General features: G+C 34.2%; 10 protein-coding genes, 1 long non-coding RNA gene and 1 pseudogene across 17 annotated transcripts in view; 6 read left to right on the forward strand and 6 right to left on the reverse strand.

Moving 5' to 3' along the window:
- Nucleotides 1-10,098, forward strand: part of LOC143201700 (anoctamin-3-like) — a 12,442-nt gene extending 2,344 nt beyond the window's left edge. Inside the window, exons 3-15 of the mRNA XM_076412925.1 lie at nucleotides 768-942; nucleotides 1,009-1,214; nucleotides 1,600-1,763; nucleotides 2,865-3,082; nucleotides 4,399-4,563; nucleotides 4,618-4,761; nucleotides 4,817-4,965; nucleotides 5,848-5,981; nucleotides 6,033-6,238; nucleotides 8,179-8,281; nucleotides 8,339-8,505; nucleotides 9,683-9,853; nucleotides 9,913-10,098. Coding sequence (XP_076269040.1) covers nucleotides 768-942; nucleotides 1,009-1,214; nucleotides 1,600-1,763; nucleotides 2,865-3,082; nucleotides 4,399-4,563; nucleotides 4,618-4,761; nucleotides 4,817-4,965; nucleotides 5,848-5,981; nucleotides 6,033-6,238; nucleotides 8,179-8,281; nucleotides 8,339-8,505; nucleotides 9,683-9,853; nucleotides 9,913-9,936 — 2,026 coding nt within the window. The 3' untranslated portion in view covers nucleotides 9,937-10,098. The remainder of the gene's footprint in view (nucleotides 1-767; nucleotides 943-1,008; nucleotides 1,215-1,599; nucleotides 1,764-2,864; nucleotides 3,083-4,398; nucleotides 4,564-4,617; nucleotides 4,762-4,816; nucleotides 4,966-5,847; nucleotides 5,982-6,032; nucleotides 6,239-8,178; nucleotides 8,282-8,338; nucleotides 8,506-9,682; nucleotides 9,854-9,912) is intronic.
- A 20,157-nt stretch (nucleotides 10,099-30,255) lies between these two features.
- On the forward strand, nucleotides 30,256-32,319 carry LOC143201600 (uncharacterized). Its single transcript, XM_076412766.1, has 3 exons — nucleotides 30,256-30,604; nucleotides 30,665-31,221; nucleotides 31,880-32,319. The coding sequence occupies exons 1-3, from the start codon at nucleotides 30,289-30,291 to the stop codon at nucleotides 32,174-32,176; spliced, it is 1,170 nt and encodes a 389-aa protein (XP_076268881.1). The 5' UTR covers nucleotides 30,256-30,288; the 3' UTR covers nucleotides 32,177-32,319.
- Nucleotides 32,320-35,605: 3,286 nt separating this feature from the next.
- LOC143201606 (epoxide hydrolase 4) lies at nucleotides 35,606-41,075 on the forward strand. The gene is made up of 2 exons (XM_076412779.1): nucleotides 35,606-35,974; nucleotides 39,876-41,075. The coding sequence occupies exons 1-2, from the start codon at nucleotides 35,621-35,623 to the stop codon at nucleotides 40,833-40,835; spliced, it is 1,314 nt and encodes a 437-aa protein (XP_076268894.1). The 5' UTR covers nucleotides 35,606-35,620; the 3' UTR covers nucleotides 40,836-41,075.
- Nucleotides 41,076-43,048: 1,973 nt separating this feature from the next.
- Nucleotides 43,049-68,150, reverse strand: Uba4 (Ubiquitin-like activating enzyme 4). 3 transcript variants are annotated; one of them, XM_076399407.1, is made up of 7 exons: nucleotides 68,029-68,150; nucleotides 44,626-44,763; nucleotides 44,252-44,553; nucleotides 43,879-44,186; nucleotides 43,598-43,824; nucleotides 43,306-43,537; nucleotides 43,049-43,250 (listed from the first exon to the last, which is right to left on the reverse strand). In XM_076399407.1, exons 2-7 carry the CDS (start codon nucleotides 44,734-44,736, stop codon nucleotides 43,099-43,101), a joined length of 1,332 nt encoding a protein of 443 aa, XP_076255522.1. In that variant the 5' UTR covers nucleotides 44,737-44,763; nucleotides 68,029-68,150; the 3' UTR covers nucleotides 43,049-43,098. The 3 variants fall into 3 exon arrangements, with proteins under 3 accessions (XP_076255522.1, XP_076255512.1, XP_076255502.1); XM_076399397.1 differs by lacking the exon at nucleotides 68,029-68,150 and adding an exon at nucleotides 44,846-44,942; XM_076399387.1 differs by lacking the exon at nucleotides 68,029-68,150 and having other exon boundaries at nucleotides 44,626-44,856.
- Nucleotides 63,857-77,047, forward strand: LOC143193289 (carbonic anhydrase 1). Its single transcript, XM_076399421.1, has 6 exons — nucleotides 63,857-64,014; nucleotides 68,797-68,832; nucleotides 71,055-71,219; nucleotides 74,066-74,310; nucleotides 74,373-74,600; nucleotides 76,790-77,047. The coding sequence occupies exons 1-6, from the start codon at nucleotides 63,930-63,932 to the stop codon at nucleotides 76,976-76,978; spliced, it is 948 nt and encodes a 315-aa protein (XP_076255536.1). The 5' UTR covers nucleotides 63,857-63,929; the 3' UTR covers nucleotides 76,979-77,047.
- Nucleotides 74,791-75,198, reverse strand: LOC143193297 (uncharacterized). Its single transcript, XR_013004980.1, has 2 exons — nucleotides 75,059-75,198; nucleotides 74,791-74,999 (listed from the first exon to the last, which is right to left on the reverse strand). It is a non-coding gene; the product is annotated as an uncharacterized LOC143193297 (long non-coding RNA).
- Nucleotides 77,048-77,487: 440 nt separating the features above from the next.
- On the reverse strand, nucleotides 77,488-79,818 carry LOC143193278 (uncharacterized). The gene is made up of 5 exons (XM_076399372.1): nucleotides 79,503-79,818; nucleotides 78,392-79,440; nucleotides 78,085-78,335; nucleotides 77,849-78,032; nucleotides 77,488-77,791 (listed from the first exon to the last, which is right to left on the reverse strand). The coding sequence occupies exons 1-5, from the start codon at nucleotides 79,569-79,571 to the stop codon at nucleotides 77,623-77,625; spliced, it is 1,722 nt and encodes a 573-aa protein (XP_076255487.1). The 5' UTR covers nucleotides 79,572-79,818; the 3' UTR covers nucleotides 77,488-77,622.
- A 785-nt stretch (nucleotides 79,819-80,603) lies between these two features.
- Cyt-b5 (Cytochrome b5) lies at nucleotides 80,604-82,313 on the forward strand. 2 transcript variants are annotated; one of them, XM_076399534.1, is made up of 4 exons: nucleotides 80,604-80,839; nucleotides 81,636-81,835; nucleotides 81,895-81,974; nucleotides 82,042-82,256. In XM_076399534.1, exons 1-3 carry the CDS (start codon nucleotides 80,732-80,734, stop codon nucleotides 81,971-81,973), a joined length of 387 nt encoding a protein of 128 aa, XP_076255649.1. In that variant the 5' UTR covers nucleotides 80,604-80,731; the 3' UTR covers nucleotide 81,974; nucleotides 82,042-82,256. The 2 variants fall into 2 exon arrangements, with proteins under 2 accessions (XP_076255649.1, XP_076255640.1); XM_076399525.1 differs by lacking the exon at nucleotides 80,604-80,839 and adding an exon at nucleotides 81,170-81,407 and having other exon boundaries at nucleotides 81,895-82,313.
- Nucleotides 82,314-83,853: 1,540 nt separating this feature from the next.
- On the reverse strand, nucleotides 83,854-165,942 carry uif (sushi, von Willebrand factor type A, EGF and pentraxin domain-containing protein uif). 2 transcript variants are annotated; one of them, XM_076399442.1, is made up of 42 exons: nucleotides 165,733-165,942; nucleotides 136,108-136,211; nucleotides 126,620-126,701; nucleotides 118,812-118,999; nucleotides 118,558-118,758; nucleotides 118,099-118,497; nucleotides 117,725-118,043; nucleotides 116,947-117,159; nucleotides 116,751-116,887; nucleotides 116,331-116,693; nucleotides 114,079-114,641; nucleotides 112,490-112,801; nucleotides 111,992-112,427; nucleotides 111,630-111,812; nucleotides 111,385-111,574; nucleotides 110,872-111,328; nucleotides 108,613-108,850; nucleotides 107,844-108,551; nucleotides 107,568-107,785; nucleotides 105,203-105,455; nucleotides 104,948-105,147; nucleotides 104,731-104,896; nucleotides 104,546-104,676; nucleotides 104,298-104,476; nucleotides 102,699-102,864; nucleotides 102,195-102,636; nucleotides 101,845-102,135; nucleotides 101,597-101,758; nucleotides 101,410-101,532; nucleotides 101,105-101,350; nucleotides 100,882-101,047; nucleotides 100,568-100,819; nucleotides 99,210-99,421; nucleotides 98,611-99,153; nucleotides 96,687-96,975; nucleotides 96,460-96,528; nucleotides 93,454-93,644; nucleotides 93,219-93,392; nucleotides 88,527-88,990; nucleotides 88,251-88,471; nucleotides 86,777-87,231; nucleotides 83,854-84,030 (listed from the first exon to the last, which is right to left on the reverse strand). In XM_076399442.1, the coding sequence occupies exons 2-42, from the start codon at nucleotides 136,205-136,207 to the stop codon at nucleotides 83,996-83,998; spliced, it is 10,737 nt and encodes a 3,578-aa protein (XP_076255557.1). In that variant the 5' UTR covers nucleotides 136,208-136,211; nucleotides 165,733-165,942; the 3' UTR covers nucleotides 83,854-83,995. The 2 variants fall into 2 exon arrangements, with proteins under 2 accessions (XP_076255557.1, XP_076255566.1); XM_076399451.1 differs by lacking the exon at nucleotides 96,460-96,528.
- A 9,069-nt stretch (nucleotides 165,943-175,011) lies between these two features.
- On the reverse strand, nucleotides 175,012-194,713 carry LOC143201626 (serine protease ndl). 3 transcript variants are annotated; one of them, XM_076412818.1, is made up of 23 exons: nucleotides 194,472-194,713; nucleotides 194,288-194,416; nucleotides 192,262-192,910; nucleotides 191,872-192,183; nucleotides 191,590-191,810; nucleotides 189,924-190,212; nucleotides 189,302-189,874; nucleotides 186,698-186,834; nucleotides 186,474-186,635; nucleotides 183,475-183,558; nucleotides 183,118-183,309; nucleotides 182,891-183,065; nucleotides 182,174-182,694; nucleotides 181,806-182,121; nucleotides 181,355-181,534; nucleotides 180,901-181,086; nucleotides 180,695-180,836; nucleotides 179,538-179,694; nucleotides 179,293-179,481; nucleotides 176,913-177,153; nucleotides 176,742-176,849; nucleotides 175,284-175,399; nucleotides 175,012-175,228 (listed from the first exon to the last, which is right to left on the reverse strand). In XM_076412818.1, exons 1-23 carry the CDS (start codon nucleotides 194,620-194,622, stop codon nucleotides 175,026-175,028), a joined length of 5,433 nt encoding a protein of 1,810 aa, XP_076268933.1. In that variant the 5' UTR covers nucleotides 194,623-194,713; the 3' UTR covers nucleotides 175,012-175,025. The 3 variants fall into 3 exon arrangements, with proteins under 3 accessions (XP_076268933.1, XP_076268925.1, XP_076268915.1); XM_076412810.1 differs by having other exon boundaries at nucleotides 191,872-191,938; nucleotides 191,999-192,910; XM_076412800.1 differs by having other exon boundaries at nucleotides 191,872-192,910.
- On the forward strand, nucleotides 183,613-186,467 carry LOC143201707 (uncharacterized). The gene is made up of 4 exons (XM_076412938.1): nucleotides 183,613-183,767; nucleotides 183,827-184,032; nucleotides 185,371-185,562; nucleotides 185,623-186,467. Exons 1-4 carry the CDS (start codon nucleotides 183,613-183,615, stop codon nucleotides 186,453-186,455), a joined length of 1,386 nt encoding a protein of 461 aa, XP_076269053.1. The 3' UTR covers nucleotides 186,456-186,467.
- Nucleotides 194,714-260,802: 66,089 nt separating the features above from the next.
- LOC143189416 (uncharacterized) lies at nucleotides 260,803-260,899 on the reverse strand (annotated as a pseudogene).
- Nucleotides 260,900-288,358: the final 27,459 nt, after the last annotated feature.

The raw sequence follows: 288,358 nt of genomic DNA on the forward strand, positions 1-288,358 counted from the left end.
ACTTAATTTATAAGGTAATCTAAAATAATATAAATATAAAAATCAGGAACTAATTTCTAACAGAAATTCATTATCAAAATATCTAAAAGTAGAAGCTTATGGTTGTAATAGGTTATGATACAATGAAATAAGTTCGTAGACCACGATTTACAAGTGCATTGACCATAACCAGCGGGTCGTCATTACGAAATGGTGGTAGTTAGATGAAGCTAGGTGTGGAGAGTAGAGCGGGTGCGACAAATCTTACCCTACAGCTGTATAATACGGCGCGTTATCATGCTGCAAAATTAGATCTTTCCATATATTGAAGACGTTTTTCAATCAATAGATATTTCAAATTAATTTGCCATAATATACGACACCAGTCTGATCCTGATAACATGATTGTAATTACCTGTCATTCAATGCATATAGCACCTTCCTATCTTTTGGATATTCTCCATCACTTATATAATAGCTCACTAATTACGACACGACACATTCATCTTCCTACTCTATCCAATCCTCTAACATTGTAGTATCTAATTTGCCAATATTCTTGCTGAAATTATATTCATCTTTTGGCATATGACCAGTATAAATTGTTGATTAAATTATTGACAACATCAATAAGTTGTTGGAAAGTTGGAATCCTAGAAAACCATGGAAAATATGAGCAATAGTCCTCAACAATTGTCAACAAATTCAATTAAAACGATTATAGCAATGACGTCTGAGACCTATAATAGAGTAATATAGTTCTGTAATCAAAATTGTGCATATTTTAGGGAAATTACCGACGCTGAAAGAATAGTCATCGTGAATATGGTGTTGGAATCCACTAAATACGGCGCTAAAGATCAAGAATATGGCTTAACTAAACTGATCAACAGACATATTGTAGATTGCGCATATCCTCTACACGATGGACCGGCTAGCTATAACATGGTCAACACCAGATCGGTATATCATCATCAATAATTAATTCTATATCATCACTCATGTCTACTGATTATGAAATTATTGCAGTTATTGTTACGGTTCTGGGCTAACTTCGGGTACATACACAAGGAACAGCCCCTGGACACGATCTATCGGTACTTCGGTCACGAAATCGCCTTTTACTTCGCATGGCTGGAGTATTTCAATCTCATGCTGATCCCCCCGTCCATTCTTGGAGTGCTCTGTTTCTTTGTGTCGATTTTTTACGCGTTTTTTGTCGAAAACTTCGAGATGTAAGTATAGTCTATCCAAAGTAGCAGTGAACTAACGTCATCATTCTAATATAAATAAAATAATGAAAGAAAAATGTTATTAAATATTATTTATTTTAACATTATAGTACATATAAAGCTTATATTATCGAAGTACTTAAACTACAGTTAATTAAACAGCCACAATAGTTTGTAGGTTAGAGTTATTTTATTATATTTACTTTATACTATATTCTATACCACCTATGCTATCCCTTGGAGGCTTGGAAGTTAAGGAAAAATACAGTGATGTCCCCTTGATATCACTGAGTTTCTCCTTAACGTGAATACACTGCTTCTTTAGATAGACTATAACAACGCGTTGATTGATTAGCCGACCTTAATCTTACCTGTGTATTGCCGACAGACAAGAAATGTGTAACAGCCATCATGTCATTTTGTGTCCCACCTGTGAAGAGCAAGCTCAGTGCAAGTACAAGAAATTATCGAGTTATTGCAGTTTGAGTACGTGGACCGTTATCTTTGATAACTACTTCACTCTGGCCTTCGCGGTGTTCATGTCCTTTTGGGGTTTGTTGTTATTATAAGGACTGTGACTTAATTTTGAAAGGATATTGTTTGTAAACTCAATTAATGATGGAAAACTCTGCCATGTATTGAACTATTGAGGCTATCGACTTATGATTTAAAGGGTTCTTATCTGTTCCGTAATGAGAACACTGTAGCAATTTTATAACATAATCCAAAAACCAATCTAGTTTTTAAGTTCTACATAAGTTTGAAGAAGCTAGTTAAAATTCAAATTGGTAATGATTTGACCTTATTTAGTATTTGGTTATAGAATAACGTAAAATAATCTTTGAATAATAATTGTAGCTAGTTATCTTCGAATGTTTATAATAATTCTTGAAATATTGAAAAATATCCTTTAAATATTAAAAATAACAAACTCTGATTACAGAATATGATTTTACGGAAAAAAATTAAAATTACTGTATATCAAAACTTAAGTTTACAAGATTACAAAAATAATTGTCATATGTACATCAACAAAACCTATTAGTCTTCTTAAGAGTCATAAAAAATAAATATTAAATTAGCAATTCAAATGAACCATCATCAAATATTCGTACTCATATTGGTCAATATTCACAAATTATATGAAAGTATTTTAATACCAAGTTTTAAGGTAAATTTTATACATTATAAGCTTTATTCTGTAATAACAAACATTCAAAGTTAAAGTAAAAAAGTTCAATTTGAAAACTCATTTAAAAATCAGGTATCATAAAAACACCATAATACTTTACTGTTTATTGCTTCAATATAAAAAGCACCATCCATCAATGGGGTTAATTATATATAATTCCATTACTTAATATTTAAAGCTCTTTTTTTTAAACAATAACGGAAATCCTTTAAATTTTTTTATAAATAGACGACGCGAACACCGAAATTTTTATCGTAATCTTCTATAAAATTCTGCTTTTTTGGTAGTATTAGCTCATATTTTGAGTCATAATATAAGTTACAGTATAAAGTAAAAAAAAACGAATATCATTACATAATCATAAAATACAACATATTTCAATTTTTTATTGTATATCCCTCAAAATTAATTCACTGTCCTATTATTCCCAATACCAAAAACTGTAACAGTTCATTTTTTAGCAATATTATTTCGCACCTTATGGAAGAGGAAGGAGAACAAGCTGAAGTTGCGTTGGACCACCAACATCGAGGATTTAGACACCGAGATCAGACCTGTTTTTGAGGATCGTGCCGTCCATACCAAACGGAACAAAATAACTGGAGAAATCGAACCGTACACCCCAAGATTGGTCCGTATTTGTCGATACTCCATCACCATCATAGCTTGTGCCTTCATGGTAAGTTATTGGATTAGAAGTTTGTTAGTTATTCTTCAGCATATTGCATCGGTGTTATTAATTGATTGATAACGTATTACCATTATTTAAAGAGTAAAGTAAATATAAAGGAATGCCATATTCCTCTAACAGCTTGGTCAAAAAGCACTCGATGTGCAGACAGGTGTTAGTGACCAGGGAATAATCTGACCATGAGTCTTATATTTATTTTCATTATCGGTTGCATCATTCGCAGTCTAAGTGGTTTTACCAAAATAAGACAACAAGAGCCATTCTTAGATCGATATTCTGGACTTCAAAATAGGAGGTGGTTCTTTGTTCGGCTGCATATATACTTTTTTAATGTATGTTCGCCGATTTCTCCGTCAATTATGGACCGTTTTTCAAAATTCTTTTTTTATTCGAAAGAGTGCACTTCCGAGGTAGTGTCATTGGAACCAAACCATGATCTGATGGGGGGAAGGGGGGAAATCGGGGTAAAACCTCAAATTTCAATGAGACGTCGTAGAAACGTTGTAGGCAACTCTTTCTATGGTGTAATGGTTAGAACGTTGAGCTCACACGCGTCCATGATTCTATTCCTAACAGGGCAGCAGCTTTTTTTGTTTTAGTTTAATTGGAAAAAGGAATTTCATATCTGATCATCTGATATTAACTTTCGCCTAATAGTCATTCTACTTCATTTAATTCTGACTTTCCTATCGTCACTAAACTTGTGTATCAACTCTGAATACACTCAACTATACATTTTGATCAAATATGGATAAGTTCAGTTCATCAAGTGGAGTCTGAAGACATGGTGAAGTATCATCAATGAACTTACAATAGATAGTTCTTTGTTTGAAGCGTTAGTTGAATGTTTTATGATTGAGAAATTAAATATGGAAATTATTGATAATTGACTGATATCAATCGGTAGCCAGGAAATTCAGGGCGTGTGAGTTTTAGTTAAATATTTCGTAACCATAAAAAAATTGTACCATTGTTTTTAATATTTCCTTTTTTAGCTCTCTAAATATTTCATATTTGTATTTGAACATAATATTTTGAAATTGTGTACTTCAACAATTAATAAACATTTGTTTAATAGACAAATTATTTTTTTTTATAAATTAATCCACTAAATATAAACTTTCATTTGAGCATTTGAGGCACCTTGTATATTGCCCATTATTGATACGTCATCACTTATATCGTCGTTACTATGATCGTTAGATATTATGCTATTAAAATTGCGGCCAACAGATGGCACTATTATTAATTAATATTGTGAAATTTATCGTGGCATGAGTTTTAAATAAAAAATAATTTTGCAGCTGTTCATCATTTGTTTGGCCATGTTGACGATCGTCATCCTCCAAATTATGTTCGCAAGATATTGTGACTCCTCCAATAACTATTATCTCCTGGTGAATTCCAAATGGATGACAATGGTTATGGGGTCCACGCTTCAAGTCATTTTCATTAAGCTATTTTCAAAAGTAAGTCTTCAAAACATATACACGTCAACCGACTGAGAACTAAACATGTTTCAGATCTCCGCCCCTTTATCTATAAAGCTGACAAACATGGAGAATCCAAGAACCCAACAAGATTTCGACAAATCAGTGTTGTATAAGCGCTATCTGTTCAGTTTCTGCAACAACTACATACCACTTTTTTATCTGGCTTTCGTTAAAGTTTGTTGTTGAAACCGTACTATTTGTTTCTCAATTTTGATTACGGCTATTTTAGGGGAAAATGTACTCCGTTCCTCATGCTTCGAATTTTTTGAATAGGGATGTCTGCACACCAGCTAACTGTGTCGTACCTCTGTGCATACAGCTCTCTTTTCTATTAACCCTGAAAGCATTGGTAGGGAATATTTGCAGCTTAATATACCCGTAGGTACATTTTAATTTATTTGCTATGGGAAAAATAATCTATACTTTTTTAGTTTTTAAAAGTGGCACCAAATGCCAAATTCTGCTGAATAACATAACAGAATTATAAAAAATTTAAATTATTTTTTCATTCCATTCGAAATATTCTCAACAAAAGGAAAAATCTGAGGGTCATGGAGACTGAAAAGTGCCATTTGTCAACTTCATGAAATGGTTATCTCCTAAAGGTCTCATGGTTGGTTATGTTGTTTTCGTAGGCTAAAATCAAGAAGTTTTGATTCATTCTTCAGTAATCTTTTAGTCTGGAATAAATTCATATTGACGCTTAACTCAGTCAGTGTAGCTTGCAATGTATTGCCTTAAAACTAACCAACCTGTAATATTTGCTTTGTTCTTCTGCTGTACAATTCCTGAAATATATTCCTGAACGGAACAACTAGTATTTAACAGATTTTCTTTTATTCATTTCATGTTTTATACTTTGAAGGTTTCCACCAAATGATACTTATAAGTATCACAAGTCTTATAACATGGTTATAACATAAATTGAGCAAACCAAGACCTATACTGGTTCTTTATTTTTATAACAAAATAATACTGGTTAATAAATATTTTCAATAGTCGTAAAAAGCACCGGAAATGTTATTTGATCACAATTTATGAAGTGGATGACGTACTTTGATTTAACCGTTTTTTCTTACCTCAACGCTTAATTCAAAAATTATATAATATCTTCTAAGAAATTATTCAAAATTCTTCCTCTACTTTCTTCATTGAATAAAGGTTCCTTTGAAGAAATGTTATATTCAAACAATGAAAATATGGATTACTTTGTTATTTACGTAGTACGATATTATATTTAATATTTCTTTTAATTTCCAGGTATATTTTGAAGTTTTTAAAACGCTTGTTTAGAGTCAAGGAGAAGGTGGCCAAAGTTATACCTCAGTGGGAAGAAGAATATGGTCTTTTCGAGAGCAGTAGATATCTATTAACTACCGAATTTACCGAGATGAGTAAATGATGGAAATAAATAGATAACATTGTGGTTAAATCGTCAATTACAGTCATCAAGTATGGTCTGGTGACGTTCTTCGTGTCCGCTTTTCCGCTGACTCCGTTGTGCGCCTTGGCCAATAACGTTTTGGAAGCCCGTTCGGATGCCTATAAGCTGGTGGCGCTTTATCGACGACCATTGCCGTTGAGACAAGCGGGCATAGGAGCCTGGAATGGTGTTATTCTCAGCGTTACGTATTTAAGTACTGCCACCAACGTAAGTGTTGATTTTTTTTTTGATAATAATACTAATAGTGGATCTGTAAATATTTTAAATCATTATGACTTTATTTAAATGGTTTTACATTATGAACAATATGTGTCAATCATTTTGTATTTGATGATCATGATTAGTGACCAAATTATGAACATTTCGTAATATGTTCTTCACGAACCAATGCTCAGTTCCTCTCAACAAAGGTTGACATGCCAGAATATCTATAAAACATGCAAAAATAAACCAATAATTAGACCGCCCTAAATATTTTTAACTAATTATTATTCTATTGCCCGATTCCTCAAGCAGAATCAGCCAAATACCTCGGAATATATCTCGACGGTAGGTTAAATTGGAAATATTATATTAGACAAAAAGCGGAGTTTAGAATCAAAGTTAAGAAACTGTACTGGTTAGTCCGAAGATACTCTTAACTTGACCTAAAATTAAAGAAGTTGATCTATCAGTCAGTCATCAAGCCAATTTGGACCAATGGGTTGCAAATATGGGGTTGTCCAAAACATCAAACCAACTGGTAATCCAACGCATCCAATACAAAGCTCTTCGTTAATTACCAATTCTTATCGCTTCATAACCACTGTACGATGACCTCGAAGTAGATTTGATATACGAAATGATCCAAGATTTCGGCTTAAAGAATGATATAAGGCTACTAAATAACAGCAACGTGGAATAAATACAGCAATTGGACTACACACAGGAAATCAGAAGATTGAATCTACATATTCAGAACCTTTTGTCGCACGGCCGCTATTTGTTTATTTTTTATTTAGTTAAAAGTTTCGTCTCGGCAAGAAATGGAACTGAATCGTGAACATTTTCGTAGGATGATTTTTTACGATTTTTGACGTGGAGTATCACAACAAGAGTGCATCAATCAACTTAATTTGACTTTTGGCGATGAAGCTCCATCAAAAACCACCGTGTATCACTGGTTTAGTGAATTCAATCGTAGTCGTAGTTCGCTGTCCGAGGAGTTTTGTGAAGGTTGTCCAAAATCGGCTGTTGTGCCAGAAAAATCGATGCTGTGGGCGAAATGATTAAGCAAGATCGTCATGTCACGTATTGTGAGATTGAGGCATCCCTAAGCATTAGTCTCACCAGCATATATGCTATTTTACATGAACACTTAGCTGTGCGAATGTTGTTCGCGTTGGATCCCACACAATTTTACAATTCCTTAAAAAAAGGCTTGTGTCGACTGGTGCAAAGAAATGCTTAAGAAATTCAATAAGCAGCAGTAGACTGTATGGGTGTTCAAGGATGAACCAAATCCAACAAAAGTAGTTCGCGCACGAAGCACTTTAAAGAAAATAGTGGCCTGTTTCTTCGGAAAAACTGCAAATCATATTGCAACAGTGCCTCTAGAGGATCATAGGACAGTAAATTCTGATTGGTATACAATGATTTGTTTGCCAGAAGTCTTCGGTGAAATAAGGAAAACAAACAAGAGACGCCGGATTATTCTTCATCATGACAATGCGAGCTCTCACACATCGGCTCAAACAAGAGTACAACTATTTGAGCACTCAAACCATCGAATTGATGGGTCATCCACCGTACAGCCCTGATTTGACACCCAATGACTTCTTTTTGTTCTCATCCGTGAAGAATAAACTGCGTGGTCAACGATTTTCATCGCCCGAAGAAGCTGTTGAAGCGTTCAAAAATCATGTTTTGAAGATACCTTATTAGAAATGGAATAAATGCTCTGAAAATTGGTTTAAGCGTATGCAAAAGTGTATCGATCATCGTGGCGAGTATTTTGAAAAACAATAAAAATATATTCGCAGCTTAACTATTTGTTTTTTTCCCTATTCCCAAAATATAAATAGTGACACTCGTATAAGATTAATTAATTAATAATTAATTAAGTAATTAATTTTTAAAGAAGTATTATTTTACTAAATCAATTTTAGGCGTTTGTCATTGCCTTTACCAGCGACATAGTGCCCAGAGAAGTCTATAAAGCTAATACTCACGGAAACAGCTTAAACGGCTTTGTTCGAAGTACATTAACGAGTCAGTGTGATGTCGCATGTTTTTGAAGTAATTAAAAATTAACCGGTGATATTTTAGGATACGGAACAAAGGATTATTCCAAATATGCTAATTTGCATGAGCGTCGTGATCATTGCTACTTCCGAGGACATTACAATCCAACCGGACATCCGCAGCAGTATGACTTAAACAGGACGTATTGGACAGAGCTGACTTTCCGTTTCATTGCTGTGATGATATTCGAGGTACTCCATTATACCAGGTGTATCATTCAACATTCAACTCTATCATTCAAAAAACACCAAAAGTTTGTTGTTTCAAATTTATTTGAACTGATACATAACTATAATAGAATAGTATATTACACCACAAAAGCCGAAAGTCGAATAATTTGTTGTAGCAACAGAATAAATAGTCCCTAGTTACGAGTATAAACACGCATAAGAAATTCTTTCTTCCCGCCGTTCGGGGCAGAGGGCGCCGGTGTACTTCTCACAGGGAGTAAATGTTTAAGTTTCTTCCCTGTTATTAGAGACGAAAGTGTGGCGTATTGTAATTAGAGATGAAAAGTGAAACTACTAATGCATAAAGTCATGAGATAATCCAGAAGAACCATCCATATCGGTCCGGAAGCGGAATATTCATGGCCATAACGTCTTGATGTGCATATGATACGATCGGCAAGATGTAGTTCGTAATGAGCTGCTAAAACCGAATGAAACTGTTATAGCATATGTCTACCAATGCCAATGAGCAGCAAATTGAGAAGTGTATTATTGCAAATTAAGATCAGCAAAGAGTAGTCATCCTCTTGCATGATGCCTAATTTGTGAAAGATAAAATGTTTCCTCTCGTATACTTACCAGATATAGAACCTTCGTATTTCTACAGCATTGCCATATAGATTCAAGATGTTGAAGAAGGATTGCTGACAAACCAACACTATTCTTTCGACGCGTCATATTCCTGTTACCAGAAAGTTAAATAGAATACACTTTTTTTATCAAACAAAACAACCACTATCTAACATATACGTATTTCTACAGAATATGCAAGGATTTTTTTATGGAAAAAAATTAATCTTCCGTATGTTTACATCCGGAAATCTCGAACTACTTATTTTAACACATGAATGTCTAATACATATTTTTTGTTCCAAACTTTAACAAAAACAGGCAATTTTAATCGTTTTAGTTTGACTAGAAATTCTTCATAGTCACATTGCCATGGTAACAGTTTTTATGTTAACCGTCCTTATGGCAAAAATTATAACAATTCCGGTATAATTAATTAATTCTTAAAATTAATTTTAAGATCATAATTAATTATGATCTCTAAAATATTTCTAACCGTAAAACACCATAGGTAGTAGACAAATTTTTGAAAATTTGAACATTCTAATGATTGAATTTGAACTTTTAGCACTTTATTTTGGTGTGCAATGCCATTTTATCTTACTCCATATCCAAATACTCGACATCAGTCAAGGAGCACCTGAACGTTACCAGACAGGAGCTGAGGAAAGCTCGATTGACCGCTTTCCAGACAGGTATAGACCAATACGACGACAAGAAAAAGGAAGAAATCAAAACCGTCAGTGAACAATAAACCCGGTTCAGTACATTCAATTTATACATAATTTTATTTTTTAGTCCATCAAGCTACACGTAGAGTAGAAGTATTAACGCATGGCACAGAATTGACAGAAAATGTTTACAAATTTGTCAAGTCCGATTTATTACCATTTATATTCTGGGAACAAAATAGCTGTAATCCTACAATGCAAGATAGAACCCTTCTGATATTTTTTAATGAAAAATAGAAATAAATTTAAGAATGCTAAGGGATATTCTATAAAAATGTATTTATAATACTATGAAATAAAAATAATGACTGTTATTACTACTTTACTAACTGATTATTAATATCAACATGGTTTAAACTTACCAAAACAAAGCACCTCACGTTGTTGGGGCCCCTTAGTATGTTAGAAATGAGGACAGACTATCTACAAGACAGTTCCAAGGCAAGAACAATTGAGATTTAAAGGTACCAATGCGCAGTGGAGAAATTAAAAGGTTTGAGAAAAAACACCAAGAGAGATTGCGTAAGAGAGACGAAACAGAAAACGACAGAAAAACAGAGAAAATACGAAAATATAGTTAAATTATGTGTGAAAACTGTGCCCTGTAGTAAACTTTTATGGAGTATATCAGTGGGAATACATTTAGCAAATGCTAATTAATTTTAGGCGTGAAATCTTAGATCTAGACTTTAAAGATATCCTGAAGAAAACAGTTACTCGATAATTAATAACTAGTTGTGTAATAACTAGTTAACTAATAACACGTTGTATAATATGTGTGCTATGTGCTTTTTAAATATCAAAGTATTTTGGGCTTTGAAGTTTAATTGAGTACTATTTTTGATTTACTGTAGTAAGCGCGTAAAAAATTGCTGTTTCCATTATCTGCATATGTATCGAAAAACTTTCTCATCAATAAAAACCAAGCCATAATATTTTAAGACTTGTGCATCACTACTCACTTTACTCAGACTAAACGAAATTATACTTAGTTTTTTCCAATATTGGGCTATTTGCAAACTTTAAATAAAGCTTTTAGAAATAAATTTAAGAATGCTAAGGGATATTCTATACAAATGTATTTATAATACCATGAAATAAAAATAATCACTGTTATTACTACTTTACTAACTGATTATTAATATCAACATGGTTTAAACTTACCAAAACAAAGTACCTCACGTTGTTGGGGCCCCTTAGTATGTTAAGAATGAGGACAGACTATCTACAAGACAGTTCCAAGGCAAGAACAATTGAGATTTAAAGGTACCAATGCGCAGTAGAGAAATTAAACGGTCTGAGAAAAAACACCAAGAGAGATTGCGTAAGAGAGACGAAACAGAAAACGACAGAAAAACAGAGAAAATACGAAAATATAGTTAAATTATGTGTGAATACTGTACCCTGTAGTAAACTTTTATGGAATATATCAGTGAGAATACATTTAGCAAATGCTAGTTAACTTTAGGCGTGAAATCTTAGATCTAGACTTATAAAGATATCCTGAAGAAAACAGTTACTCGATAATTAATAACTAGTTGTATAATAACTAGTTAACTAATAACACGTTGTATAATATGTGTGCTATGTGCTTTTTAAATATCAAAGTATCTTGGGCTTTGAAGTTTATTTGATTACTATTTTTGATTTACTGTAGTAAGCGCGTAAAAAATTGCTGTTTCCAATATCTGTATATGTCTCGATGAACTTTCTCATCAGTAGAAACCAAGCCATAATATTTTAAGACTTGTGCATCACTACTCTTTACTCAGACTAAACGAAATTATACTTAGTTTTTACCAATAATTGGCTATTTGCAAACTTTAAATAAAGCGTTTAGAAATAAATTTAAGAATGCTAAGGGATATTCTATACAAATGTATTTATAATACCATGAAATAAAAATAATCACTGTTATTACTACTTTACTAACTGATTATTAATATCAACATGGTTTAAACTTACCAAAACAAAGCACCTCACGTTGTTGGGGCCCCTTAGTATGTTAGAAATGATGACAGACTATCTACAAGACAGTTCCAAGGCAAGAACAATTGAGATTTAAAGATACCAATGCGCAGTAGAGAAATTAAACGGTTTGAGAAAAAACACCAAGAGAGATTGCGTAAGAGAGACGAAACAGAAAACGACAGAAAAACAGAGAAAATACGAAAATATAGTTAAATTATGTGTGAAAACTGTGCCCTGTAGTAAACTTTTATGGAGTATATCAGTGAGAATACATTTAGCAAATGCTAGTTAATTTTAGGCGTGAAATCTTAGATCTAGACTTATAAAGATATCCTGAAGAAAACAGTTACTCGATAATTAATAACTAGTTGTGTAATAACTAGTTAACTAATAACACGTTGTATAATATGTGTGCTATGTGCTTTTTAAATATCAAAGTATCTTGGGCTTGGAAGTTTATTTGAGTACTATTTTTGATTTACTGTAGTAAGGGCGTAAAAAATTGCTGTTTCCAAAATCTGTATATGTCTCGATAAACTTTCTCATCTGTAAAAACCAAGCCATAATAGTTTTAAGACTTGTGCATCACTACTCACTTTACTCAGACTAAACGAAATTATTCTTAATTTTCTCCAATTATTGGCTATTTGCAAACTTTAAATAAAGCTTTTGTTGTAAAATAAATCCGAAAAAAGTTACATAGTGCATAATTCAACAATTCTGACTACAGACGGTACACAGAATTGATTATGGTGAGAAATAAACAATCTCTGTCCCAAATTTGTTATGCTTTCTGTAAGATTTATTTCTTTTGATACTACTCACCTTTGGCCATTTTCCTTGCAGTCCGGTATCCTATAAAATATAAATCAGTAATCATCATATATATATATATAAATCAATGAAACAAAAATAACGTTATCAAATATAATTTATTTTAACATTGTAGTACATCTAATGCATATATTACGGAAGGACTTAAACTACAGTTAATTAAACAGACACAGCAGTTCGTAGGTTAAAGTTATTTAATTATATTTACATTGAAATCTTCTTCCTTACCTGATAACAATGAAATGATGATTGATGACAATTGTATATCGAAATAATATATTTTACTTTCATTAGAGACGTATTTCCCTTTTTACCTTTAGTTCTTGTTTCCTTCATTCGTATGCTTCCTTGTTAAAAGTCATTTTAATATCTCGAAATTTCTTTTGTTACTGCCTTTGTACATTTCACTTTATAATATTAGCGTTTTAAGAGTGACCTAGTCTTGAGTGGCCTAAATAAATAAATTAAAATAATAAATCTTCCTTAATTTTATTATATATTTTTAAAAATAACATCCTTCTGAAAACAATATTAAAATTCCGTTAGACCTTTTTCTGGCTTATATTTACACCGCTTAAATACTATTGAACGAAGTCACTCTTTTATACATTTCATAATTAACCTTAAATAAAGCTAAAACATTAAGGTGATCTTAATTCGTCGCCTGCTTCATTTCGTGCGGCTCTATATTTACCCGCTCTCAATGTTTATGTTACTAGTAAATGCACCTGTAACAAGCTAAAAACTATTTCCAATAAAACTACATCAACTCAATATTTAATAGTATAAATTCCGGTCTTCTAACGCATAACAACAGTTTAAGATAAAATTACCAAAACAAGCACCAAAAGAACGTTTGCCGGTTTATAGCCTCTGATTATCATCATGTTTCGAATAATTTTGCATACGACATATGATAATGGTGTCGACGAGATTCGGTTACATATTCGGCATTGATAACGTATGTTGACTGTTTTGTTGAAGGAGCTATAGATAGCTATAGTAACTAGATGTGTGCTTTTTCAATTAAAAAAAATAGACCAGTCCAGCATATTTAACCAGAAAGACAAAAAAACTAATTATAATAACAAATAAAAGCTATTGTTTAAATCAAACGAATCGGTGAATTTCAACCAGAACAAAACAAACGTATCACAACCCGGGATCGTTCCGACGAACCCCCGTATCGTAATTTATTCCACGGCTCTCGTTATTCCCCTCGAAATGTTAACAATATTATTCAGGCTCTCGGCCGACAATGGCGTCGAGCAAATCGTGAAAACGCACCATGTGTACTTAACGAGAGACACCCCTTACCCCCGGCCAATCGCGCCCGAGCCCCGCGGCTGGGGGCGCATTGTCAACGCCGGCGGGGGGTTTCGACTTACCCGTAACGGTTAATTTGCCCATTTTTCGACTCGATTATGTAATGATGATGACGATGGTGGCGATGGAGATGACGTGATGGCTTTCGATAATTTGTTTTCCTGGCGGGTCGGGTGTCGGGTACGGGGAGGGGTTCTGAAATACGCCCCGGACGACAGAAGGGATGCAGGAGGAACGCGTACAATATTTCAAAAAAAAATTAACTGACCGAAAATTGCTCTATCAAAAAATTGATTTAGAAAAATTATTTTAAATTTTTCAAAATACTAGTTTCATTAAAAAAACCGTTTTAATTGTTTAAATAATAATATTGGTAACAAGCCCTAATAATACCAGGTAGACGACCGACCACACTTAAATTAATCTTGTTTCTCCCATAATAGACTAAAACGTTAAAAAGTTACTAAAACTTGTTTTCACAGTGTTTTCAGAGCATCAAGTATAAGTCTACATGATCTTTCTTTACATTTATGCTATAAACATTATGTGAAGTAATACATGTTTGTATATCAAAAAAGAGAATATTACAGGCCAGTTGAAAAGTTCCCGGCCTGACTGTTTTTTAGTTAGCCCTAAGCGTCCAAAGATGCCTGTATAAATTTGACAGCTGTCGGATCATTAGTTTGTAAATGATTGCACTGCCCTAGGAAAATCAACCATCAAGGATTGGTATGCCAAGTTTAGAAGTGGTGAATTGACCACCGAAGACGGTGAACACAGTAGACGCCCTAAAAGAGGTTGTTATCGACGAAAACATTTTAAAAATCCACAAAATGATTTTGAACGACTGTAAATTGAAACCGAATGAAATAGCAGACCCTCTAAAGATGTCAACTGAACGTGTACATCATATCATTCACGAATATTTAGGTATGAGAAAACAAATTCGGAGCAGTGCTTGAAGATGATCAAGCGTAATAAATCCGAATTTTTGCACCGATATGTGACAATGGACGAAACATGGCTCTACCATTTCACTCCGAAGTCACAGTCATCCGAGTGGACTGCACATGATGAACCCGCTCCAAAGCCTGAGCAAACGCAACAGTCAGCTGGCAAGGTTATGGCGTCTGTATTTTGGAATGCGCATGGAATAATTTTCATTGACTACCTTGAAAAAGCAAAGACCATCAACAGCGACTATCACATAGCGTTATTGGACCATTTGAAGGACGAAGTTGCCGAAAAAACGGGCACATTTGAAGAAAAATGAAGTGCTGCTTCACCAAGACAATGTACCGTGTCACAAGTCAGTGAAAACGATGGCAAAAATCTATGAACTGGGCTTCGAATTGCTTCCTCATCCACCGGCTTCTCCAGATCTGGCCCCCAGTAACTATTTCCTGTTCTCAGATCTCAAAAGAATGCTCGCTGAGAAGAAATTTTCGTCGAATGAAGAGTTAATCGACGAAACTGAGGCCTATTTTGTAGCAAATGACAAATCGTAATACAAAAATGGTATCGGAAAGTTGAAGGGTCGCTATAATCAGTGTATCACCCTTGAAGGGAATTATGTTGATTAAAAAAACTAATTTTGCCAAAAAAATGTATTTTACTATGGTAGGCTGGGAATTTTTGATTGAACTGTTACGAATAAAACAATTTTGTAACAAATATTTGGCTTTAGCATGTATATTAAAACAATAACGAACACAATTAGGTAAATTATTTTATTGCAATTATTAAATTAACTATTAATTTTCAAAAATTTGGGTCTATAAAGTAAATAACTAAAATAATTGATACAAGGTTCAAATAATAAACTGTCACATATCTTATTATATTAATCATAAATATATTGATATTTATCAATGCTTTAACATTTTTCTAACGTTTTCATTTATCTATTACTTTCGACTTCAGAATATAAACCATTTGTTCGGAATAATGTTTCAAAGTTACAAAACCTCAAAACTTCTTTGCACACTCTATATCAGGGAACAAATATTTAAAAATCTATCCTGTAGCTTTAAACAAAATGTATTACTTTAACAGTGAATTATTTCTTGATGCAAAGCGTAAATACAGGAGTTTCAGTGCCCATGAAGCTTTTATGGCATTTGGTTAAGGTTGCAATACTAGACTACACGGATCTGGGAAACATTGTTAGAAAAAATCAATTATTATATTTTAACTTCCTACAGAACCCAAATATATCTTTTTCGCCCTGAATTATACTAATCTTACACTAAATATAATAAAAACATCTAAAGGCCAGAGGATATCGCTTCGATTGATGCAGTTGAGCAAAAACAAACAGAAAAATTTGCTTCATATGTGGTACCCCAACTCAGTAGTCTACGAGCAATAAATTTATATAACTTCTTAGAGATAAAAAAGCCTCTTAATTTTTTTTGTACATCTTACATTCGATATTCTTAATACATCTATTTTGGTCATCATTTCTAGATATCTGTAGATATACCCCACTATATAAACACTTACATACTAGACAAAATTCATGCAGACTAGTTCGTTTCAGTCTTCTGATTTCCTTCGCGTTGCCCAATAGTTATATTCCTTTCATGTTGAAGTCCAAGTTGATTTCGTGATAATTATGCTATGATTAATTATATAATATTCGTTTATTCGTTAGTAATTAATCGATGAACTTTGTTTTGATAGCATTGGTTTACCAGTGCTTGCCTTGCTAAAACGGATGTACATTTCTAGGTCCTGTTTTAAAGAACAAACAATTAAATGTAACTTGTACAACATAAAAAATATATTTTCAAAAAGTTAGAGATTTTAATAGAGTCAATTTAAATAATTTACAGAAGAAAAAAACATCCTCAACAAATCCACCGAGTCTGCTTTCTCCCCTCATCAGAAACAGAAGCCGTGTAGTCCCTCCGCCTGCGTCCCGGTCCCCCCTTCGCGCTGTCAGGAGGCAGTTTGGGCACGTTTCGAGGGCCCTCCATTGCAGTCAAGTATTTTCGAGAGTCGCAAATTTGACAGCGGAGGGATCGAGTGACGTTCGGCGATAATCAGTTTGCGTTTGCGAGATTGCAATCCTCCGGCCAGACGTCAAGAGATATGCGGGCCTTAAAAAGGGCGATTCTAATTTATTTGCGATTGCCGTTCGGGTATTGTTGATGTAGGCACCAGCAAATAATAGATAGGTCGGAATGGATGTTAGATGATTCCATTTAAATAAGGTGCCACCAATTAAGTAACTTGTAAAATTGTCTGGTTTTAAATCAAATATCGTCATTCGTCATCATCATTCAACAACATAACCTTTAATTATTAGCACTTTTGTAACAGAATCACTTATTTCTTTCGTTATGTTAAAATTTCGAGCCAAACAAATGCTTCTTGAGTGTTAATATTAGTGATGGGAACTATCGACTGAAATTGACTATCGACTGTTTAGTAATAAATTATTTTTTACTATCGACTGTTCCAGTCACTATTTTTAGCTCGATTGATTTTACTACTTTCTGCCAGTGAGTGTTTCAGTCGCTATTTTCGGTCCGACTGACTTTGTTACTATTTATTATCGACTGTTTCAGTCATAATTTTAATTACTATTTTTGGTTAAACTAATTTCATTCAACTGATTTTTAACGTTCTGACTTGACAAAAATGTACCCAATTTATGCTTACATAGATCTATTTGTAATATATGTAGTTTTATGATTTGTTTGGTAATTTGCTTGTAAATAATAATATATTGTTCATTAATATTATAGCATTTTGGTACGATATTTTTCAAGATTATTAGGGTAAAAAGAAAGTAATAGGGTAATAAAAGCTATAGGGTAAAAAGATTAAAATTGGGAATTATAAATAGTAAAATATTTTGACTGTTTTTATGGCAATAATAGGTCATATTTCCATTACTTTCTCGATTTTTGTTAAAAAATATTTCCGTTCAATAATAAATAAAGTATTTATATCATTTTATTCAGATCATGTTTAATTATGTCATGGATTATGTTTTTTTTCTATGATTAGGTATATTTTTAATTTTTATATAGTATTATTGGTTATTGAACATCTTTAGTTTTTAGGTTTTGTTTAAGTTCTATTGTATTGTCTATGTTTATTATAGTATATTATTTCAAAATAGCAATTAACATATTGAAATACAATAAAACATTTGTAGGGTGTCTGCTTTTTCATTTCATTCAATTTCAATTTACGGTCATGGTTGATTTTCTGGGGGCAGTGTCCGGAAACTCGGCATCAAACCAAGTTTTTGCTTCAACTGTATTTTTTCCCTTCAAAAAGCAATATTGTATCAACACGCGAAATTCCTTCTTATCCAGTTTTTTCACAATAACAAAAGTTGCTTCACACAAAATGCTATAATTCACAAACTAATGATCTGACAGCTGTCAAATTTATACACGCATCTTCTGAGGGTTAAGGCTAACCAAAAAATTTATCGATTTAATTCTAGTGGCGCCATCTATGTGTCAGGCCGGGAACTTTTAAAACCTGTTACGTCTAATTGGTGACATTTCGAAGAACGAAATTCAAATAAAACATTGGCTACTTTAGTGTTTCTGCATAACCATATATGCCACGTTTTAGTGTATCAAAACAAGCAAAACCAAACGTTTATCAAAAACTGATTCAGCTGTTAAATGACATTTTTCAAACTGTTAAGCCGCAAAATTAAAATAGTCGATACATACAATAGTTTCCGTGCAATAGTCACGAAAACGTGACTTTTGTTTTGCTTTTTATTCATTGTTATTCCGTATTCTCTCTGTACATGATTCTCTGGCTCATCATATCAGCTCTTGCAAAAGCATATTTTTATACCCTGTATGTATTCCGGTTTTAGCTATTTAGCATTTAATTTTTATCTCATCCATTAATGTTATAAACAGGGTTGGTCTTAAACTTCCGCCTTGTCTTAGTCCTGCTTGGGCTTTGAAGGTTTTTAAAGATTCTTGCCATTTTATTACTTATACCTCTTGGTTGTAATATAACCCCTTATTCTTACTATTATTATTTATTAAGAAGTAACGGAATATGCTATGCGATCACAAATAGATCGCCGTTACCCGGAAGCCGGGAAACACAGAGCCGGGGCAGCGGCGGCAAAAATCCAAATTGAATTCGACTCGTCGGACAAAGGCCCATTGTCGGCGGGCCTCCCCCCTTTTTACCCGAAACTATTTATCCAGTTATTTAATTTAAGGTATCCAGCTGGCCGACGGTGGCACAAAAGCGACCAGTAACTTGATTCCGCTCGTTCCGGGATAACGTCGCCGTCGTCGTCCTCGTAATTGTGTCGCAAAAGGACGAGGGGAGAGGGACGGGGGAGACCCCTCTTCTCTTCCTCCTCCTCCCATCTCTATTGAATCCGAGCGCCGCGCCGCGTTAGCACACCTCGGGCGTCCTCCCCTGTAGCCCGTGTCACAATGGCGTCCTTCCGGTTCTGGGCGCCAAGGGCGACAGTCGCCCGCTCTACGGGGCGGGCAACGCCACGAAACGTGACTCAACTGTTGGAACGCGACACGAAACGAAAATTGTTTTACATCGGACCGATTTGCATTCGCTGCTGCCGGAACGGAATATTTTCCGAACCCCACAACTCCCCCCGTTTTTTCTTGGGGTTTTCTTGGCGAGAAAATAAAGGAAATTTATCGCTGAAACGGAGGAATTCGATTATGTTGCCGCGTCTGCTTTTTCCGAGGGGCTACGTACACCCTTGTCTTGAATATTATCTGTCTGCTCAGATAAACTCAATGCCTTAAAAGATACAGCTGTAGTTTATTTTATTTTGTCAATTTTCATTCTAGTGTAAAGTAATCCATGTAAAGGATTAATACATCTCAATATGATTAGGAATTTGCCCAGTAATGAAGCATATTCAAAAGCTTATTTTATTATCCATCGATCTGAGTATTTATATTGCCTTTTTATTGCCTTTTGATAGGATAAGAACCCCAGGGGAGAAATAAAGAAATAACATTATCAACTACTTATTAATGATCGCACAATAAATTTTATATTATCAGTTTTTATTACATCTTATATTAAATATCCCTAGTATAATCTTAATTCTTATTGTTCTGTTGTACTTGCAATAATACACGGGACTACGTACACCCTTGTCTTGGATATTATCTGTCTGCTCAGATAAACTCAATGCCTTAAAAGATACAGCTGTAGTTTATTTTATTTTGTCAATTTTCATTCTAGTGTAAAGTAATCCATGTAAAGGATTAATACATCTCAATATGATTAGGAATTTGCCCAGTAATGAAGCATATTCAAAAGCTTATTTTATTATCCATCGATCTGTGTATTTATATTGCCTTTTTATTGCCTTTTGATAGGATAAGAACCCCAGGGGAGAAATAAAGAAATAACATTATCAACTACTTATTAATGATCGCACAATAAATTTTATATTATCAGTTTTTATTACATCTTATATTAAATATCCCTAGTATAATCTTAATTCTTATTGTTCTGTTGTACTTGCAATAATACACGGGACTACGTACAACCTTGTCTTGGATATTATCTGTCTGCTCAGATAAATTCAATGTCTTAAAAGATACAGTCCTATTTTATTTAATTTTATCGATCCTCATTCTAATATAAAAAATTAAAAAATCCCAAAAAATGTTTGGAAACTTGTCAACAAAACTAACTATCCAAAAGCTTATTTAGTTTTTCATCTGATTATATATTTAATTTGCTTTAAAAATAGTATTTCCTTTTGCTTTTGTTATTGTTTCCTGATAGGAAAATACACAATTCACAAGGCTTGGATAGATAAGTATTATGATAATTCTGAACCTAGAACAAAGAAACAATATAATCAATAACTTATTAATCTCTCGAAAATACTTAAGCTAGTATAAGAATGTTTACATTACCATATTTTTTGTTAGGTATTACATTAAATACACTTAGTATAATACTGCAAGTTGTCCTTGCATCAATGTACAAGCAATCAGTATATATTTCCTATATCAGCTTGTTTTTCCTAAATTAAAATTTAGTTAAACTATTTAAACTAAAATTAAATATAACATTTATACACTATGGTATACTGGTACGTTTTGATTAACTCCAAATTTTAAGGCTTTGATTTGATAACTTCGTAAATCCATTTAGGTCATCGGACAATTCTTCATTGGTTAGATTTTTAGAGGAGTTTATGTTAAGATCAACAAGAAACGAACTGGATTTTTCATGTTTTCTTTTTGTTAAAATTATGTTGTACATTATACAAGTGATCTTAATTGATTTCAATAAATTTCAATCAAAAATCACAAAGATATATATAATATTATACAATGTAATTTATGCAATAATATCCTGTCACAGTTAGTAGTAACTTCAGCAAAAACCTAACTACAAATAAATAGTCAACAAACTCAACGCATTGTATGTTATACATGAAGAGCTAAATGGTATTGAGAAGCATACACAGTCATTTCCTATTCACGTACTTTAAATTGCAGTCGTTGTAGTAAATGTTTCTCCTATGCAACATTCTAGAACTGATACGACTGAGTGTTGATGATATGGAACCTACTCGTGCATTTACACGGAACAAAATGGCCGATACTAATTTAAAAAGACGAAGGGAGACAGGGGACCACTGTTCTCCCCCGTTTTGGTTGTGCAATCTCCCCATGTATTTAAAAGATGTTTTATTGATCGCTTGTACAGATATCGGGCCGTTAGGGGAAAGGAACTTTATACACCCTCGTTTGATATTCATTTGATTAGAACGTTAACAAGTTAGAGATAGTTACTAGTCGTGCGACCTGTAATAGTCCGGCTGTCGTTCGTTAAGGTAGTAATATTGTCAGATTTAATAAATAATAATACTCTTGAAGCCTTGTTTGTATTTGATCATTAATTTCAGTTAAAATCGTAATAACAGATCAATTAAAAACTCAACAATATTTTTTAGTTAGCCCTAACCCTCAAAAGATGCGTGTATAATATATATAATATATATAATTTGACAGCTATCGGATTATTAGTTTGTGAATTATAACATTTTGACTGAAGCAACTTTTGTTATTGTGAAAAAAATGGATAAAAAGGAATTTCGCGTGTTGATAAAATATTGTTTTTTGAAGGAAAAAAATATAAATGAAGCAAAAACTTCGCTTGATGCCGAGTTTCCGGAAACTGCTGGAAGAAAATCAACCAGTTTAGACGTGGTGAAATGAGCACCGAATACGGGGAACGCAGCGGACTCCCAAAAGAGGTTGTTACTGACGAAAACACTTAAAAAATCCACAAAATGATTTTGAATGATCGTAAATTGAAACTTAATGAAATAGCAGATACTCTAAAGATATCAACTGAACGTTTACATCATATCATTCACGAATATATGTATATGAGAAAGCTCTGTGCAAAGTAGGTGCCGCGCGAGCTCACTTTTGACCAAAAACAACGACGAGTTAATGATTCGGAGCAGTATTTGAAGATGATCAAAGGACAAATCGTACTACAATAATACTATCGAAAAGTTGGAGGGTCGTTATAATCAGTGTATCACCCTTGAAGGGAATTATGTTGAATAAAATAAACTAATTTTGCCAAAAAAAATGTGTTTTACTGTGGTAGGTCGGGGATATTTCAATTGACCTGTTATTCTATTTAGAATAGAATTTTTTTGTATGTTAAAGCCAGTCAAACTGAACTAAAACTCAGAATTGATGCGGCAACATTGCGACCTTTTGACGTCATAAATTTAGATGACGTATCTACAAAATAACTTTGAATAGACTATACGTAGATGTTCTTCTGTTTAATTCCAAATCAAAAAACAACAAAAGCATGACAGAATAATTAAAGTTTAAATACAATGTTGAATACAAAAAAAACACTCTTAGAACATTGGTTTGCAACTGACGATAGATTAAAATTATTATTTACAAACAAATAATAAACTTCGGCAATATAATTACGTGTAATCGTAAAATATTCATTATTTTCACTACAGTCCTTAAAATTATTATACCGGACTGTCCCGTTGTGGGCAGATAAATCCTCTCAAAACACAAAGGAGCCATACTTAAACCTATTTCGCACCATATAGACCACAAGACCACAATGACAATATCGAAAAGGCCACTCCGAATACCTTTCCTCATTTAAAAGCGCCTGTCTATTATGTCTTGACACTTTTCTGCAATTCTTATCGCAATTGGATCGTCGGTAATTCGATACGGCCACGTCAAAAATATGAATTTAGACACGTTAGTGTTAGAAAATAGGTTACTCATGTTTCCAGGTTTACTACAATAGAAATCGTCACAAACTTACAAACCCAATATTAACTGATACGGACTATAGATAACCAACATACAATATTTATTATAGAAATGAATACACACGATACATTTTATATCAGTAACAGGAATTCGATTAAATAAACGTTTATTGAGAAAAAATTAATAGCATAACTGATACGTTTTGAACCAATCAAACTACAGGACGAGAGATAATTATTTAGAGGGTTTTATGAGGTATTCTGGTTTAGAAATCTTTTTTGGAAATGGATGAGATACCTCAAGTTTTTCTGAACCAATTTACTTTAAATTTGGTGTAAATCGTCTCTATACATTCTTCACTACATAAATTTGTATTTTTGCTATTAAAAAAAAATCGGAAATGTTAAAAAAATATGCGGTTTTTTAGAAGAGAAAAATTTGGTAAAAAAATGTTTTTTTTTCATCTTTTCCTTTTTTTACTCTTATACGATTGAAAAATATATATAAAAAGCTCACGCCAAATTTCAAGTAAATTTCAGTGGAACTTAAAACTTCAGTGGACTCTTAAAATTTCGTTTTTAGATGCCAAGTAACTATAACATCTTCGAAAATAATTTAAATTTTGAAATATTTTAAGGATAGGTCCTTGAAGGGTCTTCGAAAATATACAAATAGTAAATGTTTTTTTAAGTTCTAGATTAGATCTCCCTCAAAATTTAATTTTCAGTCATCATTAAACACTTCTAGAAACTTCAACGATTTAAAATTGGCTATTTTGATATCAACGACCAATAAAGGCCTGAAGAACCAAGAAAGCTCGCAGAATGAACTGTAAAAGTGTATGAACTATTTGTTCCTCATTAAAATTGTAAATATTTTCCTTCTTGTTTTTACTTTATTTGACTGTCTGATATTAAATCACCAATATTAGGAATTCTTAATGATTAAGGTGATTAAAAAAGTATCCTAGCAACCTAGAAATTCAATAAAACTAGTTATTTTATACATACGTCATCAAGATGTTCAATGTATTGTCTGTCGCAATTTGCAACTTTGTTTTAGAATCTGACACTATTTTCATTTTCATTTTATTCTAGTTAAAAAGAGACACAATGATGTGTGATTAGTTCGAACGCGTAAACGAATGAGCTTGTCAAAGTCGTTCGGTTGACAGACGTATACAAAATTCTTCAAAGTTATATTAATAAGAGGTTATAAACAGGAAAACGTTATTTTAAGGCTTTGCTTGTTTTAATAAATTTCAAATCAGTGCTTATCATTACTCTGATTAAAAATGTCAATGCTAGACAGAATAGATTGCCTCTCTAATCAATTACTTTAAACAGGAACGAGATAATGGAGACCATCTCTTGCTAGTAAAATTCGTTAGAGAGGTAAGTTGTTAAGTGTTAATTTGCTGCGATTTTTATTGAAAATATTTTAGCGGGTTGCATTTGCACTGAATATTAGTATGAACACGGTCACTGAAATATCTAAAAAATGAGAAATATAATCGAGATCAGCTTGATGATAGCTCTATCACAAATTAAATTTATGAAAAGTATAAAAACAGTGTGTAATTTTTTAATACAAACATAATTTAATACAATCATTTCAAAGGAAACCGTTAACCTGAAAAGTATCGAAGAGGTTTAATGGAACTTCTGGATATTGCTTTTAAAAGAATACCACAAGAATTACTATTTCAATTTATGTATTTAGATGAGACATGGTTATTTAAAGGCTTCTGAATATGATATGAATCGATGCTGACAATTTCTAAAAATAGGGTGATGAAAGTGGAAACAAGTAAAGGTGAATATATTACTAATGTATGATAATTGTAGGAAATGTTATTGTAAAGTGCAAAAGATTTATGTGCACAGATATATGTGTAATTATTCAGAATATACATGGGAATTTGGTTAAAATGTGTCAAGAAAGATAGAATAGTAACTCTCTTGCAAATATGGCAAATGCATTAACAGCAGTGATTACATCTAATTTTGTCAAGAAACATGTATACAGGTATTGAAGAACAAACGAAGGAGATTTACAATGAATTAAAATGTATTTACAAGGAAACACATGTACCTGATATAATTACAAACGCGCTTAGAACCCTAACTCATAGTTGGTATCGAAAAGAGTACAATGTAAATATAATCAACCCCACCCCTAACCTACAAACTATTATACCTGTCTACTTAATTACAATTTTAAGTTCTTTGATAATATGCATTAGATATACTATACTGTAAAAATAAATTATATTTCATAACAGTATTTTTTTTTAATTATTTTATTTAAATTAGAATGTTGTTGTATGTCAAAGCCAAACCGAACCAAATACGGCAACATTGCAACGTTTTGAAGTCAAAAATTTAGATGACGTATATACATAATAACTTTGGCTGTAGAAACACTACTGCATAGAACTTGCGACCATAAACATACACAAACATACTGACACATACTGGCTTTTTATGTTTAAAGATGATGCTAAAAGAATTGGGTCTGGTTAAGATTCTCCAAATCTCCTTTCAGCGGATAACTAAATCGAGAAAGACGTAAAACTATATTTGAGTCAATCTTGGAGACTTCGTGATTATCAGTGATGCACTAGAACTTTGAAAATAATTTCAATATTAATGAAAGTATCACCCCAAAGAACATTTATCCAGTTTTTGTTTATTTATTAGTTTTAGTAACAATTTTTTTTATTTCGATTTTTAACATTTTTAATTAACACCGGCCAATGTTTGCATTTCGAATTCGCATGTACAGCTTGGCGCAATATAGATTTTAAATAATAAAAAGGCATCCCTTGAATTCGTGCGCCTCGGTCGCCATCCCTCCAAGTGTCAGTAATTTCCCTCCGGGGTTGTTTTGTCTCATTGTTCGGGGGTGCAAGCCAATGAGGATGGATGAAGGGAAATAAAATACGTCCCCGGGCCTTTGTACGGTCGCCATTAGGTCCGATTGGCGTTTCGATACCAGGGCAAGTCGCTTCTTAACCAAACGTAAATACAACATCGATTTTATTAAGTAAATATTAGCACCCGAAATAATAATATTTTTTTATTGAGTAATACTTCAAAACCATCTTTATTATCTTGACAAATTATCATAGAAATACTGATGCCACGACAACGTCTACGAATTAATGAAACTTCATTAAATTAATTCTATTAAATGTAAATCTGTGCATGTGCAGTTCACGTACAATCAGACGGCTCAGCGATCAATACCAATAAATAATAATATCAAATCTAAGGACTTCGGAATGAACCTTGATGCAAAACTTCGCTGGAAGGAACATGTAAATAAGAAAAGGAAAGAACTGGAATTAAAATATAAGAAAATGCATTGGTTAATTGGAAGAGAATCACAATTTTCAGTATAAAATAAATTGTTATTATATAAGCCAGTATTGGAACCTATATGGAGATACGGAATACAATTATGGGGAGGTTCCGCAAAAACGAATACAATACGAGGGTCACTATTTATATTTCGGGTATTGGCAACACTGTTGTCATGTCAGTCCACCTGACGGTTCCATCGTAAAGTTCGACATTTTTGACGGTATAAGTACTGAGAACATTTTGTCGCACGAACGCTAGTTGTTTATTTTATATTTAGTTGAAAGATTCGTCTCGGCAAAAAAGGGAACTGAATCGTAAACATTTTCGTGCGATGATTTTTTACGATTTTCGACGTGGATTATCACAACAAGAGTGCATCAATCAACTTAATTTGACTTTTGGCGATGAAGCTCCATCAAAAACCACCGTGTATCGCTGGTTTAGTGAATTCAATCGTGGTCGTCGTTCGCTGTCCGACGAGTTCCGTGAAGGTCGTCGAAAATCGACTGTTGTGCCAAAAAACATCGATGCTGTGTCCGACATGATTAAGTAAGATGGTCATGTCACTTATTGGGAGATTGAACCATCCCTAAGCATTAATTCCACCAGCATATATGCGATTTTACATGAACACTTAGCTGTGCGAAAGGTATGTTCGCGTTGGATCCCACACAATTTGACAATCGCCCAAAAAAAGGCTCGTGTCGATTGGTGTAAAGAAATGCTTAATAAAATCAATCGCGGTGGTTCGAAAGACGTTTGTAAAATCATGACAGGTGACGAATCATGGATATATTCGTATGAGCCCCAAAGTAAGCAGCAGTCGACTGTATGGGTTTTCCAAGATGAACCAAATGCAACAAAAGTCGTTCGCGCACGAAGCACGAAAGAAAATGGTGGCCTGTTTCTTCGGGAAAATATTATATTATTCATATTGCAACAGTGCCTCTAGAGTATCGCAGAACAGTAAATTCTAATTGGTACACAACCATTTGTTTGTCAGAAGTCTTCGGTGAAATAAGGAAAACAAAGAAACGCTGGATTGCTCTTCATCACGACACTGCGAACTCTCACACATCGGCACAAATTGATGGGTCATCCGCCGTACAGCCCTGATTTGGCACCCAATAACTTCTTTTTGGTCCCATCCGTGAAGAATAGACGACAGTCAACGATTTTCATCGCCCGAAAACGCTTTTGAAACGTTCAAAAATCATGTTTTGAAGATACCTCATTCTGAATGGAATAAATGCTTTGAAAATTGGTTTAAGCGTATGCAATTTGCATGCAAATTTAAACAATAAAAATATATTCGCAGCTTCACTATTTGTTTTTTTTCCTTTTCCCGAAATAGTGACCCTCGTAGAACTAATAGAACAAAGTCCTGAGAAGTCTTGTAAGTACACCGGGATACTACAGGACTGATTTCTTACATCGAGACCTTCAGATACCTCCTGTCGCCTAGGAAATCAAAAGAAATGCAAGGAGACATGAAGACAGACTCCATTCTCATGTCAACATTGAAATAATACAACTCTTAGATAACACCAGAACAGGACACTGACTCAAAAGAATCAAACCATTTGATCTTGTGTAGTGTGGTTTAGTAAGGTGCATTTAATAGAAAACAGAAGTGTTAATACAATAATACACCAGAGACTAAGATAGGGCCGATGGGTAATTTAATATAAAGACAAATTGTAGGATAGTCGACAACGACTAACAACAATGTAATACATAAATTAAAAAAAAACATTTAATTTTTAGTAATTTAAATAACTATTGATGAAAATGCAAACATAGAAAGTATCAACATGAAAAACTGATGAAACAACCCGAACTAAAGTATTCTTCAGTTATTCCATGGACACGCATGCTCAGAATTGCATTCCATATTCATTACTTTTGTTGTTTCATCTGAAGAAATCTGGTGCCAAAGCCCATCAAGCATTTTTAAAAACTTATGATAATGCTGTTCCGTCAAATTCCAATTATCGATTTTTGTTTTCAACGATTTAAATGTGGTGATTTTGATATCAGTATGAAAGAATAAACTGGAGGACCATAAAAGACAATTAATTGCAAAACTTATTGGACCAAAAACCCAAACCAAACTATCTTTCAAAGACCTTTCAGACAGCTTAGCAGTTGTTAAAGTTCATTTGTCAAGTCAACTGTTTTCATACGTTTAAATGAGATGAGAGGGGTGCATAAGAAAATGGCTATCACATGAAATAAATGGCACAACTATTTAGTGATTAGGGCGTCTAAGAATAACTTAACAGTAAGAATATATGTATATATATATACATATATATATATATATATATATATATATATATAAAAGTAAAAAGAGAAAGAAATACATAGTTATTTAAGATTCATTAACCTTTTGATATTATTTTTTTAGCACATTCACCCATATATACATGTGCATGCCTGTAAGTTTCAAAATACTGTAGTTAGAGGATATGGATCTGTAGTTGATTCTATATACACATACTCGAACTACAGCTAGATATACTCAGTAGATTGACAAATTATAATAAAAGAGGATAATATATATAAAATAACTAAGGTTGGGAACTATCGACTAAAATTGACAATCGACTGTAATAATTGACTACTTTTTACTATCGACTGTTTCAGTCCTTATTTTTGGTTCTGCCTGTTTCATTCCACTGATTTTTAATGTTCTGGCTCTGTCGTCCTAGCCGCGACCTTGACAAAAATGTACCCAATTTATGCTTACATAGATTTACATAGAATATATATAGTTTCATAATTTTTTGGTAATTTGCTTGTAAATAATAATATATTGTACATTAATATTATCGCATTTTGGTACCATATTTTTCAAGATTGTTAATGTAATAGGGTAAAAAGTTTAAAATTGGGAACGATAAATTGACTGTTTTTATGGCAATAATAGGTAATATTTTGATTACTCTCTCGATTTTTGTTAAAAAATATTTCCGCTCAATAATAAATAATGCATTTATATCATTTCATTCAGATAATTTTTAATTATATAACGGATTAGTTTTTTCTATGATTAGGTATAGTTTAATTTTTATTTAGTATTTATGGTTATTCAACACCTTTAGTTTTTAGGTTTTGTTTAAGTTCTATTGTATTGTCTAAATTTGTTATAGTATATTATTTAAAAATAATAATTAACACATTAAAATACAATAAAACATTTGTGGGGTATTTTAAATTCCATAGAAAAATTCCATTCCTTTTTACAGATCCACAGAACATTCAAATAAAAACCATCATGTTCTATGTATCAAGAACTTGACTAAAAAAGAGTGAGTACGAAAGACAAAACTAAAATGTGAAACTTGAAATCAATGGATTTAACACTTTCTTACATAAATTCATGTTTGCCTACACAATATAACTGCTTATAGAATATTGCAAAAAGAAAATAATCAATGCTGAAAACCTAGTAAAAAAAAACAACTAATGACACTATATATGGACACTAAAAACGTTGATTGCTTGTTCACGGATCTAATTTATACTAGATGCCTTAAAAACATAAATAAGTCAATAATTCCCTTCTTATCTTTACCGATAACGAAGCACCGGTTGATTTAATAGCAATATAACCGCTAGTTTCGCGTTTGATGTTATACACAACAAGGTACCCCAGTAAATATGAGTGTAGGTCACTTTTTTAGTAAATCCTTCGATGCCCTCAACCCATTGATGGTGTTATGTACGCTGTTCTGCGTATGTCCGTCGGTTTACCCAAAGAACGGTCCAAGTACTATCATAGTCAGATTGTATAAGATATATGGTTTCTTTTATTGCGTTATTTCGGTTGTACTCGCGATCGTACTGTTGTTTCTCAAAGATAAACTGAACCAGAGCATCCCATACTCCGTGCATGTGTCCGATTATTTCGTCCACTGTGCTTTGGTGGCGACCTGTGTGACTATGATTACCAGTTTGGTTCTCGGACGAACGAAAGGTAAATAAAACAAATTTTTAGATGTTAATGACGAAATGGTGAATGCGCGTGATATTTCAGGTTTAAAATTGAAAAAAATATTTCGATTGATGCAAAACATCGACGACAAACTGGGATTTGACATTTCCGTGTACAAAGCGAAGTTCTACCTGGGGATGCTGTTCTATATTGCGCTGATGGTGGTTTATGTCGTATATGATGCGTTTACATGGATTACTTTTGTGGGGTGGGACTGGTACCTGCTGTATCTACCGAAGAGCATCTATATTTGCCAGTTGTGCTTGGCCCTGCTACTTCCCATGATAGTTCTGAAGTTCACCTATTTAAGAGTAAAGAAATTCAATAGGACTTTGAGATGCCTTGCGGATGTCGATCTCAAAACTCTTCATTTACAAGCCAAAGACATGTCGCACATGCATACCACCATCTACGACATCATTATTCAGTTCAATAAAGTATTTGGAGCGGTGTGTTTCGTGGGAACCCTGATGGTGGTGGGACTGATAGTGCACTACGTCCTGATGCTGTTGGTGTTTTTCGAATTTCAGAGTGAACTCGAGGGACTGAAAAAGAAGTACGTCCTGGCACAGTGCATCACCGGCATCATATTGCCCTTTGTAAGTATAGTGTGGTGGTACGTTTGCAAAAGGTAATCCACTTTTCGTTTGTAATTTTGCTCTGTGGAGAAAAATTTCTCATCATCAGACTAATTTCTTTGGAAATAATTTATGTATCATTCATCGATTCTGTCAAAAAATTTCCATAAATGTTTTTTTGTATTAAAACGTGACAAATAGACAGATATGTTTCACATTATTAATCTAAAAACACTGTTTTAACAATAACGCAATTATAAATTGTGTGTTAGAATTCAGATTTTGAAGTTAATATAAAAAAAATAGTTCTGTCATAGATCGCTTTTGGTTTTAAGACTCCTCAGCGACTGAAATACAACACAAATACGTTGGACAGAGACTGCGAGAATGTCTTTTATTACATAAGAATATATTATCCGCTAACAACTTATTGCATAATCTTCTAACATGCTCCAAACTCAACTAAATCATGCTGTTCAATCATTTTACACTCAGTGATAAAAATAATATATGTATATTATTTCCCATGCTGACATACCATCAATTTACAAATATATTCTTGATCCTTCTTTGATCGTAATTTTTACCACTACTTTTCGAACCTGTGAAAACGTGGATTACTTTACATTATTACAGTTATTTAAGTATCATTTCACTAAACTATTGTACGTAATTTCAGACGTTAATTATAGCCATAGCTAACACAGGCGATAAAGTAAGCTACGAAGCACACAAAACCACTCATATTTGTCTGAAGCTGCTGAACAACCTGCCCTGTCGATCCAATCAAGATTCCGTCGAAGCTGTGCGAGAAGAACTCAAGAACTTGGCATTGCAATCGTCATTCAGGCAACCTACGATCTCGGCGAAACGATTTTTTCCTATAAATCACACTATGCTAGGCAGTGTTATTTCATCTATAGTGTCTTATCTGATTGTCACGATTCAGTTTCTATCTAGAAATGAGAATAAGTAATATTCATAAAAGGATGTTCTTATTTTAGACCGATAGAACGTATTACAATATTTAGTTGTTTAGATCTACAATAATCTGGATTCAATTAACCTCATTTTAAAGAAATAAGGCTATTTATCCAACAAGTTAATCACATCACACAATACACATTACAAAAATTAGATGATTTTTCACCACCAGAAATATTTTCACTCCAAATTCGACAAACCTGCTGTATATAACCAGTTAACTAAAAATAAAAAAAACAATAATGATTATTTAAATAAATTAATTTCATTGAAATGATTCTGAAAATTCCGAATAAAAATGTGAAAATCATGGCTTTAACAAGTGGCATGTTAAATCTCTAGTAAAAGTTTTATCATTCTAGAAAATCACGAGGTATATTATATATTTATTATTAGGGTTATGTTATTTTTTATATATGTTTTAAAGTCTCCTTTTAACAACTGTGGGTTTATCTGGACTGGACCTAAAGTTTAACGTGGGCTCCGAACCAGGGGCCTCAGCATTAAGTCTACCGACTGGGCATCCGAGAAGACATCCGCTCTTACCCAGCCTGGTTGCGGGCGTGACTAGAATAATTTTCCTTGCCGGATTTTACACTATTGCTTAGAACAATCACAAATTTTAAACAATCACAAACATAAATTTACGAATTTTGCGGCTATCGCAATAGTAGGAGGACCGTCCTATCGCCTTTACAACTGCGCCACCAAGGCGGCTGGTTATGTTATTTATAACAAAAATTGTTAAAAAGTTTTTTGTTTTACTTAATACAATATTATATTTTAACATTTAATCATTATTTTAACCCTATAAGATGGGGGCCTAAATGTATCCCAATAAAATATAATATATGAAACATTATTGTCATAATAGAAAAGATTTTTTTTTGTATAAAAATGCAGACATATAAAATAAGTTACTAGAAAATAATAAAAAATAGAAAATACTACATAAAATTTATTATTTTTCCTGATTATAACTTGACCGAAAATACATTTGGTATCACGGTGATGTCTAGATGTATTAATTAATTAACAGACGAGAATCTCTCTCTCTCTCTCTTTTTCTCTCTCTCTCTTTCTCTCTCTCTCTCTTATCAGATATACCTATACAACGTAACATACAAACTCTGTATTTTAAGTTACATTTTAACGTTACATTTTTAAAAAATGATATGGAAAGTTTGTATATGCATTTTTTGTTCAGCTATATTTAAAATAAATAAAATAAGATTTAAATACCTCAATAATTTAATAATTTATTATATGTAAATTTGAAAGGTAGTAATAAATACAATAATAAAAATTAATATATATATATATATATATATATATATATATATATATATATATATACATATAATATCACCAAAAACTAGTTTTAGGTCATTCAGGTCATTTAAATTAGCATTTGGCTTAGAAGAAAGTGCGAAAAGTAATTTATAAGAACTTGAAAACGTTTTTGCTCAAATTTGAAGTTATTTTATATTTATAGATTCTATCATCAAAACAAGATTCCGGATAACTGATATTTAGTTTTCAGCGTATTTACGCTTTCGAGTCAGGATCCAGAAATCATCAGGAGCATATATACCGAAATTGACAGAAGAAAAACTGTGGCAACTTTGGGAACGTTTTTGTAAAACCATAACTAATTGGCCCAGTTGCTCAACACCGTTTCCAATAGATTGCAAAACGACAACTACGTTATTATCATAATACCAGAAAGAGTACGATATATGACAGAATGAACATAACATATGAGCTGAAAGGTCCCGGGCCTAACACATAGATGGCGCTAGTTTTAATGAATTCACCGTTTTTTTTTTCAGTTAGTACTAAACTTCGAACGAAAGCTGTTAAAATATTATGATATATTACTCATAAGTTGTTAGTTGGTTGGTAAAGAACGTTTTATATTGCTGAGCTTACTAACCTACAATTTGTCTTTACAATAAATCTAGTTACATATATCTAACATCTGATAACATTACATCTGTTATTCTAGACACCTGGTCAATTGTCGAATGTTTGTTAACAAAACTAAACTGATATGTAGGTGTTAGGCCTTTTCTCTTTATAATTAGTTTTATTTTATTAATTAATATATTTTATTAATCTCCTATAACGTCAACAATCTGCCCATGGGCAATAAGTATTATTATATGATTCCTGTTATATCACATAGTTATCCTGACATGTAGAAGATTACTTCAGTGTTCAGTAAGTGATCTACTGTACAACTTATAATTTAAATCTTATTCTAGATATTATTCTAACTTATGTTAAAGTCTATCCTAACTTATTCTAAAAAGTATTCTAGCTTATTCTAGAGATTATTAAATCTCACTCTATGTATTAATCAGTTCGTATGGTAGTTTGCGTTTGAGCCTACGCACTTCACTGTCATCGCGCACATTTAACTGTTTAGCGAGTGCATTGGGATGCACTAATAGTCTTTCAGGAGCATCGACATTTTATTAGGCAACACTTTATTATGGAACCTCTGGAGGATATCCGTGTTAGATTTGCTAGTAGTATCCCACAGTTCAATACCATAGGTCCAAATGGACCCAAGTATTCACTTATAGAGTAAAACCTTGTTATCTAATGATAATTTAGATTCAGTCAGTACATTTGGTTTAGTTTAACCCCAATCTGTTTGCATTTTGTCACTATATGTTTTTTTCCATGTCAAACGTCGATCGAAATGCATTCCCAGATATTTAACGTTGTCTGCTTGCAGAAGTTCATGATTATTCAATTTTACTGAGGAACATGTTCTTCTACAAAGGGTGAATGTCATATGGGTAGCTTTTGTCTCATTTGCTTTGATACGCCACGTTTTCAACCACAATTCAACTTTGTTAAGATGAAGTTGGAGGTTTCTTGTGGCTGATATTGGATTTTCATGTGATGATAAAAAAGCTGTATCGTCAGCATATGTTGCAACAGTAGTGTTTCTTTAGGTCGGTAGGTCAGCTGTATACAATACCCGAATATATTGTGTGAAGGTATTCGTCACCCTGTTTGACAATAAAATGTCTGTCTGTGAGGTACGATTTCAGCAGTTGAAAGTACATCTGGGGCAAAAGCTGTTTCAATTTAACATGCAGTCCATTGTACCACCTTGTCGAAGGCCTGGCTAGTATATATAGAAAACAATGTTGTAACTATTTGATATGTAGAGAGTATATGAGAGTTTCGTAAAATGAAGGAGATTTGTTAAGTATCATGTTACCTTAAAATTTTAAGAACCCCTTGACCTAACACACTCATATTAACAACTAACAAGATAAAAATAGCAGGCACAAACAATCTGACGATGTTTTATTGATATTTTTATTGGGCCCGCGAGAACGATAGCAGAGAGGACGTTTACCGGACAAAGACGAAGGTATGGGTCCGGCTTCTAACAAGAACGAGATAAAACCTCATGTCACCGAGACGTGCGATATCGTTCGATACGTTATCAGTGCCGTCTTCGAAGCGTTCACAGTCGATACACGATGTTGCCAGCGCGCGGCGACCTTTACGTACCGATAAGCGAAATCGTCAAAGTCAGTCCGGCACCGCTATGGCGAAGTCCGCGTGCATCCAGTCCATCTCCGTTTGGGGTCAGATCCGCATCCATGTCCTGTCGTTCCTGTTCGGCCTCTGGGTCCTGTCCAAGCGTCTGGCGAGGTGGCTGTGGCGGCCCAACGGTTTCTCCTCGTTGACGCCCCGCGACACGCCACCCCCCTGCCTGGTGGATTCGAATTTGGGCCAACACAAATACGTCAAACTCAAGGTAGTACTATAATTGATTATATTTCGTCAAATAACGAAATCGCGTTGATTCAAAAACAGTAATTGAGTGCCTGACAAAGTAATCCAAGTTATTTTCATATTGTTATAAATCTCGTATGAGTTATACACATTCAAGAACGTATCTATTGATCTTTAACACCACATAACACCATATTAACGGTTATTATTCACTCGCCATCGACAGTTTATCTAAAATATTTTATCATAGATTCAATTTTTTTAGAAACGGCATATATATCATTCAATAGCTTATATTGTTTCCTTTTAATTATACACCTGTTTTGTTTATAGAATAATATTTTTTATAAATTTCGCGCCAAACTGTGACAGATATATCAACATAACCCCATATTAATATTAGCTGTGTTAGTAAAGTGATTTACCATTTAAATTGTTACTTTTCCGATTATTTTTTTAAAGTATTCTATAACGTGACGAAATCAGCTTAGAATCATCGAATGCAGATGGTGAAGCTGGTAAAGAATAGTGATTTTTATGTAAAAGATAAAGAAAACAACTGAACACTGAATGTAACAATCCTATATAACAGTTGAGAGTGCTTTAGTAATTGTACCACTCAATTCATAATACTCTCCAGATGTTGTTCCGTTCCCTCTTTGGATAAATAACACGCGACTTAGATAACCGGAACTTTAAACCTTATAAATTAACAGAAGTTTTTTAAATGATGGATCATCATATTTTTTATAAATATTTTATTTAGTGAACTGACATTAAATTGATTCATTTGTTTGAATTGATAAAACACATTGCACACGTAGAATCATAGTCTTCTTTCAGTTATCTTTATTGAAAAATATGAATAAAGGGTTTAATAACAAATAATGTTCAGAGGCCTTACCCGTTTCATGTGAATTATACATAGTGCAGTACGTGCGTTATGTTGTAGTGACCATTTCCTTTTGCTTCATGATTACACTCCTTCCAACAACGCTGACTTCAGAAATATCCAGCAAAGAAGAAGAGAATATTCAAAGTGGGAATGGTTACTAATTGCTACTGGTAGGGAATTGGAAAGAACTTTAGCAAACGGTTGTTAGACATTGACGGGTGTTTCATCCATCATAAAATAGGAAGAAACAGATGATATAACTTGGGCTGAAAAGTCCCGGGCCTAACACATTTCAGCTAATATTAACCTTCAAAAGAAAGCTGTTATAATTAGATGATATTCTACTCATACGTTTTTGAGTTATTGTGCTAAGAGTGACAATACTTTTGTTATTTTCAAAACAATGGATCAAAAACAATTTCGTGTTTTAATTATACACTGCTTCTTGATGGGAAACAATACCATTCAATGGCTTAAAAAATGTTATAAGGACTCCTAGTGTTACCAACTACACCAGAAAACATAAAAAAAACAACAAAATCGTTTTGAATGATCGAAAAGTAAAGTTGGGTGAGTTAGCTAATATAGCAAAGATATCAAACGAACGTGTTGGTTTTATATGCATGAGCAGTGTTTGGCCATGTTTAAACGTAAAAAACCCGAATTTTGCATCGATATGTGACAATCGATGAAACATGGATCCATCATTTCACTTCGAAATCAATACGATCGTCATATAAGTGGACAGCAATTGATGACAGACCTATTTTGAGTCAAAAAATAAATCGTTCTACAAAAGTGGTATTGAAATATAGAGCGGCGGTGGAACAATTGTGTGGCCTTTGATGGGAGATTGCGTTGATGAATAAAGCCAATCTTGAACAAAAAAACGCATTTTTTGTTACGCCCTGGACTTTTCAGCACATGTATTAAATATGAAAATATTTTCTCAAACACACTTTTTGTGCATTGTCTATTCTCTGTTGCTCCACGTGTAAATTCCTTCTGGTTTTTCTATCTCTGCTTAGTCTTCTCGATTCAGTCGGTATTTCCTTCGTCCTTTCTTCCGAAGCATTTCTCTGATATATTCATAGTAAATTAACTTCGGTTCAGATCGTTCTCTGATATTCTCTTCACCTGTGTTGCCTCCTCCATGTGTTATAAATATCCCCACCAACTGAGTTGTCTCCTTTCTATGCACTCTTTTACTGATTCAATGTTGAGGTATCTTTGGTGATCCCACTGACTGAGGTATTTTTCTTCAGTTGCTTATATCCCACTTCTATCTTTCTTTAACAATATCCACGTCTCCCAACCGAATATACACTTTCATTTTATTTTTGCTTGATATTTTCCTTTTACTAATGAATTTTCTCTTTACATCTGGCTATCATTTCCATCTCTTGGGTTCCCTTACATTCTATTTTTATACGCCGATACAATAAATTTACCTGTTTTAATTTTATATCCTCAATTTAAACATTTATTGCTTCTGACTCTCCCATCAATATGACTTTCATTTTAATTTTATTATTATTCATTATCATTCCATATTCTCTTAATATCACATTCGACCTGTTAAAGATTTTTTGTAGGTGTTTTGATATATCAGTTGTTATTACATTATCTGCAAAAGCTCCTACCAATATTTCTGCTTTACTATATTTTTATACCTTATATATATATATAGACTTGTCTTGTATATTTGACATCTCTTTATTAGTTCATCTATTAATATTAGAGGGCTATACCAATTAATTATAAAAACAATTCTTTATAAATAATTATATTTTTATTTCATTATTCGGTTTATTATATGTGTAACACGTTCTCCCTCTATACATTCAAATAAAAATTCAGTATTCTACAAATAATACTTTAATTTAAAAAAATTTTTTAATTTCTTTTGTTTAATTAACTTCAACACACCCCAAAACCTGGGAAGTCAGCAAACAAAATAAAAGCCTATAGACCTATATCACTGCTGCCAGTAATATCTAAGATTTTTGAAAAACTCCTGTTGAAAAGAATAAAACCGATCATAGAGAAAAAGCCTAATACCAACACATCAGTTTGGGTTTATTAACAAGCACTCAACAATTAACCAGGTTCACAGAATAACTATGTTATTGAAAAAGCCTACGAAAGTAAAAAAGTATGCTCAGCTATATTTTTAGATGTAGCACAAGCTTTCGATAAGGTTTGACATGAAGGCCTTATTCATATACTACAGAAAATGCAACAAAAACAACACACCGAACTATTAAAATCATACATTACAACCAGAATGTTTAGAGTCAAACAAGAAGAAGCGTACTCTACAATAAAAGAAGCTAAAGCAGGTATACCACAAGGAAGTGTACTGGGACCAATACTTTATCTACTCTACACTTGTGATATACCACAAACGGAAAATATTACGATGGCTATATCTGCTGATGATATTGCGATTATAGCTGTCGGAGACAATAGTGAAGAAGCCTCACAAAAATTACAACAGGCAAGTGACAATATAAATAATTGGACACAAGCTTGGGAAATAAGAATTAATGAAAGTAAATCTGTACATGTGCAGATCACCTATAAACAGACCGTACAAGCACCCATAACATTAAATAACACTATCATTCCATATAGCAACAACGCAAAATATCTCGGAATGAATCTCGATGCAGAACTTCGCTGGAAGGAACATATAAAGAAGAAAAGAAAAGAACTGGAATTGAAATATAGAAAAATGTACTGGCTAATTGGAAGAAAATCACAGAAAATTGCTATTACATAAGCAAATACTTAAACCTATATGGACATACGGAGTTCAATTAATGAGATGTTCTGCAAAGAGTAATAAAATACATCCAACCGGATGTTCTTCGCGAGCTCTTTGAACTTTTTTCCTTCGTCTAGGCTTTTATATTAATAATTAATTAATAATTGGATATAAGTTTTATTTCTTTCCTTACATTGATAAATTTTATTGAAACGTGGATTATTTCTTCACTGGGCTAATATTTGCATTCTGTTTCAGGGAGTCAAACTCCATTACATCGAAGCTGGAATAAAAACAAACCCCGTGATTTTGCTCCTTCATGGATTTCCCGATTTTTGGCTCAGCTGGAGATACCAAATTCCGACGCTGGCCCACCACTTTCGCGTCATCGCCCTGGACCTCAAGGGTTTCGGCGATTCCGACAAACCGGCCTGGAGGAGCAGCTACAAAATCGATACCATCCTGAAGGAACTAACCCAGTTCATCCACTCCCTGGGCGTCTCCAGTTGCACGGTGATCGGCCACGATCTCGGCGCACTGCTCGGCTGGTACTTGGTGCATCAGACCCCCGCTGTGGTGAAGAAGTTCGTGACCGTGTCCTGTCCGCATCCCAACATTTACTGGGGAAGTCCGAAAAGCCAGTGGTTGAACTACGTCCAGTTACCGTACCTACCCGAAATCGACGCTTTGAAGGAGGACGTCAAGATCATCGACCAGTACTTCAAGCATCTGGACGCCAAGGACGTGGACGCGTACAAATACACGTTCTCTCGCCAGGACGACTGGACGGGTCCGTTGAATTATTACCGTAACCTGCCCCTGTCGAAAATCGGGGAACCCCTGTCCCGAATCCAGGTACCCGTGCTGTTTATTCTCGGTGGGAAGGATCCCTTCGTGCGTCTGGAAAATATCGTGAAGTCGACGGTATTTTGCGAATCGTTCCGATTGGAGATAGTGGACGATTGCGGTCATTTTCCACATCAAGAGAACCCGACCAATTTCAACGCAATCCTAATCAAGCATCTCGTCGACAAGGTACCCGATTCTCGCCCCGACTCTTCCCCCTCGAAAAGGCTTATCAACGGACTGTTCGGGGCCATGTCCACCACCGTCAAGTACGGGAACACGATGATCGGAAGCGTGCAGAAGAAAACCAACAACGTAGTCAGCAGCATCCCATCTTTCAACCTCAATTACAACAGTGCATCTCAAAGCTGATCAGTGTTAGGTCTCGTTATTTATTTATATATATTTTGTTTGTTTTTTTTTGTTTTATAAATATATATATTTACTATTTTAGTCGTATTAGCGTTAGTGAACAAATCATCAAAGACGATTTGTTAACTACAGTGTAATATCCTGGTGATTTTACATTACCAACTATAAACTATAATTGATATCGGAATGATTATCATAAAAATGTACTATATATTTCCGAATAAACAAAAGACTCACCAATGATGTATTTTCTACGACTTTTCCATATCTTTCAGATAACAAACGAATTCTGTGTTGAAAAAATATCACTCAAGACTCTTAAACAATTATTAGAAAATTTACTTATAAATAACAAACCATTTGAGGATGCACTAACATTATTTTCAGTAAATGTCAAGCTAAAGTTTCCTGTAATTCCTCAATAGACACGTTAAGACGTTTTAAATCTTCTATATATGTATTAGCATTTAAATCCAATATCCAATCCCTGTGCAACAATCAGATACTAAGTCAGCATAAATGAGCGATGTCAACACCACGGAATGCTTTCAGAACAGTCTCCCTTGGATATAGATTGACATTGACACATTGTCTGGTCTTGTCTGTCGGTCGAATAAACCAGTATTTTTGTCGAATAAAGGCTTTTATTTAAACAAACATATATATACAAAAATTATTTGCCGTTCATTAATAATTGCGGGAAAATACTTAAAACAACAATTTTGTTTTTCCATCCAATGTGTCTCTGTCATCAATACATTCACTCTCACAATGGATCGACATTCTTTCGATCGACACTTGGTCTATTGACTAAAAATCACGATGAGTTAAATGATCGAAGAACATAGACATTTATGAACTCTTAACACTGTTTGGATACAGCGTATGAGACATTCTTACATACCCATCTAAATATTTGAATTCATTTGATCTACCAGTGATGTCGTTGAAATGCATGTCTGCATACTAATTGTATTGCTAAGGAATATAAGCTGAAAAAAACCCTGCAACTATACACTGAGCTTGCTGTAAAGAAGAAGAATGAGCAGCGTTGTAGAATTAATAATCTTAACGCGGCCCTTCAATGTTGAAAACGTCCACATTTCAATTTCAAATATTGCAATTCCCTTAGCTTAGTTTACATAGTATTTTAATCACCTTCAACACCGATTAAGCTCAATATTCAAAATAGCCAAATCAGACAATCATTATATTCACCCAGGCAATAAAATATACCTACAAATATCATGAAATAAATGCCTTTTAAAACGTATACTTTCTCTTTTCTTTCTTTTCCATTTACCACCCTCACAGCCACAACAATCCATGACCTAGCACAATTAGTCTCTAGTATATTAAAAAAACAATATCCCAGCCTACTAGATCGTTGTTACATGTATGTAAATTTCCGAATAAACAAGAGACGCGACAGATCGCATGATTTATTCACGTATAAACATTTTTTCGTCTTGTAGCTAATTTCATCTAAAACGATAACAACAAAATCGAACTTTGTACCTCGTATAATAGCCAGTATTTTGATGAATCAATATGTAAAGAGAAACAATATTCATTAGTGGAATCATGATGAACAGATTCAAATCATCCAAAGTTCATTTTCATGATAAAATAACTTCCAATGTGAATCATCAAACGTAGGTAACTTGATTTTTATGTTTCCTATTCGCTAAAAATAAAGGACATCACATTACTTTTTTCCCAACCTTATATTTTAAAATAATTAATGCAAAAAACGATGGGGATTCTATTGTATTACTGCTCAAAATATTGAAAAATAATTACCAAAAAATTGGATTCAATGAAATTAAAATAAAATCTAGGAATGGATGATTTATAATTCCAGAGAATGAAGACAAACAAATTTTGAAATACCGTCATTTAGTTTCTCTAATACATCGTAGAAATCTACACAAAAATGGAAAATATATGATATTTAATTGTTTGAATAAAACCTAATTTCGCCCCGAAGAATACGTTAATTTGCACGTCATCCCACGTCACATGAATCAGGATAGATCGTAAACAAACCTCAAAATTAATCTTTAAAATGACGCGGATCAAGTCTGAACGCGGATTACTTGATTTGACCGACAAACTATGTAAGTCTATATATGAACAAATAATTTAACTATAAAAATATAACCATAAGCCTAGTTAAATTTGACAAGGAAATTAAAAATGACTAAAAAACGTTTATTTGAAGTGTATGTACTCAACATTTATTATACAAGTATTTAAGTATTTAAAAAACTGGAAAGCTTTTATCAATTTCCATCGCGTATCCATGCAACCCGTCCTTCACATTCAGAAATTTAACTGTCACGTCCGGCATATTTTTTTTAATTTCCGTCACAGCCCTCTGAGAATCGTTTCCCCTCCTACATAAAAGATACACTAAAAATCAATCAATATTTAAAATTTGTTAAGAAACATAAAAAACAATTATCACCTTCACCATTCTCACCAAGGTTGTGTTCGTTTATTAGATTACGAATTTTGTCGAGGGATTCTGGTTTTTTGAGGTCCGTAAGAGGAATATTATGGGTGTTTGGTAATCGACACATTTGAAACTGTAAACTCGGCCGCACATCTATCACTAAACAATTATTTTTACCAATTTTTGTGGATAATTCCTTTACATTAATGTGATCAGTGCTGTCTAATATGTCAATATTGATTACCTGAAGAAAAAACAACTCATATCAATCATATCAAACATCAAAAAACAAAAGAAAAATTACTTTATCATGTGCAGCTGCTCCACAAAACTGCTCATAATCTATAAGATCTGTAATTGTGGGTTCTTCTCCGCATACAGCACACTTTGAATTACGCGTTCTCAATTTAACATCCCTAAATTTGGTGATGGACCCGTCAAATAACAATAAACGCCCTGACAATACTCCTGGTGATTTAATTATGATTTTTATAGCTTCCAGAGCTTCCAAAACTCCAATAACACCAGGAACTATATATTTATTATTTTAAACAATTTTTTACACTATATCCTAATGTTACTTACCTGGACCCACTACACCTCCATCACCACAACTTGTCACAGTCTCTGGTGGAGGGGGAACTGGAAAAAGACATCTATAACAAGGCCCACCTTGATAATTATAAACAGTAAGTTGGCCTTCCAGTTGTAATGCACTTCCCGATACTAAGGGTACTTTATTAATCACACAGACATCATTTAGCAGATATCTCGTAGCTACATTGTCACTTCCATCTATAACTACATCATATGTATTATTTTTAAACAATTCTTTTATGGTAGTACTGTCAGCATGGAGTTTTAATGGTACTATTTTGATTCTGCGATTTATGCTAAACAAAATGTATGATTACTAGAATGGTATGCTGTAATACTGTAATATTGTAACATGACATACCTTTGCAACTTTTCAAATGCAGAATCAACTTTTGCTTTGTTCACATCATTTTCATTATGAAGTATTTGCCTATGTAAATTTGACAGCTCCACTTCATCATAATCAATTATAGCTAGTTCCCCTATTCCTGCACTAGCCAAGTACATACTTGCTGGGCATCCAAGGCCACCTGCTCCCACAACTAAGACTTTAGCGTTGTTAATGGCCTCTTGTCCATCAATACCTACTTCAGGAACTAACATCTGACGACTGTAACGGGTTATGTCTTCTGGATTTAAATTTGCACAGTATTTATTGCTGCCCTAAGTTAACAAATTATTTAATTATTATTTAATTAATTGCGTCCTATCAAATATATAACATATAGTACATACATTTTCACATCCATTTGACATTAATTTAACCAAATTATTCTCTTTTTCTTTCAATTGTTCTCTAAGATTGGAAATATCAGTCAAAAGTTTATTGATATCACTTTCAGACATGTTTCACTTGTTTTGTTTGTCTCTAACCTATTTCCAAAATATGCCAATCAAATATTTTACTACCAATAACTTGATTATAAATTTGTTATTTCTTTATTAAAGTGTATACCTCAAGAAATATCGCTATTAAACATACTGTAAATATGTAATAAAAAAATTCTGTAACAAATTATACAACTGTTTATTCACTTTTTTTAAACAGAAACGAAATGCCACATTTTTGTAAAAGGATGGACCCGCCATCTCTCAATGCAGAGAAGAACTATTTTGGCAGAGCCATCTATGTACATGTGAGTAATTTAGGATAGATTCTGTTTGTAATGAAATCAGTAAACATCTTGATGCTGTCATCTCATGACAATATCAATTTTGTAGTTCTCTATATAATTTAAATATTATAGCTCTTAATTATTTTGGAACTAAAAGTGCAGAAACTAAAATTTACTCGTTATTACTATATTTTTTAATTCGATTTTATCTAGAGAAAATCAGTTTATTTATTGTTACCATATATTACAAAAAATACTTGCAAATCATTTTTAGTTATTTGTTTATCACAATTAAACGGTTAGATGCTTATATTACCTTTCATTATCAATTACAAATTTTCGGTATTAATATGTTATAAATTAAACTATATTAGCACAAAAGGATATTCGTGGAATTTTTATCATTTTGGTCCCCTAGTAACAAATTGATACAATAAAAATTCCTTCTCTACATTTCGAAATTACATATCACAAAGAACAATTTATGTAATTTGTGTTTACAACCTTGCTTTATATTTATGTTCTTATATGTATAAAAAACCATTTCTGTCAAAGTCATTCTTTAATATTTTAGGTTACGTCAAACAAATGTCATATTATTTATTGTCATTAACTGTCATTATTAAATATCAAAATCTGAATAAATATCATGACTTGAAATCCCAAATTTGCAACAGCATCTATCGAGGCATAAATTATCTGGTTAATCCATCGCGCTCAACTTATGATATTGTGGTTGTTTAGAGAGATTCTATCGTCTGTTGTTATATACATCGAATATATGAATCACCAAAAAAATGAATTAAGAACGTCTGCTTAGAGAGGATGTATTATAATTTATACCTTTTAGGTTACCCGATTATTTTTTTACTAAGCCGATATAAAGTCAAGGTGAGAAGCATGTTTTATTCACGACTGTTTCAGATAAAGCTGATATTCACGTGAGCACACAGTGTATCGTCAAAATCGTTAATTACCGACCAGACTTGTTGGAAATTTCGTACCAAAGTGTCGAAAGTTTTTTTAGATTATTGATATATTGTTACTAATCATTGACGACTAATATATAATTTGTATTTACAGTGACTTAAACTAGGATGTTCGATTACTCATTACATGATTCTAAAAAAAATATTAATTTAAGTGTTCAAGTATAAACTATCACCTTTCTCTGTTTTTTCGACGGCTATATTTTACTACCAGGATTGCTCAAAATGTCCCTTGAAAGAGATATAAAAACAATTAAAAAATATTCGAAGAAAAATTATTTAGATGAACGATTTAATTATTACCTTTCCAACCCACCAATTTCTGATCCACAATTATTGCTCAGTTTTGTTGTCTTTATTCTCTTTGGTATTGTTGTTGATAGCCATTTTCTTATCTTTCTTGTGTCTTTATCTAGATATTCTTTAATTTTTATTTGAATTTTTTATTTTTTCCTCTTATTTGTATTTACTGATTCTTTTATAGCTATTGATATAAGGCCTGTGTTGTTAATATTTTCCCCTCTCCCTTAAAATGTTATTTCTGTTTTCCCTACCTCAAATATTCCAGTGTTTGTTAGTTTGTCTCTCTAGTTCTTGTATTATATCTTCTAGTCTCTAAATCAACTGTTTCATTTCTTATATTTTATTGCCCTATTTTATCTGCTGAGAGTTCAGTTATATTTTATCTGTTCCTATTTGTATTAAGTGTTATTGTCTCTTTTTTTTTTCTTATTTTCTTTTTTTAATTATGTTATTTTTTTGTAAACTCTTCTTCTCCCTTCGCTTTTAATTTTTATTTTTATACGGCTTGCTAACTTTACTGTTGTATATTATGATTTTAAGTTATTACCTACTCTTTTTCCTGTTATATAATTACCTCGTTTCCATTTTTAATAGTTTTCCTTTGTTCCACTTGCTTCTATTATTCAATAGTTATATTAGACAGATATTTAGGAAAGCTCGCGGTAGTCTTTCAGTTAATGTACTTTTCAAAAAGTTTTTCCGAATATTTTAAATAATCACTCAGCATTGTCCACTAATTCCGTTTAGATACAGAAAGGTCACTAGGAACAAAGTCTGATGAACATAATTTTAATTCCATGATTTTAACTTCTGAATCTTTAGAAATATACACTCGTACATTTTTTCAAAAGTTCAGCAAACTTCCAGCCATGATGGTTATTAAAGGCAAGCCATTCTGCTATGAGAGGGTTGTTTGTTGGATTTCCTAAGATCTACCCTCGTACACAAGCTTGAATGGTTTTGTTCTCTTGAGTATATGTCCTACTTCAGTGTTATCCCAGAGTTGTACTGTATTAGCATTGGTTTCCAATTCTAATATAGTTTATTCCGATAATGTTGCTGCAATTAACTAATATTTTTAAAAATTCTTAGTTCAAGTTCTCTTTTTTAATGTCAGTGATCCCTTCATTCAAAAATGCGTTATTACAATATGAGCTGATAGTATTTTTCATAGTTATTAGTATACTTAATGCATGTTGTCCAGTAGTTGTATTGCTTCCACGTTGCTGAGATTTAGCAACTTTATTTCATGTTTTAAGGCGAAATCCATTTGATCATTTCCTAAATCCGTTTGATTTCGAGATCTTCGTGCAGCTCTTCATTGGTTAGGTGGAGTTAACATTGGTAATTCATCGTAGAACTTTGTTTTATATATTTTGCCATGATAACTGTGGTTTCAGCAAATGTTCCAAGTAGTGTTTCTTTTGTTGTTGGGATATCAGCAGTAAAGAACAGACACAGGATTAAGCCCAAGACACTGCCCTGGGTATATAAAATATATGATTCCAGCAGTTGACAGTAATTCTACGGTAAATGTTTGCTCAGTTTGTAAATGAATGTAAATTTTGTGAGACATCTAGGAATATTGCAGGGCAGTATATCGTTCCTTCGAATGCATTTCAATAACTACTGTTGCTATGTGCACGTCGCTTGTTGCTTTTGAAATCCAAACTGGAGATCTAGTATTTTTATAAACGATTTAATGCGTTTTAACAGCAGTTTTTCATATAAGTCTTTTGTCCCTAGGATATTCCGAAACATACTTCAGCCTTAAACAGGTACTGAAAATGTTTGTCAAAAATTCCAGTAGCCTTTTCTTTGAGGTTATTATCGATTTCAGTGGCAACTTCCATTGGAGAAATCAGACTTTCGATACCATCTTTGTAGTACGATTTCTACTTTGCTTCAAAATAGGCCTCAGTTTCGGCGATCACCTCTTCATTCGACGAAAATTTCTTCTCAGCGAGCATTCTTTTGAGATCTGAGAACAGGAAATAGTCTCTGGGGTGGCAGATCTAGAGAATACGGTGGATGGAGAAGCAATTTGAAGACAATTCATGGATTTTTGCCATCGTTCTCACGACTTGTGACACGGTGCAATGTCTTGGTGCAGCAGCATTTTCTTTTATAATGCTATGACGTTTATAACGCTATGACGCTTATAACACTATTTCATCTAATAACGCTATGTAATAGTCGCTATTGATGGTCTTTCTTTTTTCGAGGTAGTCAATGAAAATTATTCCATGCGCATCCCAAAATACAGACGCCATAACCTTGCCAGCCGACTGTTGCGATTTCCCACGCTTTGGAGCGGGTTCATTGTGTGCAGTCCTCTCGGATGACTGTCGATTGGACTTCGGAGTGAAATTATGGAGCCATGTTTCATCAACTCGGGTTTATTACATTTGATCATCTTCCAACTCTGCTCCGAATCATCAACCCATCGTTGTTTTTGGTCAAAAGTGAGCTCGCGTGGCCCCCACTTTGCACAGAACTTTCTCATACCCAAATATTCTTGAATGATATGATGTGCACGTTCAGTTGATATCTCTAGAGTGTCTGCTATTTCATTCAATTTCATTTACATTGGTCATTCAAAATCATTTTTTTGATTTTTTAATGTTTTCCCCAATAACAACTTTTTTTGGACGTCCGCTGTGCTAACCGTCTTCAGTGCTCATTTCACCACGTCTAAACTTAGTATACCAATCCTTGATGGTTGATTTTCTTGGGGGCAGTGTCCAGAAACTCGGCATCAAGCCAAGTTATTTGTTCCCTTCAAAAATCAATATTTTATTAACACGCGAAATTTCTTTTTATCCATTTTTTCACATTAACAAAAGTTGCTTCACTCAAAATGCTATAATTCACAAACTAATGATCCGGCAGCTGTCAACTTTATACACGCATCTATTGAGGATTAGGGCTAACAAACATGTGGATTAAATTTTAGCGCCATCTATGTATCAGGCCGGGGACTTTTCAATCGACTTGTTACTGTCACGTTTATAGATACGTTCCTCATGCCAACCCTTGAAAATTATGGATAGCAGACTTTCTTCTCGTATTTTCTTTTATTGATGTCTGAGACTATGTTTAAATATTGTTCATGACCACAAACCGTGCGGGTATTATATTTTTTCGCGTCATATTTGGTTTTAGCGAACTCAACAGGATTTTTTGAATACTGACAACAATACAATACTTGGGATGGGGAATATCTCTTGATGTAACCGATGATTATTCGGCGTGCTTTGAAGATTTACAAAGCACACGTCTATATTTGACAGTTAAATTATTCTAACGTGGGAAACCACCAAACTATTAAAAGAATCAACAAATTTACCGAACTAGTTTTATCGTTCTTTCGCTAGATTAGCACAATTAGTGCTAACCGGCTTCTCGAGTCCTCGCGTTAATTGCGGATACAAATAAGAGAAAACAAAAATTGGCCGGAACCAAATTAGAAATTATTTATGAAAATTCGCGTCGGTTCGCGGACGAAACAAAAATAGCTTGTGTTAATTATGACGTGTTTCGAAAATTAAAACGGCATATTTGGCATTTACGGTGTGTTAAATGTCGCTGGGGCGTTTACGTTTGGCGATTTAAGTATTTTCAGATGCCATCTGACGTTTTCGATAGAAAGTTTGACACTTTTGACATTAATCTTATTCGGAACATTTTTTTATTAAAAATTATCATCATTCAATCCATAGCCAAAGCTTGAGAAGTCGTCAGTCACATCAATGTTGATGATTGGTCGCATTCGTTCTGATCTCACTTAGTCTTGATCATCGGTTCTTTAGATTGGTTTCAATGATTTCAATTAATATGTCGTTTGGGTATGATGGTTATGTTTTTCAAAATCTATGAGCAAATCTGAATAATTTTAATAAAATTTTGATACAATATAGCATAGAAACATATAGAATTAGTTTACAGTTGTTAAGAAAACAAATTAAGAATTTGTTTTTAACTTTTATTTCAGTAAAGAGTACAACTTCCTCTATTTTTCAACGCTACAGTCAGTCTCTTTGGCAGCGTTTCATATAAGCTTTTAACATTATGCTGATCTAACTTTTTCTGCTGATCTTGAATAGCATTTTTAGTTGCTTAACATTGTTAAATTGTTTACCATATGAGTACGGAGCATGTGCTTTTTACCCCCACAATTTTCAAAAATAGAGAGGCACACTAACCACTTTTAAATTGAAATATTTTGCTCTCAAAAATATTCTATGACTCTTCTTTTTTTCCTTGATATAGTATGTTCTTAGGAAAATTGTAGCCATTTAAAACTATTCACTTAAAAATGATTTCTGTAAGACTTTCTTTCTTGACGCTGAAAATTTCGTACATTTATTTTTACGTCATTGATGTTAATCATAATTAATAAAGTCACCTAAGTTTTTTATTTCTGCGATGCATGATGCAAAAGTAAACTGATAACATATAATATCTTGAAATACGCATGGCATTCATAAAACAAATACAATACGTATGATAATTTGTTAGCTAACTGCAAGCTGGACGTGTGCTATAGTTTTGTCGTTCGAGTTTCACGACCTATAATTAAACAAAAGCTATCTATTAGTAATGTTAACAGTAATACCTCGACTAACCATTTTTAGAGTTCTGTTGCGGAGGTATATAATTAATTAATTTTGGTATATTATTCACTTATTCTTAAGCCACGTGGTTGGTTCTATAAGGTTCGATAAGGTTTTACCATCTGTATCGGTGAATATATAGTTCGTTAGCGAACATCAGATTGGTTATTCACCACACCGAGAAATACCCTCTGAGGTTTCGAACCTCAAGTTTTAGTTTTTAAGACGAATTTTCGTCAGAACGTCATTTTCTTTAATATCATCATCAAGCTGGTTTTCTGTAACGAAGCTATTTAGGTTTATTAAATTGCAACGTTGCCCTAGGAAGTCGATTTGAAATATGAAAAAGAATCTGAAAGCTCTACTGGCAAGTCATGGAAGATTGGTCATTTATTATTATACTTAGAGCATCCTATGTAAAAGTTTAGAAGAAAAGGCAATATTAACAGGAGTATCAGAAAAAGTATAATAAAAATATACTATGAATTGCATAAGTAAGTAGTAGTAGATACATTTTCCACAATCACATCAGAATCACATAAAATCAGCAGGAATAACAGAAAATGAAATAAGAAAACAAGTTAACGATATGAGAATATGAATAGAGATCGATTCATAAAGAAAGAAACTTCGAAATCTTCTCCTCAAGCAAATAAAATTCTTGATGAGGTCTTAAGCGAAACATTCATGCATTATATTATCTTATATATATGACCCCATTGACATACTAACATTATTAAGCCATACTGTTCGAATATCAACTACAAAATATAAATAATTAATATTCCAGTTGTATATGTATGAAAATTCGCGTTAGGATACGAAGAGTATAAAACGCGCCTGTGCTAATTACTGTTAATTATGACGTATTTCGAAAATCAAAATGGAATAGTTGGAAATTATTGTGTAATAGACATTTTACACTAAATGTAGCATAAACACTAAATATTGTCAGACGATATCAGAGTATCCCAATGGAAAGTTTGTTATTTTTATCATAATTTTCTTACAACTGGTGAAAATATTATCATTTTCTCTACAATTTGTGTTGTTTAAAATTGTGTTTCAGTGAAAAAGTGTAATTATCTCATGAAACTTATTGTGGTAGTTTAGACTTTTATAAGTTGCTTTCTCTATTAGTGATAAAACTCCATCTTTTGAAACTGTGTAACGTTTGTATATTGGGTTTAATCATGACCATAACTCATCCAAAAGTAAAAGTCGTGAATATCAGTTGAGTCAAATAAAACATTGATGCTATACAAAAATGAGAGTGCAAGATCGCCTTGTGATATTTAAATATCGATTGTTTTTTTATTATTTAATTATTACATTGTTAGTAGTCGTGTCCGATTAAACTACAATTTGTCATTATGATAACTTAAATCTAATTATATAACTAGGAGGACCCATCAGCCCTATCTCAGCCTCTGGTGACACTACTGTATCTTTTATTATATGCACCTCACTACATAATACTACACAAGTTTGTGTCCTGTTCTGATGGTATCCAAAAGCTGCAATATTTCAATATTCTCATGAGAATAGAGTCTTTCCTCATGCCCCCTTGCAATTCTCTTAATTTTTTGACTGACTGTGGGTATCTGAAGGTCCCGATGTAGGTAATCAGTCCTATAGTATTTGGGTGAGCCCACAATACTTCTCAGAACATTGTTCTGAAAAATTTGTATTTTAATTATATTATTCTTTGCAGAACATCCGGACAACTGTAGTCCGTAGGTCCATATAGGTTTCAGGATTTGCTTATATAATAACATTTTATTATGTACTGATAATTGTGATTTTCTCCCAATTAGCCAGTACAGTTTCCTATATTTCAATCCAGTTCTTTTCTTTTCTTCGTTGTATGTTCCTTCCAGCGAGGTTTTGCATCAAGATTCATTCCGAGATATTTAGCGTTGTTGCTATACCGAATGATAGTATTATTTAATGTTATTGGTCCTTGTACGGTCTGATTGAAGGCACATGCACAGATTTACTTTCGTTAATTTTTTTTCCAAGCTTGTGTGCAATTATTTATATTGTCACTTGCTTGTTGTAATTTTCGTGAAGCTTTTTCACTATTGTCTCCGACAGCTATAATGCCAGTATCATCAGCAAATATAGCCATCGTAATATTCTTCATTTGTGATATATTACAAGTGTAGAGTAGATAAAGCATTAGTCCCAGTACACTTCCTTATGGTAAACCTGCTTTAGCTACTTTTATTGTAGAGCAAGCATCTTCTTGTTTGACTCTAAACATTCTGGTTGTATGTACGATTTTAATAGTTTGGTGTGTTGTTTTGATAACATTTTCTGTAGTTTATGAACAAGTCCTTCATGTCAAAGCTTAAAATCCAGCTTAATTTATATATTGTTAATATAGCTGTCGTCCACAAAGATATGATAGAAATATACACTTTTCTATCATATATTAACTTTCGTATATCTTCGGTGATTTTTCCCTAAAAAGGTCTTTGTTACAATTATTAAAATAACTTTCATATTTTGCTATTAAAAAGGTTGATCTATAATACAAATATAAAGCGAATTTGGACCTATGGGGTGCAAATATGGGGTTGCACTAAAAATTCAAATCAACTAGTCATACAACGATGTCAAAACAAGGTTCTTCGATTAATTACCAATATATATCGCTACGTAACCAACGAACATCTGCACGATGACCTGGAAATCAAATGGATTTGCGAAGTTATCCAAGATTTCGCCTTGAAACATGAAAGAAGATTACTAAATCATACTGACGTGGAAGCGTTAGGATGTCAAGAGATTGAAGCGAACCAAACCATACGAACTTGTGTAAACTATAGCTATAAGTTATTATAATTTTATTATTGACGAGTACATATTGATGTATTTTCTCGCACTCGTCTTGCTTGTAAATTAGTCCAAGTACAAATGTAAAGTAGTAATAAATTAAAGTATAATTAAGATTGTACTAAGCGAATCTAATAAAGATGTTATAAAAAAATATATATTGCTACAGCAGTGATATTTGACAGCAATCTTACAGTAGTTATTTTAAGCATATAATAAGACAAAATTTGAATTCCTACCTTTGCTATGATCTTTAAACAAGTGAACCTTTCATCAACTCAACATTTCTTTCTAACTGGCACATTTACGTTGAAACTCGAATTTTTGAAAATTAAAAAATATAATTAATGGGTTTACCGCCTTACAGTCGTAGTTTGGCATCTAATAAAATCTTTCTGCTTTCGAACCTTTAAAATAAGTTGTTTTGATAAAGATTTGCCTCGGTAAGAGAAACCGTATATACTTTTGAAACAAAAGTGTATCATGAAGAAAAATATTTATAACAAAAAGTATTTTTATCCGTAATAAGTTATAGCCCATCCCCGGTAAGCTAATGACGATATCAAAGGAACAAGAAACGTTCGATTTGCGATGGGAAACAATAAAGATAATGCTGGGCAATTTTTAACGGGTTTTGTCTAAAAATCTGCTGACTACAATTACGCTATTGTGTATAGTAGCCAGTTTTACAAACAAACAATATATATTCAATTAACCTTGTCTAATAAGACCTTTTAAAATGCACTGTTCGTTACCTTGTTTTCTTTTAAATAATTGTAAGAAAATGGATTTTAGTTACAGCATAAATCTGCGCCGCTTGGCGGATAGGTATGTGGAAGGTTTTGTTTTATTCACCTCGCCCAAAGGTTTGTTAAAGGTCTTGCTATATATGTATCAAGGAGTTTGCATCTTTTTTTCCAAATAAACGCCAAGTTAATATCGGATTGTCTGAAACGCAATCGACATTATTAATGTTTAAATATAAAAAATAATAACTCATGAATTAAGTCATTAATGACAAGTGATTCTGACCCTAAAGATTGTGTGTAATCACAGAATCTGTGTAAATGAGAATAATGAATGAGTTCAGAGTTCGACGAAATGATACAGTGAGGCTTCAACATGAAATTGGTTACAAATGTTCCCGGTGTGTTTTAATACCATCTATTGTAAATCCTTTAAAATTAATTTATAGGTCTGATAGTTAAATTGAAATTGAAAGAAATGTATATACGAGGACATGTTTAATAAACACAGAGAATTACAAGGAATATAAGAAATAACACGAAGGGAGAGAAGCAGAAGATCAAAATTGTGACCCTAAAAGACATACAAAATGAAGATAGGATAGGAGATATTTTAAAACAGTTAAAGGCAATAAATGGAGAATGGTATACTCACGATTAAGTTGGATATACTAACACCTACACCATTTAGTGGTACAAAAGTTGTTTATATACATATTAAAGAACGTAACTTGCCCTTTTACGTACCTAATTTATCATCATCTAGGCTAAAAGTACAACAAAGATTTTATTAAAATTTCATGAAATGTGACATATGTGTTAATTAATATAACAGATGGGGCAAAAGTCCCGCTACAATTTTGATTGTGCGCCATCTTGGTTATTTAACGTTTAGCCCAGTTTCGCTTTAACCATTGCGTTGTGTGGACATCCAAATTTAATTAATTAATATACGCTACAAGAACAAACAGAAATAATGACAATATACAATAGTACGATACGACAGCAGACGGGCCTCGTTCTGGAAGACAACGGATGCCTCTCTGTAAATGTGGTTCTGATGCGCGATAGTGATCACGTCATTAAACAGGACTGTCAGTTTTGGGGAACCCCGAATCCTCAATTAATTCATGAAATATCATTGCATCCACTAAAAACAATTGTATAGTGTAGTATTTATGCTGGAAACATCATTGGTCCTTATTTTTTTTTTGAAAATGACCAAGGTGTTGCAGTTACTGTTACTGCTGAATGGTACCAATATATGATTCGAAATTTTCTGTGCCCGAAATGGAAGAGCAATGACTAGAGGACATGTGGTTTCATCAAGATCACAGCAGCTCGGGCACAATTCGATTATTGAATGACGTTTTTCCACGAAGACTAGTTTCGCAAAAAGGCGATTTAGCATGGCCAGCCAGATCTCCGGATTTAACAGCACCAGACTTTTTTTATGGGGTTTTGTAAAACCAAAAATTTATCTGAATAAGCACCAAAGGATTCAACATCTTAAATGCAATATTCGTCACGGAATTAAAGAAATTCAGCCTCGGATGTTGAAAGATATCATGAAAAATGCCTCAAAAAGAGCCGAAAGTTGCATAGCGAGTCGCAGTGGATATAATTTTTCAATAATAACGAAAAAAATTGTAAATACCGAATAAACTTTTTATTAAAACCAAACTTACTTATCTTTTCTTTGGGCAAAGTTATAGGCAATCAAAATAGTAGCGGGATTTTTGCTCCATCTTGTATATTTCAAGGAATATTGTTTTTTTTTTCGAATAAACGCCAATCTGATACAACAAAATCGCGTTATTCTCGTCTAAGTTTACATTGGCATTTCTTATCGATTGTGATGACTATTGAATGTGTCGTTAGATCCACTTATATCGATTGTGGTGGATAATATTTTATGTAAATACACGCGCACAGCCTTGTTCCTGAAGACAAATAGTGCACGTCAGACAAGAGAATGTCTTAACTAATACGCACCGACTCACACAAGTGCAAATCAAAACCGTTGCTGTCTCTTTTAATTAGTGATCGTTGATCATTGACGACAATTCGTGCGTATTTCGGATTCCCTTGTGATTTCTTTGTGATATTTTTATTTAATGACTTTCAAATTACCACTGTCGTTAATATTGCTTAGTAATAAAGTTCTTTCTGTATTTTCACTTATGATTTTTTCGAGAAGCTATTGTTATAATATTAATCATGGTTTCCTAATTAGCATTTGACTTAAATTGGTTTCGAAGACCACCGTAATTTACCAAAGATTTACCGATGTTGTTAACGACAAAGTTGTTAGTGTTAGCGTTTATATGTCATATATTTCCCCATACAAAGAATGCTTTTTTCAATTCATAGAACTTTGAACGGAAATAAAACTTTTTAAAACTAGTAAAACTGGATACGATGGAGATATCAAAATATGTTTAAACGTACCATTTCAATTCAAGGAAGCATATATTTAATATTATTTCTGTTGTACATCAAAAATAATAAAACTTAATTTTCTGCTAATTGTAACCATGCTCTTTTCTTATCAAGAAATTGAAATATTGGTTGGATAAAGCTTCAGAACATTTCAGACCAATACCTCTATTAGCTATACCATCCAAAAAATTGAAAAAATCTGCTAATAAGGCCACAGTCGAAACTGTATAGAGAAGGCGAATAAAATCTAACTCCAAACCATTAGTTCATAATAAATCAGACAGTCTAAAAATAGACTATTCAACAAATGTATTTCATATAGAAAAATGGACAACAAACTTGATCTTGTTAATCGAAATTCTTATAAATATGGACCATTATTTTCTTCGACCGTCGTTGCTAATATGAATGCTCTTGCGAAAGAAACTTGCTTCAGTTACAAAGAAAACATTTTTTAATTAATCTCTTAGAACGTCAGCAATATACCCGTGGGCAATAAGTATTATTATATGATTTCAGTTATATAATATAACTATCCTGAAATGTAGTAGATCACTTCAGTAAGTGATCTACTGTACAACTTATAATTTAAATATTATTCAAATATTATTCTAACTTATTTTAAAGTCTATCCTAACTTATTCTAAAAACTATTCTAGCTTATTCTTGAGATATTCGTATCAGATTGCGTTTGAGTCTACGCACTTCACTGTCATCGTGCACATTTAACTGTTTGGCGAGTGCATTGGAATGCACTAATAGTCTTTCAGAGTACTTCGCACTAAAATTTCTAATCACACTCGTTATGGGTTCTGAGGGGCTATCGAGCTGAATCAATTTGTTGGACATGTAATATGGGGCATCGACGATGACTCGCAACACTTTATTCTGGAACCTCTGGAGGATAGCTATGTTAGATTTGCCCGTAGTACCCCACAGTTCAATACCATAGGTCAAATGGGCCTGAGTATCGACTTTACAGCAAAAACAAAGGAAACATGAACATATTTTTATATTAAATATTTAGAGCTTGAAAAAAATTTTGTAATAAAACATCATACAATTTTACTATAAACCATGGTGTTCTTTTTAAGCAACTTGGTATTGTAAAACTGACAGGGCACTCAAAATTATACAATAGCTTGTGCATAATTAACAGAGCTTACAAAAAAAAGATATACTTTAGATACTTTTTTACATATAATAAATTTTGTTGTGGTATTTATACATTTTCATTTGAAAAAATTTTAGATGATAAAGTAATAATCTTTATTAATTTTTTTGCCTGGTAAATGACAGGAAAAGGTCACTAGGCTTCATGAAAAGTATATAATCGACTAAACTATCTCTTTTTTAAGATAAAATTAGTTCTCTTTCACAATAGAAAACCTAAATGACTTGTTTGCCAAACCTAATGGCTACGAATCTATTTAAGAAACTTTTACCGAACTTTTTTTTAAGAAGGTAAAGGTGGAAACTCTTATTATATAATTAATTCATGAAGCCGGTAAGTGGAAAATATCCTAATTCTAATTCGGGAAACTTGTCAGAAGTCATTGTCCAGCGACATTAATAATTCCGAACCCTTTTATTGAATTCTCCAAGTTTCTCGATATTTCGTTTAACGTTGAAAGCATTTTTTTGATCGAAACTTTCTGAAACCTTACCTTAATTTACATAATCGCTACATACCATTAAATTACGATAATTATCAAATGTCCTACATGTTCTGCTTTGTTGGAACCTTGTAAGATTCGCCACTATGAAGATGATAATTAAGAGTTTCTACGTTATTAAATTTGACACTCAAAATTATACAGGATATAACATTATTATTAACCAAATTTATACGACAATCTTTTTAATTAACGACACGATATGAATGAGTGTGATAAAAATATTTATATCGTATTTTAAATGAAGAACATGTTATTGTTGTTTAAACTAGCTGGGTCATTTTAGTTGACATATTGATTGATTTTTTAGGATAGACATCTGTTGTAAATTGATTGGTATTATCCGGATAGAAAATCAGAGCGTCTTGAATAAGCTTAATGAATTATTCTAACGTTTTACTGTGTCTCTGGTCCATGACGTGGTTGGAGATGATGAAAGCTTTCGAAAGATGAAATACAAAAGCACATAAAATTGCCATAAATAGTTCGTGACGTTTCTTCTTGTAAAACTCATCTGGAGTTCTTGTATGATGGAAGTTGCGGTAAATATAGATATAAAAATTAGAAATACCTAAAAATAACGGTTAGTGAACATCTTATCTCGGAAGCTAATATGTTGCACGGTTTGACTTTAATGAATTTATGCCAAAGGTGGCCTCTTCATACGTCTTTTAAGCTAATTCCTCACATGTTCGATGTCTAATTGAAACGTGCTCTATAAATCAGATCTTTTTTCAGTTTCAATGCTTGATGCTGCTTTCAATGTCAATGCTTGAATGTTTGGTCAATTCAATTGATGATTATCTGTTGAAACTAATGTATTTGAGCTATATTTAAAAAAAAACAATCGTTATACAGATGTGTAAAATCTGCGAGAACCTATATGAAAATATTTGGATGGTAAAGAGGTTTTAAACATCCTCAAAAATTGTCGATAGTGATGGACAATACTTTGAGTTTACTAGAAATCCATACAACCATTATATTTCTAGATGATCTCTAAAATTTTTGAAAAATTATACATTAAAAAACTCAAAATAATCATAGAAGAGAGAAATATTATTCCAAACCATCAATTTGGCATCCATAATAAACACGGAAGAACAGAACAAATACATAGATTAGTCAACAAAATTAATAAGAGCCTAAATGATAAAAAATATTGCTCCCCTGTATTTCTCAATATATATCTGCCTTCGATAAGGTGTGGCACAGTGGACTGCATGTTAAATTAAAAAAGCTCTTGCCAAATGTACATTCAACTACTCAAATCATACCTCACAGACAAACATTGTATTGTGAAACAGGGTAACGAATACACTGACCTCCATCCAATATATTCAGGCGATGTTCCGCAGGCGAGTGTTCTTGGTCCACTGTTATATCTATTGTATACAGCTGACCTAACGACCTCAAAAAATACTACTGTTGCAACATATACTGACGATACAACGGTTTTATCATCACACAAGGATCAAATATCAGCCACAAGAAACCTCCAACTTCATCCAAACAAATGGGTTGAAGGAATTTGGGTTGAAAACATGGCGTATCAGAACAAATGAGACAAAATCTACCCATGTGACATTCACCCTTTGTGGAAGAACTTGTCCCTCAGTAAAAATAAATAATTATAAACTCCCGCAAGCAGACAACGTTAAATATATGGGAATACATTTTGATCGACGTTTAACATGGAAAAAACATATAGTGAGAAAATACAAACAGCTTGTGCTAACTAAATCAAATTTATTGGCTGATAACATGGTTTTGTTGTTTAAGTCAATACTTGGGTCCGTTTAAACGTATGGTATTGAACTGTGGGGTACTACTACCAAATCTAACATAGATATCCTCCAGAGGTTCCATAATAAAGTGCTTGCGAGTCATCGTTGATGCCCCATATTACGTGCCCAACAAATTCATTCAGCGCGATATCCTCTTAGAACCCATAACGAGTGTGGTTTGAAGTGGTAGTGCGAAGTACTCTGAAAGACTGTTCATGCATCCCAATGCACTCGCCAAACAGTTAAATGTGTGCGATGACAGTGAAGTGAGTAGGCTCAAACGTAAACCACCGTACGAACTGATTAACAGACACGTAGAGTGAGATATAAAAATCTCCAGAATAATTTGGAATAGTTTTTAAAATAAATTAAGATAGACTTTAGAATATAAGTACCTAGAATAAGATTTAGATTATAAGTTTGTACAGCACATCACTTACTGATACTTCTACATGTCAGTAGAGTTATAGTCTATAACGGAAATCATATTATAATACTCATTACCCACGGGCAGATTGTTGGAGTTCTAAGAGATTAATAAAAAATATATATTTCTAGGTAATTTTCTATTTTCTTGAATTCGTCTACTATAAATTCTTCGCTGTTGAAGCTGCAACTGTTTGCACAAAGAAAAAATATAAAGAATTAAATTTTAAGCTCGTAAAGCTGTATAGCCTGATTTAAAAAAAATGATAACTACGTATTAAAAACAAATTATACAGAAAAGGATATTAAAACCAGTTTGAAAGTTCAGTGTTCCTCTATGGGGACGCCCCAATAATATAACATTATTTTTTGTGATTAATAGGATTAATAATGAGATCAAACAGAGCACGCGAAACACTCATGTAGACCTTCCAAACGAATACGTCATCAATAATAAGTTTGTGCAACGAATTTATCTTTAGATCTGTGGTTTTCCAAGATATTCGCCGTCAAAGTCATTGAAACGTCTTAGAAGCACATGTGGTTAATGCGTCAGTCATCTATCGCGACCTTTAATTCAACAATCCGCTTGAAAATCCAATAATAATATTGAACTAATATCGATACAACACAAAAACTTTCAATAGAAAACATTAAATATTAAAAAAATAATGGTTGTATTTCTGGCGTAATTATTTCTTTTTAACCTTGATGAGAGGCATGTGCCTCTCTTCTTCTCACTTCTCTTCGTAAGACTTTCCCCTCGCTAATTTTTGCTATCAATTTTTCTGGTTGTCTTTAAAAAGTTCAGTTTTTTTTACAAGCATTATAACCTGAACGTTCTCAATCAAGAGTATAATTAGAACAAATTATAAGACAAATTACAACACCTATACTTTTCCATCTCTGTTTGAACTTCGAAAATAAATGTCTAACAAAATTTAATCCGTAGAGTACTTCTTGAGTTTTGTGGACAAAAACACATGGAAATTCAATTTTTTCTATAAAGAAACTAGAAAAACTTAGTCTAATCCAGTGTTCTGATGCAATAGTGTTGGCCACTGATAAATATATCGCAATGATATTTTTCTTAAATATCGATATATCAGAGAAAATAAAATATCGATAATTTTTTGTATTATATATTGATATTTTTAATAAACACTTACAATTAAACACCGAAATATACTAAACATTTGAAATTAAGTACCAAAATACACTAAATGTTTAAAATTAAGTACCAATATACACTGTTTATTAAAAATAATTAAAGGTTTTTTATCATGTTTAAGAAATACATTTACTTTTCTTGAAAAAATATCGAAAAATATTGACTTACAAAAATATATCGATGATATATGATACCTATCATGATGACAAATCCAAATCCCATTCGGAATGAGGGTACGTCGCATAAAATCATTTACAGTCATCAGTGCCAACTTTTCTATAATGGACATCTTTACCCAAAACACATAATTTCTCAAAAACTGCCAACTGAAATGTTTCTATGAATAAAATAACAAAAACAAACAAGCCAATTGAAAAGTCCTTGGCCTGACACATAGATGGCGGTACTAGAACTAAATCCATATGTATTTTAGTTAGCCCAAACCCTCAAAACAGGCGTGTATAAATTTGTAATAAATATATAATAAATAATAAATATGTTTTACTATGGTAAGCCGGGGACATTTCAATTGACCTGTTATCATGATGACGAATCCAAATCTCATTCGAAATGACGGTACGTCGCATCAAATCATTTACAGTCATCAGTGCCAACTTTTCTATAACGGACATCTTTACCCAAAACACATAATTTCTCAAAAATTGCCAACTGAAATGTTTCTATGAATAAAATAAAATAACAACAAACAGGCCAATTGAAAAGTCCCTGGCCTAACACATAGATGGCGGTACTAGAACTAAATCCATATGTTTTTTAGTAAGCCCAAACCCTCAAAACATGCGTGTATAAATTTGTAATAAATATATAATAAATAAAAAATATGTTTTACTATGGTAGGCCGGAAACTTTTCAATTCACCTGTTATCATGATGACGAATCCAAATCTCACTCGAAATGACGGTACGTCGCATAAAATCATTTACAGTTATGAGTATCGAGTTTTCTGTAATCTACACTTTTGCCCAAAACACAAAATTTCTCAAAAACTGCAAAATGAAATGTTTCTATGAATAAAATAACATAACAATTATGTACCAAATCGTTTAAGAATAATGACTTTTCAGCACAATAAATATACTGAGCACTAAAAGAAAGAAAAGGTTAATCCAAATTTATGCTAATCTAAAAAATGACAGAACCTTCCATATATTTAATTTTCACGAATTTCTTTATAGTAATAAAATAATTATAAATATTTTGGTACTGATATCTAAAATGGTCGAATCAGAGTTTATTTTAATTAAGTCTTACATTAGATATGTTGAGTACTGTTCTTTGATACAATTTGTTTATTACATTACATTTTTTATTTACATTTAATTAGACTACTTGTTAAGAGAAATTCTTATACACTATAATTATATAATTAATCGAAGAACTTCCTTTTGAACCCCATAATTGACTGACAAATTTTAATTTCAGGCCAAGTTAAGAGTATCTTTCGAGTAATCAGTTCATTTTTTAATCATTTAATAATGTTAACAATAATTCGGGCTCTTCTTTATGTTTAACATAAATTCTATATTATGTAGTGAAATTATAACCCTAATTTCTATTTGCTATTTTTTGTAGTACCGCTCGTAGTACTGTTAGACAATACGTCTACTGAACCGTTAAAAAGCAACTCGTCACGTAAACTGAACTAAAAATTAAATAATACCAATAAGATTGTTATACCTTTTTGCCCTTTACTGATGAGAATACCTAATCTGTCGTAACTTTCAATGAGAATTTCAGCTTTCAAGTTCGACACGACTTGAAAAACTATTTATATCGACGCTGATTTGGAGGATTTGTCGATCGAAAAGCGATGGACAGCGTGTGCTTGTGTACAATATCGCGCGTATAGGTAGGCTCGCTAGCCGATATAAGCATTTAGTTCAGTCTGAGTCTGCAACCAGGTTGGATGGTGATGGCTAGAATCTCTACAATGACCAAGAAGAACATCTCCAACGGCTTCCTGCTCTTTTACATTCTTGGAATCCTGACTTGTAAGTTTTTTTTAATACGTTAAGATATTACGAACACGAAATGGCGAAAGCGCTGAAATTAATTAAAATATATTTTTAATTTAAATAAATATTTTTTCGATGAAAAATGCCCTCATAAAAAAAGTAATAGATGTTAAATTGGCCCATAAAACAGTCGATCTAAGCCGATGATTTATTAAAGGGACAATTGATTTTCCCATATAATTTCCGATTGTCATGAAAAGATGGGGATTTAAAATTTATTTCCTAATGGTAGATGTCGATAACTGATAAACGGTAACTCAATAAATAACATTTGTATTAGATCGAGGAATGAATTGTATCATTTTATCGCTTGATTTGGCATTTATTGGGCAATATGAGTGTCCAGCTATTCATTTTCTTACTTTTCAAGCCATATCGCATTGATTTGAGTAAGGCATAATCGGAAAACCTCACAACTCCTGAGCACGCTGAATGAGGGAGACCTTTTCACTTGAATTGTATTCTCTCATACATATTTTTCCACAAGATGCCTTTAGATCTGTTGCTCAATGTTGACACTAAAACTGTTCACGTTCTTTAGTTTTTAGAAGCTTCCTGACCGTAGTTCCTGTTTACTTAAGATGTTAACTAAACACTTCTTCGTTTTACTTGGTTATAGTAAATTAACTTTTCATTGACACAATATGCTACAGAAAATTCTTCATTATTCACCTGGCGGGCGAAGATGATGACCTAATTTGTAATAGCGTCTTCAATAAACTTATGTTGGGAACAATTTGGATCATTTTAAGCCGTATAAAATTTTTATAACTATTGATTCATGAACTTTTGCTATTAACCCTTGGGTTACATCCAATAATGCTAGCAATTCCTTTCGTCGAACTCTCGCACTTTTAGACTATTAAAATAAACCATTGAAATATGATGTAGCAGTATCATCATAAACCTTCACAATATTTATTAAACGTTTTTCTTTTATATGGGGATTTCTTTTAACCAGTTAGTGTATTTAAAGAATAAATAAAACTGTCGAAATTCATGGTCTAGATCATCAATTAATTTTTGATACTAATAACGAAACACTTTACTACAGGAATATCGCACTTTAACAAAATAAAATCATAAAATAATTATTCTAAAGTTGTACTGAATATATATGCGAAAATATTTGAAAATTGTTCAAACCGTATATGTATATTTTTAATTTTTTTGCGTTTTTTCTTTATTACCAACCTGCATTATATATTTTAATTGCTGCTATAAAAAAAACGATAACATAATATCATAAATTATTTATTTTGTCGAGCAGACATTTTTATATTTTTATATTCACTAATATCATCACGTTTCATTGTAATATATATAATCTAAATGAACAGATTAGTGTGGAAATAATCACTCTATAATTGTTGATTTTATGAAAAAAATTCATTCGCATAACTTAAGATTACACAAGACTATTGTTGATGCTGTCAATATCACGTACAGTGCTACTTTACAGATGACCCACTGTACATAATTTTTCTGGTAATTTCTTATAAGGAAATCGAAATTCCACTTCTGTTATTTCCAGGAATTCTACTGGAGGTTCCCGATAAAACGACAAATTTTATCTCTACCAGGAAACATTTCCTCTCACTGTATTTTGCAATAACCAAATCTAAGTTCTTGTAATATTGGGTGACCTGCGGTTTGTCCGAATTATTCATGATCCACGAATATGTGAAAGCGTCGCCGTCAATAGCATCTCAATATTTTATCGCAAAACACATATATTGGGATGAACTCGTTTGTTTACCAACAGTTGTACGACTATCTATCGATGATAATTAGGAATTTTCAGTATTCCGAGGAGCTCAAAAATTCTCTGAATCACTATTTGTGGACATAATGATATTAATCTAAGTTGGAGTAACTGTTTTCTTAAAAACGTTTATATAATTTTTTTAACTAAGACAAAAGTATTTAAAATCAAATCTAAAATAATTCACCAAAAAAATTGACAAAAAGAAAAACATAAATTATTTGTACAGTCTCTAAAGAACGAAAATGAAAACAATTCTCAACTTTCATATACTTATTTCTAACAAGGAGCTAAATCTGGCAAATAAACCGGAGGTTGAAACAATTCCTACTTTATTTTATTATTGTTTTGTAGTAAATATGTTTTATATTTTATAAAATTGACGCTAACCATTTCAAAATCACTTCATAAAACCCTTTTAATTACGTACCCCTTTGTTAAATTTCTTTTACAAACTTAGCGGTTTATAAACGATTTAGTATAGTTACAAATTACAGTTTAATACAACAATAGATCAAAACAATCCATAGAATACCATGGAATACGTGGCTCATCTTGCAAGTTTTCATGACCGCTGTTAAATTGATGGAACCAAAATCTAACTGTATCAATAGTCGCGATATCTTTGCCAATTTTAGGTGCGGTTTCCGTTGCTTTCAGTTTTTCAACTCGCAAAAAGCAAACTTGACCGAATTATTTGTCTGTGGCATTTTCAAGCTGACCGTTTCAGTAGATGTAAAAATAATTCCTTATATTCTTATCTAAACTAAATTTTAGACGTTTTTATGAAAATAATATTTATTAACGTTTCAAGAACACAAAGAGCCGGCTTGGTGGCGCAGTGGTAAAGGCAATAAGACGGTGCTCCCACTGTTGCGATAGCCGCGGGTTCGAATCCTGCCGGGGCATGGTCGTAAATTTGTCCTAGACAAGACTGTAAAAACCGACGAGGAAAATGATCCCAGTCACGCCAGTAACCAGGCTGGGTAAGACCGGATGTCTTCTGAGATGATTTCTAAAGTTGGTCACTCACCAGTCCGTAGGCTTAATGTTGAGGACCGTGGTTCGGACCCCACGTTAAACTGTGGGCCCAGTCCAGATAAACCCATGGTTGGTAAAAGGAAGCTTTAAAATATATTTAAAAAAAGAACTCAAAGAAAATAATATTTACGCGAGAGGGTAGAAAAAGTACCTCTTGTATTAAACAAAAAAAACAAAAAAATATTGGTTATTAAGGGGCTATGTCGAGCATATAGTTCAAAGGTCTAAACTTTGAAAATATCCCAAAAATTAATCAATTTTTTCAGATTTTTAATCCAGAATACCCCTTCTAATAAATGTATTAATATATTACAGACTTTTATGTGTTTTGATCAGCGATATCTATTAGTAAAAATGCGAAGTGTCGATAAAACCAACTGTTAAACAACATAACCTAACTGTGATATTCAATAGTTTTGATATTATTTGATATTGAATTATTCGGTATATAGAGATGCTAATCATGGAACGCGCAAAATTGCAATTTCGATATTCATTATACTTGTTCTGTTTAAAAGAATTTGCCGCGTAATCCCATGCTGCCATTTAGAAACTTATAGTCATGATGCTACGTCATATGCTAATTGTCTATTTTAGTTTCAACAAATTAAAAGTGGCGTTTTCAACGTCAATGATAAAGATCAACTCAAGATCTAGCAATTGGTCGAAAAACCAGCTCAAACTTTCAAAGAACCTTCCGACAGTTGAGAACTGATTGAATGAGCCATTTCGAACCATCTGAACGGTACGGTTTCATTGCTTTTCCATCAAGGAAAGAAGAGTTTGCTGTAACGCATTGTAAATGGTGACGAAAAGTGAATCTACTACAATTAAAAGCACAACAAGTCATGGTTTAGTCAAGATTCATGGCTATAATGTTATGCTGTGTATATGATGGAATCAGCAAAGTGTAGTATATTATGAGCTGCAAAAACCGAATAAAGTTGTTACTGCAGGTATCTATCGATATCGGCAATAGCGATTTACAGATGTAAAGGTATGACAACTCTCGGTTTCACGTTGCAACAGTTGTGGAACACACACTGCCAAACCAACATCGTCCTTTCAACACGGTATCGCCATATTGCCAGAGAGATGAAAAAAGCTATAGAAAATAAAGTAGATATTTTCGAAATAAAAAAATGATCAAGATACATGCAAGCGCCTAATATGTTGGAACTTACAACAAAATCAGCATGAAATAATCAACATTGACTAGTAAAAAAACACGGATTACTTTTTCACATACACAATATTTGATCGCACAATATTTCTTAGACATAAGTCAGGTATTGATCTATTCACTACGTTTCATCATATTCGGCAACAAAGTTTTTTCCTTTCATCACTGGCCTTGACCGTGGGTCACCCAAACCGCCTCCTAGCCTTCCAAGAAATTACATCTCTTTTCGCTGTATACCAGGAACAATATAAAAAGAATCAACCCAGCGGATAACAGTAAAAGCCGAAAAAAAAACACACAAAAAGTAGGTCTTGCGAATTTCCAACTCAGTTCTCGGTAAAAGTCATCAAGTCCAACCTCGCACAGGTTAGATTGGAATTTCCGCCATTCCGCAATCCTAATTCTCAATTTTTTTCGCTCATCCGTGCCCACATAAACGATCACTTCTCTTTCCAGCTAAATTCTAACGGCCTCCGATTATTTACGCCGATAATTTTGGATAATGACCTTAAGTGTTCTTAATTAAATAATATTTTATAAGCGCCGGACAGCGCACTTATAGCGTAAACTAATAAACGCGGCATTTTTTGTTTCTGTTTCTTAGCACTAATTTTAGTAATTTAAGTAAAAAAATTAGTACCCTTAAACATAGATGGGAAACAATTGAAATTAATAATAACATATTTCGTTTCTCTTAAAAACTAATTGCTGTTATTACTGTCACTTCGCGGCAGGTTACGTCAAAAAATTAATTGATATTTTTTTGCAGGTTATGCTCAGGACTTTGGTTATGATGGATCTGAAGGTAATACCGATATCTTCATTGTAATATAACATTTTCTGTTTTATCAATTTATGTTGTTTATTTATTACTGTATTTAGGTTGTCGTTAGATTAATCATGTTAGTCCAACGACCAAAAAATCAAAAAGAAGAATTGACGTTTTTGACATATTCTATTATATACACATCATTCAATTTTCTAGCTACGATAATTGATAAGTATCTTACTATATTTCATATGTTTCTAATTATATAATAAATAATCGAGCAACGCTAATATTTATTGATGTTTGTCGTAATCATTTCATTCATATTCTAGTATAAAGTGTTGCATAAGTTACAATGTTAAATATTTCGTATTAATACAAATACATTACATATCAAAATCTAATACAGTTTTAAAATCATGATAAATAAAGTGATATAAACTATTCTACATAAAAATTAAATTAATAATTTCGTTACTAAATATCAGAACAATATAATCCAAATTAATATATTGATAGCTGTCAGATCTCAACATTCCCGTGATGCCAAATGTAACTTTCTGATAATTTAACTATATCTATCATCAGATTTAGTTTTAATTTGTAAAAAATACCTTTTTGTTCTCTTATCCATACTTGTTTTGAATGTTATATTTTCAATAGCAGATAACAATTTCAGGGAATATTGTCATGTAATATTTTATTCTACAGTTTAAATATATCGATATTTGTAACTAAATATTAAATTTTTCGTTTAATTTTTATACTTAATTTTTACGTTTTTAATTGAAAAATAAAGATTAATATTTCCATTGTGATTAGAAATACTGTCTTAAATAATCGAATGTAACTTTTAGCCAACTTAACCATATTTTATTTACAATGCTAGATAATAATTAATTTTATTAATAATACTAATTAATAGCATTTTATTTTATTATTTTGAATACTGAACACTAGTATTTCTATTGTCAGTAAAACAATTGTCTTACAAATCGTCAAATACATTTGCATTGGATTTGCTATGATGTCAAATGTAATTTTTTGTTAACAGACTATATTTTTCGACATGAAAACGTCTGTGGTAGAAAATAATATGTCTATTCAAATTTTTTTAGACATACATCATCAAGATGTTTAATGTATTGCCTATCGCAATTTGTAAATTCGTTTTAGAATCAGACAATATTTTCCTTCAAATTTTATTCTAGTTAAAAAGAAACACTAAGCTGTCTAGTTAGTTCGAACACGTAACTAAGCCTGTAAAAATGGTCCGGTTGTCAGATGTATGCAAAATTCTTGAAAGCAATAGTGATAAGAGGTTATAACTCCAACTTATAAACTTTTGTGGCTGTATAATTAATTGTAGTTTTTAGAGGTACTATAATGTTAAAATAAATTATATTTAATAACATTTTTGTTCAATTATTTTATTTAGATTGGAATTTTGTTGTATGTCAAAACAAAACTGAACTAAAACTCAGAGTTGATGCGGCAACGTTGCGACGTTCTGATGTCACAAATTTACATGATGTATGTACAAAATAACTTTGAACAGACTATATTTTTATTGTATTATATCTTACAACCACAATTTCTGGCATTATTGTCCCATACTTCATTTGATGTAATCAATTTGAACTCAAACATCTGAATTTCTCTAATTGAATTTGAGTCATTTTTCAATAATAGATTTAATTATATATCATTTATGATATACTAACACTTCTTGTTATTTAAATAATTAACTTAAGTAACCAAATAAACGTTGCCATGATGCCAAATGTTACTTATTTTCTTTTTCTTCTATATTTATTTCGCCATGTTTAATTTATATAAAATAAATAACTTTTTAATAATTTCTTCAAATTTAACACACAAGTCCATAGTTTAATGTAATATTATTAGGTCATGATCGATATATTTCGATATTATATAATTCATAATGGAATAATTTTAGTATTTATGCCACAACAATGAAAACAACATAATTTATATAGAGAAATAAGCATCAATTCAAATCGAAACACCCTGTATTTCAACCTGTTGATTTAATAAATGTTCCACATAACAAGACACTGAAACCAGTGTTCAAAGACCTCAAAAATAAATTAAGTTTTTTTTTTGCTGAAGCCACCGTTCGTCATACCATAACGTTTCTTTTTTCTGTGCAAATTGCCTATTAACTGGACATAATTCATGAACGGAATTCGGCTTTCGGTCAGTTTTTGTTAGTTATTGTTGTCTTTTGTTGTCAGGACCGACCCATTGGGGGGACAAGTACGAGAAATGCGTAGGCAAACATCAAAGTCCTATCGATATCGATGCGAAAAATGTACGCTTCAAGGACTTTCCACCGCTGATCTACGATAATTTCGATAAGCACCTTGAGGAAGTGTCCGTGACCAATAACGGCCATACTGGTGAGTTTGTTGTACGTGATACGTAAGCGGAAGAAATATTTAAGATCCATTACTATAAATTTCTTCAAGAAATCTAATTAATATTGAAAAAACTTTTCCTATATAATAAACAAAAGATTAATAATCACATATAAAATGTCATTTATGACAAACAAATATCCCTACTATCAAATTTGACATTATAAATAAGGTTTCCTCTCATATTTTACTTTTATAGATACATAATATATGTTATATATGTCACTGTCAACTAACAAAGATAACATAAACTAAATTGTTCGTTATTAATTATTTTTTATGTCTATAATTTTATGAGTATTTTAAGAAGTATTTTTTTATTCTCACCTGTTTTCTTCTTAAAGAGAACTCTAGACGTTATTTTTCACAAAAACCTAATAATTTTAAAATGACTGCAATAGATGGCAACGATAACAATTAGAATTTGATTTTACCATTGTATACATAATATTAACATCATAGAATAGTATACAGAGTGTTAACTCAATACATATAATTTCAGAATTGTTTGTGTGGTCTTAACAGAGACATTTCGCTACATTTTATTGGTTAGTTTAAATCAGCATAACAGGCACCTAGAAAGAAAATATTTTATTAGTTGAGGATTTCATGCAATAAATTTGCAATAAAACCCAAATGTAATTTCTTCTAAACGTATATAAATAAAAAATTATTAAATATAAATATATAAATAAAAAATAACTAAATGTAAATATAAAAAAGCTGCAACCTAATTGAGAATAAATCTCCTTGCAAATATAATCAAAATTGTCTATAGCGCCTTTTCTGTTTTTCATATTTCTTTAGTGCTATCATTGAGCTATATTTAGTGCTTAAGGATCTATTAATAATATAATAAAAAAATCATGAGATACTATCTTGTCTATAAAATCAGTCTGAACTTGTTGGTCTACCAATTGTATTATTTTATTTTGTATTAATGTATTTTTGTTGAACATATTTGTTGAAGAATTAATTTTTCTGACTCCATGTGTAGACACAAAAAAATCTCACCTATCTCGGTTAAGTACCATTAAGGCAAAATATTAATTATAAATATCTTAACCAAAATATATTTGATTTAATAAATAAACCCCTTCAAAATAAATTAGTTTTTTATTGATGGCACTTTACAAACATCTTTTAAGCAACAAAATTTGACTCTCTATATATTAAATGACTTTGCACTAAAACTTTTCATGTAGTATAATCACAAATCCACAAATCAATGTAATTTTGCTATTGTCCCATTTGGACATATTTTGGGATTAAACTGTGGGTAATATTTTTATGATTTCTTGTGTTATATTTCTGTAAAAAAAAACAATATACATACTATATATATATAAAACAGGTCAGTTGAAAAGTCGCCAGCCTACCATAGTAAAACACATTTTTTGGCAAAATTAGTTTTTTTATTCAACATAATTCTATTCAAGGATGATACACTGATTATAGCGACCCTCCAACTTTTCGATACCATTTTTGTATTATGATTTGTCCTTTGCTTCAAAATAGGCCTGAGTTTCGGCGATCATCTCTTCATTCGACGAAAAGTTCTTCCCAGCGAGCATTCTTTTGAAATATGAGAACAGGAAATAGTCGCTGGGAGACAGATCTGGAGAATACGGTGGATGAGGAAGCAATTCGAAGCCCAATTTATGGATTTTTGCCATCGTTTTCACCGACTTGTGACACAGTGCATTGTCTTGGTGAAGCAGCACTTTCTTTTTCTGCAAATGCGGCCGGAGTGAAATGATGGAGCCACGTTTCATACATTGCCACATATCGATGCAAAAACTTGGGTTTATTACGCTTGATCATCTTCAAACACTGCTCCTAATCATCAACTTGTTATTGTTTTTGGTCAAAAGTGAAGCAACCACTTTGCACAGAGCTTTCTCATAACCAAATATTCGTGAATGATATGATGTACACGTTCAGTTAATATCTTTAGAGTATTTGATATTCCATTCAATTTCAACTTACGGTCATTCAAAATCATTTTGTGGATTTTGTAAAGGTTTTCGTCGGTAACAACCTCCTTTGAGCGTTCACCCTCTTCGGTGCCAATTTCACCACGTCTAAACTTAGCATACCAATCCTGATGCTTTATTTTTCTGGGGCAGGGTCCGGAAACTCGGCATCAAGTCAAGTTTTTGCTTAAACTGTATTTTTTGCCTTTAAAAAGCAATATTTTATCAACACGCGAAATTCCTTTTTATCCATTTTTTCACAATAAAAGTTGCTTCACTCAAAATGCTATAATTCACTGATGATCCGACAGCTGTCAAATTTATACACGTATCTTTTTAGGGTTAGGGCTAACTAAAAAAATATATGGATTTAATTTTAGTAGCGCCATCTATGTGTCAGGCCAGGGACTTTTCAATTAACCTGTTATATGAACACAAATGCTCTATATATAATTGTATACGTCCTAGCTAAAAACACGCACAAGTTTTATCTAGCAAACTTGGGCTATTTCTTCCAAGAAAACGACGTCTTATTTTTTTTCCGTATATGCACTGGATACATAACACGTTTAAGACTGAAGATACATTATAATCAAATAATAGTGATTATAATTAAGTTACAAAAATGCTAAACGTACTTTATATCAAACAAAAATGGTATCTTAAACAAACTGAAACAATCACGTTATAGAAATGAGCCAATCAAATGCTTTTGTAGGGCAATTCAATCGAACCAGACAAAAAAGGGGTGTCAGTGCCTACATTGATGGGACCACGTAAAACATCTTCTCTGTTTCGCCTATTTCAGTTAAAACTCTATATAATACTCTATGATAAACACGTTATTTTCAGTGATGTTATCCATTGACAAAGGCGAAATACCTACTATAAGCGGTGGACCTCTCAACAGCACATACGGTTTTAGCCAGTTACACTTCCACTGGGGCCCGAACGACACCCTGGGCTCCGAGAACAAAATCAACCATCACAGCTTCCCGCTGGAACTACATATCGTGATGTACAACATGGCTTACAGCTCCTTCAAGCAGGCTTTGAATTTCAAAGACGGCCTGACGGTGTTGTCGTTTCTTTACTCGGTAAATATGCGAAAACTATTCAATGGCATTCAATGAAACCGAGTATGATTTTTCCTCGACAGGTCTCGCACGAAAACAACACGAGGTACAATCAGTTTGAGCAGGCCCTCGACGCGGTACACAATTTGCTCGCCAGCAAAAAGTTCAGAGACTTTGTGTCGTTGGGGGATTTCGTCGCAATTGATCGTAGCGCATATTTTACGTATGAAGGCTCGCTGACGACTCCGCCGTGTTCGGAAGTCGTGACGTGGATCGAATTTAAGAACACGATCCCCGTGTCCAAAGAACAGGTATTAACTGTGACAATGTGAGCTGTGCAAAAAAGTAATCTACGGTCTATCCAAAGTTACTTTGTACATACGTCACCTAAATTTGTGACGTCAAAATGTCGCGATGTCTCCGTATCAACTCTGAATTTTAGTTCATTTTGGCATTGACACAATAAAATTCTAACCTAAATAAAATAATTAAAGAAAAATACTGTTATAAAATATAATTTATTTTAATATTATAGTAAATCTAACGCATATATTATTGAAGGACTTAAAGTACAATTAAGTACACAGTTATATTAGTTTGTAGGTTAGGGTTCTGATTGATTATATTTAAATTGAACTCTCTTGCATGCCACCTGTGAGTTAAGAGTTCTAGGTGCGTTTATAGTTGTATCCTCTGGAGGCCTAATCCACCTAGTTAACAATTATATATCCAAGTAATATATTTTACTTTCATTAGAGAGCATATTTACCTTTTACGCTTTGTTCTTGTGTCCTTTGGTACGGTGTTTCCTTGTAAAGACATTTCGATATCACTGTATTTCTTCTTCGTTTTTTCTGTTAATACATGTATACATATTTCTTGGTAAAACTAGATTTAATCACCACATTCTCCTTAATGAATTTGCCATATCTACAAAATAGTAACTATACTTTGTCCTCCAACACATTTTAACCAAATGCTCATATATCTCGTATATTATGAACAATTATACATATACCTGTGAACATAAATGTTTTAAACTCTACAATCACATTTCCTACAGTTATCATATATTAATTATATATTCGCCTTTACTTGTTTCCACTATCATCACTCTACCTGAGATGTTAGCAGCATTAAATCATATCATATTCAGAAAGTTTCATTCAAGTGAATAACTAAGCTGATAATTTCCAATCTATCTAATACTTATTCACAATTCTATCATTTGTCAATATCTTCTTCAATGTGTCTGATCGAGTTCATCCAAATCAAAGGTATTATTAACCATTCCTGTTTCCAGCATGAAATACAATATACCTGCAATGAATTATTAGTAAATGTTATGACTAACAAGACCCAATCAATTGTTATTCCATCGTTTACCTTTTTCCATCAACTTTTATTGTCATAACACTATTTTTATTTTCATGTTGCCACGAGTGACCATTGGGAATATCCCATTCTGAAATATCATAAATATATGATAATAACAACTGATGTTGAGATAAATCTCAATGGTAATTATTTTTAGATATGTTCGTGATTATGAGCTAATTGAGCATTTTGGATCTACTTAATTCCTGAAAAATCTGATACAGAAACATTTAGTAAAACAATTTTAAGCTTTATAGATCATGTAATCCAAAATTCACCCAACAAACTCACCGCACAAAGCTATGATGGAGCAGCGGTGATGATCGGCCAACATGCCAAAAAAATATTCCTTTGCTCACTATGTAGACCGTTATGCACACCAATTAAATTTGATTATGTCTAAAGCTTCTTCCACAACAATTACCCATATTTGGCATTCTAAACATATTCCTGGCTTTTTTTAATAATTCACTCCAAGGATCAGAATAGATGGAACAAAATTGTGAATAGAAGGATCCCCACGGCGCTCCAACCCGTTGGAACTTTAATATATGGACTATTAATGTTGTGTACGAATATAGAAATTTAATTTGAGGCACATCAAAGGAACTCATATTTAATTTTTGAAATTCTTATCAGGAGCCGCCACTGAAAATATGTCATTAAATATAACAAAATTTACTAAAAATGAAAGAAAGTTTTAGACTATATTGTGGAAGTTTTGTTTATTTAGATTTTGAACAATTTTTTCAGACATTTAAAATTAAAAGATATCCCCACTCACTTGTATTTTGATATTCTATGTTCCTTCGAAATCTAGACGCTTCATTGTGGTCGTGGTTCTTTGACGACAATCGTTATAAACAGATGACCCATATATCTTTTTGAACTTGGTTGCTATTTTCTGGTTAAACTGACCACAGTACCTGTTACTGTCATATTATTTAACAACGTTTAACTGATTTTATCCAATACATACATCTTGTGATACACGTGTGTTGTAAGAAAGAGCAGATAGAAATAATTTGGGTCCTCAAAAACGTAGATTACTTTTTCACGCTCGTAATAAAATAAATAACTTTATTAGTTCATGGGAAATATGAATAAAAACACACATTTTCAGATAAGAAACTTTCGTCTGTTATACAACAAAGGAGGCCATCTTACCCATAACTACAGACCGGTACAAGCACTGCACGACAGGATCATTTACTACAACAGAGGAATTTCGAATCACACTAGCATTATGAGCACTAGTTGGGCAATATTTGCCGTGTTCTTCGGTGATAGAATAATTAGTTTCTTTGTTTAACTGAACATTGTGATATAATAATAGATATTAATGATAATAAATAGATAACTATCAATTATTTATGTACAATGTTAGTTTTAATTAATTGTGGACACCAAACAACTCCTTATTCGTCACTTCTTTTATAGAAACGCCAATCTAGATCAAAATAAAGAAGCTATTCATTAATAATACTCATAATAATGTCACCTACAGGTGGCGTGTTATAATTTTATCGCTATTTTGAGTTCACTACCAGTTTTCTAAAAAAAAAACATATTCATAAGTTTGATTACAAAACAATTTACTATAAAAAAATATTACATTACTTACCCTTTTGACATTACTACTTCAACACAAAACAAATCCCCTTGTAAAAATCAAGAAACCATCTGAAACAACTAAATTGATTAGACAGGTAAGTAGCTTTGCTTCGCTTTTTTTTTAAGTATCTTTATTACCCAAAAAACAGTTATAGCGGCGAGTCAGCTACAATAAGTTAAAATAACTATAAAATTGAGAAGCCTTGATACGAGTAGATAATTAAATACTAATTTTTTATTTACAATATAATTACAAAATGAGCATATCAATATTTTACAAAACTGTTTAATTAATTATACGGAACAATCAACAGATACACCACAGCTTTAAAAATATTATTACTAACTGTCCAAAAGGACTTCTTTTTCTTTATTTGGCTCGTTCTTCTCTTCTTTCTCTTTAATTTTATGAGATCGGTTATTCAGTTCGTCGACTTCTTCAGATTCACTGACGGAACTGTCCCCCTCAGTGGATATATGATCTTCTCCACGATCCTCTAAGTCAACAAATCTACACGCAGATATAGAAATATAAGAAGTTATATTTAACAGAAATTACCATACATACCTTTGGCACACTTCTTTAATTTTCTCTTCGCCTTCTTTTTGGCTCTTCCTCAGGGCATTATCCAAAGAAACGTCATTTTTGGCTGGATCCTCGCTGGTTTCAATAAAAGTCAAATGGGAATCGTACAGTTCCTGCCTCCGTTTTTTCTGGAGAATACTCCCTAATGATTTGAAACACTTCTTACCTGTAATTTTAATTTTACAGTTTCACAACATTGTTATTAGAAAATGGCTTACTTTCTATATCAATGTCATCTTCTGTTAAATCCAGCTTGTGCTTGTCAACTACTTTCTTAATATATTTCCTCAGCTCATAATAACTGGGAAAATGTACACTGTTATTATACTTTTTCGTGAGAGCTAGGTTTATTATATTACAATTGGAACTGACAAATGTTATTCGATCATATATTGGCCTCCCGATGTATGGATTTCGTTTCAAATATTCACAATATTTTTTATATACTTTGCTTAGTCTAACTTGATATCTATAGAGTATTTAAATAAAATACTTACAAATTTATTTAAGACACTTAATAATTACCTGTCCAACTGTATATAAGCAGAATTGTTATCTGCCTCAAAATTCACCTCAGTCTCTTCAAGTTGCTTAATTTTTTTGGTCAATAAATGAATGGTTTTTTCAAGCATCTTAACTTTCCTGACATCATCTTCCTCTATCTCCACCGTTGTTTGATATATATGAGCTTTTAGTTCTTTGCATACCTTATGAAATGATATAACAGCACAGTTAGCAGCATTGGAATTCACAGATTTTTTTATGTCATCTGTGCAATTATTTAACAATTGATAAAATTCTCCTTGCTTTACATAACCCTCACATTTATTAAAATATTTTTGGATAACTGGCATTTTTGTTGGTAACATTTCCTCAAAGGTAGAACCTGTCACTTTATCTTGAACCAGTTGAAGAAACTCTTTAAATAGGTTATTAACTCTTAATATTTTTCCTTGAGAAGTGGATGGTTTTACTTCATCTTGTCTTGTCTCTTCCCCATTTTCCACTGAATTCCTGTTAACTTCAACATTATTAACGGCACTATCATCTTCTATAGTTGTAACATCTTCCTTATAAACAATTTCTTTTTGGTGTTCATTACCTTGATTATTATTGTTTTCTCCATTTTGCTTCTCCGGTTCTTCATCAGAATCATTTATCATAATACTGTTGCCACATTTCTCAACGAAATTATTTGTTATCACATTGTCTTTAAGTGATGTTTCTGTGTCTGAATCACTATCTGTTATTGATACGGTGTCCTGATAGTTTTTAAGTGTTTTTTTACATTTACCTTCAGAAGTGCCATTAGTTTCAGACCCATTATTACGTACATCTTCAACATATTCATCAATTTCATCATCAGTCAGTGTAATTAAATCTACATCCTCCTTAAATTCATTGCTGCTATGCTTATTATTTACTATTTGAGGATCACAGTTTGCCACTTCAATTTGCGATTTCTCTTCAATTTCTTCATCAGAATCAATTACTACTGATATTTCTTCTTCTGTTTTCTTTTTAACGGGCACTATCGATAATGTACATTCTGTTAGATTTAGAGTTTTTGGTTTCTATAAAAACGTATTTGTGGTTAACCTTTTTCAAATTAATATTAGGTTTTCATTTGTTTTACCTTCAACGGAGGTGGTTTTATATTATCCTCTTCATCTGAAGAGCTTAACGAGATTATTTCAGTCGACATTTCATATGCTCAATTGAAAATGAAACAAACAGCTCAATCAAATCCCGTTTTCAGAACATTTTCAAAAGTCACATGTATAAACAAAATAAAGTTGTCGTTGTTAACGATTAAAAAACTATGTAACTATTATGATATATAAAACAACATTGTACTTTGTATAATAAAAGCTTTGCATAATAACTAATTCTATTATTTAAACTAACGATTGACATCACCCAGTAATTGACATTTGACGGCAACAGAAAATGAAGCCGATTATGAGTAATATCATCGAAATCTTTCGATTGTAGCTAATATAATATAATAGGAATGTATTTCGAAATAAATAAAAAGTAATCCGAAATAGTTTGTGTAATTGTTAAATTAAAAAATACAAGGTATTCTGTAGAGTTTCAAGTCGAATAACATATTCTAACTGTGGTGAATAAAGTGACTGATAGACTGAAAATTTTCTAGCAATGAACATAATTTATAAGAACCGCTACCATTGTAAAATAAAGTAACTTTGACTTTACTTAGATAAGTAATACTTTTTGATAGGCTCATTTCATTCAATTTTATCCACTTCAATTGTTCGTGGAAAAGTTAGAATTGACTAGAAAAAGTTAGATACAAATATAGAACTTTTGTTAAGAATTCTTTCAAGAATATCTAAAGAATTGTTTGGTATCGATATTTGTTTTCGCCTAATGAAATATAGGCTTGAAATATCGATAGTACTCTCTTTGGCTGACATCCCTAATTCAAGGTATATTAAATAAATCTGATTTTATATAACATAACGTAGAGATTGTTAATGAGAAATTCTATGATGAGATATAATATGCTTACGTAAGCGCATAGAGAATATTTTATATAGCATAACTGAAAGCCAGAGAACTGGAGAATTACAAGTGTTTTTATGAAAATATTTTATTTTATTAAAAAATATTCTTTGCTTTAATATCATATTAAATATTACTAGTTGGCTTATTACCAGTTATATTTCAAAGACGTAGAAAAGAAGTAGCTGTCTTTTATGACGCAGAAGTGTAATACGTCATAAAACCTTGAATTAACCGGAAAAGGACGTATTTTTCCAGAGAATTTAACTCGATTAAAGAGTTAATACTAACAGATCTACATTTTGTTATTTTCGGCCAACAGGTCAAAGTCGAAATATGGCTAAGGAATTCTCTTTTGAGGAAATTAAAAAGTACAACGACAAAAAATGTACCTGGATCGTAATTAATAATGATGTGTACGATGTTACACCATTTTTAGACCAGGTGAGTTGATTATTGTATAATTATAACAAAAAAAGTTGAAAAATAACGCTGATTATTTAGGGAAAAATCATTACTTTGAAGCCCTACACTGTATCATATGTAATTGATGTTTATTAATCGTACCTATTATATCATTGCGTTTTTTTATCGGCTGTGAATCAGCATGTTTTCAAATGTTCAACGTTTGACATCGAAATGATAGTACAATTTTGTTTCTCCTTAATTTTGTATTGGTAACGATTTGATTATGTACATAAACAAGTGGCACATTATTCGACTACATCTTGCTCCCCGCGCAACACGTCCAAACATTACCTGTTTATTATCGCACCATCAAGATCAGTACTTGTCGTGAACGCACCGAATACAAACGCAACAGCGTGGTACCTCGAACTTTGAACCAGTTCATTAGATTGATAATACAAATCTAGATTATTCTTTGCTTAATTTCGCGTTCAAAATGGTTCAAGAATATACAGTCGCACAAGTAAAAGAACAAAATAAGCAAGATAAAGTTTTGGTGCTAATTAATAACGACGTTTATGATGTTACATCCTTTTTAAACGAGGTATGAATTATATTTTATATTGTATTTGGAAAAAGGTTATGAAAGAGGTCAATTAATATGCTTTTTCATTTTAGAACCTTTTAATGTTTTATTAGTTATTAGTAAAAACCTTTTATAGTGCATATAATTATTTGGAACTGTATAATTTTAATTTAGATCCAAGGTTATTAGACAACATGCAAAGTAATTATATTGTAATTGCTTTTAAAACTAATTTATATGTTGTAGCACCCTGGTGGTGAGGAAGTATTACTGGAACAAGCAGGAAAAGATGCTACGGAAGCGTTTGAAGATGTGGGACATTCCAGTGATGCTAGGGAAAAGATGAAGTCATTTCAAGTAGGTACCTTAGTAGCCTCAGAAAGGAAGCCAGAACAACCCAAAAAGAGTGCTGTAGACTGGAAGGAAACTGGAGAATCTTCTGATAGGTAATGATAGTGCTGTATTATCATGAATGAATGTTTTTATATTTATCTCCTTATTTCAGTTCACTAAAATCCTGGGTTATCCCCATCGCATTGGGACTGGTAGCCACCTTGATTTATCGTTTGTACTTTATGTCTTAAGGTAAATTGCATGGTCCGATTAATCGATAGTTACACATGTATTGTCTGTATTTTTGGTATACTCCAAGGACATACTCCATGTTGCAGCTAATGTACTCTCCTACGACATGCATTTAAGGTTTAGGGACTAAAAAAAAGACGCAAAGACACCGTTAATTGTTAAGGTTTTTAAAAACTAATTATATTTGTATAAGTGCATTTCCGAACACCGTCATTTTTTTGCATGGCGTCGTGTTTTATTTTATTTATGGTATTGTAATTAATATATTTGTGGTTCTCTTTATTCGTTTATGTTTATATAAACGAACTGCTAAATATATATCGAACAGCAGAACAAAATGTGTATTATTTCCGGTGGTTCACAGTCTGAATTTTTTAAAGATTTTGAGAAACGAAATGAAAGTTTTTATTATGTATTGTTATTTAAATAGTAAGCCAAGGTATTTTCACACTACAATTCAAAGGCCGAAGCATATTTTTAGTTATATGTATGTAAAGCGCCGTATTTTATATATTATTAAATGTAACTTCGTTTTTTCGGTGTTTTTCAAAACGAATCCATATAAATTTGAAATATTAATGAATGAGTAATGTAATTCAGAATCTTTCATTTATATTTTACATTTCTCGATGTGACTTTCAGGGATTAATTTAATATGAAAATAACAACGAAATCAAGTAAAACCAATTCTGACAAACACTTGAGCATTGCATTTTTAGAAATAATATAGAAACAGATAACGAAAGCTACTTTTCATAATCTGCATTTTCAAAGCTCTAATTTTTAGTTCTAGTAGTTTTTTAGTAAATTAGTAAGGACTTTATTTAGTAAATGAGCGACGCTATCTTAATGTTTGAATTGGCTTCATTGAATTACTATTATCATAGATCTGTTCCTTTAAAGTTATCTCTGAAACGGAAACTAACTTTTGCCCAACCTTGTATCACACTGAGTGTCGTCGTTAATCAATTAAGATAATTTAATACGAGTTTTACTCAACACCTGTTCTAATTAAGTCGGTTTTAAGCTTAATTCGTAATTTATTGGGTGTTGGAGTGTTTTGTTTTTGGAGATACAGAAAAACGGTTGCTTGTATTTTTTTGGATAGTTAATACTGTGGGTCGCCGCCTTATCGACTCTCGGCACCGCTTATCTCGAGTCTTAAAATTTAATGTAAATTGTTTCAAACAAACGAGGTTTCGCAACAGTCGTGATTTATTGACCTTGATAACGAGGTTTCCAATAAAACAACACCATAACATTTTTATTTCGTAACTTTATTCGGGTTATTTCTCCAGTCTCGCACGCATCACGCAAATCTTAACAAGCACACAGGTTCTGTCTTCCGTAATGATTATCTTACACGTATATACTTTGTTAAATACAAAAAATTATATAAAATAATAATAATTACACAGAATTAAATATATCTATCTAAAGAATTCATCATCGACAACATATAATTTGCGAAACGAACGAATAAAAACAAGTCTTTCGGGAAATATCAGTTGTGTGGTATAAGAATATAATTATCATATAATCGTTATAAAAGGTACAAAAAGACTATTAATACATATATAACATAACATTAACTTGGTCTAAGGTTCAATAAAAATCAGTGAATTTTTACATGGGGCATTTTTATACGAGAAGGGGGTTGGAAGTAAGTCAGTTTTGACCCTGGCCCGTTTTATTCTGGACTAGTTCGTGTGTTCGTTTTGGACGTAGACAAATAGAAGGGGAAAGGGGCGGGGGGTCAACGATGACTTGCTTCTTCTCGCGTGTGTTTCCTCTTTAATTATGCTAGGGTCCCGCGGGAGAATCCATGGCGGGTTTCTTCCGAGGGACGGATTACAGCAACCCAAAAAAAGGACCGGGGTCGAGTTTCCGAGTCGCTGGGGGGACGGATATGACGTGTATTGGTAATTTTTCTCGACTTCCAAAGTCGTGTTGGCACCCGTTTGATGGGGTGCGTCTCGTTGTTTGTCTCTTGAGCAAGTTTTTAAGCGACGGTTCACTGATCACTGGCCAGCTTCGCTGTCGCTGTCGCTTTTATCTAAAACAAAATAGATGAATAGAAAGTTACGTTGTAAATATTCGTATCAACAAGTGATACGAGTTGAGCTCGTTTAAAATATTTTCCATCGTTATCGCAGAAGAAATATTGTAGAAAGAGCTATCAAGAGTGACTAAAAGACTAATAGAAGAATTAACGAGAATCGAACTATATGTAGTTTGGCTTCGATCTCGGCAAAATTTAGAAATGCACCAAATATGAAAAATGTTTATTAATATCGAACGATAGTTCTCCATTTTGATTTCATAATTAGTTTTTTTGCAAATATTTATGCTTTTGTCCAAGATTTTTCATTGAATACAGTTTTATACATTTTGTAAGAAATATGTTTTTGCAATTAATTTGTCTCCATTTAGCAAATACTTCGAAAATCTGAAGAACAGCTATAGAATAGACGGATTTTGCCACTGAAGAAACTTCATAATGCGACTTGACGAATTCATATGGATTTCCCATCACTGTACACTGTACATACTGTATAGAAATTTGGTCCCAGCAAAGTTACTGCAATATCTCCGACAGAGTTCTTTTTTATATTTTATATTGCATTGTTACATTTATATTCAAAGAAATGAATACATTCTTGTTTTGCAACATCTTTTTCAAAGATATAGAGCTTGCAACGAAAAGAATACACGCTATATATCATATTACCAGTTTCTATTTCTTTGTAACTCGTGTCAAATGCATTTTAAGTATTTCAAAACGTCATTTGAAAAAGCATTTAAAAAGTCCAAGTGCTTAATAATAACAGGTCAATTGAAACGTTCCCGGTCTGACACATAGATGGTGCTACTAGAATGAAATCTGTGGCGACCGCCACGACCCTTTAGGCCACCACTAATTCACCATCAACAACTACAAAGGTTGGCAACGCCGGTGAATTGGTACCCTGTAGTTCCAGGGCATAAAAGACCATCACGTCGGTGTCACTAATTGTAGGAATGTTCGTCGTGGGTCGGTCGATCGGTCGAAATGTGTGGCTGCCGCTACGATTATTTATCAGAACACTCACTACTATTTTTGGAAGGAATTTGCACGACGAACATTCCTACAATTGGTGACCCCGACGTGATCAAAGTGCCTAACAGGTAAATCAACTCAACATAAGCCACTCGACAGGTGCTTGACACGTACATGGAAGGATAGCACGAGGAACGGAACCCATCAACATCACGTGGTCGACGACATCCCACAAGACTAGCCTGATGGACGAAAACCACAGAAGCCCATCATGTATACCAGCAACACATGAACACCCTGGCATCACGAAACGGGACACGTAACCCACTTATAGGTACCCTCAAACAAAGCTAAACGCCCCAAGACGAACGACGTCCTGCTACAACTCCGATGGCAGCTGATCCCGTAAAACCCCTCGCTCAGGTTGGGATCCCCATCTCATCAGCAGTCCCTGGGCGTTTGTTTGCGTGATTGCGGGTGCACTCCGGAACTTGCACCACATATAGGTACGTTCCACGGCAGTTCCACTAGGAGGGGAGTTATGTGTCGACCGCCACGACGCTTTAGGCCACCATTAATTCACCATCAACAACTACAAAGGTTGGCAACGCCGGTGAATTGGTACCCTGCAGTTCCAGGGTATAAAAGACCATCACGATGACGTTTCGCTCTCTTTTCTTTTCACCGTCCCCTTGTAACAGTACCACTTCCACAGCGCTACCGTACTTCCTCTACCTAACCTAATATCCTGTCAATTATCCCTTCGACCTCATGTATCAATCGTAAGTTAAAATAAACAACTTTGTTTCAAGCAGTGTTTTTAGTTCCCGTGCAAATTCCTTCCAAAAATAGTAGTGAGTGTTCTGACAAATAATCGCAGCGGCAGCCACACATTTCGATCGATCGACCGACCCACGACGAACATTCCTACAAATCCATATGTTAGCTAGCATATAGTTAGCCCTAACCCTCAAAAGATGCGTGTATAAATTTGACAGTTGTCGGATCATTAGTTTGTGAATTATAGCATTTTGAGTGAAGCAACTTTTGTTATTGTGCAAAAATGGGTAAAAAGGAATTTCGCGTGTTGATAAAATATTGCTTTTAGAACGGAAAAAATACAATTGAAGCAAAAACTTGGCATGATGCTGAGTTTCCGGAAAATCAACCATCAAGGATTGCTATGCTAAGTTTAGAGGTGGTGATGAGCACCGAAGACGGTGAACGCCTTGGACGCAAAAATCCACTAAATGATTTTTAATGACCGTAAGTTGAAATTGAATGAAATAGCAAATACTCTAAGGTATCAAGTGAACATGTACATCATATCATTCACGAATATTTGGGTATGAGAAAGTCCTATGCAAAGTGGGTGCCGCGCGAGCTCACTTTTGACCAAAAACAACGATGAGTTGATGATTCGGAGCAGTGTTTGAAGATGATCAAGTGTAATAAACCCGAGCTTTTTCGTCGATATGTGACAATGGATGAATCATGGCTCCATCATTTCACTCCGAAGTCCAATCGACAGTCATCCGAGTATTGTGAAGTAAAGGACAAATAGTACTACAAAAATGTTATCGAAAAGTTGGAGGGTCGCTATAATCAGTGTATCACCCTTGAAGGGAATTACGTTATCTAAAAAAACTAATTTTGCAAAAAAAAAAAGTGATTTACTATGGTAGGACGGGGCTTTTCAATTGACCTATTAGGTAGGAAAGGTAAGAATTATAACTACTCTTACATCAACGAAATAACTCACCTTTCTTTCCTGGATAAGCGTGCCTTTTCAGTCGGTCGTACAGATCGTCCTTGGTCCCATATAAACTGGCGTTGCTCCGTGCTAAACTGTTCATTTTGCCGTTGACACCGTTGTGCAGACTCTCCTTCATGTAGGTCTCGTTGTAGAAGTTGGGCATTTCCCAGCCGTCCTCCTCGTCGTCGTAGTAATGGGCGTAGGTGGAGTGGTGGCTAGGAGCGATGGATTCGGCGTAGGGCGTGGGGGCTCCGTAATAGAAATTGACCTGAGATCCGTTCTGGTCCGTGGCTGGCGTCAGGAGCTTCTTGGGTTCCTTGCGGCGATTCGCTCGGGCGCAGATCATCCAAATCAACAGAACGATGAAGATTATCAGTATGACAGAGGCGGCTATTCCTCCGGCTATGTAAGCGAATTCGGATTTTTCGCTGCAGTGTTTTCCAGTGAAACTTCCAATACACCTAAAAGGAACGATTGGTTAATGTATGCATTTTTAATTTTGTGGCATATCAGTAGCTTTCGTGTTATTGTTAGCATAATAAGTTGAAATATTCAGTTTCCTACATAATATCTTCCGCAGAAGTATTAAGAATGTGGTAGAATATATTGCAAACATAAGTGATACAAAGTGATTAAAATTGTTTATTTCTCTAATAATTGATCCTCTAAAACTAAGATTAAGAATTAAGTTTTAATATATCGCGCTGGAAGATTGTCCATCAGATCCTGATGTCTCCTTCGGATCACATGTATTGCGGCTTCTGCCGAGAGTGCTGATTTTTTGAGGGATTTTGAGGTCTCTTTGAATATCACATCAAATCATCTTACATTTCGGTCGGAATATTTTGAGTTAAAGTATAATAATCTTATTGAATAATAAGTGTACCACAACCAAACAAAATTCAACAAGGACAGTTTATTGGGACTAACTATTTACCTGTTTTACGTATAAAAAGTGCAAAATATCATCTACAGGGTATAGACTAATTAATATGATCACCATGCAATGAGATCTATAGGAGATAGAGAGAGCCCCAAAAAAATCTACGATCATATTTTAAATAAAGAAGATTTTATGTTAATCATAATGAATGAAGGACAATATGGAATATTAAAAGAACTCATCGATTAGTGAACTATATATGTTACCTTAGATGTTGTTACATTTTTTGAAACATTTGAACACATGGAAACATTTTAACTTGTGTCTCAACAGAACTATTAGGTTAACTTGTGAATTCAAGATATTAAGATAAATATAATAACTATTTATATTATATTTTTGAGATATACGTCTAATTTTCAACAATTGGCAACGTTGCAAATTCAAATCCTTGTACGCATGCGGATATTCTCCAAAATTAGACTCTTGTAAACTACAGCAACAAGGGAGAATTAGCAGAATTAATTGAAGCTAATTACAATACCGATCTTCTTTAAGAAATTTTGGGTATTTTACGTTGACAATGTCCAGCCTTACCTGCATGATGGAGCTCCGGTTACATCTTTAACACAAGCCCCTTCGTTTTCACAGTATCCGTCACAGACGTCCGTACAAGTTTTTCCTGTTCCATTGAAACCTGGTTTACATTCGCATTTGAAATCGCTGGTTTCGGGGATAAGCAGGCAGAAAGCGTTGGGGTCGCAGTGCATTTCTTGACCCTTTAGTTCGCAAGGATTGGAGCATTCCGACTTGGATTTCTGTGAGTGAAGACACGTTATCAAAATTGACCGAAAAAAATGGCGAAATACTTACCGAAGCCGTGCTCTTGGTGCTAGTATTGGGCGGACAAGGAATACAGGTCGTCTGCTGGGTTTCTGGCTGATAGAATCCTCGCTTGCATGGAATGCAGCTATTCAGAGTTCCGTTCAAGAAGGTTCCCGCGGCGCAAACAGGCAACGAGCATTCTTCCACGGTGACAGCTCCAGATTTGGGCGTCGTTCGGCCGACGGGACAGTTGATGCACGCGGCTTGAATGCCTTGGGTCCTGTAGGTTCCTCTAGGGCAAGGCTCGCAACGCCCGTCCAATGCTAGCTGTTGACCGTCGCCGCATTCATCCCGACATTCTTTCGCAGACACAGCTTCGCTGGTTCGGGTGGTCTTGCCCAGGCCGCAGATTTGACAGGAGAAGGAGCCTTCTTCTGGTTGGTAGAAACCGTGACCGCAGGATCTGCATAGGCCTGCGTCGTGGTCGTAGAATTTTCCGGCAGGACAACGTTCTGGATAAAAATAAATATATGTTTATTAAATATCTATAACTTTTTTTCCACCGAATGGTTCTAACAGTAGGGGTATAAGAGGAGACTAAGGTAACTTAGGATAATTCTAGTTTTTGAATTCTAGAACTTTGAATCTTTTTTTTTTATATTATTGAAGTAGCCACCACATTTGACCAGGTATGGCATTTGGGATTAAAATACAAAATGAGCAAATTGCTGCCGCGGAAATACTGTCGACTGCTGGAATTATATCTTTTGGAAAGAAAATTTAAAGTCTTGCATGACGAAGCATTCTCAAAACTTAAACGTATTTTGTCTGGAGTTCCATAGGGTAGTGTCTTGAGACCATTCCTGTATCTGCTATATACTGTTGATATCCCAACAACAAAAGAAACATTACTTGGAACATTTGTTGACGACACAGTTGTCATGACAAAAGATATATCTCAGCCAAAGGCTGTAGAAAAAGTAACAGTCAACTAGATGTTCAAATGGACTATAAAGTATGGACTGGAAAATATAGCTTAATAATTTCAAATCTGCCCATGTTAATTTTGCTATGCAACGAAATGACAAAAACTTATTTATATCACTTGACAGATGCCAGATTGTTCAAGCAGAATCAGCTAAATACCTCGGCATACTTCTCGATGGTGTTAAATTGGAAACATCATGTTACACAAAAAGCCGAGCAAATTGGACTCAAATTCAAGCAACTCTACCGGTTAGTCAGAACATACTCTTACAAAAACTTATTTATATCACTTGACAGATGCCAGATTGTTCAAGCAGAATCAGCTAAATACCTCGGCATACTTCTCGATGGTGTTAAATTGGAAACATCATGTTACACAAAAAGCCGAGCAAATTGGACTCAAATTCAAGCAACTCTACCGGTTAGTCAGAACATACTCTTACAAAAACTTATTTATATCACTTGACAGATGCTAGATTGTTCAAGCAGAATCAGCTAAATACCTCGGCATACTTCTCGATGGTGTTAAATTGGAAACATCATGTTACACAAAAAGCCGAGCAAATTGGACTCAAATTCAAGCAACTCTACCGGTTAGTCAGAACATACTCTTACAAAAACTTATTTATATCACTTGACAGATGCCAGATTGTTCAAGCAGAATCAGCTAAATACCTCGGCATACTTCTCGATGGTGTTAAATTGGAAACATCATGTTACACAAAAAGCCGAGCAAATTGGACTCAAATTCAAGCAACTCTACCGGTTAGTCAGAACATACTCTTACAAAAACTTATTTATATCACTTGACAGATGCCAGATTGTTCAAGCAGAATCAGCTAAATACCTCGGCATACTTCTCGATGGTGTTAAATTGGAAACATCATGTTACACAAAAAGCCGAGCAAATTGGACTCAAATTCAAGCAACTCTACCGGTTAGTCAGAACATACTCTTACAAAAACTTATTTATATCACTTGACAGATGCTAGATTGTTCAAGCAGAATCAGCTAAATACCTCGGCATACTTCTCGATGGTGTTAAATTGGAAACATCATGTTACACAAAAAGCCGAGCAAATTGGACTCAAATTCAAGCAACTCTACCGGTTAGTCAGAACATACTCTTACAAAAACTTATTTATATCACTTGATAGATGCCAGATTGTTCAAGCAGAATCAGCTAAATACCTCGGCATACTTCTCGATGGTGTTAAATTGGAAACATCATGTTACACAAAAAGCCGAGCAAATTGGACTCAAATTCAAGCAACTCTACCGGTTAGTCAGAACATACTCTTACAAAAACTTATTTATATCACTTGACAGATGCTAGATTGTTCAAGCAGAATCAGCTAAATACCTCGGCATACTTCTCGATGGTGTTAAATTGGAAACATCATGTTACACAAAAAGCCGAGCAAATTGGACTCAAATTCAAGCAACTCTACCGGTTAGTCAGAACATACTCTTACAAAAACTTATTTATATCACTTGACAGATGCCAGATTGTTCAAGCAGAATCAGCTAAATACCTCGGCATACTTCTCGATGGTGTTAAATTGGAAACATCATGTTACACAAAAAGCCGAGCAAATTGGACTCAAATTCAAGCAACTCTACCGGTTAGTCAGAACATACTCTTACAAAAACTTATTTATATCACTTGACAGATGCCAGATTGTTCAAGCAGAATCAGCTAAATACCTCGGCATACTTCTCGATGGTGTTAAATTGGAAACATCATGTTACACAAAAAGCCGAGCAAATTGGACTCAAATTCAAGCAACTCTACCGGTTAGTCAGAACATACTCTTACAAAAACTTATTTATATCACTTGACAGATGCCAGATTGTTCAAGCAGAATCAGCTAAATACCTCGGCATACTTCTCGATGGTGTTAAATTGGAAACATCATGTTACACAAAAAGCCGAGCAAATTGGACTCAAATTCAAGCAACTCTACCGGTTAGTCAGAACATACTCTTACAAAAACTTATTTATATCACTTGACAGATGCCAGATTGTTCAAGCAGAATCAGCTAAATACCTCGGCATACTTCTCGATGGTGTTAAATTGGAAACATCATGTTACACAAAAAGCCGAGCAAATTGGACTCAAATTCAAGCAACTCTACCGGTTAGTCAGAACATACTCTTACAAAAACTTATTTATATCACTTGACAGATGCCAGATTGTTCAAGCAGAATCAGCTAAATACCTCGGCATACTTCTCGATGGTGTTAAATTAGAAACATCATGTTACACAAAAAGCCGAGCAAATTGGACTCAAATTCAAGCAACTCTACCGGTTAGTCAGAACATACTCTTACAAAAACTTATTTATATCACTTGACAGATGCCAGATTGTTCAAGCAGAATCAGCTAAATACCTCGGCATACTTCTCGATGGTGTTAAATTGGAAACATCATGTTACACAAAAAGCCGAGCAAATTGGACTCAAATTCAAGCAACTCTACCGGTTAGTCAGAACATACTCTTACAAAAACTTATTTATATCACTTGACAGATGCCAGATTGTTCAAGCAGAATCAGCTAAATACCTCGGCATACTTCTCGATGGTGTTAAATTGGAAACATCATGTTACACAAAAAGCCGAGCAAATTGGACTCAAATTCAAGCAACTCTACCGGTTAGTCAGAACATACTCTTACAAAAAATTATTTATATCACTTGACAGATGCCAGATTGTTCAAGCAGAATCAGCTAAATACCTCGGCATACTTCTCGATGGTGTTAAATTGGAAACATCATGTTACACAAAAAGCCGAGCAAATTGGACTCAAATTCAAGCAACTCTACCGGTTAGTCAGAACATACTCTTACAAAAACTTATTTATATCACTTGACAGATGCCAGATTGTTCAAGCAGAATCAGCTAAATACCTCGGCATACTTCTCGATGGTGTTAAATTGGAAACATCATGTTACACAAAAAGCCGAGCAAATTGGACTCAAATTCAAGCAACTGTACCGGTTAGTCAGAACATACTCTTGAATTAACATTAAAGAGATTGGTTTATCAGTCAATCATAAAGTCAGTTTGGACCTATGGGGTTGCGCCAGAACATCAAACCATCTAGTAATCCAACGCATTAAAAACAAAGTTCTACAATTAATTAGGATGATTTTTTATTGGCATTGTTTTGTTCTTTAATCTGTCTTTCGTTATTTCTTTAGCATTTTTGTTTTTGCTACATTTTTGTTGGTATAATTTTCTTTATAATAGTTTCCCTTGCCTTTTGATTTACTTTTATTTTACATTCATGGATCTGCTTGCTAATGTTTTGGAATGCTGATTGTTTTCTAAGATCTTATTTTAAACTGGAAATAACTGTAACATTTGGCTAGAGCTAGAAAATGTTTGATTCTGATCAATACTGGTTCCATATTTTTGTTGTTCAGTTACTGGCTATTAAATAACAACAGATTACTGACATTGACCATTGACAGTTAAACATTATTAAAGAAAGAAGCCCACAATTACAAATGTCTTTAGCAAAGGTTATGTAACTGATAGTGGAACTACAGTTGATGCAGTATGTTTTTTTAAAACTGATAATAAATACTAGAAAGTACTTGAAGAGTCTTAGTAAGTTATAGTTTCATCTGAATACTAAAAAGTACGATATATTAAGTTCTTTCGAAAATAAAATAAAACAGTGGTAAGAAATAGTTTTTTTTTCAATAGGTTTAATGGTAATATTACTATTACAACAGTTACTCACCTTTGCAGTCGGCTGCACTACGAGCTCCCAATCCAACGGTAACTCCAGGCCTTCCAGCGATAACAGGACATTCGATACATTGTGTCTGGCCGGCTTCGCTTTGATAGGAACCTTGAGGACAAGGTATGCAGGCCTTTGTATCCTTGTTGTAGTATGAACCGATGGCACAAGGGACTAAACATCATACACGGTCAGAGAAATGAGGTTAGAATGGATGAAGACAGTAAAAACTTACCGCAATCAGGAGCTACCACAACCTGACCAACGGGGCAAGCGTAATCCGATTGCAGAACAAGCGATGATGGGTCTGGTACGGTGTTAGGAAGGATATCGCGAACATCAAATTGATCCTCTTCTAAAATAAGTTTCTCCAACAGTTCTTTGACGGTAGATCGGTCGTTGTTATTGGAATTGATCACCGGATCACTATTTAATAATAAAATCAGTATGGTTTTAGTTGTATAAATATAATCTCGCTTTGGTCTCGATTAATTACTTGGATCTACAAGTACTGTTGCATGGAGTCGGCCATTTGATAGTTTACTTTTGATAATATTATTGAACTTACACTTATAAATAATAAGGTTATTGTAAAGGTTTTTAATGACTTATTAATAACTTAGAATAACAGGACAATTGAAAAGTTCCCGGCCTACCATAGTAAAACACATTTATCCAATATAATTCCCTTCAAGGGTGATACACTAATTATAGCGACCCTCCAACATTTCGATACCAGATTTGGATAATACGATGGATGAGGAAGCAATTCGAAGCCCAATTAAGGGATTTTTGCCATCGTTTTCATTAACTTGTGACACGATACATTGTCTTGGTGAAGCAGCACTTTCTTTTTCTTCAAAATAGGGCGTTTTTCGGCGATTTAGTCCTTGAAATGGTCCAATAACGCTATGTGATAGTCGCTGTTGATGGTCCTTCCTTTTTCAAGGTAGTCAATGAAAACTATTCCATGCGCATCCGAAAATACAGACGCCATAACCTTGCCAACCGACTGTTGCGTTTTCCCACTCTTTGGAGCGGTTTCATCGTGTGCAGTCCAACTTGGATGACTGTCGATTGGACTTCGGAGTGAAATAATGGAGCCATATTTCATCCATTGTCACATATTGATGCAAAAACTCGAGTTTATTATGCTTGTTCATCATCAAATACTGCTCCGAATCATCAACTCGTCGTTGTTTTTGGTCAAAGTGAGCTCGCGCGGCACCCACCCACCATAGAGCTTTCTCATACCCAAATATTTGTGAATGATATGATGTACACGTTCAGTTGATATCTTTAGAGTGTCTGCTATTTCGTTCAATTTCAATTTACGGTCATTCAAAATCATTTTGTGGATTTTTTAAAAGTTTTCGTCGGTAACAATCTCTTTTGGGCGTACACTGCGTTCGCCGTCTTTGGTGTTCATACCGCTACGTCTAAACTTAACCTACCAATCCGTGATGGTTGATTTTCATGGGGCAGTGTCCGGAAACTCGGCATCAAGCCAAGTTTTTGATTCAACTTTATTTTTTCCCTTCAAAAAGCAATGTTTTATCAACACGCGAAATTCCTTTTTAATTTTTTTCAGAATAACAAAAGTTACTTCACTCAAAATGCTATAATTCACAAACTAATGATCCGACAGCTGTCAAATTTGTACACGCATCTTTTGAGGGTTGGGGCTAACTAAAAACATACGGATTTAATTCTAGTAGCGCTGTCTATGTGCCAGGCCGGGGACATTTCAATTGACCTGTTAGATATTTAAATTGGAATTCAATATTATAGTTGCTTTACAAATGACAATAAATTCTACAGCATATTGTTCAATCAATTATGCATATTTTTATTTAAATATTGTTTTATAAATAATAATGGCAAAATTCGAGAAACAATTTACACCAAGGTTATTTTTATGTCTTTTGATAGGTCTGTAAGTTATCAAACAAATAAACAAATAAACTATTTTTGATCACATAAAAAGAAAACTCTATTCAGAGGTGTTCAATTTGTTACAATGGCAAGTTGATTAGACATTATATGTTTTGAAAATCAAATCAATTAGATGGCATCATCATTGGTTCATTTTATCTCCGAATCCTGATGTTTTTTTGACTTTAAGACCGAAGTTTTTATATTGGCCCTATTTTTGAAAGGTTTAAACCGAATGCTTAATTAAATTAGTGTTTAGACGGTTATTGTGACGTAGTTGGAATTTTATACTGAAAAGGCGTCGAACAGATACATAATAATTATTAAAATAAAATTATTTAAACGTAAATTTAGAAAATTTGAATGATTATTTCAGAGAAGTGTCATTATGTTCGATTTTATTTACCAATAAATATTTGGACCATGAAATTCTTTAACAAGTATGGTTTGTAAAGTTGTTGTCACGAGCCACTGAAACGTCAGCTTATCTAATATGAATGAAAACTTTAATAATGTGAATATAATTATAGCATACCATTTGGCCCCTTTGGAAATATGTATTAATTTTTTGTTAAAACCAGGCAATTGTGTTCAAGAAAAGGACCATATATCTATTTAGTAGAATAGAAAACACATGGCTGGCGAAAAGCACGTAAGCATCCGCTTGTTATCTAATAAATACTCAAGATAATGGAAACGGAGGCGCCAGAGTTATATTGCACTTCTGATGTGACGGAAAACCGTCTATAGTGAACATAAGTAACAATACCTCGATAGATGGATATGCTGCACTTGAATAACCGAGCAACCACTTTCCAAGGGTACGTACCCCATCAAAGTAAGAAAATTACAATTGAGTCAGTCCCTTACTTGTCTAGAAATCCCAATGAATCAGGCTGCAGGAAGGGCTGTCTAATCTAATTATTTCAACCACTACAAGAAACGTGAAGAAGAAGCTGAATGTTAATTTAAAACTTAATACGTCTCTACATAAGGAATATATTAACATCTATACGTATTTAATATATAATATGTTTACCAGTTTGCTCAATATTAATAACAACACAATATATTGGCAGTAAGACAACATATTACAACAAAAGTAAACTTATTGTTATGTTTTTTTCACATCAAAAATAAACCAACAGATGGTTCGTTCCATGTTTCACAAGACTTTAGAGATAATTCGCGATCCTGCAGTCACTGTTAACTATAACTGTAGCTGGAAAATCGCGAATCATCATCTGGAAGAACAGTAAAAACAGTTCGAAAGCATGCATGATAGTGAGTGTGACGGGGTGCTTACTTCAACGCTGGGAATGCTATTTCTACCGTGTACATGTCACTGGATGCCTGGCGTCCTTGTCTGCCTTGTCTATAAAGAGAAAGGACATGCTATTCTACACATTCAACTACTCTACTATCTACTGACTAACCAATAAATAACAGAACAGAAAGATATATAACCAAAACAAGTCGATCTACTACTATTTGAATACACGTTTTTTTGTCCCTCGATGATTGGTTACTTACTTGTCAACTGGAACACTGGCATTGATGACGTAAGTGCTCTCGTCGTCTTCCTCGCCGGTAACCTGTCTGGACTGGCGGCCGGCACGATGGTCGCACTTAACGTCGATGTTGAGTTCCTTACATTCCCTGGTACCCTCGACGGAGAACGAGCAGAAGTTCCAGTCTCTGTTCAGGCTGTTGACTGCGTTACGGACTTTTTGTCGCAATACTCCCTGGCCAGCTTCGTTGCACAGAACAGAGCTTGGGAAGAGCATGTTGATCTTGAACACTCTCTGAGCCGGTTTGTAAGCTGCAGATGAAAGAGAATCCCATGAACATTTCCAAGAATCAAAACTTAAAAATACAGGACTATAAATTTATGTTAAACAACGATATTTAAATATTTTTTTGCTGCTATACGCAAGCCTCATGTAAATTCAACGTTTTCCTAAAGTCTAATAAGTGATAAACAAAATAATTTCGATGTATATTCTTCATTTTATTTTGAAATATTATCAGTATATTATCAGACTATTTTAAATAGCTCTAGTGCGAGTAATAAAAGTAACCACTTACAAACACACTTTACCTTTCTGAATTTGAAGCTCAATTGACTGTTTTGAAACTGACTATTGTTATTTCGTTAAAAAACTAAATTATTGAATATATCAGACAGATATAGCCAGATTTAAACGTAGCTTGAAAAACTCGTTCTCTGATCTAGACTTTAATATTATGTCCTTAAGAGAACTCGTCAAAATTCGAATTATTTTTGGATTTAAAGCTACTGTTGTGACGTGCGGCATTGCCAACTTGTGGGGCACTCCCACATCTGCGGGGAATTTCATCTATTGGGGATTTATTGGAGATTGGCATTACACTGGGAAAATGAAGCGATTTTGACATTTCATCGAAAATATAATATCGATAGCCCGAGTCAAATTCGATGGCTCTCATTAAAAGCGCTTGTTAGAGTAGTACACTCTATTAAAAACCTACTTGACAGTTTTTTTCAACTACCAAACATGCTGATTACAATTCACTGTGATATTTTTAGTACTTAATGCTACTTAATTTCACTGCTAATGAATTTGAACACCTCGTTTCATTCTTTTGAAAATGCTGCCTGAAAACTTTATAAAAATGAATTATATCAACTCTTGTGCAAATATTTCAAGAAATAACTTTTAACAAATTTTTTAGGTTTAGACGGAATATACATTAAATTAAAAAATGTCCTGCTATTGCAGATTGAGGCTAAGAATTTTATATTATATTGACTTCAGACAATACCAAGCGATTTGATTTAAGCGATCCTTTATCATCAGAAGAGTAATTTCGAGTGCTTTATAAATCTGTGACAGGATAAAAATGAGATGAGTGGTGAGCTCTTCTCACGTTACACTATACATAGTTATTCGTTATATAGTTATTCTATACTATGGAAAGATACAAAGTATATATTATTTAAACGCTTGAGATTTGTTTTGTTTCTTTAAATAATGTTGGAATTGGGAAGAGGAATTTGTCTCCCAATTTCGAGAATTTGACTTAAATTATTGAGGAATTTTATAAATTGGCATTGGCAACCCCGATGACGTTATAATTGAACCAGTTCGCAGACCAGAAGAAATGGAACAATAGTCGGAGAACTTTTTTGTATTCTTGAAACGGTAATAAGTATTTTGTAAGAAATTGGTGATAAAAATAAGAATAAAAACGCCAAAAATTTAGTCCTGTAGACTAAAAGGTCCGCTTCATAACTGTTTTTTTACTATGAAACAATTGATTAATTTATTAATCTTCTGTATGGCTATTAAAACTATCAATGTTGTCATAGATATATATAATTTACCTAAACTGGCAACGTGGCATAGTAATATATAATATTTTGGATGCGATCACTTCTTTAAAATTACGTGTATGTGTATTCAAAATAACTTACGAGAACAAGCTGGATAAACTAAAGGAAGGTTGGGGTTGATGTTGGGCCTCCAGAATCCTTCGGCGCCACACGTGTAGAATTTAGGAATGTCCTGCGAGAACTTCAAGCCTGAACCGCATCCGATCTCGCACACTTTGAACTGTCCACCCGCGCCCCAATCCTTGCAGGTCTGATATCCTCCAATAGGATCGGCGAGCTCCGTGCAGAACTCCGATAAGACGGAGACCTTGAAGGTACATGCGGCGGTATTTCCGGCCTGGTCGCTGGCGACGTAGGCGATCTGGTAAATGCCCCATAGAAGAGTCTGTCCTGGACGATGACCGTTTCTTTCTTGCACGCCCACCACCCCTACGTTGTCGCTGAAGTGTGGTTCGTCCCACGCAACCAAAGCCGAGCCGTTCTTGGTGATGATCCAGAGATCTCCTGGACAGTATTCGACCTTGGGTGGTATCTTGTCGACCTCCAGAGATTGGCATTTAGGTCCTGAGTAGCCTGGAGGACAGTTTCTCTGTCCGCAGTGTGATGGAACGACTCTTTCAACACCTGTAATAATTAGTAATATTTATGTTAAGATTAGAACATAGTATGCGTTACCGTACCTCCAACGGTATTTTCATATCCCGCCCAAGTTAGTACCAGTCCCTTGTAGAGGACTGGTTCGGTCCTACAATCCCTGACTTGTTTCTGGATCTCATTAGTAACATCCAGAGCTCTGCTCCATACCTGCACCTTAGTCAGGTGTCCTTGGAATCCGGATTCGGTGTAGGCTTTGGGACTGGTGGATTGAGGCTTACCTAAAGTTGCCCAGGCACTGGAAGAATATACGAGTTTTATAAAAATATAACATTTTTTTATCATCATTTTTTATATCAAAACAAAATTCATATATACTAAGTTTTCATAATCAAACAAGATGTCTATTCTGACGTTAGAAAAATACAAGCAGGTGTGCTACAGGGAGATGTATTGGGGCCAGTCCTTTATCTGTTATACACTCAGGACTTGCCTACATTCAATGAAAATGTTGTTGCTGCTTTTGCAGATGACACTGCAAAGATAACAACACTGAATGAACCGAGTATTAAGCAGTTATTGCCGATATACAGTGCTTTGCAGAAAAATGGCGCACAAAATGAATCAAAATACAAAACAACAACAAAAGAATCAAGCGCAAGCCAGTATAAATTAGCAAATAGTTGTATGGAAATACAGCCAAATATATTAGCATGTTCCACATCTTAAGAAAAAATGTGGAGAACTCAAGCTAAAGCACAAGAAAATGTACTGGTTACTGAGTAGATATTCAGTCCAGTCAGTGTATAATATAGCTTTACTAACAAGTCTCGAAACTAGTGTGGATTTATAGATTTCAACTTTGGGGTTGTACCATCCAAAGCAATATAAATATAATGCAAATATTCCAAAATAAGGTAGTGCAAGGTATTTTTGATGATCCATGACACATTCGTAACAACCTGCATAAAGACCTGAAGGTAGAAACTGTCGTTAACGTTATCAAGAACTATGCCTAAAGACATGGACAAAGCTCCGTCAGTACATCACTGTTGAGGTTCTACAGTTCCTAGATAATGATGTCTTAGTCAGAAGATTAAAGAGAGTAAAATCATTTGATCTAGTTCACTAAGGTTTACTAACTTCACAGTAAACCTTAGTGCACATTAAAAAGAATGACACTGATGTTAAGCCCAAAGTGTTTATCCTAGAATAAGAACTTTATAATTTTAAAACCATTTGCTACGGTAGAATAAAACAAACAGCTTATTAGTGTTAATTTACTAGATTTCAATAATAAATAATAATTTAAAATATATACTAAGTTTGAATCCTAATATATAATGTTCACCTATTCTATACTATTCATGTAAACAAGATAGCTCCAATTATCTTTTAAATGATGGTCTTTCTATTCATCTAAAAAAACACTACTACTACTTACTATTCGGGTAATTTTCTTCCACTTCCGTACCCCTCCACTTTGCTGGCTATCAACCCTTCCGTGATTAATTTAAGTTCACCGCCGTTCTCTCCATCCCACACAATGGCGATGTGATGCCATTGAGCGTCATTAATAACAGTATAGTCTCTGTAGCTGAGGTACACGTCCTGCAAATCTTCAAACAAAGATACCTGAACACCATTGGAGTGAGCCTGAATGATCGGTCTTCTGTCGGTGGGCACGTGTTTGGATCTGAAAGCATCAACATCAAGCTAGAATGGGTCAATCGTTGTTATGAAGACAACCCAACTTACGTCACACTGTAGAGGGTGAAGAAGATTCCGTTCTCGTCCTTTTGGGTGAACTGAATCCACATGGCGATGGTGAGACTTGAGGAGGACGTGGTGTAGAACGGAATGACTTGGGAGGCGGAACTTCTGGAGGCGTCGCTGAAGTATAGATCGTAGTCCACGGATATTGCTGCAAAAGGCAGTCGTCGTTAGTTAAATGGTTAGGCAGGAGGAGCATTCGGGTTACTTTTTCTGCAATCCTCTCCGGTTAAATTAAACGGACACTGACAGTAGAACTTTCCGCTCAAGTCGATGCAGGTAGCACTCGGGGGACAGGAATTGTCTTTACAGTCCACGATGTCCTGTTCGCAGTATTTGCCGGTGAATCCTGCCGGACACACGCAAGTAAAACCAAATATGTTGTTGACGCAGGTAGCTCCGTTTTTACACGCTTTAGCTTGGCAGGCGTCGTATTCGTACTGACATCCGATTCCTGCAAGTTACCGGCACTGATTAAAGGTACTCAAAAACACGAGGCAGTGACAGACTTACCAGTGAATCCTTCAGAACAAGAGCAGTTCAAGCCAGAGCCAAAGTCTTTGCATTTACCTCCGTGCATGCAGGGATTGCCTATGCATCGTTCTGGGGCTGTTTCACATTGTTTTCCATCGGTACCTATAAAAAAAACAAGCAGCAAGTAATACAATTTCATTGGTTTGGTGATGAAGATCTTCCTTACCTGATGGGCATACGCAGAAATAGTCCTGGAATAAGTTAATACATTTGGCGTCGTTTTGGCATGGTTTTCCTTGACAGTTGCCTATGTCGGTCTCACAGTTGACTCCAGTCCATCCCGGCTGGCATACGCACTTGTAACCGCCGACCTCGTCTCTGCAGGAACCTAACAAGAAAGGGATATGTAGGATTTAAATTAAAAAAAGCAACTTCAATGCAAATTCCAGGTATTTTTTTTATCTAGGGTCTTACCTCCGTTCAGGCATGGATCGCTTTGACAGTCATCGATGTTTTCTTCGCACATTTTGCCGCTGTAACCCTCCTTGCACATACAGAAGTACTTGTTGTCCAGGTCGACGCACTTATCGGTACCCACGGAGTTGCAAGGATCGCTGAGACATTCGTCGATCTCCGCCTCACATTGTAGCCCCACGTATCCGGGTCTGCATTTGCAACTGAAGCCGTCCACCAGATCGGTGCAGGTGGCCCCGTTCTGACATGGTTTGGAAGAGCAGAAGTCGATGGTATGTTGACAACGTTTACCTGTTTAAACATATATGTAATTCCTGTCGTGTATACTGGGCCAGTTTAATAATCAGTACCGGTGAAGCCTGGTTCGCAACTGCAAGTGAAATCATCCACCAGATCGGTACAGTGACCGCCGTTCTGGCACTGATTCGGTTGGCAGTCGTTGATGTTGATGTCGCAGCTTTCTCCGGTCCATCCAGGGTGGCAGACGCACTCGTGGTAAAACAGTCTGTCGACGCATATTCCATTTTTGCAGGGACCTCGGTTGCACAAATCGATTTTTTCCTGGCATCGTTTTCCGGTGAATCCTGACGGACAGGAACAAGTGAAGTCGTCGACCAGATCGGTGCAGTTGGCTCCTAGGAGACACGGTTTCTCGGCACAGTCGTCCACGTTGATTTCGCAAGTTTGACCTTCCCAGCCTGGCAGACATTCGCACATGAATCGTCCCTGTTCCAGGGCAATGCAGGTGGCACCGTTGTTGCACGGGTTGCCGTTGGCAGAGCATGGATCGATCTGAAGACGACAGAATGTTGTTATGATGATGCCGACGAAGGCGTTATTAAAATGTGACTTACGGTAACGTCACAGTCGACTCCAGTATATCCCGATCGACACAGGCAAGTATAGTTCTTGTATCCGGGTTCGTCTTTGCACATGGCTCGAGCAGGACATGTGTCATTGGAACAATCCGATCGTTCTTCCTGGCAATTGATACCTGAATATCCTGGAGCACACTGGCATCTAAAAATCACAGTTAGTTGTTTTTTGAAATATCTTCTTGATGTTAAATAACAGTTTTATATCGATCATTCCTAATATGTAAAAAAGAAGAAGAATAACTAGTAGAGGACATTATATTTTGTCCCGAGTGGCCGTTCAAAACATATAAAAGAGCAGTGACATAAATAAAGTTTTTCTGTTGTTCCGATCTCGAATTAAAGGTAATTAGTAACAGTTGGTTTTTTCTTTGCACAGTGAGTAGAGAAGTATTTAGTATTTAGTCGCTATAAAACGTAGCAAAGACAAAGCCTTAAATGACCGCCATTGTACACACAAATTGTTTTTATAGTCTATTAAAAGTTTTTTGTACATATGTCATCAAGATGTTTAATGTATTGCCTGCCGCAATTTGTAAATTCGTTTCAGAATCTGAAATATTTTCCTTCTCATTTCATTCTAGTTAAAAAGAGACACAATGCTGTCTGATTAGTTCGAACGCGTAAACGAATGAGCCTGTCAAAGTCGTTCGGTTGTCAGACGTATGCAAAACTCTTAAAAGCTCTATAATTAACTATAGTTTTTAGATGTACTGTAATGTTAAAATAAATTATCTTTGATAACTTTTTTGTTCAATTATTTTATTTAGATTAGAACTTTGTTGTATGTCATCGCCAAACCGAACTAAAACTCAAAGTTAGTGCGACAACATTGCGACATTTTGAAGTCACAAATTTAGATGACGTATGTAAAAAATAACTTTGAATAGTATTAGAAAATCAATAAGAGAAGAAAAATTCAAGAAAGATGGAATTAAAATCTGGAATTCCAAACCAAATCAGAGGAGGATGCGCAACATAATGAACTACAATTGCAAACCGTAATAAAAACAGAAAAAAAGTTAAGCAGAAAATAAAATACACCAAAAAGGTTTAACATGATCTTAGACAAAGGACAGTGGAGGTTAGACTTAAAATCAAAGAATTGCACTGGTTAGTGGGGAGATAATCTCATCTCGAACTACGAACAAAAATAGTTGGTTTATCAGTCAATTATAAAGCTTATTTGAGGTTAAGGGTGCATATATTGGGTTGCATTAAAACATCAAATCTTAAAATGCCTACAATGTACGATAATTTTAACATTAAATGGATCTACGAAGTTATTCAAGATTTCGACTTAAAAAATTAAATAATGTTACTAAATCACAACATGAAAGCTATATAGCTAGACAACGCGCAGGAAATCAGAAGAGGAAACAACCTAAACAACATGAACTACTAATGCAAGTAAGACAAAACAATAGTAATAGATTAAGATTGTCATAAAAAAATAGAGGTGGCAAAAGGATTGTTTAAATAGTCTAATAAATTGGACAAAACTAAGAAAATTAAGCCAAAAAAATGTGTATAAATTAGCAAAATGATATTTCTCAAAGAAGGAAGAACAAAACCTACCTATATCCCTGAGGTTGGTCGATGCAAGTTCCACCATTGTAGCAGGGCTGAGATGCGCATTCGTCGATGTCAATCTCGCATCGTCTTCCGGAGAATCCGGCTGGACAGAAGCACTGGATGCCGTGTCCCATCGGTATACAGATTCCACCGTGTTGACAAGCGTTTTCAGTACATTCAACCTATAATCAACGATTATAAAACACCGATTTATTGTAACAGGAAAAAATTAGCTTTTCTAATACGCTTACAGTACGGCATTCGTCGCGTCCACTAGCACCAGGACCTTCCGTTTTCATATTGCTGGGACACTCATTGCAAGAGGTCTGTCCAGGAATTGATTGATAAAAGTCCTTGGGGCAGAGCGAGCATGGAGCCAATCCTAGAAAAGCATTTGTTTGGTGAAATTTATAAACGAAAGTTTAATAGCTCCAACCAGTAGGGGAATATTGTCCAGCGTTACATTTGGGTTTGCATAAATCCTTGGAAGGAGCAGCAGGTTGAAAGGTGTACGTGTTGGCTGGGCAAGACTGACAATCTTTGAACCCTTCTGTTGGTGGTTGACCAGTGAAACTGTTTCTGGGACACTCCAAGCATGGAACCTACAAACTTAACTTAGTGCCAATTCATTAAAATTGTATTTGTAATCATACCATTCCCGTGGGAGAGTAGGTACCATATCCACAAACCGGGACGCAGTCAAAGATGCTTTTTGATCCTTGTTCTTTCGTGTAAGTTCCTTGAGGACATCTAGTGCACGCGCCTTGCCGGTCGCGGTCTTGGAAGTATCCTCTTGGACAGTATGAACACTCTTTTTGTTTCAACCCAGCGAATGTTCCAGCGGGACAATGCACTGAAAACTGACAGTTAGAAACTATTCTGTATGTCAGTTTGAAAGGCGAACTTACAGCATCGTGGTACGTCATTTGTGTCCATATTGAGTACTTCACCAACATTGCAAGTGAAACCTCGTTGATTTTCAGATTTGAGTGCCTTCAAAGGAGGACATTGGTTGCCTATGGAGGTAACGTTCAAGAGCGGCTCGATGACGGCATTGGCGTAAGGTACAGACAAGTCGAACATTAGGTTCAAGGTACTGCCGCACAGATCGTACAGTTGGATTTGTCTGACCAAAGGCACAATATCGACGACGTAGTCGATCTGAAATCAGAAACATTTTATTAAGGATTTTCTTTGGATATGATGTAAAATATATTTGAGTGAAGTAATCCAAGCATTTTAAACTAAATGAAATTGTTTAAAAAATAATGTCGACTTGATTATTGAAGTCTCTATGAAAAGTTGTAGAGATGCTTGAAAAAATTGACTTGCTTATTGTCATGTGGAAATAAGAACACATCTCTAATCTCCATAATATTGCAATAATAAGAAAATTAGGACTTGAACAGTTTGAACAGTTTTAAAATCTGAAAAAACCCTCTAGATGATATTTTCAATTATCTTAATTAATGAATTCTATTTTATCAACTGTTTTATAACATTGGGCTAACTCGAACATCGGTCTTCTTATGGGGATATTTTTAGTGTTATTAGTTGATGATAAAATCGACTACCTTATCGTTAAATAAAAAATAATTTATTATGATAACTCTAGAAATATCTGTATGATAACTAAACATGTTGGGATGCCACAACAATCTATAAGAAGAGACTAAGAGACTGCATCTGAACTAAAATATCCATAACAAATATCAATGATACTTTAGTGATTTTACAATAATCACTTTGGAGTGGAACAAGCGACAGCAGAAGTTGGTAAAGTCTATGGGAATATCGAAAGCGGACGACGGAGATTGTAAAAATTATCGATGAATATCAAAATTAGTATACTTTTAACAATTTTTATGGAAATATTAGAATCGAGAGTGCAAAAAGTATGCAATGAAGCAAACCGAGAAGAATAAGCACGATTTTTACATAATATATGGATGCATAGATAACATTTTCGCATTCCCATCAGTTGAGGTGTGAAATCATTCATAGTCGGCAGCTTTGACACCTAAACACCCTCTAATTCAACATGATTAAAATAATTTAAGTATCTGGATATGATTTTATTAACTACTAGCAACCCGCCCCGGCTTCGCACGGGTGCAATGCCGATACTAAATTAAATACACTACAGAAAAAATATGAACGTTGTATATAAAAACATAGCGGCCCGCTCCGACTTTGCACGGGCATAAAATATATATGCCTATGTCACTCAATGAAAACATGATTAAAATCGATCCAGTATTTTTGGTTCATTCATTACTGCCCTTGGCCTGCACGCATTAAATTTGGAGTAAAACAATTCCTCTTCCCCTATACTTACTATGAAGATTTCCTGCTATCTTTGGAATATCTAAATTCATACAATTTTTATTACATTACACATTTTTAAACGCAAATTTTAAATTTGTAATATCTCCGAAAATATTTGTTTAATTTACATGCTGTAAGGAACCATATTGATCTATATTAATTGCACACTGTATTTAAGGTACTTAATTCGATAAGGATTAATGCCGTATTGCTTAAAATAGCTTCGTAAATAAGCCATTTTCTCACGTAAAAAGTAAACAATAAAAATGGTTAATGTGGGTTATCCCTAAAAGATAAACATATACCATCGCGGACTTTTTTGTAGACCTTTTTATGGTGTACAATACTGTAGTACATTAATTTGATCTAACTCGTAGGGTTAGGCAGCGTTTTTGCTAATTGCTAAATAAGCCTAAAAAAATAGGTTAATTTACGACATCACGTTAGAAACCTCTAAAATTAGCAATGTTGCCTTAGTATATTATGCATGTATTATACATACAAACCTTCCTTTTGAATCACTCTATCTATTGAAAAAAACCGCATCAAAATCCGTTGCGTAGTTTTAAAGATTTAAGCGCACATAGGGATATAGGGACAGAAAAGGCGACTTTGTTTTATACTATGTAGTGATGTAGAATTTGAAGCAATATATTATAATGATTTGTGAGCGTTTCTCTTCAATATACATTTGAAAAACAAGGCCAACACGATTGCAGTGGTTTGGACATGATGAATGAATTTACAACGATTAGTCAATGATCTCAATACATGATGAGGATTAACCTCTAAGTGTTAAATTTTTTATGTCATGTAATAGTACTTTTGGAGTGTTAATTGTTGCTATCAATGGTAGTTGCGAAGTTACAAAAAATTATTTAAAAAGAAATGTGAATCTTCTTTTTACAAAATAACTATTTTGGTTTAATGTTCAATATAACATACCTTAACGACATTCTCATCTACTAAACTGGCCATGGCGTTGATTATCGATACATTCATCTTAACGTTGACGGCTGAACATCTTTCGGAGAGAACGTTATTGAGGTTTAAGTAGAACTGAGACAGCAGGTCCGTGTACTGATTGAGACAAGCTGATGCGACTGCCCCGTTGGCTCTATAGTTCATACTGGCGGTGAAGTGATAATCAGCCTGTTGAGTATCTGAAATGTAGGTTTAGTTGAAGATAGGTTGAAACCATTGGACGTAAACGGGACTTACTTTCTGACACACAGTCGGGTACTACCGCAGTTGGTTTCCAAGGAATGTTCTTATCGCATGTGAACGTCTTGACCGGATCTCCGTCGGTGAATCGGAAGCCAGGGTTACAGGTGGCTATACATTGAAGTCCCTTGTCCCACGGGAGACAGTTAATGGCTCCGTTAACGGGAGGTTTCAACTCCCAGTCAACGCAAGGAGTTGCCTGGACCGATACTTGATAGTGACAGCTGGCTTTGTTGCCATACTTATCAGCGGCGATAACGGTGACGTTTTCGAAGCCTCCGATGGCGATGGTGGCTTTCTCGGGCACGAAGGTCAAGTGTACTTCTCCAGAGGCATCAGTGGCGTTTACCCTTACGCGGGTCTCGTTGAAATTGACGGAGTAACTGTCCTCGCGATCTACTAATTCGATGACGTAACTTGGGGGACAGCTGAGCTGAGGTGGAGTATTGTCCGGTACGGTGATGTTGATCTCACAGATCGCTACATTACCGTCGTAATCAAAAGCGACGTATTTGACCACCATATCCTCGAAAACATACACTGGCGTCTTAAAGTTAGGTGGTTTCACTTCCAGACGTGCGATGCTACCGGAATTATCAACCGCGGTGGGTTCGGTGAAGTTAACCGGTAAAAGTCCACCATTACCGTCTTTCTGCACCACTATGGGCTGTTGTGGACAGTTCTGGAACACTGGGGTCTCGTTGTCTGGAAGAAACATGTACATTAAACACCAAAAAATCGAAATAAGGGTCACGGTAAAACCTACCGACACAAGGAGAATATCCATAATCATATCCCAACAGTGGTTCCTCCTCAGGTTCGTCGCAACCCATCAATTCGAACTTCAGACAAGCGTTGTCCATGTAACTGACAATACCCAGGATGACGAAGCGTGCTTGCACGTATTTGGGTAGAGAGATCATTGCCAGCTCACCATAGTTTCCGGGATCACGCATGGTTAAGTTAAAGTTGGGGAAGTAGACCACGTAATTTTCATTATCAGCCTGGAAGCAAAAAGGAATTTAATTTTCAATCATTTTTAAACACTATCAATAATATCTCGTAGATTAAGCTCAATAGATTATAAGAAAAATAATGCGTTAAGCTATTTAATTCGCCTTAATTCGTATTAAAACACCTTGCTGTTTATTTTGGATGTTATTATATAATACAAACCTAACACGAAAGTCGACAATAATTTATGAAGAAGTCTATACCTCTTAAAAACGCAAAAATGATTATGAGAAAGAGTTTAACTATTATTTAGCCAAGTAAATACCACTGTTGTAATAGAAGTATATACATTTATGCTTTATTTTGTTCTTTTATACTATTTACAGCACAGAAAAATATGTTAGAAATTATGCAAATGAAGTGAGATACCTTTAAACTAATTAAAGACAATCTTCAGAGTCGATGTAAGAATGTGTTAGATGTAGTGAAAGAACTTGTAACTGAACATGAACTTGTTGGATATAATGACAGTAATTAGCAAAGTAGAGAAATAAAATTAATTAATTATTAACGATAATCAGTTCATGGGTTTTTTAAATAATTTTAATCTAAATTGACCAATGATAGTCCAATGATAAATTAGCAATAGTGCAATTATTTGTACTATATATTTACTATAAATTTAACTAGGGGCTTATCTGGACTGGACCTACAGTTTAACGTGGGCTCCGAACCACGGTCCTCAGCATTAAGTCTACCGACTGGCGAGTGACCAAATTTAGAAATCATCCCAGAAGACATCTGGTCTTACCCAGCCTGGTTACTGGCGTGACCGGGATCATTTTCCTTGTCGGATTTTACACATATTGCCTAGGACAATCACAAATTTTAAACAATCACAAACATACAATTACAACCATGCCACGGCAGGATTCGAACCCGCGGCTATCGCAACAGTAGGAGGACCGTCCTATAGCCTTTACGACTGCGCCACCAAGCCGGCTGCATTATGTATTTAGTAGCAATGGAGCAGAATTGCGAGTATTAATATTGTTTCTGATAGTCTGTAAATTTGTACGGAATATATAACTTTTTTTTTGAAACTAAACTTGTTCATATTTTTTAATTAAGTACGATTTTTGCTCAACATTCATTACGAAACAAAATACAAGAATTGTGCTAGATCTATTGATGTAAAGTTTTAAGAAATTAGTAATTTTTGTACTCCTTTTGTGTCTAAAGTGTAGACCAAATGATTTTAGAGCAAGTATCCGAGTACTTAAGTACTTGGGATCAATGATACAGCGTGCCAAGCTTTAAGAACTTTTGCTTTTTTAAGATAGTGCATGTAAAAGAGAGGATATTTTACAATAAATAATATAATCCATTTTTTAAGAATTTTACTTTATCTTACATATCCTTTTGTGTGACTCTGAGACTTGGATACTGTTGCAGTGTGACATCTGTAAGATTAATGTATTTCAAAAGTGATACTTAAGGCAAATTCTACATGTTTCTCTCCGAGACTGTATTAGAAGTCATTAGTTTAAGATACGACTGACAATAAACAGATGAGGAATAAATCCAGAGACGCAGAATACAATATAGTTTTTATATATCTGTAGATTGAGAAGTTTGCAGACTGCGGCAAAATCATCGATCAAGATCACAGAAACCGATCTGAAAAATATTGGAATGATATTGCTCGATGCCGAAACAGAAAAATTAGAAAATTAATTAAGTGTCAGAAGAAGTCATGGCTTGTCTGATTCCTTGAGGGACATGTGCTTGACTCAAAACCTGCCCAAATTATTTGATTTTCTCCAGGAAATTGTACTTAATTCTTATTTACTCTTATTTTATCTAACTTTAACTTGTAGATAGTTTCATTTATAAATAATTTATATCTATAAACAATTAATTTGTAATATTTATTTGTTTGTCTAATATTTCTTGGTCTGTGTGACAAGGTCAAAAACATTCTAATGCGTAGGGGAGACTCTGATCCAATAATATTAATTAAATAAATTAAACCAATAAATTTAAAAACCCTACATCTTGAGATAGTTACCTGCTTGTAGAAGAATCTGATTTCCGTGGGACGACCTACGATGTCATTGGTGACAACACCCTTCACCAAAATGGCCTTGACTCTGTAGACTTTCCCCAGATCTACGCTGACATAAGTGAAAGCTTCTTGTTTTCCACACCAACCGGTCACGGAGTTCAGTCTCACGTTCTTCGCTTCGTAGTTTGGTCGCTCGCTGGTAGCGTTGATGGCTGAGTCGGGAATACGGCCGGAAGCCAATCCCAGGGGCCTCACCACTTTGCATTCGGGCTCTCGCACGCAGGTGATGGGCCGGGGGTTGATGAGGATGTATCCGGCGCGACTGCAACCGAAGCTGACCTCAGAGCCTTGCTCGTAGCTTCGCGATATCTGGAAACCGTCATGTGGTCGTCCTGGATCTTCACAGACTGGTCCCTCGCATCTCAAATCACCAAAGTCCCACACTCCATTGGCTTGACACCTATAAAGTATATTGTTGACGATACTTTGTCGCTTTACGATGTGGCTTGATATTACCTAACGATGTTGTCATGTTTACTACTCTGCCCAGCCAATTTAAAAGTATTCTGACAACCGAAGAAAAAGGAAGATTGATACTTGGTGTCTATGTATTGTCCATATTCAGCTCCAGGTGTTGGTGGAGGTATACCACAATCTACGCGAGGACATGAAGGCATGGCTCCGCTCAACCAGTAATCCGGGAAACCTGTAATAAGTTGTCGTTTAAATAGTTCCTACAGGAGGCTTTTAGGGAGTTTAACCTGGTTTGGGATCAAAGACGCACTGTCTGAAGCTCGAGCTTGACGTTCTTCTCAGTTGTCTTCCGGTAAGGCCACAGTTCAGTGTTACATTTTCTCTGAACGGCACCAAGACAGTGTCTTCGTCATTTCGAATAACCTTCAGGCCTTCGTTCTTGTCGTCTGGTAGTGATACGCACTGAGCATCTATAAAAATATGTTTGATAAAAGTTTATCTATGTTATTACATTTCTCCTTGTGATTCTTATTTCTGTTTGTTTAATTCTTTGACGAATTAATGAATAAAGAAGCTAGTAACTTATTGTGTTAAATTTTGAAGAAATTGGCGAAGTTTTTGTTCAGATTTATTTAAAGATTACCCTTACATTTGCATTCAGGTACTGTTCCATTCCATACTCCAGTGGAAGTGCACAGCAATGAGCTGCTGCCTGTCATCACATATCCAAAGTTGCACTGGAATCTCACTAAGTCGCCAAAGTGATATTTCTCTTTTGTGGAGAGGATCAGACCATTTTCGGGCGAGTTCAATGAAGGGCACATGACGGGAACACAGGATTTGTTCACCTGGTACACGTCTCCGTCGCGTTTACCGTTTTCGGATGGTTCGATGAAGAACGCGGCAGTACCGTTCTGCTGGTACAGCTCGTAGCCGACGTTGCACGCACAGGAATAATCTCCAGCGGTGTTAAGACATTTCTGTTGACAGCCGCCGTTGTTTTCCGAACACTCGTTTATGTCAGAACACTCCAACCTGGTGCATCCCATGACTTCTAGTTTTAGACAAGGTGCCCCCACGTAGTCCTAAATATGGAAAATTATAGAGAATTATAGTTCAATTTACCTGAAAGAAAAAAAAACCTTACCTGGATTTTGAATTTGATATATTGGGCCTCGATAGGGACCGGCAAGTTTAGAATACTCAAGGTGGGTTTTTCGATGGTGAATTCGACGGCTAAACCATCTGGGTTTCTGTAGTCCTTGAAGACGTCAGTTAGATCGTCGGTGAATTGAAGTCTTACAGCCGATGTGAAGGCCACGTCACCGTTAAGTCTGGTTACGGCCGTTGTCCTGAATCCTCTGATGATGGTGGGAGCTCGAAGGTCCAGCATGACCCAGTTGGAGCCACCGTCGATTGTGTTGCCGCACCATCCCACACCGTTGTTTAGTCGAACCATCTAAAAACCATTTGATTATAGTTTTCCATTTTATGTTTTAGTTTTAGTTTTACTTCAATTTCAACATTGATAGGTTTTCTCTCATTTTACATACAGTTTAAATTGAAGCATTTTGTAGAAGAACATGTCCCTCAGTAAAATTGAATAATCATGAACTTCTGTAAGCAGACAACACTAAATATTTGGGAATGCATTTCGATCGACGTTTGATATGGAAAAAACATATAGTTACAAAACGCAAACAGCTTGGGCTTAAACTAAACTAAACGTACTGGCTGGGCGTAAATCTAAATTATCTTTAGATAACAAGGTTTTGCTGTATGAGTCGATACTTAGGTCCATTTGGGCCTAGGGTATTGAACTGTGGGGTACTACTGGCAAATCTAACATATATATTCTCCAGAGGTTCCAGAATAAAGTATTGCGAGTCATCGTCGATGCTCCATATTACGTGTTCAACAAACTGATTCAGCGCGATATCTCCATAGAACCCATAACAAGTGTGATTCGGAGTGTTAGTGCGAAAGTACGCTGAAGCAGTAAAATGTGCGCGATGACAGTGAAGTGTGTAGGCTAAAACGCGAACTGCTATACGAACGGATTAATACACACATAGAGTGAGATTTAATAATCTCTAGAATAAGCTAGAATAGTTTTTAGAATAAGTTAGGATAGACTTTAAAATAAGTTAGTATCTAGAATAAGATTTAGATTATAAGTTGTCCAGTAGATTACTTACTGAAGTGATCTACTACGTGTCAGGATATAATTATTAACGAATTAAATTATATAACTGAAATCATATAATACTTATATACTTAATGCCTCAAGATACTTATTGTCCAGTGGAAGATTGTTGACGTTCTAGATTAATAAAAAAAGAAACAGGTAGTTTTCATTTGCTTTATTATAGTAGTTTTGATATTTGCGGATCATACAAGCAATTTTAGCAGTGGATAAGAATTAAGAAGCAACTACGAATAGACATTAGCATTTAACGATAATAACGAAAACAATAAATGTCCTCGAAACTTGAAGACTCTTGGGCACATTGTAGACTGAAGCGGGCCAAATGTTGATAGGCACTTGTATAATAGTGAGTGACTTATGAACAAACTATATAGAAATAAATTTGTAGCATTTCTAGGAAACTTATATTTTAATCTGATAAAATATATCAAAAAGGAAAAACGTGAATTCATTCATGCAGTCAGTTGTCGTTTGGTGAAAAATGTTGTTATGAGACCAAAACTAAGCTAAAAGTAGTGAGAACATACCGATTTATCATATCCAGATTCTGTGCTAGATACCGTGATGGACTCATCCGGAATCCCTCCATTGATCAATCCCAGATCAGCGACAGGTCGACATTCGTTCGTAGGGTTGAAACCTTTACGGCATTTACACTGGAAAGAGCCAGGAGTGTTCATGCACTCGGTGGAGGCGACGTCGCACTGGCTGCTGATGCATTCGTTGATGTCCTCGCATCTGGGGGGGTTGTTGAACTCCTGGTTCTCTCCGCACCTCAAGATACTGTTCCCGATCAGTTTGAATCCTTTGAAACACTGTACTCTGGCTTCATCGTTGAAGAAATACTGTCTGGACGTATCCGTGATCATTCCGTTGTCGATTTTGGGTAGAGTAGGGCATCGGGCGCGGGAACAGACGGGGACGTCTCCGCTCCAGGTGCCGTTACTCATGCAGAGGATCACTGGGGGTCCGCTACGGATATAGCCCGGTTCGCATTCGTAACGAATGATGGTACCATACGAGCGACCGAGACCGTTCAGGATTGTGACGTTGGCATGGGGTACTTCTGGTAAAGCAGCACATTGGGATGCTGTAAAAATATGATCATTTTAGTACAGAATTTGTTTGTTAATGCAGATGTTAATAGTTGTGAATACCACAAAAGACTGTGCATATGTACAATAGTGTACATGAAGTACGATTTGATTATTGTTTCAACAATTTCCTATGGATATTCACAAACTAAACCAATGTTTAATCAACTGTACTTGAAGTAAGGCCACGATTAACTTATAACAGAATGTAAATTTGACTTCAAATAATGAGCTACCGCCATATAAGCTGGTCATATGCATTCAGGTGTAATTTGTTACAGATGTAAATTCCTTGAATTGTATTTCAACCAAGAATTATATTCGAAGCCAAGATATGGCTTGAGAAAAAATAAAGAAAAAATAAATATCTTGTCTACTAACGCATCATCTACTATTATGAATTTAAACATCAGCTTTGATCTTGCAGCAGATATACAAGTATTTTTACCCAATAATACAAGAGAGTACCGTAGCATTCACGACTGTAATAATAAGGCCAATTGGATCCAAGCTACATGAGGTTTCATTTGTGTAAAAATACAAGAAACTAGCGTAACATTCACGACTGTAATAATAAGACCAAGTCAATTGGATCCAAGCTACATGAGCTTTCATTTGGGTAAAAATACAAGAAACTAGCGTAACATTCGCGACTGTAATACTAAGACCAAGCCAATTGGATCCAAGCTACATGAGCTTTCATTTGGGTAAAAATACAAGAAACTAGCGTAACATTCACGACTGTAATAATAAGACCAAGCCAATTGGATCCAAGCTACATGAGCTTTCATTTGGGTAAAAATACAAGAGACTAGCGTAGCATTCACAACTGTAATAATAAGGCCAATTGGATCCAAGCTACATGAGCTTTCATTTGGGTAAAAATACAAGAAACTAGCGTGACATTCACGACTGTAATAATAAGGCCAAGCCAATTAGATCTAAGCTACGTGAGCTTTCATTTGGGTAAAAATACAACAGACTAGCGTAGCATTCACAACTGTAATAATAAGGCCATTTGGATCCAATTCATTTGGGTAAAAATACAACAGACTAGCGTAGCATTCACAACTGTAATAATAAGGCCATTTGGATCCAAGCTACATGAGCTTTCATTTGGGTAAAAATACAACAGACTAGCGTAGCATTCACAACTGTAATAATAAGGCCATTTGGATCCAAGTTACATGAACTTTCAATTGGGTAAAAATATAAGAGACTAGCGTAGCATTCACAACTGTAATAATAAGGCCAATTGGATCTAAGATACAGGAGCTTTCTCTAAAAAAAAGTGGTATTTGTGCAAGAGAAGGAAGTTTAGTGTATCAATTTCTCGGTATTATTCTAAGACTTATTGAACTGGACACTATTGCAGTCTGGTATTTGTAGGCTTGAATTACTTAAAATATAATGCTTAAGTCAAATTCTGCGTGTTTAGTAGAAAAAAAATCCGGAGACCTAGATTACAATGTTTGCCGAATGAAAAGTATTCACATAATTACATAGTGAAGCGAATCAATCATCATGGACGGTCCCAAAAACCACATGAATGGCGAGGCGAACCTTATTCAACAACCGATTGTCAATAATGGTGATATTCGATGAAGAACTTTCGATTAAAAAAATATACACTCTATGCATATCTATGCATTCATGAAAATGACGATGATGATCTATTTACTTACCCAAACATGTTGGTTTCTTTTCCCATCGTCCATCAGCCAAGCAGGAAATTCTTTCTATGGGTTTTCCTGAGGGGAAAGCGAATCCAGCGTAACACTGATACATGGCCTGTCCTCTGTATGTCACGTTGGAGGATCCAATGGAGAATCCGTTGTCAATTTGAGGCACCGGTCCGCAGTACACTTCCTGACATCTGGGTATATAGCTGATGGACCAGTTACCTCCAGGTTGACATTGGGTGGTGATCCTGTTCTTTCCTGTGGCGAATTCTTGACCGGTGGGACAGCTGAACGTTATCACGGTTCCGAATGCTGTGTCTCTACTTGAAGCCAGAGCTCCTATTCCTGGTTGAAGCTGGGGACAATCTGAAACAATTAATGCGATTAAAAATACATAAAATCAAATAATGGGAAGGATCAAACCAGCTGAAAATGTTGCTCTCCAACCGGACTTGCTATGCAGTGCGTCACTGTTGAATCTGACCAACATCTCTCCACTAGAAGCAGTTAGTGTGATTTTGGGCTTGGTGCTTGAGGTGAAACCATTTCCAGAGTGGAGTCTATAAGAAATATTTCGATTTTAAAATCATGTCTTAGTTTTCAGTTATCGAACTTTTACCGTAATCCACTTGGGGTGGAACCATCAAAAACTTGTACGAAATCAGATTGATCGACGTCAAACTCGTTAAAATTCAAAGATAGTGGGCCACCGATTGGGTTTCTGATTTTATAGAGACACTCTTGATTGCTCGGGTAGTTTTCTAAGCCGAAGGCAGGAGAGGTGATTGTTCCATTTCTTGCTACGATAGTTGCCTTACATCCTTGGGTGTACCTAATGGAGAAATTATTATTATGAAGTTATATGGGTTTGTACATTTAAAAATCGCATTTTTCGTTTATCTGGTATTAAATTAAATATAACTTTTGTAAAACATTTGAATTAGAATACATTAGAATGCACAATTTAATCTTTAATTTGTCTAAAATCTTTTTCAAAGTTACATATAACTAGTGCAAGAGCCTTTTGAAATTGATTTTGATAAATTATAAAGAAAAAATCACGTATTTTGTGAAAATATTTTTTTAAACTAATGTGAGGTTATGTTGAAATTTTGTGCATTTCTTCCACAACTAGCAATTGAATGAAGGATTTCTTGTTATAACATAATTTGCTATATCAAAGATCCCAAATTAATACTAATTAATAATCGAAATTCAGTTCTATTCGAATATCTTGTTGTGGATTTTTAAAATTATAATAAAAATGGTTACATATTTGAATACATTATTTAGTCTGTCAAATTGAAGAGATTTAGTGAAAATATGGAAACTATTAAATAAATCTTTGGAAAGAAACTAGTAGAAGTAAACGAGAGAAGAAGAAACTAGCAACGAACCTTATTCTGAACCCTCTTTTGGAATCACCTAGACTGGTCTTGAAATAAACATAGAGCTGACTGTTAGTAGACATGATGATCCTCTGATTATCCTCCAATCGTCCAGTGAGCCTGGCGATGGGTTTGCTTCTGGGCGAGTCACCATCTCTTACGAAAATATAGTCTCTGGCCTCATCCAGATCTAAATCGTCGACTTCCAGGGTAATAATTCTGCCATTTTGGGCTTGGAGTATGTACAAACATTCCAAACCTCCGGGATATTGGTTGGGATAGCCGGGGCTTTTGAGGATTTGTCCCTGAGGGGTTGCACGTAAGGTACCTGGAAGTATTGGAGTAGAATATCTTGGAATATCGAGAAAATTCTAAATAATTACCTCCACAGATTTGAGGTTCCGTTTTCCACGATGCTCTAAAACCTTTTTTCTCGACCGAAGCGTCGGTGCTAAATTTTATGATCATAAAATTCGAAGCAGACACAAAGGATCTGTTGGTTAGATCCTGCTTGCCGGATAGAGTCGCCAAATTAACTGAGGTGTCTTCGGTTCGACCTCCGACAAGAATCTGGACGGTGTCGAAGGTTTTCTCGGTCTCAAACTCTTGGAATTGAAGTAGAATGTTGTGGCCCTGGGGACCTTCCAAGGTCCATTTGCAGTTTGTTAAGGGGGCGTATTTGTGAGGGTAGTATGGGGATTCCACAACATCTCCACTGCTAGCCAGATAGAAATTACAGTTTTGTGCGCAATCCAACTCATCGCTGTTATCTCCACAGTCATCTAGATGAAGAGGGTGGAGTATAAATACTATTTAACAACGGTTACAAGCTTTCGGCCTACCTTGTTTGTCGCATTTGAACTTTTCGTTGATACAGTTACCGTTGGAGCAGTGGAACGAGCCGGCCGGACAAGCTCTGGCCTTACACATGAACGGAAGAAGACTTTCGCAGGTAGTGAGTTCCCAGGATTGATTCTCTTCGGTGATGCTAACATCGACACATTCGCCAGACGTGGAATCCGGCTGGTTCAGTGACCAAAACCCTGCAATGCTGTGATGTAGATAGATTGAAACATGGCGTTAGGATCGTACTTACCGGAATATTGAGAAACCAAGGTACCAGCGGCGGATTCCAAGGTGTTCGTTCGAAGATCATCCAGCGATGCCAGACCCAACCAGTAGTGATCGAGGCCTCTCCGTTCGGATGGTACCGATGTGTTGGCTATACTGGCCGTTAAGTTGTTTTCGGTGTAGGTTTCAACTGCCATTAAGTCACTGCCATATCTGCAGAAAATTATATTTTAATTTATACTAATTGAGAACGTCTAAGGTGTGATTTTCCTAAAGTGATAAAATATTCAGCTATAAAGCATAGAAGCATAGAATGAAGAATTGACAGATTTCTTTTCTTTCCATGCATAAATTTCAAATTTTGTTGGACATCTTAAGTTATATTTGTTTTTTCTTTCAATTTTTGTATATAATTTTAGGGTATTTTGTTGAACTACATCTTTCTTATTGTTATCGTTGTTTTTCAAATGTTTCTGTCTTATCGCAGAAATTATTTTTAAAAGTTAACAGTGATAAATTTAAGGGAATCTTTTAAGAGCTCCTATTTCACTACCGGACTGGATGAGTATGGACTCAAATGTGGAAAACATTGCTTAACCAAGATGCAATTCCTGATTATAACACAAATAGTAAGTATTTCATTCAATATCATAACATGTAAGTTCGTTCCTTAATAAATATAGAACAATTTGTGAAAAAATTTTCAAGCAGTAAAATCCTTATACTGTTCATACAGAATGTATATTGCTATAAAAATGTTTTCAATGTCATACATGTTTTTCTTTCAACTGGGGAGTGTCTCTTTGCAATTTCTTAGGTATTTATTAAGTAGGTATGTATCATTCGTCAGAACTGGTTTAAGCTGTAACAGTATAAAAAAAGAAACGACGATTATTAATCGAGAACCTAATATTCGAATTTGTTGAAATTGCACGAATCATCATCCGAGAGTAAAAGAAACTTAAACGCAGCCCCAGGGCACCGATGACGAAAACAAAGGCGAAGCATCTTTGTATCGTCGTCGTAATGTTACCTCTAGCGATAGCTCTTTTTACTTCTTCGTATTTTGCTCGTTAATATCTCCGATGGCTCACCGACGACCTTTGGAAGAATTAAATCACCGCTAGAAATTACGTTGGTTTCTTCTTCATTTTTATTTCTCTTCTTTTGTCGTTCGCCGTGGTTGTTGCGTAATTTGATCGCCGTCTTTTACATCCTAGCGCGAAAACTCCACCACGGCCACAATGGATAAGGTTGCGGCTGGCTCGAAGGAAAAAATCAAGACCTACTTTTTGATTTCCATTAAACATATCTCGTTCGTACAGATATTCTCAGGCGAATTTGCGGTTTCACCAGAAGCTATTTGTACGTTGGCAACGGCTAATTGAAAATAATACATTCAAATATGTGTATAACGCATTTATTTTGATTAAAAATATAATTGAGAGATATCTGGAGCAAATTTTTTTAAAATTATTTCTAATGTGGTTTCTTTTTTCACAATTATATCTATATTACTCAATTTATACATTTTTATGAAAAACAAAATAATTTATGTTTGGATTTTCTTGTTTGATTCCAAGAAATTCAATGCCGAAAACATGTGATAGTGTATAGTGACACTGCTTCGTTATATCGCAGTTGTTGAATTTGGTTTCCATCATCTTGAAGTTGCAGTTCGAATGCAGTTAAAATTTTTGAGAAGAAAACGTTGGAGGAAATACAGAATAATGGAAATAGTCAACAGTTAATCCTAATGACCAATGGCATCAGAACGAAAATCACAATCACAAGTTTAGTTTTGGAAGTACTGTTAGATCTATGTAGCGGTATTGCTTCCGCTTTGCTTTGGTTTAAATTATTGTACAGTGATGGTTAATGTTTTTTCAAACTCCAGAATAGTCGTTCCGTAAACCTAGCTGTTTCAAATTATTATTTAAGCGCAAATGCTTCATGTAAAAATAGTGTTGGAGGAGAAAATAGTGGAAAACGTTGGAGAAATAATCAGGAAACAGAAGAATGGAAATAATTACAACTTAATCCCAGATAGCCAATGACATCAGAACGAAAACCACAGTAACAAATTTAGATTATGGATGTATTGTCAGATGTGTAGCCACATTGCTTCTGATCTTGATTTATAAAACATTAATGATCATTTAAAAGCTACATACCAAAATTAAAATGAACCACGTCTTTCCCAACAAATGTCGCTTTTTATGTTGCTTAATTTAATGCTCGCTTATTGTTTATACACTTTTTAGTATTATACTTAATTTTGAAATTTCATTATATATTTTCACACACCATTTCATTTAAAATTTTGAATAGAATACGAACAAAAAGTGAATTGCGTTAATTCTCTTGTTCCAGTTACACTGGAATGTTAAATTAGTCTGCATTATTAAGCGATTTGATGATGCATTTTATCAAGGAACCGCTGATGAACGTTTTGTTTAAAGACCGTTCAAGAAATTTTACAGCAATCGTGAGAGTCATAAAGATGAAGAAAATTATGAATGACTATCTCAAATTGACAATAAAGATTTTTATAAACAAGATTTAAGATCGTAGGGACAGATTTAGTAAATAAATCAAAACAGTCATGATTTGTGGGTTCTCTAATTTGACAGGAAATATATGGTTTAGTAATTTGATCTTGACCAAGTTACAGCAGACTTCATTTAGCCAAAACTAAGTCAAAGTGCATTATTATTGATATTTGGTGATGTGTAAGAAGTTAAATCGACAATGTTTTCCCAGATCTAAGTAAAATAGATTAATTTTTTGGACAGATAAAATAACATAATTCCCTATTATTGATAGAAAATTGATGAATTGATTTGCTGTCAAGACTAATACTAGTATCAATGTGATAAGTTCAACTTTTAAAACCTATAACTTTGCTGTGTTGAGTTTTTGTCTTTGAATAATTTTGAAATAAAAACATGAACATGCATGGAAGAAAGCAGGTTAACCATTAACATCGACTGCAAAAGTTATACTATATTCAGTTATGTCACATATGCATTATAAGCGGCTGAAACATAATGAAACTGAAATCTTTGAAAATATATCTATGAATATCGAAAGGAAAACGATGTAAATATATGCTAAAGGGCATATATTTTGATTTTTGGTATTGCGTATATTCACTAAATTTAGTAGCCATCAATCTTTCTTATGACATGATTTTAGAAATAAATAATATAATTTGTTTGAAGAAAACTTGTCGTTTTTCGAGTATCAATCACATCAAACTCAATCAAACTCATATCAAATCATCGGTAAATATTGAAGGACAACTGGAATTACTTCATTGTTTTTCACATGTTGTTTGTTTCCTTTTTTATTAATTTAGGACATTTTCTTAACACATCAAGGAATTTTGTTAAATCACAGCAATGTAGAAGTAATGAAGAACAGACAGCTATTGGACGCGCAAGAAACCAGATAATTAATTATAACCAAACTACATGGACTTGCGTAGTATATAAGTGTTTATTCTTAGTATTAGTTAAAGTAGTCTAACATAATTTTAATTTGGCAAATATATTCTGATATATTTATCCCGCACTCATATAGCTTGTCTATTGATGCAAGTACAACGGAGAAATAATAACAAATTAATTTGTATATTAATATTATACCTAGCATTATATATTCAAGATGTAACAAAGTATTCAGAACATTTGAAAAGACGAAATAATATTTTTAAAACAAAATGTAATGCTTTTGTAAGCCGGCTTGGTTGGCGCAAATGGTCCTCCTACTGTTGCGATAGACGCGGGTTCGAATCCTGCTGGGGCATGGTCGTAAATTTATGTTTGTGATTGTTTAACATATGTGATTGAACATATTCTTAGGCAGGAGTGCAAAATCCGACAAGGAAAATTATCGCAGCCACGCCAGTAACCAGGCTGGGTAAAACCTGATGTCTACTGGGAGGATTTCTAAGTTGGTCACTGGCCAGTCGGTAGGCTTAACGCCGAGAACTGTGGTTCGGAGCCCATGTTAAACCGTAGGTCCAGTCTAGATAAAACCTCGTAGGTCAAAGGAAACTTTAAAGTATATAAAAAAATGCTTTTGTTACACTAAAAAAATATAAAAATACTAGCGACCCGCCCCGGCTTCGCACGGGTGCAATGCTGATACTAAATTAAATACACTACAGAAAAAATATGAACGTTGTATATAAAAACATAGCGGCCCGCTCCGACTTTGCACGGGCATAAAATATATATGCCTATGTCACTCAATGAAAACATGATTAAAATCGATCCAGTATTTTTGGTTCATTCATTACCGCCCTTGGCCTGCACGCATTAAATTTGGAGTAAAACAATTCCTCTTCCCCTATACTTACTATGAAGATTTCCTGCTATCTTTGGAATATCTAAATTCATACAATTTTTATTACATTACATATTTTTAAACGCAAATTTTAAATTTGTAATATCTCCGAAAATATTTGTTTAATTTACATGCTGTAAGGAACCATATTGATCTATAATTGCACACTGTATTTAAGGTACTTAATTCGATAAGGATTAATGCCGTATTGCTTAAAATAGCTTCGTAAATAAGCCATTTTCCCACGTAAAAAGTAAACAATAAAAATGGTTAATGTGGGTTATCCCTAAAAGATAAACATATACCATCGCGGACTTTTTTGTAGACCTTTTTATGGTGTACAATACTGTAGAATATTAATTTGATCTAACTCGTAGGGTTAGGCAGCGTTTTTGCTAATTGCTAAATAAGCCTAAAAAATTTACGGCTTAAAAGGTTAATTTACGACATCACGTTAGAAACCTCTAAAATTAGCAATGTTGCCTTAGTATATTATGCATGTATTATACATATAAACCTTCCTCTTGAATCACTCTATCTATTGAAAAAAACCGCATCAAAATCCGTTGCGTAGTTTTAAAGATTTAAGCGCATATAGAGATATAGGGACAGAAAAGGCGACTTTGTTTTATACTATGTAGTGATATTCGAATATTGTTAAAAACTGACGATCATGTGAAAACCTGATACAGATAGTTAAGGTTCTACCAACCTGTAAAAACCATCGGATTTGGAAATAACCAAATATTTTAATTTTAAATTAAAAAGTGCACAATTTTAAACTCGACTGAAGACAGACCATTTATGATCGCTAATAAATATTTTTATGGTTTAATAATAACGACCGTTATTTGCTGCGGATTTATTAAACGAAAAATATTTCTCAATGCCGTAACGTGTGGGCCAGACAATGGCCGGTTGCCCGATGCAGATCTAAAAATGAAAACAAAACTGTTAAAAAGCGCCCACGATGAATTACCCAACCGTTGACAGTAGCAGCGGAATATAAGGAACAATCGAGCAACGGCCGGGATTAAGTATTTTAATTGGTGTGGGATAATTAAATAATAAATGCGATTTTTGTATGAGCCTGCTTGGGTAAAAATAAAAACTTACATAAGCCGGTCGATTTCTAATAATAATTGCAAGGCGCTGGGCGACTAGTTCTTTTGTTTTGATGCGCTTTCTTGCTAGCAACGCCGCGGAGAGAATCAGCAACATATACTTTACAGCAATAACAGCGACTGCATCATCGTTTTGTAAGCGTGTGTTGATCCTTGGTTACAATGGTTTACATTTACATTTATATGTCTATATTTTAAAATATAAATGTTTTTTTGTTATATTATTATCGCTTTTTTGTTATAATGAGGTGATATTGATAAATTCTGACTGTCTCTTTAAATTGTCTTGACAGTAAAGCGTTGAATTGTTGGTTTGGGCAGGTTTAATCAGCTCCTGATGCGGCAATCCCTTTCTAATTTCACCAAACTTTCCTTGGCAATATTTCGGATTTTGCAACCGTTTGTGAAGCTTTTGCAAGCGTCACAAACTATTGTCATTGATTGATCCACTTTTCACCGCCTGTAATAATTTCGCTTTGTTTCGAAATATATTCTTTTCGGTATTTATTTATGTTTGTGTTCTATCTTTATCTCTTTGATTAACTGTTATTCGATAGATCATAGAACTTATTTCTTTATATTTCTTTTTAGTAAGCATTGACAAATTGTAGACCTATTTCTCTCTTAAATAGTATTTTGAAACTATTTCTCAATAAAATAACACCAAGAATTGACAAAAACTCTCGGCAATCGACACAACTAATAGAATATAAAACATCGTCGAATGCTCTTTGAAAGAAAAACAAACATAATATGCGGTTTTCTAAGATATAGCACAAGCTCTCTACAAAATTTGATATGGATTCTTTCTATATAAACTAACACCAATGCTTTCAAAATAATATTTTTATATATTAATAGTTTATATCTCTAATAATATGATTGTCCAACGGCTAATACAGGGATAACAGTTCGAGAGTGAAAATATGTTAGCGCTCCTTATTATTAAATAACTATTGTGAATGTCAGGTGTATATAACAGGTAAATTGAAAAGTCCCCGGCCCACCTACATAGTAAAACATATTCTTTTTAGCCAAATTAGTTTTTTTTATTCAACAATAATTCCCTTCAAGGGTGACACACTGATTATAGCGACAGTCCAACTTTTCTTTTTTTCCCAGCGAGCATTCTTTAGAGATCTGTGAACAGGAAATAGTCGCTAGGGGCCAGATCTGAATAATTCGGTAGATGAGGAAGCAATTTGAAGCACAATTCATAGATTTTTGACACGGTGTATTGTCTTGGTGAAGCAGCACTTTTTTTACTTGAAATACGGCCGGTTTTCAGCCATTTCGTCCTTCAAACGGTCCAATAACTCTATGAAATAGTCGCTGTTGATGGTTCTTCCTTTTCCTAGGTAGTCAATGAAATTGAAAATACAGACGCCATAACCGTGACGCTGCCAATCGATTATTGCGTTTTCTCACGCTTTGGAGTGGGTCCATCGTGTGCAGTCCACTCGGATGACTGTCGATTGGATTTCGGAGTGAAATAATCTCTTCAAACACCGCTCTGAATCATCAACTCGTCAAGTTGTTTTTGTTCAAAAGTAAGCTCGCGCGGCACCCAATTTGCACAGAGCTTTCTCATACTCAAATATTCATGAATGATATGATGTACACATTCGGTTGATATCTTTAGAGTGTCTGCTATTTCATTCAATATCAATTTACGGTCATTAAAAATCATTTTGTAGATTTTTTTAATGTTCTATCGGTAACAATCTCTTTTGGGCGTCCACTGCGTTTACCGTCTTCGGTACTCATTTCACCACGTCTAAACTTAGCATACGAATCTTCGATGGTTGATTTTCCTGTAGCATCGTCCAGAAACTCGGCATCAAGCCAAGTTTTTGCCTCAACTGTATTTTGTCACTTCAAAAAGTAATAATTTATCAACACGCCAAATTTCTTTTTATCAATATTTTTCACAATAACAAAAGTTGCTTCACTCAACATGCTATAATTCACAAACTAATGAAAATAAAAAAAATATGAAATATAAGTATGAATGTAATTCTAGTAGCGCCATCTATGCGTCAAGCCGGGGAATTTTCAATTGACCTGTTATAGTTCTGTCCATCCCTGTATACTGTAATATATATATATATATATATATATATATATATATTTTACTATTGTTTATATAGTAGAAGAACCATCGATTCTTATTTTCACAATATAAGTTATAAACTTTTTATTCACATAAAAAAAGTATTTATATGAGTTTCATTACAATAATAAGTACTCTCACTATAAAAAACATCGTTTACATTATTTTTCATTTCATTATTGACAGTTGGTGTATTGATAATGACATTGAGTAATTATTCAATCAACAATTAACGTTACCAACCTTTTGCATAATTCGGCTGCTTTCTCCCACGAATGCCTGATGTTGAAGAACTTGTAGCACGACAGTCCCTTCAGTTCCCATCCTAGAAAAAAAGTAGAAAAGGTAAATATCAAATCACCAGCATAATAATACATGTAAAAATACTAACGACGCTTTCTCCCTCGATAGGAAAAGCGCGGCGGACGAGTCCAGAAAGCAAAGAGACACTCGATTTCCACCTGTTTAAATAATATTTCGATTTTTTAGATGATTTCCACGTGCCGAGTTCGAACGATTCATTGGCCATTAGCGGTGAAAGTGTCGAAGAAAACGTCAAATAATGCTCTTACAAAACCCTCATGTGTAATAACGAACGAACGAACGATCTTGAGAGATAATTTTCGGCTTGATTGGTAATGTAGGTTGCATAAGAGAATTGTTTGAAGGTAAACATTTTTTTCCGCTATATTATTAAAAATTCGGTTTTTGTTCGCCTATCGGTATAAGGAACTGTCCTTGGTTTATAAAATGATCACGACTACCTTACACTTATAATGCGTTTCGTTTGGTTACGATTGACTTGTAAATGGCTGCTAATGTAACTGTCGCTGGGAATCATACTTGTAAAACAACTGGTTTCTATAAAATTGGGTCTGTGAAAAACTTCATGGTGTTTATTCTGCTTTTCCAGGCATCCGTTACGCAGGTTATCTCCATTGAGAGAATTTTAAAGAGATCAGAATAAGTCAAAGGGCGTTATGTCTGGACTATATCGTGCATCAACATCTTTCAACCAACCAAATATCTATCTCTCTACGATCTGTTCCATTTATCGTATGTGGTTAAAATACATTTCAGATATAGCTCTATTTAATTGTGTTTTAACACCCCATCGCAAATATTATTTGCTATATTATTAACTCATGAAGAATTCATTTATCGTACGTCTTCTTATAGATAGCTTCGCATAAATGGTTCAAAACAATTTTGTGATCAATAGCTATATCCATATCAAAATTTCTCAATATCTATTTATTTGTGTCGTTCTGACAAAGTATGGCATACGGGCTTGCAGGTTAAACTAAAGAAACTTCTCCCTCATCCGGACTATCAGCTACTAAAATCGTATCTCACTGACAGACATTTTCTTGTAAATCAAGGCGATGAACATACCGAATTAAATCCCATATATTCAGGAGTTCCGCAAGGTAGTGTACTGGGTCCAGTACTGTATCTTCTGTATACGGCTGATCTGCCCACCACAAAAATAACTACTGTGGCAACATATGCAGACGATACAGCAATCTTAGCATCCCATGAAGATCCAGTCACAGCATCAATAAACCTACAAACCCACCTGGAGCAAATACAATTATGGTTGAAGACATGGCGCATTAAAGCCAATGAATCAAAATCCACGCATATAACGTTTACCCTGCGTAGAAGAACATGTCCACCAGTGCATATCAATCATCGTCAACTCCCCCAAGCAGAGCATGTTAAATATCTTGGTATGCATTTAGATCGACGCCTAACCTGGAAGAAGCACCTACTCTCTAAACGGAAATAACTGGGACTAAAATTATATCAAATGTATTGGCTCATTGGGCGCAAATCCAAGTTATCATTAGATAACAAGGTATTGCTGTATGAGTCTATACTCAAGCCCATTTGGACATATGGAATTCAACTATGGGGTACCGCTAGCAAATTTAATATATCCATCATTCAACGGTTCAAAAATAAGGTGTTGCGTGCCATTGTTGATGCTCTGTACTATATTTCAAATAAAGTGATACAACGCGATATTCCTCTAGAACCTATAACGAGTGTAATTCAACGTGTTTGTGTGAAGTACTTCGAAAGAGTGTCAGTGCATCCCAATGTACCCGCTAATCAGCTAAATATGCGACGTGATAGTGAAGTGCGTAGACTAAAACGTTTAGCACCACCTGATCTGATTACTGGACATATGTAGAGTTTAGAATAAGCATTAGAATAAGACTAATTAATTAAGATAATATTTTATACAGAAGATTGTTTAATGAAGTGATTTTCTACATGCCATGTATATATAATATAAACAGAAGAAATACTTATTGCCAATAGGGCAGATTGTGGACTCACGAAGAGTAATAAAAAAAAATTGTGTCGTTGTCATCTGTGTTTCCTAAATAATGTTCTGAGTATATGGAAAGAAATCCATGTTTTTTGTTTAGGTTTCGATTTTTCGAAGTTATGCTTAGTAGATAGTGGTGAGTGGTAGTAGATTAGGTGATAGTGATTTTAACAGTTTAGAATTTGTCGGAAGGTACAGATATGGAAGCTCAAAAAATGATCCCAACTTGACCATATTTTTTTTTATTATTTAATTATTACATTACAACTAGTCGTATCCGACTAACTTACAATTTGTCTTTATGAGAACTTAAATCTAAGTATATAACTAGTTCGACCCATCGGCCCTATCTCAGTCTCTGATGAAATAATGTTTATACATGTCACTGCTGTATTTTTTATTATATGCACCTCACTACACTATACTACACAAGATTAGATGGTTTGATTCTTTTGAGTCTGTGTCCTACAGTATTGGTATTCAAAAGTTGCAATACCTCAATATTCTCATGAGAATATAGTCTTTCCTCATGCCCTCTTGATATTATCTTGACTTCTTGATTGACTGTGGGTATCTGAAGGTTTTTATGTAGATCGTCAATCCTGTAGTATTTGGGTGCGCCCACAATACTTCTCAGGACTCTGTTCTGAAAAATTTGTATTTTGTTTATGTTACTTTGCAGAACATCCCCATAATTGAATTCGCTTATATAATAGCAATTTATTATGTACTGATAATTGTGATTTTCTTCCAATTAGCCAGTACATTTTCCTATATTTCAATATAGGAATTCAATTCTTTTCTTTTCCTCTTTATATATGCTTTCCAGCGAAGTTTTGCATCAAGATTCATTCTGAGATATTTAGCGTTGCTACGTTGCTACTATATGGAATGATATTGACATGATATTGATAATGACTTAATGACTTAATTGACCTGATACTGCTTATCTCCATTTCTAAAAAAGTTTTTAAATTATTTTGGAGTGACTTTCGGGAGCTGTGCTTAATATTTTTCTTTATTTCGTCTTCACCTTTTTTTTTAATAAATTGTATTTTAGTTCATGCATTCATTTCGATTTTTGTTATGCTTTTAACTTACTGATTCTATCCTGCTATTCTATTTTGAATTTCTTGTCCTTATTATCTTACATTGTTCTCTTTTGTTTCGTATTTCTTACTATATCTACTTCTATCTCCTCCTCTATTTCGCACTTCAAGACTTTAGCCATAATGATTACTAGGTCATCGGTAAATGGTAATTTTTTGATCTTACTCGATCTGTACTCTGGTTTTTATTATATTGTCAATACGTATATACGTTAATATGCTGAGAAGTATACTGTATATTCCTATTTTACTCCTTTATTTTTTATTATAATTTTTTTTCGACTTGTTAGCTTCGTATTAATTAATTTCGTAAGTATTATGAGTACTAATTTATTATTTATTGTGTTCCCTTTTTAATTTAGTCATTTCCATGGTCCAGGTGGTAAGAAATATAGTGGCGTGAATTAAAATGGTATTATTGAAATTATTTTGTTATTTCTGTTTGCTGTTAATAAAAATGAATGGCATCTCAATAATATGAGAAATTGAAATAACTGCAATAAAGAAGACTACAATAAAGAAGAAGAATTTACTTCTTACCACCTAATTTTTATTCCATCCTGATCAGCAGTTGTACTTTTATCTATAATATTAATAATAGTTACATTTTGATATACAATACATGGAATTTCCATAAACATTTTTTTAACATTTACTCGGATTAAGAAATTATAAGTCTATTTGAGTAAAACAGCATTATGTAGGAACTTTTACCACATCTTCCATAGAACTCAGATTATGTTCTTCAGACTGACTATTGGAGAAGATAAGAAGGTCAAAACTGAATACGTTCTCACATATCTAACAAATGAAATATGGGTTCCTGTGAGTTGTAAACGTGATTTGTGTTGGTTTTTGAATAATTATTGACCATTTCCATAATCTCCAAGCAGAAAAAGGTACGATAGAAAAAATACCAAAGCAATTAAATTGCTTGTGTGTTGCCGTATCGCGTTTCGTGCCACTTCTATTGTTTTTGTGGTTATTAATACGTTTTTTGTCTACGCCGCCTTAACTAAACCTCGAGCAGACCGTTTTGCTTAGAGCTGTAGCTATGTTGCTGTGTCATTTGCATAAGTCGTAAAGAGCCTTGACATTTTTATACATTCTTTCGAACCGGCCAACGCGCAAATATCTTTTGCGCGCGCCATGAATTGAACGCATCAAGGTGACTAAACTTCATGTCGGCATTTCCTATGTTGAGTGGGATCGTAATGTCTTGGATCCGTTATGTTTATTAAACGTGCCGGCTCAATATATTGCTTTCTTTCCGACCAATTATGTCATTCCAGTATAACCTTGATGGTGATGATGTTGTCCATCAAAACGTCGTGCTCCCATCGTAAACCTGCTTGTTGATTAATCATCAACAGGAAATGATTGTTACCTATTTCTTGATTATCATCATTATTTATTAACTGATGTTCAATAATCAACAAAAAACTGTATGATGTATGTGCGAGTTGTATCACTATCCTTGAAATGTTGAAGCTGCTTACGATAATTCAATTAACAACGATAGAGATAATCTTGGATAATCTAGAGAAAAAACAACTTGAATCTTAAGTCATGAGTCCTAAGTCACTTGAGGAAATATTGGGGGTTTTGAAAATTGTTGGTAATTAGATATTGTCTGTAGTATTTCCTAAAATGTGTAAATATTTTCACTAGCATTTCTTAATATTTTGGTTATATAGCTATGTGTTTATCCTGCATTATAGGTATCCTGATACACATATCAGAAGAAGTTAAAGTCTTTAATAAGACCAGTTAGGCTTGAAACTTGTATTTTAGACTGTGTGTGGAATTTTAAAATGTGGAAAACAATTGTTTAATAAAGATATAGTTACTACTTTTTTAATTTAAATTATAAGTACTTCATTGAGATGCCATTGTGCCAGTCTGATAGATGTGACCTAACGAAGATTTAAACATACTTTAATTTATTAGTGAATGAAGTAATATCTTAGTTTCATTTGATACCAAAATTTGTTACAAAACTTAATATACAAAAAGATGGAATTAACAATTAAGGAAGTTAATGATAAAAATTTTGTTTGTTGGATTTAGAATTTAGATAATATACAATTATGTACTTATAATAAATTTATATCAAAGAATATATTAAGAAATAAATGGTCTTCTGCGGAACATATATTTTATTGTGTTTTTTCTTATATTTATAATTAATAATTGTATTTAATTGGTTCATAATTTCTAAAAATCTAATATATCTACTCTATCTCTCTGTCAAAACAGATCTAAACTTCAAGATTCAGGCATGGCAGTTTCATTTTCATATTTTCTGTTTAGTGTTGATACTTGAAATCAATCAATAATATAGGAGAAGAATATTCGGCTTTTTGTTTATGGAATAGAATTATCTTTCAAATCTTCAAATTTTTTTGAACTGTTGTAAAGTAGGTATGTGGAAAAAGTATATTATATTTTTATGCAACTAATATTTTAAAAAGTATGTATATAGGAAATAACCTTGATCAATTTTATACAAAAATTATAGCTCAGTATATTACAACGGTCAGTTTCGTACCGAATGCGCAGTAATTACAGTTATCTGTATTATTATTTAAGAGATGCATAGCCCAGTTCTCTTCTTATGACCGATAAAATTATGTATATTACGAATAATGTGAATCGGCGAGATATAAATTTCTTTGACCTACAGAAACACTTCGTACAACATGGCCGTCGCAACATTTGAAATACCCGGAATAATTGCTTGCCAATATACCAGGACCTTTGATAAATAATAAAGAACATATGCAGTATTTTGAATTTGGAAGAATAGTTATGTAAGTTGAATTTGGTAATTGTGTTTGGTTCGTTTGGTTATAATTAGCAACATTAGCATGATTTTAATGTATTAGTAGTATATAGAACATCATTTTCTTTAACGAAGATTTCTTGATAATTTTTAAAAAAAATTTGAAGATTTACCATCTTATCACATTCGTTTCTTCTTGACATTGTTTTTATCAATATCAACATTGTCGTGTTTTATTAATAAAAAAAGTCTGTCAGTAATTTAGCTGCTATAAAATAAAATCAATCGTCAATTTTTACCTACATTAATGTATTTTAACTTGGTTAGGTGACTTGCGATAAATGAAGTGGAATATCATTGATGGAAGATGAAAGAACAAAGAGATAATGAGACAAAATAGAAATACACTCCTAACATAATCTTCGACAATCGTTTTCATACAGATATGTCTTGTGTCTAATTTACGAAGATCTTTTAACTGAATTCTTCGTGACCAATAAGTAAATTAACAAATTAGTACTGCAAAAATAGGGTTTCATAATATTCGCAGATCTTTCAATAGATTGATAGAAGATATTGATGATGAACAATTGATCAAATGCATAAAGTAACTGCGGCTATTGACTAAGTGTTTGAGGAAAAGAAATACTGCCCTGCAATATTCCTGGATGTCTTACAAGCTTTTGATCGCGTTTGGCATTTGGGATTAATCTGTAAAATTAGCAAATTGTTACCGCGTAACTATTGTCAATTGTTGTCAGTAGCTTTTCGGAAGAAAATTTAGAGTATCCCACGAAATGGTGTTCTCGAGCAGTCAACAAAATCTACAAATGGACGAAAGATTGGAAAATTCAACTTAATAGCTCCAAATCTGCCCACGTTAATTTTGAATTGCGGCCAAATAATAAAAACTTAATGATATCACTCAATGGATGCCCGATTTCTCAAGCAGAATCAGCTAAATATCTTGACGGTATATTAAATCGGAAACATCATGTAGGACAAAAGCAAAACACATTAGAACCAAAATGAAACAACTATACTGGTTAGTCGGAAGATACTCTCAATCATAAAGCAAATTTGGACCTATGGGGTGCAAATATGGGGTGCACTAAAAATTCAAATCAACTAGTCATCCAACGATGTCAAAACAAGTGTATACCTTCAGTGTAAACTATAGCTTATTTTATTATCACTACATAGTATAAAACAAAGTCGCCTTTTCTCTCCCTATATCCCTATGTGCGCTTAAATCTTTAAAACTACGCAACGGATTTTGATGCGGTTTTTTTCAATAGATAGAGTGATTCAAGAGGAAGGTTTATATAGGTTTATATGTATAATACATGCATAATATACTAAGACAACATTGCTAATTTTAGAGGTTTCTAACGTGATGTCGTAAATTAACCTATTTTTAGGCTTATTTAGCAATTAGCAAAAACGCTGCCTAACCCTACGAGTTAGATCAAATTAATGTACTACAGTATTGTACACAATAAAAAGGTCTACAAAAAAGTCCGCGATGGTATATGTTTATCTTTGCAGGAAATCTTCATAGTAAGTATAGGGGAAGAGGAATTGTTTTACTCCAAATTTAATGCGTGCAGGCCAAGGGCAGTAATGAATGAACCAAAAATACTGGATCGATTTTAATCATGTTTTCATTGAGTGACATAGGCATATATATTTTATGCCCGTGCAAAGTCGGAGCGGGCCGCTATGTTTTTATATACAACGTTCATATTTTTTCTGTAGTGTATTTAATTTAGTATCAGCATTGCACCCGTGCGAAGCCGGGGTGGGTCGCTAGTAATTTTATAAATGAGAAATACATATTGATGTATTTAACTCGCACTCGTCTTGCTTGTAAATTAATCCAAGTACAAATGAAATGTAGTAATAAATTACCGTGACTGCAACATATGTGGATGGTTAACACCATAGATATATCCAGCGTGAAAATCGATTGTTTTAATCTTCAGTATTGAGAAATATTCTAATAAAAATTAATAATAATCATTATATCTTTAATTATTTCTGTGGCTATTAGTAGAAAATATAAGCTTAAAGTTATTTTCAAATAATGAAGGCGTGTGAAAGGTATTTGATGTGTGAAATGTTTCAATTAATCTAATGGATCTTTGATGACTGTAAATTAGGTGTTGGACACGTAGACTCTTTAGCTGATTTAGTAGTTCTAAGTTAGAAATTTTGAATATGAAGGTATTAGGCATTAGTAAAAAAAAATAAGAAATAAAAATCGAATTTTGAATGTTTTTAGTAGGTGTTTTTGCATAGAAAAAGTAATTTTTTATGGAATATTATGAAATATCAATAAACATCTCACGAAAAAGAGACCCAGAAAACGAAACAAAGGTGCGAGAATAGATACTTTTAATTTCGAAGCGGGGAAAACAGTATTCATTGCAGTTCTCCAATAATTAATTGGAGAAAAAGACACATCCCTCCTATATTACTATGAATTGAAAATGAAAGATCTTCTTCAATTAATGTTCTATTCATTATTAGGTCAGCAATAACATCATCTATACAGTTTGATTATTTTCATCAAGGCCTCATAGCGTGCCGTAAACTGGTGCACCTTATTGTATGCAAATCTATTTCTCTTCATTCTTGCAGAAACAGCTAATTCTTGAGATGTTTTTTAAAAATGTTTTCTAACCGGTTGATATTACAAATTTTAGTCGTTATGGTATTAGTTTATGGTTTATTACTAGACCAGAGTCATTAATGCTCGTGAGAAGCTACAGTTACTTGTCCACCTAACAGATGTGATGTTACCAGCTTGAGATCAGCTGATTGTACGATTTGACACATATTAACGGACATATATTTAAACTAGATTGGTGATTTTTTGCTTTCTATTTAGCTCGCCCGGACGATATTTGCTTTTTGAGTCGCGAAGCTTTCTAATTTTTGTGTTTATTTTGATCAAGTGTAAATAATTTTCAGACACAGAATGAAATCTGAAGTGCGCAACTTGAGACGGTTGCGTAATGTATCCATCGGAATGCTGTTTCTTGCGTACGGCTAGAATATTTACCATAAAACTCGTTTTAGGTTCTGGGTTTTATTATCCCACTTTAAACTATGTGCGTACCAAATATTTTTACGTTTTTTTAATTCATTTTCAGCTGATCAGGGTGTGTTTTTCGTATCCATAATAGATAGACGGGCAACCTGGCGTTGATCGACGTTTGGAACAATAGAAAAATTGCGTAACGTAACGGTGTCCTTCCTATAAAAGAACCAGTCAAGCCCAACCCATGCCTCCTTCGATAATTGTGTATTAATATGATATTTTGCAATGCCGTCCACCGCCGATGAGTAATAATGAAATACCTTCTCTTCTTGTCTTTGGCTTATTATGAATTTCATTAAAACACCATTGTGGTTATCTCATAATATACACCTTATTGTTATTAATGATGTGTGGTTGGTTTTAACCATTTTTAAATGGTACGGTACTTACCGTTGGGGCATGTGAATAATTGTCCTGAGCTCTGAGCGGAGTCGGCCGTATAAACGGCCAATACGGCGACCAATATGGCCGCCTCTATCCTAATCAACATGAACCTGTAACAAAACAAACATTAAAATGAAACTGCGCTGTGGAATTTATCATCGAACAAACGTGTTGTTATATAAGCGCCAGGGTTGTTCGAATGGTGCATTTATTATCGTTAAGGTAGTCGATTTCAAGGTTATGTCGGCGGTGTAGATAATGAATAAAATATAATTATGTTGGCGGGATTTATTAGGATATATGTTTGATATATGGGTTGTGTTACTTATATGGTGTCGATAAAAAGGACTTGGTGTTTTTAGGACTAACTTTTTATACAGGTATACCAAAAAATTAATTGAATGATTCTACTAAATCGATTTTTTATGATGTTACGATGCTATGTTGATGATGGCATCAGAAGATTATTGATATTTAGTTTTCAAGGCTTAGTGAAACTGTAAAAGTCTATTATTATATATAAATATTTATCACTGTTTTGTTGCAAAAATATAATACCTAAAATATATTACCCTTTTAATTGAATAAAGCTTCAAAATTACTAAGAATATTCAAAATTTATCATATATTAACTGAAATTCATATTCTGATAATAAACTCCTTTTGTTTTGTTTAATAAAATGACTTCAATCATTTGTCACAGATGAATATGGTTTAGTTCGATGTTCAATCATCATCAAAATTTCAATATGATTTCGATTTTGATTGAAATCATGTTTTAATCTAACTTATGCTGATTAATCAGTGATATATGACTCAATTTTCATTATCATTTATGATTCATTTCAGAAAAGGTCAAGTTTAGTATGTTTGGGTTCTTTAGAATTAAATAGAATTAAATTAACTTGTCTCTGAATCCTGTTTTTGAGCCATTCAACTTTGTTCTTTCTATATTTTATTCGTACTTTTAGATAAAATAATTAACGACAAGTAAAAAGTGGTATAAAGATATGGGTATATATAGCAAGTAAAGATATGGGTTCATCTGAGGGTTTATTTTTGGGATGTGGATTATTTCACTATTGGAAATATTGTAGAAACAGCCTTGGAAAGTTCTCTTTTGATTATGCTTTTCACGTATGTAACATATATGAAAAACATTATAAAAATATAAAAATATTATTCGAAAAAGTTAAATACTCCCAATTTGTATGAAATCATTGTGTTGAACTATAAATTGTAACAATGTGGCAAGCATGTTTTGTTAACTTTTGTGCAAGTTTAAGAGAAAAACACTGCGTAAATAAAAAATAATTACAAATTCTTGGACTCCTGGAAGTATATCTTTTTCACCCCTCCATATAAAGCAGGGTCCGAAAATGTTCTGAATCCTGTTATGAATAATGTAATACAAAGTTGAATAAGGAAAAAGAGAGAACATGCATTGATTTTAGAGAAGTGAGCAATATTTTTTTTTGGAAAACAATTAAACTGTTAACTATTACGAAATCATAACATGTCCTTCAATATTCGCTATTTTAGATTCGCATTTAAATTAGTGGATGTTGATGCTGTATCAGATGAACATGGTTGAAGGTTTCAACAAATCATATTTCACGAGAAGCGCTACAGTTAGAAATTTTCAGAAGGAATGCTTGCCGATTTTTGTTGGTTGATTCTCCGTGAGAATTCCAATTGGTAATATATACGTTATAAAATAGCTAGTGTTATATTATCAGGTAGATTTACTGGCAATTTTATCATTAAAACTTAATTATTTTAGGACCAGTTCTAAGAATGTTGTCCTGGTGTTAACCTTGGTTCTTCATCGACGACATAAAGGCGATTTAAATGCAAATACATTTACTGTTAGTTTTACAACAATATAAACTGTATATCTCGAACACAGAACTGTCGGTAACACGCAATATCAAAAGTAATGGCGCAAATATAATTATGTCGACTTAATAACAACGCAATTCCGTGTGATTTCTTTCCCAGCGATCTGTCTTGCTCCAGATAGCCACCGCATCCTCTTTCGACCGATATGAATAGGCTCGTAGCACTCGCAAGATAACTACAACGTTCATAATAACTTAATTAGAATGTAGCGCCATGTGTTCATGTATCGCACTACTTACCAGAGGAATGGTAACACTCCGAACCGTCATCTAATTATTCCGCAAGTTTTGTTACTCTTGCTGCTTGAGGTCAGATGACCCAGATCTGTTCTTGTTCTTGGGCATATGCTAGCCTTTCCGTACCTAACGAAGGCGCTCGAAATAGTTAAATTAATAGTAAATTTGATGGATTCACGCTCCAAGAATTCGAGAAACGTTCGATTCACTCGAAATGGATAAATAATGGTAATAAAATTAGAACTTTCCCGCGCATTAACTATAATTTTTTTTGATATAGTTTTGGTGAGTTTGTTATATGTTATTACGACAATATGATTTGTTTGAAGCAACATAGTTGCATTAAATTGCGAAACTATAATATAGTTAATGATTAAATCAAAATACACTTTACTATATGTACAAAGAAAATAAAACAAGACTCATTAGATAAAGATTCTCGACATGATACAATTCTTTAGTTTAAAAAAATACACATGAAAACTTATTATCATCGCAAGGGAATTGAATTTCGTGGAAATTATTATTTATAATATCTGAAGAATTTTTGGAAAACAGAAAAATAATTAGGCACGTTTAACAACTTAATAAGCCCTGGGTTCACATCTGTAAAAATTTCATGACAATCTTCAGTAAAAAAATCACAGTAGCTTTAGTAGAAACACCTTTGTTGGCAGGCATATTGTAAGTCTATTAAGTTAATGGTCAACTTAAACAAATCGTATTTCTCGACCAAATTGTAAGAAAGGATTACTGAATATGATAAAGACACACATATAAAGTAAAACAGCCAATGCATGTCTTTAAAATGTATAACCTCAGTACGATGCAATATTGCCGCCTAAACTTTTTTACATGATTTGACACATCAAACAACATTGTATTTCTTTTTAAGAAGGGTAAAATAACGACGAAAAATCTGCCTTTGGTTTGGCAATCGCCAATATATTTGATTTCATCTATGACGTGTATTCGTCTGTTTTATTGGAGGGGCCTCTATTTGTAGCTTTTTGAAATTCATATATTAGCCCAGAAAATAATTTAACTCAATTTTTTAAGACAAATAGAGGGGAGTAAAAGAATAACAAGTGTATATAAATGATTGAAAATGGAAGTAAATTTAAGCTAACAAAATGAACAACTTGAGCTAACAAAAAACTTCAGATTGCTATTAGATTGAGCTAGTGTAGGTTCTAGATTCTGAAGATAGTCGATCTCTATAGAAAATGTAAGAAGTCGACCAGTATTATCTCCTGTTAAAGAGTTCCTGAAGCTTTGTGACCGATAACAGTCGAGACAGGACACAAGACAACAGGACAAAACCCGAAAACAAAAGATATTAGTAATGACCGAGGTGTATCTAGATCTTCCTCTTAAATAGTTGTAAAGGCAGAAACAGAACAGATTTTAATAGATTACTAACTAATTAATAATTTAATTAGGAGGGGGGACTTTGTTTGCTACAAAATTGCTACCAGTGTCTTTTACATTATTCTTAACGTGTACTTCACTGAAAGCACAGTAATTCTGATACCAAAAGAGCAACAGGCTGAAGAAAATAGGATTTTTGATGACGATAAAGGCTTGTTATATGAAACAGAAGTGACTGAAACTAGTTGTATTTTAGTACTTATCCTTCCCCGGTCACTTGTATTAATTCATTAACAATGATTAATTTTAGAGCATTCAGCGGGTTCGTTTTTTTCTCTTTCAATTGATTATACAAAATACTATCGTATCTAACAGTAACAGTATTTTCAAACTGTTATTTAAAATGGAACAGAATGTAAATATTTGCCTCGAAATAACCCAGTATGCATTTTGCTTTTTAGTGTAAACAAGTCCGCGTCGAGTACACGAAGAAACCGACATCAAATTAACACTTTCCTGGTGCTATTGCGAGTGATATGCGGAACCCGTTAGACACACCGTTCCGTGTAGAGTTGTAAAAATGTCCGATGGCGAGAAAACGCCTTATTTTTAAGTGGCAAATCTGATTGCGGCCGCAATATGAGCGAGGCACCCCGCCATTTGCGTGTAGTAATAAAAAGCGATAAAACTTGTATTGTCTCCGAACCACACGCGTTTCGATTACTAGGTCAAACCGAAGAACAGTTAGGCGACGAGCGAGAGCTTCAACGAAAAATCTTTGAGGTTTTTTCCCCGTAATATTGATTTAAAGATTGAACGAACTGAATCTTGGCCGTAGCGTGTTTACATCTTATTGAAATAGAATGGAAATGTTCTTTTGAGCCGTTTGTTTTCATCTTCTAGTGTTAAGTGATAAATATTACTAAAAGAGTTTTTCAAAATTTAAACCAAATCTTGAAAAGATCCTCAGGAAATTATTTTTCAAATAGAGTCCACAGACGCAATAGTTTTAGAAGAAGGTTTAGCACTTCTTCATCAACGAAATAACACGATTTTACATACAAATTAAAAGAAAAAAATCAACTATGAAGAAGCATATTAAGATTAAGAAACTTAAAACTCTTATTGTACTTGTCGCATTTCTCCAAAGTATACAAGATATTTGTTCAATTCAAATATGTCCACTGCCGGCAGTGGTAAAGGCGACAGGATGGTCTACCTACTGTTGCGATAGTCGCGGGTTCGAATCCTGCTGGGGCATATTCGTAAATTTATGTTTGTGATTGTCCTATGCAAGAGTGCAAAATCCGGCAAGGAAAATGATCCCAGTCACGCCAGTAACCAAACTGTGTAAGATCGGATGTCTTCTGGGATGATTTATAAGATATTGGTCACCCGCCAGTTGGTAGGATAATGCCAGAGCCCACGTTAAACAGTAGGTTCAGTCCAGATAAACCCTTGTTGGTAAAAAGGAGACTTTAAAATATATATAGAAAAATATATGTCCACTTATTTCTCCAATATTATGTAAAGAAAAGATTTGCTAAGACTTCCAATAATATTGGAAACCACATATTACACTGTTCACGATCTGTATTTCATAAAATCATAAAAAATATGCAAATCTAAAGCTGTTCCACCAAAAAAATACTAAGTATTAGAGATATAGAGTGTCAAATTTAATAATAAATAAAAGCGATTTTATTCCTGCAGACCTGCTTTCTTTTATTTATTAGTATAGATTATTTAGCCTATGGTATATAACAATATAGTTGATTTTATAATGATGAAATAGTGATTAAACGGTTGGATCTAGATAAAATTACTAGGAATCTAAATTGGGTAATGCAATGGTGAAAGTTCGAATGTTCAGTTTGTGTGGTCATTTTCGAAACCTGTTCAACAATTTGCATATTAATTAATAATGTTTTATTTAACGTCCTTTAGTTTTTTTTTATGTCAGAGCACTTGTTCTTCTGCAAGGAATATTACGTTGATATACATTACACCTTGTTACGTTGTACAAGTTGTTTGTTATTTAACAAAAATTGAAATTTGACCCTTAAAAACTGGAAATAATAAATTTACGTATTATAAATCCATTGATTCTGATTATTTATATTTAACTCAGTTAACACTGTCAGTTCAGTTCCAACCTTCGTAGGGTGAAGACGTATTTTCAATACGGTCCAAGCTATAAAAAGATACCTTTCTTAAAAAAAAACCCAGTATTTTATTACGGTTATTTAATTGAGTGTTAAAAACGCATAACAGATGCGGCTATCCGTCTCTCAGTGGACCTAAAGTGTAGTGAATACGTGTTTACGTGACCAGACAAAAGGACTGCATCTCATTTTTATTAGTGTTTAAAATAATTTCATCTTATTTTACAACAGTCCTTTTGAAATTCATTTATAGTATTTATAGTAAAAAACTAGTGCTAAAATAACGTAAGTGAAAAATGAAGTGCGTGAAATAAACAATGTATTTATTTTATTTTTTTTATCCTCTGGAAGTAAATTAAATAAAATATTAAAAATTAAAAAATGGCAAACAATAGCGATTCAACCAAATCACCTGCACACTTTGATATAAGATTAGAACAAAAAGCAATAACGCAAACTCCACCATCAGAATGGACTACAGTCGTTAACAAAAAACGATTGAGAAGTCCAGAAGAAGAAATCGCGAGGAAACAAACAAGAATCAGTGACTATTGGTTGCAGAAACCGATAGAGACAAAAAACAGTTTTAGCAACCTGTCGGAAGAAATTGAAGAGAACATACAACCAAGCACTGAAAAAGTTGTTCCCAAACCACCACCAATAACAGTCTATAAGGTAGGAATAATAAAAAACATCCATGATTTATTAAAAACCATTACTACGAACTACACAATTAAAACAGTGAGCTATGAAACAATTAAAATCCAATTGTTCGAAGCGGATCACTTTAAAGTTCTTATAAAAGAATTAGATGAAAGAAACACCCAATACCATACATTCAGGCCAAAATCCGAGAGAACATTTAAATTCGTATTAAAAGGATTACATCACGGGACGGACTTTAACACCATCAAGGTAGCACTAGCTGAAAAAGGCCACGAGGTCGTAAATATTCACAATATACGACATCACACGACAAAAAAACCTCTGCCTATATTTTATATAGACATAAAACCTAATGGAAACAATAAGGCGGTGTATGAAATCACCAAATTGGAAAATAATATTATTAAATGCGAACCACCACATATAAAAAGAATTATACCACAATGCACAAGGTGTCAAGCGCACGGGCACACAAAGACTTACTGTCGCAAATCATATAGATGCGTAAAATGTGCAGGAGAACATAAGACAGGAGATTGTACTCGTAAAGTTCGCGATGAAAAAGTGAAATGTGTCAACTGTAACGGAAATCATCCAGCGAACTACAAGGGTTGCGCAGTTCACAAGCAACTACAGCAGAAACTCTATCCTGCCTTAAGGGAAAAAAGGCATCAACAAAAACAATCCACTACTACCAATCTACCACTACCCACCAGAACAAGTCAACCAGACATAACTTATGCCCAAATAGTTGAAAATGGTTCAGCACAAAAACGAGAGACAATATCTCAACCTACTGAAACTAGCAACATCTCAAGATTAGAAAATATGATGGCCAAACTAATGGATCAAATGAGTACGATGCTTGGTCTACTCACAACCGTCGTAAGCAAACTTGCCTAATGCCTGAAACCAATAGCTACAAAATCGCCGTCTGGAATGCCAATGGGCTCCAACAACATGCCAGGGAACTAAAAATGTTCGTAATTGAACAAAATATTGACGTTATGATGGTTTCCGAAACACACTTTACGGACAAAAATTATTTGAAAGTTCCTAAATATAAGCTTTATCATACAAATCACCCTGATGATAAAGCACATGGAGGTACAGCCATAATAATTCGAGATGATATAAAGCATTTCGAAAAAGAAAAATTCCGCAAAGACTACCTGCAAGCCACCAGTATAATCATAGAGGAAGCCCATGGACCATTAACAATTTCTGCGATTTATTGCCCACCCAAACATAACAACAAGGCAGAACAATTTCAAGAATTCTTCAGTACGCTAGGTAATAGATTTATAGCAGGAGGAGATTATAATGCAAAACATTTAATGTGGGGTTCAAGAATAATAACCTCAAAAGGTAGAGAACTGCTCAAAGCCATAAGGATAGATAACTTACAACATATCTCTACTGGTGAACCAACATATTGGCCTTCAGACAGAAATAAAAAACCAGATACAATAGATTTCTGTATTACAAAAAATATTGATCCAAAAAAGTGTCAAGCAGCATCATGTTTCGACCTGTCTTCTGATCATTCACCAATAATAGTAACAATTTCTTCAAAAATTACCATCAAAGATAAACCCCCTTCTCTGTGCAATAATAGAACTAACTGGCCCTCATTTAGAGAAAACTTAGACCAAAATATCTCTCTAAACTTACCGTTACAAACTGAAATGGATATAGGAATAGCAGCAATAAATCTTACAAAAAATATACAGGAGGCAGCATATTCCGCGACTCCCAACATTGAAACATTTCCAAGAAAAAATACACATATATCATGTACAATACAGAAAAAGATAGCAGAAAAAAGAAAGTTACGACGAAATTGGCAACAGCAAAGGACTGAAGAGAATAAAAGAAAATTTAATAGGGCCATAAAAGAGCTGAGAGATCTAATCCAAATCGAACAGAACCAAGGCATTCAAGAATACCTAGAAAACTTGACATCAACTGAGGCTACAGACTATTCGTTGTGGAAAGCAACAAAAAAGCTTAGGAGATCCCAGCAGCATAACCCACCTATTAAAACAAGCGAAAATAATTGGGCGAGAAGCAATAAAGAGAAGGCCGACATTTTCTCAAAACACTTAAAAAATGTTTTTAAACCTTTCCAGTCTCAGCTACATAAAGATGACGAAAATAAAATTACTAGCTTTCTAGATTCGCCATTTCAAATGGATTTACCGCACGAGAAATTAACGGTCAAAAAAGTTAAACATACAATAATGAGAGAGATTAATATTAAAAAAGCTCCTGGTTATGACTTAATTACTGGCAAAATTTTAAAAGAACTATCAGAAAAGGCTATAAAACTATTAACATATATATTTAATGCTATGCTACGAATTAATTACTTCCCTAGTATCTGGAAAGTAGCTAAAATATTAATGATACTTAAACCAGGAAAAATACCAGAAGATGTGACCTCCTACCGACCTATAAGTTTATTACCAATAATCTCGAAAGTTTTCGAGAAGTTATACATAAAAAAACTAAACTATATAATAGAAAAAAGAAAAATTATTCCAGAACATCAGTTTGGCTTTCGCAATAAGCATGGGACTATAGAACAAGTGCATAGACTTGTAAACCAAATAAACGCTGACCTAAATGCCAAAAGATATTGTTCGGCTGCTTTCCTAGACATATCTCAGGCTTTTGACAAAGTATGGCATACGGGCTTGCAGGTTAAACTAAAGAAACTTCTCCCTCATCCGGACTATCAGCTACTAAAATCGTATCTCACTGACAGACATTTTATTGTAAATCAAGGCGATGAACATACCGAATTAAATCCTATATATTCAGGAGTTCCGCAAGGTAGTGTACTGGGTCCAGTACTGTATCTTCTGTATACGGCTGATCTGCCCACCACAAAAATAACTACTGTGGCAACATATGCAGACGATACAGCAATCTTAGCATCCCATGAAGATCCAGTCACAGCATCAATAAACCTACAAACCCACCTGGAGCAAATACAATTATGGTTGAAGACATGGCGCATTAAAGCCAATGAATCAAAATCCACGCATATAACGTTTACCCTGCGTAGAAGAACATGTCCACCAGTAAATATCAATCATCGCCAACTCCCCCAAGTAGAGCATGTTAAATATCTTGGTATGCATTTAGATCGACGCCTAACCTGGAAGAAGCACATACTCTCTAAACGGAAACAACTAGGACTAAAATTATATCAAATGTATTGGCTCATTGGGCGCAAATCCAAGTTATCATTAGATAACAAGGTATTGCTGTATGAGTCTATACTCAAGCCCATTTGGACATATGGAATTCAACTATGGGGTACCGCTAGCAAATCCAATATATCCATCATTCAACGGTTCCAAAATAAGGTGTTGCGTGCCATTGTTGATGCTCCGTACTATATTTCAAATAAAGTGATACAACGCGATATTCCTCTAGAACCTATAACGAGTGTAATCCAACGTGTTTGTGTGAAGTACTTCGAAAGAGTGTCAGTGCATCCCAATGTACTCGCTAATCAGCTAAATATGCGACGTGATAGTGAAGTGCGTAGACTAAAACGTTTAACACCATCTGATCTGATTACTGGACATATGTAGAGTTTAGAATAAGCATTAGAATAAGACTAATTAATTAAGATATTATTTTATACAGAAGATTGCTTAATGAAGTGATTTTCTACATGCCATGTATATATAATATAAACAGAAGAAATACTTATTGCCAATAGGGCAGATTGTGGACTCACGAAGAGTAATAATAAAAAAAAAAAAAAAAAAAGTTAACACTGTAAAAAAATGCATTTTCGCTTCGTTAGCCAATTGATTTAATTTTGGGTTAAAAACGAATAGGCCAAAGAAAAAATGATTGGCTTTGGTATTTGTGATATATAATAGAAGAAAATTTTTCGTTATAATTAAAGTGATAGCTTAATAACATCAGCTTTGAATATAGAGAGAATCAATTGATGATCATTCTTTGAAAGATACCATTACTTTTACTTCGGTCCTGGCCACTCATGTAACAAATCAAGACCTCTAATGAGATCACTCAACTCTGATTGGCTCAATCTATGCGGTTGGTCATTTTTTTTCTTTAAAACCTGGACCATGGGTTGCTTAAAGCTTGTTGAGCTTTTGTTCTTTTTCATTGTCTTCATTATCAACTTTCAACTTGGAAATTGGAAACTTCCAGCTAATTTGTAATGTGGAATAAGTAGAATAAAAGATGGAAGATTCGAGTATTTCACTAATTCTATTTTTAAATTAATAATTTTTTTATAAGCGGAGTTTAACTACAGCATTTTGTACAAATCATTTCCGACCATTTTCGTTATTAATAAATCTCTTTTGTACACTTTGATGTGTTCAATATGTTAATGTAACAATTTTTAATGGTTGAGTCTTTCCAAAACAAGATACTCTCCAAAAACGTTGGTATAAATATTATGAAATTCACCATGGAAACCTTAATATCATCGTTTATAATTTTGAAGTACATAAAGTATTTATATTTTGGTCAGTTGATAATTTTGTCAATATCAAAAAAACTGATTTTCTAGAAATGGATAATGTTGAATAAAACATTTTCATTATTGAGTAGTGTAATCAAAAAACTGTTAAAATACAACTCTAATCAATTTTCAGCTTGAGAATTAACGAAGCAAAGACCAAAGCCTCTGTTGTAAATCTCAACGGAATCCAGTTAGAGCAAATAAAGGAGTTCAAATATTTGGGATCACCAATACAGGATGGTGAATCTGGACGAGAGGAATTATCACAATTACGTCTAACATCCGCTTCTTTCCGCTTGTATCGTTCTGAAACTCTAACACTATTACAGTTTGACATCTGTAAGCTTGGGGTCTTTCAAATTCGATGCTTAAGACAAACTCTACTTGTTTCTCTACGAGATCATGTTAGAAATTAAGTCATTCATTTAAGAAGCGGTAATAAATGCAAAGTTGAGGAACAAACTCAAAGATCCTGATTCCAATGGTTTGGACAACTGTATTAAATAAAAAGTGGACGAATTGCTCGCAGGCTCCTGTGGCGAATTCGACCTTAGATAGAAGATACTGTGAAGGATTCTAAAGTAAACATAGACCATTTGGACCTATGGTTTTAAACTGTGGAATACTACTAGCATATCTAACAAAATTACGAGCCATGCGCTGATGCCCCATATTACATCTCCAACAAATTCATCACGATAGCCCCTTGGAACCCATAACGAATGCGATTCGAAGTGTTAGAGCAAAGTACTCCAAAAAACTGTTAGTAGATCCCAATTCACACACCAAACAGTTAAATGTGCGAGATGACAGTGGCGTGCGTAGGCTTAAACGCATACTACCATACGAACCGATTAATAGACACATAGAGTGAGATATAATAATCCCTAGAATAAGTTAGGTTAGACTTCGTTCGTCAAAATAGTCTCTAGAATAAGATTTAGATTATAAGTTTATACAGAAGATCACTTATTGATGAGATCTTCTACATGTCAGTATAGTCATATACAACGAAAATTAACACGAATACAAACCACGGACAGATTGCTGGAGTTCTATTAGAGATTAATTTTAAAAAACATGATCACGGATCATAGAAAACTATCTGAACTGTATTAGATATTGTTCGAGATTAAAACAGCTGTGTCCTGTCGGCAAAAGCGGTAGAATTAGTAGTAGTAGAAGTCCTGAGCAACAACAGCAACGTATTGGTTGAGAAGTAGCGGCTCCCTGCTAGGGATTGATGACAATTATGATGCTGTTAGAGGACATTTAACGCTACTAAAGTTCCATCATAAAAATACATGCTCATGTCGTTGAATTCCCAAAGAAAACAACGGAATCATATTTGTACACGTAATATAAATAAGGAAGCGTTACTAATTCATTGCCTATATCAGAACGACGAACCATATCGCCCCCATTCCGCTAAATATTCGGAATGCAATAGTAGATCGGTTCATTTCTTATTCAGCGCCAAGTGGTCACATCCTACCCGATATCCGTCTTCCGTCGCGCATCCGAAACGTTCTTTCCGGTCCGCCGCGATGGACATCTTCGTTACTTATTCACATTACGGCGTGGCAACGCTAACTGTACCGTGTCACACTTACGGGGCCGCCCATTCGTTTTGCTACGGCCGCTCGAATCACGTTTTCCTTTATGGAATTCCTTTTCATTGGTGTCATTCCAATACACTCTTGATGATGATCTAACTCGGCATAATAACAAACCGATGTTAACTGTGTCTATGCCCCCCCCCCTCCATCTTACTCATCCATAGAGGCTTTCGTTTAAGTAAACAACAGGAAATATTTCTATTTTTAGTTGACTTTGTTTTTCTATAAACTGTTATATACTAGCTTGTTTTTAAAAAACGATATTGAAAAAATGATTACAAAAAGTAACGGGGAAGTCTCTTATCAATTGTTGGAAAATTAATTATGAAAATTACATAAATGAGCTTTTAAAGAGACTACGAGGAGACAAACCGAGAAGAGCTGGAAATGACAGTGTCAGAATTGGTTTGCTCGCTTTTGTTCCGAAGTTTTCTGGGCGTTAATGATAAACCTCGCTTTGGCTGGATAATTGTTGAGGAAATAGATTAGATTCTTCAACATATTGAAGTAGAGCGACATATTTTATCTCGCAAAATTGCTTTGGAAGTTATCATCGACTATAGAATAGTTTTAAACCATTTACATAACTCTGAATATTTTATTTTCGAATCAACACGATAAAATGAGGCGATGAAAATATGTCACGTATGATAATGATGTGCAAAAGTGATCATGGTAGAAGCCCGGAGAAGCTTTATGGAGGGTTGGAATCCCCGCATTGTTGCCTAGACAGACGATGAGCTGCTCGATGATCTGGTCCTGGTTAAACCATTAATTCGGTTTCCTGCTGCCAACAACCAATCTTATTGAAATAAACTGTTAAAACGTTTAGAACTAGGCCAACACGACAATACACTGACTACAATTTCTTCTAGTCTCTGCGACACACTTACTAATATAGAGCTGGTTTCAAAAGCGGTTTGTGAAAAGCATTTGGTTCAGATTTTCGATCAGAATGCTCAGAGGGTCACTAATTGAATTGTGGTTGATATGCACTCTATTTCGAAACATGAGAATAAATCGAAATTATTTTTTCCAAATCTATTACCGTAGAAAAATAAGGCCTAGAAAAGGAAGTTAAATAGGAGGCATCGTGACCATGTCCAGCTGTGCTTTGGAACTGCCAGAGCGTCGGTGATATAAAATCAAGAAAGAACTTACAGATTTATTGCTTTTGGTTTGAAATTATATAGGATAACTTTGGTTAATTTTTTTTCTTATTCTTACGTGTTTTTATTTTTCTTATTTGTTAATTCAACGAAATTTAATTTTAACGAAAAGCATTCTTTTCCAAGAGATTTATATAGTTCTATATTTAGTGAAAAATTGGACTGAAACACTAATGGTACTTAGACACCTTTAGTTAAAATAAAAATAAATTAAATTTAGTTTCTAGAATTATACTATTGTTTTTTTTTATGTGTTTTACTGACATTTCACTGGCAAAATCATTATATATTTTGTATTATTATTCCTAGTGGTTCAACAATCTACTGTAGATAACATCTACTATAAATACCATTATAATATCTATTATGAAATAATTATTAGAAAATATTTCTTTAATAGAGAAATAACACTTAACAATAAAAAATTATACATATAGATTACTGTTAATTTAAGGAAATTTAATTTTAACGAAGCATTTTTTTCCAAAAGATTTCGCTTCAGCCCAGAAATGGATTTGGATTTGGAAATGAAAAGTAAAAAATAATAAACCTAGAGAAATCTCTCATCAGTTCTTACACGGTACAGGAAGATTTGTTCTTTGCAGATCAGAAGAATTGTAGATTTAAATGTGGAAAAGTATTGCTTAATATGTTATTCCTAATTGGAATTTTAATGATAAGTCTTTCATTATACTTGATGTATATAATTGATTTGGGACCTATCGAGGAGAAAAATATAACCATGTAAGTACAATATTAACAAGCAGAAATAATTCAGCTTACATTAGAATCTTCAATAATAATTAGAAGTAAGTAGAAATGTTATATTAATTGAAGTTAACTGAGAAATGTGAAAACCGAACATGTTATTAGCCTAATGAATTTTTTGAATAAATTTAGCATCCAAATATTAAATAGCATTTATATTGTTATTATTATGTATATATTTTTATAAATATATTTTTTAAATTAAAATATATTTTCCAAAATATGTCCAGCTTTTTGGTGACTCCGATGCGCCAAAATTATTCCATACCCTTATTCTATACCCTTTACATCTCTTGATTTTTCCCATTAATAAAATAATAAATTAAACTCTAATAAGGTTGGCAGAAATAAAGCAGGCAATTATTTCAGTTGTTTTTTAATGATCCATTTGTTAATAACCTTGGTAATGTAAACATTACTTAGATATATGTTATAAATATTGGCGTTATTAATTTTAAATTAATTGGACACTGCAAACTGTTCGTTTGTAGCTATTTTGCACACGTAAGATCTATTTTTATCCTGGTAGGCTTTGTTCTATAACAAAATAATTATCGGATGCTAGATCTTTCTACGGATTGTGCAAGTTTTAACCGAAGTTTACTTCATTTAATTCAGATTGCGGTTTCTAACCGAGTAGCTTGATAAATTCAGTAATTTCCAGCTATTCTATTCATTCAGTTGTTAAGAAATGCTTCTGGCGTGTAACATGTTGATACAACCATCGATCTGTTGGATGTTAGTGGTTAATTTGACCAAAAATTGGTTGGAATAAACATGCGCGACAAAAGAAAGTAACTACAGACCCAAATACGCCCGATAACTGCGTTTTCTCGAGCGAGGCGTCGAATACAGGATTTCGTTAATGTTGGATGAAAACAAATCGGAACCGAACCGTGCGCATCATCGAAGAATCGTTTTTTCATTTTCCATTTATACGCGTCGCATTCCAAACGAAGAAACTTATTTAGAAAGTCAAGGCTGGTGCACTCACGACGGTTTTGCTGTTTGTAAGCGAGTGCATTCTTCGTTCGCGAACAGGGGGGCTTCCTCGTGATTAGTATGTGGTCGATAATTAGGCCCGGCTGATTCGGTCGAGAGTTTGTGGGTTACAGCCCAGATTTGGACAGAAAACATTAAAGGTCATTGATGTTCTTTATATCTCCGATTTTTCACACTTAATTTTGCAGTATTGCTGATTATGGATGTTAGAAATTTGAATACCTAGAATGTTTTTACTTCAATTAATAGAAATTCACAATCTCACAAACTTGGGTAAAGGCTATTCATAAACAGGCGTGACAACTAAAAAATAGCTTTATTTATATTTTAGTAAAATCAGCAATAGTTTTGTAGGAATGTTCGTCCAGTCGGTCGGTCGGTCGAAATGTGTGGCTGTCGATGAGATTAGTTGTCCGCACACTCACACTCACTACTATTTTTGGAAGGAATTTGCACGAGAACTAAAAACAGTGGTCGAAGAAATACTTGTTTATTTCGTTTATAATTGATACATGTGGTCGACGGGAGAATGGACAGGATATTATGTTAAGGTACAGGAAATACGGTAGCGCTATGGAAGTGGTACTGTTACACAAGAGGGTGAAGAAAAGAAAAGAGAGTGAGACGTCGTCGTGATGATCTCTTAGAGTCTGAAACCGCATGGTACCAATCGACCGGCGTTGCCAACCTTTTAACTGGTTGTTGGTGAATTTACTTGTTTGGTTGGTTTTCATCAAAAAATCAATTCATAATTCCTCAAAATCATTCGAGTTTAACAACTACTTTAAAATCAGCTATAAATACATTATATGCAAGAGTGGGTATAATAAAAGCGATAAAATATGGATTTGGAAAAATAAGCAAGCCTTGCTTTTTGTGTAATATAACAAAGTTGCATTATTACGTTTGCATTTATATTAAAATTAGTTGTATTTTTATTTTATTCAGTATTTTCACTTGATGAATTGCACGATAACTTGGAAATCAAATGGATTTGCCAAGTTATCCAAGATTTCGCCTTGAAACACGAGAGAAGATTACTAAATCATAGTGACGTGAAAGCAATACAACTGCAGGACAGCGCGCAGGATATCAGGAGATTGAAGAAAATCAAACCATACGAACTTATATAAAGTGAATACATTTACTCTAAACTATAGCTATAAGTTATTATAATTTTATTATTGAGAAATAGATATTGATGTATTTTCTCGCATTTTTTTTGCTTGTGAATTAATCCAAGTACAAATGAAAAGTAGTGATAAATTAATTGTAAATTTAAAAAATTTCACTTGATGTGCATACGAAATATTTACTCTATATTGAACATGAATGAATAAATGAGTGATATAAACCCATGAAGTAGCAGAGACATTTCTAAAGAAGTTTTCAAGATCTTTTGAAACCGACCAATATCTGCCTAGTTCTTATTCTATTTATCTGCAGAATTCCTTCCACTATTAACACACTATTGTTATTTTATAACTGTCCAATTCATGTTTTTATTTTTTCTTATATTTATGGATTTTTTTTCCTTCTATCTTCTTGTTGTCCTATAGTTAGTGAAAAATTGGACTGAAACACTAAGGGTATTTAGAAATCTTTAGTTAAAATAAATATTAATTAAATTTAGTTTCTAGAATTATGCTATTGTATATTTTTTAATTTTTTTTAACTAACAATTTCATTGACAAAATCATTTTATATTTTGTATTATTATTCCTAGTGGTTCAACAATCTGCCGTAGATAATATCTAGTATAAATACCATTATAATATCTATCATGAAATAATTATTAGAAAATATTTCTTTAATAAAGAAATAACGCTGTTTCCTTTATAACAATTGAATTGAAATATAAAAAATAATACATTAGCAGAATATTGTAAAAATGCTGTTCTAAAAAATCGAAAAGCTACAAAATAAAAGCTACAGATATTTTATTAACATTATAGGATAAACAAGAATTAATATATAACAATATCAATATCAATTAATCTCTTTAGATATAGCATTCATGAATTTATTACTTTACTTTTGTTGGTTCTTTACTTACTTTTGTTGGTTAGACAATGTTAAGATATTAAATACAAAGGTTATAATAGGTTTTGACAATTATCTTGTTAAATTGGACGTATGAAAAACATAAAGTAATTATTAATGACATATAAGTAAATATAAAGTTTCTTTGTGGTAAATTACATCACTTTCTTTCCTGGAGATTTATTTGTGTGTCTATTTTATTGTGTATTGCGTACGACAATTAAATCTTCCCGAACATAACTTGGTAGAACACGATGATCAAATTGTTTCAATCAAATCGTATAGCCTATATCTTGTTGATAATATGTATGGACTCTTTATTGACTATGCAAGAATGCCCTAGGAAAAAAGAGATATTGCTGTAAAAAATATATTTTAAGGTCTCCTTTTACCAAATATGGGTTTATCTGAACTGGACCTAAAGTTTAACGTGGGCTCCGAACCACGGTCCTCAGCATTAAGCCTACCGACTGGCTAGTGACCAACTTTAGAAAGCATCCCAGAAGACATCCAGTCTTACCCAGCCTGGTTACTGGCGTTAACTGGTATTATTTTCCTTAGAACAATCACAAATTTTAAACAATCACAAACATAAATTTACGACCATGCTCCAGCAGGATTCGAACCCGCGGCTATCGCAACAGTAGGAGGACCATCCTATCGCCGATGCGCCACCAAGCCGGCAATTAAGGGGTTTTAGTTGGTTGGATTTCTTCCATTGGTTTACGTCATTATTCGATTAATAATTCAATGTTTCTAAATACTTCTTAAAATTATAGCTGGCAAATAAGCTAATTTACCAGATGGCACTTCTCGCTGTAGATAAGATAAACAACACGTGCCCTATTTAGGTCGGTTCGATATATGTAAAATATCCCCTCTCTCATCTACGCGACGGCCTGACCTCTGGTTTCGATAGCGGATATGTGGAATTCGAAAAATGAAAGCGCTATCATTTACACTTCGCTCGTCTATGGCTTTATTGGAACAGGTTTGCCTTACGGAATGGTGGTCTTGGTGTAAAAGTGCATTTTTGCCTTCTCTTTTGTTTTATTTCCACCACCGACTCTGATCCGCCTTTCTTTCGACGTTCGATCGTCTATGTTCCGTCCATCTACCGCAAGACACTTCCTCGTCGGTTCCTAACCATGCCTCCTATACCTTCCTGCGTTCCTCTTTTTCGTCGATTAATGTAAAAGTTGTTCCTAACTTTCACGTTATTCGTTTATTTATTTATAATGTTACATTCCAAGTATTATCGATAACTGATATGGAATGTTTGGTTGCATAACATGCTACGTGTAATTAAATGAAGGTAGAGTATTTATATTAAACATATAGTGTTATTTTTTATAGTGGCATAACTTTCAGCGTCCTTCAGTGATGTCTAATGCATCATGCCAGATCTTGATGTTTAAATATTTGGTTACATAACCATTAATACTATTGAATACAGTTATGATGAGTTAAATGAATTAAATTATTTTAGTTATTTGAATTGATTAGTCAATATATGAAGTCAAAAAGACAGTTTATATCAATATTGGTCACATCTGCTTCTTTTTTAATTATATAAAACATTTAAATACTATGTGATTTTTGCACATGATGAATAGTTTGCTTTAAAGTGCGTGTTTCAAACGAAATTTCGAGTGTCGAGTCTCTGGCGATGCTGCAGAAGACCTACGGCAAATCGTGTATGTGAAAAATACTGGTAAATAAATGGTATAAAGCGTTCAAGGAAGACTGCGAATTGTTAGTTGATTTGACTCGTTCTTGTCGACCTTCAACCGGCCACAAACTACAACATAAAGAAGATTGTGCTCGAATCATCAGGTGAATATATTTATTCAGTCATTCATTCAGTCTGCTAACGAATTATTACCTAAATAGTAATTGAAGAGTCTCTGGGTTTTCTTGAAGGTGAGCCTAGTTATTGGTAGAAATATCTTGGTGAACAAAATTGGTGATTTTGATTTTAGTTACCAACAATACATAGTTGTTAGTTGTTGTTAGTTGTTAGATGTTTTATGGTTCACCTTATATCATAGCTAATCTGACTCCAAATATCGTGGTGTCTATAATTGATATATGATATATTAAATAACCAAACACCACTAGGTTCAATATAATTATGAAAAATATAGTCTACCTTATACAAAACTTACAAAGAGATATCGTCTAAAATTATTTTAATGACTATAACCGTATGTATGATCTACATAATCACTTGTTTTACTTCTAAATTAGATCTAATTAATTTTTATATCGACGATTGCGCGAAATCGGACCCGGCGGAATGGAGATTGTTAAAAAGTCGGTCAGAAGTTGCATAAGAATCCATCTTATTATGAATCTCGGACGGTTTCGGGTTTGTAAGCTAATGACGAGGCGAATTTCTACGAAACCCATTTTTATTTGATTTCGAATCGTTCGTTGTACAACATAAGATGTGAATTTACTAGTGAGTAAATTAGCATAATGGTGTCTATTAGAAAATTAGTAAAATCGGGTGTTAATCAGGAATCGAAACATTTTAAGTGCGTGAAAATTTAGTCAGTGTCTTTGTTAAATTGTATTGAATTGAATTTAAGATGGTATTCTAGTCTAGAAATTTTAAAAAGCCTAGTTTCATATTTCTAAAATTTAACCCTTCAAGAATATGGTCTTAAGAATCGAATATTGAAAGAAAATATTGCGATATTTCTGCGAATAAAGATTGGTATGGAGACCACGTAGAATCTTGTAGGTGTAAGGCATTTCAAGTTGCTGTTGACATGTTTCTTAGATCGGCGAAATAGTTGTGTGTAGAATTAGTTTTAGGATTTGTTATTCTTTATTTTCATTAATCTTAAAATTTAATATACTTATCTATTAAAAATAATAATGATATCTCTTATGGGGATAATAATTGGTCCAAAAGCCTATGTGTTGCCATCTAAACGTAACAACCAGATAACTACTTATTTTTTCTCAAAACTACTTCTTTGGTGATGGTTGACAGGATATTTCAAGTTTTATTGGATCGATTTCTTTGAAATTTGGTGTAAGCCTTCTCTGTTCATTCTTCTATCGTTTAAAATATTCTGAAATCATCACAAAATATTTGACTCGTTTTCTTGTGCTTTATAGGATAGCAATACTTTTCTAGATTAACATTAATAAGTATCTAGTAAAAATATATTGTTTGGTTTTGTTATTTCACTTAAAAAATACAAGAAGTTTATATTTCTAGACAACAATACTCCCTTTATCTATAGATATTAATTTATAGATTCATTTTCGGAAGTGGTTCAGATGCTATTGAGATATAGAAAATAAAATAGAGGAAGCTAAATTTGGCGAGTATGGCGAATGCAATAGTTCCTGCTTCAATTCATTGATATTCGTTGTAGTTTTTTGAACGGTATGAGCGTGTATATAGTCTTGAAAATTATATGTTCCTTGTTTAAACTAGTTTTTTTAATTTAAGGGATAATATAGGAACCACATTCCTTTTAAGAAAACTTTCGATCAAATTTAAATGAAGAAAAGATTAGAATTGAAATTGATCGAAAATGATGAATGGGAAATCATAACATTCTAAGCACCACTTAATTCCAAGAACATTGTCAAAAAATACCTAAAATTAATAGACATTTTAAAATATTTTCAATTTCATAAGAAGTGTAATCGTTTGAATTAGTATTCTCAAGTAACAATATCTCTATTAAACTAATAAATTGAAAAGAAATTAGCATTCTTAAATAAAGTTAGAGATAATATTGATAATAACAGACATGTACTAATATTTTTGTTATTAAATATACTTTTTTGTTATATCTTATTTTTTGGTTTTTATCTGGACTGGATCTATTGACTAAAGTGGGCGAGTAACCGACTTGGGTCATCCTAGAAGACATCCGGTCTTACCCAACCTGGTTACTGGCGTGATTGGTATTATTTTCCTTGTCAGATTTTAAACTCTTCTTTATGCACAATCACAACTACAAGCAATCACGAATATATATTTAAAATCATGCTCCAGGCCCCTTTTTTCCTAAGATTACCACTTATAAAAGAAAATATTCAAAAAATGGGAGACGTTAAGATTAGTATGTGATTGTCACTTCTATGAACAAAGTTGCTTCGTTAAAAAAGTTATTTTGAAGCAACTCTTGTTGTTTTCTACTTATAAACCGCTAAAAACACGGATTACCTTTTCACACATCTATTATTTTTCACTTTTATATACGAAACAGACAATAGCGAAAACTTTATGTAACGCTTAGTCGTGGGAACAATTTCTATTGGCGCTTGATGTAAATTTTTTTCATTTTAATGGTCGCAAAACCGCACAAGAACTGCGATTATTAAGAAACTTATCAGTTCTCTTCGCTTCGGTCGCACTCGTATCAGTCGGTCTTAAATCGCTAGCCTCTATTGCACCGGTTTACATTGTTACGACTTGAACCGAAACAATGATTGATAGCGGAGTGGCGGAGGCTTTTTACCGTCGCGGTTTCATAAAAGCCGTGGACGACGGCCCACGCGCTCAACAGACCTTTTGAAATCGACACGGCCTTGGACACGACCGCAGCGCAACGGACGACAAGAAATTCCCCCTTTCGGAACGTCCAACTGTCGACCTTATCAAGGAAGTAAAAAGAAACGAGGGGCGTTGTGTTTTTTATATCTTTAGGTAAAGTTTATTACACTTGTAACTGGAATTTGGAAGAAACCGGTAACATTTTTTTTTGTTTAGCCAATAGTCAGTCCAGTGATGCTATATTTTAGATTCCTCACTTAAAATGTATTACAAACACATTATATTGCTCAACATTATTATAACCGCCATTATCTCCAAGTTTGAGAAGAGCTAGAAGTCAGAGGGAGCTAAATCTGGTGAATAATATGGATGTTGTTGTTGTTGCCTGTTGTCTTGTTTGAATTTGAGTGAGGCTGTCGTTTTACTTATTTTGGATTGTCTCGCATATTTTTACAACAAACTGTCACACAACAAAAGTTTTACCAGTCCAGTTTTGTACACTTATTGGATGTTTGTTGTTCTTGTAGACGTTATCATATTAATTTACTCTAACTAGTTTAGTTTGCCTTCATCTAGAGCACAAATTTCATGCCCTTCTGTATGACTTACTCATTTCGATATAACTCCAGGTATGTTAAACTAGACTTTGCTTTGCTTCTTTCTGTTATGGTGTTACTTCGTCATTTTTCGTTCTATATTTTATCCATTCCGCATTCTTTTTATTTATCTTCATGAGCTGATATGTTTCATGATGATGTTCTATGAACTGATCAACTTAGCTTATGCAGAAGGGATTCAACACCCGCGGAAGGATCACAAACAATATTATTCAGGGCAATGGTACTAGATTCATAATAATGGAGCTTTCACCATTCGTTCAATCTTTTTTCAGTTTGTCAACTAGGATGACATCCCTTCGATACTCTTCGTTCAGCGTCTTCACAAATTAGACATAGTGACATAAAGAACTATAAGAAAACTCTATTAACTCTCGTTAAACAAGCAACAATACAAATTTGCAAAGTGTGTTCATTGTCTTATTCAACCATTTTTTATAATCTCCGTATGGAAATCCAATTTATAATATATATTTTTTTAGATATAATTGCGATATTTGATTGTGTGAGATAATGAGATGACGAAAACAATAAACTGTCTTCAATCTTGAGTTCCAGTGAAATTATAATTCACTCTCTGACCTACACTAGTTGCAGATATACTTCTTCAATTGTTATCGTTGACCACCTCAAGATATGCTTCTCTAGAGCCTTCCTTTGCGTGAAGAGCCATTTCTGTTTTAATTTAGCTATTAATATTCGTGTCCTGCTTTTCCATTTCGATTTTTCCATATCGAATAATTACTGAAGAAACTGCCTGAAATTATATTAAAGCATTTAGTTAATAGCTATTTTGATTTTGATCTCAAAAATTCTACACCTTAATTTTAATATGGAGTGGAGAGTAATATAAGTGCAGTTTATGTGTGGAGAACCCCAGCAGAAGCTTAGAATCCGAAGTGCTTGCTTCCTACGGTCAAGCGTGAGAGAGATTCTATTAGATTTAGGCGGCAATATCGTGATATTATCCATACAATTATTCTGTTTCGCGAAGATATAACTTGATATTTTCATGCATATCACTGACTCGATAATCGTGAATGAATCTCAAGGTTTTCAATGATAAGTGCTTATCTTGGAAAATATGACTGGTATATATTCCAATATGATAATGAACTCGTTCACGTAACCAGTAAAAGTCAGTTTTCGTTTGAATAACATCAAAATATCATCAAACATTTCCACTGGCCAGCGTAATGGACAAACCTCAAGTTAATTGAACTGTTATTGCGATTTTTAGAGGAGAGAGTGACTAAGTCTATTCAACCAAGAATTACAGTTATATTAAAATAAATGATGGCTCAAGATCTTATTAATAAATTAACAACCCCTGGACCTACATCTACAAATCGTATGATATGTACACGTATTGTTACGTATTCTTCTGTAACATGGACTTTTTAATTTAAACATAGGATTTGATGGAGTTTTTTTAATCACAGTTTCTGATTCGTAATGAAGCTGAACAAAGACTATCGAAAGGATTTCATCCTAGTTCTAGTTTCTTTTAAAAATACAACAACAAAAAATCTCATACCTTTGATAGATACATTAGACTACTCAAGCTATAGATTAAGTAATTGTATTTTTATTACAATGAAACGAGCACTTTGTCTATTAACGGTTTGGATTCTTCAATCAATCGTCTATTCTTAGTAAACAATACTTTTTTGCGGGCGAGTTTTACATAAATACATAAAATAATTAACGGATCGTTGTTTTTGACACCGACCCAACAAGTACCCGATAATGGTGCCGATTACGAATTAATTCCATCGAACAATATCAAAGAAAAGTAACGGTTATCGGTCGTCCGTTTGGCACATGAATAAATATGTACACACAAACCCAAATCGAACGAAGCGAAGAATTTGGAGAATCTGATGACCAGTTCGTGGCCGTCCGGTGTCAGTAGGTCATGTGATGGCTTCTCGGATTCGGATCCTGTTCTGAAGCGGCGACGTTGCCGAAATTCCCCCTGGTAAACAACAACTAGAGCCGTTCTTGGAAGGAACGGTCAGTGTGCGCGCTCCGAGTTTCGTTTTATTGAAAAAACAACGAAATATTGTTTCTGTTTAGCGTAATGATAAATGACCGGACAAAAATTACGTGGTTTCGTTACAGTTGAATGTTAATATTGTAATTAAATTAACAACTTATTTTTGAAAAATATATAGTACTATTTTTATTACGAGGCTGACAAGAGAGTAATTTCGATTTTTATCGATATTAATTAATTGCTAATTCCTCAGAACTGGCACTAATATCAACAATTAACCAAATATATATATAATTTATCAAAACTGCCTTAATCAAGCTATGATTTTGGAAATATCATTAGGTTTCCTCTTTTCTGCTATATTTTTTTTTACTTAATATACTGACTTTTCATTACAATTAAATTAGTCTTTAATATTAATTATGGCTTTCATCAAAAAAAGTACAGGGAATTCATTCATCAATTTGAAAGGATGGTTTAAAATTGTTTGTTCTTTTGCTGAGTTAACAAAGATTAAACACACTGACGATAAATGTAAATGTCGTTTGCTAAGTAGTTTGTGTTTACAATATTCGACTATTTCAGTTCATCTCCATACATCCAGCGTGTTTTACTATTTTACAAAGAATGAAATCATAGAACTAAAATTTGTTTTGAGTTTTGCATTCCACATCTTGTAATTAATTGCAAACCAAAGAAAATGTATGCAGGATTCAGAAACTGTTGATATGTAATGAAATATTTTTCTTATTCTAGTCAGTAACTGAAGTTAGCATTGCTATAGTAAAGCAAATGGTGTGAAACCCAGCATGGTAATACACCATCTCATAAGCCTTTCATTGCGAACGAGTTTCTGGCCAAGAAATTAACAAATACTATCAATCAGTTGATCTAATATGTCGATTTAAATCGACTGAATATATAAAAGATAATCCATGTGGAGATAAATAAAATAGATTTCGGAAATGTGTTTAAAAATGCTTGACAATCGGATTATTCTTTGGGCAACTCTTGGTACTTTTTGACGAAAGATATATAGGCTGATCAAATGCTTAAAAGGTCGCTTCTTGAGTCAACCTTAATCTTCAACAAGAGCCTTTAGTATACTGACAATTTATTGAGTTGGCATAAGTTGAGAGCTAAATATTTGAATTTTCTTGATAGGTAATCTGTGAGTCTTTTCTCAGTCAATCAATCTTGTAATAAACAAATTTTAATTCACAGTGGCTTGAGGAACTAAGGGGGTTATATCATATATTCGTAAAAAGTAGGTATAGTTATAAGGTTAATAAGGGTTCTATTTTTATCTTATATTTTACTATTTTTACTTCTTCTTATATACAGAAATATATGTTAATATTATATATTTTTGTTAAATTGATACAACATTTTTTTATAGATTTGAATTGGGTTAAATATATTGCATTACTTTGAAGTGTTATATTATTTCAATATTTAAATCAATATAGATAAATAGTAATATACATACATTATTAGAAGACATGTGTTGAAAAATATACATATGTAAAGATATTATATTTGATTTGTATATATATTACTGACTAGATTCTAAATATTATTAATACTGTTAAATCAATATGGAAAATGTGGTTATAAATAATGATATTACTAGGTTATTCTGAGCAATAAAAATGAGGTTTAAACAATCGAATATTCGACTCGAAACTAAATATTTGTAATACATAATTTTTTATGAATATTATTTTGTTCTACAGCTCCACTGTCATAAGAAACATCGATCATCAGCGATATCTAATGGTGAAAATGCGAGGTGTCCATGTAAACATCTGTTAAACAACCTAATTTAACTGTCAGATTAGATATTTTTGGTATTTTTTTCAATTGTAACACTTTTAAATGTATGCTGATGCTGTTTTGTTCTATCCCAATTCACCCTTGTGGTGTCAAATATTTAAAAGAAGTATTTTTGTTAATTTATCAGTGTCTTTTACAAAGAATAGTCGAATGTAATAAATTGCAAGACTTATTGGACGAAAATCCAACTCAAACGCTCAAATCAATTTCACATCGCTTAGCAGACTTGATGAATGAACTGTTTTCATATATTTATAAACAATGGGAATCATTCAACAGGAGAGAAAATATCTTTTATTAGCGATTAAAAGTATATTAATAATGAGAATTCCTCCAGAGTTGGATACAACAAATTGAAATATTCATAGCCATAAAGACTTGTTATGATATGATGGGGTCTGTAAGGAGTATAAGCTGCTAAAACCAAATGAAAATATTACTGAATATGTCAACTAAAATAAAAAATGATCAGAATACAAACAGCCACCCAATAGTTTTTATAAAAATTAAAATTTCAATAACCTTTTGATATTTCGCAATTATTAAATATATATATATATATATATATATATATATATATATATATATATATATATATATATATATATATTATTGTACTGTCAATGTAATGCTAGGACATTTATTGTATTGTCTCTTGGTACCAAACATCTCAGCCCACCGCTAATTCGTTTGACATTTGATCGGCAATCAACCAACAACCGTCCAAAGTAATTATTATATGTTACGCTGGCCTCTACTAAAAACAAGCAAATCGAATATTGTTCTCATACGAATTATAATTCAAGGTGGTATTATTTTATATGTGCTAACGGATATTGTGTCGATTTAAAATATAGCAAGGTTAAAGTGTAACGGAAGCCTGTATGCATTTCCAGTAATAGCTGTTATAGTTTGGGCAATGCCTTATAAGATTAAGTGTTCTAACATACTGAAGTACAATTCAATAATGCATATCACGACAAATAGTTGCCATAAAAAATTAAAAGGAAAAAAGAAAATAGGTATTGACAGTATTTTCTATAGAAATTGGTATGTTGAACATGTCTTGTTAATAGATGAATATGAATCACCGGAATGGCAATAAATGTTTGCAATTATAACAGTTAGCTCAGGGTTACTCTCACAACGTTATTGTAACAGTTTCTGTTCTGTTCATTAATTTCTTGGATAGTACAATGCTTAATAGGGTTAGCTACAATTTGAAAGGATGTTTTAAAATTGTTTGTTCTTTTGCTGAGTTGACACAGATTAAACACACTGACGATAAATCTAAATGTCGTTTACTAAGTAGTTTGTGTTTACAATATTCGACTATTTCAGTTCATCTCCATACATCCAGCGTGTTTTACTATTTTACGATGAATGAAATCATAGAACTAAAAGTTTGTTTTGAGTTTTGCATTGCACATCTTGTAATTAATTTCAAACTAAAGAAAATGTATGCAGGATTCAGAAACTGTTGATATGTAATGAAATATTTTTCTTATTCTAGCCAGTAACTAAAGTTAACATTACAATAGTAAAGCAAATGGTGACTGAAACCATCATGGTAATAGTTAGCTATCATTTGACAGATGGCGCTAAGCATCTAGTTTTAATACTTTTTATCAGTAAGCGTTAGAATATCATATTTGATCGAATGTATTTAGTGGTGTTGGTGAATTCACTAAATAAACAAGAGGAGTTGCTGAATAATTAGAATAATTATCCTGATATTCACCAAGCACCACTGTATCCAAGTACGACCTTCTTTCTATACGCCAATATTTGGGTTTTTGTCATAATATGACTTTATTATATATTTATAACAAAGTGTATAAAACTTAAAAAGCCTTTGAAGTAGATATATAGTTCATGATACTTATTATCAAAATGATTATTTACATTGGATGTTATCATTGTCATTTTAAATGTTGCTGATCAATACTTATATTCGTTGTCGATTGCTCTCTGAATATTTACCATATACTCGGTACTGTGGATTGGCTATTTGTGAAAACTCTGTAGAGGAATTGGTCAATATTCGTTTGGTCACTAAGTAGTCGAAACATGGTGGAAGATTTTCCTTGTTCTAGTCGGTATTAGTGACGAAAAAGACTAGGTTTAAGAAATGAAACTTATTGGATTTTGCTTCACGATAGCACGAAGTTACATTGTGAATACATTTCTGGTCAAAAACTCAACAAATACCATCAAACAACAACCGTATTTAAATGATGTGGCTCTGTCTGGTACTCTCTTTCCAAAACTAGGTACAAAAGAAGAAGTTTATTTTTGTTATAACTACTTTGACTTTTATTGACATGTATATGTTTTCAGTTGCTTTACCATCATTTGAATATATCTATTTATTTATAGCTATTATTAAGTACAAGACATTTTCTGACTGTATATAGGCGAAAATCTTAAGAGATGGTTGATGGTTCTGAATAAAATTAATCTAGTAAGCGGATGTTATTGTTTTCGAATGTTAAGTAAACCTATTACGGTTATAAATCAGTTTTTTCTTGTGTGTTGTTTGATTTTATCTAGAACAAAGTGAAACCTTAGTTGAGCTTTATGTTTATTTAAAAATACCGTTATAAATGTAACGGGTTTTTTCAGTTTTATGTACATGTTTAGTTGCAGTTAATGCCTGCGTTTGGAATACCTAAAGACTATTGTTATACGTCGAGAAATATCGCAAACTTTCCGGCCTCACTCGATATCTATCGAGAATGAGAAGTACTCCTGCTGCTGATACTGGGACCAGAACTGGTTATCTAACGCTTGAGGAATGTGTTTCTGCTTAGTATTCAATCTGAAGTGTGTGAAACGGTATCACGATTATATGGGCAAGGCATAACTGTTCCAGCAATGCTCGGACGAAAATATTTGAACAGGCGATCGGTACTGATCGTACGTACCGCGAAAATTATTATTGTCGTTTCGTGCCCGTCATCGCTCGTCGATGTTTTGATGATGCAAAACCAGTTTGCGTCTCGATTCTCGTTATTAGATGACCTTTTGATATTTACTAATAACACCGTCCGGGATTCGTGTTTGAGGTTATCTCGAGACTTTCACGCAGGTTTTTCGGAATGCGCTCACACCCAATATTATCTCCTTTACATGTTCCTCTCGTGCCCGACGATGATGACGGTATCGATGACTGATGACTGGCTTACCTTGTTTCTTCGTTCGCGACACCGTAAAACTTATTACTGCTGATCGTCAATGGTACAACAAACTGAACTGGTTACAACGAACACATCCGAAGTTTTTCCTCGTTACCCTGCACTCACAATTTAGTTTCTAACGGTACCAAGGTAGTACCATTCACCTTTTGCGCACGGAGACCAGCTACCACCGTCACCTATACACTGCCAGCGCGAACTGAAAGACATTCAGGTGAATTCTTAAAGAGCGACTAGGCGCAGGTAGTAAGTGGGAGAAAGGTACTCGGGTACCACCCGGTGGCCCAAACATTTTTCGCCCGAATTAAAATTCGGCACGCGTATCATGGCAGTTTTCTTAACGAATTATGGTCTTAGGCTCATATGGTGTCCGAACATTGACCTGTCCTATTTCTTTTCCTATAAATCATACAATACAAACGGAATGTCAACCGTAACGTACAAAGTGGATTCGAAGAGCGAGTTTGTGCTCTAATCGCTGGTTGATATCTCCCAAATTGTTTATGTCCCACTCAGTCGATATTCTATATTATCTTATCTTTTTTTTAATGAAATGTGAATATATTTATAGTTTTGTAAAACATAAAAATTGATATAATGTTAATAAACATCAGATCCGTGAAAAAGTAATCCATAACTTTTAAACCTTTTCATTCAAGAATACCTCCTTTTGTTAAATTATACGTGTTGTAGGTCTCTACTGAAACAATATACGAATAATCCAATTTACTTCACCGCGAATTTTCTTTTATGTCTTCTATGAACTGAAAAGGGGTTCAAAAAGGGTTCTAAAAGTTTGAATTTGAGTTTTAGAAAGAGAAAACTTTGAATTTTTTTCTTATCAAAAATTTCTTTCACTTTCATTTTTTTTAATCATTGCTTCTTCAACTTTAGTGATTTTAACTTTATTTGAAGACGTTACTGGTTGACCAAATTAAGGAAAATCCTCCCCTATATACAAGTCTCTTTTGAAAGGACATGCTCTCTTTTCCATTTGCAACACAAAGTTCAAGTTAGGTTCTGAGTTAATATTTGTATTCCTCTTTCAAAATTCAGTGCATATAATATTCATTCATTCATATTATTAAAATATATTGTTTTCTATATATTGTATAAATTATTTCTTCTGTTGATAATGAGGTATATTATTTCATTTTACTGTTCAAGCATTAGGCTTTTTAATGCCGATTACTGAAAAAGCTTGACGAGAATTATCCGGGGGATATTACCTTATTTTGCCATCAGAACGCCAAAGGTATCAATTGCCATCTTTTGTTGACCAAAATAAAATTCATCATGAGAATTCAATCAATTTTATAAATATATTGACTGAAGCATCATCGTAAGAGTTTCTATCTGTCTCATCTTCAGAAACTCTAAGAGATCAGTATATTTGAAAATTTCTATCAACCCAGTCATCTGCAAAGCACAGATTCTATATTAAGATGGATATTACTTACATGATGAAGAAATCAATCAACTCATTAAGAATGAAGGTCTCAATGTTGACTTTCAAGCGATTGGATCTCACAAAACTCTAATGCTTGGCCTTGAAGAAATAATATTCATCAAGTATTTTTAGACTTGAACAATGAGAATGTATAGCATTTTCAAGTTTCAAATAAATTTTACAATCATCAAAACAATTAGCACGTATTGGACCCGAAAACCTTATATGCTTGTACAAAAAATCATTTCTTAAATATATTATTTTGCTCCCTCTATATATTCGGCTTATTATCATTCCAACCCGGCACACAGTGGGGCCCAGCCTGAGTCAGACAGTGCGTCAAACCACGAATTGGCAAGTTGGTAACGTACATTCTAACGTTGGGCCAGATCAGAAAGTCAGGTCTACAATGGGGGAGGATCCCAAACGATCCCAGGTCTTATTATAAATCAAAGTCGGCCCCATTTGTTCGGATACAAACAAAAAAATTCCGGAGATAAGAGAGTCTGGTTTGGTTTGATGATGTAACGTTTTGGTTTTCGTGTAGAGTCGAAAAAAATATTCCGACCGTGAGTCATTTTTTAAAAATCGTCAAGATGCGTACGATTTTTTTGTTCACCCGGTATGTTTCAAATATATTTTTAATAACATCACCTGGTTTATAGCTGATACTTTCATACCTGTGTTGGGGTGGTAATTGTCGAGGTATAAATTATTGCCACCTAGGGTCATTAAAGCATAATGGAGGCTACGTGTCTTCAATTCCACTTGTTCAATGAGTTTAAACCCGAGAATATTTCGTGTACAATAAACGTCAGCTGCGAAGAACGTCTTACTCTAAAATTAGGAACAACAAAACAGATATTCACCTCGCCGATCATTAATTATCTGAAATTGTTTTGTTGTAATAGACGTATACTGTTATGGTAAGAAAAAAGAAATCCGAAGCATTGCACAGTTCAATGGTTCACTAATTTGCTTTCTTTTATCTTAATAGTTTAGAGGAAGCAGCTCGTTTCTTCTCTAGCAAACCATGACTGTACCATCCCTGTTATACAATCGGATTTTGTTTCATCAGGGAATAGGTGTCTGAAATAGTTTTTGTTTTTGGTATAATTTTTTATTATCACATCTTACATTAGATATGCTTACATTCTTAATTTATTACTATTGTCCTGTGGTGTACTTGCATCAATATACAAGTGGGATAAACAAATCAGTATGAATTTCCAAAACTTAAATTAAATTAAACTCCTTAAGTTAAACTTAAGATTAAACTATTATTGCAAATTGTCCAATAGTTATATAACCTTATATCATCATTACTTCAAAATCTTCAGTAACTTCATAAATACATTTGATTTTGAGGTCACTGTGTAGTTCTTCAATAGTTGCACAGCGAGAAGCATTGGTAATTAATCCAAGAACTTTGAATGCGGAATAATGCGAGTTGATTTTTACAGAAAAAAATCGGGAAAAAGAAAGGTTATGAGAAAAGGCGTATACTTTGTTGCTTTTTTCTTTCTTTGTTTTCGGAAAACGGAATTGCATAAATGAATTTCTTATATCACTAAAACAAAGCATCTTAATATCGTACATTGTAAGCTAAACGCTTGTCCATGTAATTCCTATTTAAATTACCCTTGTTGAATATTTCGGTGAATATTAACCCATTCAACTATAAAAATTTTTGTGTGAATCCAATGATGTCGAAGTTATTTTGTAAACAATATTTCAGCAAATAATAATCTTCATCGATTCCGTGCTCTAGCGCTTTCTCAAAATTCATTTTTTCCTTCCTCAGTGCTGTTTTTTTATGACAATAGTGGATAGGTGTTTTTTTTTGTTGATTTCAGTAGTTTACATTAATCCTAGATTAGTTTTTATTAAGAAAGAAAATTAGCAGCACATAATACGTGTGTAAAATAGGAATTATAGATATAATTTAGTAACACCAATTTTGTAGATTGGTAAGGAATAAAAGTTTGTTTATGCTAAATAATATGAAAACACTCAGCAATATGAATAGTTTCGTTAAGTTTCATATTTAACAAGTAAATTGAAAAAACATAGTGATGAAAAGGCCTGATACATATATGACGTTACTAGAATTAAATTCATATTTTTTTCAGTTAGCCCTAACCCTCAAAAGATGGGTATATAAAAGCTTGGCTTGATGCCGAGTTTCCGGACACTGCCCCAGGAAAATCAACCATCAATCAGTGGACGCCCAAAAAAAGTTGTTAGAAAAATCCATGAATTGGGCTTTGGATTGCTTCTTCATCCACCGTATTCTCCAGGCCTGGCCCCCAGCGACTATTTTCTGTTCTCAGATCTCAAAAGAATGCTCACTGGGAAGAAATTTTCGTCGAATGAAGAAGTGATCGCTGAAACTGAGGCCTATTTTGAAGCAAAGGACAAATCGTACTACCAAAATGGTATCGAAAAATTGGAGGGTCGCTATAATCAGTGTATCACCCTGGAAGGGAATTATTTTGAATAAAAAAAACTAATTTTGACAAAAAAATGTGTTTTACTATGGTAGGCCGGGGACTTTACAATTGACTTTTTAAACGTTGATTTCCTTTTCTAAAATCTAGTATATTTTTAAAAAATGGCAAATTGATCGAAATAATGCTGATCAAGGAGGTTCCCAGACGATTCTGTTGCTTGTAGTGACGGAACCGTCCTGGTATATTGGGAAAGGCGGTCCAAGGGTCAAGGGCGCTGTAAGGCAACTGTTGCCTGATCGTACTGACCAATATTTGTCACATGTGTGTCGTGGTTATTTGCCGAATAAGCGGGTCACATTCTTGCGTGGTCCTGGCCACAGACAAACGTCCCGTAGCTGGGTCACTGAACGCCCAACATGGACGGCGAAAAGTTGCACGCGCGGCCGTATTTTTTTCATTATCCACATCACTAATTGTCGCACTTTTATTAAATGCGTTTGGTCGTTAAAAATAATTATCGTAGTTCCCAGTGTTATATTTGACAATAACCAAAAACCCAGTTTCTGGTGGTCGGCTTTCTCTCCATTTTTTTACCAACGTAGAAGCTGATCCCCTTTTTCAAAAGTTTGTACTATTGTGTAATAAACACAGAACGGCATTGTTGATGAATTACATAGAGGTCTCGTTCATATAGTTTCTTAAAGTCTCTCGAAGAGTATCTTGTTGATGTAGTTGATATACCAAGAAATAAATGTATTTCTTACAATTGTCTCAACTGCTAACGAGCTGGGTCAATAGGATTGTACTCTAGAATATTTAAATAGTATATTATTAATATTAGTTTGATGATTTGTTCGTATAATTTATAGATCTTGAGTTGTTCATTAAGTTTGTATCTATTCATCAATGAAAAAATAAAAAAAAACACTATGTGCACATTGGATACTTCTTTCGCTGACACAGAAACTAATACATATTTAAAATCTAATTTAAAAATGATTAAAATTATTTGATTTTGATAGCATTTTGTTAATATAGATGAGACTTGGGGTTACTGCTATAATCTTGAAACAAAAGAACTGAGGGCTTCAGTTCCAAAATGAAAAATCTTCTAAGAAACCTTTGACGTCTGTTTTTTGACTATTTCTATCAAAGCCATTCCATTTCCTAGGTCCCAATGACTATAGGAGGATGTTCATAACTCACCTGAGGAGGTGTCGATTATATTTCAAGCGAAAAGGAAGAAATTTTGTAAGAATGTACAATGTCAGTTTTTTAATACAAAGGAAATTTTGTTCATGACAATCATGAGATTTAGGTCTAGATCCCTTCAGGCACCACTCACGATTTAAAAGGTTTTTTTTCGTGTATTCGTCAAAAGCAGATTATATCGAGAGATAATTAAAATAACTGTACTGAATTCGGAAATTCGGTTCCCCAAAAGATCTGTTTTGATTTTATTTCTTTAATGATACTAAACAACCTAGTATATTCAATTTGATCACATTTGAGACTTCTTTTTGATTAGCATTAAAATTACACTTGTAAATTATTATTTTTATTCGATACATTAAAAGACATTCTATTTTCATTCGTTCGTTATTTATTTATAAATACAAATTAGTATTTCTCTTTTACTATAACTTTTCTCTATCTTTCGATCAACTTTACTATACTATATCACTTTCAACCAACTCGTATGGTAAAATTTTTCCCTCTTTTTATATATTTTCTACCTATTTAAACGTTTTTGAATCTTTTCCTTATTATATTTTAACGGGTATTTTTAAATTATTTACGGGTTTTAGCTAGAGTTATGTGTATTAATGCTCTATAAATGTCCCTAATCCGCAACTTTGTCATCTCGGCACATTTACTGGTACTCTAACCCCCAAGGCAAGAGGTCTCTAGATAAGAGAATAATGTTTCAAATACGAGAAAAAGTTTAAAAAATGGAAGGACAGTTGAGAAATTATATAAAGAATTACTAAAAAAAGGGCGTTTTAGTAGAAAAAGTAGACTAGTTTGCAGGAATATTGGTAAAAAATTACGGTAGGTTGGTTTAAGTGTTGTTTCTGGATATTCAAAACCTTTTGAAATAAGAATAAATTATTGGTAATCAATTTAGTTCTACATATTTCACAAAAAGACATGAAATGTAACTAGACTAAGACTAAGAAGTTTAAGATATGTAATTGTTATACAAAAATGTATAGTACACACATACACATATATTCTTTGTCATTCTAGTATGGGCATTAAGGAATGCTTTATTCATAGTATCTTGAGTTCTTCTACGCAATGTTCTAATCCAAATATTTCGATAAACCTCTAACTTTTGGCTTTCAACAATAGCAAATTAATGGGCCTTTTATCTTACAAGATATATGGTTCTAATAACTTGTTACTAATTAAACTCGACACTTGCATATTTAAATATGTTTTTCATTAACTTCTCTATGTAAATAACTTGCATAAATATTTCTGTACCACAAAAATCGTAGTACTACCTCTATATCTACTATATGTACTATATAATATTACTGTATATACTGCATAATGTTATTATATTACATACATTTAGTATATACTTGTAATATTCTAAATTTTTGTTTGTTTTGAAGAAACTAAGTAAATTAAACAATCCCCAGTTTTGTAAAGAAGAATAAGGAAGACTGGTCACACATTTCAATGAACTGTTGGTTAAAATTTACTTGAAAATGCTTTTGTTTTCACGAAAAATTCGAATCACGTTGACAAAATACGATTACTTTGATGTTTCGATCACTACGTGAGTCAGCATGTGATATTTTTAGCATTATGAAACTGGTCGTACTTGCAGAATACGTTTCGGGTATTAACTTATATACCAGATAAATAAAAAAAATATATGTTCGTGTTCTTTTCTGTTCTGGTTTGAAAGGTAATCGTTTCGTATCGAAAATTCTGCCCTTCGGACAGGTAGCTGTGTAATCTCAAGAATTTTCAGATGTCTGTTGAAACGGACGTTACGTTATTTTGTTAGACGTGAGCCTTAATGAAAAATTGTTTAGATCAAACTTTCATTACCATCGTTATTACAGTTAATTTATCAATAATTACCACATCATTTCGAACATTATTTACCAAAGCACATTATTCTTCTATATATTATAATCTTAATCCATTTGATTTTGCCGCCTGATCGTCGTATATTTCCTTTAACACTTGATTTTGGACGAGAAACACGCAAAATTTGCCTCAAACATTACATATCGACCACTAAATTGCGTACTTCAAACTTACTTATACCAAATTGTAATGATTTGCGAGTCACATAGCAGAATTTGTAAAATAAATGATGAGAAATTCTTCTTTAGTATTAGTTATAATTAACATTTAAACACGCCACAATTGTTGAAGAGCACTGAAGAAACTAATCTCCTTGACTTAGATACTGATATATCATTTTTGAAATGTGTAATGGTGGTTAATAACATTAAATATCTCTGATGATGTCTAAAGTGAATAACAGTGATGAACTACATGAAGAAAAGTCTTCCATTAAACTGTCAATTTAAAAAGGCCAACGTTTCTATAGGAAAACAATACTTCATCATATATTTCAAAACGCAATAAAGGTTCTGCATCAATTGCAACAACAAACAATTTTCCAACAAATTGAAAAAATAGAAAATATTTGTCACTTGCATCTTAACAAATCTAACTAAAGCTAATCTGTGTTAAGGGAGTAGACGACTTTTGAGTCAGAACTATTTTTATTGTTGAGCACTGTTACTAGAGAATAAAGGGAAAGATATATAAAGGAGAAGACACGGCGATAAATATGAGAAAGCCATAAATTATACGAGTAATATACTTGAAATTCGAACATGAATATGACAGTTTGGTATACTAGATACAGTTCAACTGAATTAGACTGAATATGTGTCATTATATATCCATATATTTTAAAGACGATGTTTTAAACGGCATTAAGAAATTTTACAAACTTAATTGAAAAATCACTAGAATACAGAAAAGTTTACTCCACTGTTCATCGATGTCGCTCAAGTTTTTGGGAAACTGTGGCACAAAGGCTACATGCTACACTAACAGGAGTAACACAGGGTAGTGTAATCTATCAACGGTATGCCAGTGATTTCCTAAATCATCAACATGAATCTCTCGCAACTTTTGCTGATAGCAACATAGTTATTTCTATAGTAAATGATCATAAAGAACCTGCTGAAAAACTCCAAACCTCCATTGATATAATTAACCCTTGGACTAAAACTTGGTGCATCCACTTATACGAAAAGAAGCCTGTACAAGTTAATTTTACCAATAAACAGGAACATTACTTACCTTTTAGAATAAATAATACCCACATCCAGATTCCAAAGAAGAGATTACGATCAAAATGACGAAAATGTATTAGCTACTTGAAAGAAATTCCAAGTTGTCTGAATACAACCTTTCCTTTGCTTTTATATAAGTAAATTGTGTATCCAGAAATAAGTAATTAGAAACACTGTTGATATTGTCGAAACAAGAACATCCATCAGGACTTTCAAAAGGATACTGTGATCAAACTATCGCCAAATTTCCCAGTAGCCATAATCAAAATGTATTCAACCGTTCAACATTGAGGCTATCCAGCTCATGGACAACACAATCTTCATGAGTTAGTGAAACAGTGTCAGTACAAATCAAAGAAGCAAAAGAACAAAAGTAAGTAAGGAGTAAAGATCTTAATTTAAGTATCACGTATTAATTTAAGTTAGAAATTAATTGCTCATTGATCTATACAAAAGCTATAATTGTTATGTTTTGCGTGTCTTTGTCCTATTTCCGAAGGTACTTATTATTTCCTTTCGCCGGTTACCCTTCGAATAGGTAGCTATGTTACAGAATCTCGAGAAATTTCCAATATTTATTAACTAAAACATTACAGCAATAGTTTCCTAATTAGTTGTCGGTAAATTAGTTAAAAACTGGTCCGAATTTGAAATCGTGTATTCTAGCTGGTAGCTCAGTAATTTCCAACTATTTTACCACATACCAGATGAAATTATTTTTAAATTAGCCGTATTCGCTACCGGTCCCAATTAAATTTAACAGTGACCGGCCTTCTTCGTCGTAAATCCGTTTTACAGTAATGACCACAGAAACAATTGGAATATAATTAAGCGGCCGAGAATCGAGTTAGGAAAATATGCCGCCTATTTTTTTAATTACGGACCACGTTTATTTCGTATTCGATACGCGCTGCCGTCGAAATGGGTCTCGAATCAAATTGGTCATCAACAGTTATCGGAGTTACGGCGATTAGAATTTATGATTTCGCCTTACCAAGCCCGGCCTTATTGAAACAAAACACATACGTTTACTAAAATGCTTTATATACAGGCGATAAATAATCTAAAACATTGGTCGTCAGGTACGAAGCTGACGTAGGGCTCGTTGCCCGTTCTCAGGCTGAGCTTCAGCTTGCTCCCGCGCTGTTTGCGGATCCATACCACGTAGAAAGCATCGAGGACGGGTCTGGAGGCGACATGACTGGATATATTTTTCGGTACTGGAAGTTGACTGGCACTTCCACCTGTAAGAATGTAGAGCATTTTGTCTGGAGTAGAGGGAGCTACTGGTGCTTTTACCTGTAAATCCGAGATGATTACACATTTCCTCCAGCTGCGACATGGAATATGAGGCTTCAAAACATCCCGGATGCCAAATACCGGCTGTCCGAGTCATCACCTCTCCCGCATTCGTTCTGAAAACGCAGATTTGATGGGTTTAGTCGCAAATCTCTGTCATATACATTAGTTGAAGTCATACTAGCATGGAAAAATATATACTATAAGAAAGAAGGGTCAGAAATATGAAGACAATGTTTCTGTTTCTATATATTATTTAAACAAAACATTTATGGGTAAAATATTTGTTTAAATGTAAAAACAAAACTAAAATGTTGTGTTCCGTGATATGAAGACTAAAATGCGTGCATTCTTTTCGAAAGAATCCTGCACTGCAGGCCAGAATTGGCTTTTAAATCATGCATTTGAATAAAAATGGTAATTACTATTATCAGTCGCTATTTTTTTGACCATCGACTGTTTCGACTGTTTTGCGACTATCGACTGTTTCGACTGTTTTCAGTCGATAGTTGCTAATGCAATGCTAATTAATATGCTAATATATGTGTTTGAATGCTGCTTTTGAAACAGATGAATCTGCGCTTTCCACATCAAGCAAACAGAAAACAGACAGTACAACACCAAAAGTACTAACGATTAAGTGTATATGTGGAAATATCAATTAAGTCTTGTTTGATTTGGGGGATGGGAAAAGCTATTAGAATTTCAAAGCTCAATTTTACATGTATCTTCCTATTAAATGTTGGTAGAAATGGCTTTGTTTTCATTCATACCGAACGAAGAGAATATAATTTACATATACTATACGAAATGTCTTAAATAATAGACATTTTTAGGAATATTCCCCTTTAAAATTATATTATTGGCCTAATGAAAAAAATTCTACTTTATTTAAGATGATTTAATGGGATTGTTTATGTTTTCTTTTGAATTTATTTAGCATTCTAATGTTAAATTGAATTTTATCCGATTGTTTTCAATTTTTCGGTATAAATATTCCTGTTTGTTGTGACCCTCTGGTGGTTCCCAAACTTGGTTACGATCTTATATATGGAAAATCACCTTCTATGTCTCTTTATTCTACGCATATTATGACGCATTTCAAAGGTGGCAATCTATATAATATTGTAGATTATATAGATTTGTAATTTTGCTTACTTAATCAAAAGTTAATTAGTTATTTAGAGTTAATCTTTTATTTTCAGAAGGTAATTTTTGTCATATTTTGCTGTTTTGATTCTTCTGAGAGAGAACTTCAGTAGAACAATAATTCTTATACAACATACTGAACATGGATACCAATTATTAACTAAATTAAATCGTAGTAAATGTTTAACTAGCTTCAATTAAGCTGTAAAAAAATTTTTAATAGATCAAGAAAAATTACAAAAGAAATTCTGCAAGAAAAGTTCAGAATAATATAATAATAATACATTATAAAAGAAAACTTCACCGTACATGTGATTTGTTGATTCTAGTGACATACAGGTAGCCTCGTCCTCGCCATCTGGACAATCTTTAATGCCGTCACAGACCATATCGTGAGAAACGCATTTATTGCTGCTTCTGAAAATTTCAATTGCAAGCCGTTTCAGATACCGCATTGTAAAACTATAACCATAAATGCACCTTTCGCATCGAAAGTCCGTCGATTTGCAGGTACACAGAGAGGGATCCTCGTCTGATCGGTCCATACAGTGGACGACCCCATCGCAGATCTTTTCAGGACTGGTGAGTTTCAGATAGTTTTTGCAAGAACATAAATCGGGTTCGTCTTCGTAGTCCCCGCAGTTGTTTACTCTATCGCAGAAAGACGATTTCGAAAAGCATTTGTTCGATGAGGGACATTTCAATTCAACTGATGTACACACTATGAAAAAAAAAACAAAAAAATATTAGTTTATGTTTTTAAGAAAGATTCAGTAGACCTAAAAAGGAGTCACAAATGTTTAAACAAAACAATAAACGTACAAATATCCTATAATCATAATATCCAAATAAATAATAATCACAAAAGAGGTATCTTCCATTCTAATTTCAAAAAATACAAATATAGCTCCACAAGTAATTCAAGACAAAACTACTGACCAAAGATGTATTGACATCTGGAGATATTTTGATAAAAAAAATGGCTAGAATGAAAGAAGTAATTACTCCAAGTACTGCAGCAACTTTACAGATTTAGCAGTATTTGGAAATTTCATTTATTGGGCGTTTAGAAAACCCATTGGATTTTTGGCAAACCTATAGACGCATAGAGACATGTATGGACGGTATAGTGGATGTAATAAAAGGTTGTACAAACTTTATAATATTATAAGAAAATAATTTTGAATGAAGTTATTTATTAGATATTTTTCTTATTTCACCTACTCAGTTACTTTCTACGATGAGGTGAGTCAGTGGTGTAAGTCCAGCAAGTGCAACGAATGATAATTACGTAATTTGATAATAGTTTTTGGTTGTTTTCACTCATTCCAATTTCTTGAATTGTTCTTGCATAATTTCAGGAAAGGAACATTTTCAATCTTTATTGTGGTGAGATTTTTAAAGCACATAATTTTCCGACTCATTAATTTTTTATCAAATATGATTGACAAACTCACTATGTATTGCGTTCCACATGGAATTTTCTCCTTTACAAGAAATAGCTTCGTGAAAAAAACGGCAAAGTTGGTTCGATAAAAAGGCAAACGAAGATGTGCAATATAATAAACAGGGCTTACTAAAAGTTATAAGCTTCCAAGCTTTATAAAGTATTATGGGCAAATTCTAAGGCTTTTAATTGCTGGGCTAGCAATCGATATAGTGACTAGTTCGAATTTGGGTAAAAAAATGTATGTGCGTTAAGAGAAAGTGAACTATCAACGACAATGAAAGATAATATCACGCATATATAATTGTCTGCGTCGTCAAAGATTGACTAAAACGTATTCCATATTTTAGGTTAGTAGGCTAGAACTTCTTTTGACACTCAACGGTGATCTTCGGTACTAGAAATAGCACCTAGGAAAATTGATTCCTGACCACCTGGAAAAATTGTTTACTTCATCATCGTACAAACAAGTTTCAATCCATATCAAAATCAGATCAAAATGATCAAGTCTAACAAGGCTTCTAATAAATGCAAAAGACAAAGAAAAAAAACTTTTGTAGGAAGTTCATTATTCACTGACAGATCTGACGAAAATCCATATGAAACTAATGTTTCTGAAGTGTTTGGATTGTGAGTGTCTCTTGTATTATGTAAATTATGGGCACACGAAGAAGGTTGAGTCGGTGCAAACTGACATTTGTTCCTGCGAACTCTATCTTCAGCAAAATAGCATACCATACATTACCCTATTTTTATTTATAATGTTAGGCTCATTTAATACGTCACCATTATGGACCCAGATCAAAATATCCTATCATGTTTAAATTTTGACGATTACCCGGAGTTACTCTACTAATCTTTGCCCAAATATATACCCAAAAGTGATGCATCATAGTTCATCCAATTTCTGAAGCCGTTGAACTAGTATTACTCAGAACACGTTGGTTGTAGTTATAAGCCAAGTGTTAATGACAAGTCTTCCAAGATTCTATACATTAATCAGTCACAGAAAGTTATGTTTCAAGTTTTTAATACAACTTTCAAATTGTCGAACTCAATAATTAGATGGATCAACTTTTCAAATGCATTCCTTAAATAATTGGGGGTTTTGTTTGTTTTTAAGGGATTGTTAAACTGGCAAAGTAAATAATAATTATTATAATAATCATAAATGTACCAAAATAATGGTATGTGTAAAAATAAAATAAATCAAATACAATTTAAAAAATGTTTAAATTTTTAATGGCTGATAATTTTCTAGTACCCCTGTGCGCCATCTATTGTGTGTACGCTGAAATAACCCAAAACGTTATAAATGCGTTCTTCGTCGACCTTTGAGCGAATGAACTCTTTTTACCTTTGTATACTACCGTAGGAAATCTATATTACAGGAACTACTCTACTAATCATTACCGCAGGAATCCGTCAGATGGCACTGTTTCTCTTTTTCGTAACAGTGCGCGTTGTTTTCGTCTTCACCAGCTGAACAATGCGGAATACCATCGCACACCTTGTTCTTCGTTATGCAATCACCCAATCTGCAGCGAAATCCTTGACAAGGCATGGAAAGGCTCCCTGGAGGAACCGTTTCTAATGCTTGTGCTGCAAGGAGAAATTCTTACGTACAATTCCGTGTTTTTATTTATTTGGCGCATTACCCATGATGGTGGATATTCTCGTCTTATGATATTTCAAGCTGGTGTATCTTTTCGCGTGCGAAAATCCACAAGGTCCTTTCTTCTCAGTGAATACCGCAGCAGGATACCATCCGTTTCGGGAGTCGCAGATAATCGTACCACTCCATTTACGTTTATTCTGAAATATACTACCATTTGGTAATCCTATCAAGCCTATAAATTAATTTTAACGGATTTATAATAAATTGTGCTACTTTGCATAAATCGCATCGGGTATATTTGTAACAAACTTCATATTGAAGCCTCAGTAAGCGTCATTTCGTCGAAGTGTGAACAAAACACTTTTTCAGTGTCTTGAAAATGTCCGAATTTATGCCGAATAAATTGCATTTACGGAAACTTTTACTCATTTATTCCAGTTTGGATAAGTCAAAACGGCGTCTGAAGGTCATTAAAAGAAGTGTTAGGCTTATGGAAACCATGCCCCATCGATTTCAACCTGTGAATACTGATTTCGATGTTTTAAAAGTGGTAATTAAGACACCACAATTGCAGTCGCAAATTGACTACAATTAATGGGTTTGAGCCGAGCACTGAGTGAAAAATGACCAGAATACAAGCACACGCATAACAATGTGTTTATCAGCGTGACAATGCTCGACCACATGTGGCAAAACCGGTGAAAACATACTTCGAAACATTAAAATAGCAAGTGCTATCCGACCCACCGTATTCTTCACACATTGCTCTTTCTGATCACTACTTGTTCCAACGTATGAGTCGGGAACTAACTGAGTCATGCTTTGCTTCTTATGATGGCGCAGAAAATGAGTCACGAATTAAGTAGATAGCCTCGTTCTTTTGAGATGAAAGGCGTAAATTGCCTGAAAGATGGGCCAATACTTTGAATAAAATACATTGTACCAATTTTTTTCAATAAAGCTTCAAAGAAATTCTTTAAAATTAATTTATAGGCTTAATGTATAAGATTATCACATGTTTTTCAATGGTAAATTCTGCAAAGGCGTGAAAATGGCAAGACGAATAATAAAATGAATAAAATGAGAACTGAAGAAAAGAATAAATGATGAAAATATTTTTATTAACTTAAAAAGATACTTGATAGATGTCTTTTCAAGTAAAAACATGATAATTATTATTATGGACAGTGAATATACCTTGCAGGATGCTTCAATTTTCTTCTCGAAGCACCTATAACCGACCATACAGTTCTTCATAGGTGTTAACAATAGAAATCGAACTTTATTATCGTGGTTCGGACCAACTGCGTAACATTTTTCGGTTTGTACGCCATCTCTTCTATGATTACATAAGAAAAATTGTTTATACTATGTTTAAAGCAAGACTGGAATATCGATCATACCGAACGTTTAAGTTGCTTGCTTGTACATAACGGTTGAATTTGATTTCATAGTCCAACCGAAGCATAATAATGTCCGTGCTATCTATTTGAATGGCTTCAATAACTTTTATGATTTGTTCGTGAGGTCCTTTGATCGGGATGTTCAGTTTACCCTTGCCAACAACAATGGTAACATATGATTTCAATCTAAAAAACACCATATTATATAAAAAAAAAATTTTTTTTTTGTATATTTTTCTGCTAGTGTCTTTAAATATTTGGAACAGGATTTTGGTGTAAGCCTAGACAGTACACATTTTAGGTCGGGTAGGACCAAAACCTGTATTTTTTAGAGTTTTTTTTTGAGAATTGGAGAATAAAACGATATAATTTTAAATAACAAAACTAAGACTCTGATCTGTTGATCACACTACGTATATCTTCTTGACAAAATGGCGTATAAAATATAGCTTACTTGGTGATACCATCAAAACATCCTATGGAAGTGACAACCCAAACGTTACTTAACAAGGTCCCCATGCACTTAAAAGTACCATCCGAGTAAATGACAGCAGTCCAAGGCGAGAAGTATACTTCGTTGGCCTGTTCCAAAGACTTGTGATTCAGAGTCGAACTCACCGAATTATTTGAGCAACTGGAACAATATTTATTTTTGATAAGTTGATTAATAAGTTCGATTTGAAGCTACGGGTTCTAGACAGAAATGGGCAAAATGTGTGCCACTAATATTGAACAAAAATATATCCACATGTGATTTCTAAATGGAAATAATTCTGACTCAAAACAAGAGTCTAATGAATGGACCCTTGTTTGTATTACATATGACTATTACTTATTACCGAGATTCAAAAGGGCTGAACTTATTAAATAAAACTATACAAAAGATAAATGAGATTATTTCTAACCTGATGTAGAGACCCTCGCAACATTTCGTACATTTCTCCTTGCGTTCTTGTGATATTTTACCATACTGCATGGAGTAAGTGACGTTAGTTGTTTGGTTTTGGATCGGGTACTTGTTATAAGAGTGATATTCCTCAAAGCCCAGCATGTTGCATATAACAGTTGACATTGACGCCACGTCGGTATTTATTGATGATGTACTATTGAGACAAAATGGCCTCCACTCACCCATATGGTTCACCGTGACTATACCACGAGACTTGAACATGGGATAATCGTCTTTGTCCATGCTGAGGGTATGTCCGTTGGTCAGAGACGCTAATTCGTGTTTGTGTCAATATTATTATTTAAAGCTTTAGAACAAACTTACCACAATGGAGCTCATCTTCATTCTGTGGACAATCGGGCTTGCCATCGCACCTTTTCGATAAATCAATGCATTTTTGGCTTAACTTGCAGGTATGTTGGGTAGAATTGCATCGGACGCAATCCATCTCATCAGTTAAATCGGGACAATCGGTGATACCATCACAGATTGCCGAGGAGTCAATATTCTTGATGTAATCAGCACAGGTACAATTTACCTCGTCTGTTCCATCTTCACAGTCTTCGACTTTATTACATCTCTGATGAATTGGTACCATTTGTAGTAAAATAGAGCACTTGAAATAGTCATGAATGTCCGAGTGAGTTTGTAATAACAAAACACCATTATTACTTTTCCTTGATTCAGCAACTTCACCGCTATTGAAATCAGTCGTATGGTCATTTGGTGATTCTGTAGTTTGTAAAGTGCTACCTAGAGGTAGTAACTCGTCTAATGGAGTTAGACCTTCGAAGAACGCTAGGTCGTCTTGGAACCCTTTGGTGTCCAGTGCAAAGTTATTAGATCTGGTAACAATATTGGAATATTGGGTTAAATTGTTAAAATATAGGATGGGCTATCGCTGACAATACTTTCTGTGTCCAACTTTACACGATTAAGACTTCCAAGCCAAAAACTATTTAAAATTATTTACAAGTAATATAATAGTATTATATAAAGTCAGCAGATTACCCACCCTATCTAATTTTGACACCATCTTACTTTGACTTCTTAAATATATCCCTAAATCTATTTTCGCACTCAACTTCATCGTCCCCTAGAAGACAGTCCACTATTCTGTCGCATTTCCTCTTCTTGGGAATGCATCGCCTCGTACCTCTGCATATATAACCCGGACATGTCTGCAGTGGGTTCATGTAAGTAAATTTGTTCTCTCCTGCGAAACTGAAAACGGTAAAATATCACCGAAAGAGGCTTTGAGTTCTTACTGGTGTTTTCAGCAATCCATCCTAGGTATTGACTGACTTTGGTGTAAACTCCGGGTTCGTTGGGTCGCCCGCAACCCTCACCATGGCTCACGATTCCCGCCAGGTACCACTGGTTGGGGTTATTAGGATTTCTGCACATCAAAGGTCCCCCTGAATCTCCCTGGCATGCATCACGACCACCTTCTACTGTTCCTAAGTATAGAGTGTGGAAAAGTAAGGTTTGAAGAAGTAATCCGTGTTTTTAACATATCAAGTTTCTTTACATGTACATTTTGACAAACCTTTTTAAACCATATAAATGTTCTAAGTAATCTAGGATAGATATTATTGATAATAAAACATTACGTTAGCAAGTACCTGCACATATTTCGTCCTTATCGGTATCCTCCCTATGTTTGCAGTGGCCGAGAATGGGAACATCTACCTCCCTCATGTGGTCAGCTGAAATAATGACATTACACATTGTTTTTGTCAAATCATTTTGACAGACGAGAAATGGATATCAACTTAGATAGTCATGTGGATTTCACCGAGGAGCAAGAATTTCTTGAATCCGTGGCGAAGAAGAAGGTGGAACTCGAGAAAGAACGCGCCAATCGAGAGCAAGAGTTCGCCATGAGGTTTGAGGTTATTAAGGGATATTTTTCGAGGTATTTCCGTTTATTGACATTGAGACTGAATCATAAGCTGATACCTGTTTCTATTTCAGACTTTCATGGCGTCACAAGAGAGGCTTCTTTCTGTCTGTGATATCGCAATGCAGCTCCATGACAATGTTGGTGAGAATTTTATCGTATGTAACAATATCATATGAAAAATTGGCTGCATACGCTGATGTTAAGCCTCATTGTACCTTGGAGCTCGATCAGATTCTCATGGATCACGATCGTACACTAGAGAATAATTGTCTTCGAGGTACTACAACATTTATTAGTCTTTCATTATAAGGATATAAATTTTTGTTTTTAAATATATATAAATGTTACATTCATTATCTGGAGGTAAAGTGTTTGGCGAATTAGTAAGTTAAACAACAAAAATAACACGTTGCTAATTTTTCTTAATTCTTGTCCAGTCTTTTTAGTTTTCTTCCTCTATTGCTTTCTTTAAGATTTTCAACAGTTTCAGTAATTTATGATATATTTCGCACCTTTCTGATGCTATTAAATTTGTTGCATTATCTAAGTGGAATCAAAGTGATATTGAAGGTCCAAGAAAATTGTTAAATTTATCAAGCTTTCATGCCTACTAAGTGTTTATAGATCTTGAACAATATTAACTGTTTCAAAGAATAAAGTGGTCGGTTTTCTTTATGAATGCTAGGTTAGAAAACATTTTATAAACGCATTATATTTTATAAGAACTATAGTAAAGCTTTACAAACTGATTAAAAAAAACTGAGCAAAAGAAGAGTTGATGAGTGGCGTTTTTAAATAAACAATGAAGATGTTCGCATAGAGCCTTCTTCAACACTAACAATTATAACAGACGAAATATGGGTTTACAATTATTATGTTGAAACCAAGATATTATCTTCCCGGGGAGAGATTCTGGATTGCCAAGGCTAACAAAGATCGACAAATTTGCTCAAACCATAAGGTTATTCTCACTATGTTTTTCTATTTGATTCGTTCATAATGATGTCTTACCAGAAGATCAAACAGTCAAGTTAAACGCGGTTTGAATGAAGCTATTTGTAGAAAATAATTCATGGGTTTTATATTATGATAATACATCCGCTTGCAGCTTATGATTTATTTGTAAAATTTTGATAAAAATGACACTGCAATCTTGCCTAGGCCTCTATGTTCATCACCTTGTGTGATTTGTGTAAGTTTCTGTTGCAAGAACACCTTGCCGAAGTGTTTTTGGGAAGAAGCTCAAGTATAAGTTCAAAATATTTAATGAGGATTTCTTTGAAAGGAATTAATGTAGATGAATGCATGTAATCCTTTAAAAAATAGAAATTCCCCACACACATCTGGTACCTGTATTTCCATCATTCATATTTAAACATTCACCCTCCATAAATTGAGTGTTTTATAATCCTAATTCTGGATTTTCATTTTGTTGGTCTTTACGTCAAGATCTTCAAAAATTTCGATTTTTTTCCAAATTGTCTTTTTATCAGATCTTTTCTTTACTGTAAAATAATGAAATCTATTTTAGCAAATAATGTCAAGAACAAATGTTATAATGCATGTTATGACAGAGGGCGAAATACTAAACTGTTTTAAATATTTCAATGTCTAGATTCTGGAAAACAAGACTTAGAATGGATAGCCAGCTTGACTAAGGAGAAGCAGCAGGAGATGCTTTTACAGCTCCTTATTGTCGGTGGACGCGGTTTGACGAGAAAGCTTTATATACCACTGTTAAGCTTGTATAACAGGCGAGTACAAGAACAGCAGCTATTAAGAACCGGTGAATTAAACACAGAAGCTAGTAAATTAAATTCAAAATACTTTTTCTTGAGTATAAAATGATATTATATTTTTTCTGTAGATTTAGAGGAGTTGTTACAGTCTAATGAATTTGATGATATCGACAAATATCCGCAAGATCATGCCATGTCTTTGGAAGTAACCAAACTGAGAAAAAAATGGGATGAAGGTATTCAAAAATATCGCGAAGAGATATTTGCTGCAAGCAAAACAGCACTGGATGCGAAAGGCAGGAAGCAGGACAAAAAGGAAACTGCGCGAAAGAACAAAGGCAAAAATGCGGACAAGGACGATATTTCCGACTGGATCTCTATTCTCCCCATTTGGATCACTAAAAAAATCTTCGCACACTTCGACAACAAGACACTCCAGAGTTTCAAGAAAATCAACGTGTACTGGTCTTATGTGTGCGATGGCGTGATCAAAGATCGTCAAGCTAGAAAATCCATCGACGAGACTGTGGAAAAACTCATGAAAAATGTTGATTTGGATGTCTTAAAGCAGTGTGAAGCGGAAGAGCCTTCAATTCCCATGCCCAGGATTATCAATCCAGGTGAGAGGAAACTGAAAAAACTCTGGACAAGAGGTGCTACCATCGACAAGATACGACCAAAGATTCGTCAATCGGAACAAGCTCAATTTTCTGGTATAGCATCCGGAATTCCAGCTGAAGACTCATCCAGTAAAGCGTTAAATATAGTCAAAACTTTTCCGAGAATGATCAAAGAAGACCTGCTGATGTACAAGGAATATCCTTGTCTCATGAAGGACGTCAATATTTTGATCAATGTTGAAGCCGACATCAAACAACAACGAGAGACGCTGTCTTATTCCCTTAGCAGGAGCTTAAAAGATACGTTCAGCATGAGTCAGATAACTTTGTCAGATTGGTGAAATAAAGTTTATTCTTACGATCCGCGCCGTGTTCCATAGTCGCTCCCCAACCGACGGTGGTACAGATGGTACCAGCGTGAGGTCCTTTCAGATAATCCTTCCCGGCAGTGGCTTCTGAAGGGAGACATAGTGGTCGTACAAATCTGTTGTATCTGACAGGAGCTGATAACTTCATTAGGGCTACAATATAAACAGGTGTCTAGTTATTCAAGGTATAGTTGGGGAATCCATTGGTTTGGTACCTATATCGTTTCTTAGGTTGGACTTGCTGTACAACTCATGTGATATGACCTGGCTAGCCCATCTGCGTTGATCCATGGGCGAGTAGGAGAAGCGACGAAGACATCCGGCTTGTATTTCGTAATAGTACTTCCAAAACCTAATAGAATAACATATTATTAATCATAAGTCCAATGTATTATCTGGGCCATCTTTTGGTTTATTGTTATTTCAACATTGTTTTACGATTGAAAAAAGTTAAAAGATATTGATTTTCGATGTCAAAATTATCTCTTCGATAAATCCTATTTTAATATTGGAAAAATATACATGGGATCGTTTTTAATTGTATCACAATTAATATTTAAATAATATCTTCAAAGGTATTTAATAAGTAAGTATGAGTAAATTTATGAAACTGTTTTTTTTACAGGAGATAAAATAATTATTCGTCAAGACAATGCATCCTTCTAGGACTTCTTGAACTGTTTTCATGTCTCTGTTTTCAAATATCGCATTTCGACAATCTTCAATAATCCAACAAAAAAGTAGAAAATTTATATTTTACCAAGAGCATATATAGGAATAATCGTATAGTAATTGACCTGTATGCAGTTATTTATCATTTTAGCTTTGATATTAAATTATTAGAAACTCCTTTGTCAATAGGTAGAAAAATAGTGTATTGAAAATATTTTCTTTAACTATTAAAAACGTTGAAAGAAATGTCGCTAGACTAGACTTTGCCTTTCTGTGGTTTGATATTTCTTAGCATCTAAACAGAAACAATTAAATCCTATCCATCTTATTCGGGTACTTTCATTCTTTTCCAGTAGGTAGAAGAGAAATATAAACATACACTAGATTTCCCACTATACAAAGAAGCTCAGGTATTCAAAGAAACAAATGAGTTATAAATTTTGGGTGCATTTGCAAAAATATTTATCATAAGAGTAACTTTAACAATGTATTTTTAACAAAAGAGGAAAAACATACTATTGAACTGGTTGGTTATAATATCTCGCAAGCGAACACTGACATTTTCAAATCTCAAAGACTTAACAGGTTAATTGAAAAGTCCCCGACCTGACACATAGATGGCGATACTAGAATTAAATCCATATGTTTTTTAGTTAGCACTAATCCTCAAGAGATGCTTGTACAAATTTGACAGCTGTCGGATCATTGGTTTGTGAAATTAGCATTTTCAGTGAAGCAACTTTTGTTATTGTGAAAAAAAAGGATAAAAAGGGATTTCGTGTTGATAAAATATTGCTTTTTGAAGGGAAAAAATATAGTTGAAGAAAAAACTTGACTTGATGCCGAGTTTCCGGACACTGCCCCAGGAAAATCAACTATCAAGGATTGATATTCTAAGTTTAGACGTGGTGAAAGGAGCACCGAACACGGTGAACGCAGTGGACGCCCAAAAGGTTGTTACCGACGAAAACATTAAAAAATTTACAAAACGACTTTGAATGACCGTCAATTGAAATTGAATTAAATAGCAGACACTCTAAAGATATCAACTGAACGTGTACATCATATCATTCAAGAATATTAAAATGAGGTATGAGAAAGCTCTGCGCAAAGTGGGGGGCGCGCGATCTCACTTTCGACCAAAAACAACGACGAATTGATGATTCAGAGCAGTGTTTGAAGATAATCAAGCGTAATAAACCCTAGTTTTTGCGTCGATATATGACAATGGATGAAACATGGCTCCATTATTTCACTCTGAAGTCCAATTGACAGTCATCCGGGTGAACTGCATACGATGAACCCGCTCCAAAGCATGGGAAAATGCAACAGTCGGCTGGCAAGGTTATGGCGTCTGTATTTTGGGATACACATGGAATAATTTTCATTGACAACCTTGAAAAAAGGACGATCAACAGCGACTATTACACAGCGTTATTGGACCGTTTGAAGGACGAAATCGCCGAAAAACGGCCGCATCTGAAGAAAAAGAAAGTGCTGGTTCACCAAGACAGTGGACCGTGTCAAAAATCCATGAATTGGGCTTCGAACTCTTTCATCGTATTTTTTAGATCGGGCCACCAGCGACTATATCTTGTTCTCAGATCTCAAAAGAATGCTCACTGGGAAGAAATTTTCCTCGAATGAAGAGGTGATTGACGAAACTGAGGCCTATTTTGAAGCAAAGGAGAAATCGTACAACAAAAATGGTATCGAAAAGTTGGATGGTCGCTTAATCAGTCTATCACCCTTGAAGGGAATTATGTTGAATTAAAAGAACTAATTTTCCTAAAAAAATGTGTTTTACTATGGTAAGCCGGGGACTTTTCAATTGATCTGTTATTAATCATTATTAGATAATTGTACACTATATTGTGCTATAGGTTTGTCGCGGCAATAGCGGTTTCTTTGTAATGTTTACATGAATTTCTTAACGAACTATCTGCAATCGTAGAATCTAAAAGTTACAAATTTATACTTATTAAGACTTGTAATGAGTGACTTGTGTAGTGTACTAAAATGTTGTCGTTGATGTATGTGATTTTCCCTATAATTAATATAATAAAGTATCCTTTCAAACGATATAATTTCTATAGTTATTAACATTGTTAAGAAACAGATGGCTTACGTTATATATAACACTGTACCTGTCCACGCAATGTGAAGCGGTCAATATCCACGACTCACTGATAAGAACTCCGCCACAATGGAAGATGCCATTTTTGTATATGGATACCAGCCAAGGCCAAGCAGCAGGTTGACTCGCACGACCTCCCACTACCCTGCTTTCCTTTAAGATGGTAGCATTATCTGGAATTTCCCGCCGACTGAACGTTTTTTCTAAAATTTCTATCGTTTCATCCAGTCGTTTCTGCCAGTGGTCGCCGCCAATTACTCCTCTTATTTTTCGTCCGAGGGCTTCTTCATCATCATCTTTGTTCTCAGAATTAGAGTCGGTCTCTCTCGCTAAGCCGTCATTCTTCATCTGGTAAGCTCTCTCGAGGTCGCTAAGCATATCTTCAATGCTAGTATCGATTTCCTGCGACCTGTACGGATTATTAACGAGGAACCGAAGCCCGCAGTATAGCGGAGGACACTCGACGAACGCTGCTCTGTCTTGGACGCAGGTGTTCACTAAGCTTACTTGATCGTTAGGAAGGATGTTGATAAAGAGACCTTGGTATGGGTCTGTAGTTAGGGTCATGTGTGATTTCGGGATTCTGTAATCATTAATGATGGCTTGACGAAATGGTGCTGAAAAAATCTTACATGTTACTAGGGCCGGCTTCAACTTGACACACTTGGAGCGCCCACAACTCGGTCCCAAAGCACGTGGGATACCATGTGCCCTTGTAATTCCGATGTAGGAACCCGACGGAGTTGGATATTTTCGTTAATGGAAACTGTCCGATATGGTCCGCCAGGATGGAACAGTCCATCTCATCTTTTCCGGTGACCTCGCATTGCTTGATGTTGTCGCATCTTTGAGTGATAGGGATGCAGGTCGATTTTCGAAACCTGGACCAATCATCGCACGAGAATTCGTTTTCCTCGCAGCCTGAAAGCAATCATTTTTAAATTACGCACCAAAATGGAAAGTAATCCACGTTTAAATAAATATAATTATTTTGTTAAAGCAAATTTATATCTTTAAATTAAATATATTTTCCTTGAGTGATATTAGTATTTTCGGGTTAATGTAAATGAGGTCTAATGTTCATTGCCCATCAAAGGTATTTGTGTAATATTTTTTGCTTTACTATTTTCACCTGTTAATGCTTTCAGTAATTTACTTTTAAATATGACAAATATTAAAAATCAAATTAGAAAATTATTATCGAATTTATATTTATTGATACAGATAATATTTTATTCAATTAGTTTATTTTTGAAAATAATTTAATTGTATGTTTTTATATAATCTCTTGGTGTGTCCTAGTTTTGCTAGAAAACATATTTTTGCTAATCCTTATTCAATATGTTGAGAAATTAACATAGCAAACTTTATCAAAGGATTTTACAAATGGGCACCACACCAACAAAAATTTAATTAATGATATTGTTTTACTATTAGCCATTAAACTAGTCCATTTATTGGTCGAGTTGTTGAAGAATTTTGTTTTGGTACGACTCGTGAAAATTTGGTCAAGGAAAAATGAAACTTGATCCAATTATTGAATGATGGTTTAATGCATGAAATGCTTTACAATATGTGCCATATCAGATATTTCTACATGTTAGTAGAGTTTTTGTTAAACTTTTGATGAATGCACTTTTGTTGTTAATAATATTGAGCGTTAGCGTTTTATTACAGTTTATTCTTTCACACATGTAAGTTTCTTGTCTATATATATTTTTTTATATATACAAAAACTATTAAAAATTCTCTTCCAGTCATCCACATTAAAAAAAAATAGTTTTTTATTTAGTATGTTTGCGAATGTTTGAAACAAGTAAATCTTATCTGTTTTTTACATTCCCACGTTCTATTTATGTAGTAAAAATTGAAACTGAGTTATAATATTTGATAGGGATGATAGAGTAATATACAGAGCAGGCTCATATCAAATATTAAGTAAATCGGTTCAAAATAACTTGAGATATTATGTTTACCATCTTGAATAAACAAATTCGAGAAAAAATCATTTAAAGTTTGCGCAAATTTTTAGGCATTCAGCCTTATAATGTCACTTTATAACATACTTATATATTTTTAAGAAACGATTATTGAATCAATACAATAGGCATTGTTCTACTTCAAAATAAAAATTTTACTGCGTCTTTTCTCGCAGACAAACACTTTTTCAAGTCTCTTTTGCAGATTTTGATGTCACGTTGAACGTTGGACGTATGAATGAATTCGATTCCTAAAAATCCTTTTATGGGCATAAGTTTTCAACGCTAAAAATAAGAATTTTTTTCTATATTTACTCACCAAAACAACCTTGTTCATCTTCACAATTGGGACAGTCGCAGTACCCGTCACAGACTCGTATTTTCCCAACTCTGTCTTTGCAGGAACAAGCAGTCTCGTCACTAGAATCGTCACATTGCACTTCACTATCACAAATATGCCTGTTCTTGATACATTTGCTGTTGTCTAAGCAAGCTTGTTCGCCTAAAGGACACAGAAGAGAGGCTTCGCGACTATTGTTTCTGAAAAAAAGACACAAAAATAACTTTATCATATATCCGAAACATCATTGGACAGTACTACTTTTTCACTATATTGATATTCTCCATGAGACCTTGTAGATTCGACGCCTGCCTTCTTACTTCAATGCCTGAAACACCAGCCACATTGTTGGTGGGCGTAGGAATCGGATTGCAAATATAAAACTGACCTCCAGGGGACGCCACCTGAACGGGATTGTTCATGCTTGCCCCGTAGACGTTAGGCGGGATGAAACCCTGGACGAAAGAGGGCTGAGGTTGGTACATGGGCTGAGCCGTTTGGGTGAAGTGTGGTACGCCGTACAGGGTGGGGGGGTTCAGGACGTACATGGGCTGATTCTGAACGCGGGGCTGACTAACGGAGATAATCTTTAGGTAGCCTTGGTCATGTAGATTGCCAACACTCACTGGTGGCATATACGGGGATACGTACGGGTAATAGCAAGGATTCATCAAAGCCTGGTTGCTGGATTGGACGTCTTCGGTAGCCGGAGGGAAAGCGTCCATTTTACTTTTGCCTCGGAACTCGCCTTGGCCGGCATTCGAACGGAATACTGTCTCGGGACTAGCGTTTTTTTGAAAAGAACGTGGTTTTGGTGGTGGAGGTTTTTTTGAGTGAGGTGGTGCTAAGACTTTTTCGCGATTTGCTTCTCCTCGGTTAACAGATGATATCTGAGGGTTATGGGGATTTTTGTTTGCGTAAAACTGTTGTGGAGACGATCGTAATATATTAAAATCACCACCCATTGATCCGAACTGATATGGCTGCATATATGGATTATAGAAATTTTCTTCGTACATGTCCGCTTGACGTTTTTTCCGGTTTTGGAACTCATACTCGCTGAGGCTGTCAATTATTTCGTTGACGTCACAAAACTCTATGACCTGAATGATGTCATAATCTTGTAAAATAACACAGCAGTCTTCTCTGGTTTGTGTTCGTCGACAAACATCCATTTGATCGTCGAATTTTCCTGACTCGAATATTTTCTTGAGTTCATGCGGACTGATAGTTGTTGGTGTTGGAATAAAGTCGACCATATGGCTGGGGCTTGGTGGTGGTATGCTGAACAGACGAAATTCTACAAAAAATCATTGATTTTTATTAAGATTATTCTGAAGATCTTGAGTGAGATGTTTTGGATAATTTGCACATTCAATAAATTTTATATTATATACTCTGAATTCAAATGTTCTATATATATTTATAGAGAATAAGGAAGTGATAATAAGTTATAGAATAGCAGTAGTATAGCTAAAGATTACTCAATAAAGCAAAAGAAGCAAAATAAATTGTAAAAAGTACTTAAACTTTTCTACATTCTATACAATTGAACGATTTGTCAAACCTCAAGATAATATACAATGTTCTATTAGAGAGCTTGAAAAAATGTGGCAAAAAATAACTCAAAATGTCTGGACCAATTGATACAATCTCGTGCGATCTCACTTTCGACCAAAAACAACGACGAGTTGATGATTCAGAGCAGTGTTTGAAGATAATCAAGCGTAATAAACCCTAGTTTTTGCGTCGATATATGACAATGGCTCCATCATTTCACTCATTCATTGACAGTCATCCGGGTGAACTGCATACGATGAACCCGCTCCAAAGCATGGGAAAACGCAACAGTCGGCTGGCAAGGTTATGGCGTCTGTATTTCGGGATGCACATGGAATAATTTTCACCTCGAACCTCAAGATAATATACAATGTTCTATTAGAGAGCTTGAAAAAATGTGGCAAAAAATAACTCAAAATGTCTGGACCAATTGATACAAGTCGGAAGTTTATTTGAGTATTCAAAAATCTTTATTTACTATGTTATTTAATTTTGTTCCGGAAAAAGTATTAAAAAAATGCAAATTTTTGTTTGGTCCATTAGAGGACAACAAAAAGAGATATGACTGAAAGGAAAAACAGAAAAGTGAGTATATAGGTAAGAGAGAAAATATTATAGAAACAAAAAGTTGCCAATAATGGAACCAAACTATAAAAACAAAGAAAATCTTTTAGCAGAATAAGACCTTTTACCACACCAGAGGTAAGTCATGTTTGAAAGGTAAGGGAAGAAAATGGATAGTAAAATATGGAAATAAATAAAGAGTGGAATATTTCGATAAAATTTGAAATGATGAAGTTGAGGAGGAATAGTAGAGAAACTTTTTAACATAACGTCTTTCAAAGAAATAAGACATAAATTAAGTGAAGATTTCACTACTTAATGTAACATATGAAGTGAAGAAATGCAATTATATAAAAGTTAGAATGCCACAGATCTTGTTCGTTTACTTTCTGAAGGTATATCTGAAGCAATCTAAGAAGATGACTTTGGAAAGCCCACATAATAAAATAGCAACCTATAGCCTTCATGGTTATACTATGTGCAAATTATATGTATTTAGATTGATATACCAAGGAAAACAACAAGCAATTGTTACACAAACTATACAGCCTACCTTTATTTAGGAATCCTATAAAAAGTAATGTCACTATAAACGAAAGAATAATACCCAAAAATAGCAGCAGCTTCACCAAATACTTGATTTCTTCTTTTTTCTTTAGTTTTTCTTTTTGGTCGTCACTATCTAAAAATATATATATTTTTTAAAAGTTGTTCTATAGAAGCAAATAAAACTTTACCAGCTGTGACATCATCGCTTTTATTCAGATCGATCGTCGTCATGCCCTCTGGCTCCCGAAAAGGTTCGGGACTGGGAGATGACTGTTTCGAATCGTCTTTTCTCGTTTCCTCTTCATGTTTCCCTTTGGAAGCGTTCTTGGGAACGACCATAATGTAGTACCTCAATAATATAACATAGTACCATTCGTAAAACGACTATTCATTCGAAACTATTCCAAAACAAACTGTAACCCACATAATTGAATGTTGAAGTAATGTAAATAATTGATTGTTTTACTGAGTAAACATTATTGCATAATGCGTATAACGCACACAGGCGCGCGATATTGTTTATTCATCATATTTTCGTGACATAGCTCTGGAGAAAATCATTTATTATTTATATAATTCGATTCTATTTACACTGCACAATAATGAAAATGTTTCTAGCTTTCGAGCCAAATATGCATCTGTTTATTATAAGAATGATCATAAAAATGCCTAATAAGTTCTTTTTTTGTAAGACTTCTTACCAATATTGCAAATATTATTTAAACCATGATTATATGAAATAAGATAAGCGCATATTAGTTCCAAAGTTCCAAAAGGTTCATGAGTTAAACAAAGAAGCTAAAGCTTGGGTCTCACAAGTAATCATATTCGAACTAATATTTTACCTACTCTACACATGTGTGCGACAACTAGAAAATATCATGATGGCTACATTTGCTGATAATACCGCGATTAGCACTGTCGGAGACAACAGTGACACGAACCCGAAAATTATACGAAGTCATATGAAAATTATAACAGGCAAGTATTTCGGAATGAGCCTTGATGGAAGACTTCGCAATCCTCTGGAATGAACATGCGGATAAGTAAAGGAAAGAACTGGAATTGAAATATAGGAAAATGTATTCGTTAATTGGAAGAAAATTACAATTATCAGTACATAATAAATTGCTATTATATAAGCAAGTAATAAAACCTATATGTCAAACTACTAAACCAAAGTCAAACTACCAAGTATTGTAGTACACTGAGATATTACAGAACTGATTTTCTTATACCGAGACTTACAGATACCGACCGTCACTCAAGAAATCAAGAAAACTGCAAGGAAACTTGAGGACAGACTCCATTCTCATGTCAATATCGAAGTAATACACCTCTTGGATAACACCAGAACAGGAGACAGACTCAAAAGAATCAACCATTTCGATCTAGTGTAGTGGAGTGGGGTGGGGTGCATTTTATAGAAAAACAGTATTCTTAATACATAAACATTATTACACCAGAGACTAAGATAGGGCCGATGGATCATCCTAGATATATACCTAGCGTTGTGACGTAATTACGTTTGTTTATATTTAAGAAAATTGTTCAATTTTAAGTTTACGAATATTATAATATTTCTTCTTTTATGTTGTTTGAAGGTCTAATTTATTAGACCATTTAACTGTTTTTGTAATATTTGTGATATGGGAGAAGAGTTGTGACTTCATACAATCTAAAATATAGCATTGTATCGAATGTTTAGTGAAGCCAGGTGAAGATAAGAAAGGCACGGAACGAACAGAAATCACGTGACTACCAAAAAGGATATTTCATCGGTTCGTTGTCGAGTGTTCCGGATCATATAGGTTCCGATACCGAGGTTACCTGGTAGAGGATCCCTTATGGTGGCTTTAACCATAAACTTCAACAAAGCCTGAGATCGTGGAATTTTCGAGCATTCCTTAAGAGTCCTTATCACATGTGCTTCATCGGCGTGAGCATTGCCTAGCTGGAAGATTATTATTATAGGGATGTAGAAAAGGGTTTCTTGAAACTACCTTCACAGTCGATAAAACACGGTGCATCGTAAACGAGAAAAGCAATTGACTAAAACATTTGCAAAATGATTAAGAAGAATTAAAAAACTAAGAACAGAATATCAGAATTTGATAGAATCATCAGATTTGAAGAATGTAGCAAATACAGAATACAGATCAGAATTAAAAGAGTAAAAGAATTACAGAATTAGTTAAACAATAGGAATTAAGAAACAGTTAAGAAAGTCAAGATTTAAACAGAATTAAGAAGAAAGAAAAGGTACCAAGAATGGAACTCAAGAATTAAGAACAGTAAAATTCTTATGTGTTATTTCGTGTATATATCATTGGAGACGATTTAGTAAGTCATTTCCATCCTATTCATAATTTTTCCACCATTACGTATCGATTTAGAGAAAATAAGTTGTATTTTATTTACAACATTGTTTTCTCTTCTTAACAGTTCAACTCTTAAATTCAAGATTATATAAAGAAAAATTGTAGGTCAGTGGACGACGACTAGTAACAATGTAATAAGTTATAAAAATATACTAAATCGAAAAGTCAAAAGTCCGAGGAGATGAGTCCAACACCGCGATTTGGACGAGAAAACGGGCATGTATCCTTAACATCGACGCTAGCGGCGGCCTGTTTCATTACTACGACCTCCCGCCCGAGCAACCCAGCCCGCCCCTAGGTGGCGGCAATTAATCCGGGCGAAATTCCGGGGCGGTTGCGGTCACCCCGGTCACCGGATTCCGCGGCGGCCGCCTAATTCAGTCCCGGGTAATTTACGGGCCCGGACGAGCGCTTAATTTTCGAGCCGGGGTTTCGGTCTTAATTCTCGACGTGTTTAGTGCCCGTAAACGGGATAGTTTTTCGACGACAATCGTCGAAAAACCGGGGACTACACATAATTGTTTCTCGTTATCCTGGGGGATGAAGAAAACCGCAAATCTTCACGCTCAAATCGTTACCGAGGATGATTTACTAGTTCTTTAATTAGAAATAATGTTAAGGTTGATGATATAAGATGCCTATTGATAATTGTTACCTTAAGCGCGTACAACTTGCAATTATTGGAACTGATTATGTGCCGATTGGACATTTTGCTAAAGACATAATTTGTTACTGAATATTTGGAGATTTACTCTAAATAATTTTCCAATGATTATAAGGCTCCAATTAATTAAAACAAGAAAAGTAATTTCTCTCTGGACCATCGGTGCCGACGACGAGCATTGAAAGAGTGAAAATTTTTTATTTATTTTTTATAACATCTTTATTAGATACGCTTAGTACAATCTTAATTTATAATTAATTCATTACTACTTTTCCTATGTACTTGTATTAATTAACAAGCAAGACGAGTGCGAGAAAATACATCAGTATGTATTCCTCAATTATAAAATTATAATTATTTATTAATTATTAACTTATAGCTATAGTTTACACTAAATGTATACACCTTATATAAATTCGTATGGTTTTGTTCGCTTCAATCTCCTGACATCCTGCGCGCTGTCCAGCAATTGTATTGCTTCCACTTTAGTATGATTTAGTAATATTCTTTCGTGTTTCAAGGCGAACTCTTGGATAACTTCGCAAATCTATTTGATTTCCAGGTCATCGTGCAGTTCTTCATTAGTTACATAGCGATAGGCATTGGTAATCAATCGAAGAACCTTGTTTTGACAGCGTTGTATGATTAGTTGATTTGAATTTTTAGTGCAACTCCATATTTGCAACCCATAGGTCCAAATTGGCTTTATAATTGTATTATAGATCAACCTCTTTGATTTTAAATCAAGTTGAGAGTATCTTCCGACTAACCAGTATAGTTGTTTTATTTTGGTTCTAATGTGTTTTGCTTTTTGTCTAACGTGATGCTTCCAATTTAATCTACCGTCAATATGGACTCCAAGGTATTAAATTAAATTATTAAATTCTTTAATAATCATCATAAATTAATAACAAGGGAAATATGAAATAAAACAATAATGGATTAAAAAGAAGACTAAAATAGACTAGTAAAAAGAAGAAACTACTAAAATGGGAACTACAAAGCCATTTATGGACCAAACATTAGGCTGCGAGACATGGGTATTGCCAAAGAGAGAAAAGTAAGATAGTAGTAGTAGAGATAAAATATCTCAAAAGAGTTGGAAGTGTAACAAACATGGGTAGAACGACAAGTAAAGAAATAAAACATTGTTAATGATGGTTGAAGATGAAGATGTGATGTATCAAGCGATGAAGCGATTAATTCTGATGATGAAAAATGTACATTATAAGTATGAAGGAAATCTCTTCTAAGTTATTCAATCTTATCGATCTTAATACGCTTATTCCATTGTTGTTCTAATTTTTATTTCCTGAAGACCTACTAAATTTGTTGGTTAGCTATGGAGGTAAGTTAGAGGATCTCTTAGACAATGCTAACATTGGCCCTTCAATTGGATTTAATAATTTATTAGGAATTTTAATGTATTTTGGTCAGCGATGATTTTGATGATATTTATTGATGAAAATACGAAATAGTACTGTAAACAGAGCCAAACAACTCAACCTATCAGTTATGTTCTTTGGTTTTACCATTTCTCTACATAAAAGCTTCAACAGGTCTACATTATCCTAATTGACATCCTAAAGATGGTATCAAAGTGATGAATACTGATGACGAAAAATATACATTATAAGTATGTAGGAAATCTCGAAAGTTTAAACACCTACACTGTTAAGTGGCGCAAAATGTGTGTCTGATTATATCATATTGAATATATATGATCTTTCCAGAATAATCTTATCGAATGAGTCAGTTATAACTTGAAGACTGATGGACGAAAGTACATTTGTAATTTTGATACACGTTTTGTGTTATAGTAAGAATTGGAAATCTGGTAAACAGTGATGTAGCAATGGTATGGATTCAACATATATTTGTAATTAGAAAAGAACAACAATCGTGGCATTCGAGAGATGTTTCCGATTCGTTTGGCGCGTCATTGTCTGTCATCGATTTTTCGCCCGTTTTAAATTAAAAGAAGGAAGATGAATGGGCGAGACGTCGACCGGATAGACGGAGACAAACAATTCGGAACTGGCAGGGCCAGACCACTCGATATCCGGCCCCTCTCCAATTAAATTTTCCTTCGCAGTGCCGTCGCGAAGACTAATGGCCGCCATTTTTGTTCCTTATTACCCCTCGTTCACACTTTTATTGTTCCGAATCGTCTAAACTACTCGGCGATCTTTCACGCCCGCCCAGCAGTTCCTGCTTAATGAAGCTCTTACAATTTGTCAGCGGCTTAATTTCCACTCGTTTGTTCTCGGACTGATAATTTTTTTATCGTGAATGGGGCTCCAATTTTTCTCCACGATAGTCCGCTTTTTCACGCTTCATTCCGACAAGATTACAGATTAGAGATAAACAATTGACCTGATGGTGGGTTAATATTTTTATATGCTTCAGATCGCTCATGGTACTCACAGCGTATCGTAAAACTTCTAAACTTTGTGACACTTTTCATGGTTTTTCAACGTAGGTCGTTTATTGTTTCAACTTTTATTTTATTTATTTATTTATATATTATAGACCCATCAGCCTTCGAGACTATTTAGGGTCTGTTACAGATGTACAATATACAACACATTTACAGTATCAGTCAAAGTATATAATGTTATTACAAATATATTGTAAGATGATAAGCAAAACATGTAAAAACATATAGATACATGGATATATTAATGCTACAGTATAATGGTCGCATAACCCATGACAGTGATAAGGATACAAGCTACAAAAAAATTCAAACGAACATGTATAATATTACACAGATGCTCACTATTATATTTCTAGTAATAGTGCTGTTACGGTTAGAAAATTAATCAGCTTGTCCAGGTTCTCCAGCCTAAGGCACTGGTCCATCGTCTTTCCGAGGTTGGCCAACCGTCTTTGCGAGTGGTATTTTCGTCATTTGATTAGTATATGTGTGGTTGAAAGTGAGGAACCGCATTCGACTCACAGTAGTGGACTTCCTCTTTAATGAGAAACGTACGGGTCAGCTTGCAGTGACCAAATCTGAAACGCTAGAATAAGTTTAAGTTGCGCCTGTTGATGTTAGTGATGTTGAGGCCCTGATAAGGCCCTACCTTTTTTTTCACCTCCCAAAGCTTATTGTTTTCTGTTAGATAACGTCTGAGTTGGTCCAAAGACTCTAGTAGAGTGGTGCATCGAAATTGTCAGCAAGTGGTCCCTCCCTCTTAAGCTCCTTGGCTAACTTATCCGGTCTTTCATTTTCAATGATTCCAGAGTGAGAAGATCACATAAAGGTGACAGTTTTGCCGCTCCTTTCCAATTTAGAGGTTAGTTAAGATAAGCACTCCTAGCGGGTGTAGAGGTAGATATGGTTAGAAGCACTTTAAGGAGCTCATTGAATCGGAGGAGATAACTAATCGTTTGTCTTGCACATCTTATATGTATAGAGTTCAGAGCCCTATAGATGGCAAACAGTTCAATCGTCAATACACTCGATGAAACGGGGAGACTGAAGTGTCCTTCCGATATCACCGATATAAATGCTGCTCTCATATAGTCATCGCTCTTGGCACCGTCCGAGAATATGGAAAAGTGTTCAGGATATTTCTCAGTTTTATATTAATTGAATTATATGCTGATATTTCCAGAGTCAGAACCATCCCTTGGTAGACTTTTCATGCAGAGATCGACAGTCACCTGCGATAATCGCCATGGAGGCAATCTATCCTCGGAGGTGTATATCGGTGGAAAAGCCAGCGATAAGAGACTACAAACTGCATGGAATCTATAGCAAGAGCCCATGTGTTGCTCTCTAGAAGGGTTAAGTTCGATGCTTGATGGAAAGAAATATCTGTAATGAGACAGGCTTGATTTAAATCTCAAGGAGCTGGCATATTTAATCAAAAGCAATTCGCGTCTGGTTTTTAGTGAAGGACAATTAGGGACAATAACATCTGGAGAACTAGATCTAATTAGGAATTATATATATATATATATATATATATATATATATATATATATATATATATATATATATATCTGTTTAAAGAACCCCCACTCTCAGAATTCATCAGACCACACACATCATAAACCAATACTACAACGGCTACAGTAGGAAAAGCATATGATAAGAATGGAATGCAGGAGGTTACCAAAAAGAGTTTTAGACGGTCAAATGCGCGGAAAAAGTCCAGGGACGGGAGCTTCTCGGAGTCCGAGTATGGAGGAGAACGGCAGGAAATAGACAGGACTAGAAGATCAAGGAGGCCAAGGCCAAGGTATGGGTTGTAGCCAGAAAATCTAAAAGTTAGTAGAAGTGCGAGAGTTTGTTTTGAACCAGTCACGAACCTTTTTTGCTCCTTGTATCTTATGTCGCCATTCTCAGTCTGTCTGGAATAATAAAATGCCTATTTAAGGACTTCATATTTTTTATATTTTACATACTTTCTCAAATATAACATTTGTACATGTGGTATAGTATATATTATACATTAAGTTATATTATAGCCTTTATTTATCTTTGTATGCCTTTTTCCAATTTTCTCCCAATCCAATTTTTTTTATATCATTCGTATCATATTTGAGAGATGGAGAAGGGCTATAAGAAATAGTTGAATATTTCTAAGAATAAGTCCATTTTTGTAAAAAACAGAACTTGTATCCTTTTTCCTAAACTAAAAAAGAAAGATGCAATAACCACCTAACTCAAAACCTTGATTATCACCTAGTTCAAGTGGTTTTACCACATAAACGGACGTTCGCCCGAGCAACGGGCTAAAAACTCCAGCTTCCTCCCTTATCGTTTTGAAGCCTGAAATCCCGCAGGATACGTTCGACGTCACAGTATCTCATCGAAGTCCTAATGGTTTTCCAATGACCGTTAGCGCGCGAGATATTTATGGCTGCATTAAAATTCAACACCGCATATATCACTCTGAAACGCAACGCTGGAAAGGGCTCGTAACTCATCCTGTGGGGACGCGCAAGGGGACACTTCCACCAGGACTAGTGGGGTGTCGTTGCCCAGTTCCGATACAGGATGGCTAATGTCCCAAGCCGTAAGAATCGAACTCTTTAATTCTTTTAGCGCGTTTGAAAGATACGATTAACGACCCATAGAACAATCTACATATAAAAATAATAATTTGGTCCGTTAAAAGTTAGTAAGTTTTGAAAATCGAAATTCCAGAAGATTATTCTTGAAAAACGCAAAGCAGGCTCATCGGAAATGGTGGGGACTTCTTAAATTTCGATGTTAAACATGAAACTTACACTGGACGGTTAATCGATGAATTTCTTAAAAATATAATAGAACTTGATATCGACCATAAGACAGTTTTGAACCATTTACTTTCAACTGAGTATTGGATATGAGTTTCCATTTTCCAATCGTAGCTGAAATGAAATGATATCGAGTATTTGATACAAATGATTAAGGGCAATGAAAAGTAGTCACGTAATATGCTGCTTAAACTAAGTAACAACATTACTCTACCCTACACGACCCTATTGTCATCAACTAATAGGATAGTAGATCAATAGGCATGACGACTAATTTTGTTACTAATAAATGTTATTTATGCCAAAAAAAAAAAGATTAAAGGGAAATTGACGTTTAAAATAAAGTAAAAATAAATGCGCATTAAAAATTTGCTTGACGTAGTTGCTTTGGTCGCACTTAAATTTTTTTCTGGTTACAAGCCTTATTAGTACAGTATTTTAATAGTTTAGTGTATTATAATGCGTATAGATAGAGTCTTTTTCCTCAATGTAACAATACATGTAACAATTACATACATAATTTCGCTCCATGGTAGAAAGACGTTGTTATAAACCCTCCTCATAAACCTTATACTTAGGTAAATAACACTGTTGATAATATTTGAGGTTAGGCCTCATTTGTTTTACCCTTTGCGTATAGACGTTATTGGTTACCAAATTATATGGAAAATGATATATAATACAATATGTTATCTAGTGTACAATGTACAATGAATTAAATTATCCGATGAGCTGTACTTCACCAGACTAGGGGTAAATAACACGATTGAACAATACGATTTTATCAAGTTTTTACAATCTAATACTATCTCTGTTATGACAGACATAAATTTCAATAATTTTGAACGATGTTTACATACAGACAATATATGAACCTAATTATTATCGTTCAAGTTAAGTAGTTTAAGTATTTATAGGAAAATTTAATATGTTAAAGCGTATCTATAGATGTTGCTCTTGTAAGGCTATAATTAATGTAAACTTCAAAATATTATTTGAATTTTATTAGCAAACAAATATTACACGGTAATTTGATACAACACTGAATACACTTTTTCATTCCACAGAGTTGTTAATAGTTTAAGAGAATGAAACATCCATCATCCAATGTATATAATGTAAACATTGTTGTGTTGCAGTTACTATTAACTACGAAAAATTAATATTTTGGTAGCCCTATCAGGTACATTTGCATTTACATCTTAACATCATTATCATAATAGTTTTCAGGAGGTTTGTCATCGATACAATTATGTCTTAGCTAATATGAGAGACATGATTTCAAAAGTACTATTCTCACAGTTCCCTTTGGCGATTGTGCTATCAATGGGTACTCTTTAGACTTATTGCTTGCACGTATTAGTTTTCTGGCTAGGTGTTGTACTTTATATAATAATGTACTTAATTTTCTTCAATATTCTATCACATTTCATGAATAGTTTGTCTGGAGTACTCATATCAATTCTATAATAGTAAAATCGAAACGCACTAAACACTTCAAACTTTGGAATGCTGAAATGATGGTCTTTTATAACATCTTTATAATATAAGCGTATAATATTAGTTAAACATTAATTTATTACTACATTTCATTTGTAGTTGGATTAATTCACAAGCAAGACGAGTGCGACATAAATACATCAATATGTATTCTTCAATTATAAAATTATAATAACTTCAGCTATAGTTTACACTAAAGGTATACACTTTATATCAAGTTCATATGGTTTCAATTTTCTGATATTCTGCACGTTATCCAGTAGTTGTATTGCTTCCACGTTAGTTTCGTGTTTTAAGGCGAAATCTTAGATAACTTCGCAAACATTTTAATAACGTTATATCTAATTTAAAAATAAATCTTTTCTCGAATCACAGTTTATTTTACTATAATTATAAATCAATATTATTGTGATTCTTTATTACAGTCATCATGCCTGTTGTTATGATTACTCTCAAGTAATCAGATAATAAAGACGATTCAGTTTAGCACTTGTCTGGTGATATCAATATTTTCCGTGGTACAAAAAAAGAACGCTGACAGCGCTCTTTTATCCAGATTCGCCGATTCCCAGTTTAAAAAGGGTTAATAGACCGTCCTAAAATTAAACGAGATCGCTGTGTACTCAAGCCCGAAGAGGATTTTCCGCTTAAGCGGGCAGAATTTACACGGAAAAAAAGAGCAAGACGGAGAGTGGAAGTTTAATTTCGCGCGGCGTATTAAAATTAAGCCGGCCGAGTGGCCGGGAAGGAGGACGATCGACGAAAACGGGAAAAAGACGGTCTCCGATGCCCCACAACTATCCGGCCACATATTCGACACGTAGTTCGCCCGGCGCGTCCCCCCGTCGCCCTCCCTTTAAGCGGCATCTTCCGCAGAGCCCGGATTGCCATTAGGTCCTCGATCCCCTCGCTCGTAATGGAGACTCGCAGCTTTTAACCGAGGCCCCGCAAACGACTTCCGGCAAGCTTAATTTGAAATAGTGACGGCGATTACCATATTTACAGGCGTTTATTGCCGGGAGTCCGCGATGTTTTCATCCCCCCCTTTTATTTGGTGGCGGGGCACTGAGTTACGGTAATGGCCCTCGGCGTCCAACTATCGTTTTATCTGCTTTGCGGGTGTCGAGAGACAATTTTTTCGGCGAAATATGTTCATATATGTGCTCTGGATGAGGGCACTTAGTTTGATCTAAGACTATTCTATTGACGTTTATGATCAAGGGATATTTGGGGATTGTCCAAGGGTGTTCTGGATTCAAAATAAGATATAAATGCTCGTTTGGTTAAAATGTTTTTTGACGTACAGTAAAGTTTGTAGCTTTTTAGTTTATTAGAGAGAGGAAATCTAACTTCTTAATACCCTCGCTGTGGCTTTCCTTACACAGTATGCCATGTACTTTTAGAATGTAAGTCCTTGACTGCATTGAGAAACGAACTTAATTTACCTCATTGTCTCTTAGACTTGCTCAGCTCGGAAAATATTTTAGATTTTTTGAATTCTTTAGTCTACAATATCTGATTACAATTATTTTTATCCAAAACCTATCTGTACCATGTACACATTTTAATACATAAATATATGCCTTGAGTCATTTTCCTTTTTACTGTGTTATTTTTATGTATTTATATTTGTTATATGTTATTTTTATTTTATATCCATATTGTGGTCGTAATCATATACAACCTTATAGTCGCCAAATAATGCATATGTGCTGAGGCGATAAAAAAACAAATATACTTCATTATTATTAGCCATTTACGCGTAGTGCATTTGGAAATTCATTTTCACAAACTTAAAAACAACTCATTTCATTACAGATTTCTGCATAGGTCAGCAGAGAAAATTAATACAGGTGATCGAAGAGAATATTATCAACATTGAAAAAGGCTGATAACTGCTTTAATATATTAATATTTATATAAATATAAAACTGAACATTATCAGGAAAGTAATTTACGGAAGATTTATAAATTGGGCTTCAAAAAGTTAGCGAAGTAACAAGTAGAGAATATCAGGATTATTATTTAGACAAAATCGTGGTTGTGTAAATAATATTATGTACGTTATGGAAGAATGTTTTATGTGTGGAAAGCAGGCGATGGTCGTTTATATTAATTTTCGTTCTATTTTCGATAGTATACACTGTCTGTCATTTTTGGTGGCCTGGAAAGCCAAACATATTCCCTCAATAATTATTAAGTACATTCAGGCTTCATAGTTCATTTGATTTATTCGGTGTCCGAGAAGAAGATGTTTTTTCATTTAGTAATTAGTACATACATCATAATAGTGAATAAACTTTTGCATAAAGTATTTAAAAGACGTGGCAGTGGGATATGGCTTATATTCATTGAGACTTTGAGCATTATTGCTAGTTAGTCGCATTGCGGAGCCATATTATGAATGATTAATATAGTATGCTGTTGTTATGCTTGATATATTGGCAAAACTGTAGGAGCTTTCTTATCTATAAGATGGCAAGTGTTGCAGAGAGGAAATATGATTTAACAATGTTTGACCTATATGGCGAAATTATCTAAGGTTCCTAACCAAACTCTAGGGTTTCTTTTTCAGGTCGTCAAATTAATGTCTGGTTGAACGTTATTACTGTTGTGATCAGAAGACCTTCCTTATCATTCAGTTCTGATCAACTTTTGTGGTATTATTATAGTATGAATGGTACAGCACCGAAACTTTTGAGATTAAATCTGACAAATCCGTAATATTTAGACTTCATTCTCATAATGAAAATAAAACATAAAGTATCTGTTCGTTGTAAATCATAATTGTTCATTTTAATTTGCCAAGGTGTCTATTGATATCCATAAAAATGACGTGTTTGGACATAAAATTGGTATAAAAGATATAATGAAATGATACCTGGGACAAGGGATTATTAACATGATGAATGGCTACTGTTGATTACTTCACCGATACATCGCAGGAAAAGCTACTAAACGAACTTTAGAGAAAAAAGGGCAAGGACATAACACTAACATTTTTGTAATTTTTTGCTATTATAAATAAGAATTGTAACTGAATTTAAGATAGTATCATAACTGTTTTCGCTATCTCTTGTAATATAAAACCGTTGCAATCAAACAAAACTAAAATGGAAGTGTACAAATCAATTTACACACCAACAAAGACATACAAGCAGCAGAAATAAAGTACTTCAAAAAAGCCAGTAATGCAACAAAGATGGACAGAATGAGAAGAAAAGAAATAGGAAAATATCTCAATATTGGATCAGTGGAAGAGCACGAATAGAAGGGAGACAAATTAGATGGTGGAGGACACAAAACATAATGTCACATAAAAATAAATGTCTAATGCATGTCAAGAATATATGAAAAGAAAGGACGGAGAGGAAAAAATTCCGAGGGAGACATAAGCCTATGTGGGAGGAATATCTCAAAACACTATTTCAGAAGAGAGGATAAATCCCGATTAAAACAAAAACATTGAGCAGAGTCAGAAAAAATGAAAGAAATGAATTGAAATTTAAAATACATAGAGCAAGACGGAAAGTTTTCTATTGGTGTGTCTTTCACTGAAGTGTTCCTAAACCGTTGGACCGATTTTAATTAAAATCTTTGTCTGCGTTTTTGTGGATTTCAGAATGGTTTAGATCACAATCGGTCTAGATAGGTGGCGCTGCGATAAGATTCCAGGATGTTTTAATAATAAGACCATAACATACAATACATAAAAACATATATAAAAGCTAAAAGCTATTGTTTGGCCATAATTTTTTTTTCATTAGCAAACCAAATGGAGAATTACTGACTTAATGTATTGTTGAAGTAACCTCTCCCGTGTTATTGATGGCAATTCAAATGCTGTTTAAACTTTTATATATGTGGGGTGAGAGAAAAAAAATGGGGTGGTATTCGCTGTGACACAACGAGTGAGTGGGGAACTTTTTCTTTCGATTTAGGGCCTTTACGAATTCACTTGTCGATATCTCAACGTCAAACGGTATTTCTCGTGGCCCCCTACAAACACCGCTGCTCAGTCCCCCTTCCCGCCGACGCAAAAACGAAACACTAGACTTTTCACCGTTTTAAAATCCAATTTCCCGGCTGTCCCCATCGTGATCGCGGGGCGGGGAGGGCGACATTGGATGTGACGTGTCGGTGTGGCTTTCCGCGTTTTTCCAAATTGTCCAAATTGGTCCGAAGTGCGCCCGATCGCGTTACCGGCCCACTGCGGCTCGTTTTTCCTCGCGTTTTGCATAATTCTCCGACGTCTGATGTCACCTGCTGTTTGGTTGTAGAATCGTCGTCGCCAAGTAGTATTGGCGAAACGAAATTTCCATCGAAAATTCGGAAATTGATGCCGGGTACGGGCCATCTATATTGTACTTCGACCAGAAATACTCGCACTAATTTTAAATAAGAACAAACTTATTAGCTTTGATAATATGAATGATCCAATTCGAATTTGGTTAGAATTTGACGTATAGAAACTTTTACCAGAAGAATTGCTGTTTTGAATAACAAAGAAAATATCATTTTAACATGTGTGAAGGATGGGATTTTAAGAACAGTCCTTAAAATAATGTAGTCCAAGAGTAAACCTCCTTCATGAACTTCATCATTGACAAAATGACTGATTATTCTTCGACCCACCATCACAGTAGATGTGGTGACCTTAGGCGAGTGAAGAAGTTTCTTGTGTTTACATATTCTTTACACTCTACCAGTTCTGCTTATTTATGCGTTCATTAAGATGAAAATGATCTTTACCTGAAAAAATCTTGAAAAGCCCTCAATTTCCTGGCTTATGAAGTCAAGGCTTTGATTGAAATCTTGGAGATAACTTTCAGAGGACCAGAAGGCCTGCAATAACATCAACCTACACAAATCTTTTTTTATTTTACGAGCTCATACCTTATTCAATTTTCTTTTTTTATTTCTTACTTATTATGCTTATATTTTTTACCATAAATTTGAGGAGCTCAAATCTCTTTTTCATTGTCTTTTATATATTCTATAAAATATTAGTACAAGTTTTATTTTTCAAATTTTCAAAATTCTGCACAATCAAACCATACCTTTTCACAGCCATACATCCATTAGCAGTTAACAAATTGGCTAATAGAACATTTTGTTTTAAGAATAATTGATTGAGTCTTTAATCAAAGGCGTATGAGATTTCAATTAAGAATCAGCAGCTCTTGTTCTCTTTTCTTCTGCCCAGTTTCTATTATTTGTGCTATTATTAGCTAATGTGGACCAACAATTTTGATATTTGTCTTCAGCTATCTTGAAACACAAACAGACAAGTTTCTGGACTATATGGTGGATGCAGTACTACATATTACAGTGTTACCATGGAATAATAAGATTACCTTTTCAATTAAAAATCATTTTTTAATGAACTGTATCAGTTTTGTATGATATGTATTATATTTGTATTTATAGTTTGACAATGATAAAAAGTCTACACAATAACCTAGAACCTATTAAAATCTTACCAAATTATTTTTTCAAGATGCTATGTTTTTGCTACTATTATTTTTAAATAAATTATTTCAATTAAAGAATTGATGATTAACATAATTTAAAAAATTCTGGATTTCCTTTCGTATAATGCTTTTGTATAATTTTATTTAATAATAAACTAATTATATTTGAAGCATTAAAGATCATTAGGGTATCTCGACTGTCATCATCTCAGGGAATGTGTGGGTAATTTATGTTCGAGATTATAATTGTAAATCTCTATGGGCAATAGTGTAAAATTCAACAAAATCTCAACAGTTTAATAGACTTAATGCTGAGGGCCATGATTCGAAGCCAATGTACAGTTCAGGTATACTTAAGTTGGTAATAAAACACAGTTAAAATACAATTAAAACACCCAGGAAAACTCTTCAGGCAGAAAATGCTAAATATTTTGGCAGGCATCTAGACCTGCAAAATGAAAGCAACTTAAACTATATTAATTCATCAGGTGTAAATCCAAATTATCATCATATAATAGGGAATTGCTGTATGAATCAGTACTTAATCCTATTTGATCATAGAGCAAGTCTAATGTTACCATCATTTAATGACTGTAAATTAAAGTGTTGCGTACCATTGCTGATGCTCCAAAATATATCTCTAACAAGGTAATACGGAAACATATTCCTTTAGAATTAGAGTGTTTGTGTTAAGTAATTCGAAAGAGTGCACAACAATATGTTTGCTAATCAGCAAAATAGGCGACATGATGGTAAAGTGCATAGATTAAAACATTTAGCGCTTCACAGGATTCATGTTTTTTATATAATAGTTATCAGAGGAAATACTTGTTTCCTTTTGGGCAGACCGTTAAACCCATAAAGGTAATAATAGAAATTTGTCGATTTTCAAAATTAAAGAAAATACAATTGTTTGCGTTGATTTTTATAGGAATATTGAATAATAACATTATTCCCCACGGTACCCTTCAAACGCTATCGACGAATATAAATAGATGAATTATTTCGGATCGATTATAATCAGCGTTAGGCTACCAGGCTAAGCTAAATAAGATTTTGACGCGAACCCTGACCGAAAAAGGTCTCGCCAGATCCCTTCGCCATCCTGACAAGATGATCCACCAAAGCCGGCGAGGCGCTGAACTTTGCCGGCTTCGGGGTGGCGACGACAAACACCCGCAAGACTTTGACCAAACAGTCTTTGCCGCGCGACGGCATCTTCCCGATGCGTGGACGACTCAGATAAAGCGTTTGTTTGTCCAATTTCGCATGCGAAACGTGGCGGCCACTAAAAATATCGGATCAGCTTCATTTCGAGACCCTTAAAAAGACGTCGCCCGTTGTCGATTAACTATGGTAAGGAAAAGCTTGGATTGCGCATGCGTATATCGCTTACCGAGACCCTCTGAGAATTTATAGCAAATCGCTAATAGTTTCGGACGATTTCATATTCATCATATATAAATGCTTAATCATTTTTATAGATTCAAACCAAAAAAGCACTGGGATACGATCTAATAACTTAACAAGTGTTACAAAATCTAGCAGGAAAAGAAATTATACTGATTAGGATCCCAAAATCAGGAAAATACAGGCTTAAAAGTAAAGAAAATGTAGACACGAAAGCTAATACCTTCCCATCAGTTTCATATTATGAGAAAATATTGAATAATTCATCAGGTTTATAGAGTCCTAGACATCATTGAACAAGACTACGAGTCTAAAAGACTAAAAAGACTGCTGTTCTATATTCCTAGATGTAGTCCAATCCTTTGATAAGGTTTGCCATATGGGACTTAACTATAAACTTTAGAAAATGTTATTAAAGCAGCACACTGAACTTCGAAACTCTTACATCTCAGGGACAATGTTTAGAGTAAAAGAAGGGGAGGACTATTTTAAAATAAACAAAGCTAAATGAGGAATGCCACAGGAAAGTTTATTGGGGCCAATCTTGTATCTTCTTTATATATGTGGTTTATTACAAAACAAAATTTGCTGATAATGCTGCGATAGTTTTTGTCGAAAACAATAGCGAAAAAACAACAGGGGAGTAACAACATAAATAACTGGACTTGGAGAATTAAATTTAACCAAAGAAAATCGGTGTATATTGATTTTACTTATTTAGGGTTTCGGTGAATGGAGGTAAGACGAAATGAAACAGTGATGTTTACATTGTGAGACCGTTATTTATTGAAGTGATATAAAAATGTGAAAAATACAAAATAGATAAAACGGATGGCAGCGGTGTTACCTGGAGACGAGGTTTGGGCAGTCGATGGTGGCATGTCTGAACCAAACGATGGTGGAGTACTGAAATGAATGGAAATATCATATATCTATAACATCCCAGATAAACGTCTCGGGGTTGCCAGCTATTCGTTATCGGGTTCTAGTTGGCGCTGCCGGCACACCGCCCGTTTTCAACATTGTAAGCACTCCATTATGTAAAATTCGACGTGCCTCAAAGTCGCTACACTTATAATGAAACTGCACATACAACAATAACAATGAAGAACGCTATCATCCCGTATAACAACAACGCTAAATATCTAGGTATAAATCACATTGCAAAACTCCATTGAAAAGAGCATATTGAAAAGAGAAAACAACTGAATTTGAAATATAAACAATATATTAATTAATTGGAAGAAAATCTCAATTATCTCTACGTAATAAGTTGCTGTCCTATATATAGAATCACGTTGTGGGGATGTTCCGTGAAAATTAATAAAAGTAAAATTTAAAATAAACCAATTTCAAGTCCTAAGAGTTATCACCCAGATACTATAGGATTGATTACTTGCATTAATACCTTCAGATACTCAGGAAATTAAGAAAATCGTAAAGGGACATAAGGAGAGCTTTCACTTTCACGTTAACAAAGAAATATTGCAACTCTTGGAAAACTCTCAAACAGGACACAGACTTAAAAGTATCAAATTCTTTGATTTAGTGCAGTAAAATGTATTTAACATAAAAACAGTAGTGTTAATTAGTACAAAACTAGTAGTTACATTATCAACATAGTTAACATTACTATTATAGAGGCTAAGGGCTAATATATTCTCCTACATATACTAAATTTAGGTTATTAATTATACGTTTTTATAAAACTAAATTGTATGTTAGTCGGTAACCGCTACTAACAATGTATTAATATTGAAAGAAAGAATTTTGCAGTTTTTTTTAAATTATTACTTCTCGAATACCTCTGTATATCGAATATACAAGGTGCTAGAGAAGCAATCATATAGAATTTTATATATTTATATACATTAACGTTATCTTGAAGTTCTTTCAGTGTTGTTCAGTATCAAACCGTAATAAGAAAAGTCACACAATATATTTAGAGCTTTGTTGCCTTTGGTAACATTTTTTTGTTTTGTACAGCAAAATCTAATGCAAATTATCTCAGAAAAATCGCCAACAACACATGACAAAAATTTAAACAACTAACATGGATCTAAATATACAGATACTTCCTTGAGATGATTTGGTTCTTATATAAAACGTACGTAATAACGTAAATAATTATGCTTAAAAATCCTAAAAATTGGCATAACAATCTGCGACTTCCAAATTATTTCAGAAACTGCTGTTAAAATGTGTTTAACTACTTATACATGTACCAGCTTTCTAGTTTCGATTTCGAAATCTTTATTCAACCATCGACAAAGTGCAAGAGGGTATTCTCAATATTTAAATCTATTTTGGCTAAAATTCCGGGTAGTCTTTTGAAATCGCTCTTATATTTGCCGATATTTCAGCAACAAAATAAACAATATTTGTATGTTTGCTGATAACACAGTCATTATGGCAAAAGGTATTACTCTGACTAGAGCTGTAGAAAAACTACAAGATCTACAAATGGGCTATAAAGCAAGTTGCAGCAAGTCAATCATATCACTTGATGAATGTGAAATTCCTCAACTAGAACCCACTGAACTATCTCGGCATTTTTATTATATTTCATATATATTTTAAGATTTCAAGTTCTATTTTGCTGCCTTGTATATAATTTCTTAGCACTCGGTTAGTACAGTCTATTGTTAATCAGGTCTCCTATACAAAGACCGATAGAAAGATGTGGTTTCTTTCTCAAGACGCAATAAGGCTTCGATACCGATCCCGACTATTTATTATTTCTATTTTTCATCGCCGGTTTTTTAAAATACGTCCGTAAGGGGTGTTCGTCATGGCGTTTGGCCAATGAAGAACCATCGAAAATTTATGTCGTAGAAAATCGTTTTCTTTATGTACGAACCGCCATAACAAATTAGGTTCATTTTTTACTGCGGGTGGCCGTAAATCACCCTTGCAGCTTCGGAGGGGCGACTAAAACGGTTAGCGGAAGCAGGGACGCATCTCGAGCAAGGATATTTTATTTAAAAAAATCGTGGAAGAAAATGTTAAGTATGTGCGAAAGTAATCCGCATTTTTTTAATGCTATGCTGTTGATTGTTTTATATGCATTTGATTTTGTTCCATTTAATGGCGTGTCAAGTTTTAAATGTATATGATAATTTATTGGTATATTGGTATGTTTTATGTATATTTAGTGACTATTTTAGAATAAAAAAATGCAAAGATGGTTGCAAAGGTCATTTGCTAACTTTAAACATAGCGATATTTTAAACTAGTGGTGAAGATGGTACAAACGAAGAAAACACAAAAACCCACCAGTAAAAATTGTAATAAAGATCTAATATTATTCTAAATCAGTTAATAAAGACTAAGAAATTTAATGGACGGATTTAATGGATAGTGACGAATAGTGCTTATAAGTTCTGCAGAACCCAAACATAAATATATAATGTACTAGCGACCCGCCCCGGCTTCGCACGGGTGCAATGCTGATACTAAATTAAATACACTACAGAAAAAATATGAACGTTGTATATAAAAACATAGCGGCCCGCTCCGACTTTGTACGGGCATAAAATATATATGCCTATGTCACTCAATGAAAACATGATTAAAATCGATCCAGTATTTTTGGTTCATTCATTACTGCCCTTGGCCTGCACGCATTAAATTTGGAGTAAAACAATTCCTCTTCCCCTATACTTACTATGAAGATTTCCTGCTATCTTTGGAATATCTAAATTCATACAATTTTTATTACATTACACATTTTTAAACGCAAATTTTAAATTTGTAATATCTCCGAAAATATTTGTTTAATTTACATGCTGTAAGGAACCATATTGATCTATATTAATTGCATTTAATTGTATTTAAGGTACTTAATTCGATAAGGATTAATGCCGTATTGCTTAAAATAGCTTCGTAAATTAGCCATTTTCTCACGTAAAAAGTAAACAATAAAAATGGTTAATGTGGGTTATCCCTAAAAGATAAACATATACCATCGCGGACTTTTTTGTAGACCTTTTTATGGTGTACAATACTGTAGTACATTAATTTGATCTAACTCGTAGGGTTAGGCAGCGTTTTTGCTAATTGCTAAATAAGCCTAAAAAAATAGGTTAATTTACGACATCACGTTAGGAACCTCTAAAATTAGCAATGTTGCCTTAGTATATTATGCATGTATTATACATATAAACCTTCCTCTTGAATCACTCTATCTATTAAAAAGAACCGCATCAAAATCCGTTGCGTAGTTTTAAAGATTTAAGCGCACATAGGGATATAGGGACAGAAAAGGCGACTTTGTTTTATACTATGTAGTGATATAAAGAATTTTTCATTTGTAAAACGCATCACATTATGTGCTTGCACGTATTGTGAATGTTTTCATTTTAAAAACATTTTCCCATCTTTCTGGTAACATTTTCAACAACAACTCATATAGAAAAAGCTATGACTGCTGACTATGTTGGATACGGTAAAACTTTTCATTCGAATTGCAATGGAAGAAGTTAACAAGCAAGCAAGAGATGAGAACATGCAAGAGAATGAATGAGAATCATTTGATGTTGATAAACATTTACAGTAACAGTTTCATCCTGTTTTTAGCAACTCGTGATACACTAAGCTTTCTAATCCCACCATATACACGGTAAGACTTTGTGACCATGATCATTCTACTTTGATGTTGATGTGTATGACTCTTCTGAACTAATCGCCAGTTTTGTGTGCTTAAGATTGTCGTAATAGATTCATTTTTCATCATCAGTAACAATACGCTATAAAAAACTCTTCTTTCTTGCCTACTAAGTAATGAAACCCTGATGTTCAAATGGTTCGAAATGGTAATCTCATTTAATCATGTGGTAGCCATTTTGCCCTTTCAGAAATTTTAGATTGTCGGAAAGTTCCGTGAGAGTTTGAGCAGGATTTTTGCCCCGTGATTCATTGCTTTTGAACTTTTTTGATTATCCATGTCGTTCATTGTCATTTATATCCAAATTCGCCAAGCTTAGTTCTTTAACAGTTGTTTACATTGGTATTATGTAAGAAATTGGTACAACGTAAGAAATCATGAGCATTTGCAGAAGAAAAATATAATTTTTGATAAAAATAAAACACCCTATAACATAACTCAAAACCGGTCAAAAGAACAAATGCTAGATTTAGCTCCCTTTGATTTCTGGTTATTCATACACCATAAAAAAGTCTTGGATAGAAGCGTATGTAAAGTGTCTCTTCTTTTTTTTGCTTATTCATTTAGTTAATACAGTTTCGTATTGAATTTGACATTTAAATCAACTCTGCCATCGTTTGCTTGAAACAAACGAAAACGTGAACGCGGACATTACTTATGGACGACGGGGTATTTATGGGCGGGCAACATTTTTTAATTTAGCCCCGACGACCCGAGCGGTATCTGGCGGCCGCTCGAAGCACCATTATTTATAAAAGAATGCAAATGCAATCGGCAAGTAGTTTATTACAACCGCGTTTACGGCGAAATTTTATTGTAATCGTAAATTTGAATAATCGGAATTTTGCTCGTTGGCGTGGAATCGAGAGTTTTCGCCTATCTGCACTTAAATATCTCCGGCCGATTCCCAACACTGGCTGCGCCCGACGTGGATTTGTTCAACTATTCGCCAATGGTTGCAGCTCTATCAACAGCTAATTGGATCCTCGATTTTGCGAAAATATTACATTTTCGAATATATATATATATATATATATATATATATATATATATATATATATATATATATATATGATATATATATATATATATATATATATATGATATATATATATATATATATATATATGATATATATATAGTGCTAAAATAACGTAAGTGAAAAATGAAGTGCGTGAAATAAACAATGTATTTATTTTATTTTTTTATCCGCTGGAAGTAAATTAAATAAAATATTAAAAATTAAAAAATGGCAAACCATAGCGATTCAACCAAATCACCTGCACACTTTGATATAAGATTAGAACAAACAGCAATAACGCAAACTCCACCATCAGAATGGACTACAGTCGTTAACAAAAAACGATTGAGAAGTCCAGAAGAAGAAATCGCGAGGAAACAAACAAGAATCAGTGACTATTGGTTGCAGAAACCGATAGAGACAAAAAACAGTTTTAGCAACCTGTCGGAAGAAATTGAAGAGAACATACAACCAAGCCCTGAAAAAGTTGTTCCCAAACCACCACCAATAACAGTCTATAAGGTAGGAATAATAAAAAACATCCATGACTTATTGAAAACCATTACTACGAACTACACAATTAAAACAGTGAGCTATGAAACAATTAAAATCCAATTGTTCGAAGCGGATCACTTTAAAGTTCTTATTAAAGAATTGGATGAAAGAAATACCCAATACCATACATTCAGGCCAAAATCCGAGAGAACATTTAAATTCGTATTAAAAGGATTACATCACGGGACGGACTTTAACACCATCAAGGTAGCACTAGCTGAAAAAGGCCACGAGGTCGTAAATATTCACAATATACGACATCACACGACAAAAAAACCTCTGCCTATGTTTTATATAGACATAAAACCTAATGGAAACAATAAGGCGGTGTATGAAATCACCAAATTGGAAAATAATATTATTAAATGCGAACCACCACATATAAAAAGAATTATACCACAATGCACAAGGTGTCAAGCGCACGGGCACACAAAGACTTACTGTCGCAAATCATATAGATGCGTAAAATGTGCAGGAGAACATAAGACAGGAGATTGTACTCGTAAAGTTCGCGATGAAAAAGTGAAATGTGTTAACTGTAACGGAAATCATCCAGCGAACTACAAGGGTTGCGCAGTTCACAAGCAACTACAGCAGAAACTCTATCCTGCCTTAAGGGAAAAAAGGCATCAACAAAAACAATCCACTACTACCAATCTACCACTACCCACCAGAACAAGTCAACCAGACATAACTTATGCCCAAATAGTTGAAAATGGTTCAGCACAAAAACGAGAGACAATATCTCAACCTACTGAAACTAGCAACATCTCAAGATTAGAAAATATGATGGCCAAACTAATGGATCAAATGAGTACGATGCTTGGTCTACTCACAACCGTCGTAAGCAAACTTGCCTAATGCCTGAAACCAATAGCTACAAAATCGCCGTCTGGAATGCCAATGGGCTTCAACAACACGCCAGGGAACTAAAAATGTTCGTAAATGAACAAAATATTGACGTTATGATGGTTTCCGAAACACACTTTACGGACAAGAATTATCTGAAAGTTCCTAAATATAAGCTTTATCATACAAATCACCCTGATGATAAAGCACATGGAGGTACAGCCATAATAATTCGAGATGATATAAAGCATTTCGAAAAAGAAAAATTCTGCAAAGACTACCTGCAAGCCACCAGTATAACCATAGACGAAGTCCATGGACCATTAACAATTTCTGCGATTTATTGCCCACCCAAACATAACAACAAGGCAGAACAATTTCAAGAATTCTTCAGTACGCTAGGTAATAGATTTATAGCAGGAGGAGATTATAATGCAAAACATTTAATGTGGGGTTCAAGAATAATAACCTCAAAAGGTAGAGAACTGCTCAAAGCCATAAGGATAGATAACTTACAACATATCTCTACTGGTGAACCAACATATTGGCCTTCAGACAGAAATAAAAAACCAGATACAATAGATTTCTGTATTACAAAAAATATTGATCCAAAAAAGTGTCAGGCAGAATCATGTTTCGACCTGTCTTCTGATCATTCACCAATAATAGTAACACTTTCTTCAAAAATTACCATCAAAAATAAACCCCTTTCTCTGTGCAATAATAGAACTAACTGGCCCTCATTTAGAGAAAACTTAGACCAAAATATCTCTCTAAACTTACCGTTACAAACTGAAATGGATATAGAAATAGCAGCAATAAATCTTACAAAAAATATACAGGAGGCAGCATATTCCGCGACTCCCAACATTGAAACATTTCCAAGAAAAAATACACATATATCATGTACAATACAGAAAAAGATAGCAGAAAAAAGAAAGTTACGACGAAATTGGCAACAGCAAAGGACTGAAGAGAATAAAAGAAAATTTAATAGGGCCATAAAAGAGCTGAGAGATCTAATCCAAATTGAACAAAACCAAGGCATTCAAGAATACCTAGAAAACTTGACATCAACTGAGGCTACAGACTATTCGTTGTGGAAAGCAACAAAAAAGCTTAGGAGATCCCAGCAGCATAACCCACCTATTAAAACAAGCGAAAATAATTGGGCGAGAAGCAATAAAGAGAAGGCCGACATTTTCTCAAAACACTTAAAAAATGTTTTTAAACCTTTCCAGTCTCAGCTACATAAAGATGACGAAAATAAAATTACTAGCTTTCTAGATTCGCCATTTCAAATGGATTTACCGCACGAGAAATTAACGGTCAAAAAAGTTAAACATACAATAATGAGAGAGATTAATATTAAAAAAGCTCCTGGTTATGACTTAATTACTGGCAAAATTTTAAAAGAACTATCTGAAAAGGCTATAAAACTATTAACATATATTTTTAATGCTATGCTACGAATTAATTACTTCCCTAGTATCTGGAAAGTAGCTAAAATATTAATGATACTTAAACCAGGAAAAATACCAGAAGATGTGACCTCCTACCGACCTATAAGTTTATTACCAATAATCTCGAAAGTTTTCGAGAAATTATACATAAAAAAACTAAACTATATAATAGAAAAAAGAAAAATTATTCCAGAACATCAGTTTGGCTTTCGCAATAAGCATGGGACTATAGAACAAGTGCATAGACTTGTAAACCAAATAAACGCTGACCTAAATGCCAAAAGATATTGTTCGGCTGCTTTCCTAGACATATCTCAGGCTTTTGACAAAGTATGGCATACGGGCTTGCAGGTTAAACTAAAGAAACTTCTCCCTCATCCGGACTATCAGCTACTAAAATCGTATCTCACTGACAGACATTTTATTGTAAATCAAGGCGATGAACATACCGAATTAAATCCCATATATTCAGGAGTTCCGCAAGGTAGTGTACTGGGTCCAGTACTGTATCTTCTGTATACGGCTGATCTGCCCACCACAAAAATAACTACTGTGGCAACATATGCAGACGATACAGCAATCTTAGCATCCCATGAAGATCCAGTCACAGCATCAATAAACCTACAAACCCACCTGGAGCAAATACAATTATGGTTGAAGACATGGCGCATTAAAGCCAATGAATCAAAATCCACGCATATAACGTTTACCCTGCGTAGAAAAACATGTCCACCAGTAAATATCAATCATCGTCAACTCCCCCAAGCAGAGCATGTTAAATATCTTGGTATGCATTTAGATCGACGCCTAACCTGGAAGAAGCACATACTCTCTAAACGGAAACAACTAGGACTAAAATTATATCAAATGTATTGGCTCATTGGGCGCAAATCCAAGTTATCATTAGATAACAAGGTATTGCTGTATGAGTCTATACTCAAGCCCATTTGGACATATGGAATTCAACTATGGGGTACCGCTAGCAAATCTAATATATCCATCATTCAACGGTTCCAAAATAAGGTGTTGCGTGCCATTGTTGATGCTCCGTACTATATTTCAAATAAAGTGATACAACGCGATATTCCTCTAGAACCTATAACGAGTGTAATCCAACGTGTTTGTGTGAAGTACTTCGAAAGAGTGTCAGTGCATCCCAATGTACTCGCTAATCAGCTAAATATGCGACGTGATAGTGAAGTGCGTAGACTAAAACGTTTAACACCACCTGATCTGATTACTGGACATATGTAGAGTTTAGAATAAGCATTAGAATAAGTCTAATTAATTAAGATAATATTTTGTACAGAAGATTGCTTAATGAAGTGATTTTCTACATGCCATGTATATATAATATAAACAGAAGAAATACTTATTGCCAATAGGGCAGATTGTGGACTCACGAAGAGTAATAAAAAAAAAAATATATATATATATATATATATATATATATATATATATATATATATATATGATATATATATATATATATATATATATATATGATATATATATATATATATATATATATATATATATATATATATATATATATATATATATATATATATATATATATATATATATATATCGGTTTTTGGCTTTAAAGTCTTATCAGTATCTCTAGTAATATCCAATCAATTAAAGCCATACTATAACACGTTTAAAACATAACAGTCCATAGAATGTTCTAGATTAAAGAAAATCATGATTTTATGTAACTTGATAACACACCCTAATAGTGTTAAATTAAATTAACTCCAAAATCCGTATCCACTTGCTTCCTCGCCTAATATTATCTTTGTCATCTATTGTCAAAAGCAAGTGAATGTTTTTGATAATAAAATTTAAATATGTGCTTTTGATTGGCTGAATAATGAGTGCCGAACTTTTTCAAAGTTCGAGTGTCACTGTTACAAAGCGCATAATTGTTCTGTGTATGTAATTCATTTAATCTTCTTTTTGCAGCAGGTAATTTTGAATTGAACAATTAATTCTTTGTTTCCCGTTTGTTTTTTATCATTTAATTTTGGTATCAAGATTAATGTCTATATATTTAGCCAAATTCATAGGGTACAATTTTCTCATTTCAAGTTCTCACTTGAAAGTTTCCTGTTGATGTAACACTGATGCGTACAGATTTGTCCTTGCTGATGTTATTAGATTTGTATTCGTGTAATATTTTAATACAACAGATTTACCATTTTCAATTTAAATGTGCGCTATCAGATTGAGGATTATTACAGGTTATAGTGATCGGTATAATTTTTGAGTAACAATAAATATACCCATTGAAAATTGTGTTATCTATGTTCATTATGTTTTCTATTAGACACTTTCTCTTTCATTTATTCGGTTGGCTTTAACCAAATGATAGGAATTGCAAGAGTTATAGGTTGTAAGAAGGAAAATTTTTCAGTCATTCTCACAATATTACTGTAAAAGCCTTAAAAACTTTATTGCCCTCTGTAATTATAATAGCGCTAATAAATTATTGTTTCATTTTATATCACAAACTTTAAGAAATTATGCTATTGTTAAAAAATCCTTTCTTCTAACCTCTCAGAATTTTGTTGAAGAATATTAATATTTCCCGTTCTCTTAGAGTCATTTATAACATAATGTACGTTCCTGAAGAAGTAACCGAATCTATGTACAACACAAGCTCAATTTTAGCGAGACGTGTAGCACAAAAGGGGCGGCCACCGCCCTCCTCATCCCCTAACCCCGGTCCGATCGTAACAAACGATCGGAAGCCAAAGACGCGTCCGGATTACAGAGGTCGCTGTAAGCGAGGGCCACTTCCGGCCCGACACGGCCGTAAATCACCGACCGGTCCGATTAATGGCCGGACAAATGTGGAAAAACCGCCTCCGCACTTTTCAGAGCCCTCCGGCTCTCTCGATCCCCCCGGGGTGCAGGCGACAGCGACGGCTGCGAGAACAAATGGCGGGGTCGCCGGGCTGTCGTCGAGGAATTTGTTCCTTTGTCGGGAATGGATGTTGGGGATTAATGAAGACATCCGGCAACGTCGGCGTTTAGTTAATTTTCGTTAAAATTCGGATAATTATTGAATAGTTTAGGGCAAGTTTTGGAATATGAATGAGGTATGAATTTCACGTTATTGTTTCTTTTTAGATATCGTGAAATATCGACACGTGAAAAAGATATCCACATTTTTTAAATTTCATAATATTTTTCAGGAATAATATTCTTGTTATTAAACAAAATGTTTGGATAGGTTTAGTATTCGTATTCTTCTGATTTCCTTCGTGTTTTCCAATTAGAACTGCTCTAACCCAAACATGCTGCAATGTATTATTTTGTTTTGAATAATGTTGACCAGTCCTCAAAATAAGGATTAATTTTAGAGTACCAGAAGTTGTAGAAATCTAAAAGTTTTTTTTTTTTTTTTTTTTTTTTTTTATAATTATATACATTGTTACTAGTCGTTGCCGACTAACCTACAATTTGTCCTTATAATAGCTTAAATCTAGGTATATATCTAATAGGACTCATCAGTCCTACATAGTCTCTAACATAATAATAATTGTTTTAACACTTTGAGTTTTTTTCTAATGCACCTCACTGCACTACACTACAACACACTACACAAGTTCAAATGGTTTGGTCCTTTTGAGTCTGCGTCCGGTTTTGGTGTTGTCCAAGAGTTGTAATACTTCGAAATTAACATGAGAGTGAAGTCTCTCCTCATGTCTCTTTGCAATTCTTTTAATTTCTTGATTGACAGTCGGTATCTGAAGATCTCGATGTAAATAAATGGTCCGGTAATATCTGGGTGCACCTACGATGCTTCTTAGGACTTTGTTCTGGAAAACTTGTATTAGATTTATGTTGCTTTTTGCGGAACATCCCCATAATTGTATTCCGTATGTCCATATAGGTTTTAATATTTGTTTATATAGAAGTAATTTATTATGTATAGTTAATTGAGATTTTCTTCCAATTAGCCAATACATTTTTCTATATTTTAACTCAAGTTCTTTTCTTTTCTTTTTGACATGTTCCTTCCACCGTAGTTTTGCATCAAGTGTCATTCCGAGATACTTAGCATTATTGCTGTATGGTATGACAGTGTGGTTTATGGTCAATGGTGTAAGCGCGGCCTGTTTATAGGTGAATTGAACATGCACAGATTTGTTTTGGTTAATTTGTATTTTCCAGATTTGGGTCCATTTATTTATAGCGTCAGTAGCCTGTTGTAGGTTTCGGGTTGCTTCTTCGCTATTGTTTCCGACAGCAAGAATAGCAGTATCATCAGCAAATGTAGCCATTGTAATGTTTTCGATTTGTGGTATATCACATGTATAAAGTAGGTACAGAATTGGCCCCAGTACACTTCCTTGTGGTACACCTGCTTTAGCTTCTTTTATTGTAGAGTAAGCTTCCTCTTGTTTCACTCTAAACATTCTGGCTGTGATGTAAGATTTTAATAGTTCGGTGTGTTGCTTCGGTAATATTTTCTGTAGCTTATGGACGAGGCCTTTGTGCCATACCTTGTCGAAAGCTTGTGCTACATCTAAGAATACAGCTGAGCATACTTTATTATCTTCATAGGCTTTTTCAATAACATCTGTTATTCTATGCACTTGATCAATCGTTGAATGTTTGGTAATAAACCCAAACTGGTGTGTTGGTATTAGGTTTTTTCTCTCTATAATTGGTTTTAATCTTTTCAAGAGGAGCTTTTCAAATACCTTAGCTATCATCGGTAACAGTGAGATAGGTCGATAAGCTTTTATATCATTTGGTGATTTTCCAGGTTTTGGAACCATTATTATTTCAGCCATTTTCCAAACGTCTGGGACATATTTCAGTCGAAATGCTGCATTGATTAAGTTAGTGAGCTTTATAATACCCTTTCTTGGCAGATTGTGCAGCAATTGCCCTGTTATTAAATCATAGCCTGGTGATTTATTTGGCTTGATGTTAGTTTTAATAACGTTGGTGACTTCTTTCGGAGTTGTTAATTGAATTGTCGAATTTTCGCCGTCTATGTCCGGTAAAGTATGTTCAATTTCACTTTCGTTTGGTTTGAAAGTTTTCTCTAAATGGTCAGCGAATGCTTCTGCTTTCTCCAGGTTGCTGCGTGCCCAACTTCCATGCATGTTTCTTATCGGAGGACTATGTAGACAGGATCGTTTTAGGTATTTAGTGGCTTTCCAGAGCGAGTAGTCTGTGTTCTTGTCATCTGTTAAATTTCGTAGATAGTTATTTATGGAATTGTTTTTAATTTCCAAAATTTCCCTCTTCAACCTTTGTGTTATGTTGTTTAAGATATTCTTATTTTCAGGTGTTCTATTTTGCTGCCATTTTTTCCGTAGTTTTCGTTTTTCAGCTACCATTTCCTTGATTTCTTTCGGGTAATTTATTCCTTTGGTTGAAGTTTTAATTTCTGGAGTGTTATTCCAAGCAGCCTGTTGGATGTCTGCAACGAATTTTTCGGTTTCATAATTTAATTGGTCTTCTGTCTTAAGGGGAACATTTAGTTGAATTCGATTGTTTATTTCTTCAACAAATCCTTCCCAGTCTGTCCTCTTGTTGGTTAATGTTGGATTTTGTTGTTTTCTTATAATGTTTTCACTCAGCGTCAAAATCACAGGTGTGTGATCTGAACTTAAGTCAAAATTTTCTTCAACTTCCATGTAGTTAGTGGTTATGTTTCTAGCTATAAAGAAGTCTAACAGGTCTGGAGTTTTCTCTGGATCGGTAGGCCAATAAGTTGGTTTTCCTGTCGACATGTAACTGCACCCTAGCTCAGCAGCTGCTTTATGTAATTCATTACCTTTAGTTGTCGTCATTCTAGATCCCCATCTTGTATTTTTAGCATTGAAATCACCACCGATTATAAATTTTTCTCCTAGGTTGTTTAGAACATTCAAGTAATTTTCTTTTTTTTGGTTGTATCTTGGAGGGCTATATATGGAAGCTAATGTAACCCTGTATTTGCTAGATATAACAGTTACTGCCGTTACCTGATTTTCTGCTAAACTGAGTCCGGGTTCTTGATGATGGCATATATTATTTTTTATTATTATTGCACTTCCTCCTCTTGCTGTGTTAGCTGGATGAATGGTGTGGTAAAAGTAATATCCTCTAAATTTAATAAAGGATTCCTTTGTCAAATGGGTTTCAGATATTAAGCAAATATCTATTTTTTGCAATTCTAGGAATACTTGTAGGTCAGCGTGATGTTTCTGAATCCCATTAGCATTCCAAATTGCGATGCGGATGTCTTTACTTGCCATTTTTAGTTCTTGAGGCCACCGCCCTATTGTTTTCGAGTTTAAGTAATCTTTCAGAAAACGATTCAATAATCTTTTCCTGGTTGTCCAGCTTTGCTATAAGTTTCAATAGCAGTTCGTTGGTTGTAACGTCTTCTTTTTTTGTTTCTTTTTGAGCGGTTTGGTTTATGCTTTGAGCATAGGTCATTTCATCGTTGATTTCGTTGTACATTTTTGGTTGTTTATTTTGAGTCACTGTTTTTTGCTCTTTAGCCTGACTGATTTTATTTCTTCTCTCTTGGAATGTTTTCGCAACTACGCATCCTCTGTAGCTTGCTGGATGCGCTTCATTGCAATTCGCACATTTCGCTTTTGTTCCTTTGGGTTTTTTGCATTCTCCCGTGATGTGTTTTCCTGAGCATTTTACACACCTTGGTTCCCTTTTACAGAATTTTTGTGTGTGTCCATGTAATTGGCATCTCTTGCACTGTGGCACAAGATTTGCCTTTCTAAGAGGTTCTATTTTTACTTCGACTCCTAGAATTTGTTTAATTTCATAAATTGCTTTTATGTCCGTGTTATGTTGGAATGATAACATAAACAGTGGTAAAGGCTTCTTCTGGACAACTATTTCTCCATTGTTATTTTTATTTCGTTCTTTTTTCAGGATATTTGTGACGTCAGTACATTTAAGTCCATTTTTTATTAACTCTTCCACTATTTTAGTAGTTTTAGCTGTCGGTGGAAGCCCTCTTGCCATTACTTTAATGTCTCTGGTTTGCTTATCTTCATACGAGTGCCATTGTAATTTTAGGAATTCCAAGCACTCAGCAATTTTCGTAAAAGTTTTACGACATTCGGCGTTTAATTTGATTTGTCCATTGTTTAATGTTGTTGCTCTAAATAGTATATTATTTGTTTTCATTGTTTCATATAGCAAGTCAAAGTCTGTGACATTACTTACTATAATTGGAGGTGGTCTCGGCACTTTTATTTCTTTATTCAATTCTTGTGCTTTAATGGTTTTTGGTTGTTGTGGTGAAGCTTCAGGTGTGTAGTTTGCTTTTCGTTTCTTATTTCTTTTAACTGTTATCCAGCCTACTTCTTTTTGCAATTCTTCCTCGTCTGTTTCATAGTTTACAGGCAATTTGTTTTCAGTGCACTGGTTCACTACGGGAATGCTAGTTGGATTGTATGTGTTTTGGTTTTTTATTAGGAGTTGTAGTGCATCTAATTGTTTTTGCATATTTGTTAGTGCAATTTCCAGATTCCGTCGGGCTGTTTTTTCGTTAATATACGCATTATAGAGAGCTTGCTCATTTTGCGTTCTCTTATGGTTTTCTTGACAAAAGATTTGATTCTGTTGTGCCAGATAAGCTTCACCTGACGTTGAGGATTGTGTTTCCATCTCATTTAGTCTCTGGTTCTCTCTATTAATCATTTTTATTTAATGAATAGTTTAATTCACGTTTTTACAAAAATTTCAGTACCGGTATTTGTTTCAGAACCGTTATAACGCCGCATTTGTGGTACAGATGATGCACCTCCGACCCTTAACAGCCCCCAAAATTTTACCTTTGTTACTTTATTGCAGTGACCATCGTTTTAAACACATTTTCACTAAACATTTAACGCGCAGTTTTAACACTGTTATTGTCGTCACGGTTTTTACTTATTTTTTAAAATCGCATTTGTGGCACAGGTAGTACACTTTCAAATTTATTACACTGACCGTCGCTCCAAACACGTCTTTACTCTACGAAGGTCGAACGACAACTGAAATCTAAAAGTAATTTAGAAATGTTTTAGCTAACCGTAATATTGTAGAAAATATTTCAAAATGTTTTTGTAAATACAAAAATTTGCTTCAATTATTTTTCACTGTATCACGTATCGTAGTTTTAATACTGCAGGGAATAAATGTTAATAAAACATAAAACATATTTTGCCGTTATTTTTGCTGTTGTATATCGTGGGTTTGTCTACGGTCCCTAAAAAAGGAGAATCACGGTCGGCATCTGGGTAGGTTTTCTGATCTCCGAGGTGTAAATATCCGCGCCATTTCATATTAAGCCATAAATAAACTTTATTAAACGCGGAGTATAAATTGAAAGTTGGCATTGCGGCACAGTATCTTTTATTTAACCGGTTACCGGAGGCCGATTTATCGACTTGAATATTTATTGGCGCGATAGGGAGCTACCGTTCGTGTCGGTTAACGTTTTTCTGGTCGAGAATCGCTTCCCGCTGGCAATCAGTCGAACGATACGTTCGTGGTTTGGTTATCCAAGCACTGTAATATTATCTATACTTCAAAAAACTTAATAAGACCAGCGGTGAAAGCGACAGGATATTCCAAGGACCGTGGTTGAAAACCTACGTTGAACAGTAAGTCCAAATAATTTTAGTTGGTAAAATATATCAAAACATGTTATAATATTGATATATTCAATGCTGGGACTTACCAAATTCAATTTCATTATTTATTACCTGTCTACGTACCATGACACTGTTCATTTTAGGTGTTTTAGGTGTACCTGCTATAAGTAAGCTGGTGTAAGTCATTTCTTTTATATAATCAAAAGAAAAAGCCGCTGAAAGTCATCGTTCGCTGGTAAAAAACTTACGGTGATCGTGCTCTAGCCTAATTGGATGCTTGGTTTCGATAATTGAATAGTGGTGATTTCGATGTGTAAGACAAAGCACGTTCTGGTAGAGAGAAAAAGTTTGAACTGAAAAGCGAAACTGCAAGATTTATTGGATGAAAATCCAATGCAAACTCAAAAACAATTGGCGGAAGCTGTAAATGTGGCCAAGAAAAAATTAGCGACCGATTACGAGCATTGGGGAAAGTCCAAAAGATGAAAAGATGGGTGCCACATTCATTGAATGACAGGCAAATGGAAAATTGAAAAGTCGTCTGTGAAATGCTGTTTCAAAGGTATAATCGCAAGTCATTTCTGTATCGAATAGTGACGGGTAATGAAAAGTGGATTTATTCTGAAAACCCTAAGCGCAAAACGTCACGGTTATCAACTGGCGAAACGGGCCGATTGTCTCTAATGACACATCGTTTAAGTGTGATTAAATTGGTGGGACTAGAGTGGCATGGTGATATTCCATTTAGTTGTTGATGTGGATAGCTCTCCCCACCTAGTCCATGACTTTTTTCGTTTGTTATAGTAGAAATAGAGCCACTTTTCATCGGCTGTCACAATGCTTTACAATACTTGTTTTTGTATGGTAAACAATAAAACCACGAGCTTGAAACTGTATAATTTGATTGGGATTTTCAGTTTCTTTTATTTTGTATATCTTGAAAGAGTTGATTCATTAACTGCTAAGCTTTCTGAAAGTCCTTTGAAATGTTGAGCACCGCTTTCGGCCAATAAATCTTGTAATTCATTTTCTTCGAACTTTTTTGGTCCTTTAGTCTGTTCTCTGTCATTGGCATCAAAATCACGATTTTTAAAAGGTAAAAATCAAAATCGCCAATTGGTCAAAAACAATAATACTGTATAACTGAATAACTTAGTAATACTAAATACAAAACTATTATTTTATCTAGATAAATATCAAATCCATCTAATTTAATAGTTAAGTCGTTTAAAACTTGTTTATATAGATACTCCGCATGTTCATCAATAGATATCGTTGACCAAAGTACATGATATTAACAAGGCTAGTCCCCAGTTGATTCTTCATCTTATCAGTTGTTGGTGACCATCATCCTACCGACACTGATCGCTACCGACAATAAGTGGTCAATTTCAACCATGCATTGATCGAATTACGTCCAGAATGGTTTCGAAGACACAGTAACGTGACTTTTCAGTACGATAGCGTGCCGAGTCATAAAGCAAAAGCGATCAGGCAAGCGTTGAAAGCATCTGGATGGGATATAGTATCGTACCCGCCGTACCCTCCAGATCTTGCCCTGTCAGACTATCAACTTTTCGAATCAATTGCACACGCGCTTGCAGAGCACCACTTCGCCGATTTTGAAGAAGTTAGAAAATCGCTCGATGAATGGTTTTGCTCAATAGACAAACAGTTTTAGTTTGAGATGGCATTCGTAAATTGCCTGAAAGGTAGGTAAGATGATTCTATCCAATGGCCCATACTTTGATACTCAAGAGAATGACTCTGCGTCTGTTACCCGTTATGATACTTTTTTAGCAATGTGTCATTCAGTTTGTTCGTTTGACTTCGATAGGAGTGTGGCCTTAATGGTCGGCGTCCAGGAAGTGGAAGAAAGTGCACGGCCGACACTTCTGCTAACCGCAAGATAATCAAGAAGAGAATACAGCGAAACTCAAAACTTTACTTAAGAAAAGTCTCCCGTAAGACCGTCATAAGCAAGTCGTTAATTCACAGAATAGCCAAAAAGGAGCTTGAATGATGTTGGTGCTTCGGTTTTGTCTATCAAGAGATCAAAATCAAACAAGAAGTCCAACAAGACTCCGCTTCGGCCCATAAGACAAAAGCGACGGAAGATTAGTGTCGAGCCCATTTTCTCGACTTCATGACGTAAGTAGAATGGACCTCCTTACTGTCGGACCTCAACCCGATGAACTACCGAGTGTGGTCCATTTTAAAATCCAGGGCTACACGTTACAAAAGCTTGGAGTAGCTGAATCAGTCACTGCATCGAGAATGGCACCGAATGTCGCCAGAAGACCTGCGACCCATTACCTAAAATTTCAAGTCACATTTAAATCTGTGTATCGCCGCTGGAGGAGGTCATTTCGAAACCACCTGTGTATATGATTGCTAGATGTCCATATTATTGTTATTCATTATTGTTTTGTTAAATTTATGATGATGTTAATCTGATAGGAGACCTGTGTAGATACTTCGCATTTCATCAATAGATATTGACGGCCAAAATACAGGCAAGCATATAACAATTCGTTCAAACTAACAATTCTGGTCTTCAGTTGATTCCTCAAATCATCAGTTGTGGGTGACGACTAAAACAATTAGAAAATCATCATAATCCTAATTGCGATCGGAGGCTGTTACTGAGACAGTTAACTAAGACATAAGAGCGCGATGCGCGCCCACTACCGACAGCAGGAATTAGTAATGCAAAACGGGCCGGTGCATGTCAGGACTCCATTACCGTCTAATGGGGCATCGCTTCGCGTTCTCCACATCGCATGCCGCCCTGACAATTATCGCTATCCTTTCACGTCGTCTTTATTACCTCGTACGCTCTCACTCTCTGCTCCCCAAACGCTCTAATTTATGCTAATTGGGCTAGAATTATGGAGCGTGGTGCAATCGGTCGAAAGTGCGAGGGGGTCTAAAAGGTTCTACAATCATTTTCTCTGCTTGTTTTTGCGCGGTTTAGCTATTTCCGCTGGATTAACTCGTATATATATTGAGATTTTGTCTAGTGTCTTTAACAAAGTATGACATTAACAAATTATGTCATATTTTTTCTATCGATCCGAAGCGAAACAACAAATAATTTCTACAAAAGCAAAAAAAGGGCCATGATAATGTTGTTTTATTGTTTATTATTATACTTTATTACATTGTTACTAGTCGTTGCGATTTAGCCTAGAATGGATTTTTATAGTAATCCATCCAGGACCCATCAGTCCTATCTTAGTCTCTAGTGTAATAATGTTTATGTATAAACACTACTGTTTTTCTAGTAAATACATCTCATCCCACTACACTATAATGGATCAAATGGTTAGATTATTCTGTGTCTGCGTTCTGTTTTGATATTATCCAAGAGTCGTAATATTTCGATACTGATATGAGGATGGAGTCTCTCTTTAGACACTCGGTATCTGAAGATCTTAGTGTAAGTAATCCTGTAGCATCTGGGCGAACCTACACTACTTTCCAGGACTTTGTTCTAGAAAATTTGTATTGTATTTAGATTACATTTCGCGAAACATCCCCATAATTTCATTCCGTGTATCCATATAGGTGTCATCATCATACTTATCTTATCGAAGGTAGCTTTTTCAATTACATCTGTTATTCAATGCACCTGGTCAATGGTCTAATACTTGTTACTAAACCCAAACTGTAGATATTAGGTTTTTTTCTATCTATAATCGGTTTTGCTGTTTTCAGTATACCACAAATCAAAAATATCAAATATCATAGATATTAGTGGCAGCAGTGAGATAGGTATATAGGCTTTTATTTCATTTAGTGGATTTCTAGGTTTGGAATAATAATAATTTCAGTCATCTTCCAAACATCTGGGACATTCCTTAGTTTCAAAGCTGCTCAGGTTCGGACTGGTTATATATTTGGGTTTTGTACTGATATTCGTACTGATGATTTTGTATGTTGTGCTATAATTAGGTCTAGTTTATTCATAACTAGGCTAGAGGTGATGTATTAATATGATATCTTCCCAGAAATAACGTAGTCGACAGTTTTTGTCAATAATGTAGGTGCTTTGAAGATCATCAAATCACTAAACTGTGAAAGACAGGTAAAATACGTGAAAGTTACGATAAAACAAAGGTGGTTCCATCTGAAGTGCTGTGGATATCTCTTAGCAACATATCTATTGTTAAATAGGTTTTAATTATAATAGGTTACCTTTTAAAATTATAATATATTATAGTAATACCATCATCATATTAAATTTGGCTATTAAATTTGGTTTTAACGATTTAGAAGTTGTAATTTTGATGTAAATAACAAAGATCAGTTGATAAAGTATAAAAGCAACGAATCTCAATCGTTATATTGTACCAGAATCTGGTTCAAATTCGTAAAAAAATATATAGGCTAGCTGAGTAGTAAACTACTATTACACAAATACTACTATTACACAAATTGGTTAAAAGATCATTGCAGATCAGCTTACCATAATGGTTTATCTGTTTATTAATACAATAATTAATAGTTTTCTGAAGTAAACAAAATACTAAACAAAACAAATGGTAAATAAGCTGTAAATTTGGATATCTAGATACCAACCTAGGAGTTGTAAAGAACCTCTGTGTAAAAAATATTAAGTAAAGCTACAAATTAAGTGCAAGAACAGTACTGAGAGGGACTCAAGAAGCCTATGCATCTAAGAATTACCTTCATGGCTCATATGAAATGTATTACGAAGGCATTAGAAGCATACCAATGGAATATCCTACTACATTAATTGTCCCATAAAGGATTGACTTGTCTCAATGTTATTGTTTATTGTTATTCAGATATTTGTTCGTCGTCGAATTCATATATTGCCAGAAAAGTAAACCATTGTTTCAATGCTCTATATTAAAATAAAATTAATTCTTAATATACAACAATAACTATAATACGATTCTTATAGAAGAACGAAGCTTCAGAATCAAAATTCGGTTTCTTTCGAACGCTTATTTGTGCCAATTCTTCATTATGGTTTCGAAACTTGAACATTGTTGTAGTTGCATCTGTAAACTCCAAATACTCCAAAAATGATATTTATGGCAATTTCTGTGTGTTTTTACACGAGATTGTATTGAAAATTAATTTGTTCGTTTAAGGTTTGATAATTGGTGGAAAATCGAAGGACATATTCAAAGGCGTAGATGAATGTAGTGGGTTGAAAGTGTTTGTTTAAGTGTTGAACATCACAGACCGGATAAAATCGGCGTGATATCTGAAATAATATTACATAGTGTAACAGTATTAAAATTCAGAGTTATTGCGGCCAATTGTCAGTATCAGCAAAATTAGTAATACAAAAAATTGATTGCGTGAGATTGATGAAGGCAAAAATTAAACAGTTATTTTTAACTTTAAGAATCCTTTAGAATGAAAGCTTGGTTAATAAATTCATACTAAATATTTTAATACAATATGAAAGCTAATTCAACGCTGCTTAAATTGTTTTGATAAACTCCCCGTTTGCACGTAAAGAAAAAATGCGGGAACCAATTTATTGTTTAATAGGAAAAAAGAATGAGCGGAAAAAATCGTTGTACGTCAGCCGCCGCGTTTCATGCCATAAAATAGGCAATTATTTTCGCTGAAAAGCAAATTTTATTGCCCGCCAAAGCGGAATCGAACCACGGCACCGCCCCCTAAATTAACTTCTTTGATCAACTGACGGCCGGGCAACTTGGCGTCACCTCCAGCGGCAGCTCTTTGTGCGGAAATTCGCGGGAAAAATGGAAAATGATTTTAAAGAGACGTGGGGCCACCGGGGTCTCGACACTGACGGCTTCTGGTGCCGGTATCGTTTCAGCGTTATCCCCCGTCCCCCCGTTAATAAAAATGGTCCGGGTTTCGTTTTACCGCCCCCCAAGCGCCGGAGGCGACGGCAACTTCCATAACAGGTTGCATTTGTGATGCATGTACTTGCCGGTTCTCTTCGATCAATATTGGGGTAGAAACTTAAAATGTACAGAATAATTTCGGTATTAATAAAAATGAATGTATGTTCGTTTGTCGTCTATGTATTCTTCAATTATTGATCCAATGGTAAACGTCGGTAGAAAGAAAAGTTAACACATTTTTTTAATTGTGCATTTTGTATTATGAAAATCATAAAATAAAGATACATAGATAATCAGACAATAAAACATTTTATATGAAATGATATATAAAATTGGCCTTTGAAATTAAATTAACTTTTCTCATCCACCAAAAGAAGCAAAATTTTTTTGTGATATACTGCTGCGCGTTCTCCAGACTTTAGAATTAATTTCATTAAAAAATACTGGGATTACTGACGTAAAATATGATAGCGAAATTTAGTTAAATTTGGTGTGGTACATACTTTTGGTAATTTATAAAATAATCGAAATGATCGAATTCTTTTTGGAGATTCCAATATCGGCTCAGCAACTTTTGCTGATTTGAATGTTGAACTTATGGACATACAGGAAATGTCAAGCCTCTGTGAATTGAAAATATTGACCAAAATGATAGACTTACTTACTTTTATACAATTAGTAATTATATATTGGTAATACAATGCTGTCTCTCTGCGTCTATCATTGTCCCGTCTGAAATGCAAAGAACTTACTCTCCTGCACGGAGAGTTGATGTAAGAGCTCATAAGTGGTTGCCCCATGTTGATCATTGTTTACTTTCAAGAACTATTCCTGATGTCCTATAAATTAAATTATTATTCTTTATTTAGAGTATTAGAAAAACCTCGCCGACTTGGAGGAACCAATGTTCGGATCTGAAGGTGAATTGTTCATTTGGTAAGATATTTGAATCTTGAACACTTGAAATATCATGTAGAGAACCACTCTTTCAGCGGTTTTCTAAGGAATTTAGTTGCCGCTTCTTTTTTTAAAATGACGATGATTTGGACGTTTCAAATTGGTGTATTTCAGTGTGAGGATGACGTTTTCTATGTTTGATAACTTGCCATTTTACTATAAGGAACGTGGTGATTTAATGGTGGTTTTTAATTGATATGGATTTTATTATTTTGTAGACCGCACTTGAAAGATTAGTACTCATTTAATCAAGTTTGCGAATCAATAGAGTCGCCGGGTCCTCATGCCCAATAACGGCTGCCCAATCAGCAGCTGCCATATCCCCAAATTTAATGCAGTAGCAGTAGCGATCCACAGGAGTCAACTGGAAGGAGGTTTCAGTTTAGTGTATTGGTAAGCCCAGAGGCAGTGTCACATAACCTGGTCCAACTTGTCACTCCCGGGCAAGTCTCAGCGACCAGGTATGCATCATGCAATCCACAGCCTGCTTTTAAGCCAGAACAAAAAACTAGTAAAACAACATTCAAGAAAGGTTTTTCTCATGTAAAAGTAAATCGAAAGGAACATCGACCGTGGCGCACAATTTCCGCGATATTTCTCGTTTTCCTTCCCGGGGCCCATTACAGGCGGACTCCCCCGGTCGTTACAAACATACGTAACGGGCGTTTGGCGCGGCTTCATTGTTCGCGGTGCACGCACGTCGCATTACACATGGAAATAACAAGCGAAAAACTGACCTCGGAGCCAGACGAAAAATGCGAACGGCCTTATCGGAAGGGGGCACCCGTTATGAAGTCATAACTCAGCCGTCGCCGGGGTGATTTACTGGGGCCCGACATGATTTTCTGTACGGCTGCGCCCAGAAGAAAAACACGTACCTGTAGATGGAAGATTATTGATAATTAAAGTTATTACCGTGGCGTGTGTCAGTGGTGTCGTTATTTATCGCTCTATTGTGGACGGTAGCGCCGTTTCGAAATGCGGCGTCGCTTTTTTCACGCCGTTTCCCATTATTCGTTAATTATTCCGTTTGCGATACGCAGTGTTACCACGCTCGCGATGTGCGTGACAAAATAATCCATGTTTTTATTATATTTTGTCGAAGTGAAATCCTATTACCGATTAAATTTCCAACTAACTGTCTTCTTCGAAACATTTTATACCTTAAGTCTAATTTATACTGCCAAGAATGCCTCAAATAACTTACTTAGGCATAATATAATGAATTTACCGGGTGTACCAATTCGTTTCCGTTTTTTTTTCACTAAATAAAACACATTATTTACAATGGAAATCACCAAAAAGCAGAAGCATTTTCTGAATATCTAGAAAAACCAAACGAAACCAATATTCCATACTACAAATGGAGAATATTACGCTAGCTACATTTGCTGATGATACTGCGATTATAGCTGTCGGAGACAATAGTGAAGAAGCCTCACGAAAATTACAACAGGCAAGTGACAATATAAATAATTGTACACAAGCTTGGAAAATAAAAATTAACGAATGTAAATTTGTGCATGTGTAGTTCACCTACAACCAGACCGTAGAAGCACCTATAACATTAAATAATACTATCATTCCATATAGCAACAACGCTAAATTCGCTGGAAGGAACATATAAAAAAAAACTAAAATTTAAATATAAGAAAATGTAGTGGCTAATTGAAAGAAAATCACAATTATCAGTACATAATAAATTGCTATTATATAAGCAAATACTGAAACCTATATGGACATACGGAGTTTAATTATGTGGATGTTCTGCAAAGTGTTACATAAAGAAAATATAAATTTTCCTGATAGGAATTGTGGGCGCATCCAAATACTATAGAACTGATTACCTACATCGAGATTTTCAGATGCCCACAGTAAATCAAGAAATCAAGAGAATTGCAAGGGGCATGAGGAAAGAGTCCATTCTCATGAGAATATTGAAGTATTGCAGCTTTTGGATGCCAGCAGAATAGGACACAGACTTAAACGAATCAAACCATTTGATATTTTGTAGTGTCATGTAGTGGGATGCATATAATATAAAATACAGCAATGACATGTATAAACATTATTTCACCACAGACTGAGATAGGGCCGACGGGTCCTCCTAGTTATATACCTAGATTTAAGTTATCATAACGACAAATTGTAGGTTAGTCGGAAACGACTAGTAACAATGTACGAATGACGACGTCTCGTTCTTTTCTTTTCTCTACACCCTTGTGACAGTACCACTACCACAGTGCTACCGTACTTTCTTTACCTAATCTAATATCCTGTCCATTCTCCCGTCGATCACATGTATCATTCAATAACGGAATAAACAAGTTTTTATTCAGCAGTGCTTTCAGTTCTCGTGCAAATTCCTTCCACAAAATCGTAGAAAACCCACCGACCGACCGGGCGAACATTCCTACAATCGCCAATATATATATATATATATATATATATATATATATATATATATATATATCTCATCCTATCTCATATTCTTTCATCATCGTCATTATTTTTGCTCTTAGGAAATACGATTAAATATTTTCCAAAGTGGTAAAACTTCAACATAAACCTCGTATTAAAGAAAGGCATCATGCTTTATATTAAAGCGTTATAACCGTGGATTTTTTTCATACAACTAATTTAATGTTTTCATGCGTCGCCTTTTACCGATTGCGTGATGACCGCCGCTGCTAAGGCTGGTTGATGTTTCAATCGGGCACGCTTGAGCGGTGATGATGGAACGAGTGGTGCCTTCAGCTCGACAGGACATCATTCACTCGTTGTAATCAAGAAGGGTGCAGCTTACACCCCCGAGACTGTTGTCTCCAATTTAATAGGATCTCTTATACTTTCATCAGTTGATGGAGGAAAGTTTTGATATGTCACGGAGAGGATCAAACCTTTATTCCTAATTACACATTTTATTACGGAAAGGAATGACGGTACATTTTGGTTAGAAAAAAATACATTTTCTCAATAATATCAACTTATTTAGTGTTGCTTTGTCACCAGCAACCCTCGTATAAATCCATTGTTACCATCCACAAATTAGAAAGGAACTAAATCCGGTCGGTCAGGTGGCAGCACGTCGCCGTTCAAAGTTGCGGTACTTAATTCTCGTCGGCGGTCGTAAAATACGGAACCGAGTGACAGACGGTGTCCATTACAGCGATTTTATGTCGCAAAAACAATCAAATAATTTAGCGAGGGTTCATCCGGGGCATTAGGAGCTGTCACATCCCGTCGTTCCCCTTATTCCGTCTACGGCTACAAAGTTGCTTCGAAAAGTACAACTGTCGTAATTAAATTTAATTGCTAATTAGAGATTACTTAATAGGACACCGGGAAAATATCCGGATATTATAAAAAATTCTCAATATTTCATATATATATATATATATATATATATATATATATATATATATATATATATATATATATATGTATATTCAAACTCTGCGAATTTTGCCCCTATACAATTAATTTTTCTCGGGGTCATGTTAATTGGAATTCTGGGAACAAAGAACAAATTCATAAAAATTGATTAGCTGAAGAATTTTTTTTTATTTAGAATTTTTAATTAAATAATTTAAAATAATTATTTAAAAAGTTTTTACAAAATAGGTTATGTGTAGCCGCTATTTTTTTTTTGAATTTTTGAGTGGTAGTTGAATGGAGCAACATTGTGACACCTAAGAGTGGTGAAAAGGATGAAACAGGTAAGAAGAAGACAACAATTAAGAAGGAAATGAAGATTACAATGGTTTGAACATGTCTGTCGAATGATAACTGAATGAATTCCTCACAGATTTCAGTGACGAAATCAACCTTTCGTATGGACATTAATTCAGATCATAGAAAGCGATCTTAACAATAGAAGGCTAACATTGCCGGAGGACAGAACAACTGCTACTAACAGCCGACAGAAGGAAGACTCAGTGAGGAATGTTGGTTGAGCATCGGTTGAGCATCGGTTGAGAAGTAGACAGTCTTCGTAGCGCTGGCTATGAATTCATATAAATGATAATGATTATGACGAAAAGAAGATGGTAAAATAAGTGATCTAAGTTTTCAACATTACTTGGGTGATGTGAAATTTGTTAAAAATAAATATTAAGATAGAAAAATATCTGAGCCATATGAAGAAACCTTGTTTTGATTAGAAACATTTTAGCAGACCTGGTAGATTGGCGATAGTGGTAGCGATGTCGGCAAACTAGAGCCTTGTCCCGTCCAGGCCAAATCCCGCATAAAATGGCAGTTAAATTGATAATTGACGACGCCGTAAAGGCGGCAATAACCCGCGCGTAATTTACAATAGGCAAAATTAATAGCCGCAATAAAAGGTAAGAAGATATACGACGACTCGTTCGCCAGCCATTGCGCCGACTACGCCGTTTCCTCATCGAGCTACTGCAGGTTTCGCCGCATCGGAGAAGACCTTGCACTTCACTCCAGCCCGCCGACTCGTGCTCGGAGCTCGTTAAACATGCCAGGAGTACCGACCGCTGAATTTGCTTAATTGGCCGCGTAAGTTTCGCCATCATCATCGTCTTCACTCTGTTTTGCATTAATAAAACGACAAGTCGACGTCGGCGACGGTGCCGATAGACGAGCAGCCCGCGGCCGTCAATCAAGCGCCGGAATGGGAGAGGCGCATCCCGGTGAAGCGTCGCGGCGCCAGAAAACGACGCGCCAAATCAAGACAAACGGGCGCCGGCAGACGAATTAGCGCGCCCTCTATGCCGCGTAAATTCGATTAACCGACAGGCCTGTCGCGGCAGATGGAGAGTTACGGGCGGGTTGGAGAGCACGACGAAGAGGAGGTAATGGACGTTGGGGACGATGTTGCCACGTTTCCGGCGAATATCTGACGCTAACAGTGTTATGCTGATATTTAAACCGTATAACAGGAGTTTAGAAACAGCACGAAGATCTATCAAGTTATTCAATGAGCATGATGACTATTTTTTAAAAATTGTCCTGCATTGATAATGTGTTGAAAATATTTATTTTTCTGCAAGAAAAGGTTTTGAACGTTTGTATCAATGTTATATTTCTCAATGCCATAATGAAAAAATTCCGAAGAAGTTCTTTAATATAATTATTGCATAGAAAATGATGAGAAAAGTTAAAAATAGGTGGATAAATCTTATAAAGCAAGACATAGCAGCCATATCTCTAAATTCTGTAATGTGTTATTCTAAAGACCATTACGATATAAGTATTTGCATTATTTTAAGTCAGATATTTATTATTAATTATTCAATTTTTCAGCATACTATTTAACTTTGAAATCATCACAAAAGATGTCTCAGTTTAGTCAGTGGGGATACAGGAATAGTTGTTTATAGTTATTCAATTAAATTATATTACAATTTATTAGATGATAGGCAATCACAAATAATTATATAAATAAATTAATAATACCTATATTCTTGCTGGAATCATATCAGCGATTATATTATTAATATTTTAGGGTAAATGATGTGGCTCGGTGAATGGAGGTAAAACGAAATGAAACAGTGCTGTTTACATTATGTGACTGTTCTTTATTGACTATATAAAAAAATGTGTGAAAAATACAATTAGATAAAACGGATGGCAGCGGTGTTACCTGGAGACGAGGCTTTGGCAGTCGATGGTGGCACGTCTAAACCAAACGATGGTTGAGCACTGAATGAATCGAAATACCCTTCAATAACATCCCAGATAAACGCCTTGGGGTTGCCGCCAGCTATTCGTTATCGGGTTCTAGTTGGCGCTGCTGGCACCTCGCCCGTGTTCAACATCTGGGATTATATTTCTGGGTATTTTGTAGACCGTTATTCCACGATGTAAAATTCGACATGCCTCAAGGTCGCTAAGCATTAGTTTAAATATATTTTAACTATAACATTTAGATTAAAGCATTTTAACATTTAGATTGTATCAAAAATAAACATGATTGTACCATTTCGTACTACTTAAGATCTGATTTTTCCATAACCCTTATCAAAGAAGATAAAGTCAGAGGAATATTCAGAGAAAGAAAATCCATAAATCACCAATTTCTTTCACATTTATTGAATGGCCACCTAGTTGCGGAACATATAGTCTCCAAATGAATCAAATCTTCATTAAACTCAGAAGTACGAAATCCCAATGAAAACACCCTTTTTAATGAATAATATCGCCAGCCACCAGCAGTACATCAACAGCAAACAAGGATTGAGAATATTGTCAATTAGCTCAAATAAATGAGTCAGCAAGGTAATCGTAAAAGGTAGATTATAATATATATATATATATATATATATATATATATATATATATATATATATTAAAGTCTTTTTTTACCAACGAGATTTTATCTAGACTAGATCTACAGTTTAACGTGGGCTCCGAACCAAGGTCCTCGGCATTAAGCCTACCGACTGGCCATTGACCAATTTAGAGATCATCCAAGAAGATATCCGGTCTTATCCAGCTTTAAATTGTCTCTCACTTCTAACCAAGGATCTACTGTACAATATTACAGCTTTCCAATGACACGGGATCACAGTTATGTTGTAGTTTCATATAACTGACACGTCTTGAACATCTCTAAATGAGACGAATATATTCTACACCAACGAATGTTAATCTGAATAAAAGCTAACCTTCTTGAGGACCTCAACAGGATCGATAATGAAATTATTTGTAAATTCCTCCTATGATGCTTTATACAATAAAGGAATCATATTATACAAGCTTAAGTTAGGGTATTTATGAATAAATTACAGATTTTGTATCATGACATAATGGTGGAGTAATACTTGTGGATATTATTCGACTTTTTTTTGACTAGATTACTGAAAATTATAATCATTGTGTAGATTATGTGGGTTAACGTTTTTATTCCAAGTCCAAGTTCTGGTTGTGCATCTCCGTGGCTGTATTAGAGATGAAGTTGCTGATCGGAAAAATATGTTCATTCGAAGATACTAACCATAATGACGTGGCCATGTTTATTAAATGAGGAAGAAATTTAGTTCTTATGGCTTTGTGGATTAGTCTCGGCAAAATTTGGAGTGAAACATTTAGTGATCAACCAAAAAGAAAAGGTTTCTTCTCAGAGTGGTAGTCATGGATTATACTGCGTGAGAATAAAGATTTTCAATTACCTATTTTCATTTTACCTAATATACATCCATTGATGACACCAATCAAATATTAATCATAGTACATTTATTGAGGGCATTACAGATTTCTGAATAGAATGTTAATGTGTAATTATACAATTTATATATTGTAAGGAAGTAATATTTTCAGTACTACCACAAATATCATTTACACTAACATTATTTTGTTATAAAAATATGGGATTAAGATAAAATATGGGTTGTGCAAGTAGGTTTTCAATTTTGAATAGTTGTGCGAGTAACAAAAAGAAAAAACAAGCTATAACTTTTGCTTTTCCCTTCATTTATCAATATTTAACAACAATTCCTATCAGCTAAAGAAAAACATTTAAAACTTGTTATTGTTTCGTATCAACAATTGTACAACCAGAATTGTTGTGATATCAAACACGAATTTGCGCATTCACCATATTTCTGACAACTAATTTTCTTTTTTGTATATTGAAATATGTTTTTATATTCTATGATAACTAGTTAACCTAAACAAATTAATATGATTCCTTTTTTTGGAATAAAAAATGCACACCCGTCCAGCTCGTCGACGCAACGAAATCCCATCAGGTGCGATAGTACCGAAACAGAGAGGGCACGGTCAAACCCTCCGGGGCGCTTCGCCGGCCTCCGAAATCCACTTTTTGCCCCCGGCCCGTTAATATTAATAATCGAATGCAATAAAATAAATTTATAACGCAAATTAGCTGATAAATAAATAAATATGCGTGATACTCGATTAAAACCCCGGAACGGTTTTTAATTAATTTTTCAATCGGCCATTAATAATAATCCGATAATTAGAGCCTGACACGGTTGCCTTTATTTTAATAATTATTTATTCGAATAGCTGCGGCCTGCCGGACGTATTTTATTCGAATGGGTGTTGCATTATTAAAAGACAGCGGCGTAGTGATCAACCTGTAGTATACGGGCACCGATACCAAACCAACCTGGACGAGAAGCGAATGATGGAAGCTTTTATAAACTACGAAATATTTCTTTAAACAGATTTACTCTAAACAGATAGTAACTGTAGTTAACTGGAAATGTACAATAACCTCTTGAGCTACTGAACTCAACTTTACAGTTAAGTTTAGTCCTACCAACAGCGAAGGAACTTAATAATAGCTTTTAACCGACGTGAAAGACTTGGAGCGGTCTTCTTGGATCTAACCAAAGCCTTTGACAAGGTTTGGCACGAAGGCTTAGTGGCGAAATGCATCCGATTAGGTCTACCTGATGACCTAACAGCTCTTATCAAATCATTTCTGTCAGGACAATCGTTCCAGGTGAAGATTAAAGATATTCTCTCTAGCCGGAAAACCATCGACGCAGGAGCTCCACAAGGCTCCCCACTGGCACCCGCTCTATTTAATATCTTTATTTCAGATATCCCTAGGAGACCACAAGTTGAGGCTGCTTTTTACGCAGACTACACTGCTTACTTTGCTTCTTCAAGAGTAGCATCGCACATCCGAAGCAGACTCCAAAAACAACTCGATTAGACGGTCCAGTGGTTACATGGAGATTGCAGGTCAACCCAGAGAAAACCCAGGCCATCTTCTTCCACAAGAAGCGTTTTGCACCGAGCATTTCGCGTCTTAAAATCGAGAACGCCGAAATCCCATGGTCAGAAGAAGCCACCTATCTCGGTCTTGTCTTCGATCGCAAATTTAGGTGGAATTCCCACATTCAAAAGTCCCTCCATAAAGTTCAAGGTATTGTTAATTTGCCATTCCCGCTTATCAACAGAGCCAACAGGCTTCCTCTATCTATAAAATCTCTCCTGTACAAGATACTGGTTCGATCAGTCGTTCTATACGGCTATAGTGTCTATCTAAAATACGTCTCACCTAGCCAGGTGGAACGTCTCCATGTGTTTCAAAACAAAATTCTCCGGAGAATTATCAATGCCCCATGGTTCGTCAGGAACAACCAAATTCATAGAGAAACAGACGTCCCCCAAGTTCACGATTTTATATCCGAGGTTTACTCGAGATATTTCTCTACTCTTCGTCTCTCGGACAAAAGATGTATTACCGAGCTGGCCGATATTTTAGGCGAATAACTCATTCGGCTCTTCGTAGCCTTATTCTATCACAGCCACCCCGTCGTGCTCTAACTCCTAATTGTCCCGTACCGCAAGCTGCGTGGTGTGATAACGACGCCACGTCCTTGCCTGGCTCTTGTGCCTCTTAACGGTGTTACCGGTTACGGGCACCCTCCTTACTAACAGTAAGAAGTATCAGTTAGGGTCATTGGATCAGCTGATAGGGTGGAGTTTAGTGGGTAGCCCAGAGACAGTCTCCACATAACCACTCCAACTCGCTTACTCTTGCGGGTCTTCCCGACCAGGTATCCGTAACAGGATTGTTCCGTAACAAAAATAGTTGCTTTCCATATATATTATTGATGATAATATATAATTCCAACGCCATATCATAAAAATAACCGATTTATCTCAGTACTTTCGTTTCCATAATGTTTTCAGTTACAAACGAGGGAAAATATCCCAAAAGAGAGAAAATGGCTACCATACGAATTTGAATATACCGTTTTAACATCTCGGTTTCATTGGTTATTAATTAATCCTAGAACACTGTTTTGGTTGCCTAGGATTACTAGTTGACTTGATGTTTTAGTCTAACCCATATTTTCACCCCATAGTTCCAAATTGGCTATATTATTGACTGATAATTCAGTCTCTTTGATTTTAGATCAAGTTGAGAGTATCCTCCGACTAACCAGTACAATTTCCTGACTTTGAGTCTAATTTGCTCTGCTTGCAAGCTCTCAAGCTGCTTCCGCTTGAGGAATCGGGCATCCGCCAAGTTATATAATTAGGTTCTTTGTCATTTCGACACAACGCAAAATTAACATGGACTAAAGTGGAGCTATTAAGCTGTATTTTCCAGTCTCTAGTCCATTTGTAGACATCGTTAACTGCACTTGTTCTTTTTATATAGCTTTAGCTAGAGATATATATTTTACCATGATATTTTATTTAATGAAAATAACTAAAATACTCTGAACAAAATAATAGTTCCTAGTAGTTTACTCACAACTAATCTTTTCAGATTCATAGCGTTGGCTTGTTTTAATTGAAGTTGATTTTCTCTGATATCATTTATCACAGTGATCCACTTGTTGTCCTTTACTATCATTTTATGCAAGACATCTTCAGATCTAACACTACAGACCCATCAGATCAACTTTTCTTCAAATTAGAACAAAAATGTTGCTCTAAATAACGTTTTATTAGCAGAAACTTAGTTATGACTATATTGCAAAGAAAGTATATTGTTTATACTTCAACGAAATAACATATATTGATTTTAGTGGGAAATTATGGCGTTTTAACATGGTCATAGCTAGAAGATGCGTTTTGATACCAATTATGCCATCTTTTACAACACTTTTTCAAAGTATTTGAATACCTTAGACATAGTCAATATATACTTTTTCAGATAGCTACTCATGATCTCCTGCCATGTCTTTTTCGGAACTGATGTTCAATTCAGAAGGATGTGACTACTGAAGACTGTGAGAAAGCCGTCGATTCCTAATTCTATAAATATTGTTTCACTAAAATCATATACCGAACCAAGAGTAGTCCTGAAATGATTTCGGCCAACTCACAGGCGCCATGAACTAGAGTACGTCACTGCCACGACATCGTTATACCATTGCAAATCCACCGACAACAAAAACCGGCCATAACATCGCGTTTGGCCGGATCAAACATGTTTAATTTAATAACTTCCACTGGTACCCTCTCTCTCCCCCAACCTCCATTCCAATAACGTTGCCCCTTTCGCTGCAGCGGGCTCCCCGCCGTCATCATGAATACATAATAAAACTAATAACGATAAAATTAAATATAGATATCGTAAATTTTATATTTATTGCAATTAATTGTGAATTATGTAGGCCGGATTTAGGCAGTAGTCTGTTATAAACAACCAGGCCGTATTAATTTTGCATTTTGTTTGATGTTGCGATGGGATTAGGCCTTCAGAATATAACAATAGCGGAAAGTGAAAAATAATTACGTCCAATTAACTACAGTTGTTGTTTGGAAAATCATTGTGAACGTTTTATTAATTAATACGCCCTCTTATAATTCATATATTAGTGAGTGTGTAATTTTAAATTATAATCAGAGATAATGTACCTCATATAACATTCATCCAATCATGTAATATAAGATGTCTCAAAAAATTTCTGCAAAAACAGTCTACAAAAATAAGGCTGTTTAAGACATGATCATCAATCAACAGCCTGTTAGTTGACAGGGTGTTTATCTTTCAACCACTAGGTTGTTGGTGCCACATATTCTTCGCTAACTCCCGCTACCTTTGTGCCATAGCCGTTCTGGCCTCGGATAATGTTAGTTTTCTGTTTCTCAGATCGTTTTCCATTATTTTGATTCATGTCTTCTTCGAAGCTGTTCGCTGCGTCTTGCACACAAGAGATCTATTCGCCACAGAAGTATGTGAGGGATTCGTTCACAGAGATGACCAAATCATTGAAATCAGCCTTTCTGAATCTGTTCCTCCACTCTGTACTAGTTAGCACATGTTGAACAAATGACTTCACATCTATTACGATCTCAGTTAAAATCATGAAAAATTTACCTTAAGTATCAGCTTTGAATGACTTCGAACTCACAAATGTCAGACTATCATGTAGAGGAGTCATACAGAAGGACTAGTAACTTAAACGTTCCAAAGAGACGGATTTTAGTCTTGATTGAAATACTTCTTCTCTTCCACACGCACCAACTTAGAGAACCAAAATATACTTCAGCTTATCCGAATCTCTTTTTTCTCCTATGTTACTGATCCGAAGTACTCGTTGAGATTCGCATTAGCAGGCGATCGGTTATTTGTCGGAACTTTCTTTTACTAATACTCAAGCCATAGGGCTTTGCGGTGCGAACTATATCTCTTTTTAAAAGTATTCTCTTAACATCCCACAATCTGCCCAATATGCAATAAGTATTTGATGACATTTATGTCATACATTGATACGTTTCGGTAAGTGATCTCCTGTACAAAAATAAACTAGTATTTTACGTAATGTTATTACTATTTTATTTTATTCTAAAAGATATTTAATGTGTTTATTAATCAGGTAGAATGGTACTAAACGTTTTAACCTACGCACTTCACATCTGGCATCTTCAATTGTTTAGCGAGTGCATTCGGGTGCACTGACACTCTTTCATTACTTCGGATTACTGTCGTTATAGTTTCCAAAGTGATATCTCGCTGAATTTTGTTGTTACTGACTTAATATGTTCCGTCAACGATGGCACGTAACAGTTTATTTTATGTAGCATTTTATGCACGTAACACGTAGCATTTTTAATCTATGAAGGTGGGCTAAGTTGGATTTGTTAGTAGTTCCCCACAGTTCGATATCATACTAAGAATTGACTTATATATCAATATCTTTTTATACAAAGATTATTTGGATTTTCACCCTCTGAGCTAATACATTTGGTTCAGTTAAGTTACTTCAGCCCATGTTGCTTACGCTTTATTGGTACATATTTCTATCAATTTAAACGTCGATCCCATAATATAAGTTAGAAGCATAAAATCAGATTTATTATAGAGATAATATATAGTTTACAGCAACTCTTCCTGTAGTTGAAAAGCATATACTTGGCGAGCATCACTTGGCTCGGATCTGAAAAAAAAAAATGACAAATTAGTTGTCACTGCACGTTGGTAATAGCTGCTCTTCTTAGCCTGTCTCTTCGCTTGTCGCGAACTTTTTGAAGTATCGTTTGTATGATCTTCATACACCTTTCAGAAAACTGACAGCTGACTTATGCCATGATCGTTTTTATAGTGAATCACCACTTTTACTCACTATTATCAGCAACTATCGCTTTTCTTCATTCTGGTGGTACTTTTTCTGAACCAAATTTGTATGAGCAGCATGTGTTCGTCATTTCTATGTTCTTGGCGATGCCAGTAACCTTGGTGGTCGTTGTGGTATGACATGATTGTAGAGATATATAAAAAAAGTTCTCCTATCGTTCGAGACGTTTATCGTGTGGCTTTTCCAAGGATCCATCTTGTACTCCTAAGTACACGATAGAATGGCCGAAATGCACATTCCATTCTAATAGGCTTCTTATTCTAACTTTTGCTTAAATTTTTGCCTGTAATTTTCGGTTAATTTATTTATTCGGTAAGTTTGCTGCTTTTCTTCTTTCTATCTTCTATCATCTGTAGACATTCGTCGGATACCCAAGACTGTGATTCATATCAAGCTGTTGTTTAAGACAGTTAATGACAATCAATGATGAATCTCTGAGTTTGAGAGAGTTTCAATTTTCGTTCACAGTGATAATATTCCACACATTATCCCTATGGGTATTTAAATAATTTCCTCATATTAATCAAATTAAAGGCCACTTATCCGTTATATATCGTTAATTATTTCCAGTTAAACGTAAAAACAGAATTATTATTACGCCTTATCATGTTATATGATTTACATAGAACACTCAGCTTCCAAAATAGCTGACAAGTACCAGAGTGTCACTATATAATTTTTTTAGCTGTTTCTTTTTTAGTTCTGAAGTACTGTAGCGCTTATGCACTATTCGCTACTGTTACTTTCGGCCATAACAATGAGCAATTAAAATTGACATTTACGACACTACTTCACTATTTCTTGTAAAAATGTAGGATAAGCAATAAATTACAAATCAACAATCACTTTCTGTTTTTTCGAATCATTAGGAAGGACGCAGAAAAAAAACGCAAAACATTTAGATGTAGTTAAAATGGAAACGCGCGACCAACTGAAAAATAACTGGGCGACAAAAACAAAGAGGGCGCAGGAAAAAGGCCTCGCTAATATGTCGCCAGGGGGCGAGAACGTCGTGGTTTTTGCGCGTGCAGCACAAGTATCTCGGGAACCGTGGCGTAGAACGCTGGGCCGATGACTTTTTTGTTTCAGTCTCGTTAAGAATCGACCGGCCACACAATTACCAGGCGGCACCTTTCAACTCTGATTGATGGATTAGCTGTCAGTCGATCTGTTTGTTACTGTACGGGCCGCCGGGTTTTTCATCATGGACGCTCGTAAATCGGACCAGACATTCGGCTCGACCAGAAAAGCCACGACTGTTCATTGTTAACCTAGTGTTCCTATATATATATATATATATATATATATATATATATATATCAGGCAAACCATATAATGCCCGATGTATCTGCACTGCGTTGCAATGTTTTTTACTTTTGGAGATATAAATTGGCAAAATATGATAAAAAATGCCATTTACAAAGAATAATAACTATCACCTTTCAAATGCGCTAAGGTAAGTCTTCATATAATAATAGCAATTAATAGAATGAATCGAATTTTCAAGCATTCACGCTATTTACAGTTTATAATAGAATAAGCAGTTGTAAGTAATAAAATTGTAATAATTCAATCAATGCCACCGTTTGCAGAGAACATGAACCTAAATACCCTCGAAATCCAAGTAGGACTAAGACGACACTGAAGTTTAAATCCAATCAAGACAAATAGATAACACGAATTACAATTATATAAAGTATAAAAATTTGGAAAGAATAGACATATTGGTATGTGTTTTTGCAAATCAAAAAAGAATATCAGCGGAATTTGTGCTTCGCTATAACTAGCAAATTTAGTAATAATAAGGTAACATCAAGCTAAACTAATATTGAGATACATAAAAAGGAGACCACTGAGATGAGAAAAACTAGAGGGCGACCTAAGGAAGCCTAGGTTGAAGGTATCAGACAAATATTGCAAAAGAGAGGAAAACCCTAGTCGAAGCAAGAAGACTAAGCAGAGACAGAACAAAATTGAAGGAATTTATATATGAAGCAAGACATAATACAGACTAAATATCACACCTACACCACTATATGGTATTCTAGGTTCTTTTTGATTCATTTGCGTGCTTTAAAGCCGGTTTAAAAACAGGATTCCGTCTTAAAAAAAGCACATTCCTTTATTTTAAGTATATGTTAAATGATAAAAATATATATAATAAAAATGTATATATAATGTAGTTCGGTAAGTAGAACAATAACATAAAACCAATACTAACAAATGTTAGTAAAGCGGACCTACTCACGAAAAACTAGTCGAAATGACCGCTGCCCCTCCGACAAGCATCGACTTCTGCCGGTAATGAGGGTATCTGTAATCCATCCATGTCGCAGCCGTCAACCGTCAGCGGCCGACTCAAAAAGTAACCTCGCGCTGTCGCCATATTTGGTCGCGAAATGAATCAAACCGTTGCCGACAGAATTCTATAGTCTCCGGTTTTTTTCCCGCATCAACTTTCGGGTCGAGTCGTCAAAGCGGCCGCCGGATTATTTACCATTTAATCCATAAAACTTGCCATTGAAACCTATCACGACAATGTCCGATGGAAATAGCTTATCGGAATAAACAAATGGATGCGAGAATCTAGATTATACCGTAGAAAAATTCTTGCTTATTTATTACTTCTTAAAAATTTCTAAGAAAATTGATTTCTCTACGCATATGAGTAAAAAGACATTAAGATTTATTGGATGGGCCAGGAATTAACATTTATTAGCCTAAATACACATTTATTGAGGTACAAGTTAAAGCTAATTAAAAGATTTTCTCCAAAAAAGATGACTTTTGCAAGGATAAGGTAAAAGTTGTAGGAAGTTGTAGGAAAAAAAATCATTATCTCGTTCCCGACAATCTTTACAATTCTTACCACTTGTAGCATAGTGTTTTCTGCAACAGTTCTTCATTTATGTTGTTTAATATACCGTTTTAGATCTCAACTCGTTACGTATCACTCCCTCTTGATTTCATTTTTCTTTCTTTTTAAATGTCTTGTTTTATAATGAGAAAAGATCTCAAAGAAGACCAAGAAGCACAATATCTATTTGTTAAGAAATGTATCAAATATAAACATTGTTAAACTTGACAATATTTTGTGAAATATTTGCCAAATTTACTTGAAATCTAAGCGGAAATTCGTCAAGGACGTGTGGTTTCTACACTTGAATATGGAAATAGTGGATACAGTTATAGGAAGTGTATTTTCACTGATCTTATGCTCATATATGCTAACACTAGATTCGCTGATACAAATGTTGAGGTTTCAAGCATTCGATACAATATTTCAGAGCAGACGTCCTGTGAATGAATGAAGAAGAAACCAAGGTATTGAGAATTGACAATTCACCTTGTATTATTTCATTACCATATTATAGTAAGTGTGGAATTTCAAGTAAATGGGATCAACGCATCTTCCAGGACCTAATTAATAAAACAACAACTTTCAACCCCATCGAGAATGGTACATTTAAACAAATGTCAAAAAGTTATGTAAATATAAATTGAAAATTTCCGTAAATTACTTTATTTCTTAGTTACTCCTTAGTTGTAACCAAATGTTTTTCCATGAAGCATTCCTTTTGCGGTTTACAAACAGCCAGTATTCACTGGGGTCTAGTGGCTAATATATAATGTGGGTATGTATATGTTCCTTGTATCGGTTGTTTCATAAATGATTTCACTAAAATTACGACAATTAACTCTTTTAACGTCAGCTGTCTTTACAATTGTCAATTGTCATTTGAAGATTAGGGCTAGTAAGTTAGGAGTTAGAACGTTAAGTGTAGATCGTTTGTGAGGAGCAGTGATTTTTCTTTAAATAATTTTTTTAAAATATTTTTTTTAATTAAGGAGCAAAATCCATGTTTTCTTAATTTTTCTGTCCCCGTGTGTGTGTCATGGAACTTCTCCCAAATGGTTTAACTAATTTTGATGAATTTTTTTGTTTGTATTTATGTGAATCCCATAATAGCTTAGGTTCACAACTGGACACGGCAGGTGGCGTTACTATAAAGTTGCAGGATTTTTTTTAAAGCCAATGTTCGGACAGGACAACATCTCTTGTATCCTTTAATATCTCATTATTATTAGGGTTTATTACAAAACTTTACTACTATTAAATGTTAAGGCTTATATGTCCTAAAAATTTTAGAAAAACTATTGTCTCATAATTTTAAACATTAATTTTGATAAATTTACCATTTCTTTTTGCAATTACTCAGAAGTTAATTATTTATATAGGAAAGAGCATTGTTCCATACTTTATTATTGGTCTTTATAGTAATTTTCACGTATTATGAAGTTAAGTGCTGTTTTTTAACCGACTTCAAAGATGGAGGGGATAGGACATAGAACTATGTTCTACTGTTCATTCTTTTAAATATGTTCACTGATGTCCATCAATTATGAACCGACTTTCAAAATTCTTTTTTTATTCGAAAGAGTACCCTTCCAAGGTGGTCCCATTGGAACCAAGTCATCTAATAGTGGAATCCGGGGAAATCAAGGAAAACCTAAATTTCAAAGGCATGTACGTTGTTTTCACATATTTTTTATCTAAAATAATCAGATAAGACACAGCTCCTTAACGGTTAGGAGTTACAATATATTACTTTTAATGTTATGAGGGTGTATAAACAACTAATTGTATACTTTGAAGTTATTTGGTAAACTGATAATGAAAGCAGGGACCGAACTTCTATATCCTTCAGGAGTTTTTGAAGAGTTTTTAGAAGGATTTACATAACAAAGTCGTTCAGTCCAAAAGCCGTTCAGTTTGCTTTTTAAGTCATAACTATATCATATGGGAAGCTGTAGAATTCCGATTTCCGGCGGGGACAACGACTTTTTGTTGTTGTTCTGATTTAGGTAGAACATTTTTTTAATCATCTGGGCTAGGTTACGAATCCCGAAGTCTGAAGCGTTCCTTATTTTCAATCATTGTTTTCTTTATTCCTGTTTTACTTCACACGGCTTCACCTTTACTTCGCCTATCTATTATAATACTTAATAAAATAACTGCGTAATTTATTGAGTAAATATCTAACACTAAAAGGAGAAAAACAAAATATAAATTAAAAATGTATTTAGATATTACAACGATTATTATGTACATATTTTATTTTAAAATGTTTTTTTGGTCCTAAATATCTAAGTTTGATTATTTCTTACTTTTTAGTGATTTAGTTATTTATTTTTTTGCTCCTATATTCTAGTGTTAACTAGTATCAACCCTGAGTTGTTAGAAAGAGTGGTGTGATGGAAGCAGTTTTTAAACGTCCCTTGTATATTCTGCCTTGAACGGTAAAAATGCGTCGAACAGCAACGTAAATGGGCATTTATCCGGAACGACATAGTATAAAGCCATTACAATATTCCCGACGGGCCGGAATAAAAATAAAAAAGAAGACAAATCCATATCGGAGAGGATTTATTAGCGGTCATATCGGCTTTCAGCGGGTAGCGTGGACGGCCGGCCAGAGTGAGGGAAAAAAACCGCTCACAATATAAACCAATAAAGTTGACGGGCGAAATGAATTATTCGGGCCTCTCGCGTTTCACCTGACCATTTCGGGGAAATTTACGGTCTAGCTAATCGGCAGCACGGGGCGATAAATTCAAGAAAATTAATTTTTCCCCTTTGCCGGTCCGTTTTTACCCAAAAAGAGCCGTTTCGTCAACGAGACCGTTCATTTAGAGATGCTGCCCGGTCTCACCTCAACTTATTTAACTTGACAACGCTGAAACTCACCGAGTCCTCACCAATGAAAACCACTCATATCGCGCGTCAAACTCGCACCATGCAACACCGCCCATTAAAACCAATCAGAAACTTCCCAGATTCCAAACCTCACTCTAGCACTCCGAGCTCGTTGCTCGGGAAATAAGCACTGCTTTGTGTGTGTAGTTTTAACGTTATTAGCGCCATAACTCAACATCACACTCGACGTGTGTGCGTCATCTAATCAAATTTACGACCGCCATCTACCGGGCTTTGTTCTGTCAGCTTTGCCTTTTGTTTTATCTCGCCTGCTTTGTTTTTTTCACGTCTCTTTTCGCGCCGTTCCGCGCCGACATTGAGGTTAGGCCAAATGGGCAATGTTGCCGCCCCGTCGACGCTTCGCGAAATTATATGGAAATCGGGAGTGATGAATTTTTTTCCGCCTCTCCGTTTATTTTTTCTTTGTTTACGGTCGCATAATTTTCTTCGAATCTGTCAACACCGAAAGTTATTACCTGGATTGTGTCTATTGAGGAAAAGATTGATAAGAAATGAAACGATTAAAGATATATAGATATAGTAACATTGTAGATATATAAAACAGAGTATAAATTTTTATTAGAGATAGAAGATAGAAGATAGAAGATAGAAGATAGAAGATAGAAGATAGAAGATAGAAGATAGAAGATAGAAGATAGAAGATAGAAGATAGAAGATAGAAGATAGAAGATAGAAGATAGAAGATAGAAGATAGAAGATAGAAGATAGAAGATAGAAGATAGAAGATAGAAGATAGAAGTTAGAAGATAGAAGATAGAAGATAGAAGATAGAAGATAGAAGATAGAAGATAGAAGATAGAAGATAGAAGATAGAAGATAGAAGATAGAAGATAGAAGATAGAAGATAGAAGATAGAAGATAGAAGATAGAAGATAGAAGATAGAAGATAGAAGATAGAAGATAGAAGATAGAAGATAGAAGATAGAAGATAGAAGATAGAAGATAGAAGATAGAAGATAGAAGATAGAAGATAGAAGATAGAAGATAGAAGATAGAAGATAGAAGATAGAAGATAGAAGATAGAAGATAGAAGATAGAAGATAGGGAAATCGCAGTTTTTGAGTTCTTGCATGTTGTTATCAAAATCTTAAGGGCTATTCGATGACTCATCAGAAGATAGAAGATAGGGAAATCGCAGTTTTTGAGTTCTTGCATGTTGTTATCAAAATCTTAAGGGCTATTCGATGATTCATCAGAAGATAGAAGATAGGGAAATCGCAGTTTTTGAGTTCTTGCATGTTGTTATCAAAATCTTAAGGGCTATTCGATGATTCATCAGAAGATAGAAGATAGAAGATAGGGAAATCGCAGTTTTTGAGTTCTTGCATGTTGTTTTCAAAATCTTAAGGGCTATTCGATGATTCATCAGAAGATAGAAGATAGAAGATAGGGAAATCGCAGTTTTTGAGTTCTTGCATGTTGTTATCAAAATCTTAAGGGCTATTCGATGATTCATCAGAAGATAGCAGATAGAAGATAGAAGATAGGGAAATCGCAGTTTTTGAGTTCTTGCATGTTGTTATCAAAATCTTAAGGGCTATTCGATGATTCATCAGAAGATAGAAGATAGAAGATAGAAGATAGGGAAATCGCAGTTTTTGAGTTCTTGCATGTTGTTATCAAAATCTTAAGGGCTATTCGATGATTCATCAGAAGATAGAAGATAGAAGATAAAAGATAGGGAAATCGCAGTTTTTGAGTTCTTGCATGTTGTTATCAAAATCTTAAGGGCTATTCGATGATTCATCAGAAGATAGAAGATAGAAGATAAAAGATAGGGAAATCGCAGTTTTTGAGTTCTTGCATGTTGTTATCAAAATCTTAAGGGCTATTCGATGATTCATCAGAAGATAGAAGATAGAAGATAGAAGATAGGGAAATCGCAGTTTTTGAGTTCTTGCATGTTGTTATCAAAATCTTAAGGGCTATTCGATGATTCATCACAAGATAGAAGATAGAAGATAGAAGATAGGGAAATCGCAGTTTTTGAGTTCTTGCATGTTGTTATCAAAATCTTAAGGGCTATTCGATGATTCATCAGAAGATAGAAGATAGAAGATAGAAGATAGGGAAATCGCAGTTTTTGAGTTCTTGCATGTTGTTATCAAAATCTTAAGGGCTATTCGATGATTCATCAGAAGATAGAAGATAGAAGATAGGGAAATCGCAGTTTTTGAGTTCTTGCATGTTGTTATCAAAATCTTAAGGGCTATTCGATGATTTATCGCAGGTACATTACATCATCCGTCAGCATCGCAGAAGTGTATTTTCCTGTAGGCTGTCATTCAATTAGTTTCGTGTAGTGTTTAGATGGAAAAAGAAACACCGACAGGAATTGTTCGGAAGGCGAATGAAAGAACCACCCCTAGGACTGCTCCCCCATCGCAACCGACAAATAAATAAGTCGGCGGCAACTAGTAATTGAAGCAATAAATACGAAAGAGTCGTAGATACGTATCGTGGATGTCGCCGTCTGCCCGACTAATGAAATTATGTCGTCGTTTGAAACGGGGAAGCCGTCACGTCGTAAACCACCACCGGAAGGATATTATTTGCTGATGGAACGACGGGACCGACAGCCAGGGAGCGACACCGTCGCATTCTAAACGTCAATTAACGGTTTTTATTAGCACGGGGGCGGGGGCGCCTCGGCGTAATTTGCGACGATCCGACACGGAACTAAACGAAGCGACAAAACGTTTTCGTATCGGGCTTTGTTAGATCCGTAATGAACGACGTTCGAGGGGGAGGGGGATCGCGACTGATTAAAAAGCTCGTAAACCTCATTATTATTTTATAATGGGTAGGCGTTTGAATGAGCCGCGATGAATTATCCTTCATTTATAGCTTTTGAGTTGATGATCTTTCTCGAACATCTCTCAATAAAGTAACGTCATCCAAAGAAGCTCGAATTTATCACGCTTATCTTCATCTTTCTTTAGTTGACGTTTTTTAGCTGATCTGATATCAAAAACTGATCAAATTATTATATAGTAATTGATATAATTAGTTCGAGTTCGGGTCTTATTATAGCAGTACATAACACCTTTCTCTCGAAGGGATGACCGTCTGGACAGCTTTTATCACTACATAGTATAAAACAAAGTCGCCTTTTCTGTCCCTATATCCGTATGTGCGCTTAAATCTTTAAAACTACGCAACGGATTTTGATGCGGTTTTTTTCAATAGATAGAGTGATTCAAGAGGAAGGTTTATATGTATAATACATGCATAATATACTAAGGCAACATTGCTAATTTTAGAGGTTTCTAACGTGATGTCGTAAATTAACCTATTTTTTTAGGCTTATTTAGCAATTAGCAAAAACGCTGCCTAACCCTACGAGTTAGATCAAATTAATGTACTACAGTATTGTACACCATAAAAAGGTCTACAAAAAAGTCCGCGATGGTATATATTTATCTTTTAGGGATAACCCACATTAACCATTTTTATTGTTTACTTTTTACGTGAGAAAATGGCTTATTTACGAAGCTATTTTAAGCAATACGGCATTAATCCTTATCGAATTAAGTACCTTAAATACAATGTGCAATTAATATAGATCAATATGGTTCCTTACTGCATGTAAATTAAACAAATATTTTCGGAGTTATTACAAACTAGCGACCCGACCCGGCTTCGCACGGGTGCAATGCTGATACTAAATTAAATACACTACAGAAAAAATATGAACGTTGTATATAAAAACATAGCGGCCCACTCCGACTTTGCACGGGCATAAAATATATATGCCTATGTCACTCAATGAAAACATGATTAAAATCGATCCAGTATTTTTGGTTCATTCATTACTGCCCTTGGCCTGCACGCATTAAATTTGGAGTAAAACAATTCCTCTTCCCCTATACTTACTATGAAGATTTCCTGCTATCTTTGGAATATCTAAATTCATACAATTTTTATTACATTGCACATTTTTAAACGGATTGGATTAATTAAATAGTTAGTTTCCTTTTTTTACTTGACCACCTATGACTAACACTCACTGGATATTTAAGGTCGTATTTTGACCGGTAGGTACAATGTCCTATTGTCGGATTTCTGTCGTTTTATGTTATACACAAATTTTGATGCACCATGATCGTATTTCTTGGTCATTTTTTCGCCAATTGACAGGAGCATCTTTTTTACATATATCCAACAAATTAGTACCAACAAATCTTAATCACAGCTAAATGTTCATACAATATCGTATTGATGTTGTCATAGTCATACTAATGCCCATGGATTAGTCAATCTCACGGTAAATTAGATGACTATCTTTCAGTATCACTTCACGCGCAGCATCAATGTTTTCTGGCACAACAACCGCTTTTGGACGACCTTCGTGAGTTTCGTCACTCAGCGAACTGCGATAATGATTTAATTCGTTATTCCAACGTTTCATAGTAGCCAAAAAGACGGAACCTTATTGACAAAAATTGAATCATTTCCATAGTGCACGCTGAAAGTGGTAAGAAATCGTTTCATGAAGCTGTTCAGGAGTTAACACTTCACCTTTCATTAATTGAAGTTCTCTGAAGAAAGTTGTTCTTATAAAGGTTGAACTACTAACTAAAAAACCACAGATAGAGCTTAATAACATTTAATATTGTCAACGCTCAAAATATTTTACAAGAAAAGTTTAACCAAAAAATGTTGAGGTTCCTAACAAAAAAAGTTAATGTTAAAAAAATGAAAATTTAATTGTGTCAGGAACTAATCAATTTTCTTTCAAAGCCCCACTATTTATACAGAAAATACTTTAGAATAAACCCGTCTCGGAACTGGAGCAAGTCCCCATACGTAAACACGTCGACCCATTGATCGGCCGTCCATCAACACCACTTGAAACCAGAAAGTTGCAACGGTGTCGGATTAGCATTATTTATGTGACGACGTTCTTTTGTTGCGCGGTCCTCTTTTTTTTATAATAGTCGGGCTCCCGACGGTGATTGACGGTGTCAGAAATGGGGTCTGGAGTGGTAAAGGGGTCTGGTTCGAGAGTCACTTTCGGGAACATTCAGTCTGCCATCTGGCTAGTTATTGAGGGTACATTGTGGTGGGAAAATTGGCCCACTTTATTCTGGGGATGTAATCCTACCTACTTAAATACGATCGTTTATTATAGTACTTTTTATATACCAACAGCACCGTGCAAATAAATTATTTGGTATTTTGAATTCATGTTAACTATCAAGTTAACCATCAAGTTTGATAATCATACGGAGTGTATAGTAAAAGAATTTATATCTTAAAATGTTATAAATAAACCAAAAGTAAAGTAGATAATTGTTTATCCAAATACCTACACACATTTCATAACTGAAAAGTGTAAAAACATGAAAGTATCTCTAGACTGTTTAATATTCTTTGATGTTGCTCGGCCCGCAGAAGATCTCTTCCTACTAACTCTGCATCAATATCTGCAAATGAAAAATTCAATTATGAATATGGATACCCTATACTATTGAATATAATGAAGGAATATGAATAGATCATTTTAAAACCAGCCAGAAAACTTAAAAAAATATAGGCAAAGGTTGTGTTATTACAAGTGTCATCAAATGTATATCATTTAAAGTTTCTTATTCATATAGTGTATCACTTATGCCATATCAATTATATTTACATCTAAATCAATGTATTATATTTTGTAGTAGGTTAGTCATCTTTAACATAAGTTTATGTCTTATAACAATTGTGCCTATATAATTGATTAATTAGTATTGTCTTCTTATGTTCAATCTGCACTTTAGTGGTAAACAAAAAGAAGAAAAAAAATCAGATTTAGACAGGAGTCCAAATCTGATTTCATTTTTTTTATAGGAATAAACCTACTAGTGGAGATGAACACCATCCTGCGTCCTACGAGGAGTAAGTTAGGGAAAATGCCAGTAGATTCGCTATTCACCAATACATTTCTAGAAGAATGTTTACCATACCAATAACTGTCACATTATAGAATGGCATTGAGATATATTGTCTTTAATATACCCTCAATGTATGAACAATAGTTGATTTTCTATTGATACCATTCATGATTATCAATAGAAATGAGTTTCTGTAGCAATGGTCTTTTGTATCGCAGTCAAACAGACAAGACAAGAACACTGCACATACCTTCACTATTGAACGATCACATATTCTTAAAGAACAAAGAAGAATATTAAGTAACGTACGAAACTATTCAAAATATACTAATCAGTCTCTATCATTGCCAGATTACAAAAGCTAACGTTATCAAATATTCGTCTTAGTGTCGTATTTACCTATTGGTTTGATGAATTATACATCTCCATACTTTGGAGCAACTCTTTTTTTTCTTTTTTTTTAAATAGGGTGATTTTATTAAGTATCTACAGTTTAGTAGCGAAATCGAATTTTTATTAGCTATAGCCTATAAAACATATTTGCATACATCCGTGTATTAAAATGTTTAGCATTTGTGGAACATTTGACTTCACTTTTCTCTAAGAACAATATAAATACATGGTCAAGATGCATATGCAATACTATTGCAAGATGACAAGTAAATTATGTAAAGGCATGCAGATGCATGAATATATGAATACTACAGTATAATGGTTGTCAACACATGACAGTGATAAGGATACAAGATACAAAAAATTTAAACCAACATGTATGATATTACATAGATGCACACTATTATATTTCTAGTAGTAGTCCTGTTACGGCTAGAAAATTAATCGGCTTGTCCAGGTTCTCCAGTCTAAGACACTGATCCATCGTCTCTTCCAAGTTGACCAACCGTCTTTAAGCGTTGTATCTGCGGCATTCGATTAATATGTATTTTATAGACAGTGAGGAACCAAATTCGACGTACAGTGGTAGACTTCTTCCCTTAATGAAAAACTTTTAGTCATTGGTCAGTTTACAGTGACCAGTTCTGAGAGGCGAGAATAAGCTTAAGTTGCGCCTGCTGATGTTAGTGGTGTTAAGGCCCTGATAATACTCTTTTTTCACCTCCCAAAGCTCGTTGTAAAAATGTGGAACGCTTCACGATTTTGTGTGTCATCCTTGCGCAGGGGCCATACTAATCCTTTCCAATTTTAGTATATGTACCGCAGAAGTGAGTATTGATTTACAAATAGATAGTACTTACAAATTTTCTTGGCAAGTGTAATACTGATTTCATTTCGTACTATGTAGTTTAATACTCTACAGAATTTCATACATGGAATGCCTAGTAGTATACTTAATATTCAAAGGCAAAACAGTTCTCTTCGTGTGTCCAAAACATCGTACATCTAAAAGTAAAGCTACGAACATGCATTTTATAGACGTGGAATCCATATGATGCTTGGGAGCCTAAGTTTATGGATAGTGGTGAACAATATTTCCCCGAATAAATATGTTTGAGGGTTATTATTTAGCGATTAGAAATAATAATATGATTACATGATAAAACCGTTACTAATTGTTGATGTAAAGATGAAAATAAATAAAAAGAGATAAAGATAGAATGGGCAGTTGATGATAGTGCGTCTGTACTAATATGGTCAGTGGGTGAACGACTAATATACCTTTAATTGATATCTTAGATCTACGCTTGGAGCTTCAGATAATATTTTTGTTACCTATTGTAAGATGTAGGATTCGACATGGCCCAAGGTTTTCTGTTTAATAAACCTTTGAAATATGAAAAATAATGGCGGAAAATGAATAAAATATTTTGTGTTTCGAATATTTGACGAAATGAAGTTAATTGAGCGACATGCTCATACAATACTCTTTGGGGCGGTGAGTAAACTGTCCGAGATTGGAAGCGCGGACGTGGTGCACCGACCGTCGACCAGTGCTCTCTCGCCCGATGAAGGAGAAGAAGACGCGCACCGCTGCCCCATTATTTATGGCCGGTTCGTATCGGGCGGCGGGCGGCGAGTAAATAAAGCGGTCGAAATGAGAAATAGAGCTAATAAAATGGATAAATTGCTATCGATAAATACCGGTTGTCGAGCTGCGGAGGCCGTGCGGGAATTAACAGCTTTCGCCGTGGCGGCGACGGCGGGAGAGCCGCGCCAGGTGTCTGGCGGCTTGCGGGATGCTCCTTTAAAACGTTATTTTTCATTGTACGGCAGCGACGATCGAGATAAAAACGATTTAATAAACACGTCGACAAACCTGCTGAGTGCATCCCTCTCATCGACCTATTAAATGAAAGAGGAAGTAATCTACGTTTCTAACGATTACTTATAAAATATCATGCAGTTTTGCTAACACTCAGAAAGATCAACATTCACAGATTATGACGTAAAATATTTTTAATAAAAATTGAACCAACTTCAAAAAATCAATAAGAAAACCACTAAAAAGTAAAAAATAATCAAACTTAGATTTTTAACTCAATAAAATGTTTTGAAATAAAATATGTTCATAATAATCATTGTAATAACTAACTAAAAATAAACAAAAAACGTATTTAACCTATCTATTAAACATATATTATATATTTGTATACCATAATAGTAAATCCTAAATTGTGTGTTTATGGCATATAAACACCTTAATACCTACCTACCTTTATATATTTACAATACTTACAATACAGCGTAGATTTATGTACGTGATTCTTTAACATTTGTGATTGTCCTTAGGCAAGTGTGCAAAATCCGACAAGGAAAATAATCCCAGTCACGCTAGTAACCAGGCTGCAGGCTGTTTCTATATTGGTTTGGTCATTCGCCAGTCGGTAGGATTAATACCGAGAACCATGGTTCGAACTCCACGTTGAACTGTAGGTCCAATCCAGATAAACCCTCGTTGGCAAGAAGGAGACTTTACGATATATATAAAAAATGCTGCCTAAGACATTCGTTGAATTACTAAGGTTTAATATTTCCGATAGAGTTTTCAGAAATACATACTCAAGCTACACGCAATTCTATATCTTATGTTCATGAGTTAAATAACACACAGAATATAACAGGTTAGCTCATTTTGCAAAGAATAACAATACCGCCGTAATTAGGAATCATGCAGAAACAGCACTAATTTAGTAAACAAAATTAATAGTTGAGCCAAACAATAGCAAATCAATGTGAATGTGTTCACCCCACGAAATAAAACCATAGCTCTATTAGTATAAATAATATCGTTTCACTAGAAAAAGAAATAACGCAAAATAAACTAAGCTAAAAAGCTGACATGAAAAACAAAAAAGAAGATTTAAACATAATACAGCAGTTTCAGAACAATGCATGTTAGTGCTGTTAACATCTTGTGGTACTTCAGAAAAAAATAATGCGCAAGAGATATGAAACCATACTTTTTGTTAACGCTTCGTTTAGTACAAACCTGATAAGACGGCTGAAGAAGACCAAACATTTCGAGTTGAAATAGTGTTAGTGTAAAATCAGAGCATGATGCTAGTGTCTATGATTCATATTTCTTAAGTGCATAAGATGATTACATCAGAGTAGCCCGTCAGGAAGTCGATTTTCATCAACTTGGCAGTCCTTAATACGAAATACTTTAATATGTTCTGAATTCCTTTTTTCTGTTGGCAATTTGTAAATTTCCTCTATTATTGCAGGTTATTTTAATTACCAAAATTCTGGAAATTTCAATGGTTAACTTTCATTATTGCTCCTGTTGTTTTCCTTCTATCATTTTATCGCTTGTGTAGAATTTCTTTCTACAGAAGTTTTATTTTCTTTTTACGTCAGAGTTGCTTTTAATAAAGAATATTCAGCAGAATAAAAAAAGCGTAAAAAAGTTCACAAGGTTTCTTAAATTTAAATTTAGTACCATTTCGAATATTATCTCTAATAATTATAGGTATTATTACCAGTATATACTGTAGATATTTAACAATTTGTGGTTCTGCCACTTACATCTTCTAGCTAGAGTGTTCACGCCCAGAATGTCTAGAATTTCGTTTTAAGAATTATTGAGGACCCTCTTTGACTTACATAATGCGTTATAATAATACTTCTGACTCTCAAGAAAACATTAGCACCAAACCATTAAATAGCAGCAACACACACAATGTAATAACACAGTGGTTTAATATACATTATATTAGTTCTGTATTTAAAGGGGTTCTAAATGGAATAAAATGGTTTGTCACCTTGTGTTTTTATATGTTACTCTTAGAGATTACGAGATGTTTTGACTACCGACTTGGAAGGCCATCAGACAACCAGAGAGAGGCGACTTGCCGAGTCCCAAACAGTTCCCAAGCGGAAATGAGGGCCTTACGTTGGTTCTACCGCGCGCTATCGGCCAAGAAAATTAAGCTGTCGTGTCGCTGCGCCCATAAATAGTCGGGCCGACACTATCGGTCGGAGATATAAAAGTAACTGCTCCTGAAAAGTGTTATCGCCGTATAAAATGCAAAGTAGCACAATATTAACATGACTTATGGGTCCGGCCGTGGCCGTAAAGCAAATAAAACGTCCCTGCATGCGCGGCGTTATCGTAATCGCGGGCTGTAACGGGTCCCCGGGTCGTAAAAGGTGCTCCAGGAAATTACGCGGATATGGAGGCGGCGGCGGAGGAGGGGCCCTACCAAGGCGATGCTAAAAGTTTTACGGTCTCCGTGGGGGAGACGACCCTAATGGACGCAAACACCAGAAAACCTTTAAAAATAGGACTCTAGTGCTCCACAGAGCGTTCTAGAAACGCATCCTTTATCACTGCAAACTCCTAATTCTTTTAACGCATCTCTGCTTTGTGGTATAGGGATCTGTTGTCTATTTATTTTTGGATAATGTGTTACTCCACTGAGTTTTGATGCATATAGGAATACAACTAAGTTTTTCTTTAGTTTATTCTGCCATAACTAGGAACATATAAATACTGGTTTCAATGTTTCAAAAGTGGTGATTTTGAATAATTTAGGTATAAATATTATTCTTGAATTAAAATGCTGGACCACATGTTGTAAAACCGATGAAAACTTACTTGAACACGGTGAAATGGGAGATACACCCACAGTATACTCCAAATCGTGCTCTTTATGATTACTACTTGCTACATATGGATTGTCATCTGTTTATTATAAAAATACCAAAAGGTGGGTCAATTTTTATATACCCTCAAAAGCCATATATACATACGTTTTTCGAGATGGAATGCGTAAATTGCCTGAACGACGGGAAAAGCTAGCGGCTATCCACGGATAATATTTGAATAAAATACATTGTATCGATTTTTCACATTAAAGTTTCGAATTGATTGAAAATTTGATTTCAAGAAATTTTAAGAGGTGGTACAAACGACAGTGCAGGACATAACATATGTCAGTGTTAAACATTCGCCGCAAGGATTTTGAAGTTCTTTTTCTAGGCGATTTTGTGCAATGATTTATAGTATAATCGTTCTCTTATCGAAACTATTTAACTGGTTCAACAATTCTCCATTCATTTCGACCGCAGTTTAAGGTAGCCAGAGAAGCGTTACGGCATTTTTAGAGCACTGTTCCTCTCTTGTACAGGTTAACTAAACTGCCAGTTTATGATATATTCTGCTTTTTTATATGGTTCGCAATTACGGTTCCATTTATTCAAACGGACTAAGATGGTTGGCTGGGGACTGGGGATGGTTCTGATTGCCCTATAATATTTTAGAAATATATCAAGAAATGGCGGTGCCATTAATTCCTGCATTGACAACATATTTATAAAAAAATGTATTATTAATGACGTCATTGGTTCATGATTTGAGTTGACTAACACAATCTCTATTCTAGCCAGTAAATTACAGATTACAAGCCTGAATAATAAAACTCAAAATAATTGATGAATCACAGCAAGAGATAGTATATATGTCACATCAGTCCATTCCAAAATAAATCAACAATGGTCGAACAATTCTATATCGACTGTCCGTCTATATTCGACGTATATTTTTAGCCTATAGGCTGTTGTTGGTGCCGTCGGAATTGGAATATTGTTGACCACTCTTTAGATACTCTTAACTTTCTATTCTTCGGATCGTTATGTATCATCCATTTGAGGATCCAATATGTATGCCAAACATTTTTTTCTTAATTTGATACAATGGCTAAACCATTGCATCTGTATAAGGCATAAAATGTGCATCTTATAGATCGGGTTAATATTTGGAAAAAGAGAAATAAGTGACATGTGCATTAAGCATTATATTTGGAATATTATAAATCAATAAAAAAAATTTAATAATCGAAAAAAGCATTTTTAACTTTTTAAAATAGTTTCTCCTGTTCAATATTTATTGGTACAAGAATTATAGCTCTATAGCTATCATTAAATTTGTTCAACTTCTATTCATTTTAACAGAATACAATAAAGTCCAACAAAGTTTAAGTAGCAAAGTTATCAAAACAATAGTGCAAAAGCAATGTAGCATATTTTTAATATAACAATTCTGTTCTGTTGCATTCTACTGAACGTCAAGTTTAATAATATATTTTTGTAACTTCCGGCACTGGGTTATAATTTACAGTGGTGAGAGGTGATAGGATCGCATACCAATCCAACATATGCATCATATATTCCGTATACCATCTGATATATAATTCAAGAGTGACTTTCGTGTCAATGAATGAATTAAAATACACTCATGTCGCATTTACAAGACGAAAAAAGACAAGACGTGTTACTGTAGAAGAAAATAATTCAGTAAATAAACCCAAGAAAATCTAACAAGTAATGTATATTGGGATACTGTAAATGTGTCATCAAAGGGCTATAAAACAATATTTTATATATTACTTCCACGTCATATTAATGCTAACTTATATAAATTCACAATAATCGTTAGGCTACAATTAAATTTCATTTTTTCAGAAGAAAAAATCTTACACAAACTTTTCTGGATATATTGAATGGTATATTTGCAGATCAGAAAGCGTCGCACTAAAAAAATCGAAATTAGTGTTAATAAAATAGTGTCGTTTTGATTTATTTTTCATAAATGTTTATTTATAGCATAATAGCTATTCAAACTATATTTGTTAATAATAATAAAAGCTAAATAATTAAGGAAGAAAATTTAAAAGAGTTGAGATTCTCTGGAAAGTGTTCTTTTATGTTATTTGAATAGTGTACTTGGAATTATTTGTCACTCTGTATAACGAATCTTAACATAACTTCGTTTTTTAACAACTACTCACTTTTTTTAAATACTGCTAACTTTTTAACTACTAAAATACTACAACAGTTTCCAATCGTATCAGAATGCTGGTGAATTACTGAACAAATTATTTCAACATTTTTATGAGAATGGTATGTAGACTCTTCTTAAGTACAAATCAGTATAATGTTGCACATTGTGCAATATGACTACGGTAGGAGAGTCAGAATGGAACGTATCAAGGTATTAATAATTCTAGAAGTTCCTTTAATGAACTTTTCGGTGATTGAGTTTGTAAATTCAGACTAGTAACATCCCCATTTCTTGATGTAACAAGTCAATTGAAAGGTCCCCGGCGTGACACATACATGGCGCTACTAGAAATAAATCCATATGTTTTTTTGTTAACCTTAGCCTTAGCCCTTAAAAGCCTTAAAAGATGCGTGTATAAATTCGACGGCTGTTGGATCATTAGTTTGTGAATTATAGCATTTTGACTGAAGCAACTTTTGTTATTGTGAAAAAAATGGATAAAAAGGAATTCGCGTGTTGATAAAATATTGCTTTTTGAAGGGAATAAATGCAGTTGAAGCAAAACCTTGGCTTGATGCCGAGTTTTCGGACACTGCTTCAGGAAAATCAAACATCAAGGATTGGTGTGCTAAGTTTAGATGTGGTGAAATGAGCACCGAAGACTGTGAACGCAGTGGACGCCCGACGAGGTTGTTACCGACGAAAATATTTAAAAAATCCACAAAATGATTTTGCATGACCGTAAATTGAAATTGAATGAAACAGGAGACAATTGAACGTGTACATCATATCATTCACGAATATTTGGGTATGAGAAAGCTCTGCAAAGTGGGTGCCGCGCTGGTTCACTTTTGACCAAAAACAACGACGAGTTGATGATTCGGAGCAGTGTTTGAAGATGATCAAGCGCAATCAACCCGAGGTTTTGCATCGATATGTAACAATGGATGAAACATGGCTCCATCATTTCACTCCGAAGTCCAATCGAGAGTCCTCCTAGTGGACTGCACACGATGAACCCGCTCCAAAGCGTGGGAAAACGCAACAATCGGCTGGCAAGGTTATGGCCGTCAACAGCGACTACTACATAGCGTTATTGGACCATTTGAAGGACCCGGCAGAGAAACGACCGCATTTGAAGAGAAAGAAAATGCTGTTTCACCAAGACAATGCGCCGTATCAAAAATCCATGAATTGGGCTTCGAATTGCTTCTTCATCCACCGTATTCTCCAGATCTGGCCCCCGGCGACCATTTCCTGTTCTCAGATGTCAAAAGAATGCTCGCTGGGAAGAAGTTTTCGTCGAATGAAAAGGTGATCGACGAAACTGAGGCCTATTTTGAAGCAAAAGACAAATTGTACTACAAAAATGGTATCGAAAAGTTGCACGGTCACTATAATCAGTGTATTACAGTTGAAGGGAATTACATTGAATAAAAAAACTAATTTTACCAAAAAAATGTGTTTTACTATGGTAGACCGGGGACTTTTCAATTGACAAGGTCTTTAGATGTTTCTGACCTAACATGAGAGATTCAGAATTATCATCGACATCTTATTATCTTAGTGGAAAGAAAGAGTTTGATTACAAATAAAACAGGCACAGAGAACAATATGTTTTGTATCATGTCGAAGAAAAAACTGTGGAAAACAATAACCTAATATTCGCATTCTAGTATCTAATATTGCTGTAACTAAACATTGTAACTTAATTAAAAAACTATCATATCTCATGTCATGAGGAATAGGTTCAGAAGGTCCACGTAAATTAATTTAAAAAAAAACATTCACTGCAAAAATAAAGCCACATTTGTCCCACCCTATGTATGACGAGTTCAAAAGTTGTAAATCAATAATGATTAATGGAAAGAAGAGAGATAAAACCTCATCGGACAATTTACGAGACACATAAACCTTTAATTGTAAACGAGAGCACAAATCATTATATTTCATGGGACTTTTTTGTTGAAGTGTTCCTATCATCCCTCCCCGACAGTCGACAAAATAAATAACAAGATCGTCTTTAGAAGGGTACGGCTGCATGAAGGTGTCCGCATTGATCATTTAGGAGATTTATGTTGCCTTTTATGGCACGAACATTATTCCATTCTTTTCTGAGGGCTGTTTTATGGGCGACGTTTATCCTAAATCGGACGATAGATCAGTGGCGGTGATATTTCAGATATTATTCACGTATGAAGGGACCCGTACGACCGGATATGTCCTTTGTTACCAACAAAATATTAGCAATTATGTTTATATAGAGCGTTTGAAGAATATTTCTTGCATATACAGGGCTATTAGATGATCGATTCTGTTGTTATATAATAATATCGAATGATTTATCGTCATATTTTTAAAAGTTTTATTGATTTTAAATTTATTAATCAGTTATGCGATGACGTACAGACGAAATATCACATAAATAATCGATAACCCCGCCACTGGTTGGGACCCTTCGCCATCAGGAAATGATCGAAGGCCATACACGACCACAACACTGATTCGAAAGGGCGAAATATATCGGCCCTTTTTCTACGACATTTGTACAATTTATTGGCCTCTTTGGGTGTCTTATACGCTGGCGGCGTGAATTTATCACCGGAAAAGACCGCTTCGAGTACAAAAAGACGAAGAACTCGATAGGGATGGCGGGGAGGGACCGGCGACGATAAGCGGGAATGGAAGTTTCGCAGGCGGTTTTTCTTGTTCTCGCGAACATCCCCAATAGAATACGGAGCCGCGTCGTTGTACGAAGGTGTTTCGAAAAGTTTAACGACCATATTCACGTATAAAAGCCAAATGAGGCGCATGCGCACTTTAGAAAAAGTTCGAAAGGTTTTAATTTCTATATACGATGTTGCCGTTTCTTGAGCATTGTATTTATATTTAACGAAAATTTAGCACATGCATCTTGGATGTTAGCATTGTTTATTTTTTCAAGCAAAAATTGTATTTATTGTAACAGAATGTGCTGTACTTTTTTTGTAGAAGAAATTGCCTTTGTTTTCAAAATCAGCTTTCTTTTCTATTAGTTAAATAATGCTAAGAATTGGCGGAGTTTTTAGGTAAAGTAAAATATTGAAGCAAGAAGACTAATGTCCGGTGAGTTAACAAAACTTCAACATTTATTATTCTCAAGTGGGTTTTTTATATAAAATGCGTAGTATAGAAATCTTCATGGAGAATAGACTTGTTATATCTTTTCTTGGAATTTTCGTCTAAATAAGAATAATACGAAGTTTTTTTTTTATTACTCTTCGTGAGTCCACAATCTGCCGTATTGGCAATAAGTATTTCTTCTGTTTATATTATATATACATGGCATGTAGAAAATCACTTCATTAAGCAATCTTGTGTATAAAATATTATCTTAATTAATTAGTCTTATTCTAATGCTTATTCTAAACTCTACATATGTCCAGTAATCAGATCAGGTGGTGTTAAACGTTTTAGTCTACGCACTTCACTATCACGTCGCATATTTAGCTGATTAGCGAGTACATTGGGATGCACTGACACTCTTTCGAAGTACTTCACACAAACACGTTGGATTACACTCGTTATAGGTTCTAGAGGAATATCGCGTTGTATCACTTTATTTGAAATATAGTACGGAGCATCAACAATGGCACGCAACACCTTATTTTGGAACCGTTGAATGATGGATATATTAGATTTGCTAGCGGTACCCCATAGTTGAATTCCATATGTCCAAATGGGCTTGAGTATAGACTCATACAGCAATACCTTGTTATCTAATGATAACTTGGATTTGCGCCCAATGAGCCAATACATTTGATATAATTTTAGTCCTAGTTGTTTCCGTTTAGAGAATATGTGCTTCTTCCAGGTTAGGCGTCGATCTAAATGCATACCAAGATATTTAACATGCTCTGCTTGGGGGAGTTGACGATGATTGATATTTACTGGTGGACATGTTCTTCTACGCAGGGTAAACGTTATATGCGTGGATTTTGATTCATTGGCTTTAATGCGCCGTACGAAGTTGATGTCAACAAATACACAAGTGTTTCTTTGTAGATCAATATTCGATAGGCTTGGTTGCCTATGTTTACGGCCTTATTTAAGTTCAGAATTGTTTAAATTAATTTAACAAGTTGCATTCAGCATGAAAGAAGTTCTTTTAAGTAGACTACAAAATGATATATATTTAGGCTACTGAATATAAAAAGTACACTTAATCTAAATATCATACTTCTTTCCAGGTTTTCGTTTTACTGGTGTTCCTAAAGCCAATAGGTTATTTTTCACTGAATTTGTATTGCTAATAAAACCGCTGTTAAAACCAGAATCTTGAAATGCTGTAAAGTATTTGTGCAGTTGGAATAAGTTTTTCTTATTGTAGGAATTATTCAAAACACTTGATTAATTTATAATATTGTGGCTAAATATTATTAGTGCAAGCTTTAAAGGAAAACAGTAATGTTTTAAGAAAAGAAAACTTAATACAACTACTTTAGATTCGTTTAGAATGTACATCAGGTTAGACAAATAAATTAATATTATAAATTAAGATAATAACCAATCATATTTGATGTAAAATATAATAGCAAGTTCAGTGTAGTGTAGGAATAGACGAACTGTGAAAAATAATAAAGATAATTTATAAACATATCGATGTATAATTTTCTACAATTATTTTTGTTTTAATTTTACACTTGTACAATCTAGCTAACTCTACCTATAATATAAAGTAAATTATAAAATAATAATATAATTATAAAATAAATTAAAAATACATTACACAATTTGAAATATTGTTTAACCAAATCGCAACGTTGTCAGTTGTAACGCGAACAGAAACCGACATCTACCGAAGTTAACCGAATCCCCACTACAATATATATATTTGGCTGTTTATAAACACATCACCAAGTTTAAAATTGTTTTTTTTTTCTGTTAAACCATATCCTGGCCTATCCCCCGGGGCCGTAAACTATTCCTTGCGTCCTTTTAAGCGTTTAATCCGCGCATTTGCCACTCGAATAATCACAGGGACCGGAACAAAAGAGTTCTTTGCGCAACTGCCCGGAGATTACCGACACCCCCGGGCTTCCGATTACCCTTCGTTTGAGGAACCGTGCGTTTCGTAGCCGCGGGACATCATCAGGCACCGCACTAATGATGTTCAGACTGGTTATTTTCTCGACGGGGGCGCCGTAAAGTCGACCCGGTGGGCGGCCACATCACGAATCAGATCCAACCCTTTTTGTGGCGTAACATTTTTCGTGTGTATGTGTGTACGCCTGTATGTTTCCTGTGTTTGTAAGGGTAAAAGGGGAAATGTTGACTGCAGGGTATGATACTGTGTGAAAAAATAGGACAATGTTGCTCTCAAACCACAATCAGTGGATTTGTTGTGATTCAGAATCAGCAGGTATTGAATTTAAATGAGATTTTCCCACGTTGACTTTGGTTTATGCCTTTTTTTATGCCAGTTTGCCGCATTGTTTCTACTTAATTATTGGATTATTGGACTATTGGACTATTGACTCCAAATTGCAATAATCCACGGATGAGAGACTGACCTAAGACATGTGATGAAATCTTGAATGTGTCCTAATTGGAATAGTTTTTCGTCAGAGGTCTTTGAGCATCTTCAATCCACCTTTAGGGACTTTGCGCGTTTAACTGCGATTCTTTGACCTTAACTTCATTTAACTACACCAAAGTATGCTTCGAATAACAACGAAACGATTGCCATCAATCGAACGTCAATCTATCGTCTTTTCTTGATACTTAATGTTATTTCAGTTATTTGAATGGATTCAAAAGAAAACAGCCTATGATCTTCCCAGAATCCTACTGACTGCGCCAGTTGTGATATATAAAGGGTGTAAAGTAACATACATTTTTATTTTAGTTTATAAACTATTTTATTTTTGGGAAAGAATTGACCATTGTCGAACACAGATTGCAAGACAATACAGGGGCTTTAAACCTATTCTAACATGCACCAAACCCTTGTCTCTAGACGCCTCATTCATCATATAACAAAATTAAACAATCGAGCAATATTATAGCAATAGCCAGTTTAATTGTAGTAGTAGAAATTTTACGGTGTGTGTGTAAGACTTTTCGCACGCCCATGCTTTTAAAAATCCCGCGTCAAGCTCTCTGTTGACAGCCGGACAAAAGAGCGGTTTTCCAGAGTGATGAACTGAGCGCCCCCAAGCTGTAATTTGCTTCTTGGGCCTACTATGGTGCTTAATCGTTGGGGTTGTCCGTTCAGATCAAACAAAAACTCTTATTGTTTTTATGTAGGATGTTTTTTTAGAGTGATAGTGTTAACTGTAATTTAAGGCACATCTGTTCTATTAGTATTCACCAATTATTGAAGTAAATGTGGCTCCAAAGCACTTTGTATAAATATATTTCCAATATCATTTTCTGCTTGAAAAATTTTCATGTTTTTTGATATTTCTGGCTAACCGATTATAAAAACAAATATAATTATGGAATATAGTAGGAGAACAATATTTAATAAGTTCACCAGGCACATTGAATTGAATCGAGAATGCGCTATACTGCATGATATCAATATTGTAAACATTATCGATCCTTATTACTTAATCTTATTTATGTAAAAATAAGGCTGATTCAATCCTCATATCGGAATTCAAAATTAAATTATTCTAAAAAAATAACTCGCTTAGTTACTATTACTATTATTACTAGTTGTATATGAATGTTAGAGTGAGAGGAATATAAAATATGTTAAGACATAATAAAAATTATGGACGTGGTTTTCCGGCCGATAAAGACGTATAGTAGGTGGAATCGTGAAATGAACCATCTGCCGTTCTCTGTAACATTGTGCTGTGGCGGTGGTGTAACCAGTGCTATCAGCCAATCAACACGCAATCTGCAGGCCAGCCAACCGATCTGTCAACCGGAGGCAGAGATCGTAATCTGATATGACGTCCTCAAGACAGAGTCCACAGGCCAGAGGACGCTGGCGTAGGTGGAGTTAAGCATCCAAAGGAGACGAAATCTGTTCGCTTTTTGCATATGTAGATTGTTGGTTCTGGAAGTTTTAAATTAAGGATATGATGGATATTAATAAACATATGTAAAATATGTCAGTTTGGAAACAGAATATGCCTGAATACATAGATCAGAGTTTATTGTGACATCATATTTACTTTAAAGTATCATTTATACACTGTATTTTATCTCATATTCAGTAATATGTTCATATTAATAGATTGATAAATGCCCAAATGATACAGATGATACAGAGGACGCCGCTCTATTCGATGTGTTCTATGCAGATTTTCGCGAACATTGTAACATAAGTTCATGTGAAAAATTGATGTTTCTGGTGCTGCAAAAAAATCAGTGATTACTAATAGAAAGGTATATAAGCGCTTTTGTTATTTTTGGGATGATGAGATCTGACCTCAGATGATCATATACCAAAAGTACGTAGAGATGGTACAGATATGGGCAAAAGAGCATCTCCAATTTCGTGTAATTAAAAAAGATTACAAAGTGGTGAGTGTAAGCATCAGAAAGGGGTTGCCTTGGTTTTGATACTATAAAATGAAATAATGAGGTATCTGCTGTAGTGGTGATCCGGTCCATCTCCCTGCTTTTAAGTCGTATCCTAAACGTTTCAATAGCTTTTTTATTCATCAGAATCTGCTTTGAGAATATCTTCTTTCTACGACTCATAAGATGGAGTTAAAGAAGAAAACATTTGTGACAACATTTAATATTGAGGATCTTCGCTTCCTCAGTTTTATTTAAGATTCTTTAGCTCAGCGACATTTCTACTGAATTCTTTGATTTCAAATGCTATTAGATATGTGGGTTCGCTTAATCAAATAACATCCATTAGAATGCATAGTTAAAATGTATTTATTTTACATATTTACCCATCTTTCAGGCAATTAATGGATGCTATTCTAAAAGAACAAATTCACTTATGATCTAAACCATTAAATAGAGCCTATTTTGAACATAGGAGCGTACCCCATTGATGCGAAAAGATGATAGGCGAATGGAGCCAAGTCTGGAAGAAAAGACTGAAACCTATATGGACATACGGAGTTCAATTATGGGGATGTTCTGCAAAGAGTAACATATCTACGTCAGATAAGATAAAACTTGCCTTCCAAGAGATATCAGCACTTCATTGGTTTGTATTGCTGTATGAGACTGTGCGTTGTGCTGCATAATCATTTTATCACATATTTGAGCTTATTTTAGCTTATTTCTGACATTTTTCGAGCAATGCATAGTTCATATTGATTACGTGTTGCCTGTAGCCATCAGTATTAACTATTTCTCCAGGTTTCAACAGTTTTTACGGACCAGTTCGCCACCTATTACTATTTGCATCGACAAAATTAACTTCATTTCATACCTCTGAAACAGCATTTCATTGATGATTTTTCGATTTTCTAATTGTCTGTTATTCACTTCAAGTGACACACATCTTCCTAACTATTGAAACTTTTCCTTCTTTTATAATCACTCACATATTGCGACTCGGCTCAAATTCATCTTTTCTGTTAATTGTTTTAAGTTTGTATTGGATTTGCATCCAGTAACTCCTGCAATCCTACATCTTCAAACGTTTTTGGCCTTCCAGCACGCTATTTGACCATCGAATCAGCATGTTTGAATTCTCGAAGCCACGTTTTACATGTTTTATGGTTGAAGCATGTTCATCACAAGTTTAGCAGCAAAAAATGAGATTCCACATTTAAATTACTCAATATCGTATAATGATTGCTATATCACACTATAGAGTCACACGCCGTAATTCCATAGGTTTAAACAACAAAAACTACAGGAGATAGCAACAAGCAATATAAACAAATAAAGTAATGAATAATAACAAAAAAAATACTGGTATCTCTCAAATGGGATTCATAATCTGTTTGTCTACTAAGAATTCAATATCGCACCATCTGCTGTTGTCAAGCTGATTCTTCAACAATACCTGTTTTCATTATCTACCGTATCTCTAATATTAAAAGTGCACAGAGCTAATCCCGTCTTTGTCCAATTATATCTCGATAAGCACAATGGGCATTCGAGATCTCGTCGTCGACGACAAATTGACAAGAAGGAAAAGAGGAAAAAAACACCACCACCAAACAACCCCCTATTTAAGCGACCCTCTCGAGCGTGATATCGGATACCGACGGACCAGTGTCGAGAAGCCTAATCCGGCATATCATCAAGTACTCGTTCCCGTTGACGGATTAGTCCTTCGGTCGGGCACAATGGCTCCGTCGTCGCGTCCCGCCGCTTGTCGCTTAATTATTTTTTTGTGCTCGGGGCCCGGGTAATCTAATCGGTTTGATTTAATACCCCCTGCGTCAGGCCGGCCCCAGGTAAATCGGCCAAGGTACCGTGTGACAGGCGAGGCCGCAAAAACACGCCAAAGCAGGGGGATTAGGAGTCTCCGGGAACTGTGTCACAATATTGAAGAGGTACGGGTTTAACGGTGGATTAGTCGCGTCGACGAGGACTTTTTCCTTTAACAATAAATTGGCTATTAATGGTCGATGCATATTTTGTCTTATCTCGATTAACTAATACGCGCGAACACAGAAAAAATAATGGTCCGTTCTGGTCTTATATGCCCTCTAATTTATAACAAAATCACCAGACCATAAATATGGAAAGATTATGTTTTTACGGCGAGAATTAATTGAGTCTCGACATATTTACAGTCAATATCAAGATTAGTTCGAGATATCTTTTAGTTTTATTGTTATAACCATATATATAATCTTAGTTTTATATCGGTTTTTGAAAATTAACTCATGACTAATAACAAGAAAGACATTTACAAGAGAATAAAATACAAATGGGAGAATGTTACAGGGTATAATAAAAAAGAAATAGATATCCTAAAAGAGGCAGACTTCTTTGAGTTTTTCTTTTTATTGCAGAAACTTTTATAAAAGCACAATTTTAAGTTTTATTAGTTCTCTCCCATCATCATGATTTTCGTTTCGTGCTTTTATTCATTGTTATCCTATTATTCCTTTAGTATCATATTCCATATGTTTAAGAATTTCTGTAGCTGTCTGTCCAATCAGTTATTATTATTATATCAGCTGCAAAACTTCATAGAGAGAAAAAATCTAATACCGACACACCAGTTTGGGTTTGTTAAACAGCACACAATTGACCAGGTCCAGAGAATGACATATGTTATTGAAAAAACCTACGAAAATATAAAAGTATGCTCCGCCATATTCTTAGATGTAGCACAAGCCTTCAATAAGGGTTGGCATGAAGGGCTTGTTCATAAACTACAGAAGATGTTAACAAAATAAAACACCAAACTACTAAAATCGTACATTACAGCCAGAATGTTTAGAGTTAAACAAGAAGAAGCTTACTCTACAATAAAAGAAGCTAAAGCAGGTGTATCACAAGGAAGTGTACTGGAGCCAATGCTTCGTACTATATTGCAGTCGTACAAGCACTGATAATATTAAATAATACTATCATTCCATATAGCAACAACGCTAAATATCTCGGAATGAATCTTGATGCAAAACTTTGGTGGAAAAAAACAACAAATGAATTGAAATTGAAATATAGGAGAATGTACTTTCTAATTGGAAGGAAATCACAAATACTGAAACCTATATGGACATACGGATTTCAATTGTGGGGATGTTCTGCAAAGAGTAACATAAATAAAATACAAATTTTTCAGACCAAAATCCTGAGAGCTATTTTGCGCGCACCAAAATACTCTAGGACTGATTACCTATATCGAGACCTTCAGATATCCACAGTGAGTCAAGAAATAAACAGAATTGCAAGGGGGCATGAGGAAAGACTTTATTATAATAAGAATATAGAAGTATTGCAACTTTTGGATACTACTAGAGCAGGACACAGACTCAAAAGAATCAAAGCTTCTGATCTTGTGTTGTGTTGTGTAGTGAGGTGCATTTAATAAAAAAATACAGCAGTGGCATGTATAAACATTATTTCACCAAAGACTGAGCTAGGGCCGATGGGTCCTCCTAGTTATATACCTAGATTTAAGTTATTATAAAGACAAATTGCAGGCTAGTCGGAAACGACTAGCAACAATGTAATAATTAAATAAAAAAAAATCTTCAAAGATTCCTACAGATATTTATATTTTTTTCCACATTGTATACCCTATATATATATATTGTTTATTTATTATTAATTTTTATTTATTCTATCAACTTTACAAACAGGTTTGGGCTTCCGCCTTGGCTTAATCCAGCTTAGGTCTTGAAGTTTTTTGATTTCAGATTGTCTACGAGGACGGCATTGATATTTATCCAGTATATTACTTGAAGTATTTTTATAATTTTGTTACTTAAACCTCTTTATTCTAATACAGAATTTTCGCCCCAGAATCTATAGTATTTCACTTCTTCAATTAAAACAATTTTACCGTCTTTTCCATTTTTTCTTCTCTCCCGGTTTAGCTTATTTTTATTTCCTTTAACTTCTGTTCTACACTTTTCATTCTCTATGTCGTTATCTTTTATCTTCAACGCCATCTCAATCTTACCTCTTTTCCTTCTTCTTTCTTCCCATCAATTGTTTTTTGAATACCTCTTCCCTGACCTCCAATTGTGTGACTCCAATCCTTCCTTGTTTCATGTCTATATTATGGCAATCTATTATTTATTTATGATATCTATAGCAGAAGTTACATATTAAAGAATATTTATAAACCGTTTGTTAAATTAAAACTGTTAATATATATATATATATATATATATATATATATATATATATATATATATATATATATATATATAGATAGATAGATAGATAGTAGTCACAACAGATTAAGTGTTCCGTTCCATCTAACGATGTTCTAGTCAAGCCTCAGTCAGTCATGTTTACGAATACATTCATTCAAAATATTGAGTTTTGAAATAATACGCAAACTTATTAGTAACTTAAACTAAGTCGTATTTCAAAGAATTCAAGCTTACATATTTCTGACCGTAGCAGTGTCCAAGTATCGAAGGTACTAAAAAAAACTGACTTTCGGAAGAGCCATATTTTAGGCTTGATTATAACATTTCTTCTACACTTTTCATCTTAGAGATTCCCCTGGTTTACTGATCTTAAGGAATTCCCGCACTTGCTTCAACAGAGTGTCAATAGCATTCAACAACAACATTCAATGAGATAACATAACCTCGAGGAATGCTCCACAGCCTCAGCACCTGTATCACAAAATATAATGCTAGAGCAACCCTCAGATCAGTCGTGCAATTTGTAGTATGCTTGGCGCAATATCTCCTAAATATTATTCGCTTTATTGGGTCTACTCTTATGTTCAAAAGCAGTAGATCGTGAACTCAGAATCATTTTCAGAGAATATATTCAACTTCTACAACTGCTCAAACTGAGACTGTGACTCCTCTATATACAGTTGAAAGCAGAACGAAAATCAACAAAAACCACTTAAGATCTAATATATTTATGTTTTTCCAGTTCTTGCAAAGTTGTTTAATTCTAGTAGACTAACTTGAGCTGAGGAAAAATAGTCAAAGGCTCAACAGATTCAAATTAATCAAGTCGAGGTTACAGAATGACATAAGTTGAAATGTTTATGAAAAATTATATGAATATTGAGTCAATATAAAAATATGTCGCTCTTTATAAACTATAGCTTTTGGGATATACGAATATATCTCAATGTAAACCCTGTTCCTAGTTTTAACATTTTATTATTACATTTACATGCTTAAAAATCTGTATCCGTGGTACCTGTAATCTTGCTTTTGTAGACTACTTACGCTCTTAAGTTAAGTTACAAAACCCCGTAAACAAATTGGCGTTACAATAAACCAATTCCTTTGAGTTTAGTCCAAGTTAGGAGTATTTTCCGACGAATCAGCACAGTTTTTTGCTTTTGCGTCTTATCTGCTGTGCCTTTTGGCTAACGTGATGTTTCCAATTTAAACTACAGTCGATGTAGGTGCTGAGGAGTTTCGTTGATTCTGCTTGAGAAATGACTGTGACGTCGCCAAATGCTTCCAACTAATCTTAACGTGACAGTAACAAAAATATCAAAGGAATCTTTACTCAACTGAATAATAAAAGTTGAAACCTTTTCATTATTAGTAAATTACATTTAGTAAAATTACAAACCAACGGAGGCTAAATTTTAATACATAGACAACTTTAACCTAAAGTTGTAAACACATGTTCTATAGTTAATATTGTGGGGATATGATACATAGAGGATAAAACAAATTAAATGTCACCGAACAAGGCCCGCAGTTCAGAACGCACCTGGAGTTTCCTGTTTTCAGGTAGGGAAAAAAAGCAAGCAAATCTCACAATTTGTCAAGTGCTTTCTTCCCCCTGTTTGCCGAACGCTCTCCACTATTTTATTCTATTGCTCGGCCATCGATCCGGGCTATTAGAGCCGTTCGACGTCATCCATCAACGTCTTTGCGACGTTTGTTTGCCATTACCGGCCGTCTGTCACGTTTATCCGCGTCGAAAACCACAGCGAAATTCGCCAAAAGGTCACAAAGAAAAAAAAACGATGTCATCAAGGGGGAGCTTTTGTACCATCATCCGATTTGTTCATTGAGGATGTCCTTTCGGCGGAGCGCGGTGTGGCCCCGTCCCCTCAACCATTAATTTTGCCGATTATCCGACTGGATTTTCGAAAATCATTCGTGTAAAAAATATTTAATAGCATTATTAAAAGACATTTAAGAACTATCATAATAGGCATGATAATAATAATAATAATATAACATGGAGATTTCATCCCATGTTATCATTTGACAATCATTTCCGCATTCCAACGTCTGAACTTTTTGAGCGGTTCGTTTTTATTTAGACGACTATTTATCTTGTTTTTCGCTGTTAAATAATTTTGTTTTTTGGCACTAACGGTAAGTAAAGATAAACGAAAAAATTAAACTCGGATTTATCAAGGGAAATAACAGAAATTTTCGTAGAATCCGTTCGTCGAACCTGACCGTACTGTGTGACTATGACAGAATAGAGTTTGAAACATTTTAGAACTGAAGTTAGTGAGAATTCCAGACACTCTAACCACAAAATGTGATAGTATATTGAAGAAAATAAAGTTTAAAATACCTTCAATATAAGACCTGACAATAAAATGAATGTGCATGTAATCTTCTAGTCTAGTATCTAGTATCTAGTCTAAAGAATATCCAATTATAGAACAATCACTGATACACATCAAAATTCTACCGATAGAAAACTCACTGAAAAATCGTATGATGATAATTGTAAAGGACAAATGTAAATCTATTTGCTAGGATTAGCAAACTGTTAATTTAACGTAGTTAATAGTAACTACAATATAAGAAGTATTCAATTGAATACATTTTATGATGGAGTTTGATTTTTTAAACCATCAGCAGCTTTATGGAACGAGAAACTGTATCCAATATATCACCAAATTACTTTTTAATATTTGGGTAAATAAATTTTATAAATAGTCAATATTATAACAAACTTTACATAATCTATGTTAAACATGTTTTAACATATTAATTATCCTGTAAATTCTTCAATATAAGGCTTAGTTCTTAACTTAATTCTTATTCTTTTTATTCATATTTTCTTTTACTTTACTTAGCTTCAGTGACAATATTTGGGTTCATACATCGTCTATATATAAGTATTGTTCGAAATGTTTACGATTTCCAAGCCATTACAACTTGATAATATTGTTTTGTTCAATCAAATAAGCATCAGTTACCCTTAGCCAGGAACTATAGCTCACCGAGTTATTTTATGTACAAGAAACCAGATACTTGATGTTAGCTTTTCGTAATTTAACCATGACTGGATTTGGTTAACACTTGTAGAAAGTTTTCATTTAATTCATGTTTTCTTTTGATTTTGAAGGATATATGGTCGTTCAGTAGTGTTAAAGCATTTTCTTCGGTATAGTTGACATTCGAATCTTGAATATATATATATATATATATATATATATATATATATATATATATATATATATATATATCAATCATCATCTCATACCACCGATATGTAGCATGCTTAATTATAAAACTTATTATTAAAATAATGTGTTTTGTAAATGAGACTTATAACAACTAATTCGTAACCATACAACTTCTGACTATGACTGAGACAACTACGTCACGCCAAAGTTGGAGCGTTTAAATGGGCATTTAAAATTACTAAACAACTTACATTAGTTACTAACAAAGAAATAATATTTATTCATGGTAAAATAAATATGTAGTATTATCATAAAACAATTTTTCAAAATTAATCATCATGCATATTGCATTTATTTTAAGACAATATTTGAAGAATAATTTTCTTTACAGTTAACTGTAGACCTCAATTCTTCAACATATGTCAGTAGACATCTGCCCACATATAAAATCAACAAATAACATTGTAGAAATGGTATGCTATGTCTATGTGAACGGTGGCGGTCAGATATATGCGCAGTCAGCACAGATCGCGGCGCTTCTGTAGCTAAACAAGTCAGTTATTATAAATGGACGAGGCCTTCTTGTTATTAACAAGTCGCCATCAATCACGCGGGGCGTCTAGCGGCCCTGCCTTCCATAGACGATATTAATTTGGGGCCCATAGGCCTGCAGCAACATTAAAAACATCACGATGACTAATCTATTTTCGGCTACCGATGCTCAACTTATCCTTTTACGGCGTTGCCGCGCTTCACCGTTTTATCATCATCAACATTTACGGAAGTATTAATCTGACTACAAACAAATTAACATGGACATTATTACAATAATAATAAGTTTATGAATAAATCAGTGTTAATGTCTGTGAATGTAGTATTTGTATAAAAAATAAGCCATGTTTTTTCCACTTATATTGTTTCTCATAAAGCAATGTAAAAATTATTTAAAATATTTAATTAAAAAGGTATAAAAAGTTTTTTAATTATAAGTATTATAAATTATTTATAAAGTTTAAGTGATTACTGAAAACGAAGGGTGTGATGTCAAAAACTAATGTATTACAAACATTCCTAGATAAAAATTCATGCATTAGTAACAAAAACTCGCATTTGCCTTAGAAGGGACTCAAAAGCAATTACATATTGTTTAAAATTAATCTGGAATTAATGCCATTGGGAATAATTTCAAAGCCAGCTAAGTGGATTCTTCATAAACTAAAGTGAATAAACATTCTTTAAATGCGAAATACTGATTGTTAGACATAAATGAAACAGTTTTTATTCAAATAAGAAGAAGAACTTAGGAAAACAATCTTACTACTAACATTTAAAACCAAAACAATATGGGAACATTGACACAGTCAAGAAGAGGAACTCTTAAGTATTGTTAGCTGTTCCTACTGTTCCAACTCATTCAACAATTGAATTATTACATGACTTTTTCCAAGAAGACTAATTTCGTGAAGTGGTGATTTAGCATGGCCAGCCAGATCTCCGGATTTAACAGCACCAGATTTTATTTTATCATTTTTGTTAATGTAAAGTTTAGGTGAATAAGCCTCAAATGATTCAACATTTTAAAGACAATATTCCTCACAAAATTGAAGAAATTCAGCCTCCGATGCTGCAGGACGTCATGAAAAATGCCTTAAAAGGAACCGAAAGTTGCATAGCGAATCGCGGTCTTCATTTAGCCGATGTAGTGTTTCAACTAAAATGAAAAAAAATGTAAAGACCAAATAAACTTTTTATGAAAACCAAACTTACTTATCTTTTCTTTGAGAAAAGTTGAAGGCAATCAAAATGATAGCAGGACTGTTGTCTCTCATTGTATAGCAATAATAATTCTTTCCGAATCCAGATATTTCTTGATAATTATCACTGATATTTTTTTGGGTTTCATTTGTTGTTTTTTTAGCAGTATATAAAATAATGATTTTGTAAATATATCAAGTTGATAAAAATAACAAGGATATATTTTGCTTTAAAAACATGATATGAGATATGAGAGATTTACAGCAAAATAATGGAAAAATTTACATTTAGAAGATAGTAACTCTCACCGTTTGGAAAGTCTTATAAATCATTAAAAAGGTAGCGAAAATCTTACAAATAGATAGACAAAATTACAATATAAAATTGCGTCAACTTAAATGTAGAAACGTTAAATTAACATAAACAATAATGAAATTTAAAAAATTAAAGTTGTACAACTATAAAGCCTCAAATTGTCTAGATATGCCAATCGTGTTTCTTAATAACCTCTTGGATCGACTCAAACGATATAGAATAAACAAGAAAACGACTTTTATATCACGAGGCAATTTAATTCTAATATTTATTTGATTTATAATCGATATCGGCAACGTCGCTGACGCGATTATAATAAATGTGAGAAGGCTTTCAATCCAACAACATTAGAGAATGGCTGGAAAATACATCAAAGTCTATCCGACTGACAATACATTCAATTAGTCTACGTCAGGGCTGAGGCCGATGCTAATTTATAATCGGGAAGGAGCGTCCGCCAAGATGCCTCCAGCGCCCTCTGCCAGGACACTTTGAAAATAAGCCGGGGGGTCAAATTTGTCTCGCCCGATAATCCTAGTATTATTCAGTGACGGTATTTCAAATATCCGCTGTATAAAAATGATGCGTTTTTGGTATTTGGTCATTGATAGGTTTCTGATAAAAAAGTGGAATAAATACATAAATTCATCAACAGTTCTGATTTATGAGTAATTTTATATCCGCCGGCTTGATTGGCGCAATAATAAAGATGACACGACTGTCTTCCTACTGTTGTAATAGTCGCTGGTTCGAATCCTACTGGGGCATTGTCATAAATTTATGTTTGTGATTGTCCTAGACAAGAGCACAAAATCCAACATGGAAAATGATCCCAGGCACGCCTGTAACCAGGCTAGGTAAGACCGGATGTCTTCTAAGTTGGTAGGCTTTTACCAACCAGGAGTTTATATGGACTGAGCCTACAGTTTAACGTGGGCTCCGAAACACGGCCCTCGGCATTAAGCCTACCGGCTGGCGAGTGACCAACTTTTGAAATCATCCCAGAAGACATCCCGGTCTTGTCTTACCCAGCCTGGTTACTGGCGAGGCTGGGATCATTTTCCTTGTCGAATTTTACACTCTTGCCTAACAATCACAAACATAAATTTACGACCATGCCCCAGCAAGATTCGAACTCGCGGCTATCGCAACAGTAGGAGGACCGTCCTGTGGCCTTTACCACTGCGCCACCAAGCCGGGTACGGATAATTCGGTATTTTATAGTATTTAAATTGAAAACATCAAAACAAGACTGCTCTCACAATCTCTCAAGTATTAATTAAACAACTAATTCATGTTAAACAAATATTTTAATGAAAACTTATCAAAAGAACCTCAAACTACGACAATATTATCCCGTAAATCTCGACAAAACACTGCGGCCACTCCCCGCCACTGCATTAATAGCCACGACGATTATCCAAAGTGGCTGCTAATAGAAATGCCGTTATTAAAATCCCTGCTACCTCCTCCGGGTCTCGCACCCGACTCCCGCAACCCCTCTACCGTCCTTCGCTCGCTTTCTTTCCTGTTGAAGGGGGTCGTTGCAGGGCAATTACCGCCAGGATGAATTTTAAAACAACCAAGGGAGTCAATAAAGGTTAACTGGGAGCTGACGGTACGTCCCGGAGACATTTTAATTAAAAATCGCATGAGATAAACCCCACGGGGGTGTCTAGTGGCGTTGATACGGGAGAAAGTGATGCCCTCGTTGGTTTTAAGGAAGTTTAAAAAGGAAAATATTTTTCTAAAATCGTTCTTGACAATAAACATTTATTATCACTACATAGTATAAAACAAAGTCGCCTTTTTTGTCCCTATATCCCTATGTGCGCTTAAATCTTTAAAACTACGCAACGGATTTTGATGCGGTTTTTTTCAATAGATAGAGTGATTCAAGAGGAAGGTTTATATGTATAATACATGCATAATATACTAAGGCAACATTGCTAATTTTAGAGTTTTCTAACGTGATGTCGTAAATTAACCTATTTTTTAGGCTTATTTAGCAATTAGCAAAAACGCTGCCTAACCCTACGAGTTAGATCAAATTAATGTACTACAGTATTGTACACCATAAAAAGGTCTACAAAAAAGTCCGCGATGGTATATGTTTATCTTTTAGGGATAACCCACATTAACCATTTTTATTGTTTACTTTTTACGTGAGAAAATGGCTTATTTACGAAGCTATTTTAAGCAATACGGCATTAATCCTTATCGAATTAAGAACCTTAAATACAGTGTGCAATTAATATAGATCAATATGGTTCCTTACAGCATGTAAATTAAACAAATATTTTCGGAGATATTACAAATTTAAAATTTGCGTTTAAAAATGTGTAATGTAATAAAAATTGTATGAATTTAGATATTCCAAAGATAGCAGGAAATCTTCATAGTAAGAATAGGGGAAGAGGAATTGTTTTACTCCAAATTTAATGCGTGCAGGCCAAGGGCAGTAATGAATGAACCAAAAATACTGGATCGATTTTAATCATGTTTTTATTGAGTGACATAGGCATATATATTTTATGCCCGTGCAAAGTCGGAGCGGGCCGCTATGTTTTTATATACAACGTTCATATTTCTTCTGTAGTGTATTTAATTTAGTATCAGTATTGCACCCGTGCGAAGCCGGGGCGGGTCTCTAGTTTATACTAAAATTTTAATAAATAACCATCTAAAATATATTACAATCGCCCTTTTCCCGTAAATAAACAATTTATCAAGTCGGAATCCATAAATCCGTGGCCGTTGAATTAATTTCGAATCGATGTAAATTGGCTCATTAATAAAACCGATCGATAAATTCTGCAGTACGGCCCTGGGCCTGAGCTTAACCCAGCCTCATGTTAGTTGTCTGTAAGGCTAATCATCACCTCTTATTACGCCACTTTTGAGGTTTATAACGCGGCGCAAACACTCTGCCGTCTTCCTCGGGTTTGTTTCCATCCCTCTTTCGGTGCCGTTGCGCTCGTCTCTACCGGGGCGGTCACGAAAGTATCACTACATAGTATAAAACAAAGTCGCCTTTTCTGTCCCTATATCCCTATGTGCGCTTAAATCTTTAAAACTACGCAACGGATTTTGATGCGGTTTTTTTCAATAGATAGAGTGATTCAAGAGGAAGGTTTATATGTATAATACATGCATAATATACTAAGGCAACATTGCTAATTTTAGAGGTTTCTAACGTGATGTCGTAAATTAACCTATTTTTTTAGGCTTATTTAGCAATTAGCAAAAACGCTGCCTAACCCTACGAGTTAGATCAAATTAATGTACTACAGTATTGTACACCATAAAAAGGTCTACAAAAAAGTCCGCGATGGTATATGTTTATCTTTTAGGGATAATCCACATTAACCATTTTTATTGTTTACTTTTTACGTGAGAAAATGGCTTATTTACGAAGCTATTTTAAGCAATACGGCATTAATCCTTATCGAATTAAGTACCTTAAATACAGTGTGCAATTAATATAGATCAATATGGTTCCTTACAGCATGTAAATTAAACAAATATTTTCGGAGATATTACAAATATAAAATTTGCGTTTAAAAATGTGTAATGTAATAAAAATTGTATGAATTTAGATATTCCAAAGATAGCAGGAAATCTTCATAGTAAGTATAGGGGAAGAGGAATTGTTTTACTCCATATTTAATGCGTGCAGGCCAAGGGTAGTAATGAATGAACCAAAAATACTGGATCGATTTTAATCATGTTTTCATTGAGTGACATAGGCATATATATTTTATGCCCGTGCAAAGTCGGAGCGGGCCGCTATGTTTTTATATACAACGTTCATATTTTTTCTGTAGTGTGTTTAATTTAGTATCAGCATTGCACCCGTGCGAAGCCGGGGCGGGTCGCTAGTTTAATATATTTCCCTTTGTTGTTTAAAAGTTAAGGGTGGGATTTAAAATAATTTTATACGCGGAGTAATGGAAATTTAATTACGTTTAATTAATTTAAATAAGTAATAAATGATTAGCTTGTAATAGTCCCGATATATTATATCTCTTTTTGAATCTCAAAAGTACCGAGGAGGAACTATAACTAGATCATAAAACAGAACTAACAATAGATTGAAGATCTGGAGAGAAATAATGATGTTTAAGTTGCAGAATATTTTGGTAAATCCACACCACAAACAAAATCCTTAATAAAATGACGTGATGTCTATTATATGTGTGGTAAACTGTCATTGTTATTTTAAAGAAGACATATTTTTTAATTGTGTATTAGATCTCGTTTCTTTTGGTTTGTTAGATATTTTTTTCAATAACTCTTTTGTATCTATCAAACTGGTAATGATATTTAAAAAATATAATAATGATTTATATTATGAGAACCCTGGTTCACCCAGTCCAAATATTGGTCCAGAGCTCACCGGA

Source organism: Rhynchophorus ferrugineus, unplaced genomic scaffold (assembly GCF_030347505.1).
Source record: "Rhynchophorus ferrugineus isolate W39M unplaced genomic scaffold, kcgeb_rfMv2 rfM1, whole genome shotgun sequence".
In the NCBI taxonomy this organism is placed as follows: Eukaryota; Metazoa; Arthropoda; class Insecta; order Coleoptera; family Curculionidae; genus Rhynchophorus; species Rhynchophorus ferrugineus.

What these genes read in the sequence shown, in the direction of transcription:
- LOC143201600 (XM_076412766.1), top strand. Translation starts at nt 30,289, where the DNA reads ATGAGTGTAGGTCACTTTTTTAGTAAATCCTTCGATGCCCTCAACCCA. An exon ending in GGTTCTCGGACGAACGAAAG is followed by an intron (nt 30,605 to 30,664) that starts GTAAATAAAACA and finishes GTGATATTTCAG; the next exon opens with GTTTAAAATTGAAAAAAATA. An exon ending in CCGGCATCATATTGCCCTTT is followed by an intron (nt 31,222 to 31,879) that starts GTAAGTATAGTG and finishes ACGTAATTTCAG; the next exon opens with ACGTTAATTATAGCCATAGC.
- LOC143201606 (XM_076412779.1), top strand. Translation starts at nt 35,621, where the DNA reads ATGTCACCGAGACGTGCGATATCGTTCGATACGTTATCAGTGCCGTCT. An exon ending in ACAAATACGTCAAACTCAAG is followed by an intron (nt 35,975 to 39,875) that starts GTAGTACTATAA and finishes ATTCTGTTTCAG; the next exon opens with GGAGTCAAACTCCATTACAT.
- Uba4 (XM_076399407.1), bottom strand. Translation starts at nt 44,736, where the DNA reads ATGTCTGAAAGTGATATCAATAAACTTTTGACTGATATTTCCAATCTT. An exon ending in GCATTTGAAAAGTTGCAAAG is followed by an intron (nt 44,187 to 44,251) that starts GTATGTCATGTT and finishes CATTTTGTTTAG; the next exon opens with CATAAATCGCAGAATCAAAA. An exon ending in CCTTGGTGAGAATGGTGAAG is followed by an intron (nt 43,251 to 43,305) that starts GTGATAATTGTT and finishes ATTGATTTTTAG; the next exon opens with TGTATCTTTTATGTAGGAGG.
- LOC143193289 (XM_076399421.1), top strand. Translation starts at nt 63,930, where the DNA reads ATGGTGATGGCTAGAATCTCTACAATGACCAAGAAGAACATCTCCAAC. An exon ending in CATTCTTGGAATCCTGACTT is followed by an intron (nt 64,015 to 68,796) that starts GTAAGTTTTTTT and finishes ATTTTTTTGCAG; the next exon opens with GTTATGCTCAGGACTTTGGT. An exon ending in TGTTGTCGTTTCTTTACTCG is followed by an intron (nt 74,311 to 74,372) that starts GTAAATATGCGA and finishes TTTCCTCGACAG; the next exon opens with GTCTCGCACGAAAACAACAC.
- LOC143193278 (XM_076399372.1), bottom strand. Translation starts at nt 79,571, where the DNA reads ATGTCGACTGAAATAATCTCGTTAAGCTCTTCAGATGAAGAGGATAAT. An exon ending in TAAAACCACCTCCGTTGAAG is followed by an intron (nt 79,441 to 79,502) that starts GTAAAACAAATG and finishes ACGTTTTTATAG; the next exon opens with AAACCAAAAACTCTAAATCT. An exon ending in ATTAAAGAAGTGTGCCAAAG is followed by an intron (nt 77,792 to 77,848) that starts GTATGTATGGTA and finishes ATCTGCGTGTAG; the next exon opens with ATTTGTTGACTTAGAGGATC.
- Cyt-b5 (XM_076399534.1), top strand. Translation starts at nt 80,732, where the DNA reads ATGGCTAAGGAATTCTCTTTTGAGGAAATTAAAAAGTACAACGACAAA. An exon ending in TTACACCATTTTTAGACCAG is followed by an intron (nt 80,840 to 81,635) that starts GTGAGTTGATTA and finishes TATATGTTGTAG; the next exon opens with CACCCTGGTGGTGAGGAAGT. An exon ending in ACTGGAGAATCTTCTGATAG is followed by an intron (nt 81,836 to 81,894) that starts GTAATGATAGTG and finishes TCCTTATTTCAG; the next exon opens with TTCACTAAAATCCTGGGTTA.
- uif (XM_076399442.1), bottom strand. Translation starts at nt 136,207, where the DNA reads ATGTTGATTAGGATAGAGGCGGCCATATTGGTCGCCGTATTGGCCGTT. An exon ending in CGTCTTTGATCCCAAACCAG is followed by an intron (nt 111,575 to 111,629) that starts GTTAAACTCCCT and finishes AACTTATTACAG; the next exon opens with GTTTCCCGGATTACTGGTTG. An exon ending in TTTCTGCGTATGCCCATCAG is followed by an intron (nt 101,533 to 101,596) that starts GTAAGGAAGATC and finishes TTTTTTTTATAG; the next exon opens with GTACCGATGGAAAACAATGT.
- LOC143201707 (XM_076412938.1), top strand. Translation starts at nt 183,613, where the DNA reads ATGGATATCAACTTAGATAGTCATGTGGATTTCACCGAGGAGCAAGAA. An exon ending in AGAGAATAATTGTCTTCGAG is followed by an intron (nt 184,033 to 185,370) that starts GTACTACAACAT and finishes TTCAATGTCTAG; the next exon opens with ATTCTGGAAAACAAGACTTA. An exon ending in TGAATTAAACACAGAAGCTA is followed by an intron (nt 185,563 to 185,622) that starts GTAAATTAAATT and finishes TTTTTTCTGTAG; the next exon opens with ATTTAGAGGAGTTGTTACAG.
- LOC143201626 (XM_076412800.1), bottom strand. Translation starts at nt 194,622, where the DNA reads ATGGTCGTTCCCAAGAACGCTTCCAAAGGGAAACATGAAGAGGAAACG. An exon ending in AGATGAACAAGGTTGTTTTG is followed by an intron (nt 190,213 to 191,589) that starts GTGAGTAAATAT and finishes GATTGCTTTCAG; the next exon opens with GCTGCGAGGAAAACGAATTC. An exon ending in TAATCATCTCGGATTTACAG is followed by an intron (nt 175,229 to 175,283) that starts GTAAAAGCACCA and finishes ACATTCTTACAG; the next exon opens with GTGGAAGTGCCAGTCAACTT.